The sequence below is a fragment of the Tetrao urogallus genome (genome assembly GCF_951394365.1).
Source record: "Tetrao urogallus genome assembly, chromosome: 1".
Taxonomy (NCBI): Eukaryota; Metazoa; Chordata; class Aves; order Galliformes; family Phasianidae; genus Tetrao; species Tetrao urogallus.
Genome location: NC_136813.1, coordinates 180,021,262 through 180,309,619, shown reverse-complemented (window position 1 = coordinate 180,309,619; position 288,358 = coordinate 180,021,262). Strand labels below are relative to the sequence as shown.

The window sequence follows — 288,358 nt, the reverse complement described above, 5'->3', positions numbered from 1 at the left end:
ATTTAAAAAGAAAGATGATGTATTGAAACAATGAACATCATAAATTTGGGACTGCTTCTGATAAATGCTGCAATAGTGCTAACATATGATAATGGTGCCAGCGCAGTACATGCTGTCCCAGGTGCTCTTCACCAAGAGGTGAGGCTCAGTGCTTAGCAAGAAAGAGTCCCTGTCTTGGTGGAAGAAGAGGAATGCAGTTTCCCATCTCTTATCTCCCATATCTCTTCTCTCCTTCAATCTCTCTTCCTTTCTCTTCCCCATTTCTACCCCCACAGAGATAAACTTTACCTTATATCCTAACCCCTTATCTTGGTGTGATGTTTGGCATGATTTGAGATGAGAGTTGAGCGCTATAGTTATGTATGTTCAGCACGTACTCCTGAGAGCTCATTAACATACTGAGGGGTGTTAACTTTAATATTAATGTCATGGTTAATGAAGTAAAAGGTCTCACTTCAGGCATTGTGGCCCTCAGGATTCTGTGCTGAAACATTATCTGCTTATTCCCACAGCCTTAAACCAAAACAGGACCATCCTGCTGCCACAAGACTTCCTCCTTCAGCTGCTCTTTTTGATGACCTTGCAGATCCCTATCCCCAAGGTTTAAACGAGATAAGCAGGCAGTGTGATTTTAAAGACTTATGTGAAAATCCTGCACCCCTACCCCAGCAGGGACACCCAGAGCAGGGGTGCCCAGCACTGTGGCCAGGTGGCTTCTGAATATTTCCAGTGAGGAGACCCACAGCCTCTGGGCAGCCTGTGCCAGTGCTCAGCCACCCAGTGCAGAAGTGCAGCCTGGTGCTCAGTGGCACCTCTGTTCCACTTCGTGACCATGGCTTCTTGCCCTGTCACTGGGCACCACTGAAAAGAGCTCCTCTTTGCACCTTATTTTCTGGTATTTGTAAACACTGATGAGATTCCCAAGCCTCCTCTTCTCCAGGCTGAACTGACTCAGCTCTCTCAGCCTTCCTCACAGGAGAGGTGCTCCAGTCCCTAACCCAACTTGGTGGCTCTGTATGCCCATATCTCTCCTGTGATGGGAGCCCAGAACTGGATGCAGCACTCCAGGGGAGACCTCAGTGGGGCTGGCTGGGGGGGAAGGTTCACCTCCTGGTCCTTCTGGCAACACTCTGCCTCATGCAGCCGAGGATACTGATAGTGTGAAACGTGTGCCTTCATATTACATACAGCCTGGTAAAGATCTGTTCTGCAGCTTGATGGAAAGCTGGACATGATAGAAAAGAGTGACTCAAGACAATATTATGTAACTTACATTCTCTAACTTTCCAATTGCTGTCTAAATTATTGGAAATTACTTTTTCCTCATTCCAGGTTCCTGTTCTATTGCACTTTAAGGTTCATGTTAGATCTGTGTCCAATACTTATATGCAGCAGACTATCCTGAAATCTTTGTTTTTGATTTTTTTTCTGCTTTTGTTAGTTGGTTTGTGTTTTTGCTGAATCAGAGTCCTTTTCACAAAGTACCTGTCTGATTTTTCCCACAGAAAGAATGAAAGAAAAAAAAATCATCCCTGTTATGCTTTGTATCATACTAAGCCTTAAATTAATATTTTATATGCTTAGAATGCTGTCAGTTCATCTCCCTCTTGTGCTTAGAAACAGTTACACTGCATGCTGCCAGTCTACAGAGCTTGTAGTATTTCATATTAATGTATTCTTATGAAGAAATTGTGATGATAAGGAGGCTCTTGTTGAGGGACTGGGACCTTCAGATAAAAGGGCTGTTTACCAGTCATGGTTTCAAACAGCAGTGCCATGAGAATACATTAATCCGCTGGAGGTCCCAAACTGAAAGAAGGAATAATTTTTCCTGGCATCTGGCGGAAGACTGTTATGATCTGATGACCAATTAGCAAACTGCTAATTGGAGAGAGCTAATAAATTGTAGAACGGACATGGGAAGTTGGCTCTCTCTAGCAATTTAACTGACCACTGTGATTTTCTCGTATTTTATTTGTAAGACTCATCAAGCAGCAACAGGAAAAACATGCAGGTGAACATTAACAGGACATTAAGCTGGGATGCCAAGGTCAGCTAAAAATAAATGTGTTTCTTATCTTTTTGGCCGCAAAGCATACTGTGAACTAAAAGTGACAAGAGACCGCAGCAAGCACAAAATAACTTCTTCACTCAGTACAAGAGGGACACACCATGCACACTCTCTGGAATAGTGCTTCAGTGCTAGCGTCAGTGTAACACTCACAGAATTCAGTTGTTACAGATAAAAAGATGTGCACTTGGATCTTGCTAAGCCTCTAATCTCAGCTTTGAATAAATCTAATAGGTATCAGTTAAATCCTGACTAGAGTAACTCGTTAATTGCATAGGTACATTTTCCCCAGCTGGAAGTTATGTAGATACGTACTAGAACAAAGGGTCTAGAGGGGAGAAGGAGACATGTAAGTAATGCCACTTGACTAAAGAAAGGGTCATACTATACCATCTGCTATGCAATACCTCCACTGGCTACAGCATTTGGTGATGCTGTAACTCTATACAGAAAAAAGAACAAACCTTTACCTGGTGGCCCTGTCATCAGTTCTGTTTCTATTTGAGTCCTTTGCTGATAAATCAGTGATCACAGTATAGATCATCTGTCCATTTGGTTGTTTTCAGGTCTACTTCATACATAGGCTACCACTTCACATCTTCTGCTGCTTGTATTTCCTACAGTAACAGCCCTTTTTGCGCTCATCTAAAATTTGAGACAAATTCTTCTGCCACAAAAGCTGTCCAGTGTGACTGTTCCAGCAGATGTATTTGCAGATTTTAATTTTCTTGTCCTGGCACTGAATTACTCCCTGCTCGATCCTTTCCTCCTCAAACTTATAAAAAGTAACCATCTGTAAGTGCGTGTCATCCAAAATAACCTTCTTTTCTGAGCTTACCCCAGAGGACTACTAGAAGGTTGTGCAAGTCTCCATCTAGTTCACATGTGCTGAAACACAGCTGAGAGTATCTTTTTGCATTGCTTGAAATAGCTATACAGAAATTGAGAAAACCATGTGAATACAGGGATTTAAACTGCTGTCTGGTCCCTCGTATTGAGGAGATAAATGGAAAATGAAGAGCTAGACTGATAACTGTGTGGGCTCCAGAGTAATATCCAGGTGCACATGTCGTAATTCATCTACTGTTGTAAAATAGATGGGATGGATAGTAAGTAAGCAAAACTTAACTTAAATTTATCCCCTTGGCTATGCAGATAAGACCAGACTTAGAGGATTTTGAGAACATTTCCTAATATGACTTTTTCAGGACAAGATCACAAGGTATGTAAGTGTGAGACGTGTCCTCTTCCATCCCATTTTCACACATTAGTAGCTTTATGTAACTTTTAATCTTTCATATCTCTGCAAAGACATGGTATAGCTTTCCACCATAGCCTAGCAAGCTTACCCTTTATCATCAGGGCCAAACTTGTGTTCCTGAAATTATGTTTAAACATCCACTGCAGACAAAGAAATGGATATCAGTTGCATAAGAAGGTTTATGTTAACTGTGAATGAGCTATCCTGGGTTCAATAGCAGCAGTCTCTGGCTGCTGTGGGCTATATTACTGAATTAAAGAGTAAGTAAGATAGAAAATTAGATGCTACACTGCTGAAGAAACCAAGATAACTAGTTAAAGCTAGCTTAAATTTGTTAACACAGGCTGCAGTTACAGAGGATCAGAAGAGCTGATTTCTCAACTGTACACTGAAATGCAATGCGGCCATGCCCAAACTTCCCCAGCGCCTGGTTTGGATGTGTGGAAGGAGTACCATAAAAACAATCTCCGCTTTCATGAATTTGTTAGAAAATGCATGAATATTAATTGCTTGTATATCAAATTTTATGGCTTCAGAATAATTTACTAGCAAGTAATCTCATCTAGTAGTGATCCATTAGCAATAGGATGAGAGAGAATGGCCTTAAGTTGCACAAGGGGAGGTTCAGGCTGGATACGGGGAAAAATTTCTCCAAAAGAGTGGTCAGGCACTGGAATAGGCTGTGCAAGGAGGTGGTGAAGCTACTGTCCCTGGAGACGTCCAAGAAACAGTTAGATATGGTACTAAGGAACATGGTTTAACGGGGAATTTCGTTGGTAGGTGGACAGTTGGACTAGATGATCTTCGATGTCTTTTCCACACTGAAAAAGTCATTCTGTGATTCTATGATTCTATTCTACGATTCTAAGGAGAACCAAGCAGGTTCCAGAACAAGATGAGGCAGGAAAGCAGCTGTGCCATGCTCTGGTCTGGGCAACCATCCAAAGAACTGCAGGATCAGAGTAGGGACCTCGTGCACCACAACTGCCCTGCACTTCAGATACGACTCAAGACATTTTGGATTATAATAGACTAATAATGAGTTTGTTGGATACTGCATGCATAAAAAACAATTTTCTCCTAGTTTAACCACACTGCTTAATCATGCCTCCCCAGCAGACAGTAAATCAGATATTTCAGACGCTTTCCCTGCTTTTCTTCAAGTAGCATATAATTAATTTGCTCAGTTAACTAACTCAGGCACTCAGCAGTTTTTTATTCAAACATTATTTAATTAAGTAGGAAAATCATCCTTTTGTATACCCAAAGATACTGAATGTAAATAGAAATGCGTATCAAATTGCACTCCCCTGCATGAACACTGAGCAGCTTGCAATGGAGTCATTTTAAAATGCCAAAAACGCTAGCACCAGAACATTTGCAAATGTCAGAAATTTAATTTAGGTTCTTAAAGTTTTAACTCTGAATAAGTTACACATTTTGTAACTTGCTTTACCTCTCCCTAATTGATGATCTTAAGCTTCTTTCTTTTTTTTTTTTCTTTTTTTTTTTTTTTCTGAAGGGGAAAATTATGTATTTGTACTGAGTTCAAGCAATGTAATACTGCAAATTAATTAAAATATCTAAGTGAAGCATGTCAAAAGCTACTCTAATTACTACGTTACTCCTAATCTTTTTCATAGGATTTACTAATTTTTTCTTATTTGATAAGAAAACAAGGTTCATATGAAGGGTTAGTTCCCATCCGATAATTTTTTAATTCATTTTCCAGTTTCACATTGATCTGGCAGAAGGTTAGAAGTCTCAAAGTTACTACAGAGAAACTAAGGATAGACACTAATAATGTTTGTTTTCACGGGAAAGAAAGAACACAGGAGCCTATTTGACAGGAGTTGTTTCATCCTCACCAGTGAGTGAAACCCATTCTGCTGCTATGAACCAGGCAATTAGTTGAAAAAGAGCAAGTAGGGGGAAAAGGTTGTGTCTAGAAGGATGTACAAATGAGCTTAGAGTACTGCAAGACTGGGAACTGAAATATAGCTGAGGGTCTTGGAAGGAAGTGCAGGACATGAGGAAGAAGACCTCATGTCTTTGATAGGAGAATGCTTTGATAGTATAATAGTACGAAGATGTAGGGGATATAGGATATCAATTAATCAAAAATCAACTTTCATTAATTTTACTGCTTATAAAACAAGGTAGTGACTTGATAGGTCAGAGTCTTCCTGGCACTTTTTAATAGAATCTGTCTGCACCTGAATTGCTAAATCTTTTGAAACTTCAGACAGGGATTCGTAAGTTTTGTCTTAAAAATGTACCTGCTGACTCAACATTCAGAATTAGACAAGATTGGTATAAATGATTGTGTAATTTGTACACTTGAAATTTCTGTATCTTTTTTAAATTTGAGAAAATAGCTTTTTTGCAATTCAGAGTTCTGGCTTTCCAAATTTGATAAGCTGAGTAATCAGAAAGAATTTGGTTCAGTTGTCATCGCATTTATTTTCAGCTTAGGAACAAACAATTTATAAATAGCAATAGTTTTAAAATGTGTATTGAGCTTTACACTTTGATTCTGATTCAGGGATGTAAGAGAAATTGCAGTAATGATTGTAAAAAAATACTTTCTCATTTGCACTAAGTTCTGTTCTTTTCAGTTAATTTTTTGTGCACTAGTTGACCTGCACTCTTCCTAATGCCTAAATTCTCTTCACATTTTTACCAGTGTTTCAAATATACCTGAATTAAAATAAAACTGCCTCTCTTGTGAATATTTTTAGTTCTTAAAGTAAAACAGTCTCCAGTCAGTTATGTGATCTGTCTAGTTTCACAGTAGAGATTCTGAAGTTGGTATCTTTTTTTTAAAGCAAACCATTGTTCTGTTAGTCTGAGCTGCAACTTGGCTTAAGGCACATTGTTTCAATTGCAATTTGTTGAGTGTGTACTTGGCAAGTGTGGCTGGGACAGACTGAGTGTATTTTTGCTCATAAGCCATTACTGAGCATGTTGGTAATTTGGAACCCAAGTCACATGGCATACCCTTGTCACATCAGTAGTTTTTGGGCCTAAGCAAAGGATAGTCTACTCATAGAAGAGTACGTTGTGCATGGGAGTTACTGTAGAAATTAGCCACCTATGCCTGCTGTGTGATATTGCAGCTCAGTGGTGAGCCACAGTGTGCTGTGAAGATCGTTTCCTTCATGTGGGTATCACAGCTTTGAAGGAATAGGACTTTTTTTTTCACTCTGCTCTGGAGAAAGTTTTTCACATTTCTTCAATTTGTAAAGGGCAGGTCCAGATCTGTAAGGAGGAGTGTGAGACAAACAGCTACTGATTAATGCTGATAATGTTTTGTGTCTAATGAATTTTATGGATTACAGTGAATAAAAAGCTAATTTATCTCTTTAAGCACATATTGATATAAACGTGATCGTTTTCTGCACAAGGTAACTTGGGTTAATGGAGTGTTGTTTCATTGTGTTCTGTCTGTATCAACAATGTCATTGAATGGCCTGAACTTGCCATTGCTTACAAATGGGTGAGCATCAATAAGCACTTCAACAAACAGATATTTCTTAAGCTGTCAAACTTAAGGCCCGAATAACATAAGGAGGGCAGTCAGACCTTCCAAGTGGAAACAATGAACACTTATTCTAAAAAATGTAGAATGGGTTACAAATCAAACAAAACTTAAAAGTTCAGTTGAACTGCAACTCGGCTGTAGTTTATGAAAATGTTACTAAAGAAGAGACAGAAGGCAGCACCAGTGCCTGATACCAACTGCCTGCTTTTCTGCTTTTCTATTCCCTTCCTGCTTCTTTCATGTATAGCACAATGCACTACAGGCACACAATGGGAAAGGCCCACAGGGTTCCTTGAACTGATGCAGTTAAAGTTTTTCATGTTCTACTGCCAATTCCAGCACACACAGGAGACTAAAGAGAGACCTGAAGAAATTTTAGTGTCTCAGCAAGAAGCTGAAGCAGCAGCAGACTAAGAAGCAGGTGTCCCCAATTCCATACAGAAGCACGAACACGTACAGCCAACATCACCATGATCTAGGCTCTTCCCTTTAGCTTCCACCTATAAGAAACTCTGTTGAAATTCTTGGGTCTGATCACACTTAACGCCTGAATTTGAAAAGATAATGCTGTTTCCTTACTGAAATTTCTCCCATATTGTACTGTCCATTCTTGCAAACTGCTTTTTCTGTTGTCTCTTCTCCTGCAGTAAATTAGAATTCCCTACTGAACTGATTGTTGTCATGAGTGCTGCACAGTGCCTTTTGGTACTCTGTGGCAATGTGTATATTGAAGCTAGGAAGCACAATGCCCTGGCCCTCCAATCTGGAGCCTCAGACTACAGTCAGAAGCCAGTCATTTTCTGTGTGTTTGTGGAAGAAATAGACCCCCAGCCTCCCAAACAGTATTAAGACATCAATCACAACTTTACCATGGTAGATTTTTCACTCTGACTCACACACACAGGTAGCAGGCAATCACTGATAAACAAAATCATAAAAACAGAAAGAACAATAAAATATATTTTTCTGTTAATTCATATTTTACTTCTAAGAAAGATGTCTTACTCCAGGAGAAAACAATATGAATGTCAGTGAAACAGCTACCAGAGAAGAGAAAATAAGAGAGCTGAGTTTACTGGTCGAGGCTGTCTGTCTCTCCTGGCATTCCATCAAACATATGCATATTTTGGAAACCCCTGAATGATGAAAACTGTGTCTTTTCAGTGTTGGAAGAGGAGAGTTTCTTTCCAAGAATACAGTGGTGCTTTTTAGAAGACCAGTGACTGAGCAATGTGTGCGTCAATGGAAGTTCTTTTCAGAACAAACGTTACCCTACCAGCGTAGGCAGCTATTGACTAACATTACTGGCTGACTAAAATTCTTGTTGCATGAGAAGTACAGATAAATTGCTTTAGTAAGCACTTTCTGAATGGTGTCTGTGAAGCAGTCTCCTCCCTCAGCACAAATTAAGAGGAGGAGGAAAAAGAACTGTCAGGGCTTCAGCACTGAGGCTTTGCTTGGCTGACTTATCCCAGATGAAACTGGGACTGGCCAACAGGACTTCAGCCAAAAATGCTACTGCTCTCCTTTTCTCCACCATTTTTCCTATTCCACTCCAACACACAGTTTCCACAGAAACAGCGTAGCACAGACTGTACAGTTCAAGTGCCTTGCCTTTCTGCAGAGGTAAATGTTGTTTAACTGAAGTGTGAATAAAGTATTAGCTAGCTCACATCTTATTCTGGTGAAAAGCTTTATTAGAGTTTAAATTCAGAGATTATCTGGACAAGAATAAACATATTTGAAATTCCTCTTCCTCTCTCAACATTTTAAACCTCATGTAGTAATGCAGGGACTACATGACTGTCTGGCAGCAGAAATACTTAAAGTAATATTCTAACTCATCACTTAGGGCTTTTTCAGTATTTTTCCCCCATCATCAACACTGGCAAATGTCTGACAGAAGAAGGTGAAGGTGGCTGCACTTAGAATGCACTACACGTTCCCATTGGAACACCAAGCAGGTACCTGAGCAACGTGGTTCACTGAAAGGCTAACTCCAATTTTGCCACTGAGTGTTTCAGACAGCCACCTACCTTCCAACTGCGTGTAAATAATTTCCCCACCAGAAAAATGTTGTCCTGCCAGTCATTAAGCCCAGTGATTAAAAGTTGGCAAGTATCTCTCATTCCTTACAACAGGCACACTTTGCTGGTTTATTTTCAGGCTTCTGGCCCTCATTCTCAGCTGCATGGGAGAGCTTATTTGCATGCTGACAGTGGTGATGTGCTGGCCCAGTGAATGCTCAGCCAAACAAACTGCTACGAGATGGCACTGTGGTGCAATACGCTCTTATCACCATACTTGAAATCATGAATGTTTACTGTATTTCTAGGCAGCAGATAGAAGTTCATTGTCCTCTTTTTGTCAAGTAGCCAGGAGGAGGAAACGGAGATTACTTTTGCCAGTGCTAACAAGTTTGGACAAATCTGTAGGAGAAAGAAGGATCAACAGTATCTCCTGAGAGTAGAAAAGAAGGTGCTGATAGACAGGTAAAGGACTACGTGTATTCTGGGTCATATTGTCCTCAAACTATGTGAAGAATTAGGCATGTGAAGAGGGAATACCAAGATGTCACCACAGCCTAAAAGAGCAAAACACAGAGCATTGGACAGTGAGATGTAATTCACTGCTATGATTAAAAGCATATCATGGGTATTGCCACAGTCCATTTCAGCTTTGTGTCTATCAACGTTTGATATTTATGCTGTGACTTCTAAAGCATTTTTAATGGCTAGATCAGTTGTGGAAAGGACAGCAGGCATTTTGCTGGTAGCTTATTAGGGTACAACATTTCAAACCAATACCAGTGATCAAAAACAATCACAGAAATTTTATGGAAAACCAGGTATGACAGCAGATACGGTCAGAGCTGGCAGGCACATGCCAAGCAGCAGCACAGCTCGTTTTCTCTCTCCATTTCTGCAGTGTTCTGCTTCCCCCCTGCCCGTGAGGCAGCAGCTGTGCTGCAGGAGGTAGTCCCACCCAGCACCATGCATGTACACCTGCTGCTCAGTGGCCTTAGGAGAGCAGAGAGCAGCTGGCCCCACTGGCAGTAATAGTTCAGGCTCTGTATGCAGACTGCCTTGGTTGTTTTATTCTTCCCATCCACAGTGTTCTAGCATAAGTATACAGAAAGATCTTCCAAACCCTGGAGGTGAAAGGCTTCCTGAGATAATTATGGGTGCAGGCAGAAATATGAAATTATTCCCCCAGCTCAGATTCCCTGCAACACTTGCTCTTTACTGTCCTTGCAAAAATCAAGTGCTGCCACATGAAGATAGAGACACTGGACCTGTGGTCAGTAACATCCTGTTTTGTGTGCAGTGTTGCCAAGCTTCAGGCATCTAACAAACTTCTAACAAACTTCTAACAGAGAAACAAGAGGTATAAATGAATTTCACAGTTACCCCACCAATTCAGTGATTAAAGTTTTACCTAACATTCTGGACACATATATTCCCAACCTAAAATTACTCTGTATAGCACAGTTCCTGACTGTTTACAGCTGTTTATATGCATATATATATATATATATATTTTTTTTTTTTAAGAGAAATTTGGTCAGAACAATCTGCCTAAAATTCTGATAGTATATCTACAAAATATGTTTCTCTACCTTTCTCCTGTTGCAGACTAATTGATCAAAGGAACTGGAGAGATCAATTTGAAAAATTAACACCTTTTCATTTTTAAAATAGAATGGGGGGAGGAAAAAAAAAAGAATCAGCTTAAAGGCAATGGCCTTTGAGTTAATGGTCCTTAAAAGATTCCATAAATTTCAATAATTTTTTGGTCTTTATTTTGGAAGTCTGTATGATTCTTTTTTGACTGCTCTCTTCATACTTCAAAGAACTTCCTAATTGAAATTGTTTACCTTGAGCATTAAGTTCTCCATCTCCCTCCGTAACAGTTATTTTTCATAATGCTTTACTTCTAGATTTTACTTGCTAATGAATTATCACCTCCATTTTTCATTTCACACAAGACTTCAAAAATAGGCATCGGAAATGCAAACAACCTACATATGAAAAAATACATTAGGCTTTTAATAGTTCTTTCATCCTAATTCTCTGTGGTGCTACTAGTGACATAGGTAAAAATCAGACAAGTTAAGTGCAGCTGGTGCAAAGGGTGTAAAATTACAACTTATCAGCCTGATTGTCTGTGCCCCTGGGGGGTTAAAGCTGAAGAGCGAGTACTGATATTGATGCTCTCCACTGATTTTTTCCACAGAGTGGAATACACCTTTGGGTTTTTGAGGATCTTGCTTGGAAGAGACTGATTTGACATGCATTCTCTTCCTACCCGGATTTACACTCCCACCTGCCAACACATGCTGTCCTGATTTCCCTTCCTGGTGAGCCTGAGCACATGAAGCCATCATAAGCTTAAACTTATTACAGGCCAGAACTGTAGTGACCATGGCTGGTCTTTTTTTTTTCCAAGAACAACAACAAAAAACTACTTACTTTAAGTTGCATTAAATAACCAATAGTCACATTTTAACTGAGATTAACATATAATTTTAAGAATATCACCTGAATGATACATTAAGGCCATTCATGACAGAGTATTTTTAGTTGTTAAACTAACCTGAGGAGGAAAAGAAAAAATCAAGTTAGAGTTGCAGTCATATTTTCTTATACCTTTGTATGTAAAAAGGAGCATTTGTCTAAGGGAAAGAGAAAGTGGTGATGAACACACTCTGTTCTTTGCCTGCCTGCACTCAGAAACATCATAGCAGAACATGACCAAATATGCCACTTTGAAGGCATGATGTTCTCTACTGGTCATAATGCCCTGTTTTATCTCAGAAACAGAACTGGAGATTCCCTCCTTCCTGCCCCCAAGCTGTAGAAAGGTCAGTCTCAAGGATTTTGCCTGTACAATCTTCAACACAGGCAATTAGTTCTTTAAGTTGGAGATTGCTTACTGGTTTTAAGAAAGTTGTAATGAAATTTGCTGAATATACCGGAAAACTTGAGAAATGCATAGAAATGATAGTATTTGCTATTTACCTTGAGGTAGCACCTGCAGGTCCTTCAAAATGCTGGTTCTTCCCTGTGCAAGGCACTTCATACCACTCCAAATTCTATTCAATTTAAGCTAATGGTAGTGGATGGAAGATCAACATAGTCAACAGGGAGAGCTAGCAGTAGGGTAATTATCATACCAAGCAGAGGTTGTAACATATGAGCTGCTTAATTACTGACAGGGATTTTGTAGACTAACATACTTACTGTAGGAATCTGGGGGAGGAAAAAATGTTTTAGGGAACCTCTTGTGCAACATAAAAGAAACAAGAAGTTACAGGAGAAAAAAAAAGTTGGACTGATGTGTGGGAGTAGTCTTGCTGAAGGATTGCCCAGACAGATATTTTCAGTCTGCCTCAGATGGGTGAAGGTACGACCTTGCACAGCAGCTATAGCAGTAATTGGTAGGAGGACAGCACTATTAAAATGACACAAAGCTCTTTTTCGCATTTCTTCTACTGCCAAGACAGCCTGGGAATTGGGAAACTGCAGTCACAGCTCAGGAATCCTCAGTGATGCTCCACAGTTGTCAGAAGCACCAAACTCTTCCATGTCTGTCAGTGGGTCCTGTCCACCGCTGAGCCATCTGCAGAGGCTCACAAAACCAATTTCCCTCTCCTGGTTTCTATTAGGTTGATGAAATTCCAAGTGTGAAATTCCAGTTCATAACAGACTTTGCTAAAAGGTTTGTCACCCTCTGTTTTACAGCTCCTCTTCAGATACTGAAAGGCCACTCTCAGATCTCCCTATAGTCTTCTCTTCTCCAGACACAACAGCCCCAGCTCTGTGAGCCTGTCCTCATAGCAGAGGCGTTCCACCCCTTGGATCTTTTTTGTGGCCCTGCTCTGGATGCTCTCCAACAGGTCCATGTCTCTCCTGTGCAAAGGATACCACATCTGGATGCAGTGCTCCAGGTGAGGTCTCACAGTGAAGAGCAGAGGGGCAGGATAACAGATGACTAGAGAATGAGAAGAAGCTAAGAGGTGGCATTAATAGCCTGGCAAAGAATGAGATTGGTCACCATTATGATACGCCGTGAAGGGTCTGAAAAGGAAAGACAAATTATATGTGTTGAAGTTAACGACGATTTTTGCACTATCGCCCGAAACAGAAAGGTGAACGCAGACATTCCGACAAGGTCAGAGAACGCGCAGCGCAGACACAGCCCGCTTTGATAAAGGCCCCCCGCTTTGCACGGCGCAGGCTCCGAAATGGCGCTTCCCGCACCGCCCGTCCCGGGACTGAGCGCGGCCAGCAGCAGAGCTCGGGGGCAGCGCCTCGCTGTGTGGACTCACTGCCTGCAGCGGCCGGGGCAAAATTAATCTGCTTCTGCAGAGCTGTTGTACTTTAGAGGAATTTATAATAAATTCCCGCCTGCTTCCCCTGGATGCTTGAAAGCAGTCTTTTCGCTTCCAAAAGGACCTTCAGCGGGCCGGAGGCGCAGTACAGACGCTCACGGGCACCACCGCTGCCGTCGGCTCGCTGGGAACTGGAACCCATAGCGACCGGGCTGCCGAAAGGCTGCCGAAAGACGCCCCGCAGCGCCGCCACGGCAGAAGCGGGCGCTCAGCTCACCTCGCGGCGCGGGCGGTGCCGGGGCCGGCCGGCCGGCCTCCCTCCTACTCCCGCCCTCGCACACGCGGAGCGGAGCCGGGGCGGGCCCGCGCGGCTCGCTCCCCGCGCCTCCTCCCTCTTTCCCCGCTGCGCCCGGCCCGGCCTCCCACTCCCGCGTGCGGTAAGTAGCGCCGTGTGCCTGGCGGCGGGCGGAGCTCTGCCCTTCTTCGGCGCCGCCGCCCCGCGGGGCTCCGTGGCGGCCCGTCGCCTCTGCGCGGCTCCCGGCTCCAAGGTGCCGCGGGCCGCGGCCCTGCTCTCTCGCCCGAGCGGCGCCGCCGCCCCGGGCAGCCGCCTGCCGCTTCCGTACCGGTGCCGGGGCCCGGCGCTGCCGCGCGCTCCCAGGCCGTCTCCCCGGCCTCGAGCCCCGTGGGGCTCGGCCCCGCTCTGCCGCGTGTACCCGCGGGCCGCGCCGAGCCGCCTCGCCGGTGGGGGAATGGCGGCCGTCTGGTACCGGCGGGACGTTGGCCGCCGCCGAAGCGCCCCGCGTGACGGGCCGCGCTGTGAGCGACCGCTCCGGGGAGAGAGGCAGTGCCTATGGGTGTAGCGGGAGATCCATCTCTATCCCTGCTGAAACTGCTGCTCGGCCGCGCCGGGTGCGGAATCTGGCTTTTATGGAAACACCTGCTCACAAGGGAAGGGGCTGAGGCGGCCGCACGGCTGTCGGGAAGAGGCCAGACCTTTTCTGCCCAGCCCCTGCGGGCATTGCACATCCCTTCCAGTCACGGCCCTCAGAGCACGGCCTTGGCTGCCGTCACAGCAGGACTGTGAGACTGTTGTGAGCACGGGCAGTGTCCTGCAGCACTGCGACGTCCGTGGCCAATGCTGAGTTCTTGTAACCATTTGCTGTCATTTATTAGCTATTTTACAAACATCAGATTTACCATTACCTCCTTGGCAGGCATTTCAGGGGTTTTCAGTGTGCCTGCTTTGATTTCATTCGCCATGCAGAAGGTCTCAGGAGCCATCTAGAAGCCTTGTCCCCACTGGTGCTTTACAGTCAGGGCTCTGTATATTTAAGAAGATACGGGAAGAATATGGAAATGCTGGTGAATTGCTTCTCTTGGATACAATTACCTTACTTTTAAAGGAGGATTTTATTTGAGGACAAACTGAAATTCAAGCTTTCTGCTTGAAGGTACGTTGCTTTGCGGATAGTTTTACTTTCTTCTGTGTGTTTTGTCACTCTTTGAATCACTTAGTTTATAAGTCTCTGTTTTCATCCGTTCTTTTCTTTAGCTTCTTTTTTCAGTCCTTCATTTGAAGCAAAGCATTGCAGGTGTCCATAGGACAAGCATTTTCTATTTACCCTGCATTTATGTCAGCTATAGAGTGAGAAGTCCCATCGAGGAGATGAACTGTGGCTAGCAGTAGCAATCAATTAACAACTCAGCACAGGGTGATTAATGACTTAGTCATGAGCCCTCCTTTAAAAACATCATATTCTTTAAAATTTAAAAAAAAATTTCTTTCCAGTGTTTGGAGAAATAATACAGGATGATGTGCCTTGCTGCCATGTGGGCCCCTTCACAGGCTGTGGGCCCCTCAAGGTGTCCCTGCTCTGGAATGGTGTGCCTGCTTCCAGGAGTGCATCTTCAGCCGTCCCCAGCAGTGTCTCCTTCACATCCCTCCCCATATCCTCACACACCTCCTCTTGTACTTCTGTCTGTGCTGTCTGCTCTCTTTCTTCAATATGTATCAGCACTTCTGCAGAGGGGAGTTTTGGTATGTGGTGGGTATCATCCATTATGGAAATAGCTGGAAGCAACTATAACAGCCACAGAGCAGTTGATGATATCCTTGCAACATTAATTTTTTTTGTCTGTTTGCTTGTTGGCTTGCTTTGGTAGGTTGTCTTTTGTTTGTTTTTGTTTCTTCCTCCCCACAAACCTTCTCAGAAAATTTTCTTCTGTTTTTCAGGCTTGATGTTTGGGTTCTGCTGACAGGGAGGTGGTGGCTGAAGTTGCCAGTGAAGAATCTGCTCCACCAGTGTGAGTAGTCATACTGTGTTCTCATAGATCGTTTCACTTGCTTGTGTTTTGTTTGTCCCACTCATTCAAGGATTTTGTCATCGTTTCCGTGCTACCTTTTGGTCTGAATTATTGCCGTCTTGAGCTCTGTATGGAATTGTGTGTTACAGCAGATGACTGTAAAAAAGGGGAAGATGAGGTTTTAGGCTTAGAAAAATCAGGCCATCCTCTCCCAGTCCTTGCAAGGGGAATCAAGCCATCCTCTCTCAAACCTTGCAAGATGAAGTCTTGGTAGAGTGAGAAGTATTTGAGAGTAGTACTTTAGCAGAAGATTTGGGAACGGAAAGCTTGATAGGCACTAAGTTACCGTTGACAGCAGAGCCTACATGGACAGGGCTGGCTGCAGCTGTGATGGCAAAACTGATGGTGGTAAAGGGATTGCGTAGTGTCTTCTACAGCCTAATGTGCATGCTGCCTTTGGGTGGATATTAAGTGCCTTTAACAACTCCTTTCTTTCCAAGTCATGTTATTTCAGCTGTAAAAAACCTTTACTTGGTGTTTTACTTTAAAAAAAAAAAAAAATGCAGAAAATTTATGGTTTTCTTGAACTGTTGCAGGGTGCACAGTCCTTGGAGTGGTGAAAAGGCCATGTATTGATACTGCTTCTAAGCAAACAAGGAAGTAAGCCATTCTTGCTTCTCAGGGCTTTCTATCCTACACTGTGCCTTAAACATGGAAACTGTAGAAATGAATAACATATCCTTGAAACGTCCTCATTCTGAGGGTGATGCGGCTAATGTGGATGAAATTAAAAGACAGAAGATCTCAGAGAACTCTAAGACAGGAAGCAACTCTGAGCAGAGTGTTCAGACTGTAATAGAACAACCTGACAAATGTATGCTTGAGGACACGAAGAATGAAATAATTCCCAATGAGGAAGGTGAGGAGCAGGAAGATGAAGAACTAGAGGACAGTGATGAAGATGGAGATCCAGAGAGCTTTGCAGACATGATGAAGCATGGACTAACAGAAAGCGACGTTGGCATAACTAAATTTGTTAGCTGTCACAAAGGATTTTCTGGAATCTTAAAAGAGAGGTAACTTTTTGTCTTGTTATGTATGTTAATTCCCCATGTTAACAGCTCTTCTCTGTTTTCCTTTTCTAACGCACAGGGTGCAAACAGATTATGTGCTGCCATTTGGGAGGTTCATCACTTTTTTTTTGCTGATGCTGAGGTTGAAAGAAATGTTTAATTTGGCATTTTTTTGGATTGGTTTTGGTTTAATGAGGGGGAAGCTCAGTGTGGATGGAGGTAGATGATTATGCTGATCTTTGCCATTTATCTACTCTGTGGCAGCAGCATGCAGCATAAAGCTTAATGTGATACAGCTACCTTTCATACTGCTCTTAGTGCTGATACGAGATGCAATACTGATACTGATACTGAAGCCATCCCTCTCCAGTTCTCTCCTGCTTTTTCCTGACTTTTGTGCTGCAGTAGTTATACATGTGTATTGGCAGATTGTTCAGTAGGCTTTAAAATATATTCTGGTCAGTTGTAATGTCATTTACAAAACATAAAAGGAAACTTTATAACATGGGGTATGGATCTTACATTGTATACTTAATAATATGTTTGAATACTAGTAGCTTTTTTCCCTATGAAAAATCTAGTTTTTAAATTAAACACCTTTGAGTAAAACTCTGAGTGCAAACACAAGAACTCTGAAATGAAAATCATTGTTCTCCTACCTTAGCAAGGCAGTTTTGTTTTGCACCAAGTCCTTGTTTTTAAGTACTAACTTTGTGGTGTCTTAATTATTAGCAGGTAACTATGGCACCTGCTTGGGTATCTGCAAACATCTTTGTTTAATTATCTTAGACTTTTTTGCTTTCTTTTGAACATACAGATCATTTTATATAATAAAATATGTAATATGATATAAAATGAAATGTACTTGTGATGTATTTAATCTTTCCATGCAGCACTGAACAGCTAGCATAAGCCTTCTCTGGTGAGCACAGTCTGTGCTGAAATGCCTTTTGGGAAATTTGCCAGTTTTCAGACTGAAGTGGCCAGAGGTGGCTGTGTGGTAGAAATGTTTGTGGACTGACAGTTTCACTTTGATGTCAGTTTATAACACCTATAATTAACTTAATCCCAGCAATTTTATGGTAACCATCACTAGCATGTCTAGACAGCTGCAGATAATGAGGGAGGGTACAGAACACTCTTAAGCAAGGAATTCTGCCAATAACGCTTATGGCTAATAGCATGGCACATGTAGAAACATAGGCTGGAGGGTGCTATAGAAACATTCCCATGATGAAGTATTTCATTAATCTTCTAGCGTTTGTATGTTTATAAATTGAGGATATTTTTTTTTCTTTAGAAGTGGTTGCTACTTAAAAAGAATGTAGCAAGTGCAACATGAACTGTCTCAACTCCCTTAAAGTTAGGATGTTTCATTGTTGGGCATGGTGACTCAATCCAAAACACTGTGCTCAATGTTTTTGTTGCTGTGACAGAGGATGCAGAGCAGCTTATTTTGGAAGGTGTTCTCTACAGCTGAACGTATGAAACAGAGCTTTATTTGTCCCTCTTTCCTTAAAGAATGGCTAATGTGTTTTATCCTGCAGGTTGTTGGGAGCTACAGTTAACACATGTGTTGAAGTTGTAGCAAGGTAATGGTGTCTTAATTATTAGCAGGTAACTATGGCACCTGCTTGGGTATCTGCAAACATCTTTGTTTAATTACCTTGCACTTTTTTGCTTTCTTTTCTTGGTATATTTTGAGGGGTGGGAATAGGCACAGTTTTATCATAGCTGAAGTTTCTTTTGTGCTCCCTTGAATGGCTTCTACAAACAAATATTTTCTTAGGAAGCACTCTGTGATGTGGGGTTTCTTTTTTTAATTACAATTTTTGTGTGCTTTTTTTCCCATCAGGTACTCAGACTTCGTTGTTCATGAAATAGGCAAAGATGGACGTGTGAGCCATTTGGATGACTTCACTGTCCCAGTGGACGATGAGGTAAATTTTGAGGTAAAGGTTTGGTAGCAGCTGAATGAGCAAAAACATGAAGAAAATGAAAATTGTTTTATGTGGGTTATTGGTTGTTTGTTTTTCCCCCTTAAATATGTGTCAGGATCCATCAGAAGAAACATTCACTGTTTTGTCAGATGAAGACAAGAAGCGTTTAGAGGAGCTCCAGCTTCTTAAGAACAAGGAAACTAGTGTGGCCATAGAGGTAAAATGAATAAATAGTATGAAATCTGTGGGGAGGGAATAAGAGTGAGTGGTAATTATGAGCTTTCTAATGCATGTCAGGTATGAGAGCAACTGGTACGCGACGTTGCAGCAGCTAATGCTGAAATGTTGCTAAGTTAGGATGCAATTGTGTAAGGCATTACGAACACTTAAATTTGTGCACAGCAGTAGTTACTTAGATTTCAGTGGGACACCTGAACTCAAACACATCTTAATTTCTGCGGTGTTAAAATTTTCTTGCAATGTTTTGGTTCTCTGTCTAGTTGTGTTTTGTAAGATACTTATTTGAGAAGTATTAAATAAACATCCATCCTGATAAAAGGATCATTTCAAAGGTGAGTATTAAGTAACTTAATAGAAAAGAGGCTAAAAATGGTCTTCTGTAACAAGAAATACAAACAATGTACAAAATAAAACAAAGCTTCATATTTCTGAATAGTCCAATATTCCATATTTTTGAAGAACAGCTGTTGCATTTGTGTTAGATGGTAGAATAGGATTAGGTCTCATAATTTCAAAGAAACATTAATATATTAAATAATCATCAAATGGTTTGGATTGGAAGGGACCTATAAGATGACCTAGTTCCAGCCTCGATGCTGTAGGGAGGGATGCCTCCCTCTAGACCAGGTTGCTCACAGCCCCATCCAGCCTGGCCTTGGACACCTCCAGGGCAGAAGCATCTGCAGCCTCACTGGGCAGCCTGTTCCAGTGTCTCACACCCCCACTGTGAAGAATTTCTTCCTAATATCTAGTCTAATTTTGCCCTCTTCTAGATTATAGCCATTTCCCCTTGTCCTGTCGCAACATGCCCTTATGAAAAGTCCCCTCCCAGCCCCAGCTTCCCTGTAGGCCCCCTTCAGGTGCTGGAAGGCCGCTGTAAGGTCTTTTTGGAGCCTTCTTTTCTCCAGGCTAGGTAATTTCCAAGTTATCTTACATCTTTTTTTTTTTTTCCCCCCTTCTTTTTCATATAGAAAATCTTAGTTTTGCCAGAGTTGTTGCTAGAACAGGAAATTTTATTTAATACAAAGTTAGGGAATTTGTCTTGAGAATTTTTGGTTTTCTGGGATTTGTAGCATTTATTATTTTTAAAACTAATGACTAGGCCAGATTTCTTAAAGTATACCCATTCAGTACTTTGGTGTGATTCAGTAATTGTTCGGTTTTTTTTTTAAGCATGCAAAACTTTAAATTCTTTTCCTTTTGTGTTATTTGATTTTGTTTGTGCACACCTGTGTTTCAACACAGGTCATTGAAGACACTAAAGAAAAAAGAACAGTTATCCACCAAGCTGTTAAGTCCTTGTTTCCTGGGCTGGAGACTAAAACAGAAGATCGTGATGGAAAAAAATACATTATTGCCTATCATGCTGCTGGGAAAAAAGCATTGGCAAGTGAGTTTCAGTATCACAGCTGTTTTCCTCTCTTCTGTTTTATTAATGATTTCTTGATGGAGGTATCTTGCTCTTCAAGCTAAATGCAAGATTTTGCTGAAGTAGACAAGAAGAGTTTCAGTATCACATGGGTGAAGTAAATGCTAAAACTAATCTGAAAATTAAAAAAAAAAATAAAAAAATTGTGTCATTAGAAGGTAGTTCACATGGAGCGTACGTCCTCATGCAGTCTGGCTTGCTGTTTTTTTGCAGCAATACTGTGCATCTAAAATAACTAGAAACATAAAGAGTATCTACCGTTCATTTTTTTTACTCATTTTTCTTTCCAAATCGTTAATCAAGTATAATTATATTAGAAGCAAGAGGATCTTTTGCTATTACAATGGAAAAAGGCAAAATAGGGGCTTTGTTCTGTGTATTGTTGGAAGCGGACTTCATGAACCTGCCTGGAAATGTACGTGTGCCTTGTGGTTGTAGCTGAAATGCACCGCTGTAATCCTGGCTGTCTTGAAAATACATGACAAAATTCTTGATGACTTGATTAGAGATATTTTGTTTTCTCAGAGTTACTGTTTATATAGACATAAATTATGAGTATTTACTGTGGCCTTTAAGTTAGTTTCAGTTATAAGGCTCCTTCTGCTTTCAAGGCTAATTTTATTTTCAGAGGATTGTCCATACATATTATAGTCACTATTTTGGAGCAATGGAAGTAATGAAAGATTTTCAAAAGGCTGTATTATCCACTTCAGTCTTACCAAATCTTGTTTTATTTATGGGAGATAAATTCATATGTTCTACATTTATTTATTTATGTTTTTTTAACGTTACTACTTCTTTGCTTCTCCTGTAAGTTGAGAGAATTGTCTAAATGCCATTTTTGACACTTCATTATTATTCAGATACTTAACTATTATTAAGATTCAATTTAAACTGCTTGATTACTATTTCATTTCAAACTTTTACAAGTGATACAATCTGTAAACCTAGCCCTTTCATTTTAAAGATGAAGGAGGTGGAGAAAGCAAAAGACAAGGAAATAGGATAATTTAAAATTTGAAATAAGACCATCTCCACATTCAATTTAGTTATTACTTCTAAGGCTTTTATTAAGGAATAAAACAGGAATTTTATTAAGGAATATAACAGGAATGTTGTACGTTTATTGGCACAAATTATAACATGTTGCATATCTTGTTTAATCATTTCGAAAACGTGTATTTGCATGCACTGTGCATGGATATGTATACTTACCAACACAGAATTCTCCTCAACCAGTTTTATTCTTTGTCAGTTTGTAATGTTTTTACCTTCACCTTTCCCTTCTGCTTGCATATTTTCTTTAACCATTGTTACAGTTGAGTTTGTTTATTCAGCCAGTCTGATTTGATAGATACTGTATAGAAGAATTAAAGTATTTGGAATACACTGAAGAGAACTTAGCAATGTATCTGTAGGATTAAAATGTGATCTGGAGCACCATCTTGTGAGGCAGAGGAGCATCATCTATTTAAACTTGGCCTTTTAAGTTGTGATGCTGCAGCCACCTGTGCAAGTTGGTGGAGATGAGTGCAGTTTTGGTGGGCGTGTGTAAGTGTTAATGAATGCGAGTTCCGGCTGCCAGTTGCTTTTAGTCAGGATTATGTCTTCCATGCTTATGTAGCCACCAACACTTCTCAGTTCTGTGTAGGCTCCCCAGGCAAGAAACTCTTCAGAAATGTGCAGTAATTAGCTGAGAAGTATCTGATTATTTTTGTTCATAATGTAAGCAGATAGCAAAAATGGCTTCCTTAAAATTAGAAGATACTTTGTGTCTATAGTAAGTTCACACCCCAGATACTTTAGGTTGTCAGTAAATTGCTGTTTCATCATTGTCCACAAACAAAGTTTGTTGTGTCTCTGATTGAAGCTTTCCATATGTTCACCGTTTGCCTCTGCACGATTCCATTGCATAACTGTCGAAATTGCTGTCATCCACCACCTAACTGTTGGATGCTCTAAAGCATAAACAATCCCATAACCATAAACCTGCATGTTCACCTTTAAAAACCCTTTGACAGTCTAAAAATTAAATGCTACTCTTTTGTGCTCTTTATGCTATGCATTGGGACAGAGGTCAGAACTGCAACAGGTAAGAGATGTTGACATTTCATGCTAACAAAATGAAATGCCAACCATTATGACCTCCTAAATTGTGATAAGACTGGCCAAACTAGTTACAGTTCTAAAACAAAACCCCAAACAATCTACACATAAGTAGTGTTTAAAATTCCCAAAAGCAGGCAAGAATTGGGCTTGTGCTACAGCTTTTTTTGCTAGTGCAGGATAGTCAGTAACCGTTCAGTGCAGAAAAGGTGTCTGCCAATGAGAAGTGATGTTGAATGATCAGGGTTGATGATGAAATCTATTGTAAATTTCCCTTGGATTTCATTAAGCCTAATTTTTACCCTTCAGCCTTCTATTTCAGAACGCAATTTCCAGATTTATACAACTTCATGTATCATACACTCTGATCTTAACAAACTGCTTCTAGCCTTTAAGTTGCAGAAAAAGATTTGGAAGAAGGCTTAGAAATATGATTTTACTGTGAAATATGTAATGTGACTCTGGAAAATAGCAATCAGGAATGCAGGCTGCCCCCCCAACCCCATCTACCTGATTGAATACCCTGACATACTGAGTGAGGAATGGTTAAACATTGGGATTATAGCTGCAGCCTTCCAGTGCTCAGCGTGATGGGCAGTGTGGGGACAGGCACACTGTGGCTGTCGTGCCCAGAGCTGGGGAATCTCTTGGTGCATTGCGTAGGGAGCTGATAATTTAGTTCTGAGAGGGGTTCCTTTCTTGGAGGGTGTGACAATGACTGTGTGCAAGATGGATTGGTTAAATAAGAACGGTTTTGGATGGAGAAGACTTTCCTTGTGAATTGCTGTTTTCCTCTCTTCTGTTTTATTAATGATTTCTTGATGGAGGTATCTTGCTCTTCAAGCTAAATGCAAGATTTTGCTGAAGTAGACAAGAAGAGCTGTCCTTTAGTGAAAAGTTTAATGAAGCTTAAGCATATTTACTGTCTGCATATAAATAATAATAATGAATAATACTGTAGTCTTCTTACAAACAGTGCTCCAGTGGTCCTCACCTGTTAGTTAGAGCAGACACTAGTTGAAATTTAGAGTGGTTTTTACTTTACTAGCTGAAAGTCAGTGTAATGATAAAGGTTTTGAAGAACTTAATCAAATCAGATGGCAGTCAAGTGACATGGGGATCTTTTTTAGCTAGCTTTGTGACAACTCACCATTTTGTACACACTGAGTGTATTTTTCAGTGTGCTTTGTGGCTCTTACTGTCAATATTTAATTTTTTTTTTTTTTTTTTCTAAAGCAGATGGAAATAATCAGAAACTGACAATTGTGTATTTGTTTTAAATGAAGCTTCAATGGCAACCATATTCACTGAAACAATTAAAAAGAGACGCTTTTAACATTCTAACCTTTTGTTTTTAAAGATCCAAGAAAACACTCTTGGCCAAAATCCAGAGGAAGCTACTGCCATTTTGTACTGTACAAGGAGAACAAGGATACTATGGATGCCATTAATGTCCTATCAAAATTTTTAAGGTAAGGCTGTTGTTTCTGTCATCTTGTCCAGCATACAGATTTCCCTCTGCCTGTTCCATGTTAATGTGATGCCTCAGGGTAATGTAAGAGCAACACAAGTGGTTACTGTTGCCTAATCTTTAGCCAAGTTTTTTTTCTTTAAAAAAAAAAAAAAAGTTGTTTTTTAGGATATCAAATATAAAACTTCGAGTCTCAGAAGGAGAGAGCCAAGTGATTTCAAGTAATTTAAAAGACTGTATCCTGTTATTTCATTGGCAGAAGTCTGTAATTCAAGTGGGCTGATTGGAGAAAGGTGAGGCAGCCCATAGCCTCAATGAAAATAACATAAATGAAAAGCTATTTGTTTCAAGTGTGTGCATATGTGTGACAGTATGTTGTGATACATACTGTTGTGATGATATGTTAATTTGTTCCTAAACACTGACTGATAATCTGTAGTTCTGTGTGTTAATTTCTCCAGACAAACACAGTCTGAGTTCCTTTCACCCCATCAGGTGCAGCAACAAAAGGATTTGTGAAAGGCATGATGTGAATATAATCAATTACAGATAAAAGATTATCTTTAAATTGGGTCAATTCAGTGATCTATTGCCTGCTTTTCCACTTCTCTTCATTGTTTCTGTCCCAAAGTAAATATCTGTGCTTCTAACTCTATCGCACGCCATATTAGTGTTTCTGTATGAGAAGAGACTGCTGGGGGTGTAGTTTGATGGAAATAGGTATGTAGTGGCAATCTTGATACCATCTGGTGCCCATTGAAGGAATAACTGGAAACACAGGAAAAGAAAGGAAATTTTCTTCTTGAGGATAGAAATGGAACAAACTTTAAATTAACTTCCCATATTCTCACATAATATGCAGGCATGTTATTCAAGCAGACATGCTATTTGAAGTTTAAGGGAGAAATGAATGTCTTGTGAATTGTTTTATTTTATTATTTTTTTTTGTAGTGATTACTGCACCTTTGTGAACTGAGTGCATTTGTGTAAGGAAGTATTTGAAGGCTTGTAGTTTGAAAGCATAGTTGTGCTAGAAGTGAATTGCTCCGGAAGGTTTCCTTGTGTTTTACATGTTTAGAGATAGCTTAGATAATGCCACACACATTCAGGAGTGTCAAATTTTCTTTCCCAGAACTAGGCTGCATTGACATATATATATGCGTATGTTCTGCTTTTAATGTAAAATTCATATTTTTCATATAAAATAATATCACTAGGTAATTATGCTGAAAATTATGTCAAATCTGTCTCTGCTTTCGTAGTTTTAATCTATTTCATTGTTGTCTTTAAGAGTGAAGCCAAACATATTTTCTTACATGGGAACTAAAGATAAAAGGGCTATAACAGTTCAAGAAATTGCTGTTCTTAGGTAAGTAAAAGCACACTGGAGTGTTTGCATTCCTACCACGGATACTTTACTACCTTGCTATAATCCTCACTCAGTAGGCATGTCATGAGTGGCAGATTCATGTCCTGATCTTGCTGAGTACCGGAGCCGTGCATTAATAAAAATACTGTAATCCCTCTTTTTATTCTATGGTGATTGCTGATATTTTCCATCAGTAGTGTCCTGAGTCAGAGGGTAGGCACATGTAAATGCATGTATCTGGATGAAGCAGTGGCCCAACTTGCCTCTGTGTGCTCCCACACTACATGACCCTCTGCAGCACAGCAAAGCAGAATGACACGATGGAAATCCTGTTTCATTTCCATCCTGGCCTTTGTTTCCCCTTCCTTTGGTTGGAATCCTGTTTCCTTTCTCACTGAACTTTCTGAACAGCTCCAGAGAAGGCTAACCACTGCCTTTCCCATCTCTGAGTAGCCAGAAGGGTAAGAAAAAGACAAGAAATTTTTCCTGCCTTAATCTGCTCCCATAATAAAATTTATCGTGGCATGATCTAAGATAAATACATGGTTTGTAGGCACTTGAAATTAGTGCTACGTCAGTAACTAAGATGCCTCATAGCCATGGATTACAGTATCTGTTTAGCCGCTGTAGTATTCTGCCCCTGTTGCTTTTTTCAGTTCTTTGAAAACCGTTCTCCTCAAGTGGAGCAATTCTGAGGTCTAAAAGCCAGGAACTTGATCAAGTCCTTCTTAAAAGGAAGGCATTCACTGCTTAATTGTTGGTAGTTTTTCTCCCAGTGTTTTGCATGTATAAAGGGAATTATTAATTTGTGAATCAGGTAAGAAGCCTCAGATTTTAATTTCTGATTACAAGTTTATCAATTGACGGGCAATTAATTGAACTTGTGGTTTAGCCATCTTGAGTGTTGTTCAGTTTTTTTTCTAACACTGTATCCAATAGCTCAGCCTGTTGTAAGCATTGACAGCCTACTAGGGAGGAACCTGCTGATTCTGGTAGTGTTCAGTAGCATTCAGTACCAGACTCTCCTGTAGAGCGCTAAAGAGAGGTGGAGTAGGGAAGGAGAGCTTACTGACCATCAGCCCACTCTGAGCCGAGTACACTGTCCAGACTGTTTGATAAACTTCTCTGTTTAAGTTTTAGTAGAAGTGTCAAAGAGCCAGCTCTGTGATGCAAAAAACAGGACATATTTCTCAAAATGCTGGTGAGAAAACTCAGTGACAGGTTTGACTTCATGCTCCTTCATTTCCACTAAGCTTACACAGTATCCAATTACTGAAGTGTTTAAGATCGTGCTGTCCTGAGTACACTCACAAGTGTGAAGAAGAGTTACACCTGTGGCGTAGGGTATGTTATACTTCAGTATTACAACTTTGATTTCTTGAGGGCATACACTAACATAAACATGAAGACAGCATGAATGGTTTTGTCACAGTGTATGTTTTGTTGTGAATAACCAGGTCTTTGGAATTTTCTTCTAGATGCTACATAAAAATACTTTGAATAGAAGAGCAGAAGAGTGGTGAAACACAACTCGCTGCTTTTGTTTCGAAATGATGGCATTTTTGTATTTATTTAACTTACCTGCTTTTCTAAACAGAGGATGGTCACTGTTGGTCTGTTTCTTTTTTTTAGAATCACTGCACAAAGACTTGCTCATTTGAATAAATGCTTGATGAACTTTAAATTAGGAAATTTCAGTTATAAGAATCATCCACTGAAATTAGGAGAACTGCAAGGGAACCATTTCACTGTTGTTCTCAGGTAATTTTTTTCCCCTCAAACAGGACAGGGACAGCAGTCATCTGGTTTTACAGCAGAGAAGAAAGGTCCCATTGGGATGGAAGTTATTGAATTTGATGAGTGTTGGATAATGTTAATGTTGAGCTTTATTATTTTGGGGACCTTAAAATACTGTAAGCCCTTCGAAAAGGTTAAGAAAAGTTATAGACAGGTTTTTTTTGTTTGTTTGTTTAATGCTAGAAATATAACAGGAACTGATGACCAGATAGAGCAAGCAATGAACTCTCTCAGGGAAATTGGATTCATTAACTACTATGGAATGCAAAGATTTGGAACCACAGCTGTTCCTACATATCAGATTGGCAGGTATGTGTTGTTTTCATCCTCTTTTTTTTTTTCTCCCCCCTCTTAATCTCTATAACTTTTAATTTATTTATTTCTTGGAAGGCTTTTCTATATCCTACTGCATGTGCTAGTTTTAATTTTAGGTTCATGAAGGAACTTGTTTCGAACTTGCTTCAGCAGGTGTCCTGCATAATGCCAATATTGTATGAACACAGTACTTACTTTGTTTAAATTTACTAAATTTTAAGATGTATTTAGTAAATTCTTATACACTTTCCTGTTTGGATCTTAGAGCTATTCTACAGAACAACTGGAATGAAGTAATGGATTTGATACTAAAACCACGACCAGGAGGTAAGGACTTAGAAATACATGAAGTGTTCTTTTCCCTCCTCCCCAGAGAATTGTACTTTGAGGAGTAACCACTTCTAGATTCTGATTCTTTTCATTTGAAAGGGCATTTGGGAGACAACTTTGCACAGCTTCTGAAATTTAAACATCAGCCCATTTAGCAAGTGAGATGGAGTTCTCAGCCTTTCTGTTTCTTTTGGCTTACTGTGCAGTGCATGTGAAAAGGGATCTGAATACTAATACACAGTCTGTTTGGACTGCACTTGGAGCACTCCAATCTCAGACATTCTGTGATTTTGCAGTTACCGTGACTGAAATGCTACTTTTTCAACTCTTTTAATAAAAGAATAGATGGATTTCTGTGTGTGGCTAAATTATTTTTATTTTGCATCCTTGTTCTAGCTGAGAAGGGATACTTAGTAAAATGCAGAGAAGAATGGGCAAAGACAAAAGATCCAGCAGCAGCTCTCAAAAAACTACCTGTAAAAAGGTGCGTGGAAGGACAGCTTCTACGTGGACTGTTAAAGTATGGAATGAAGAACATAATCTCTGCATTTGGCATAGTGAGTGTAAAAGTGCTGTGGGGCATTTACTGGAGTAAACATATTCTTTTTATGGTATCACAGTGAATTTGAAATACACTCATCAGGCTTCTGTTAGTCTAAACTTGTGTAAAATCTTTGCTTTTATCCTACCTTTTTTGCTTGAACTACTGCTGCATAGTAATGTGCGACATCTGTAATTAGTGTATGCATAATGAGCTCTCCCATTTATACCACAGTCTCGTTAAGTTGGAAGCCATACAGTTATATTTAGTAGCTGTGTATAGTATGGATCTGAGAATGGTGCAGAAGAGTTTTTCCTGTTGGTTTAAAAGCATAAATCAAACTGACAGTGTGCTAACGAGGCAGCACTGTATAGATGTGGTGGATTCACAGTCACTTTTAAGTATTGCAATTAAGATGAAGTCTTTGGAGAAAATATCTCGTAACCAGCAAATTATTGGGCTCAGCATAGGAGCTGAGAAATAATTTTTTGTTTATGATGAGGATAATTAGGCTAACACTGTGCTTTAACATCTGCAAAGTTTACTTAAGCATTTCAGGAGCTTGAATATGAATTCAGTGTTTTATAACAGCTTCGTTTCTTTGAGCTGTTCAATTAAAAAAAAAAAAAAAAAAGTAGCATCTCATTTTTAATTTTAACACTTTGTGTGTGTGTATGGATTCCCAATGGACAAAAGCATTACTTCTTTATATACCCTTTTTCCAAATCGCAGATAAGTTTTTAAAAAAGTCTGTATACCAATAAATTGTTTTGCTAGGTCTGCTGCTGGAGAAGGTAATGCTCCAAACATAGGCATTTTGGGCTGTGATTGAGAGAAAGTCCTAAAAGTACGTATTTCTAATTTTTCACTTTTTTTTAACCTCCAGATACCAAGGAATAATCGTTTAATGTATATTCATAGCTACCAGAGTTATGTGTGGAACAATATGGTGAGCAAGAGAATAGAAGAATATGGGCTTAAAGCTGTACCAGGAGATCTCACACTTAAAGGAGGTAAAGGAGGATGTTGTGAATGCTTTAGTCACAGGAAATTACATTGGAATTTACAATGGTAAATGTGTTCAAGCCTGGACTCGTATAAGAACGATGTGGAACTGTTGGAGCAGGTACAGAGGAGGGCCACAGAGCTGCTTGAAGGGCTGCAACACTTCTCCAATGAAGAAGGGTTGGGGAAATTGAGCTTGTTTAGCTTGGAGAAGGCTGTGGGAAGACCTCACTGCGGCCTTCCAGTACTTGAAAGGTGCTTAAAAGCAGAAGGGGGGATGGACTTCTTGCACAGTCTGATAGCAATAGGACAAGGAGGAATGGCTTTAAACCAAAAGATGGTAGATCTAGGTTAGATGTTAGGGAGAAATTTCTTACTCAGAGGGTAGTGAGGTGCTAGAACAGGTTGCCCAGTGAGACTCTGGATGCCCTATCTCAAGGCATTCAGGACCTGGCTGGATGAGATCATGAGCAGCCTGACCTACTGCTTGGTGACCCTGCTCATGGCAAGGAGGTTAGAACTAGGTGGTCTTTAGGGTCCCCTCCAACCCAAGTCATTCTATGACAGCATCTAGTAAAGCAGAGACTCAGTCAAAGCTTTGTTTACTTGGATTTTTCACTGGCATTTTGATGCAGTGAGAACCTACCTGGTGTAGGGAACCTGCTTTGGCAGGGGGTTGGACTCGATGATCTCTGGAGGTCCCTTCCAACCCCTACAATTCTGTGATTCTGTGATATGTAGTATTTCTCCTTCACGTAAGCCAGATGTCTGGCTAGGAGACATCACCTAGCAGTCTTTATGTTATTCAGCTTTAAAAGTCCTTGGAAACTGGGCTGTGATTCTGCTTATAACAGCCTTGAAATCTTATTTCTTTTCTTGGAAATATGTTTTAATCTCCACTTAATAGACAGTGGTTACCCTCCCCAAAGTAGGCTTGTTTCAGTCAAATGATTCATTGTAAATTTGGCTAATGTAGCTGTAACTAGAATCTCTTCTCCTTTTCTGTCCTGATTGTAGCCACAGCTGTACACATTGAAGAAGGAGATGTTCATAACTACACCATTCATGATGTAGTGATGCCATTACCTGGATTTGATGTTATTTATCCAAAGCATAAAAGTAAGTCTGCTAACTTACACAATAAATGTGAAACTAGATCTGCTTTAAGATAGCTCTTAAAAGGAAGATGAGATCTATGCAGCCTTCCTGACTGTCAAAAATTGACTGTTTCAGAGCTGTGCTATAGTAGTAGATATGCTACTGTCAGCCTCTCCCACTTTGGTAGTAGCTTACATGGTAATTTGTTTCATTTAATATGAATCTTTTTCATATTTCAGTTTAACAAATAGCTTTTCCTGAAGATTTCTACTGAGGCAAAATGATTTATTGTGGCACAAGGAAAAAAAAGTAGTGAAAAGCTCATTAAGGAGTATATGCATTTGGTTTTTTAAAATTAGGAAACAAGCCAAACTTACAGAATATGTAACTCAAAAACATGAAATTGGGAAGAAAAGAAAGATATTGTTTAGTTAAATGTTAACATGTTTTCATCTTTCATATCTTGTATAGAAAGTGTGTTATATCAAAATTGTTTTTAATTGAATAAATTCAGCAATCCATTTGGAAAACTGTGTTGTTACTAAGAGGTAGTCATAGAATCATTTCTGTGATTGATTTCTATGATCTCAGAGGCCATCTGGCACTCAGGCCAACTTCTTCAGGGCTTTGACCTGTCAGGGCTGAATTGTCCAAGGGCAGATAGTGTCTCAGGTCTCTGAATCTTCTCTAAGCTAAAGAAGACCTGTTCTTTCAGATTCTCCATACAAGATACGTGCTACAGCTCTTGGCCATTGGAGTATCTCTTAGCTAGACTCATTCTAGTTCATTAGAACCTACTTTGTACTCATACCTGCAACTGGACACACTGTTCCAAGTAAAACTTAATAAAAGCCCAGTAAGGGGCACTAACTGTTTTTCTTGCTGTAGCTACAGGCTACATTGCTGTTGACACAGTTTAGCATGCCATTAGATTTTTTTGCTGCTGGTTTCCTTTCCACTGGGACTTTCAAATAACTGTCAATTAAAGTTTCTGTCTAGCCTTTCATCATCACAAGGAGTTAGGTGTTCCTAGATGCTCTCGTGGGGTGCACTGAAAAGAGCGTGGCCAACAGGTGGAGGAAGGTGATCCTCCCCCTCTGATCTGCCCTGGTGAGGCCACAGCTGGACTAGTTTCCTGCTCTGGGCTACACAGTTCAAAAAATACAGGAATCTCCTAGAAGGAGTTCAGCATACAGCCACAAAGATGATTAAGGGCCTGAAGCCCTTCCTGGATGAGGAAGGGCTGAGTAACCTGGGTCGGTCTAAGGAGAGGACTGAGGGGAGATCTGGTTAATGTTTATAGATATCTAAAAGGAGGTGAGAGGCAAACGCATGAGGCCAGGCTCTTCTCGGTGGTGTGCTGTGACAGGACAGGAGCAATGGCCTAAAACTTGGAGCACAGGAAGTTCCATAGAAACACGCAGAAGAACATAGAGTGACAGAGCACAGGGACAGGCTGCCCAGAGAGGTGTGAAGTCTCCTATGGAGATATTCAAGACCTGTCTGGATGCCGACCCATGTGACCTACTGGTAGGGTACCTGCTTTAGCAGGAAGGTTGGACTTGGTGATCTTTTGAGGTCTCTTCTAACCAGTACAATTCTATGATTCTGTGATACAAGGACATTTCCTTAACAAATTTCGTAAGTTCCTCTTGGCTCAATCATCTAGCCTCTGCCTGGGTCCTTCTGAGTGGCAGTCCTGGCCTTGAGTGTGCTGACTGCTACCTTAGCTTGATCTTGTCCACAGACATGGCGGAGGATGAATTCCAGCTCCTTCTTCCTACAAGAAGGCTAACTTATTGATTCAGATTTCTCTGGTTATGCTGGTAATTGTGCTGTAAACAAGAGTATTTCAGCTGCAATGGATTCTTACGTTTCCACTGCCACCCCATCTTTCCCAGGTGTATACACACACACCATTACTAGGGGATATGAGATTATAGTAGTTACTCATTGCTTTGGCAGTGTCAGAGCTACTTAATGGTACCTTTTGCTAAGTTCTTCAGATGGCTTTCCTAACTCTTTTCAGTCTGTGCTTTTTCAAAGACAGAACAAGCAGTAGTTCGGCCTTTCTATTTAAAACTTCATATATCTGAGATCAGTTTTCTGAAGTGTAGATAATTGAAAACTCTATATGAGATGCTAGTGAAATGTCAGTAAATTATTTTCTGAGTTTTGTTTTCAGCTTCAATTTTTATTTGTTAAGAAAGATTCTTTTTTGGTTATTTGCCTCTGTTAATCAGTTTGTATAAGAAAATAGTTAATAAAGTTTTTACTAAATAAGTTTACATTTTTGTCTAACTTTTAACCCATATACACTGACAACTATTAAAATGCACATAAAGGAAGGAGTGCTCTATGAAAATGGCCCATTTCAATCAGCCACTCTACAATCTCTGATTAAATATCTTCTCTTCCAGTTGGAGACGCCTACAAGGAAATGCTAGTAGCTGACAATCTTGACATCAACAACATGAGGCATAAAATCAGAGACTATTCACTTTCTGGGGCGTACAGAAAGATTATCATTCGACCTCAGAATGTCAGTTGGTAAGTAGGAGGACAAAGGAACTTGGATGTGAATAGAGTAATATGTGGGCTGACTAAGAACCATTAGGTTGACCTACAGCATACACATGCAGAACAAAATATAGGTAGGGAGAAATCTTTGTGCATTTTTTTTTCCCACTTTTTCACACAGTTGAAGTTGAATCGTAGTATTATTTCTTCACTGGTCCTCTGGTTTTGTAATGTATTGGTGTCAAGACATCTGTGTAGTTGCTACCTTCCTTTGCAAGGGCTTGCCTAAACACTCCATAATTACTCAGGTTGATGGTGAAAGCATGATAGATAATATTCAAAACAGTTATTTTTTGTAATCCTGAGATGAGAAAGTTGGTCTCCAATTAACGGTGTCAATCAGAAAGATTTCTATCATGTAAATGTACAAGATCGCTGCTATTAGTGGCACCACCTGGCTGTCACATAGCAACTGAATAAATACCTTTTAAACAGGTGACTGTACAAATGTACAAAGAAACTTATCACTATTACATTGGAAAAAAAATAGGTTTGAAAGGGAGACAAAATTCAAATATTTGAATTTTACTTTAATTATTACTGATATTTAAAGCTTACCTTTTTCCTAGTTACTTTTTCAGCCTAGTCAGTGCATATTGAATAGTCTTTATTATATGAATACATTGAAAATGCTTAAGAGCCTGTTCTAAAGGTTTAGAGAGGTTTCTTCAAAATGAAAAGAAAAAAAGCCTTCGAGTATTCTCAGAGTTGACAACATTCTTCCCATAATTTCATAAACTACTTCTTGTATAGCTGGAAATCCTGATATTCCATGGGAGGAAAGAGATGAATTATGTAAAGAAATGTATCACTAGTTCATTATTTTATAATCCACGTGTAAACAGAGGCAAGTTTTGTACTTAAAGCTTTACCATTTACTGCAAGATAAATAGCATCTTACCTTATTTAATAGACAATAATTCCATCTCAATTGTATTATTGTAACTGCTGAATTAGAATAATAATAATAAATCCTATGTATGTTACGTAGGGAAGTTGTTGCATATGATGATCCTAGAATCCCATTATTTACTACGGATTTGGATAAGCTGGAAGGAAAACCTTTACCAGTTCTTCCTACAGGTAAATTGGTGTATTTGCTGATCTTTGCAAAACTGAAGGTTGATCTGTCCGTTGCTTTAAACTGCTACCTGTTGAAAGCTCTTTAAAAGAGCATCACTGAACAAGACTGCTAAACAGTGGTACTGAAAATATCGAAATGAGGAGTGTAAGTAAGGACCCTTATTTCTCAAGAGCGTGAACAATTGTTCCAGCAATCTGTATCGGTTGCTACATGTTCTCACAGACATCTGTACAATCAAATAAACCTCCCACAATAAATCTCTATGGAATGTGTAAAGAAAAATTGGAAGTGAGCTACAACTTATTGCTATGTTTGGATGTTTATCTGTGCTGAGCATAACAGACCACTCAGATACTTAACAGAATTCAATGTAAATCTTCCAAGTAACTTTGGTCACAAAGTCTTTCAACTGTAGTTTCCAGACCAAAAAAGAACAGTGGATAGGAATTCAGTCTGACAAAACTGTCCATCTAGTTGATGAACACTTAGAATATCACTTCCTGCTGAAAGAAAATGTTAAATAGAAGATGGTTTACAAAATTCTGCTTTACACTATGGACTGTAGACTGGGGTGTGGTGGTAAAGGCTGTAGTATGGGATCAGGGATCGTGGTGGAAAACTTTAGTCCAGTTTGGATGGCCCTCAGAATAAACATTACTTATGTTCTTTATTTTTGTTTTCTCTCTCCTCTTATGATAGATGGTAAATTCCGGGCACTGAAGATGGAGTTCTCCCTTCCTCCATCCACTTATGCTACTATGGCAATTCGAGAAGTTTTGAAAATGGACACAAGCATAAAAAACCAAACGCAGCTGAATACCACCTGGTTACGCTGAGCGAACTGCTGGCACGGCCTAGATTTTAACATGCACAACGTTTTTTCCTACTTACGTTCTGTACAAATCTTTAAAGGGTGATAGTAAGAGATTTGTATTTTTTTAAGTTTTTATTGGTGCATTTAAATTAAGTAGTTATTAGCAAGATGCTGGTTGTAATGTAATACAAGCCTTAGTGGTTGGTGCTTTTTAATGAATGGACCATGAGGTTGCTTGAGCTGTGTTGCCGCATCTCTGAGAAGCAGGCTTATAGCTTCTGACCTGGACAGATGTTCATCTTGCTCTTCTTCAGTGAGCAGTGGATGTTTTGATCAATTCAGCACACCTTGAAGTCTCTGTATTAAGTTACAGATTTAGGAGAATTAGTTAGAGCTGAATGAAGGAAGGTACTGATGGCTGTTTGCTTCCACGAAGCTGCTGCAGTCAGCCAGGCTGGGGCTACCTGCCGTCACAAGGCACAGCTGTTTTAATTAGCCAAGGTCTTCTCCTGCGCCAAGAAAAGGTGCTGGGAATGCGTTAACCAACAAGAACGGTGTGTCAGGCCGTAGCGCCTCGCTCTGTCCCTGGCTGAGCCAGGCTGCTGCTGGGAGGCAGAACGAGGCTGTTCTGCAGCGGCAGCTACGCTGCGTTTTCAGCGATTCTAAACCAAATCGGGAATTCGTGCTGCTTGTGTGAATAAAATCCCATGAACGGAAGGTGGTCCGGCTCCGTGCGCTCTGAGGATGGGGGTATGGGTCCGGCCCGACACCGCCCGGCGGCTGCCGCCTCCTCAACCGGCGGGGCAGCTTCACGGCGGGAGCGCCAGCACAGCACCTTCCGCACAGCTGCACGGGACGGAGGCCGCCGCACAGGCCGGTCGCGCCTCCCCCTCAGGACGGCGCCTGAGGAACAGCGCGGTGCCGCCCTCCGGAGGTAGCGGGGAGGGGAGAGGAGGGGGCGGGCGCGACCGTGGCCGTGCGGATGGCCGGGGAGGAAGCAGGTGCGCATGCGCCTCTGGCGGCGCCCGGGCTGTGCTGCGCGCGCCTCAGCCGCTGCGTCCTTGGGCCGCGCTGTGCTGACGCGGCGGGGGCGGCGTGGGGGAGCGCGGTGGGGCCGGGCCGGGCTGGGCCGGGGGGCAGGGCGGGAGGACACGGTGCTGGCGGAGCTGCGCGCTGTCCTGTCCTGTCCTGTCCTGTCCTGTCCTGTCCTGTCCTGTCCCGCCTCACTGAAGCCGGTATTGCTATTAAAGGCCGCGTTTAACGTTCAGGTGTTTCCCGCAGCTCTGAGTCCTCGGTGGGTCGGTAGTTGGTAGTGCTGCCTTAGTGGTGACCAAGTAGAAATTACGTAAATAACGTTGCAGAGAAAGAAGGCATGGCAGCCGTTAATGTGATGAAAAAAGAAGTCTTCAGAGATCCAGATCGCTGCGATATCCCGTATTACGTTTCGGAATTTGTGGAAAGAGAAGTTGGGAATGACTATGATTCTCTGAAGAAGCTGGGCAGCCTCATTGAAAAGCTGTCTGAAAACAAAAAGCAGTTGGAAGAACAGGTGAGTATCTTTACTTCTTCTCCGTGCGGCGTTCCTGTGTGGGCCTTAATGCTTGTCTGTAAATGCAGGTGCTTACAGTTTCATCCGAAGTTCCTAAAAGAATTCAGAATGCCTTAAAGAATGCAGAGGACTCTAAAAAAAGTCTGAATCGGCTTTTAGAGGAAGAAACTCTCCTGTCTGATTCCATCAGCAGCCACTTAGAGAAAGCTCAGCCGTGGATGGAGGATCTTGGTGTGCTCATCAGCCAGGTAGAGGAGATTGAGCGTCACCTGTCCTATCTTAAATGGATTTCCCGAATAGAAGAGCTCAGGTAAAGCTGATATACTTACGGAGAATTCTTACTAGTGATATCGCACAGCTTTTTCAAAGATTCAGTGGTAAATAAACAAATTTAAGAAATAATGAGGACAGCAAGTTGTCATCTGATCATGTAAACTGTTAATGTGTTCTCCAGTGAGAGCTGGAAATTACTGCTCTGGTTTAAGGAAGAGCGCAGTAACTCTCTATGGTGCTGTGTGCATCAAACTTTCACCCATTGTAAACTACAGTGAAAGAACTAAAATACACTTGAATATCTCGAGCAGAACTGTTACACTTCGGGCTTTGTAATTCTGAGTTTTCATTCTGGTACACTGATTCTATCTTAATGGGAATGAGCAGTGCCATCTTAGTTCATGCGATTTGTAGCTTCTTTTGGTGGAAAATTTTGTGTAATGCTCGTAAAGAATGTCAGAAATTGAAATTTGAAATTTGGATCAAATCTTGAGAGAGACTTAAGTTATGAAACAACTTGTTCTAAGCTACAGAAATGTGACAGGTCGGCTGCAGTCTGAAACTTGTTTCCAGTTTTCCTCCTGGGAAGCAAGAGAAAAAACAGTTCTTTGATCAAGTTACTTAAAGAGCAGTGCTTCAAAGAACTTTGGGCCTCGTTTGTTTCCTTCAGCAGTTCTGCCTGCAGGTCTCTGTGACAGACTCTCAGCCACTTAAGGAATTTCACACAAAGAGCTTTGTACAGGAATCCTTGCTGAGTACTACATGTATGTGATGGGGTGGTAACCTAGTTTGTCTCATTAAAATATTTTAGATTGAGCAAGTTTTGTGTCAACTTCTCAGTATGCAGTTGATTCTTTTGTGTTGTCTTTAGTTAACTTTTGTCTCAGCTCTTCTTGTACTTTATAGTGATAACATTCAGCAGTATCTGATGACCAACAATGTTCCAGAGGCAGCCAGTACTCTAGCATCTATGGCAGAACTGGATATTAAACTTCAGGAGTCATCTTGTTCTCATCTTCTTTCGTTTGTGAGATCCACTGTTAAATTTTGGCATAAAATTCTTAAGGACAAGTTGTCAAGGTATGGGGTGCCTCATCACTCCCTCATCTCATGTGGTGCTGTAGCTTTGTGGTAAAGTGTGTGTTTTGTGTTGCAGTGACTTTGAAGAAGTGCTGACCCAGCTTCGTTGGCCATTTGTGGGGCCGCCGCAGTCTCAAGCATTTGGCCTTACTGCACCAGCCAATGCTTCTGATGTTTACAACAATTTAGAGATGTTGTTCTGTCAGCTTCTGAAATTGCAAACATCGTATCCTTTAAAAATTAATGTATTGTGAGGGTAATAAATGTCAAAGGTGCACATTCTCGTGGAAAGCAGTAAAACTGTTCTCGCTAAAGAAAAAAGACAATTTGAATTTGTTACTTTTGTTAACATTAGAATGTACTTTTTCATATAGGAGATAATAAGTGAACAGAGCTAGAATTCGAAGAAGTGTTAATCACTTTAATATGTCCCATCCCAGAAGGGAGAGAGAGTTGAAAATATATGTGTGTGTCACAAGGGAATTATAAAAAACAGAACGATTTTCATTGAGTAGCAGTAGGATCTCCTTCTGTGATTGAGTGATAGGACAAGGGAATTGCCTCCAGTTGTGCCAGGGGGGATTCGAATTGGATATTAGGAACAACGTCTCTGAAAGAGTGGTCAGGCACTGGAATGGGCTGTCCAAGGACGTGGTGGAGTCACCATCCCTGGAGATGTTCAAGAAACATTTAGATGTTGTACTAAAAAAAATATTGGTAGGTGGATGGTTGGACTGAATGATCTTGGAAATCTTTTAACCTTCGTGATTCTCTTCTCTGACTCTGATCTGCCTTTGAGGGGTAAATCAGAAGTTGCTGCTCATCCTGTTCCTTGTTGGAGGGTAAAATCAAGCAGAAATAAAACTCAAGTTTTTTTTGTTTGGCTGTTTTGTTTTGTTTTTTCCCCCCCCGAGGTGGTTTGAACAAACAAAACCCCAGCACAGTACTGGAATAGGAATGAACGTGGTCATTTTATGCAGCGTGGTGCTGGGAGCAATTCTGGTCAGTTACATTAGGCCACTTAAATCCCTTGCTTCAAGGAGGGAAATCACATATTGCATGTATTATTTTCATGAATCTTTGATGCTCCTGTAAGAAACATGAATGCACGTGTCTCTTGGATACAGGTTTGGGAATGATGATGGGATTTTGTTTCGTGATACTGATTTCCTAAATCATACTGACTTCGGTGACTTGTACTGTCATAGAATAAATAATTCTTAGCAGCCAGAGTTATGTTAAATAGTTTATAAAACTGAAACTTTTGAGTATTGTACAAATTTGAGGAATTTTATAGTTTGTGTAATGCTGCCAATGAGATGCAATACAGTCAATGAGGTAGAGCTAAAACATTGTTTGTTTTTGTAAACAATTTAAGTCATGCTTTTGGAGCAACTCAATGCTTGCATTTGTCCTTAACTGTCAAACTTAGAGATGAACTGTTAACCAAACCTAAACAACTGCCAGAAAAGTACGCCTTACCCCCATCACCGCCTATTATCCTTCCAATGCAGATCATGCTGAATCCTCTTCAGAAAAGATTCCGGTATCATTTCACTGGAAATAAACCAACCAATGTTTTAAGCAAGGTATGGAAGAAAACAGGTTAATTTTATTGCTACTATTTTTAGCAGCATTAAATTATATAGCTTCAACGCTTTTGTTCTGGAAATTCAGTTTCTTAAGATATGTGGTACTTGCATCTACTGTAGTGTGGATAGGTGAGTGCTTGGACACCTTTGAGAGGATTAACATCTTTTCTGGGCTAGGCAATATTTTTCTCTTGCCTAAATCTTTTTGAAATAATTACTGCAACCTTTGATTCACTTGCATTATTTCAGAAGCATGGATTAATTTCATCTTCATCCTTGCAAATCATTTTGCAATGTTGAAAATTGCTTGAACTCAAAGATTGTTTAAGGCTGTGGCTTTGTGTTGTGCTCAGTTACATTCATGTAACTGTAAATACTGGATTCAGCTGCTGGGATATAATGGGTATAATTTTGTTTGACTTATGTCCAGATTGCTTGTTGGAAATTGACTTGCTTTTTGTATGAGTTATCTACAAAAGCTGAGTCTTTTCATCCAAGAAATGTCATTTAAGCAGATTTCTTACAAGCAAAGCATTAGCACTGCTGTAATGCTTCTGCAGCAGGATTTGAGAACCATTTTGTAAGAGTTTAGGTGTACAAGTCTGTGTGTTTGTGTTGACAGTCTTGGGCAAATCTAAGTGTGTTTGCACTCTGACAGTTGCTACTACAGAGCATTTTGTATAATGTGTATATTAGTGAGCTTATTCATTTTATTTTATTTTTCAAATAAGCCTGAGTGGTATTTAACACAAGTGCTTATGTGGATTGGAAATCACGCAAAGTTCCTTGATGACAAAATCCAGCCAATACTGGACAAGGCGGGATCGGCAGTGAATGCTGGGGTAAGCGCTTCAGTGGTGCTGTGTGTGTAGAAATACCTGCACAGTCAGCTCGTGCAGGCACTCGTCTGCTGATTTTACTTAGTGTGCAGTGCAGTGAGACTTAACACAGTCCAGTAACAGTTTGAAAAGTCAAATACATTTGCACATGTTTATACATACCTCTCTCTGATATTTTATTCACTTCCTTTTTCTTTTAAAAGCTTGAATTCTCTCGTGCTCTTGTAATGCTGATTTTGGAGAAGCTGGCTGCTGATATTCCATTCCTGTTATATGATGACACTCTTTTTTGTCACCTTGTGGACGAGGTACTTCTGTTTGAGAGAGAGCTATACAGTGTTCATGGTTATCTCAGCAGCTTTCCCAGTTGCATGCATATTCTCTCAGAAGAGTCCTGCTTCCAGAGATGGCTAACAGTGGAAAAGAAATGTAAGACTTAAAAGGAATTTTGTTGGTCTGTGTATGTCTTCATTCTGATTGGGCAATATATACTCCTCCAGTAGGATAAGCCACTTGAATGGGGCTACTACAAAAGGCACATTCTCGAGGTCAGCAGTGAGTAGAATGCCCAGGGGTCAATACTGGGCTCAGTCCTGTTTAGCGTTTTCTGTATTGATCTGGGCGGTGAGGTAGAGTGTACCCTAGGTAAATTTGCAGGTGACAGAACTAGGGGAAGAGGCTGATTCACCAGAGGGCTGCACTGCTATCCGGAAGGCTCTGGACAGGCTGGAGAGGTGGGCTGGCAGGAACCTTGTGAAGACCAACATGATGAAGTGCAAAATCCTGCATATGGTAAGAAACAACTGCCAGCACAAGGACATAGTGGGGGCTATCCTGCTGGAAAGCTGCTCTGCAGAAAGGCGTGTAGAAGTCCTGATGGACACTAAGTTGAGCATGAGCCAATAGTTGTGCTCTTGCTGTCCTGAAGGCTAACATGGACATAGTGGAAAAAGTCCAGCATAGGGCCACCAAGATGCTGAATGGACGAGTGCCTCCATTGTGAGGATAGGCTGAGAGCTGGGGCTGTTCAGCCGGGAGAACGGTGGGCTCCAGGAGATCTCATCTCTGTGCCTTTCGCCTCTACTCTGCCCTTGTGTGCCCCATGCGGAGTACTGCTCCCAGCCTGGGGCCCCCAGCACAAGAATGGTGTGGAGCTGTTGAAGCAGAACCAGAGGACCATGAAGAGGGCTGTGACACCTCTCGTATGAGAAGAGGATGAGGCAGCTGGAATTTATCAGCCTGGAGAAGAGAAGGCTCTGAGAAGACCCTGTTGTGGCCTTCTGGTGGTTAAAGGGAGCTTATTAACAGGAAAGACACAGACTTTGTTAGTTTGCTCATAGTGGTACAACAAGGAGAAACGGTTTTATACTAAAAACAGGAAATTTAGATTAAATGTTAAAAGAAATTCTTTACTGATGAGGCCCTGGCACAGCTGCCCATAGAGCTGTGGGTGCCCCATCCCTGCAGGCACTCAGGGCCGGGTTGGATGGGGCCCTGGGCAGCCTGAGCTGGTGGGGGGCAGCCAGCCCACGGCAGGGGTTGGGGCTGGTGGGCTTTAAGATGCGTTCCAACACAAGCCATTCTGTGATTCTATGATTCTGTACCTGAAGGGAGGGTGCACAGAGGACGGAGCCAGACTCTTAGTGATGTTCAGTGCCAGGACAAGAGGCAGTGGGCACAAACTGGAAGACAGGAGGTTCCATCTGCACATCAGGAAGAACTTCTGTGATGTGTGGGTGGCTGAGCACTGGCACAGGCTGTGGAGTCTCCTCCTTGGAGATCTTCAGAAGCTGCCTGGACGTGGCCTTGGTCACCCTGTTATATAGGTGCCCCTCCTTAAGCAGGAGTTCGGCCATACAGACCCAGGTCCCTGCCAACCCCAACCGTTCTGTGATACTTCAGTATTCTGTGGTGGTTTTGACTAAAAATTGGTTTGGCTGCAGTAGTGCTCCTGAAGTTTATAAGACTAAGCTGTATGGGATCTAATATGTTTATTTTTAGACAGTGTTACATATTTATTTGTGCAAAGACAGCCTTGAAATTGAAATGAAGGGAAGGTATTAATTTTTGAGGAAGAGGAGAGGAAGTATACTGGAAAGGAACCAATCAACTATTTAAAACAAAAACCACAGTTAATCCTGATGTTGTTACATCTGTGTCTGCAATACTGTTATTGGGGCTGGTTCTATATAAAACCAGTCATCAGGAATTTTTCTGTACATGAAAAGATAAAATTCAACTTACTGGAAATAAACATTTTTATATTGATGATTTTTGGGGTTTTAGATAATTGAGGTTTTTTTTATTATTATTAAGTACTAACAACATTTACAATTCTTTTGCATCTCAGTTGCTCTTCAGAAAATGGACTCTATGCTTTCATCAGAGGCTGCGTGGGTATCGCAGTACAAAGATATCAGTGATGTGGATGAAATGAAAGTGCCAGACTGTGCGGAAACTTTTATGACTCTGTTGTTAGTTATAACAGGTAACTGCTAACCTATGGACATTCCTCTTGTTTATAACGAGTAACAGAAAAATGGCATCTAATAGATTCCTTTGTTGAAGGTTAATTGTGTCAACAACAATCACCAAATAAAATTGTTGCAAAGTTGTGATGTTTAACTTAATAAAAAATGTTCCTGTTCATCTTGTGTTTTGGACACAAATTTCAGGGCAAATAATCTTGAGCCATTGAGACATTTAGAAAGTAACACTTAAAAAATACTGAAACTCGTTAATAGTAGAGATACTAAGATGATCAGAGGGCTGGAGCACCTCTCCTATGAGGAAAGGTTGAGAGAACTGGGCTTGTTTAGCTTGGAAAACAAAAGGCTCCCAGGAGACCTCATTCCAGCCTTGCAGTACTTGAAGGGAGCACATAAACAGGAGGGGGAAGGACTGTTTATGAGGGTGGATAGTGATAGGACAAGGGGGGTGGTTTTAAACTGAGGCAGGGGAGGTTTAGTGAGATATCAGGAGGAAGTTTTTCATGCAGAGAGTGACGGCGCGCTGGCACAGGTTGCCCAAGGAGGTTGTGGTGTGTGCTCCTTGATGCTGTTGTGAGTCAGGTGTTTTCAAGTGTTGTATGATGCCATTATAGTAGTGAGGATAAACTGCCAGTAATGTCTCTTGTTCAAAACTTTTCTCTTCAGTGTTGGAAAATATAAAACATATTAATTCCCAGACAGGTATAAGAATCTTCCAACGGCTTCCAGAAAACTGCAGTTCCTGGGGCTACAGAAGGAGTTGGTTGATGATTTTAGGATACGATTAACTCAAGTAATGAAGGAAGAGAGTAGAGATTCTTTAGGCTTCCGATACTGTGCGATCCTCAATGCTGTTAACTACATAGCAACTGTGCTGGCAGACTGGGCTGACAATGTAGTAAGTAAATATTTAAAATGTTCAATAGTTTTGTTTGTGTCATAATAAAACACTTTATTTTCAGCATTATTTAAATGTATTCAGAACAATTAATTATGGAAAAAATATAACTAGATATGAATTCAGGTTGAATAGAAAAGATATTGGTAGATTACTGTCTGATGTTTAAGCTTTATTGACAATAAAGTTGGTAGAGATATGCAGAGAGAACCTGAGGAATTGAATGGTTTGAGCAGCCAAAAAGGTTGTTGCTTTATGTGCTCCACATTGTAAAAGCATGCAAGTTGATTTTGGAGATCTGAGCCAGTGTGTTGCTGGTTGAAGTGCATGGAGAGCAGTAGCATGCACACGTTTCTTGAGCTCCTTGCTAAGTTAGCTTAAATGGATTTGGTTTGGGTACCTGCGTTACAGCTCCGACCAGGTGTGCAGAAACACCACTCATCCATAACTGGTTATGGGGTGTGGGTTATTGTGCTGTATAACAGCCTGCTGACAACTCAGCTGTTCTGTGACTGCTGCGGTACGAGGTCGTACAACTGCCACGTGTAAAAGATGTGGAATAGGCACTGTGTGTGGGACGGGCAGCCACCAGGTTCTTTTTACCTTCACAGGGAACTGTGGCTCTAGGAAATCGTGATTTGAGGGGAGAGCAGCCTTCATGTTACGTAGCTGCATCTGCACAAACATCTTGATGTTCTTAGAGGCAACATGGAGATCATTACTGCTGTCACGTTAAACTCAATCCATTTCCTTGCTGTTGTCAGACCAGCAAACTTAATGAGACATTAATTCTGAAACAAGTTCTAAATTCTAGTTTATTGTTGCAGATGGGATGGGGCGAGGGCAAGTGATTTTGACTGTTTTAAAGTGTTCTGCTGTCTCAAAGCACCTACTTAGTATTTCTTTGAATCTGTTCCTTTGATCTGTCTGCTGTTGTATTTGAAACCCATGTCGGTTACGCTTTTAGGATTGAAACACAGTGCTTTGTTTTTACAGACATGGGGACCATGTGGAAATTGTTTTTATAATCTTAAAATTGTAAGATTATCAAAGTGTCAGAAGAGTGTTTTCTAGAATCCTACCTGCTGAAGTACAGAAGAGAAGTTCAAATAATAAGATTATTTTTGGTAGTACTTATATCTGATTGTCTTTCTCTAGTTCTTCTTGCAGCTACAGCAGGCTGAACTGGAGGTTTGTGCAGAAAGCGATGCTGTCAGCCAGCTGCAGCTGGGGCAGCTGGCTTCAATGGAGAGTTCTGTCTTTGATGAAATGATCAACCTCCTGGAACGCCTGAAACACGATATGTTGAGTCGCCAAGTGTACCACGTCTTCAGGGAGTTCACAGATGCTGCAAAGCTGTACAAAAAAGAGAGGTGATTCTATCTGCTCATTCTCTTCTCACATCGCAGTCGTTTTTTTCTGGTAAAAACACTGGGGCAAATAAAGGCAAGAAAAGAAAAATAAGAAATTCAGCTTTCTGAATAGGAAGGGCTCAGAGTAGTAAGCATTTGAAGAGTTTTTTTACACTTTCCTCAAGCCTACTTATTGTTATGTTTTCTAAAGCACTTCTGCAATAAGTGGGCACGTTACCTTAAAAAAACAAGGAAGAATTCTGGGTAAATACAGTTTAGATGAGAATTGTTCTCCTCAAAGTAGTATTAAAAGTGGCATGTAGTGACCAGTTCTGTCTTCACAGAATCACAAGGGTTCTTGGCTGGTTGATGATGAGATCCTAAAATACTTCACTAAACAAATACAACAGCTCAGCGATTACTTTTAGCTTTGAAGTGGAAAGGGAGAAAACTGTGCACCGTTGAGAACAGCTAAGATTTGTTTAAGTGATATTTTAACTTCAGCTATTGTAATACGAATAATTTCACTGTAGTGACGTCAGTGATGATTTCTTTCAGGTGGTTATCTTTACCATCTCAGGCAGAGCAGGCAGTAATGTCTTTGTCAAGCACAGCTTGCCCAATGTTGTTGACTCTACGAGACCGCTTGCTACAACTGGAACAGCAGCTCTGTCACTCTCTGTTTAAAATATTCTGGCAAATGCTCGCAGAGAAAGTGGACACTTACATATATCAGGAGGTGGGTGTGCACAAAATACACGCGGCACAGCGTAAGGGTTGGTGGCTGGCCTAAACAGAAGATGCACCCCTTTCTGTTGGCAGATAATTATGGCAAATCATTTCAATGAAGGAGGAGCAGCGCAGCTTCAGTTTGACATGACCAGAAACCTTTTTCCTTTGTTTTCACACTACTGTAAGAGGCCGGAAAACTACTTCAAGCAGTAAGTAGGAAGTCTCATCAGTCAGTATTTCAGAAAAGAGTGTCCAGATGCATGTGTTTTACATATCAGGAATCTTTTCATAGTTTGAGAGGGGAAGAAAGACTTAAAATATGTGGATCATCGGGGACCCCTTGGGGAGGCACAGTCTTGACATTTATAATGGCAAATACTTAGCAAAAATAAATATGCTATTTCATAGAATGAATCATAGAATCATAGAGTGGCCTAGGTTGAAAAGGACCACAATGCTCATCCAGTTTCAACCCCCTGCTATGTGCAGGATCGCCAACCAGCAGACCAGGCTGCCCAGAGCCACATCCAGCCGGGCCTTGAATGCCTCCAGGGATGGCGCATCCACAGCCTCCTTGGGCAGCCTGTTACAGTGCGTCACCACCCTCTGTGTGAAAAACCTCCTCCTAATATCTAACCTAAATCTCCTCTGTCTCAGTTTAAAACCATTCCCCCTTGTTCTGTCATAATCCACCCTCATGTTAGTCATGCTATAAGCAGTAGTTTCCAGTTCAGTACTTCTGATCCTTTTCGGAAGTCAGTGGGAACTTTTTTTTTCTTAGTTGCTGGGCATACAAAATCGAGTATCCCATGGTTGCTTCTTTTATTAATCCATATGTACCTTTTTTTCCCTCATGTAGCATCAAAGAGGCCTGCATTATCCTGAATCTGAATATTGGTTCTGCCTTGCTTCTGAAGGAAGTACTGCAGTCAGCCTCAGAAAGCGAAGCACCATTGCAGCCAAACCAGCCATCAGCAACAGCAGTGTTAAATGAACTGGGAGTTTACAAATTAGCACAACAGGATGTTGAGATTCTTCTCAATTTGAGAGCTATTTGGCCAAGTATGGGCAAATAAAGACTTTTTTCAGAAGTGGTTAAAACTTAATCTAGATCACTTGTTTAAAAAAAAAAAAAATAAGCAGAAAGCTGTGTCATTGGTTTGATATAATCTTACTTTTTATTATATACAGTTCCAAAAAAAAACCTTTAAGATGCTATGGTGCTGACTTCTAACTGCACAGATCTTTCTTTTCCAGAACTACTTTGTCTTGACATTTAGAAGCTCACAGGTTCTTCATTACTAATGAATGTGTTACTTGTTTTCGGATGGCCTGCCTTGTTGCTTTGGCATGCTGTCACACTGGTATAATGACTTCAGAGCTGGTGCATGTATGCACGTGCAGCTATGTGCAGTATGGACAGCTGGCATGCTCTCACCTAAGTGCAGATGTTTTCCACTTCTCAATCCCTGGTGTAATGGGTGTTCTGTATTAAAATGTGCACAGCGAGTCTCAGCATGGAATGAAGGAATATATCATTTTTATTTATCAATACTATTTCAAAATTCAATTTTTTTTTTTTTTTTTTTTTGCTGTCCCCAAGTGGCCTCTGTTTTTTGAGTAGGACTTCCTTTATTCATGGCCTTATTTAAAAGCTGTGATCGTTGGCAATGCTGTATTTCTCCAAACATGAACATTTTGAAGTTGCTGAAACTGATGATGTTTTTCGTACCAGCACTGTGAGGCCACAGTTGAAGGAGGAAATGCCAAAACACTTATTTTTGATTTGTAAACAGGGTTTCTACTTATTCAGGCAATCTTATTATCTTAATTAATGCATTTCTAGTGCCTGGTAAGCACAAACATGTTTTTGTCATTTGTTCTCTCAGCCGACAGCTAAAATGGATGGGGGGAAAATAAATGTACTGCTTAAACTTGTCTTGACCCACCAGTAACTGGATGGAGCAAAATACCTATTTCTAATATACAGAGCAGACCACTCTTAAATCACTCCACAGTCCAGCCTTCCAGCAACGTTTTCATCCTAGGACAGAAGAGAACATCCGGTTAGGTAAGTGAGGACAACTGCTTTGTTTTCTTGCAGTGGCTGTAAGTTACCGAACAACGTCCCTCGAAGCACGCCGTGAGCATCAGCAATGAGCGCAAGCTGGAGCTCGCTTCATTGCTGCGTGACTGCCCCTGCTTTGCTTGAGCGCGCTGTTTTCTATAGCAGCGGTTTGCTCCCTGTGGCGCCGGGCAGCCTGCTCTGGTACCGGAGCTGGAGGTTGGTGGCCCAGCCTGGGCCGGGGGGTTGGAACTCAGGAGCCATTCTGTGCTGCTACGATCTGCAGGGTTGCCCGATGCTGCCGGGTTTGTGGGGGGAAAATGGGGTAGGGCTGCTTTGCAGGGATCCCGAAAGCTCAGCAGCCCGTCCATGCTACAGCGTCGACCTTCCTAGGTCTTGCATTGCGAGGGGTAACCTTCAAGGAAACTCCTGCAGGACCCCTGCGGCGGCACTTACATTTCTTCCTTGAACGTGACCAGCCCGACCTCCTCCTCGTCCCCGACGCGCAGCTCTGCGGTGCTCAGCCCCAGCGTCGTAAGTGCTGAGGGAAAGGAAAGGGGTTCCAGAGCAAGTCTTCGGCAGACTGATTTAAGGCAGAACGCGACCGGGATATCGTTAAGAAAAGTGATCGTGTTTAACGTCGCGAAGCGCCGGCCGCGTCGGCACAAACGCCGATGCCGTCACGGTGTAAGTAGGCAGAGATCTGAAACGTTTTTAGCAAACGCGGGGCAGCGGGACCGACCTGCTCGGCACTGCCTGCCCGTGACGAAGCCGCGCCCCGCGGCGTCCAGCATCCTGAACACGGCCTCCACATCCGCCTCGTCCAGCACGGACGGCATCGCCGCCTCGCCGCGCCGCGCCGCTCGCACCGCTTCCAGCGCCTGGAGCAGGAACTGCCGCGGCCGCTCTGCAACGGACCGAGGCCGGGGCTGCCGCGGGCCCTCCGCGCCCATTCTTCTGCCCCTCCCCGCGCCCGCCCCGAGGGTTTCCTTCCCACCCCCGACAGAACACCTCTCCCTCCGGAGCGCGGCGATAAACCCGCCGACACCCCGTTTCCCCTCAGCCCGACCCCCGGAGGGCCGCACCGGGCCGGCGGTACAGCAGCAGCGCGGCGAGGCGGTGCAGCAGCGCGGGCAGCCCGTGCCGCTCCAGGTACTCGCGGCTCTGCCGCTCGCCCGCCGCCATGGCGCGTTGCTAGGAGCCCGCGCCGCCACACCGCCGCGGCGCCGCCCCTCACGGTCGTCGCAGACCTCGGAGGTGCCTGAGGAGGGCGGGCGAAGCGAGGCGGACCTCGGGGCTGGGAGGGGGCGGAGAATCAGCGCTCGGGGCAGGGAAACGGCGTGTGGTGCGGCACGGCTCTGCTTCAGCGGGCAGCAGCGGAAACCAGCACGAAACACACGTCGAAAAGCTGACACCTGCAGTGTGCGCGCACAGCAACCGCAGGCTTCAGTCAGCGTGCTTCTGTGAGGAACGGTTCCAAGAATCACCAAGCAAAGCAAACCTCTATAGGAACATGCATACATATATACATAATGTCATTTCTTTGTTAAGAAGGCACAATTTATTTCCTTGAAAAACGTTCTGCTAACACTTGGTGTAGGGCACTTGTCCTCGGTCCACAGCACAGCACCAGCACGAGCTGCACCAGGTGAGCTCTGAGCTCTGCGATGCTCACTGAGAGGAACTGCGCTTCTGCTGATGAAGAAAAATGGGATTTGACAACGCATCTGAATGATCTCTGGTTTCATCACAGTAATGCTGCTGCTAATTAAGTTTTAATCACAACCGCAAGGATCATTTCTATTTTTGTGTGGTTATTTATTTACAATTGAATTTTGCTGAAAGACTTTCACTTACTAGCTGCTGTGGCAGGAGATGAGCCTCTTGTAGAATACAGCATATAACTTCAGCCTCCTCTCTTTCTATCTCTTTACACCGGACTGCATAGACTACCAACAGTCCTGAAGAGTGACAGGAGGAGGAGCAGGGCCTGCAGGCAGCCATGCTGCCAGCTGTAGTCAGTCTTCTACCCTCCGAGTTGGAAAAATGCCCATCTGCCCCTTCTCCCCTGCCAGTCAAATACTGCTGCAGCTGGCAGCATGTTATGTCTAGTTTAGAATTCTTCCTTTCTCCCTTCTGTGGAGAGCTGCTCACAGATCTTTATGCTTCTGCAGGTCAGCCCTAACCACTTAAAAAGGCACCCCTCTGCCCACCCAAAAAAAGGAGAATCCAGCTCACGTAATTTGTGATGCGTTACGAAATGAGAACAGGAGAGCATGCATGCCATCTACCGTGCGTTCTGCAGCTGAAAGTGAAACCAGGGCCTGCTACTGAGTTACCAGCTGCAGCTGCCCTCAGCCTAGGAGATTAAGTTTTAAAAGAGGCCTGCACTCGTTTGGAGTCATACCTTTCAGGAGGTATTCATGGAGAAAAACAGCAGAGAAAATTGCATGAAATAAACACTGTGTTCAAAAGCTTGAATGTGCTGCATGAATCGCCTCCAAACATTTCTGGAACCAGTAATTGGCGTGGCTTCCAATTGTCAGTCCTGACAGATTTGGATGAGTAAAACAGATACTGGTTGCAGACAGCAATGACTTTCTTCTAAAACAGTTATTTCCCTGGTAAAAACAGAAGCCTAAGAACTAGAGTGCAATAAATAAAAGAAGTTCTGGTGTGATTTGCTTACCTCTGAAACTGGTGGCATTTAGAGCGTGTTAGATAATAGGAGAATACTGTTGCAAGCAAAATACTTGTTGCATAACCCAAAAGGGTGTGGGAAACCAAACAGAGAACAGCTTGTAAACCAGGACAGCAAAGCTGCAAGCGCTAATAAATGACTCAGTCATATTTGGAAAATAAATGTAGGGCCCTTGACCTCTGCTGGCTGTGACAGATGATGGCAAGCAACCAGTAACTCGTGGCTGCAATAATCTGTTTTCTTGGTTGTAGCCTTGATTCCTAATTCCTGTAAGAAATACCATCTCACAAACACAATGTCTCTTCAGCTGTCTTCAGGCATACATGGAGATCACTCTGTCAGATGAAACTTCAACACGCACTGTGACCAAATGATGTTTGGTTTCTCTACAGCGTACTGAAAAGGTTAAACTCAACCTTTAAACTCAACTAAACTAAACTAAAAAGAAACATCAAAATATGAGCAGCCCAAACGTACTGTGCGGTAAAGAGGAAGTTCAGGATTAGCTTCTGCCACAGGCATCAAGAACAAGTAAGGCATTACACACAACGCTCTTCAGCTGGAAGGTAAAGTCTTCTTCCTACTTTTGTTTCCTGTAAGCCAGGGCAGCTTGCCATCTCTTCTGCCTGTTCTAAATGTATGCAAACACAACCCCAGCTTGTAGTTCGATTTCTTGCTTTCAAGACCATGCTGCAATGATGTCTCTTTCCTGCAGTATCTGCAAAACTGTTGTTCCTAAGAGGACAAACACGAAGCGTACGCGTTCCCCAGATCTGCAGAAGAGGTTTGCCGAGAGGAAAACCAGCAATGCTGACAAGGCACCGAACAGTGCAAGTCTCATTTGTAACTGGAGCAGGCTTTCACACAGAACAAGGGTCGTAGCGCTTAGAGACAGAAGTTGCATTTTTAGAATTAACAACAGTAAAAAAGACTGGTTATGTATTTGCACTGCTCACTGTCAGAATTCCCAAATCCAGCAGCTCTGGTGAGGTTGATTCTTACACCGACAAGAAGAAAACACATTCAGCTAAGCAGAGGAACTGAAACATGACTGATCAGTATAAAACCCTCAGTCGCTGAGGATACACGTCTGATGTGTAAGCACAGGAATATTTTAGACACGAGTGCCAAAAATAATTCCAGATCAGTTCAGCCCTGCAGAGGGAGCTGGGCAGCTCTCCGGCACAACCTCTCAGTGCCGGCCATCCATCTGTGCTCTGTACGTCAGCCCCAGAGAAGAGAAGGGGCAGCCCTGCAACACACACCGCTTCTGCTCTGCAAAGACAAATAATGACAGAACTCACCTGTTTCTTACAAACATATAAATTATTTTATTTACAAAGCCATGTTACAAAAAAAAAAATAATAATAATAAAGCAAAAAAAACCAAAAATACAATCGCTCACTAGAGAATATCTCCAGGCCCGGTGTTGAACCATGGCAGTATCAATCAGATACATGTTTGTTCTGGTTTTCCTTTTTTAAACTGTAAGCCATAGAATTTACTATTTACACCTACTTTAGACATTTATTCTGCTTACAATTATCACAAGCATGGAATGGATTCTATCTGATACTGCTAATACATAAAGGTGCAGGACAAAGAATGAAAATACTTAGTGTTACAAAATATGGATTGTAGAAAAGAAATTGGCTGTACAAGTATGGCATTTCTTTCTTAGAATGATTGGACATGCTTTCTTCAAAAGTCTTCTGGAAAAGGTTCTAAAATCTGTAGTAGGAAAGCACAATATAGCAGGTGCAAATTCATTTCTGTGCAACAACAGTTATTTAATATACCCCATGACTGACCAGCTATGCAAAACCCACAGAGTTTTGTTAAAGTGCCATGGGTCAACAGCATAACAAAATATAAGGTGTAAATAGAAAAATTTCTTTTTTTCTTCTTTTTTTTAAAACAATAGTTCACTGAGAATCAGCAATAATAGAATATGCTGTATAAACTATTCTCTACAAAGGTCGATCAGCACTATTTACAATTGTTACATCGATACAAAAGAAGGCATACAAGTTATCCAAGTCGCTTTTTATGGCTGACGGGCCTATGCATTGCGTATGTCAACAACCAAAGCTTCTGAGCCTCTATTGCTGGAAACAAACCACGAGATTTTCAGGCAAAGGGTAACAAAAAGAACTACTGAGTGAATGCTACACTAATAATGCATTATAGGCTGGTCCAGTTTATATCCATTTTATTCAAATGTTTACTTCCATTTCACTTCTCAGGCTGAAATTTTCAATACTCGTAATTAAATAATGATTACTTGACAATGAAAGACTGTGGGATTTTACTTGGTGCTTCGCTTCCCCCAATGTCGCCAGGTGTGAGCCGGATGAAACGGAACAAGTCAGCAGCATTCAAAGGACAGGCTCCATACTGCAGCTTTCCAATCCCAAGAGGCGTGGAAAGAGCTGAAGCTTCCGAGCACCAGCACGGCGCTCCTCCGCCCCTGCTGAGCGCTGCTCCTCAGAAGCCACCTCTGCACCTCAGCACCGCTCTCTTCCCTCAACAACCAGAAACAGCCGCTCGTTGGTTACAGAGGATGATTTGTTACTGAGACTGATAAACTCCTGCGGTTTTATAACTCAAAATAAATTAAAAAAAAAGAAAATCAACATAGTACTGCTCCTAAAACTGAACGAGACAAAAATTGTGCAAAAATAACAAAGATATGTACACATTTTTCAGTCTGAAGAAATGTACAATAAAAACATAATTCAAAGAACATTTTAAAAATATAAACATTGCTTCAACTTTCCTAAGTTTCATACTGTTTCTGAAACTATACGGTCAGTTAGCTCTGAAGTATAGCAAAACATAAATTATTACAAAATTAACACTATAAAAATTTATTTTAAGAATATTTCTAAACTTTTTTTTTCAAAGGGTCTAGCCTTGCTTATAATTGCTTAAACATTTTTAGTCTTAAAATTTACCTTAAGCCTTCTTTTTTTAAAAAAGAAAGTAGTAATAATCTCCCTATTTGCAGTCTCTCGCCTTTCCCCAAGATGTAAATAAACCAGCATATAAGTGCACTTTTAACACTGTAGAAATAAAAATCAACTCCTCTGTACTATTGTTCCAGTACCTAGCATTGGCTTCCTGATTATAAAATCTGTATTTTATTAAAAAATTATTCAGTAATCCTATAAGAAACACTGTCAGTGCAATTCTATTAACGCAAGCCAATCTGCTCAACGCCTGTCCTCGCACGCTCAAGCTGTTTACTGAGGTTATCAAGTTCTGTTATCTTAAGGGTCTAGAATTCCTCCCAGGGGATTTCGTGTGTCGAACCTTTGATAACATCCATTACAGTTTGGTGCAGAAATCCTCTGCGCTTCGATCGATCCCGGAAGATGCCGAACACTCAGAGTTCCCACTGAAATCACTAAATGCTGTAGGTAGAGAGCACCAGGCAGGGTTAATCCCTAAGGCTGCAGTGCCCCAGCTGTTTGCGAGTCACGAAGAAATGCACTCAATATTTATCCGCGGGACAAGCTGAAATACAGAATTACTGTAATTTTTACTCTATGAAACAATTTGGAGATCCTTTAAACAAATTCAAATCGCGGTCTTTTTGATTTGCTTTGTTTTTGGAATGTCCACCGTATTCTGGTAAGGAAACAAAGGGAGCATTGCAACGCTAACAGCTTGAAAAGGCATGAAACATAACCAAGCAGAACGCACAGATCAGTGGCAAATACAAAGTGAAAAACTGAACAAATCACCATTACAGTTTTCTGTAAATTTGATTCTCTTTAAAACCACAAATTCATAAAAGGTTAAATCCATCTGCAGGTCATAGAAAAGAAAAACCCTGTGGAGTAGGGCTGCTGAGAGCTAGAGATTATAGGCTGGTTCCTGTTCCGTGTTATGGAAGAGTCCTTATTCTACCAGTCCGGTTTGATGTCTTCTAGAAGAGAAACCAAGTTCAGATTCAGAAAACATCTTTCGGTACATAATGCTTTAACAACATCTGCATCCGAGAGAACTCAGACCAGGAACTTATTTCACGTCCACCCCTATTTACTGACTACATTACAGACTTCTAAGAACTGCTTTGAGTAAACTGGGCATTTGCTTTTGAGACTATCTGATTTTAGAAAGCTTTAGTGAATCTTACGTTCATTAACTCAGTGTATCAGTAGAAATAAGAGCAGCAATCAGACAGTAACTTTGAAGAATCATTCTTTCTGCACAGCACATTTTCATGCCTTAGGAAGCCCCATCCAGCACACACACTGGCACCTTCCCTTCATAGAAACAGGTAGGTACTCAGTACTTATAAACCACTGCATACTGAGATCTATGATCTACTTAAAAGCACTATGAAAAAAAAAACATTGATTAGTTACAGACCTGGAAGGACAAAATCCAGACAAAACAAGCCTTAAACATACATATAGTATCTGCAGGCACAAAGAATTTGACTGTAAAACTATAACTCCATTCACATTTACTAAAAATGATGAAGATTTTGTAAGGAAAAGTAGTGCTTTCTATTACAGCAACAACAGCTGGAAAACCAGGCGCACCTTTATGTACACAAGCTCCTGTTCAGTTCTCAACTAGATGCAAGAAAGTTCAAAGTAAACACAAATTGAGAACAACCCGTGTGAGCTGAACTCACTGAGCTTAACACAGTGGAGACAGCAAGCAGGCCCAGCAGGCATGGAGTGCCACCGGTCCCACACAGCAGCACTGAGAACACCACGCCACTTCTGCCTGCTTCCCAGGTCTGCACTCAGGAATACATGCCTGTTTTTTTCCAGCTGTAAAACTCCGTGCAGTAACTGACATTCTCTCTGCCTACTGACATTGCATCACTTGGACTCTGATTATCGTGGTTACATCAGCACTAATATTAAAAGCAAAAGAGCTCAGGCTCTCTCTCAGGCCCCAACGGTACACTGACTGCCAAAGAATACATTTGCAGATCCACTTATGTTACCTAATTAATAACACTTTTTATAAAGAAGTAGTACAGCTCAGCTTCAGACTAGAATTTTATTTAGAGGCTATTCCTTCACCAGACTGGAGAACCAAAGCTGTCAGCAAAGCAGCTCCGACACGGCAGTGGGAAGCAATCATGGCTCCAAGCACTAACATCCTGTGTCAGAGTTAACACAGAAAAAAAACCCCAAACAGAAACAATACGTTTCATAAAGCTTAACAGATCTTCATTTTCCTTTGTGTTTGTATTCTGAACTCCATGCTCAGCTACTAAGCTGCCAGAAATGTATTTTTAACACCAGTCTGCAGAGCTTAGAACAAGCAAACACTTCTATTTTTGATAAAGTCATGGAAACTGGCAGCTGAAAAGCTTACCGGTAGCCTCTGTTTGTATATAGCTGCCACAAAATTAATGTGTTGCCCAGTAAGGTTTTCCCTGTGGGATCCAGGCAACAGATCCCAGCACCGTGCGCCTGGGCAGTGTGCATTTTGTACTCATGCAGGAGCACAGGGCTAAAACAAAACCAGCTCTACACTTCAGCTGAGCTTTATCCCACGTTTGTCACCGGTAGCTGGATGAAAGTGTCTCACACAGCAGCTTGCCAGTCCCTACGAATGCTGTGGTGTGAAGATACCTTCCACTTACTTCCCTTCAGTGCAGTGCTGTCACACGTACACTCCTTTGCATTCAGTACCAAGGGTGCAAGGGGTGGAACTGCTTTACCTTTTGACAGTTCATCATGACTCAGAACATGTTTTAGTGGTGAGACTGCTGTGGGTTATCACCACCACAATAATTACTTTTCTTGTGCTGCACCTGCAGAGCAGAAACTAAGCAGCATAACCATCTGGAACAACTACGCTGTGGTGTACTCAGAATGCACATGGGATTCTAAAATGCTGACTGGTCAAACAGAGAAATGAGCTGGCCTTTCTGTTTACCTGTGGTTACATCTTGCTGAGGTGGAAACCTTTTCCAAAACGAGGATCCTGATAATTCTTGATAGATGACTCAATTTGGAGAGCCAAACACAAAAGAGCTGACCTTCAGAATTTACTACAATTACCTGACCAGCAGTCTGTGTGATAAAACAGGCCTGGTGGGAGCACTAAGGATTTCTCAAGTCTGAGAAGAATGCAGGCTACACTTTCAGATTAGTTTCTGTGAACAGTCAAGTCCTCTGCCTTCCCCATCATGTTTCTGCCTTCCCTTTGCTGATTTTCATTTCTGTCTCTTTTTAAACACTGTCCTTTCTGTGCCAGTCTGGGACTCTGTTGTGCCATCCAACCCAGCAGGGGAAGCGGGATGGAAAACACACGCTAGCTTAGCTGGATCCTGCAGAGACACGTTGCTGCTGCTGCTGCTTTTTTATCACCAAAGCAACAGCTAGTGGGCATCGGATAAGCCAATGTGAAGCGTATTATAGGTGGTGGAAAACAAGCAAAGAACTTTTTATTCATAAATCTCAGAGGGAAAAATTGCTGGAAAAACACTAAGCGAGAGGAAAAAAACCTAATATTAGTTCACTGAAAGAAAGCTTCTGTAAATAATTGCATTTATAAAGAAAACGTATTTTAAGGCTTTGCAACAGAAAATATTTAATCACCACTTACAAACTATTTAAGTGCACTTTTAAAAAAACAACTTACTTGTCTGTTGTGTACTGGGTTTGATGTACTCGAAGGACTGGATTGTGACAAAGCTACACTGCTATTTTTTCCAATCTGAAAGACATTAATTGAGCAGCATTGAGAGACATATTTGTCAGTTGAATGCGGACGCTGGTAATGGCTTTCCTTTTCCTGAGCAAAGTGGCACTAATTGATTTGCATTTGGAACACAGGTATTTTGCTATTACAAAAAAAAACAAAACTTCTTCAGAGTCATAATTATCTCTTAGAGCCATAAACTCTGAAGGCACGTCAATACTACCAGAGATTAGAAAACAACATTAAGAAATGGTTTCTGGTGGAATTCAGGTTGCAAAATCCCACCTCTGTGGCCAGGAGCACTGGTTTGTGTGCTCATCACACTCGCTTTGTCAGCAGGCCAGCAAATGACAGCACAGTGAGCCTCCTCCCACAGCCCCTGCCCTCTCCTTGGGGCGCATGGCTTTAGAGCAGCTGGCTGAGCACCACGGCACGCCCTGCCTTACTGCATCTTCTTCCACGTGGCCTTTGTTTAGCATTGCTCAAAGAAGCACATATTAACCAGCAGAATCAAACTTCAGAGGTTTGAACATGCGACTGTCCCACATTACTGGATCACAGAATTTGGGAATAAGTGCACATTATTAGTATGTGTACATACATTTTGGAAGTGCTTAAATAAAATACTGCAAAATTCCGTCTGTGTACTTAAATCCTTGAAAGATTACAGCACTCTGGAGGAGCAGTTTGTTTTAGAACTTTTTGTAGCAACCCATAAACACATGGTGGATATTTCTGTTGCTGCACAAGAGGGAAGAGAGCTACTGAATCAAAGGGGTTATGAGACCAACCAAAAGTGACCAGGGACACCTGCTCACAATGGGCAAGTGAACAGATATGAGCAGTTATCCACATCAGTGATGGACTTGAAGTAATGGCAACTTTAATCACCTGACAAAGAGGTAACAAGGATCCATCATCTGAACGCAGTGAGAAATGCAGCTGCAAGTTTCTCACTGAATAGACAGGACTCAGGCAGTGGCCAGCAGAGTTTTCATCAACATCAGTTTTCTCCTTCCCTTCTGCAGCATCATTTGTTATATCCCATTTCATACATAGACTGAAGAGCAGCCTACAGCTCCCTGTACGCACCTTCCCCACCTCACAATGACTGCTCAGTAGAGTTTTCTCTGTTCACTCCCTACCCAGAAGAAATGGGCAGTGCTTTTGCATACAGCTGACTCCTACAGCACTTCCAAACAATGGCACAAAGACTGAAGGGGCAGCCCCTGCCTGCCCACCCAGCTCCCCCTCAGCCAGTTCTGAATGTCACAGCTCTTCTTCTCTAGATAGCAATGCATCACATTCAGCTTTTCTTGAATACGCAAATCTTGAACAGATACACAGCCCTGTAGAATCTTTCCTAGCTGTTCCGAACACTATGGCAAACTTCCAGACCTATATCCACCATGACAATATTCATAAAATCCTTGCCCAGTACAGAGCAAATACATAGAATGGAACCAGAGAATGGCCTGGGTTGAAAAGGACCACAATGCTCATCCAGTTTCAACCCCCTGCTATGTGCAGGTTGCCAACCACCAGACCAGGCTGCCTAGAGCCACATCCAGCCTGGCCTTGAATGCCTCCAGGGATGGGGCATCCACAACCCTGGGCAACCTGTTCCTGTGTGTGAAAAACTTCCTCCTAATATCTCACTAAACCTCCCCTGTCTCAGTTTAAAACCATCCCCTTGTCCAGTCACTATCCACCCTGGTAAACAGCCACTGCCCCTCCTGTTTATATGCTCCCTTCAAGTACTGGAAGGCCGCAATGAGGTCTCCTGGGAGCCTTCTGTTTTCCAAACTGAACAGGCCCAGTTCCCTCAACCTTTCCTCACAGGAGAGGTGCTCCATTCTTTCAATGAGAAAAACACTCACTGAGAAAGAGTCTTGCAGAGGTCTTGGAATCACATGGAGAACACAGCCCACCTCCCCAGAGCTGCCCACTGCGCTGCCCGATGAAGGGCTGAGTGCTGCCGGCTGCTGCTGGGCTGCGCTGCTCAGCAGAAGGGCTGCGTGAGGGCTGAGCTGCCGCAGGCCGCTGTGAGGAGAGCAAAGACGGCGCCAGCTGTGCCGGGGCTCGGTGCTGCACACACCAGAGGCCACAGCTCTCATCCCTTCTTTCTTTTAAAAATAAACTCTACTACAAAGCTAAGCACTTAGCATTTTCAGTTACTACCGATCAAGGAGACCTGAGTCAAATTAGAAAAAAAAGTCCAGGGCTTATCAGCAGTCACTTGAGCTTCTTCCTGCATTCGTATTTCTTTAATTTAATTTTCCTTATTACACCAGGGAGCAGGAACAAGATTTTAAGTAACGCCGTATTTTTTGTGGAATTTTTACTGCAATTGCACTTCTAGCGCACGGCAGGCCAAAACAACACAGCTTAAAGCTGATTGCAAGTGCTACATCCTAGAGTTTCAGTATTCCCACACGGGACATAATATACTAAGACCCACGTACTTAAGGGGGTGCAAATTTCATTTGTTTATGGCACAAACAAACAGCAGGAATTCAGCATCCTTGACACAAAGCTGTGAGCCAGACACCTGAAACAGTCAGCTTCACCTCACTGCTGTACTGGACAGCCAGTGCAGCTCCAAGGACAGCTACGTGAGCAGCAACGGATGACTTCTACATGTACATACATATATGCATATGTACACATACATGTCTACTGTTCATCATCACACACATCTAACATTTTCCTTAAGGGAAAACTATAGCGTGAATTAACAACATATTAACAAAGGCCTCTGACTGATCCTTGATGGTTTTTTATTGCCATTACAGTGTGAGTTGCTGAAATATACCCCACACTGGCACAGGAATGTCCCACAGGCACACATTCAATCACTAAGAGACTCAGAATGTGAACATAAGACCTCCTTCCACACACATGTATTGCACAAGCCTACATGCATCACACGTATTTGTAAGACTTCTCCGGACTACAACAGCTACAGATACTTTACGCAATGTGAAAAGACGATGCAATCCATTTTCTCCTGCCAGTATTTGCACCAAAGTAACAGCCTGTACTTACTTTTTCTTCCCATTTGAGATATTGTATCTCAGGGTAAGTTCCACCTTTTAGGCACACACGTATTTCAAACATCAGATGTGTGACTGAACAATGAATTTACAGCATTCTCCAACGATTTCAGTGACTTAAAGATTAATTCTGATTGCAAGACACATTTAAAATGATAAAGGGCTTTATAAAAGTATTTAAGCAGAAAGACAATACTGTAGTCTGTTTTTAAATGCCACTTCAATAATCTCAGCTGCACCTCTACTGGAAGCAGGAAGGAGAAAACAGACATCTTAAGCTATCCTGAGGCCTTCGTTCTGCCTGCTACACCGCATTTAGCACTTCTTCATTCCCTCCTTCCACTCCCACTGCTGCCTGCTGTCACCCATGGACTCCCTTGCCCTGGACACTACCCTCTCCATTTCTTAATTCCACTTCATGCACAACATCCTTGCGAAAGAAGAGTTTCACAATAGCTCAGAAACAAACCAACCTGTCCTAAGCTACTTTCTCTGGATTTTCTGACATTGTTCTCTGTGCTTCTGACACCCAGAGGCCAGTGCAAGCTTTGTTTTCTGTGCACAGCATTGCACTGGACACAGTGGCAGAATTAACCAGAAGATCATACTAAAGATAGCACTGGCAGCTTTTTCAGCAAAATTTGACATGTACTGTTGTCCATACACAGAATCACTGAAAGAAAAGCCAAAGTTCTACTGCTAGTGATGAGGAAGAAACCTTATCTGCTGCAGCAACTTCGATATTCTGAAGGTGTTCACACTAAAAGATAAGCAAGTGCCAATTAAAGGTGATCTGGTTAAGATCTTAATTTCTTGATTCTCCTGGTTTCAAACAGGAAACAGCATCTGAAGTCACGTGTCCCAGGCCTCCCCCACAGGAAAAGGCAAAACGTAAGCACTCTGCATAAATGGAATGAGGTTTTACATTAACATTAAACAACGAATCAGCAACAAATATGGGAAAAAAAGAAATGCTGACTCTTATCTCCCAGCTTTAATGACATACAATTTATTTCAGAGAGATGAGAATTAAGATTGGAAATTGATTTCTAAAAATTACTGATCCGTTCTTGACATTTAGTTTCACTTTCAAATTTACAAATGACTATTTTATTAATTGAATAAAAATTCTCATTAAAATATTTCAGGAGAGTAAAAAACCCCTTTCCTCCCTCCTCTGCCCCCCTTGGCATGTCCCTATGATTTGTACAAAATAAATACAAATACATTTCTGTATGAACACAGAAAATCAGCTGTTTGATGAAAAACAACCCAAAGCAAACACTGCATTTTCTTGTTCATAATGCATGAACTACTTTGAGTAAGTCAAACATGACCTGCAAAAAAATAACCGGAAGGGTCCCTTACCTGCCGAGAGATGGAGCTGCTTGTTGGGTCTGGCACCGCAGAAATAAGGTTGGCAGTGCTCTTTCTATGAACACTATTCATACCAGGCATTTTAGTGATTTTACAGGCTTTGCTACTAGAACTAGAGTTTTTACGTTTTTTTCCTTCTGATTTGTCGAAAGAAAGGGGTAGAGAAGACACTGCATTATGTGCTCCCAGGGAGTGGTCCCCTGAATGGTGCACAAGAGAAGGTACAGACAGATTAGAAGAGTCAATACTGCTTACTACCATGCTCATGTGTTTCACTGAGTCTGTTGAACTACTTGATAATGAAGTCCGTCCTGAGGGCTCCAATTTGGCACTGAGTGGGCTTGTTCCATTGTTTGTATTGTGCACAGACATACTGTTATAGGAAGATGTGGCCTGATAGGAGTTCAAAGTCGAACTGGTGTTCAGGACACAGTTCTTTTTGTGGGACCCTGAAAATGAAGACGAGGAAGATGTCTGCAAAGATAACGAGGATGATGATGACTGCGGCTTTTTCTTTTTGTTACTTGAAGACTCGTCGCTACGAGATGACAAGTCTTTTACTTTTGAGGATTTGCTGGTTTTTGTTTTGGATGGCTTGTGGGATGGGGAAGGGATGACTGCTGGCACTGGTGACACAGCTGATGGTGCCTTGAAGGTCGAGTCCATGATGCTTAGGCTTGCAGCCACATGAGGAAAAGCTGTAGTGTGTGACATAATGGAATTTGTATCCGATGTCGTCACAAAGGCTGCATTTGATAACATGGCTGATGTCATTATGTAAGAAGAAGTGATTCTTGAGCTGATAGGTGTTGACGGAATATATACTGCACTGGGGTTGCTGAAAGGTTGTAAGACGGACGCTGGAAAGGGAGTGGAGACGTGTGCTGCTGGAGAAGGCATTGGGCTGTCTGCTGCAGGAGGGATTTTCCTACACGGGAAAGAATAAAAGAGATTTAGATGCATTAAAAACTTCCATGTGATCAACACTGATAAGAGAAGATTCCTGGAAAAGGCCACTTATTAAAAAAAGAAAAGGCAGATCTGATTCATTGTAGTTTTGCTTCCTATTCCGCCAACCAGACATATTTTAATATGCACAACTTTAAACAAGTTGCACATTCAATAGCAGCTTACTTTCACTCCTGACTTTTTTCTTTATAAACTTCAAAAGCCTGTCACAAAGCTCGTGTGTTTTGATGTTCTAAGAATTCAGGAAAACAGCAAATTGTGTTTTCCTAATGTTCAGATGAGGGACACTCTTTCCATGAAGGCACTGGAGATGTAACACAAGAAGTTTAGGTGAAGATCTATGCAGTGCAATGTTTTGTGCATGGAACATCACCACTGAACTGTGCAGTTCCACTATTAAACCAGAGCTGAGCTTCTGCATGCATGTCCCACGTAGCAATTACATATATGGTGTTACAATTAACCACCTTCTTACAAATTTTATCTCATTTTTTTATTCTACTTTACAAAAAAAAAAAAAAAAAAAAAAAGGAAGGGCAGAGCAAGGGCAAGGGGTCTGAAATGTCTGACGGTGGAGTCTACAAACATACTAAACAATATGCTTCGTTCACTGCATGAGTTTTGACTAAAAGTTCAAGCTGTAGAACAGTTTCAGAATTAGCCTGAGCGCAGGTCAGACCTGTGAGGGCAGTAAATGAGTCAGTTTTGGGGACTGTGAATTACTTATCACCGAGCTTAAAGAGGAAAAGGAGGTAACGGGTCAATGGCTCATCCTTGCCTCAATGCAGTACCATTCCCAAGAGCTCATGTGGACAGGATTAACTAGTTAAAGTCATTCATTTCATTGATACTGAAAGACTGACAGAACCTGAAACAACACTTGATAAACTGTATGACTAGCTGAATACTGAGAATAAAATTTAATGATATTACCTGTGAAATCAGTAGAATGCACTTAAGTTCCTTTCTATTCTACCACCAACAGCACATCATCTATTACGTTATCCAGTCCAATGTTAACAGTCTTCCATAATGTCTCTTGGAAAATTATCGTGTGAGTTTTTCTCATTATTTGGACTATTAATCCTATTCCTCTTTGTTAAGAACCCACAGAGCACCATAATTCTGCCCTTGTTAATCCCCAGTACTGACATCTCTTCAGTTTGTAAAGACTCACGCCTGCCCTCAGCTAAGTACAATAAAACAGCACAGGGTATGGTTTATGACAAAATTAATCCTCTGCTGTTTTACCATAAATCAAATCCTAATTAACTGGCTTCTCTCCTGGTATTCTTCCTGTACAGACTCTCAGACAAAGCCCTGCTCATGACAGAAATGAGTAAGGGTTTGCACACAGACTGTGCTCTCAGAAATAAGCAAAGTCCTACTGCCTGTGACTTCCTATGGGGCTACGAACAAAGCAATTATCAGGCCCGTTCCTCAGTCTACTATTAAAGAAAAGCCAATAACTCTTACCCACCTTTGTAAAATACACTGAGAACTAGGGGTAAAAAGCACTCTGTAGATGTTGTTATTGTTCTCAAAATATGGCCTTGCGTCCCTTTTACCATTTGGCTCAGCTGGATGAGCCACAGCTAGGGCTGGACTAGCTCCACTACAACATAACAGCTTTATGCACAGCTCTGCTTGGGGAAGACAGGAAAGGATCAGTCCAAAGGACGGAGGACAACAGTGGGATACAAAAAGGATTAAGTGGTCAGGTTCCTGTGTTACACAGACAACTAAGTATGGACGGAATCCATTCAAATATTAGAGGCTGCATTAACAGCTAGAATTTGGGAAAACATTTACAATTGGATTTAGTGGGAGCAGGACAAGACCTGTTTATTTCTTGTATCACACAACTACTGCAGAAGTTATTTGAGCTTTTCATGAAAGGAATGATACTTGGTGTCACTTCCTCAGATGCCTGAATGTCTTTTCGCTTGACATACAAAGCCAACAGATAACAAGTTTTACTTCTCCTATTTATAGAAACAAAATTAGTTTTATTTGTAGGAGGTGGCAGACAGTGGTTAACAGCCAAAATTGCTAAGTAGAAGAAAGGAACCCGTTCTGGACCAAGTGCGATCTGTCTCTAAGCAGATGCAAGTGGCCCTTCTATGGCAAATCCACCCATTTCCAAATGATGTCTCCAAGTACAGCAGCACTGTTATCACCCAGTTACCAGGTCAGTCAGACAAGCCATGGTTCAATACTTCAATAATTTATATAAATAAAAATCAGACCTTGTTTATGTAATGGCTGGCATCCAATGAATATAATACAGTCCTGATAATAAACAGCGACGACATGAAACACTGCACTTTAGAGCAATTGCACTGAAAGAAGAATGCATGTTCCATTGCAGAATTAAAAAAAAAAAAAATCACATCTGCAGATCCCACGAGCCTTTTCAAAATATATATATAAAAAAAAAAACTTTGTGTAGTGCAGTCTGTTTTCATGTTTCTATGTAACCTAAGCATACAGTGATTGCAACCTGCATACATCACACAGAGGTGCTTCAATGCGGAGTCAAAAACAGAAAATTAAGACCTCTAATGCTGGTGAGTCTTGAAGGCACTGTGGACTAAAAATTTACACATTAGCAAATATGAGGATTGCTCTGAAAGTAACGCCTTCTATTTTATTATGCTGGCCCATGACGTCAGAGGCAGATGTTGGTGGTATGGCAGTAGAGGCTGAACCTTCCCACCAATATCCCATTACATTTTGTTGCCAGGCAGCAGAGAGGCAGTCTGACAGAATGGGGTCTGACATGGAAGTGTGGATGAAGCAAAGGTGTGTCACATGGAAAAAATGGCACCCATTGACATTCACTGACACTTGTTGAATGCCGATGGAGACCAACCAGATATGAGCACAGTGAGGCATTGAGTGGTGTGTTTCGGCAGTGGCAACAGTGATGTGAAAGACAAGCCCCATTTCAGATGGTTGGTGCACAGCTGTCATACCGTGAAATGAAGAGGGTCTCTATCAGCTCATCCACGCAATTTGGCAAATGGTGGTGACTGTGAAAAACAGTGCCTTAAGCTGAGAATTTGCTCTACCAAATGGTGTTCCTGTGCTTTTGTTATGTTGTAGTTTCCATGGAAATAAACAGGAGGCATTACTTTAAGAGCGACCTATGTATATACTGAATTTCTTACCACACAACACAAGTTTCACTGAGAAAAGTCTGAATGGTGATAAGGCTGTGTGACACAGATATAAAAGTCCAGGCCAAATCCAACCTGTGTTATAAAACTGCATGATATCAAGACATACCTCCAAGACCAGAGAACACCAAGCTCTCATGCACTTAAATGTTAGCAGAGCTACTGAATTATTCTCCCATCCCAAGACTGGAGGGACTACAGAAAAGTTCTAAATCTGGCAGAACCACACATCAGAATAGGTGATTGCACTCTTGTGCTGCATATTCCTCAGTGGAAAAGAAATCTTGTATTTGTATTACAGGCATGACTTAACACAAAGGTAATGTCAAAAACAAATCCCATGGAGCGTTTCATTTAGTAGTTATACAGAATTAAAGATGTTGAGCTATGCCCACGTGTAAAACTCCCACTTACTTCCACATCTGTGAATTCAAGTGTTTTTCTACCATGGAGTTTAGTGCGAATCGAAAATGGTCCCATCTTCTGTCAAAGACATAGTACCCTCTTCCCATTAAGCGACTACCATACGAACAGAACTGAAAGAAAAGATTGTTCAATGTTATTAAAAAAGTTTCTATGCTATAAAAGAATGACCATTTATCGATCCTGCAACATCTTTGCAATTTGTATAGCAAAATAGCTCTAAAGGGATATTTCTCTCTATTGCAGCATAAATACTTTTTTCATGATGTATGAAATACACACGTGACATTTCTGCCTAAAGTATACTTTGTACTCTGCTAACAATTCAGTTTACTGTCAGGTACCTACCTATGTGTCACAGGGAAGGAATACAAATGCCAAGCTACTATTAAAGAAGCAGTTCTGGCTAATAACACTGCGGTCTGACAAAATTTCTCCTTTTCTCTAAGGAATACGGACAATGTCACAGTTATCACACTTTATTCTGCGTAAGGAAAACACATAAATGAAGTCTTCACTGATTTTACTCCTTGGCTTGATCTCTGTGAGAAAGAGCTGCTCAGGTGTTGGCGAGTTCTCCCATTGTTTCTTCCCATTGTTTGTACAGCGTAAACAAATTCATACTGCAAATTCAGTGACACAAGGTTCTCTGATTTACAGTAAAGTTTGCTAGCAGCATGGGAGAAAGACAAAAACAGCTGCCAGAGAAACACATTCTCAAGCCACTGCCAGAGCAGATGGGCTATGCTGTGCTCTACTTTCCATTTTTAGATGAATGAAGCAATAGCTCCTATGTCCACATACACTCACATAAATGATATTTAATTACTGCTTCATAGCATGCTACAAAGATCAACGAGTACCATAATAGCTCTTCACTGCCATATGATTTTTACAGCTATAACCAATTGCAAGGTAGTTTCATAAGAACAATGTATGACAACAAATTGTCTGTTCACGTCACATTTAAAACACTGCAACTGTACAGTTTAGCAGAACTACACTTCTCAGACTACTGAGAAGAAAACTAAAAGGAGAACTTTACTTTCTATTCCTTATCCCATCCCACGCCCCGGCAATGTTTAACTATCATATGCAATGACCAGTCTTCTCCTCCTACCTGCTCCCATTCAAACCATAGTTTTCTGCCAAATGTAATACAGACTCAGAATAGTTTCCCATTCCTTACATTTTTACCAAAGCACGTTTCTTTCCTCCCCTCTTTAATTTCTTAAGAGTAACAGCAAGGCATGCCAGCGAGAGAGACATACCCCAAGAGGTCTGGGATGGTGTCCAGAAAAATGACAGTCTAATTTCTCAGATTCTTCAGCTCCATCCACTTCTCCTTCATCACTGGACAATCTACTAGTTAAATCTCCTCCCATGGAAGGCAGTGGCAGTTCTGGTACGTACCCACTGTGGTTTGAAGAACTGTTGCTGTTTATGCTATTGGCAGATGATGGTCTAGAAAGAGAAGATACATTTAAATTACCAGCATTCAACAGCCCTGCAAAGGTACCTGCCCGAGTCAAGCCTTGAAGTAAATTATGCCAGAAACGATCATGGAAAGAAGGACAGTAAAGGATAAAGAACAGCTGACATTTGGTCTTGCAAGAATATAACAGTTATCACCAAGTTGACATTAACAGAAGTATCTTTGTATTGCCTGAAATGTTAAATCCACCAAAAAGTTCAGTTTAAGATCTCGACAGATGCAAAATATATTACATGTGCAAACAAAACTAGATGTGTAAAATCTTCCCACGAAGCACCATTACTCCACTACTTCGTTAATCCCAAGTGTCCAGTTATCACATTTATTTCTTACTGAAACGTGCATACTAAATACAACAAGAGTCTTTAGTTTACTCCCTCCACAGGCAGTTCAGTATGTGCAGTCACTGGGAGGACTCTGCAGAACGTAGGGATGGCTGGACAAAATACCTGTGCTGAGCAAAACCAGAAAATGAAAAACAAGCTCTCCAAAACTAGCCTTCCTCATCCAGTGAATTTGGGCTATCAGCCACTAAAACTGTGGATAGTGCCCTCTCCTGAACTGAGCTGGGATTGTTAAAAAACGTCCACCAGCTGAAAATCACTGCTGCAGCTGCTGGCTGGTGCATGGGATAGATTGTGTGAGTGCTCCTCAGCCTTGAGGAACAGGTGGCCCGGTCAGGCCAAGTCACTTTCAGGGCAACCAGCAAACATTGCTTGGGGGAGCAGGCAGCAGCCACATAACCTCTGCCAGCAGAGCTGTAGGCAGTATGCTGACTCACAGCAGGGAGCAAGGCTTTCCTCTGGCACGGCCGCTTGTAAAAACAGGAAAGATGACAGAACAGAGACACTGCAGGAGAAACAGAAGTATAAATCGTACCAACATGACATATGACTGCTAAAATCCTTCTCCTTGCATACGACTATCTTTTCTTTGCAATTTCTTCTGCTGCCACTGAACCACATTTCAGTTTTGATTTTTTGACTGTAACACCTATTAAAACTAACGCCTGCCTGTCCCTCTACACTCCTCTGCACGTAAGCACTGTGTAAGGTCAGCCTTCTAATAGAAATTAGACGTAATTCTCATCAACTTTCCTATTCTTTCATTCATCCACAGCCCTGTGAGATTCACCTCTGCCACTGAGTGAATAGCATTTCACTGTGACTTGATGAACGCACAGTAAAAAATGGAAATAGCTGTCTGTAGAACTGGAGATAAGACTCTGACAGAGGGACTTCATACAGATGACCAAACATGAGTACCTAATTCTGACCAAGACTGCTGCAAAGACATGACATATGAAACAATGTCAACATGAACAAAACCAACCAGCCTAACTCTATCCACTCCAGAAAAAAACAGGAGTACCTAAAAACCCTCTCCAAAAGCAAAAAGCCATACAAAACAAATGGGAAGTTTCCCAGAGGGTAGAGTAGAATTCAGTAGCTACAATACTTCATAGTGGCTCTTCTAAAGGTACGTTTTTGGAAGTTTATGTTGTCTTTCTGATTTTGTCCTTTCCAAGAAAAACTGCCACAGCGGTGAAAGACACACCATGGGTGGACTCAGACGGATGGGTTTAAGCTACTTACACTGTCATCTACATGGAAGCACACCTTTCTTTAAGCCATTCCACTGATGTAGTTGGTGACATTTCTGCATAAAACATTCCTATACAACTGTACAGAATTTTGCCAGCAGTATCTCAATTCATATAAGCAACTTTCACTTCCAAATGTGTCACAATGACTCAGTTATAACCTTCCTCATTACTACCACCCATCTTAGCCAAAAAATGCTGTTAGTCTGAGCTTCAGAGCAGAGGACAGATACCACTCCTTACCCCAGTCCCAACCAGATCACAGACTACCATGGATGGGTTTACATTAATGTAAGAATATTCTACTTTATACTGCTAAGAGAAATCCTCATATGAAGGTATGTTTTATCATGCAATAGCCCAAACACTAAATGTTTATAAAATAAGCTGTATAAAGAACTAGCACTTTCTTACAGCAATTCCAGAATGCAACACTTCATGCTGGAGAACTGCTTACCTTGGAAGTACAGAATTTGGTGGTCTAGATTTTGCAGGAGATGTTACTTTAGATTCTTGTCCAGAGTTCACTGAAGATCCTGACAGAGAGTCTTGTGCTGGTGTGGGCTGGCTCTGATAGCTTTCCCTTGCCGATGGTGGATGCTCTTTGTCTTTTGCGACTTCTTTTTCCCTGGATCGAGCTTTGTGTTCAGCTAGAAGGATGTCAAACTGTTTTTTACGGCCTGGAACTGCTCGTCGATGATTAAGTGAATGAGTCTAAAAATAGGGTGGTTAAAAAGCATTTGTGTGTGCATGACATTGTTTATGAGTCCTCTATACTTCCGATACACCACAACTCTAAAAGATAAAAATCTACTTCAAGCAACTTCAGCCACAGTTATGGAAATAAAACTGCTACTCCATATTATATTTGATAATTTATGAAATCATTTCTTAAGAAATTACTTTTGCAAGAATTTTCATAACAGAATCCATTGACTTACCTTTTCCAAGACAGAAAGTGTAATTCCAATAACTTTAAAATATTAAGAAGTAACGCCATTGCGGCTCTTAACTTACAAAGAAAAACTGATTTCAGTGGATTGAAAAATGTGAATACATTTTAAGCAAATGTAACCTATCACCTCTACCATGAGGCACCAGCTACACATACAAATGGTCATTATAAACATCTTACGTTGGTGCTACTTTTTAACAAGACCCATCATTATCAGAAGAGCAGCCTCCAAATAATTTCTTACATGAAAATCATGTATTTTTTACAAGTGACTATACTTTAGCATTTTTGCACATATGAGTTGAAAAGGGAGCACTAAAAATAACTTCTGTGCTTCTACGTGAAACATTAATGCTTTCTGCATAACAAAATGACAAGAAAAAAACATCTCTCTAGAAATATCAGCAGAATAATGCAGATGGCTCTGATTCAAAGAAACAGAATTACTCAAAAGAATTACCTGAAGACAGCGTCTGAATACCATACCCATTGTCTGTAAGACAGGAGCAGGTATGACCTCTCAAACTACTGTGGTAGGATTTAAACTATAACAAAGCATCTGATATTTTATCTTCTAAGAAAAATACCTTGCAGGTGAGCGATCTTGTGCAAGGTTTCTTTGTTTCAGGATCCAGTACTCCACAGTGTTTATTTGGGTCAAATTCTCTTTCTGTTTGATGAAGGTGGAGGAAAAAGGAGAAAAAGTAGATTATTTCAGGAATTTTAGCCAGAGCACCATATTTGCCTAACAATACTTAATGCAGCCAAGCTCAGCCTGAAGCACTGTTCCCAACCCCAGTGCTCCACAATGGTGCCATGTGCATCACACTCAGCCACTTGTGCATTTTTTTCTGTTCGTATGTGCTTCAAACTATTTAGTCACAGATTTCGTAGGAGTAAGTCTGCTTACTTATGGAGTTGCACTCAACAGAGTGGTCTACACACACAACTCAGCCATATCCCAAGGAGTTCACAGAATCATAGAATCAGAGAATGGTTTGGGTTGGAAGGGACCTAGTAAGTTTGCAGATGACACCAAGCTGGGAGGTGGTGTCGATCTGCCTGAGGGTAGGGAGGCCCTTCAGAGGGATTTAGACAGGCTGGACCGCTGGGCTGAGGTGAATGGGATGAGGTTCAACAAGGCCAAGTGTCGGGTCCTGCACTTTGGGCACAACAACCCCATCCAGCATTACAGGCTTGGGGATGAGTGGCTGGATGAGTGTGAAGAAGAGAAGGACCTGGGGGTGTTGGTTGATGCTTGGCTGAACATGAGCCGACAGTGTGCCCAGGTGGCCAAGAGGGCCAACGGCATCCTGGCCTGCATTAGAAATAGTGTGGCCAGCAGGAGCAGGGAGGTGATCGTCCCCCTGTACTCAGCACTGGTGAGGCCGCACCTCGAGTACTGTGTTCAGTTTTGGGCTCCTCACTACAGGAAAGATGCTGAGGTCCTGGAGCGTGTCCAGAGAAGGGTAATGAAACTGGAGAGGGGTCTGGAGCACAAGTCTTATGAGGAGCGGCTGAGGGAGCTGGGATTGTTCAGTCTGGAGAAGAGGAGGCTCAGGGGAGACCTCATTGCTCTCTACAACTTCCTGAAGGGAGGTTGTGGTGAAGAGGGGTTTGGCCTCTTCTCCCAGGCAACGAGCAGGAAAAGGGGTAATGGCCGCAAGTTGTATCAGAGGAGGTTTAGATTAGACATAAGGAAGAACTATTTCTCTCAGAGAGTGGTCAGGCACTGGAATGGCTGCCCAGAGAGGTGGTGGAGTCGCCGTCCCTGGCAGTGTTCAAGAGGCATCTGGATGACGTGCTGCATGATATGGTTTAGTGCTTGTGGTGGCAATGGTGATGAGGTGACGGTTGGACTGGATGATCTTGTAGGTCTTTTCCAACCTTGTGATTCTATCATTCTATGACCTTTAAGATAATCAAGTTCTAACCCCCTGCTACAGGCAGGGGCACCTCCCATTTCACTCTCTAACACTGACTGCTTCTGAAGCCATGAAACGCATTTGCAAACCCACCCTCTGAATTTGACTACAGAGCACACTTAATACACATACAGACTAAATAGTGCAGTGTGTTATACAACCTTACTGTGAACTCTGAAACTCTGAAAAACAACCAGTGTTGTTTAAAACATAAACACAAGATTACTAGTGACATGCTAAAAACAGAATTTATCTAAATCTGTCTCATCTTCAGGAAGTATAAAGAAAAGAGTATGTTAATTCTTGTTTCCTTAAGTCATGGAGGCACAGAATTTAAAGTTTGCAGAGATCATGAAAATAAAGTCTCATTTGAGTTCTACTTATGATTAACATTAGAAGTGTATTTAATATTTAATGTGCTATATTTGCATATTCCATTGTTGTTAATATTTCAGTATTTGTATACCACAGATAGCATCACCCCCTTTAAGTTGTATTAATATAATTCTAGGTTTTGCACTACAGAGCTGTAACAAAACTACGGACGTAGAGTTATTACTTATGCAAAAAAAATCTACCATCATCTTTACACATGTAGACATGGTATGTTTAATTGGCAGGCTGGTTTGCATCTGCTTGATCATGGAATATATGATCAAAAACATTTGCCAAGGTGTTCTTTCACCATATAGCTGTGTTACATTTGGATAAAAATAAACATCTTGTACTTAAATACAACAACTGATGTAAGGACCTAAACATTCATTATAAACAAACAAACAAACAACGACGACAAAAAATCAGAGCTAGGATGAAGACAGTAATTCACAGCTACAGTACAATGCTAGGACATCACAGCCAGCACAACAGGAAAAACTGCAGGCCAAGGAGCCTCATACGTTAACTCTCGCCTTCTAGATAAGAGAATTATTAGCAGTTGTATGTAATCTGCTACATGGACTTAAACACGATCAAGTTCAATTCACAGCTATGTTACTGGCCTACTAGCAGAGACACATATCAAGAAGTGAGCTTGGGAAGAATAGTCAGCACTACTTCTTGGTAGAATCTACCAAGGGTCTGATATCTGTCACAGTCGTAGTTGTAGTTTCTGTGGCTTTTACACAGCTCAGCAGAAATAATAAAAGATCTGTGTATGATCAAACATAAAAAAAACCCACATTTTTTCTTACTTTTAGTGGATGAAAACAGATGTTCATGAGCTAAGAGATAATCATTACTATTTTTTTATTACAACCTCACAGAGGGAAGAAGAGTCAAACTCCTGTTTGAGACATAACAGATAGAGACTCACAGAATGGTTTGGGTTGGAGGAGACCTTAAACCCCACCCATCCCCAACCCCTGCTGTGGGCTGGCTGCCCCCCACCACATCAGGCTACACAGGGCCTCATCCAACCTGTGCCAGGGCCTCACTGCCCTCTGAATAAAGAATGTCTTCCTAACATTCAACCTCAATTTCACATCTTTTAGTTTAAATCCGTTACCCCTTGGACCTATCACTACATGACCTTGCAGAAAGGTCCCCCTCCAGCATTCTCATAGGCCTCCTCTAGGTAGTGCAAGGATATTTTTAGTTTCAGCTGGGCAGCTGTATTTTTAACTTCATCCCAAAGAGAACAGGAACTGAAGATATGTAAAAAAACAAAAAACAAAAAACCAACATTTTTTTTCCAGTTTGCTACTAAAGAACAGTGATCCACTTATGCCCGGAAGCTACAGACTCTTTTTGGGGGTCAGGAAGCTGCTTTCCTCTCTCTCACCAAAGACAATGCTTCCAAAAAGGAGCAGGGGTATTCCTCACCTGAACGACCAGCAAGTCTCAGCAAAGATTAAAAAAAAAACAAACACCCAAATAACAAACCAACCATCACCAACAAAAAAACCAACAACCAGAAAACCTCTTCAGCCACAGCCAGGGAAAGGGAAATGGCACGAGAGAAAATGGAGGCTATTGAAAGGAAAGAGAACAGATGTAAGCCAGTCAGACCTTCACAAATTAACAGCTGTACACTTGAAAAGTGAAGGACGGAGCAAAACCTAAATCCCCAGCCAGCTCCTCATTCTTTTAATGTAAAATGGATGAAATTTATATTAAAGCAAAAATAATCATCTCCTTGACCTTCCAAGATCTTTTTCTCAGCCTCTGCACAGTTCGGTATAATAATGGAGCGGAATCCATCATAATGACACACAATCTACAGACAATTAATTTACAGTGCTCACAGAACTTCTGTTATTTGCATCATCACTAATTTATTGCCTTGCTGCATGTGAGGCAGTGCAAGCAAGATTTAATGGATTCCAAATCTGTTAATGAGAGAGGAGTTTATAAACAGTATCAATTTAATTTTTTTTTTTTAATCTTATAAAAAGAAACTGAGGCCCATCAGAATGCTCAAGTGGTCCTGCGCAGAGTCCCAGTCTGACTGGAAATTTCCAGCACTGAAACTTTCTCTATCATGCAGAAATCAGAGTGATAAGCCCAGAGACAGACTAATGACAGAGTCACCTCCAAGGAGGCTGAAGGAGTCACCTCCAAGCAAGCTGAAGGAAGGCCCTTCAGAACAGAAATGGTTCTCCTTTATGAGCATATTGCAGCAAGCACTTGTACAACAAAGGTACAGTGTCTCCTACAGTGTGCTGAAGTGGCACATGGAGACATGAGGAGCATCAATATCGCTTTCAACTGCCCACGTGAGAAACCCTAATTGATTAGCTAAATTAAGCTTATGGAATATTAAAGGAAATAACGGGTAAAAAGAAATCAATGTTTTAAGTTAACTGCAAAATACATTACATGGAGTTTTTATTGGAATAACAAATTGGATCTTCGCAAGTGAAACGTGGTATAAAAGCCTAACCAGTTCCTTTTTCTTAGTATTTTTTAGTTTTTGGAATGCTATCATGAACAACTGCTCTGTTTTCTTATATGCCACCTTTAACTAGTTAAGAAAGCAATCAGTGTTGGATCCCTGAAAGCGATGGCATCCTTCCACACCACACACAGCCCCAGCAAATACTTCTCGCTGCTCTGGATCCGAGCCATGGTAGCAGTACCACGGAGCTCACTGCCAAATTTGAGAAAATGAAGGGAAAAAAAAAAAAAAAAAAAAAAAAGTAGAAGTGATATTCAGTCAAAAATAGGACACACTTATTAACTGGAAATTAAAGCATTTATCTTGCACACTTGTACTTGCCTCATAACCAGTGCACATTTAGAAAGCATTTGAACTAACTCTGTCATCGGACGATCTAATGCGGCTCATGCTGCCATTAGCCAAATTAGCCTTTCAGTACACACAGGCAGCTCCTGCCCAAATCACAAAGTACTGCCAGCAGATGAATAGACTCTGTGCAGCTCTTAAAGCAGTAAACTTGGGTCAGTTACTTTTGCTTAAAAAACAACAACTACTACAACAAAACAACAAAACCCAAAATCATAGAAGCATCAAAACACTTTTTTTTCCTCTTTTGATTCAAAACAAAAACATGTTTTCAGCTTCTGAGGCCCAAGAATGGCCACAGGTCACCACTGGGGAGCTCCATGGAAAAACACCTTCCTCCAAAGCATGGCAACCTTTCTGATCGCCCCTCAGCCCTCCCACGTGGGGCTGTTCTGCACGTGGTGACAATTTGCACAGGGCCCAGTGTCTTCAATGCTGCTCTGCTCAAGGCCACCCGAGCAATTTCCACACTAATGCCAGCCCCTCAGCCCCACCATCTGCCCCTCCTGAAAAAAAACAGAGGCCCCCACACTCCCACCTTCTTGCTCCTCTCATATGTAAACTGCAGAGGAAGGAGAGGAGGCAAATTATGACTTTCCTAACTCCCCCAAAATCTCCAGTATCTTCCTAGAATTTTCCAGTATTAGTTAAAGAACATTATGACTTGGTGGATAACTCCATGTCCTAAAGGTCAAGCTGCACAACTTGGTCATGACTGTACTGAAGTCACTCAGCCTATAATATTGTTTTTTGTTGTAAATAAACTGATATTACACAACAGACTGAAGAAGCCTTCTATCTTTCTGCTTTAATGATTTTACTTCCTTAAAATTTTACATGTGACTTTACTTGACCAGCTGGCCAATTGAGAAATGCATGAAGCACTCTACATTCAAACTACATGGAATGAGTATTTTGAAAACAGCTTTCACATGCTACAAGTTTGAAAGCTTTCCTTTTCTCACGTGTAAACTGGCATCTTCCAGCAGAAAGATCAGAACAAAAACAGGCCACAGCATTTTAGTAGCATATTATTTCTGAGCTATAGGAATATTAGTAAAGAAAAGTGGACTATATCAAAAGTTAAACTATGACATTACTCACCTGAAAGTCTTTTGTAAGGCTTGTTACTGCTTTTAGTGCCATTTTGGTGTTTCTTGTCTATTGATGGAGCTATAATTCCTTTGCCGTTCAGAATCTTTTCTGGCGATGGCGGCACTGACTTGGTTGTCAAACCAGATTTAACCAAGGTTGGAGCAGGTATGGTGGATGACGAGGCTGAGGAGGAGGTGATGGTGGTAGTGGTTGCAGAATTCATTTTAACATTGGCACCATCTGCCTTCACTAGATTAGGAATTTTCTCTAGACTGACTACTGGAACAGGAACACTGAAAAAACAAAGAAAAATGTTCATGTTGCATTTTCTGTATCACAAATGCACACTTCATTAGCTCCTTTCCACAGATAAAAAGAATTTGATGCAAGTGAAACAGCACTTTCAGACCAACACGGAATACTTAATATCATTACTCACTACTTTGTTCACTTAAACCTTTACAGAGCAGCCATTTGTAAAGCCTGGCAATGGAAATAATTATGCAAAGTTGTTTGTTGTCATTTTTTTTTTTTAAAGACATTTCCCCACTACTCATAAACAAAGTGCCAATAACACACATTCCTTTAAGGATATACTCTTATGCCATTAACACAAGCAGGCCGAGGATACGTTCACCACGATAATGAAGTAATGTGCTAACAATGTCAACAGTTTAAAATAAAAGCAATTCATTTGCTCAGAATGGCACACAGAAACAAGGAGAAAAGAGGTTTTGAGCATGGAAATCTTCATAGCAATCCCTTAAAAAGTAACGTAATCCTCAATGAAGTGAACATTACCAAAATGTATTTTTAATAAAATCTGTGAACTTACGAATACCTTTGCCTCACTTAACTACTGCAGCAGCACACTTGCGACACTAACAGAAGTTAAGTTCTCAGTATGGTAGCAAATTTACAGCTGGAATTACAGAAAACTTCTATACTCGTATCTTAAGTGCAGAAGTAAGCTGGTCAGAACACAGAGCTGACCACAAAAAGATGTAAGGCGCTGGTCAGCATGAAAACAACTGAACTTACTGATAAAATGAGCACTGCGGAAGGACTTTGCTTTGCTTTTAAACAGATGACATTTGTTGAAAATAGGAGAATTTGTCTTTTCTTCTCTAGATCTAGTAGTTTTACTGTATAGAAAGTATACATAAACTGGAGCTAAACGTATCTTCGCAACCAGCTTATAATACTTAATTCAAATGCTGATAACATAGTGAAAAGATCAAGCAGATCCTTTATTCAAGTAATGCAAAGGAAGTTTTATATGTTTTGCAGTGCACAGAACTTAGAGCAAGTCCTACAACACACGTGGGCTGATCAGTAAAAGCGAGCCAAGCCTAAGGGAGCAATGCTTTGCTTTACTTTTGTTACAGTCCAGCAAGTCAACCTTGAGAACAAACGCAATTCCTTCTGCATTTCACTGCAACATATGGAAGAAAAAACAATATTTTGATATTTTAAGACAGACATTCTGTATGACTCCATACAGCCTGCAGTAAATTATTTTAGATTTTGGAAGATACAAATGATAATTACTCTCTCTTTGTTAAAGTAAACAGGCAACACAACATTAAAGAACTCCATTTCATGTCAGCACAAGTAAAGTTGAATCAATAACTGAACTGGAAACTGGAAGCTGCTTAGGACACAGCAACTGTGATTGAGACTACCAGTGACTAAAAAGGTAAATAAATCACAAATGCTCAGATTTATACTTCATGGATCAAGAGAGTTCCTTTTCCAAATCAGGTTTCTTTGACTGAAAAGTGAGGATATTTCAAAAAGTTAATTTGTTACCATATTTAAAAAATATTTTTTGCATACGGAGTTTGTTCAGAGTTTGTAAAGACAATGGCTGCAAGGAACAGTCAGAAAAGGAAAATACAACAAAAAGAGAGGAAGGGCACACGGCAATCCATAAAAATGAGAGAAATGAAGGTATGGAAGACTGCCAAAGATGTGCGAAAAAGATCTATATTAATCTGTATTCAGTTGTGTTTCTTTCCCTTTTACAAGAGAAATTCTAACAACAATAGCAGTACTAAAAGTTATCAGCAATGTGAAAAATCACAAAAATGTTCTCTGTTTCTCCTGTTCTAAGAAGGAATTATGATAGCGCACTTCACTTGGATAAAGGTGTCTTTTGATACAATAACTGTACAGCGCTGGCTGAAAATATCTGAAAAAAAAACCTGGACAATGTGGCCATGAGTTCCCAAACTGCAGAGGAGAGATCTTCTGGTGTCTGCACGTTTATTTCTAACTCAACACTGGAATATTTGGCAACCTGGAGAAGATAGCAGAGCACTGCTGTTGCATTCGCGCTGAAAACCTACGCGAGAATATCTCGGAAATAATAATGGAAGAAGTAATAAAAATAAACTGATAAACAATCTGTTCATGTGGTTCTACTGAAAAGCAAATCTTAGCAAAAGGATTCTGCTTGCACTTTTTGATGAGGTTACCAGTGAAGCTGACAAAGATCACCGGGAAATTGTTCCAATTCTCAGAAAATACAAATAAAAACACTTGAAAAGCAAATGTTAAACAACTGAAAATTAGCTTTTGGGGACTTCAGTGAGGATGTCTGCTTGTGGGACGTTCAGCCACCATCACCCAATCTGAAAACCTCAATGGCTTTTAGAAATGAACACCAGATTACTGTTGGTAACATTTGCCAATGGCATCAGGATTGAGGGAAATGCGAGTAATGAAGAGACAAAAGGCAGTTATAGAAAGTAGCACTGATTGTTTGATAACATGCATTCAATCAAAGAAATATATGCCATCAAATGTAAAGTTGCACACGAAAAAACAGGGCAAACACTGGACAAAACTATTTAGTGGTCCTGGTGAATAACAATACGAGCTTTTATTGGATTTTGTGCTTATATTGAAAGAAATGGATATAGCAAATAAGATTAAGAAGCAGATTTGCTTTTCACGTACCCTTTGTTACACTGATACTGGAATGCGATTACCAGTTTGGCTGACCAGTAGTCAAAACTGACATCCATGAATTAGAAAGGAACCAGAAAAAGGCTACAGATCTATCTGAGGCCTACAGAATGCACTTCATCATGGCGGGCTTCAAAAGCTCTTTTTTAGATAACTGATTTCCTTCGGGATTAAATAAAAGCTTCTTCAGCAGAGCCTATGACAAACTCCTCAAACAACGACGTATTTCCTTCCTCAGTAATCTATGATAATTTCTTTCAGTTCAAAGCCATTGCTTGTCATGTCATTCCTAAGCAAGAAAATGAGCTACAGTATGCCACAGTACCTGCGTTTCCTTGTTACCTACATTTTCACTTCTTCAGGCTCTATTACATATTTTTTCCTTGTTCTAGCATAATTTCGCTGGAATGGGGGAGTCATTTATTACTATAATCATTCCAAAATCTCACCACCTCTTCAACTCATTTTTAAAAATTCTTAAGAAAATTCATAAGCATTAAAAACTGTAAAACATTGTTCTAGCCTGCAATCTGGAAGTGCTTCTAAGATGTAACAGATACATGGCCCAAATTAACTCTTCTGAATTTTGCTGCATTAGGAATATCCTTAAATCTTGACAAGCTTCACTTTCTCAGCTTTTGTATCAATAATGGTATTTCCTAAACAGACAGAAATAAAGACTAAGAGATGATTTAAAAGATCCTCGTAAATGAGGCTACAAATTGTAAATGATTACCCACAGGTATACCTCTGTGATCCTATTACAAAAAGACTGAGCTTGATGAAAACCATGAAATTTCCATCTCGTTTTCTTCATTTTCTGAATTTCTGGCAGGCAGCAGCTAGACCTTGTGGAGGGAGGTCAAGGAGACTTACTTTGGTTTACAATGACAGAATCACTGAGGTTAGAAAAGATCTTCAGGATCATCTAGACCTTCATTCTAGTTCTACAGTGCCTCAGGACCATGGTGTGAAGAAGTGGATGCCCTGTAGCATCAGGGCACCCAGATCCTGCAGGGAGTGCAGAAAGCAAAGCTGTGCCCTTCAGGCATGCAGGTTGGAGCCAGCTCCAGCCAGGGCAGCCAGAGCCCATGGGCCCCTGGGCAGCAGCCCAGGGAGAAAGGAACAGGCTGGAGAGACAAGCGGCACCAGAATGCCTTTTACAAATGGTACCTGGGCTGTTCTTGTTAATGATGAACTCTTATTCAATATCATTACTAACAATTGTCTTATTCTTAACTTTTTCCTATTTTCTACTGTCTTGCTGTATCTCCTACAACCTCAAATGCAAGCTGCAGAAACACTGGTTTACGCCTGCCTTGTGCACACTGCAGTCATGTTCCAGCACTGCTCTAGCCTCTGAGCACAGCTGGATTAACAGTAACAATGCTAGAGAGACACAGGAAGAAACAGCTGAGAGGTATTTCCAGGTAATGTATTCACAATATTCTTCCATACTCCAGCTAGGGAAGGATTAAGACAGCAGAGACAAAACAAAAGCAATTCCAGATCTCTTTTAGCTGAGCATTCTGATCACGCTTTTTAAAGCATTAGCTGAGGAGCCATCTGAAGCACTGCAGTACATCTCAGGACAAGAAGGATGCAAAGAAGAGAACAAGCTGCTAGGGCAAGGTTTATGATGATGAGTCAAGCAAATCAATAGTGAATTAAACACCAGAAGAGCTGGGTCTACATGCAGGCAGGTGTGACAATGGATGTACTGGGCCATGGAGTCGCAGAGGCCATTGCTGCTAATCATAATAATTATAGCTGCTATATCACTACTAATCCTGGCACCTAAAATATAAGGCATGCTGAGTAAAATGCTAAAGAATCAGGTAAGTGCAACAAAGGTTACTCTAGTTCTGGAAAGCAATTATTACAAGCAATACAGACCCTGAACTAAGCTAACCCATGTAAAGTAAATATCTGTGGCAATTACTACAATGTAATGGACAAACTCAGTGAATAACTGGAAGTTTCTGAAGATGCAAACAGTAACACACGGATACATGATGAATTCCATTCATATATTTTGAAACAAAAATATTTTCCAGTATTTCTTTTTAAAAGGTAAGGAGGTGAAATTTGACAGACTGAACAGACAGGTGAATGGAAGATACAACCTTAACAAGAAAAGGAATTATATTTATGAATAAATTTTTATTTGTCAAAATGAGACCTGCTGAATATTTTATAGAATCCTAAATGAAAATGATAATCCAGGTAATTCTTCTAATTTTCCAGGTAGGAAAACTCTTTCTTCATTAACTGATGTCAGCTCACTATGAACTGTGACAGTTATCAGACTGATTTCATTCTCTAAAAAGCCATGTCAAAAGCCAGGCACTTAACACTACATTTTGAAGGACAATTTTATCCACCTCCAATTCAGACTGCTAGTGATTTGTTACATTAAGATTACAGTATCTTTAAGCAGCATATACTTTGTTTTCCCCACCGGTAAACAGAACCACAGCATTACCTCCTCACAGAGCTGCAAGAATTCTGTAATTTATGACTAGATCTAAAGACATATTAATTGCCAAATAATTAATAAACCATTACAACAGTTTTAAACAACTCAATCTACATTCTTAATCATCCATAAATGTTTGGGATTTTCCTAATAATGGGAAAATGACTGGTGAAAACACGTAGTTATTTTGTTCCATTTTGGCTTTTATTGACTGACAGAATGCCATCTGTTGCTAAAACAGAAGATATTTGCTTGCAGCTTCACTTAGATGCTGAAATAGATATGGAAGTTGTTGTCTGGAGCTGGAAAACAGATTCACAGTCGACAGCATTAACGCTCTGAAGAGCTTCCTGAATTTCTTTTAATTAGTTTAAAAAATATGCTCTCGTATAAATATCCTCTCTTCGACATTCACAATGAAAGGTCATTATTCAAGCAAGAATATTTTTTAATAGTAAGTGAAGCCCTTACATGTTAACTGAAATAGCTCATCCCTCATCTGTGCGAGTAACCAAAACATCCATAATCTCTATTTTCAGATTAAATGAAATAGCTGTCTGCAATGTGCATCATATGTACAGGAATGGTGGGTTCAGATTTAAAGGAAAATGAGATTTATTCCAGTGCAAGGTAAATTCAGTGGCTAAGCAGACTATGCTGTCTTTGAAATTATACTGAAGGGTGTATATTTACAGCAGAAAACATGAGCTATTATTTTAACTTAATATGAGTTTATACTTGGTCTCATTGGTGAATGGTTTGCATGAAATTATTTACTGCTTTCAGGCAGTCTAAAATCATGATCCTCGGACGCTAGACACTGCATATAAAAAGCAAGGATATTTACTCAATTAGATAAAACCTGATGAAAAGAAAAAGGAAGTCTGATTATCTCAAGTTCACAGACACAGAACCGAAGCTGAGGAGATGAAGCTGTTACAGCAGCCTATGCAGAAACGGGAACCAAACCCAAATCTCCTAAGTCACCAATTTAGTGACTGAATCACAGAGCATCTTTTCTGTAGGTAAGTAAAGGATTACTAGTTTATTAAGGAATAAAACAATGACCCAGTTCTGCTCTCCTTTACATTTTTGCAACTCTGCTGCAACCATCACCGTCACAGGAGGACGAGGCAGGCTGTCTCCAAGCCTGTATGTGGGTATCTATCATTGCAGTACATGATGCAAAACTTCCACAAAATAGTGATTTTTGCAGCCGGAATTTTCTTTGTCTTATAAAGCAGCACATGCTATCAGAATACAGTAGGAGCTCCAACAGCAGCTGCTGTTGAAGATAAATGACTAGAAGCAGCAAGTTTTCATGAACACGAGCTAAGTCAATATTAAGAACTCTACAAAAATTACGTGGCTGATTAAAAGCATCAGTTTTAAGGGCTGACATTGTAAAGACAGGTGGACCTTGAAGATAACAAACTGGCCTGATCCCTTTGCTACATGCATCTCAGACAAGCCAAAATTTGAGGGACCATGAGAAGAGTAAATCAGCTCATTTTTCCTTTTCAAATATACGCATACATACCTATGTCACCCTTATGTACGTGTACACACATATACACACACGTATACGGATATAAATATATACATAAAAAAAACAAAAACAATATTTAAAAAACATCTTATATTCCTCCCCTAGGAAATATTGGGGCTTAAACGGTAAGCTTTAGAAGAGATAACAGATTTTTGTTTTTTTGTGATCATGAACTACGCATAGGTACTTATTTCTGAACACCAACAGCTCAGGTAACTGTTCTTCTGGTACTTACCATGGTTTATCCCTCGAAACTTTTGAAGGAAAGACTGTGTGCTGTTTGCTACTGGAGGTAAGTAGATTGTCTTTGGGCGTTTTGAATGGCTTTGAGTTGCTGCTGACAGGGTTATGGCCGCTGATACAGGATTTCGGTTTCATCTGCACTAGGGATGTCCTGGAATTGCAAGCTGGAGAAGCTGGAGAGGGGGAAGGTTTGCACATCGAACCGTGTCTTCGTTCTGTAATGGAAAAATAATGAACTTTAGAGCATTTCATAGGCTAAAAGAAAAAATAAAGCTCAGGGAAGAGGAAATTTTTCCTCTGTTATAGTTGAAAAGGGTGGACATCACAGGGAGTGGCGTGGTCTAGAGCAGGCATGGGTTGACAGTTAGACCACATGATCCTAGTGGTCTTTCCAACCTTAACAATTCTGATTCCAAACAGGATGGTAACAGACCAAGAACTTCGCCAACACATAGCAAAGTGTCCAGCTCTAAAGCTTCCTGCACTGAAAGCGGCTGGCTGGGTGCTGATCTCTGGGCCTGCCCAGCATGACCCCGTCAGCCAGGAGCAGCATAAGGTGGCAATGGCAGCCTGCTGCTTCAAGGACAAGTGCTATATCCACACCACAAACTGCATGCTCCCTGATTTGACATTTTAAGGAGAACTACGAAAAATTTTCCTACGGAGAATCAAAACACAGCAATTTGTCTGGCATCTCCGTGGGTAAAAACATGCTGGGAGAATAGGGATTCGTCCATGACTGATTTGTAATAGGTGAATACCTAAAGAATGAAGAGAAATGCTTAAAATACATATGAAGAATATTTTCAACTGTTCTTTTTACATCTCTAGTGACTAAATAAAGGTATTTTCCATTAAAGACTAGGCACTTTCATACCACTGTATCCAAGCTTCAACTACAATTGCAGAAATTCACTCAAGATTCTCCCGTAATTGAAGACCCAAACACTCTTACTCATTTTTAACACAAAAAGCAGCTCCTTTCACCCCCAAAGGCTGGTTCTCACCCTGCCATCATGTGCTGGTTCCCAACCTGCCACAGGCCTCAGCACACAGACTCTACCTCCAGAAGTCTTTTGCTGGATGCAATTAATATACACTCATTTTACGACTCATTTGTGTAATGCCCACGGAAGCTATGCATTTGCCTCTGAAACGTGGAGTTTAATTCATAGAATGTTTGTTTAGTTAAGTAATAGCTATTGTTTTAACAATTACCAACCTTCCCAGCAGCTATTTAATCAACTGAAACTAGCTTAATAAAAATGTGTGATTTTACCATTAATTACTTGAGGGCTGATGAAAAAGCAACTGCTCCTTAACCAATAAAACCAAGCCACGTTTAAAGTGAAACTTGGAACAAACATGCTTCTCACATACAAATCATGCAAATTCAGGATAAACCACTCAGATCTTTGCCTTAGGTCCTGGTGTTCTCCAGATTGACTCTCCTCTGGTAAACCATATGTTTGATGCTGTCCCCAAGAATATATTTGGAAGTGAAGTGCACTACTGCGTTATTAAAATTAATCTTCTGGAAACACAGACGTTCAAGACACGGGCCATCTAAAACTGTATTTTAAAGTCATCTAAGTATCACATGCCATAGCAGGGTATTTTTTAAGATTCACCTTACACTGGATTTTTTATCAAGCTAAACCAAGACAACTTTTTCAATTCATTAATTCCTGAGAGCAAAACAACGCATTGACTTTGGTGGCTTTTCTTTTTTCCACATAACATGCAAAATGATAGGAGGAGCACAGCAGTAACATGGTATTACAATAACACATACCCCCCCTCTTTAAAATAAATGTTTACCCAGAAGATAGGGAAGGAAAAGATCACAAGATTATTTATTTTATCTCCATGTGTCAGATCGGAGGTCAGTTTTGCAATCAGAACTGACTGCTGCACTTGGCATTTCCTTTTATCTCCAAACTGCCCAATACATAGCTACAGAAAGTCCTGCATACTTCTGACACTTATCTGAACACTACCAATGTTACTCAGCTTCTCTTGAAACCTCCTAAGTGTAGAATGGAAATCGCGACCACTACAAAGTTGTACAGAAGGAAGAACGTGAACAGTCGGTGCTGCACGGTCCTGGATGGCATCAGGCCCTGCTGCAGCAGGGAAAATCAACGTGTTTGCTCACGTGAGGTAACATCACTGCAGCAGGAGCAGGAGCTGATGGCAGCAGCACCTTTGCAGAGCTGCAAGGAGAACTGCTCTTGGGTGGGCACAAAGAGCAGCAGGGCAGGACCTGGAGCAGGAGGCCGGACAGCAAAGGTGGGAAATCACACCGACAAAGCCACACTGCGGGGGGGGTGGTGGGCATAAATTGTAACTAACTATTGCTGTATTCCTCTGCACAAGCTATCGTGTTTGGCATTTATTTCTCCTTTTCTTTCTGTGTGTGCAGGGTGGCTGCGTTTCCCTATCAAAATAAACTTCCTGGTCACACCGCCTCCTTACAAAATTCTGCTAATTTGCCTATTAACATTTTACTTGTTATGTTATTGGTCTGCTGTCATCCACCCTATTTAATAAATGTGAACATAAGACATTTACAGATCAGATGGCCATTACAAAACAAGATATTCCTGTACTGGCATATCCGGCATGTAACTGCCCAGCTACATAAGAACCTGGACACCCCTCTGCAGTTGATGCACAGACAAATGGCACGCAGTGGGGCAGCTGAGCTCATGCACACACAGCTGTGGCCATAGCTGTCCCCGCGTGTATGAGCAAACAGCACAGTCACTGGCTAGACATGAACCCAAAGCAGATTGAAAGTTTCTGCCCCACAAAAAGAAAGGTGTGAGACAAGTGGAAATTCAGTTACCACTCACAAAGTAACAGCCTAAACTTTACTGCTGTTCCCACTGCTTCAGAAGCATGCAATGTTATGAATGTGCACTCATTTAAAACATGAGAGAACTTTCTGAATACATCCGAATAGATGCTCGCTCCACAAAAATAACAACGCATTTTCTGTTTTTCTTCCCCAAAATGCTGTTGCCGTCAACTCCAAGAACAGAGAGGGCATGATCAAAGTTCCAGTCCTCTGCCCCACGCTAATCCTCCTGCAACCTCTCAGCTGTCTCAGTGCAGCCCCTGTGGCAACTGACGAGCAACATGTGACTGCTGCTGTCAAACAGTTAATGCATTAATGACACGAACCTCGGAGAGAAGTTTAGCATGCTCGCACTAAATTCACTGCGCTTCCTGAAGAATCTATTTCAGATCAGTGTTTTTGTTTCTTTCTCTTTCAGAGTCAAGAAGCTCAACACTACATACTGTTCTAACGCGCATTTCAAGCATTGGTAGCATTGCATACGATCTTAAACTTTTCCAGGAGATTCTCCATGTCCTACGGAAACATGGATACCATCCAACTTTCTCAGCCAAATCAGAATTGTTGTTGCTAGATGTGAAGTCCTTATGTTGTCAGAGACTTAACAGTCCCCCAGCCTCCAGGGCTTCTCTCCCTCGTGTTCCCTTTCTCCTCTTCCTTCCCGTGTCCCACACGATGCAGCCCCCTACCTGTCCCCAACCTCAGCTGCAGCTGCCCAAGTCCTCTACGTCTGGCTCTGAATCTTTAACTCCACGTATCCTCTGTAACTGGCCACAGGGGAATACTAGCAGCTGTTTTGCAGGAAACGCTGCATCTCCTTCTAATCAAACGCAAAAAAGCAAAGCAATAGAAAAGCAACACAATCTCCAGATCCACAGTATGTGGGAAAAGGGGTAAAAGCACATTCTGAAGTTGAAAGAATCTTCTCTAGTTTTCACCTTGGCTCTCACATCAGATCAAATGCCCGCTTAGCTCATAGCAAGCCCTGTAACACCTCAGCACTAAACACACTGCCAGTACTTTATGCCAACCACGTGCTGATAGGCGGACTGCAGTCATTTTGCACCCAAAAAAGACCTTTACATGATACTGAAACCACAGACCTCTCTCGCCTGGACTACACACCAACACCACATGCAGTACATTCCATCTGCATCCCTTCTTACCCCGCCTGCTCTACTTAAAATTCACCCAATCGAGGGAACAGCTTTTGCTCACAGTTAGCATCCCCTCCGCTGGCGAGACTTAGAAGGCTGCACAGGAAGGAGTCACGGGACAGCTGGGGCGCAGGAAGATGTGCCTTTGGTCTTTCAGTACAGTTTGCGGGTAATTTGAACAAAAAATCCCTCTAACTTCGTTGGAAGAGACGTGCCAGATCTCTGTCAGCAGCAGTCATTGTGAAATACAGCTCTCGCTGAACACAGCCCTGCTTCCCACACGCAGCAGGCCCGGAGCAAAGCTGGGCCACGAGGAACTCCGTGAGCGACGTGAGGGACCGCGGCTCGGGCCCACGTTTGGAAAACACAAGCAAGACACAACTGCTGAAACCAAGACATGTAAGAATGTTATTTGCTGTTAATAAACAGAAACGGTGTAACACCATTCCTTCCAAACTTAGGATCACCACAACACTCACGTTTATAGCTCCTTTATTTAAAACAGCATAAACTAAACAGACCTCCCGTACATGATATGAATATCGCTTATGGTTCCCTGCATACAACACTTAAGCAGACGTTAATGCAATTTAGTATCTCATCCACAAGTGACTCCGTTTCCCAACAGAGCCCGGCGTTGTTATGAGCCCGTTACTTATGGTAACACCATCCAACACCTATGTACCAATTACAGGTTTTCTATTTACAGTATATCCCGAGGTGTTTTGTTACACCGTGCGGAGTTGAGCAACACATACTTACAATTTCAGCAAACAGTAAAGGGAAACCTTCCACCTGGTACTTCTCCCAGTTCAAAGTTTAAACATGCACTCGGCGTTAATTCTAATCAAACCAAACCAGGAAGAAAACGGCACATGCCTGAGAAGCGAGAGCCAGCGCACAGCACGCCCAGCAAGCCGCCTGCTTGCAGAAATGTGTCATCCTGCAGCAACTGGCAGCTGCTTCGTAACAAGAGTTCATAAACACCTTGTAAGCACTTTCATTTTGCAACCGCGGTCTAAAAAAAAAACAAAAAAACACAAAACAAAAACCAACAACCTAACAAAAGGCAGGACGTGCAGCTCGCTAAAAATAAACACAGGCTCGGTGCAAACCAACTGCAGCATAACGTCGTGAGAGCGAAGGACAACTTTACCAGCTTTGTGGGCACAACGCTGCCCGGAGCGCTGCTGAACCAGTGAGGAAACGGTGCCCGCGAGGCGCTCCTCCTCCCCGCAGCGCGCTGCGAAGGAAACGGCACAGCCAGTTTCATTTTGATACTTCTTGTAAACTGACAAAGGAAGCGCACCGCCAGCTCGACCCGGAGCCGACACGCTGCGCAGGACGCAGCTCAGCAATCACAGCTTCAATCCAGGTCAAATGACATAAGTGGGAAATTATCAAGTGCTAAAATAATCACCCTTCTGCCCACGTTTATTTACGACAAACAGGAGCTCCGCTCTCTGACACAAACCCACCGAAACGACTCTCCGTTTCACAAAGCCTACGAGCGCGAAGGGTCGGCAAACTTATGCAAAACATCCCGCAGGGAGAAGAAACGTAAACCGAGCCACTTACAGCGAGGAGCGGGCTGCCAACTTAATCTGATTCTACGACGGCTGTAAACACGCACTTTTGGAACGCGCGATGATTCACGCCGCCGCAGATGCCGTCAGAGGAGCGCGGCATTCCGCACGCGCTGCCGGCAGAGGACGACCTGCCCTGCAGCACCGCCGGCCCGCGCGCGCCGCCTGCTTTGACTCCAGGCGCTCGCTGAGAGCCGAGTTTCAGGTCCTACCAGTCGGACACCAGCGCGGGGCCCGCGCCAAGAACAATACGCACTGAAAGCAGCTGTGGGTTGGGGTTTTTTTCGTTGGTTCTTTTTTTTTTTTTTTTTTGGACTGTTGATACAACTAAAAGTTAAGCGCAGTTAAACCGAAGTGTAAAATGAAAAGCAACAAACCCACCTACTGAGAGGAAGACGCTCGAGTTTTGTTTGGCTTTGTTTTCTTCTTTCTTGACTCAGGAAAGGGGGGGGGGGGGGGTGTTTGTGTCTGACGGAGCAGGGCAAGCCTGCTGCTTCCCTGAAACATCCTTCGTTTCTGGGCTAACAGAGTAATTACACATGACACAGCAGGAATCATCTCTGGAATACCACTAAATTACTCTTAAGTGACCAAATCTCTTAAAAATGGCCAAATTCCATTAAAAACACTCAGTGTTTCCCAGAATACTTACTTCTATTCAGTAGGAAGTGTAAAAAAAAGGAAGGGTCAAGTGGAGCACCACCACAGCACAAAACTGCTTCCAATAGCGGATTCACCGCACCAAATGCGAAGCAGAGCTGCTGGCTGCTGGCTCGCTCCTTCTGTGAGCACTCTGAGACCTGCAGCCCCAAGGCACCCTGGCGTAGCAGAGTTGGGAGGATGATGGCAGGGCAAACACCCTGTCCTGCTGCCAACATCACGCCTTGCATCGCGGCAGCAGGAGACCTAGATGTATCTCTGGTGACAAGGCCTACTTCTTCAGCTATAAAATGGGATAGTAACAATGCACAGTATTAACCTGCTTCAAAAAGGAGTTGGATATCTAAGTAGGAAGTCGTCACTTCTTATAAAGACACAATTCTGTATGTGTAATTGGTATTTGCCCCTGGCACACTGCTACCGCAAAACTGCCCGGTTGGCTATTGGAACTCAGCTATTCTCAGCTCAGTAAGACCAGGAATCCCTGGGCAAAAAAGGACACATACAAAAGCAAATGAATCGTAGGTAAAATGTTTTTGTTTTTTTTTTCACTGACATTCTCCCAAAGAACGGTGAGAAGAGCTTTGTGTGGAAATTTCCAGCTGCACTGGAAGCAATGCTCTGATAGTCCAACATAAAACCTGTGAGACATTCTGAACTGCCTGGAGGGTGCGGGGTTAATGCCATCCTACACCCTGTGCTCATCCTGCAAGGACAGCCCTCACCTGCCTTCTGCATGGGTGTTCCATTACCTGCACTAACAGCCCCAACCTGGCAGTCAAGCTATGATACTTCCTTCAAGCAACAGCAGCACCGCAGACAAGCAGGAATTCTACGGGCGATTTCGTGGCTGTATGCGAAGAGAAATCTTTAACTGGAATATTTGTTGGACGTGGCATTATGTTTAGCACTGAAATAAAACGTGAGCAGCAGCGGTCTAGTTTATTAGATACACAAATTTAAAAGCAACTCATCTATTCCCTCCCTGAAGCACAGGACTTAAATCATTTTGCTTCAGACAGACTGCTGGAAATAGTGAAAAATTTGGTATGACCAGCCCCCTGGGGCAGATCCTTCCCATCTAGGGTCATCTTATTTATTTACATGAATGTCTCAGGTAAAATATGTCATTGCATCTCAATCTCCATCTTCAATGATATTTACAAAATAAAATAATTTACATATATTAACATTTTAGGAACTCGTCGGATGTTTCCCATTATCTACAGTAAGACTACTAGAGAAAAAGAGTATTCTTCAATGCTTTACTTAATCTAAACAGAGATAGAACAGCATTTCTTTTCAGAGCTAAGAGAATCTAAGGATGGACAACTGAGGTGGCTGGCACGACTCCACAGCGAGCTCTGCACTAGATGTCATATTTTCTCCATACTCAGATCAAAACTAATGGGATGAATGGTATTCAGCTCCTCCTACAACACTGAATGCAATCACAACGGCTTTTCAGGTAACCGAGCTAACGGTACTAACCACAGTACGGATACTAGTAACAGTCAGAGTCAGATTTCAAGCAGTTAAAAACAACTGCTGTACAGATAAAAGAGTAAAGCAAACATTACAGCAAGATGAGCCATGTTTAAGCAGCATACATGTATTTTAGGACTTTGGCAGAAATACCCAACAACAACACTACACTATATAACTCAGAGGAAACAACCTATCATCCTTAGGAGACATATGCTCATGATTGGTTTATACACATAGCATCATGCCAGAGTTTACTCAATAACCAGATAACTTATTTCACTGTTCCTCAGAATAATCACGTACAGACATGGTAGCACTACTGAATTAGCTGAGAATAACAGCCTTGCGGTGCTTGGATGTAATTTACTACTTAAATGTTTTGGCTTTTGGAATCCCAGAACAGCATTTTCATGATACAAGGTACATATATATTTTCTCTCTGTACTAACAGCAAGCTGTTCCACTAGCAGAAAAATAGAGAAAAGCGTTTTTCTAAGATTCCGTGGCTTTTTTCTCTGTATGCGTCCCACCTCGATCGCCCTGAGCGGTCCTGCCCCTCGGCACTGCTGCCATCTTACCCCATTTCCAGCTCCCTTGTGCTCCCCCAGCCCCTGCGAGACAGTGTGAGCAATGCCTGTTCTACAGGCACCCGTGCAACAACTGTCAGAGCACAAGCGCTGCTGCCACACCAAATGCTGTTCTCTGGGGGCATGTTAATGAATGTGTCTCTTTACAGTAGCTGATTTTCAAAGAATCACTGAAACTATGCATCTTTAATGCCATACTGGTAGGGAGTCAAAAATTCTGAGGGAAAAATCAGTGTAATTGGATGAGCTTTGTTGCTATTATATTTATTTTTCAGGAAACTCAAGTTTACATTTTTACATGGTAATTTTGCTTGTTCTTCTGTGTTTGTCACTCCTCATGGATATTCCCCAGCCTCAAATGAATCCCCTTCGGATGTTCTGACAGCTTTTGAAAATCAAGTTAACCAAACAGATCTGCCCGACTGGGAACTGCAGGTTTGTTTTGAAATTTTAATGAGCTTGCGTTTCAGTTTCATTCTGTATTACACTGCCTTTATAGCAGGCTTGATAAGTGTCAGCGCAGAGTATTTTCTCATTCCCAATGTTTTAGATAAATCAGCTCCTTATCTGTCAGGCCTATTATGTGCCACAAATAACAAAAACAATTCTTCAGAACACTGCAGGGATAGCCATGGGTTATAACCCCACATTCACAGCCTCCAAAGGGAAGTCCAAAATAATTCCTGGAGAGGTAACTTATTCGTATTTCTCTCACTAGATACAATTGCACTTACAAACACCCAAACCCTCAGCCTTCTACAGAAGAAAACTGCAGGCAAACAATACTACAGACATACCCAAACCAGAGAGGGGTGTCTGTAAAGGCACTTTGGTAGCTGCTCCTTTTCCTTCAGAACCTCTTTAATTCTACTCTTATTTGCAAGTTAAGATCTAAAAAAACATGGTTTCAAATTCAACTTGTATCATTTGCGATGTCTAGCAGTGTAAACTAAAGAAACTCATCCCTAAGAGGACATAAAGAGATACATATTAGCTTAAGAGAATCCCAGTTAAATGCACTTTGTGTTCTACTTCTGAACACGTGTCTAAACCATTGCTCACTGTAACTAACTTCAAGTGTTACAAATGCCATGCTTTGGATAAATGATGTACCAACCTTCCAATTGCTGACCTGAATGGAAGAGAATGATATGTGTCTATGATTTTAAATGTCACAGGAGGTCTCACAGAACAAGCACACAATAAACATCTTTCCAAGGTATCGTATGTTTGACATGTACCAGTTGGTTTTTTTTTAATTTAAACCACCTCAGTCAACTGGAGCACAGGTAAAACATTCTGGGATTACTTTCCTATAGGGGTTGAGTTGGCTTCATCCATGTCAGATGCAATGTCACGTCAGGTGGGAAGAAAGAACAGCACAACCCTGTGACAAGAGGGGAAAGCAGCTTTTGGTCAGTCAAAAAACAATTACAAGGGGAGTAAGCTTGGGAGCCAACAGGAAAAAGAGAAAACATTTTAAAGGGCAGGACTGCAATGTGTACAGATGAGTTATTTATAGAGTCAACACTCAATTACCCGTGGTCAGATTATCTGTACCAGAGATGCAGAAACAAACCAGCTCCAGTTGGGCTCATTAGCCTACATGCAGCTTTGTGCAGACATTCCTACACTTCTGGGTTGGCGTGTGTCTGGAAATGTTATAAAAGCTTTTTCTCCAGCAAAAGACTGAAGTCCTTATTGATTTAAACTGAGGTGTTCTGGCTGTCTGTATAGCACTTCCAAAAGCAAGAACATTGGCAGAAATGGCAGAGACTCCAGATTAAGCCACTACTTTGCACCCAGGTGAAGCCACTACCTTGCAGCATCAGTCCTGTGCTCCCAGTACCAAGAACTTTTACTAGCTCAGGCACAGTGTCAAGGCAGAGTTGGCTGCATGCATTCCTGCCAGACTGCATCAGGGCTGGGGGAAGCTGGGGAGCGCAGTGCAGATGAGTGCAGGACACTTGTGACAACACAGCAACAGGCAGCAGCCAGCACAGCAAATGCTAACACAGCTGTGATGGCCGCTGTGCAGAGGGATCAAGCTGTGAAATCACTTGGGATCGTGATTTACAGCCAGGTCATTTAAACCCAATATTCTCAATGAGGGAAAAGTTAAAATACAAGTGCTTTCCTAACTGTAGGAAAAACAAAGCAACGGATGGTACCAATCCAGATTGAAGCTGTTTTCCTGGCCACAATGCCAAAAGTGTAATTAACAGTGAAATAAAAAGGTAGTCGTGGAATGAAATGGAAAAAACCCAGCAATGTTGACTTCCTACCTGCCAATTGCTTCCTCTGAACCAGACAATCTGTGCTCATGCTACAGGGCCAAATCCTCTCCCACTTGTCAGAAGACAGAAAAGTCCAAAGAGGCCTTACAATCCTACATCCTTTTGGAAGTTGTCCCTCCTCATCAAAGTGATGGTGCTACAGCTGAAATAAACCCTACTATCTAGGGGTAACAAGAAGTATTTGAACTGCAGAAACTGGAAGAGTTTAAAAATCTCTTTTTTTTTCCCCCAGCTATGGAAGCAACTTGACCAGAGACAGGGGAAGGACAACACGCAGAACATTGGCATGAAAAATCTCAGCTATAATCAGCTGACTCCAGCCTGATTACAGAGGAGGAACTAAACTCTTTATTTGGCAAATTGATCACAGAGCAATTATTGCTGTGTCTGCCAAACAGTAGCTAGAAAGTACAGCAGATTTAACCAGCGATGGCTAACACATGAACCAGAAGTATCCATGCCTGAGCAATCAACCTTGTCTCTAAATACTAAGGAAGAGATTTACTTAGGTTTGAAGACAACAGTGTATAGCACAGAGCTTCTTAAGCAGTTTCGTATGGTAGCAAAAGAGTACAGAAAGCAAAAGATAACAAGAACAAAAGATAACAAGAACAAAAGATAACATGAACGTCGCTGTAACACTTCTGGGAATCTGGAGTCCTACATCTAAAACATTATTACCCCTCCCTTCTTTCTCCCTAGTACCAAATGCCTTGATCTGCCAAATTGTTTAAAGTCTGAAACAGAAATAATTCAAGAAAAACAACAGTTCAAAACCAGAATTCAGTCTATTGTTACTCATCAGAGAATTCTGGAAGATTTAGTTGTTTTATCTCCTTAGAGTTCAACACCTGAAAGCTGACAGCAGTGGAAGTTACAGGCTTACTGTCCTTTACTGTTTTCTTAGGACACAAAATTTATTCTCATGATTAGGAAGTAATAAATGTATTTTGGATGGCATAACATTCAGACAACAATGGAAAATGATTCCTGCTGTATATTATTTGCAGGTCTTATGTAGCATGTTTTTTTGGGAGTATTTACTAATGATGAGAGCACCACAAACACTAGAAAGGAATGGACTCAACTACTGATAAACAACTGGGAGCAAGACTTTGCTAAATATTCAGTGACTCATATCAGCAGGTTTATTTACTGTAAGAAGGTGAAGACCAATGCTCCCCCCCTCCCTGCTGCCAAATGCCATGAACTAGGAAAGACCAGAAATGCAAAGCCTACAGCGTTAAACCACTGCACTGAAAAGTCTCAACTGCTGTGAGGTTTAAGGAAATACACCAAAGGTATTTCATCTTCACGTGGGCTCCCACCACAGCAAACTCCAGTCGGTAGCTTCCAGGTAAAGCAGCTGTTTATCTGTCCAGCACACACACACACAAACTGTGCTTAAATAAATTTTCTGCTTTGTTACTGCTCCCCCTGCCACAAGGTAACAGTTCTAGCCAGGTACACTATTAGCAGCATGTGAAAGGCTCTCAGAGAACCTCCAAGGACACACATGTTGAAGGACAGTGACATGTTATGGCCTGAAGGCCCCAGGGAAATGCATGGAGGCTGGCACTGGGCTTCATGCATGCTGCCACAGTCGTACTGCAATCAAAAGAAGCAACTTCTGCACATGCTCTACTCTGCTTAAAAACGCTTCCGGTTCACCTTTGTTTTCAACCTTGTATTATATTAATATGGGACTGCATTAGGTGTAGGAATGGAGAACAGGCAAGCCATGTAATTTAACCTCGAGTCCTTCAGTGAGTGCTCCTCAGATGCTACTGCTGGGCCCTGCTGTCCTGTCACCTGGGGGCTGTCCCTTGCCACCTGGGCTCACCCCGCTCAGGGACCTCACTCTGCTTCACCATTCCATGCCCATCTGCCAGTCACAAATCTTACAAGCAATTCTTACCCCTCTTTCTGGTAACTTGGTTCCAACAACCCATCAGTCTTTCTGAGAAGAAATGTTTCCGAATATCCAACCTGACCTCCCTCTGCCACAACCAAAGACCATTCCCCTTATAGCTGTTACCTGTAAGCAGAGGCCAACTCGCTCACCACAACAATATCCTTTCAGACAGTTGTATAAAGCGATAAGGCTTCCCCTGAGCCTCCTCTCCTCCAGACTGAACCACTCCAGTTCCCTCAGCTGCTCCCCGTGAGTCCTGTGCTGCACACCCTCCACAGCTTCATCGTCCTACAGTGCAATACTGACCAGAGATCTCAGAACGTTTCAGGCTCTACAGGAAAAGCTCATTTGGAAGTCACGGACTTCCACAGCTGTGGACAGATGCCACCTCCATTGGCTGACACTGGTCTCAGGTGAGCCAGGAGGATCCTGTCTTCCACTGGATAACCCACAGAAGTGCCACTTAAGTCTTGATAGTTATCACAAAATCACAGAATGGCCCAGGTTGGAAGGGATCTCAAGGATCATGAATCTCCTACCCCCCCTGCTACAGGCAAGGCCACCAACCTCCCCATTTAATACCAGACTAGGCTGCCCAGAACCCTATCCAACCTGGCCTCAAATACCTCCAGGGATGGGGCATCCACAACCTGTCTGGGCAATTATAATAACTCATAAATAATGTAGTGGACATAGAAAACTTCTTTCTCCTAGTAAAAATGTCTCTTCTCCTATTAGAGCACATAGCATAAGGTTGCAACCGATACCCAGCGGTAATGCTAACACTAAGACATGCACACAGCCCTGACAGCCTGCAGGTAACCCTTGTTCTTCCAAGAACACCAAACCGAGAGAAACCACAGGTATTTAGAGAATACAAACAAAAATATTTACTTTCTTTTAATTTAACTTACACAATTCAAACCATATCAAAGCTCCAAAAGCAAACGCTTTGTAATTCCCCTGCTCTTTATTTAAAAAGCTCTATGGAATTTACATAAAGGCACCCACTACGAAGCTGACAGCTGCTAGCTCAGGAATCAGCAATTTCCCAACTGTGTTTAAACTGCTTTGGTACCGCTGTCACGTCATCATTCAATTCAAGGTACGAGTGATGTTATTTCTGAGCCACAGCCTATTGCCAGCACAGTCTGCACTGCGTTGTGCCATACGGAGACACGTGAAATAAACGTGACAGTGCAAAACTGAGGCCGTAGGAATACATACTATGAAAAAGGGCGAAATCCCGGTAACCCCTCTGCACGCGGCTCCGGCGGAGGTTTCTCTGTCTCTCTGTACCCATGTGAGGGGCAGCGACACGGCCTGCGTTGGAACTCGGCATGAGCGCTCAGACTCCGAAGCACCGGAGCAAAAGCGAACATGGCAGAGTACGCGAGATTCCAATTCCGCAGGCAGCACGCGCGCGATCGTTATTTGCACGGCGCTACGCTGATAAGGGTTGGAAAAAAAAAAAAAAAATCACGGCGCAGATAAGGCCGGGGCCAAAGTCCCGGCGGCGGCACTTCCCGATTTGGGCACGCCGCCTCGCAGCCCCACCCCCGCCCCAGCCCCGCTCCGGGAGGCGCCGGGGGACGGAGCGGCCGCCGCCCGGAGGTACCCGCGGCTCGCAGCCCCACGCCGCGGAACGGCCGCACCCCGCGCGACTCCGCTGCGGGCACGCCCGGCGCCGTGAGCGCCCCCTGGCGGAGTGGCCGTCGGCGGCAGCAGCCCGGGGCAGCGCGCCGTAAACAGGCGGCCCGGCGCATGCTCCCTGCCGACGGCCTGCGCCGCGTTCTTCAGCCTCCGCGCTCCTACTGACAGCTAGGAAGGTCCCGAACGGAGAACGGCCCGGAACTGGCGCAGGAAGTGCCAACGTTTCCGTGTTTTTCTGCACAGCTGTCAATAGTACAGAATTACAGAACGTTCCGCGTCGGACGGGACCCCTGTGGCTCACCGAGCCCAGCTCCCAACTACCTGTGGCACAGAAGCTGCACCCAGAAAGCCAGCCCAGAACTTCCATTGCAGCATGGCAGCATGGCACCTCGGCTTAACGCAGATCTATTCTCACAGCCGTGGCCAACATGAAATGCACTGACAAACAGAAGCTCAACTCGTAAGGCACTTACAGCCGTCTTATGACTTAGCACGTGTATGTCTGCACACATGCGGAGCTCTGTTCCCTCTTGTTCAGCTCAGAGATGGCGCAGGAGCCCCATCTACCCCAGATGCTCATCCTCCCACCTCTGCAGTGTTCCCAGGGGTGGTGAGGGGACAGCCCTCATTTACCCACACCTCTCTTACTCACAGAACCCTCTGCTGGAGACCCTGGTTGATGAGGCAGATGCTGGCAGCGCAAGCAGACAGAAGCAGTGTTCCCAGAGATCTGCTCAATGGGGCACTGCAGCTCTTGGCACAGCTCCAGTTGAGCAGAAGACAGAACTAGATATGAGAGATCCTGAGCCACCGGGCCCGAAACGGAGCCCAGACAGCGCAAATGGAGCCAGTGCATCTTTGAAGGTGCATAACCTGTGGTGGTGGGTTTTTTCCCCACCCCATTTAATTTCAGTGTGGGGCCTGAAGTAAAAACAAACAAACAAAAACCAAACCCCACAACAAACTGCATTTGGGGTATGAGCCTACCTGAGCACAATAACACTATATGCTTCTGGGATTTCTGAATGAGAAACATTCGCTATGGGTATACATCCCTCACAGAAGAAAGGATTAATGAGACAAAATAAAACAAATAAGATAAACAAACGAGAGAAAGTAGCAATAGGTGCAGAAATAACAGGCGAATATATAAGTAAATAGCAGATACTTAAGTAAAAATATTTAACAAACATTTGGGTAACATCTGGAAAAGAAATCCAAGCGTATGTGCACATATAAAGGCAAGAGAAATTAAAAAGCTTAATTTTCCAGGTCATGTTGCTTACTGCATCATTTACGGCTGAGACACAGATACTGCTAATACCTACTTGTGTGACTCCAGCAGATGTGTGCAGGGCAGCTGGCAGAGACTCAGTGACAATCCTGGGGATGCAGCAGCACTGCTGCACGGAGCGGTGCTTGCTGCCTCACGGAATCGTGTGATAACATTCACACCCCAGTTTGAACGGCAAGTCACAGCATGGTTCTGAATGTTTAAATTCTAATAGTTGGTAACGTTAAGGAAGAGTTAACTCCCACGTAAAAAACAAAATAACTCTCCAATGCTGATTTTTTGGGGAGCGGGAAGATGCGTAGTAACCATACAAACAAATTTATTTAAAATGATGCTTTCAATTCCTGAAAATGAAAAGGTACTATCTGGCAAGCAAGGCTGATGTTAGCTTTTGTTTAAGATACATCCAGGAGGTTGTTCCTTTTCCATATCTTAAAATAAAGTGCCTTAAGTGATCCATCAAGAGACTGCCTGAACCAGTGCTCCAGGAAGTGATAACCAACACTATTGTTTTCAGTCTAAAAAGGGGAATCTAGCAACAATATCAAAACTCTTACTTAAATGTAAGAGAACAACTTCAGCTTAGATGAAGACCCCAGACATTTTCCTTATAGATGAACTTCCTGTAAATATTTTTCTTTATAAAATGTTGTACTAGGAGAGACAGGTTCTGCTAATGACAGACGAGATGTGTACTCAGTTATTCACGAAGCACTGCAATGTAACTTTTCTCCAGAATCTTAGTGCAGAAGTTCTAGCTACAGAACCCAGAATCTTTAAGAAGGTTGAAAACAAAACATGCCAAGAATGAGAAATACAATTCATTGCAGATGATAAAAAGGATTTTTTAAATGTTTTTTGAAGATCACACTGTGCTCATCTCACAATCTCACAAGCTTTAACTGAGTGTCTAAGAAACAAGGAGCAACAGAAAGTGATTCCTTTGCAGCCTACACTTTTGAAACTCTGCATGTGGCTCAGGAAAGAGTATTGCTCCATAAAAACATGAAGGAGACTGCCCATTTAGCAGTGCCTTGCTGTAGACATGGCTGCTTTTAAGACTGTTTTCAAAAGAAAATCTCACCTCACTGTTGCTAGGTTTGGACCAATGGAGCTGGGTTTGTCCCTGTTCAGAAAGGGCATCACACCAACACCACCTGAAGCAATTTTTTTTTTTTTTTATGCTGCACAACAGAAGAATATTCCCATGCAATTTTCAATAGAAGGACCTGAATTTTAAAAATAAGAACCCTTCTTAGCACCTAGTACATGGACACTGCCGAGTCTGCAGTGTGTTATGGGACTAAAACTTCAAAATGCAGAAATAAGAGTCCAATCTGTTGGGAGTATATGTGCTTCTTGCTCAAGTTCTGTGGGCCTAAAATAGTGACAGAATTAATTCTATTTCCTCATAGTGCTAGGTAGGTCAACATGCAGGCTTTTTTTTTCCACCTAGAAACAAGACTACAGCTTCAGCAATCCAGCACTGGCAAAAACAACAGAGCTGACTTCAGGCAAAAAAATAAACCCAACACAGAATTGAAATACCAGCTCATATACTTAAGCAGCAGCTGTATTAACTGTTTCAAGAAGGTTTTCTGTAATGATGTATTAATCTCACTCTGAAGTCCAATTTCAAATGTTTCAGGGCCATGGATATTTCTGCACTGGTGGAGGGAAGAGGAGTTCAGAGCAACGTAGGTCAGAACATTTGGGAAAGCCAAAATTCTCCTAATTTTATCTGCAGAGATCATCTCAGACGAATCCCTAAAGCTATAGCTGATCATCTGTGCAGACTCCAGGAATACACCGTCACCAGGTATCTTACCTAAACCATATTTAGCAGGGAACAGATTTCTATGAATTCCCAGCATCCTGACTCGACAAGTCCACAAAATCAACCATCTCATCCGTTTTCAGAAACGCGCTCTACCAAAGCTGTGTCTGCAGCCTATAAAACACTTCTCATACATCACAGATCCTCATAAACTAATCAAACAACTGTTATTGTACCAAGAAACTGCCCTGTCCCTGGAAGGTGCTCAAGGCCAGACTGGATGGGGCCCTGGGCAGCCTTGTCTGGTACTGAATGTGGAGGTTGGTGGCCCTGCATGTGGTGGGGGGGGGTGGAGATTCATGATCCTTGAGGTCCCTTCCAAACCTGGCCATTCTGTTATTCTGTGTGAAAAAGTACAAATCCTTGACTAGCAAGTGCTGCTTGACAGACATTCAGTTATGTTTATGTTATCTTACAGATCAGGTCGATGCCTCAGCAGTCCCTAATTTTCAGAGCTGCTCCTCCAGAAAGGCCTGGTATTCTGGAGGAATTCAAGGGTATTTTAAAAACAGCTTTGAGTACTTTAGCAGCAAAAGAAAAGACAGACTCCTATCTCTGCTTTCCTAAGAAAGTTCTTTTTTACTGTGTTTTTCCTTCTTGGCCATAGTCCAGAGGGGGTCTTTAGAGATAAGTTTCTTTTATTAAAAATAAAACACTATAACAACAAAATTAAGAGCATTTTTTGCTCCATTTTGAGCTGAACAAGGATTTCTTGCTGTAAAACTTCCAACCTAAATTGTCTAAGCAAGCTGAAATAACAAGAGATGATCGCATTGTCTTCCCGAAACATAGCCACACTTAACACTCACATAAAAACACACTTAACTACAATCACATAAAAACCAGACCTTGCTCTCAGCTGCTTACAAACAATGATCTCAACACTTGGGCACCTCATGAGTGCCATGGAGCTCAGCAGTACCACTCTGGGTATGGAATAACACTCACATGAATCTAGAGTAACAGACGAAGCTAACCCAAAGAGGAATGAACACTCTTCCTCTTACACTCAAATCTGCAATTCTTTGTGCAACCTCAGAAGCAACAGACTTTTCAGCACTCCTCTTGTACAACCTTTTCAACTGTGCTACGACTCTGAAAGCTTCTGAGTATTTTTTAAAAGATTCATGTTAAATGATACATAAGGAGTGAATGCACAAGTGAAAATACACAGAAATAATATTTCTTATGGCAGCAATGCTGCTGGACAATGTAGTGTTTTCCTTGCCTACCTTGCATGCACATTGCTTCCTTAATGTGTTAAACAGGAAAAGTCTCAAATGTTAACCAACAATTTAGAGCAAACAAGAGCAGTGAAAGGCTGAGTAACCTGGATCTGTTCAGTCTGAGGAAAAGACGACTGAGGGGGGATCTGGTTAATGTTTATAGATATCTAAAGGGAGGTGGGAAGCAAATGCACGAGGCCAGGCTTTTCTCAGTGGTGTGTAACAATAGGAAAAAAAGCAGTGGCCTAAAACTTCAACATAGTAAGTTCCATTCAAATATGCAGAAGAACTTCCTCATGGTAAAGGTGACACAGCACAGAACAGGTTATCCAGAGAAGCTGTGGAGTCTCCTTCCATGTAGGTGCTCAAGAACCATCAGGACACCCACCTGTGCAACCTACTGTAAGGAACTTGCTTTAGCAGGGGATTGGGCTCAGTGATCTCCTGAGGTCCCTTCTAACCCCTGTAATTCTGTAATTCAGTGATCTTTGTTGCTTCACCTGTGCAATGCCATGTAATGTTCATGAGCACTCCAAAGTTGCATTTCTTTTCTTTTTAGAGATTCCAGAATTCCAAGTAATACTGCGATCTCTTACTGACTTAATTGGAGCTACTAATAAAGGTTCTGCTTCAGCCAGCCTCTTAGCATTGCATTACAACTAGCAATTTAACTTATATTCACACCATTATTTTCATGTTGCGTGGACATGCACATTTTGACAGTATTGCAGCAACGTACTCTAAGTTACAAAGAAGGTGATTCAAACTGTCAAACTGGTATTTAATTGCTTGTCGTGGATATGTGGAAAATAGACCAGAATGTATTTATCTAAACATACAGAAGCACACTTGTGCTTCTTTTATGTACAAAAGTACAATCAGAAAATGTGTCTTACAGGTCACCTGCATGCATGGGAAGAATGTAGGTACTATTCCTACATTTATTTACTCCCAAACTACACATCAGGTTTTTCCGTTGTTTTTAGTCTGCATGTACTGCTATCAGCCTTCCAGATGTATTTTTCCACTCACAGAACAGAAAATAGAAAATTCTAAGATTAAAAGAATAGTAAAAATGTTTAAAAGATAGGAAGTTCCTTACCTATTTTATTCCGATCTCCAGCCTTTCAGAAACTGGAGTCAGTTTCAGTCTCAGTGCAGTCTCACTAAACACAAGTGCACAGATAACATACAGTAAAAGCATCCTTAGGTAAGTTCATGAAGTATTTGCAGAGACTCCTATTCAATCTGCTGTCTCTTCCCTTCTGAATGCAGTGCTGCAGAAGCCAACATTCTGCAGGTGTAGTCTGGCAAACCTCACCACTTTTTGTTTTCTTCTAATGGTCATTTTCTACAATTTACAACTTTCACTTCAATGCTATTCAGTCAAAGGATACAGAATTTTAGTTGTGATGTCATCCCCAGTCAATTTTCTGTATTTTTTGATTACATTATCAGGCTGACTCCATATATTAAAGCTCTCTCCTTAGCACATCCTTTTGGGGCTTTGAATTCCTATTAGAGGTGAGCATGTCTTTCGGGGGAAAATACCACACTGCCACTAATACCTGAATATATCATCAATCTGGACATACCAACTCCACAGAAATGCTCAAACCTGAACTGGTATAGCCCAGAAAAATACCACTTCTAGGCTAATGCAAACAGCAAATCTTCCATCTTCAAGGTAAAATGCCCTTTCTAAAAGTTATGCTTTTACAATTGCAGCTTAGGTATGACAGGCCAAGCTGATTTAATAATTGTTGCCGTTTTTCCCACTAAACCATATACTCTCCCTTTCTCTTTGCCTCTGGTGTTCACCAGCTTTTCTTGCTAAACCAGCTGAAAACTAAAAAACGAAAGGAGGAAAGATGTGAGGCCACAAAAAAAAAAAAAAAAAAAAAAAACCACAAAAAAAAAACACACAAAAAAAAACAGAACAAACAAACAAAAAACCCCCACATGAACAACCAAATCCAAGTGCACAGTTTTCTCCTATTTTTGATAGTGAGTTGAATAGTCTCACTGAAGGTGAGATAAGCTGCAGAAGCACTGTGGGTAAGGAAGATGGTGGTGTGACAGGGACAGACATGTGAGATGAGTAGGGCAGATGCTGTCTCTCTGCACAGCACGCCACAGGGCGATTCAGTCCCCATCAGCTGCCCAACAAGCCACAGCCTGGCCCTGCCACAGCCATGCCGATGTCACCAACAAAGCATCCTGGAGAGATGCTGAAGTTTGACAGTCTGGTTTCTACCTCTGATACTCTGCACCATACTGCTGGCTGCAGCTCACCCTGCACTCTTCCGTCACAGCTTCATCCAGCAAAGAGGGTGCGATAAATGCAAGGACAGGCATCTCTTCATACAGTATTTTTCAGAAACACTATTGTGAGTCTGTAGAGAACTGGACACAAAAGGAGACAAGCTCTTTGTTTACTACCTATATGCATCAGTAAGAAACAGCCTTCCTCATTTTCAAGAAGAGCGCCCTGGAACAAATGATTGCTGCAGAGCTCTGTACAGCAGACCTGCTTCATGGCGATTCACACAGAATCATAGAATCACAGAATTGTAGGGGTTGGAAGGGACCTCCAGAGATCATAGAGTCCAACCCCCCTGCCAAAGCAGGTTCCCTACACCAGGTGATACACTCAGCATGCCTGAGGACAGCCACCTAACAGCCATTTGCTACAGCGCTTCTGCACTCAACATGCCTTGCCAGACTTGCGACTCAGTGCTGTCATGCTATAAGTACCTTGCTTGTGACACTCAGCTACTTCATGGCAAAAAAATCCAGCCCTGCCACTAACATTCTCCCAAATCTAAACTTAAAACAACAAAGTGTCTTACATTTTTAATTTGCATCTTCAAATAGAAGATGAATTAGAAATACATCAGTGCACCATTCATTCTCTTTGCTAACTAAAGGCCATGCCTTTCATTCAATTCAAGGTTCAACACATTGTCACTACCTTAAACTGAAGTTCTTCAAAGAACAAAGTTTTACTACATTAAAACTAAGAATCTAGCATTGAAAAAAAAAAAAAAAGTATGAAAGACAGGGTAACAATGTTAGGCTTGAAAATTCATTTGTACCATAAGAATGTCAGTTATTTTACTTCTTGCAACCCTACATGAGCATTCTACGCATTAAGGAAGGCCAGATCACAAAAGCAACAGAAATGAGGATACCTGTAGTAGCTCTGAAATAAGACGGAATGCACACAAAGTGACAAAAGTGAACTGCTATAGTACTAGGAGAACTTCTGTGGATGGATAATCCACATAAATTAAATCACTGCTAAGTATTACTGTAGCTAATCTTTTAGTTTAGATTCATACTGAGTAAAACAAAACATATTTTAATGTAACCATGTGGGTTGCATTTTAAAATTGTTTGGTCATTCTGGTCATCTGTACAATGCAATGTTTCTAGGAATGCAAGATATTTTTATGAGGCAGCCAGCTGCAGACATTGCTGGAAGTTAACAACATTAAGTTCCAAGAAAAATAACCCTAGGAAAATTACAATTCTGCACATGCCTCCAAACATTTCCCCAACACATGCATGGAATATCTGTTTGAATGGCAGAAGTCAAAGAGTTTTGATGCTCAATTAAAGGAAATAGTGATTTAATTGTAAGGTATCTTTTCGTTCTATTCAAAACTGCTTTTGCTGTAGTGCCTGGGGTCTGGTCCCTATTTACAGGATGACTGCAATGACAAAGTACAAAATAATCTTAAAAAAAAAAAAAGAATGCTGAGCAACAGCTCTGAAAGAATCACCTCTCTGCAGAGAACACCACAGAAGTTGGGCTGAGCAGTGGGATGGCTCAGGGCCTGCATGGCTTCACACAGCCCACCATCAGCCCCCATCAGCGAACAAGCGCTCTGGAAATGGAGTGGGCACATTTCTACCTCTGCTGAGCATGAGAGGCAGTAAAAGAGATCAGCAGCTCACTCCTTCCTCTTCTAGGGTAAGCATCAGTGCAATTATATGAAAATTGCCCTCGCCTTTGCTCATGTAAAGCAAATACTGAATGACTTCCTCACGTATGGGTGTTGGCACATCCCACCTCAGCGCAGGTAAGCCTGCATTTCCACATCCATGCTGTGTGATGGTACATGGAAAGCCCATACGATAAATTCTCTTATTTTTTGCAATAATGTAGACACTTGATATTTCAACGTTCTTCCATTCAACAGAGCAATCTACAGAAAAAAAAAGGTATTTTAAGCCATAGCATGATTCTACATACAATAATCATCACTGTAATTCTTCAAATTAAACAAGTTATTAACTACTACAAGTTCATCTGGCAACACTTCTTATGCATATTTCTAAATAATCTAATTTAAACATACTGCTCCTTGTGAAAAGTGGAGTTTAGTTTTTGTAAATAGGTGCACTTTATTTTTTAAGCAACCAAAATACACGGTGCTTCAAAATCTCCCGAAAGATTCCACCTTTTGGTGACACAAACCAGAAATGTAACTCATGCTGCAGTCTCAGGGTGTTGTTACAGCACCACCTCGCATGAAGCTGAGCAGGCTCCAGGCCTTGGGCAGAGTAGGAGCAGTGCTGGCTTACTGCTGCGGCCACTCAACTTTGTCAGTGCTTAGGAAACCTGCGTGGAAGCTCTTGGCAGAACACTTTCAAACTCAGATCCCCAAACCATTTTTCCCAGACCAAACCAAACCTCGCTGACTGAAGGCGCTCCCAAGGGAGCCAGTTGTACACAGCATGCCTGCGGTGTACCCACGGTCCTCTTTCAGCCTGGAGGGTGTAAGATCAGGGATGGCCATTATTTAAAGAAAAAACAAACTACCAGGTAATTGGAACACTGTAAAGACCAGCTGGTGACTGATCAGTGCAGTGCAGCTGAAACAGAGCTTTAAAGAAAATTATGTGATAAAAACAAGAACAGCAGAGTTTAACAGGTATAACCAGCACAAGGCAGGGCTGCTGCTGTCTCATCCACTGAAATGCAGTGTGTAAACGCATTATGTGCATTATATGAAATGCATTACAAATTCTAGCATAACAGAAGAAGGAAAAGACAAAAAAGAAACAGGCCCAGGTGAGGAGAAATCCTGTCTTAAAAACTCAGCATGAACTGCAATACAAATGCCAGGAGCGAGCAGCTTCCTCTGCGAGTGAAGCAAGTCTGCAGGCCCTTCCTCTGTAACAACTCCGTGCTTCCTTCTGCACATGCTGCTGGCAGCAGCACCATCACCGACACCACCAGCAGCACAGGCGCATATGCATTAAACACACTGTACTGGATTTACGTACATCCAGCTTTAGAGAAGATACGTCTGAACGAGACATTCAGCTTTTTGCTGTCTGGACTGCCCACTAAGATTATTTGTGATGAAATACCCTATAATTTATACTGTATGACTTAACTGAATGAGAGCTTTTTTTTTTTTTTTTTTGATCAGGAGTTGAACAGCATTTTGCAGAATGCAAAATTATTGCTCTAAAATCTACCATAAAAAAATAAAAAAGAAAAAAGAAAAAGCCACCTTTGCATCTCACATAACTCCATAAATATGCTAAATATGGAGTTAAGCAAAGCTTTGCTATGAAGCAATTCCCTTTACAGACACAAACGCCTAAGTCATACCTTCAGTTAGCTGAGTGTTAATACAGACACATAAGAAAGTTTCAGATGATTACGCTAATTAATCTAAAAGGAGGCTATAGTGCATTTTCCAGCAGATTTTCTCATAAGCTGGAAAACAAAATGAAATAAGGTATGTAGTGGTGGACTCCTCGAAATCACGTTGGGGAAGACTGGAGTGAAGTATATTTGGTATTTGCTGAAGCTGAGAAGGGAAATTGGCAAAAGAAAGGTGTGATATGATAAAGCAGCAAAGATGACAGTTTTGTTCTGTCATCAACAGGCAAAAGTGTCACCTGTCTTATTCACTTTTCAACTGATATTGTGCAATTCACAATGTAGCTGGTGTACATATATCCACTTGTCGTTAAACATGACTTTCCAATAGATATTCTAACTTTCCCTTAAGATTAAATAAAAACTTGCCCTGTGTTTTTTCTTTTGTGATGTATATGTCTAAAAAAAAAAATGAAATAAAATCAATCTAATTCTACATTAAATGTCAAATTTTAAGAAACAAAAACAAGATGCAAAGCAATTCTACTAAACTGACATTAAACTAAGATTCAGTTTAAAAACTGGAAAGATTTGTCTTATAAAATGGAACTGTGGAACCAAATCCCAGGAACCGAACTGAAACGAAAATGAAGAAGCATACATTACTCAGTGAATAGCTGATGGTTGTAGCTTGCATTCAGCAAACTGAATGTGTTAAGTGTGGAGTAGAACATGTTTGTTTCTATAGCTCTCATGAAACCATTATGCTTTATTCTCAAGTTACCTGTTATTTCAACTTCATTTTATCTGATTGATGCTATCTAGCTAAAATTGCCACTTCCAGACTATGAGTTCAAAATGCAAAAACAAAACAAGTTGTCTGCATAAACACTGCTTCTGGTGTAAATGCTGGTAACAGCTTTATCATTTCTTCACATAACTGCATCATGTGATAAGCAACTGGAAATAAAAGAATCCTACTGAGTAACTTGAATCCATGTCTCTGGATGAAAGAGCAGAAGAGACTGATAACAACCTTGCCAGGTTTTGGTGGCACAGGCCTCAGAAAAGCATGGAAGGAAGGCATTTAACCTCTCTGCCTGCACTTCCAAAATCTGACTTCTCCTTTTGACTTTTCGTCATTGGAAGAATGAAATGTCACTCATGGGATCACAGCAACCAGGCATCCTTAAAAGAGAGCACGAGTAACAACTCAGCTCTGTCCGCTCCTGCCTGCCCTCAGCGGTTTGCTGTGAGGGTTGCAACAATCCCGACCCACACTGTGGCGAGGAGGAATGGCTGCAGATCGTGCACAGGCAGATCAGTGCTTGGCCCATGCCAACGGAGAGATGAAAGCTTTCTGAAGCTTTCGGGTGTTCCCAAGAACTCCCTAATTGGGGAATGATACTGAGATACTGTAGTGATCTCAAAACTATAAATGTGTGTGCTAGCATTTCTGAATTTCTTTCTTAATGTTGTGAAAATGATGTTGGATACAAGTGAAGAAGTCAACACAACATGGGCTGGATACAAAAACATCCCAAGGGACCTCTCGGCCTAGTTTCCTTAAGAAACAAAACAAAACAGAGCAAAAAGCTCTGCTAAGTATATTCCCCACTTCAATGTTTTTGCTGACCTCTCATTCTCACCCTTTTCCAATTACAGACAGACTGGTTTTGACCTGACTGATTCCAGCAGGCCAGGTAAGACTGATTGAAGCAGCAGGGACATGGGCCAACGAAAAGAAGAGAGCCTAAAATATTCCAGATCTTCCCAGGGCTGACAAGCAGACCCTAGATGAAGTTCTCACTTTACCGCAGTGGTAACCAAAGTGGCCACCACTTTCCAAGTGAGGAAATGCGACTGTGCCACTGGGGTTGTGTGTCACATTCTTGTGTATGTCCGTCCTCTGCTTTTAGCTTTAAAAAAAAAAAAAAAAAAAAAAAAAAAAAAAAGAAAGCTATTTCATTTTAAATTATTATTCTTTTTCTTTACCATGATAGGACAAATAATACTGGGGTATTATCATGTCACGTGCAAGAGAATATTTAACTCAGTGCACGGATCTCCACACGACAGGCTGTGCAATGATGGTGCAGGCTGTGCTGCAGTGACGCAGAATGAACTGTAAGGGAACGCTGAGTCTTTGTCAACAAACCCAACACAGATAACTGCTGTCTGAGCATCCTGACTGTCCTCAAAGTTACTTCATATTCAGGACATGGCAGTATTTACTACTGATCCAATAATACAGAGTTGATATTACTATAGATCTTTTTTCCAAGTATCAATTTATAATCTCTGAGGATTCTGTAACTGGCTTTATTTTTCTTTTCTGGAGCTGGCTTTATTTTTCTTTAAGATCCCCTCAGATTTGGGACCAAAAGGGTAAATTGGATGTCCCACATCACACATAACTGTTCTGATCTCCAGACTAGTGGGTGAAGGAACAGAAATCATTTTGTAAACCTATTCCCTTCATTTCCTCCATTTTTACTTCAGTCTTGTAAGAGAGATTTCAACTCAGGCCAAATGGAACACTTTGCCTCTACCAGCATGAAATTCTCTTTGAAAGGAGAGGAAAATTAGTTATATTCAAGCCACTTCCTTAACATGAAAGACCTGCGTTTTCTTCTTCAGCAAGCTCCATTTTTTTCATCTCATTTATGCAGGCAGCAACAATAAATTGCTCTCTAGTAGTTATCCCAGAATTAAGGCTACTGTTGCAGTCAGAGTGCAACAGCTTGATCAATTAATATATAAATACGCACACAGAAATTTATGCATACACAAAGACATACAAAAATAAAATTTGCTTGTTTTCTAGTCCTGACAAAAGATTTCAGTGGCTCAGAAGGTTTGGGGTTGTTTTACGGAATACAACAGTAATGCTAAGATTCCATCTTTAAATAAATGACTGATGGAGTGGCTGCAAAGCAGGCTGGCAAGCACAAACCAATCCCACTGGTCCAGGAGTTCCCAGAAATCTCAAACACAGTTACTGAGTTCCCAACACACAAGCAAAGCCTCTCACTAAAGAGCCCCTTGTATCAAAGTTCAGAAGATAACATCACCTTTGAGACAGCACAGATGAATGAACAGTAGCAAGACAGAAAAGAACCCAGGTCAGAGTGGTAGAAACCATATGAAGAAACCAAATCAGTAAACATACGGATACGTATGATATACTGGGAAAACATTATGAGTCACAAATGTTCTGGAAGGCATAAATGAACATGTAGACACGGGGAATCCAACAGATGCTGTCTACTTAAATTTCCAAGTGAAATTAAACTGCATTTATGTTTCTTAGAGCAAAGGTAGCTGCCAGGGAATTGGAAGGAAGACTCCAGCCCCATCCCACGAAGGCTAGCTAACTACCTACCAGGCAAGAAGAGGGTGAAGATGATCGGTTTTCTTGAAGAGTTTCACCAGTGGCATGCAGCAGGGGTCTGCATTAGGGCCAGAACTATTCAACATACTCAGAAACAGTTCAAAAAAGAAGGTGGTTAGCCAGAGAACAAGATCTTCAGTATATAATTACTCAGAGAACTATGGACAAAAATCAGCAGATTGCACAAAGACCTAATGCTGCTGAACGGTGTAATAAAATAGTAAAAGAAATCCAATGCAGAGAAATGTGAAGTGTCATGGCAGAAAAGATGGAAGACATAGAAGAAAAAATTCTTAATTTTATATGTTACAAAAATATATATATATACAAAAATATATAAAATTATATATTACAAAATGATGGCTTCTTAATCATTATTACAGAATAATGAGATACTGATTTGTAATTATCATCTCAGTGTTCTGTAGTGGTCAAATGTTAGTTAAAAAATATGGCATGAGATACCACTGCTTCCTTCCTTTCAAAAATGGTTTAGGAAGGCTGAGTCAGATACAAATACATGGGGCAAGGACACAGACAGTCTCTACTAGAGTGACAATTAAACAGATGTGGACTTGTCAAACTAGAAAAGCGATGACAGAGCAATGCTATGATACACATTTATAATGAAGGTGGACAGGAAGTGACTGTTCGCTGCTGGGCAGCAAGTTCAAAACAAAAGGAGAGGTATTTCTTCACACAGTCTACAGCTACATTTTGAGAATCCTCTCTGCAAGACTCTATCTTGGTCTTAATTTTAAATTTCCATTAAGTTCAAAAAGCAATGGGTCAACAAAATTGTTCAGCAGTCCAATGACAGACATCAGACCTCTCTTTTCAAAGTTAAATTTTTTTTTGCTACAGAACTTCCGCTGCATTTTCACCTAATGGGAAGGTATGCTGCATGCCAGGCTAGCCTACAAAAGGCTGTCCTGTTAATGCAGTGATTTAGACCCAAGCGATCTACACTGCTATAGAACTGCAGGTTTTGAACTCACGCAGGTTTTCATTTGAGTACAATCTTCTTTTGTATTACAGCTAATTCCTGCATCGAGGCTGTAATGGCTTCATACCAGTTTTTAGTTAATGGAGAACAAAAAAACCCTAGAACTGAAAACATACAGTCCCGCACTGTGCTGCTCTCTGCAGATTTAAGTGTCTCATCACACCTTTCCTGCCCATGCAAAAATGCTGAAAAGCTTTACTGCTCATTTCAGCTTTCCTACTGAATGCATCTGGCATTGCACAGCAACAAAAAGGTCTAAACAGCAAACTAATTCTTTGTTGTCCTAATCAACTTCAAAAGCACCATTTTCACAATTATCTTACCGCTTTTAGTGACCAAAAGTCAGAGCATGAGTCTTCATACTCATCTGAGCACACACCGTGGTACTGCCAGGGTGACAAAGCGTAAAGAACACGCAAGGATATACCAGACTGCATCTTTCATACAGTCTAATCACCAAGCACAAACTAAATCAGTCTGAACAAGTATGATCTACACAGACCTTTTCAGTATTACTGGCCAGTTACTGGCCCACATTTCAGCTTGCACAGATCTATTCCTGCTTCAGTATTTTCAGGTAAAAGGAAAAATGAGACTCTTCCCAGCTAATCCCTCTCCAAAAAACTGAATTAAAAAATTAAGCAGTTTTCAGTAATCTCAAGCCTCTAAAACAATATTAAAATAAAATTTTCTAGTTGCATAATTAGTAATCCACAACATTGACAATGAACTCATGAAAAGAATAACTCTGCACAACACATTATTTATTCCCTGGGAATAAAATAGAAGCAGTAGTACAAAATAATGATAGACTAACACTAGCCTTAAACATACTTTTCACATGCAATGGTTGGTATTTTATGTAAGTATGGTATTAGTTATACTTCACTAGATACAGAGCAGACACTAAGCATGATAAAAGATTATTTTCTCAGAAACTGGAAGTCTGTCAAAAAAAAAAAAAAAAAAAAAAAAAAGGAGAAAAACAATCTATTATTTCCCATAACGCTAGTCAAAGAAAATGTTTCCCATTAGCAACATCAGTAGTCTAAAAAACATAAATAAATAGTGAGGCAGATTTCCTAGATTTTATTTCTGCGTCTTAACAATTGGTAGATTTTGGAGCAGGAAGCTAAATCAGGCATTTGACAATAAATTGTAATCAAAATACGCATCTTGTGAGGTGAATAAGTTGCCCTTCATCTATTAGTTCTTATTATGTCCTGTAAAATCTGATTAATTACTCTATCCAGATAAATACAATATTTTTATTTTAGAAGTTGAATCCTACAACACCTTTAACCTATCAGTAATGATAAAATACATTTTAGAATGTCTAATTCAATATTTTTAGATTTTAATATGACAATTATTACATTAATACCACAAGTTAAGTAGAATAACATTAAACTGTTAAGATAATTATATGCATCACTGCAGGACTGGGAAATGGGAAACACTCAGAAGAGCTTCAGTTATAGCTGAAATGATGAGAATTTTAAGTACAGTGTTTTATGCATGCAAACAGAATGTTTTGAATAGATGTGGCACCAGTCAGGTATCACAGTTTTACAGTATAACGAGCTGGTTACAATGGCACAAACTGAGGCAACCCAACCTGGGCAGCCATGAGGCCTGCACTGTGACTGGGATGCCCTGACCTTCTGCCAGGCCCAGAGCCTGCTTTGCAAGAAATTGCTGATGTTAGCACATGAGAACTTGCATGTAACAGCTGGAAAACTAACTAGACTGAAAATGGTCAGAGAACTGCTAGAAGTCACTGTCATTGGGCAGGCTTATATGCAGACAAGACTTCTACAGAACTGAAATGGAACACCTCTGGGCTGTGACTAATCCAGGTGCTAATTACCTTCTGTAACAAAAACACATCTGAATGCGTCAACTTTCAGAAAACAACTCCACCCAAATAAACCCACCACATCTTCCTCGTCAGATCATGGGCTGGATCAACAGAGAGCAACAGAGAGGAGCCTTGCTTTCCAGACTTTGGAATATGCTGAAGAAGCAACAACTTTCTGTCTGGGCCTTTGGCAAACCCAGATTCCACATCAAATGTACCTTCTGAACAGTGCAACATAATGTGATATAAAATAGACTAATTCTTGCTTATGTTTAGCTCACCAGAACACTTCTGAACAGTGAATTCAAATGGTTCTTAATTTGAACTTTACCTAGGAATGGGACTGTGAAGTCTGGTTGATTTTTTTGCTTTAAGAGAAACAAACACCACCAACACATTCCTTCTCTAAGATGGAAGACATTCACTTTCTTCAGCCCAGGAAAAACATACTATGGGAAACTTCAGCCCAAATAGCTCTGCTTTTAATTCTGGCAGGTTTTTACAGTCTATGACTGCACATTTTCACCGTACCTTTCCCATCTCCCTCACTATCACACCGCTCCACAGGTGCAGCAGCTGGGAAAACAAGGCACTAAACTCAGACCTGTGAATTATAGTATGTAGGAGATTAAACTTAAGCCTAATGCTACAGTCAACCTTCAACAGCTGAATTCTATAAATGGACGCTCCTTAAAAGAAATCCTTATTGGTTACTATTTAAAACTACATCTCTATTAAAATCACAACTGAAAGAAATTACAAGCAATATGCATCTCCATCAATGCCATGACAACACCATCCAGTTTAAATATGTACTATATCATTTAACACAATTTACCTGCAGTTTAAAAAAAAAAATAATGGTTCACTAATGAAGTATTATCAATGATTACGTTATGAAAAAGAGAATTTCTATCATTATAAATTATCTTAGGTGTAAACATGAACAATAAACTTTCAGTGCATTTAGAAGCCCAGTGCCATTATTACTCTGTCAACCTACTTCCTCTGTGGAATTATTTAAGATTGTAAAATTACAGCGCAATCAAGCGACTGTAAAACCAAAACTTCATTGAGTAAATTATGGAAAACACATCAGTGTTTTAGTTTCAGATTTTTTAATTTCACATGTAGATCCAGAAATAGGTGAGGGATAGGGGGGAAGGTCACTATGCTCAACAGCAACTGCACACATGCATAGCATTCTGTTCACTGTTGAATGTCATCTTCTTTCATGTACACTGTCCAATGTACAACCCCTTGAGAGTTCGACACTGCCCAAATGTTCCTGCTTTTGCATTAGAAGTATCTTTCAAAAGCGGAAATTTTCAGTTATTGGCATGCAGAATCAAACCAAGGTTGGAAAAAACCTCCAAGATCATCTACTCCAACTCTCCATCTACCACCAATATTTTCCCATTAACCCATGTCTCTTAGTACAACATTTATATGTTTCTTGAACACCTCCAGGGACAGTCACTCCACCACCTCCCTGGGCAGCCTGCTCCAGCCCCTGACCACTCAAAGAAATGTTTCCTAATGGCCAACCTCAACCTCCCCTAATGCAACTTGAGGTCATTCCCTCCTGTCCTGTTGCTACTTATGTGGGTGAAGGGCCCAAACCCTACCCATGTAGGTTGCAAGGGTGAATTTTTGAAAAGTAGTTTTCTATCGGCAGTTGTGAGCTTTCCACTTACACGACTCATTGACCTTCTATCTCTCTCTATATTTATATATCTGACCTTTGCTTTAAGCTCTGTGAACATTAACTAATAAAAAACGAGAAAACAGTATAAGCAGTGGGATGATAGTAGAAAAGAAACAACAAAAAAAAAAAACCAACCCTATAAAATACTGCACTGCTTGTTTCTAAGCAAGCAGGTCAGCAAGTCTGAACACAGCTCCGACTTAAATTCACTTGCTAGACAGAGAGAAGCAAACAAACTCCTTCCAGCTTTAAGCTGATCTCAGTGACCTACAAGGTGAAGACATACCACGTTGCTGCTGCTCTGAGCATTGGCTGCACATTTTTCAGTCTCTGCCACAGTCCATCCCTCAGATCTGGATGTTAATCTTTACGTTCAGATTCATGTTGCCTGATACACCCCCAATGCAAAAAGCATTGCTTTATTGTGGTTTATAGTGTGTCTGGTGGTTACAGCATTCTCCTCTCCTAGGAGGTGGAAGATGGGAGAATAGCAACTAGGAGGTAAGTCTACTAAATCCACGTACCTTGCTTCCCGGCCAAGTTATCACAGAGAAGGTAGGATTTTGTTTTGTTTTTCTTGAATGAACATAGCCTTGCCAGTATATCTTTCATCAAGCTCTCTCTAGGGCACATCCAAAAGAAACCAAACCCCAAGCTGTTCCAAATGAGTACAGTAGCCAATATTAAGGTGACCGACAATCTCATGCATACAAGCAGCTAAGAATTCAAATGAACTAATGAATAAAAATCCTTAAGTCTTGAAATTTCAATTTACCTTTTACATGTCAAAACACTCTTCTGAATCTGGACAGAGCCTATCAGCACTAAGGATACAGAGCTGCTCTCTCCGAGACAGAATTGGCATTTCTGTACCCATTCAGAATCCCAAGAATTGCTCTGACAGTCTAAAAATAAAGCACAATAAGAATACCTAGGGAAGAAGATGAATTCAAAATAGTTCTTTCAGTTCTGCCTTTGCAAAACTGAATTCAAACTAAACTAAAACTAAATTCACCCTACCTGGATTGTCTGTACAACACTGCACTGCTATTTACGTTCTTCGGGAATGGTACAGAAGATGGCTTGTGGCCTCAGTTTCACAGAGATCACTGCCACATTGGACCCACAGAACTCTCAAGGACAAAGAACTGACCCTACATCATTGGCACGCACCGCTGCAGGAACTATGGCTAAAATTTCCACCACAGACAGGAAACAGTTATGCCATTGACTGCAATTTGGTCTGGAGAACAAGATTTCTGATGGACTATAAAGCTGGAGAGAATTTTTGTATGCTTTCAGCTACAAGGAGTTTCCAATTTCAAATAACAGCAATGAAAGTTGCAGAAAAAAAATCAGTGTATCCTAGCCAATTGCACAAGTCAAATGTACAAATACAGTACATACAAAATACTCAGTTCCTTCTCTACCTCCTAAAAAGAAAAAAGAATACTTGGATTCTTGCCAGTCCAGCTGCTAACATTAAACAACTGTTGCTACATTTAACAAAAGCAGGGGGGAACAAGAGTAATTTTCATTATTTTAGTTCTCTTCTGTAGTGAAACCTAACCACAGGAGAGCCAGAAATTTACTTGATAAACAGATACTGCAGAACAAGTTTTGTGAAAAAAATCACAGCAATAGAATGAAAATCATTCAAAACATCATTGTCATGAAAGGGCACAAGAACGCTTCCTCTGATAAAAGATCAAGTGCAATGGATAAAATATTATCATTAAAAAAAAACAACAAACGTGTACTTAAATAAATAAATAAATAAATAAAGACAAGGAGTAATTGAAAATCATATCAAAACTGAGAATAATCCAGCGAATGTGACAGTGATACCCCTAACAAAACTCTTATGAACACGCAAAAATACTTGCTGCTAGTGTTCTTATTTGTGTTAGAAAAGCCAAGCATTACTATTCATACTGCAATATGCAGTATGCAATACCTACTCAGCCTTCTGTTCTTTATTTGTGGTTCATTAAATTGTAACAAACAAATATTATAATGTAGAATAGCTAGTCTGAGTAATTCAAAATATATAACTTCTCCTAGGAAAATTATTTATATTCTTCTGCACTTCATTACTTTCCAGATTGTTTTTTTCAGTGATGCTTATACGACCAAACTGAAAGATCAAAAGGAAATAACAGTTTTCCTACTTTCATAAGGACATGAGTATGTCAACCCAAGGATTTTTAACACAAGTAAGACACATCAAGGATAATTTTTTCTTTTTTAAGGAATAAGAATTTCTACTTCTTAATCAGAAGACTGTATTTGAACAAACTTAGAAACAGGAAGGACAGACAGCAATGAACCTCCACTAAAGAAATGAACAGAGATCTCTGTAGCCACTTTTCCTTGATGAAGCAAAATTGTTCTCCTCTACATGCTACTACATCAAATGGGGATCTTAACTATTCCATTCATTATGATACCCTCCATATTTCTTGAAACTGTTCCAGAGTATGTTTGGAAACTTTCTTTCATGGTTATAGTGCAGTTATTGTTTAACCAAGCTTCGTTATTTAGCTTGGTAATTCAACGCCTCCTCTCTCCCTTTACTTTTAACACTTTCTTCTCATTAACTTATTTCCTCACTTTAAAAGAAGAAGCTAAGATGTTTTGACAAGCTCTCTGCTATTGCACAGCTACCTTTTGTAAGAGATTTTCTTTTCAACAGGAAAAGACCAAAGTTAACAAGTCTATGAGAGTAAGGAACATTTCTGAAAAAAATAACCAGATGCGTATGTGATGCTTTTTATTCCGATAAAGGATAATGCAGGATAAGAATATGAAGCTTTGCTCTGACTGGGGCTAAAATAAGAGAAACATCTCCTGGGAAACAGTACAGGCCTGTCTTAACAAGCAACAGACAGAGTACCACAGATAAGAGAAGTTGTACGTCAGACACCTCAGCACAGGCTGCTGCTCTAAAAACCTTCTAGAAAACAGATATATTGGAGAAAACAAACAAAAAGCAAATGCTAGGAACATTATGCACTTCAGGGATAGTAAAGCACTACACTTTTAGTGTCCCAAAAATGTTCTACATTTTCACTGAGGTCAGCATTTGAGAACAAACAGTCTCAAAACTAAAATTCTCCACATACCAATACACTTAGATATGCTACAAGCCATCTAACTAGGCTGATGTCTCATTTCAATGCCCTTAATGAAGAAATAAATACATGTTCGCATATTAAAAAAAAAGATATTGTTCCACTCTAAGAAGCTACTTTGTGTCATATGTATATGAATGGTTTAATCCTTACAAATGGATGCAAACGTTTATTTGACAGGTGTAAGGACCTGAAATTGCTGTTAATAATTCAGCATTTCTCTTAGAGGTTTGGACAGATCTGATATTTCACAACACTACGCTTTATGCTATGTTCATTACAGGCTCCCAAGTTCAGCAATTCAGTCCTCCAATTAGCCAGATCTCTTACTTTATTTTTCTGACTTCTGTCACTCCAAGGTTGTTTGACATATCGGCCCCCATTGAAGAAGCCTGAACCACAACCAGATTTATCTCTTCTTCTGCTAGTCCAGGAAGCAAACCCTTAAAAGTTAAACAACAACATCTGCTTCTTCAATCTTCGCAACTTCCCAGCACCATTGAGGATGGCTGCCACATGTCTGACATTAGAGACAAATGCAGCACTGGGTCTTCTAATGCTCTGGAGAAAGTCACACGCCATCATGGGCACAAGAGGAGCCCAAATGTTCACTAATCTAAGCATTGCAAATCAAGCTCCAAAGCCAGGACCTTTACGCTGCAATGCAGGGAACTCAGAGACAAAAAGCACATGTATGGCATGGATCTAAATCCTTACTGAGAGAATATGCATTGTTTCTTACCAGGAATATTAGTAACAAACCACACATTGCAGGAGATTCTGGGATAAATCTCTACCAGTTCCTGTCAGTAGCAATAAAGACTCCCCATGATGCAGCCTTCATGAGCCAAAAGAACAGTGGTGGCTTCTAATGCTTTCTCCTTTCATTGCCTTTGTTTCAACATTAAAGCTGCATTTCAAGATGTGAAATAATGTGTTTTACAGTGAATAGCACAGTCTTAAATAACCTCAAAGTCTACTGACAGATCTTCAGTATCACTGAATTTACAGTTATACTGCTGCACAACCAAATTAATTAAAATCTGATTAACAAGATGCATTCTTTATATCTTAGCCATTTCTTATCAAAATGGTTGTATGTTAGCCAATGCATGTCAGTTACACAACATGCAGTATTTGCAGTAGATTAACATACTTAAAAAAAATCACTGTTGTTTACAAGAATTACTAAGTCCTCTAAGAACATTTCTTTCTTCTAAAACTTCTTCTCTGTATAGTTAGTATATCACTTTTTTTGTTTCATCTTTAAGACAAAACATAGACATACATTTAGAGCTCTTGTACAGGCTCTTTGAACATATTCTTGTATACATTTCCTGAAATAAGTCTGACTACATTAAGTAGTTAAGTACATTAAATATAATCTTCAAGGGGTAAAGCCTTTGGTCAATTATTTTCAATATTCTCAACCTCTTTTAATGCAGACTCTTGATTTAAAAGTCTTTATTAACCTTGGGGTCTTAAATCAAGCAATCCAGAATTTGTTCAGTGAATTTGTTCAGTTGTTCAGTGTAACAGGATTGTGAGAATGAAGTGAAAGAACTGCATAAATATAATGGAGAAAAGGAAAAAGGAACAGACACAGTTATCTTAGCAGTTCACAGACAACACACTAACACAAAAGTTATGGTCAATTCTAGTAAGCTCAGAAAGTTCCTTCCAACATGGATTACTTCACTCTCATCTATAAGAAATATTTTGCCCAGCCACTTAGCTTTCTGCCATCCTTACCATAGTTCCTTTCAGTATCCTCAATATTGTTTAAAGGGTGTATTACTAAAAAATTCCACCACCTCTGCTCTTACATATAACAAGTATTCAGAGAATGGTTGTTTTAACTATGTCATCGTATAGTAAATTTTGACAGATAAAAAATTCTAAACTCTAATTCAGCACATCACTTTACACTTCTTGTAAGAGTTCTGCATGGCTCCTGTGTGAAAACAGGCCCAACTTCATACTGCTTCCCAAGCCAGAAGGTCATGTCCAGTACAGCTACAGAAGGCTACATCAATGCATTTTTGATAGAAATTAGTCAGGAATTCATCAGCACTTATTTTTTGGTTTATGACATACCTCTGTTTAATGCATTAATTCCATTTTTATTTTCAACATGCATGCAATTACTCCTGCTTGGCTGCTAGGAGTCCATCCATAAGAGCCCAAGGTAATATTCTGGTAATCTCTCCTTCAAAGCAAATACATTTTTCACATTTTTCACTTACTGTGTTGCCTTGTTATTGAGAAGACTGAAGGGGACACAGGATTTATGAGGTCTATTTGTCGCACATAGGCAAGGAAAATCTTAGTGTTTGTTTGTTTGTTTGTTCTTAATGTATGTCACTGATACCACCACTAGCTACCATTCATTATTTTGCAATCACCTTCAAATTTACTTGGTTAAACTGAATTTTAAGAAGAAAAATTTTAAAAATCTCATGCAAAGTGAGCCATTCCAGTTATGCTTTGCAATCCTTCAAAACAACAAACCAGAAACAAACTACTGGACAAATAAAGAAGAAACCACCATATAAATAATAAATAAACCAGACCTTAGGATGAAGCTTTTAGAGAACATTTGACAGCAGTTTGTTAATCAATAACAAAAATTTCTAACCAAAGCTATTTTACTTACAAATAAAAATTATCACCTTATCATATTAATTGAGAAATAAGTATTCTCCACATTTCTGCAGTTTCTCAAGTGAACAGTTTTCAAGCAAATCTTAACAAATGTGACGCAACATGCCAATTATGTTAAACGTTAAGCCCTATGAGAAATAAAATAAACCCTATAAGCACCTATGTATAAATCCCATCAGAAAACAACTCATCACAACATCCAAGTTCTAGCTAACATCAACCAGTATCACCATGCTGCTTCAATAAAAGATAATCCAACATTACATCATAATAGTTTTAGGTTAGCTATCATCTAACCAACAGGGATGGTTAAAACAGCTTAATTTAGTATAACAAGTTCAACTCAAAAAGCCCAGCTTCTAGGATAACTGAGTTAATTTTGTTCTTTACATGAAACATGCTTATCTGAAGGCATTCCTCATATTTTCCGTAGAAACAACACAAGATAATTGGAAAAGTATCTGCAATGCCTCTGTCATGACCATATGTAACAATTCTTAAGAGAACCATAGGCTGATTTGGCACCGTAATTCAGGAAAGAAAACATTCACTTACCGCAGTGCGACTGGAAAACCTGTGGCTTGACTACCTGATTGCAGATATTGCACACTACAAGATAGAAATCATCATGAGCTGGATAATGGCCAAATAAGTGCATATCTGTGGGAAAGTTAAAAATATATACAAGAATTAGAAATTATGCTGTAAGTAAATGTTAAGAAAAAAAAATTAAATATTGTAGGGCCCTATTGTTATATTAACTTATAGAAAGCAAATTTATACACTGCTCCGTAACAGTTTATTACTGTGTTGAAGAGATTTTTTCCCTCTTCAGGGTTTCAAGGTCCTATACTACAGCTGTGGTCACATTCCCTGAGTCTGAGTCAGAAGGCAGGCAGCAGTGCTCACTGCCAAGAAGAGCACTAAACGTTTCTGTGCTGGTCAGCTGTAGAAACAGCAGAAGAGTACGCCTTTTCAGATCTCTTCAAAAAGATTCTTTCAGAAAACACAGTGCATGAATTATATGCTCCGTGTTACAATATTCCAAGCTCAATTACAGATTGCTGCAGAAAGTCCCTTGCTTAAAAGCTTGTTATAGCAGCCAAGGACAGGGATGCTACAAGAGCTTCACACAGTCAGGAATGCCATCCTTGTTCTGAACCAGATGTAATGACATGAAATTCCTTGTTCTCTGAAAATCTCCCTCCTTGTTCAATGCTCTCCTGTTTGAAAAAACTGGGAAGAGACAACGATGGATAATGAGGTATTTCCCAGTGACAGCACAAGGAATTGCATGGAATCTGATGATGGGACAGTCACACGATGATGGGCACTTGTCCTTCTCAGCTGAAACACAGAAGGCAACACACACATTCTTAAGCCATTACAAGCAGAGAGAAAATGGGCTTAAATTACTACTAAAGGCCTAAGGGCTCTAACAGCAGTGAGTTAACACACTTCGCTCTGCATTGCTATAACTTGAGAACAAGCACGTATGCTCAGCCACTAAATTTCAGCTTTAAGGGAAGTAACTTCAGCTATATTTGGTCCCACGACTGCGCCATCGGAGCCAACGCTGCCAAGAAAGGCATTACTGCATTAGGAACTGTGTCTCATTTGAGCCACACAGGCCAGTAACACCTTTACTTGCTGTCATTTAGTTAAATACGTCACATCTTTAAGTAAAGACATCACAAAATGGCATTCCAGTGTTATTCAGCAGCATCCCAAATCCATTATAGAACCTGCAAAAATGCCTTCTGACTCAGACTGAAGCAACAGCCTGGCACCTCTTAGGCAGGCACTTCTTCAACTGGAAGGGAAACACAAAGATCCTCAGTGACAATAAACATGCACAACAGCAGCAGTGATTGATAACCATTACTTCTCCAAGAGGTTTTTGATGTGTCACTTTTATTTAATGATAGCTATTTCTTTCAAAAAGTGACTAAGCAAGTGCATTTCATTAGTTCTTACCAAGCAAACATTCTGTCCGTAGCAATACATTTTAAGTGATCTGGGCTGGCCTGCACTGCTGTGCAAGTTGCTTATGATGTTAGCAGAAACTTCAGGCTGTGAGAGCTCCCCAGGAACAGGGCAGCCCCTCCTGCTATCCAGGCAGCCCCACAGGCAGCTCCTGTGCCTTAGGCACACACCAGTACTACCAACTCACGGATATTGCCCTTTACCCCTGAAAATCAAGCCCTGTTTCTGTTACTGCTCTTACCAGGCTGACACCTGGCTGAATGACTCACTGTCACCTTGCAGCACTAGGCCTGGACCACCTGAAGCTTTCAATGCACCACAAGCAGGTGAAAACAAATAACACATTTGAGGTAAATTTGAAGGAGTGCAGTAATTAAGTATAACTACTTTGATCTGTTTGCTTTATTCAATTCTTTACATGTGATAAGTTAGTGATCTTAAAGATCACTTTACATAGGCAGTTCTTACATAGTCAAAACCTCATTTCCAATCAGAACATACAGATAACAACTAACAGATTTAAAAACACCAATGAAAACAGTATTTCTTCAAGGTATAATTTGATACAGACTCCCAGCTCAAACCCAACCATTTCATTATGCTTATAGAATATTTCTTTTTTCCTCTTGCTTGAATAGTGCAATGACAGTCTTGCTATGAAAAGACACAGAACTTGCCTTTTGCAAATACAAAAGATACTTAAAAGTTGCAACCTTTTCAATGTTAAATTCTTCAAGTTGCACTTAGCTTGCACCTTTCTGTATACAAGGTTTCATTATACCCAGCTCTAAAGCATAGAGACTGACTGCAGGGAATAACTTACAGAGACACATACAGTATTAATATAGTGGAAATCTATCCAAGGACACAGAATAAGAAATCAGGTTAGTTCAAAAGATCACTAAATTGTCTGCTTTTTCTCACCAGACATGGTCAAGTAGACAGAAGGGCAAGTTCTAGTACCTGCAAGCTCTCTGCAAACAGCAAACACTCAGGTTCTTGTGATACTGATGTGGCAGAAGCTGAGGTGCAAAGATACTACACAGACATGCAAGAGGGTGTACCAAAACAGCTGTGAGGGATACAGCATCAGAGTACTGCACAGCTGCAGTGTAAGTGACATCCTGAAAGCAGCACCTTGGAAGTTTTTTTTGAGTTTGCAGATTCATAACAAGTCTGGTGGAAGTGCAAACCTCCACTGTAAATATCAGCCTTCTGTTACCAAGTTGATTATTAGTTACCTGTCAAAAGCCACTTAAACTAATCGAAGGACTGAAGAACTACAAGTCGAAAATCAAAAGCAGGAATCAGACTACACAAATAAATTGTTGTTCTTTAATCATGGTACCTAAAAAACTTTTATAAACAATGTCATTCAGATTGGATTCCTTAAAAACTCATTATTCAGGAATTTATAAGAGCAAAAATTCATCAAGTCTAATCTGGTTCAACTAACCTTAGTAGTTCCACTGATGTTAACACCGGCAGAAATCAATCTTCCTGATTAGACTCATGATTTGTAAGCACACACACATTATATAAAAATTATTTTTTAATTAAAAGCTGTACCAAGCATTAGTATTGTCTCACCAGAAATTCAAATCAGAGATTTACTTTATTAGGCATGACAGTATTACAAATGCAATCTGTATCGCAGAGAATTTAGAACCAAGAAACAAGGACAGTACAAACTGAAAAAGGAAGCAGGCAATGTAAGTATATGTATATATATATATATATATACTTACATTGCCTGCTTCCTTTTTGTGTGTGTGTGTGTATATATATGTATATATATATACATATATATACACACACACACACACACACACACACACACACACACACACACACACACATTCTTATACGTTTTCTTGTTTTTAATAAGAACAGTTAGTTGTTGATATGTCCTACCCAAAGCAACCAGAACAAAAGTGTTTGTTTGGACATTACTGTTCCTAGATCTGATTACAGCCATTTGACAATCTAGATCTTTTTATCTGCAGCAAAAACAACAGTGTCTCCAAACAAAGACTTATCTTCTAGAGGCAACCACTGCACCTCTCTGGCTGTTAGCTGGAAGCACTGGCAATAAGCTCCTCAGGAAAGGTTAGCTTCAGAAAAGAAAACAGCTCTTTCCAAAGTTAGGAAAAGTTAGTTAGTTAGTTAGTTAGCTCTTTCCTCAGGAAGGACCTCTTCAAGAAAAAAGGAAAGAATATAGAAGAAGACAACAGAAAACTTGTAAATAAGGTATGCAACTATCAAGTAATCACAGAATGGCTTTGGTTTGAAGGGAACTTAAAGATCATCTCATTCTCAAGTAATACTAAACTCTTAAAGAACAGGGAGGGACCAAAGAGAGAAGGACTGTGATCAGCATTTATCTTCTACCACTACCGGGGTCCTCTAAAGGGTGTATTCTTTCATTTATCTGAAGATGCTTTCAGCAGACTGAAAGCAGATTTTGATGGCAAGAAAGGACAGGCAACTAATTTTATAGCCCTGCCAGACTTTGTGGAAGTGCACTCTTAAGTGCCCTTCTCCTTGCTGCATCAAATCGTTGGACCCCCATAATGAAATCTTTTGGCCTGCCATGTCTGTTAATACCAAGCATGGACAAAAGTCTTGCTTGCAAGTGAGCTACCTGACTAACAGGATGTGGAGCATCCATATCATGTGCAAAATATGCAAGGTATGTGGAATCACAGACAGTGAATGCTGACTGTAGGAAACCTGGCATTCTCAGATTAAAATCTTAAACCTATATTACTGTGTAGATGCTTTGCTGTAGTGCTTGGGAAACAAATACATTCTGCTTGTAGTTTTTATATCACTAGCATTTGCAATTATAAAGACAGTTGTAGCCACATGACACAGTTTTGTAAGACTTGGTAAAACGTGCATTAAAAAGCACAAAGGCCACAGAAAGGAAAGAAAACACTGCTACAAGCTGTAGCAGGAACACAAAAATGCAGGTGTCAGATACAACTTTTAACTTCTACAGTAACACACAAAATAATTATTTTTAGCAACAATCAAAGCCAGATGAGTTATATGAAGTTCCATCTCTGTTATTATATAATTCATAATCATTTACATCCAGCCATATCGTAAAACACAAGCTAGAAATAATCTAAAACATTCTTCTCCCGTCGAATTAAGGTTATTGTGAACAGCAAGACCTCACAATAATGTGTGGGAAATTAAACTTTTAATGATGCTCTTTTGCTACAAATTGTACACACTTTAAACATCCTCTTATATATCAGTTGCTTTGCTAAGTAATCACACCAGGCCCACTTAAAAAATATTAGTGATGCATATGTGGCAGAAGGGTGGGAAAGAGGAGAGAAGGAACACTGCAGAGTGGTTTAAAACTAACAAAAGAACAGCTTTTAAAAAAAAAGCAATGAAAAGAAAATCCAAACCCATGCAGAGATACAGACTTTCAAAAGTCTGCGTCTATAAATTTGCTCAATATTCCCCTCTTGCTCTAGAGCTGAAAAATCTCTGCAGCATTCAGAAATGGAGGGGAACAAAAAAATCTTATAGTGCATTACATTACTTTTACATTTGAGATTACTTAAGCTAAGTAATTTGAATGGTGAAAAGAAACTTAAAATTGAAACAATACAAAGTAGTCCTTTGGGTTATCATTGAAACAGCAGGTAAACATGCTTGCATAGACAGGCTAGTCTCATCTTAGCAATAAATATAACTTTCCTTGCATCAGCCTTCATTCTCCCCCCACATACGATTTTCCTTTTGTTTCCCCTTTCAATGAAAAAAAAAAAGGCAAATTGCTTCAATAATTAGCTGTCCAGTGTCAATTGCATTCTACTCCTGGAAGTGCTGGAGTCACAGTTGCAATTAATCATGGAATAATCTAAGGTGAAAGAGACCTCTGGATGTCATTTATTCCAAGCCTGTGCTCAGTTCATGGCTAACTTCAGGATCAGAACCACAAAGTAACGAACAAGCTTTCTTTTCTGATTAAAGAAAGGCACTCATAGCAGAAGTAACCATGAAATTGAGGAAAACGTAAAATTAAATATTCAGGACACAGCTAACATAGCACCAAATGCAACTGTCCTAAGTTCTGGCCAAGCCGCTTTGGGTGTTAATACAGGGAACTGTACTCTTAAAACCCAACTGACTGATAGGAAGAAAACAGAAATATTGGCCTTTTCAACAACAGCAATAATAAATTGAAACAAAACACTGATCAAGATGAGAAAAATGAAGGGGCACCCTCCCCCCTGGCAGATAGAACTGACAAGTCAGTGCAGTAAGAAATATCAGTGGTAACACCTCCAAGCCAGAGCAGTACCTTTGGATGGTATGTTGCATCCCAGCTTAGAGCAATCATGAGGATGTCAGCAATCCTAAAGGACACTGGGAATTTTCCATTAATTACATTAATGCAGGACATACCACTCACAATGACAGTGTAGGATTTTGCACTACACAGTATTACCCAGACAGTTTGAGACTACTGAAATTGAAAGTGGTGACTTCTATTCCCAAAGACTCCTAACAAATGAGAGAAAATGTTCAAAATTGTTTCAGAACAACAATCTGTTGAAAAGATTGTAAAGTAAGCTTTGCTGACGTTACTATTTTGCATGACACAGTATGCAACAACAACAACAAAATAAATGGGGGGGGAGGGAAGGAAGGAAAAAAAAGAGGCTTTTCTTCTAGAATTCTGAGAATTCTGAGTTTTATAAAATTTATGCAGGCTATTCACAATTTCAGCCTACAATATGTTGGCAGCACAGGATCAGATTTGCCAGGGCTATCACAAAAATAATGCATCACAAGAATACTGGACAATATAAAACTCACATGTTAAAAAACGTGCTGCACACCTGCAGCACCATGAAATCTAAGCTTTCCACATCTTAAGATAACGCAGATGATGAGACAGCATCTAATAAAAGTTCTTTCTCCTTGAAAACCCCACTTCTGAAAACTTGTTCCTATGGAAGTTCTTACCTCCTGGAGCAGGCAGAAAACAGCTCTTCTGCTCCCAGAGTCTTTATTTCACTCTCTACAATGCAGATAAAGTGCAGCTCCTGACACAGGACAAACCAGTAAAGCACCCAGCTACTCCTTTGTGTTTGAAAAGGCATTTGATTTCTTCTCTAACAATCTTCTTTCTGTAACACTGTACGACACTTAGAATAAATGTTATTTTGCAATTTTCTGTTTCAATTGTAAATCAGGCAGCAGTGACATAGGAATTTACGCTGATCAAAGTTAGGCACTGGTATGGTCTTTTTCCCCTCCATCCTTCATCCTCCTGCCCCTGCCTTCTGCCACCAGCATTCAGTAGCACATCATCTGCTTTACATAGTTCTTTATACACTTCTAACACTAAAATGATCTTTCAAACCAAGTTCCCACTTCACTACTTCACTCTTCAGTGATGTAGCGTCAGGTAACCAAACAGGTTAACTTCTACCTTCTCTGTTCCTGAACACCCTGGCCTTCCTGCCTGTCCTTCAATGACAAATGGTGTTCGCAATGATACTAAGAAACCAGAGCATGTTGAGAGAGGGTCCCATGTCACTAAGGTTCACTTGGTTGGTCACATGAATTCCTGTTAAAGCTTTACTGTTAATTTTTTTGATGAGATTTTATACCATAGGGTAAACACAAACATTCAAGCTGCTAAAATACAGTTAAAGTCTACAGATAAAGTCATATATACAGTGTATATATGCATTTAGCCACTGCAGCTCAGGCCTGGAGTGGATTGATGTCCCAGGAGGGTGCAGTGAGAGCTGAGATAGAAGTTGCCCTGCACTGCCTGTTCTCTTCTAAATCTGCAGGGAAAAACTGGGAGAGCAAGACATGGGTAGAATGCAATGGCAAAAGAGTTCAGCAGGGTGACAGGCAATTAAACCTCTGCTAAGGAATCAGGAATACTGCTGAGAGATGAACCGAACAGTTAAAGCTTATGAATTTTATCAATTTCAATTACACAACGCTTAGTTTTAACTAATGCTTAGCTTTAACTATATCTTTAAGAAAGAACATTCAGCAACCTTAGCAACTCTCATAACATCAAAATATTGCCCACAAAATTGTAACTGCTATTAAAATTTTTTACTTAATGCAGGGAAATTATCTCATGAACCATATATCTCGATTGTGAGATGTCTTCCATCTAACATATAACAACACATTTCAGTAACTAGAACAGGTACTTACAAGATCTACTACTATAAAATTGCATTAAGTGAAAACTCAAAAGTGAATGAGTTAAGAAAACCTGTTGCTGTGCAGTAAGGTAGATGCCAGTTCAGCATATTAACGTCCAAAGACAAAAAAAAAAAAAAAACAAAAAAAAAACACCAACCAACCAACAACAAAAAAAAAAACCAACAAAACAAACAAGCACCAAAACTTTCGCCCATCATTTAGAAAACTAACCTCAAAAATTAAGGTAAGCAAAACATAGGGAAGAAACAGACTTTTGTATGCTTAAAAGAAAGCTAGAAGAGCCTTGTAAACATAGACAGTACTTCAATTACACAGGTGAACAGTCAGATTTGGCTTCTGGGCCATATGGAGATGAGGTATGTCCACAAATGTTTGTTTTCCCTACCAGATACAATTAGTCTTTTTAAAGATATCACCTCCAGCTACAAACTTTGTCTTACTTATGTCTGGAAATCACCAAGATAGTAACTTTATTATGAAATGAGAGTCAAAAGTAAATCATTGATGGTAAGAAACACTGAAAGATACCTTACTTGTAAAGACCCCAACTACACAATCCATATCTAGAAGCAGAGATGACATCCCAAGTGCAGAACATACGTGCAGAACACCCAGAAACCTGCACATGGAGAATAAGGCATGGAAGCCCTGCTCTGACCTTGCAGAAGGAGTGAATTTCTTTTACAAGCTTAAGTATATTTCTATTAAAAATACTAGACACTGAGTGTGTTGACACTTAGCTGTGCACACACAGGGGAGAAAAAATGCAGTCACTGCATTAGACCAGGTTTATTCAGTTCTGAAAACCATAAGAAGAAAAATAGCTTGGAATCATCTTCATTTCCCTCATAACTCCAGGTCAATGTCATACAACCTAACTGGAGATTCCCCATGAATCATATGCGGCAACAGAACAATTCTTTCTTCTTGAATACCTATCAACAGAGGGCTTGCTGCAAATGAGACCTGTCAGCACCAACAGTATCCTTCATGGATGATGGGACTACATTTCATTTAAGATTGATGTATGGCTCTCCACAGTTAGATGCCTGACCTTTAGCAACAGCTGCAGGGTTTCACCACATACATGCTTACTCAGACATCTGCAGCAGGTGGACTCTGCCAGCTTCTCTGCTGGGACAGCACACCTTGGCATCCAGAGGACAGGAAGAGATCTCAGGACGCCTTTTGGCTACAGTAATTGACAAAATTACAAGGTTTTGATGTATTGCCAGAAGCTTTCTGATGAACCAGTAACTCTGAAAAGGAACCAACCTAAACACAATGCTACTGCAGAATTAGCAGAGTACTGCAGAAGAGCAAGATATTTAAGAGCCCATTGAAATGTATGATCTCTTTTCAACGCTTTCCTTGGTACTTCAAATATTCCTAAGCTACAGAAGTACTGAAGCTATGAAGAAGGTGCCCAGGACTTCTCAGCTTTTCCTTTTACAACAGCTGATGACTGCCACAGGGCAACAGCCTGGTCTCACTGCCCTTCACTGAGCAGCCCTTGTTTGGTGGGCCGGAGACATTAACAGATTTCAGAAAAGTGTATCAGACTTCTGCAAGTCAGGAGAGTCTTCACATGCTACATATGTTAGTCTGTCCATAGGCAAAGGTGAAAACAGTATCAGTGACAATTGGGGATTTTATTCATTTATTTGTTTATTTTCTAGGAAAGATGAGCCACTCAAATACTCCTATCGTAGAGCTAACTCCTTCTGGTAGCTTGGCACTAGAAGTTTGGCTAAGAATGCTACTGGAGAAGGAGACTTCTTCCCTTGCATCAGTGATGCAGACTGTTTTCTTTGTTTCTCTATAGCCATATCAGCATCCATCAAAACACAGGTGATTTCCATGACTGCCAAGATAGGCACCAAGCCAGCCAGCAAGGCAAATAGTGTTTAGGGAGTAGAATAAAGGCTCTCCAGTTCCTAGCAAGTGAAACCTCAAGAATTTGAAATATGTTCTTACAGAACTTTCCTGTCCCTTTCTTTACAAGGCTGACTTCCTTACTGAGCTTCTTGGCGAGCACTTGATTTGATCCCTTTTGGAGATAGACTAATATGATAACAGCAGTTGAAACAAGAGATAAAGAAGAAAGGTTTGAGGTTGTTCATGCTTTCCTTGAGTTAAGCTGTAACAGACAGGATATTCACAAAGGACAGCCTTGATGCTATGACATGAAAATGGAAGGAAGAGCTGCAACTGTTACCATTCCCTCCTGACTTTGTACAATTAAAAATACTCATCTCCCATATGACTGGTATACACTGCTGCAGCACAACCAACAGCAACACCAATTCTAAGAACGTTCCATCTGTAAAAGTAATTTCCTCCTCACAGAACACCAGTTAAGACTTAAAAGAAAACAGATATTCATACACTTTTAATTCTGGAAAAAATCAGGTCCTTCTCTACTCCAAAGCAAATCTCACAGATAACTTCTGATGTTCAAATTTAGGCAATAATTGCTAACCAATCACCACAAGAGCATAACAAGCTTTTATGGGGTTATTAGAACAGCTGAGAAACAGCCAGAGCAACCAGAGAATTGTGTTCTTAGTTCAGTGTGAATGTCGTTTCTGATTATGGCTAGCCAAAAAGGTGAGAAGTCAGCATCAACTACTGTCAGTTTGTGTTCTTTTTTACAGCACAATAATCCTAAGAGTTCACTATAATCAATAAATATTTACTAACAGTGTAGGTAAGCTATTACTTTAATTAGAATCAGCAGGATTTCTCCATGTACCTAGTGCAAAGATCCAAAGTTTCCTGTTGTGCGAGTCAAAGTACTTGAAATGAAAATAAAATAATAACCTCTCCTCTCTCCAAATTACACAACCAGTGTACCACACATCATCTTTATGGTAGGTCATGGTGAGTCACTGAGAGTTTTTTTTCATTATTTTTCTCATTTGTTAAAACAATGGCTTTAATGATTTTACATTAAATGATAAATTAGGTGGCCTGGAAAAAAAAAAAAGTGGCAAGAATGTAACTTCTCTGACATTGTGCTTAAAACTTAACTTGTGCTTTTTTTCATTTTTAAGGTAATGCTGAATACATTCGCTAGTCCTTAACATAGATGAGGAGAAAAAATAAAGAAGTTTTAAATGCAATTAATTTGTCATAACTTGTTTTAGTAGAACCATAATTTGGACAGACTATAGTGAAATCCTACAAAGAGTGCAGATTTTCTTCTTCCACTTCCTTGAGAATACACACCAACAACATTCACTCCAGTCAATCATTCTTCAAGAGAAAATCCCCTGACTCAAAATACTTCCCTCCTATTTCTTCTGTGCAGACTGCCATGAAACAGACCTTAATCCTCCAACTGGCATTTTCTTCATAAACACTCAGCAAGACAGAACTGATACCGTGTCTCTCGCCTGGGAAGCTGCATTTTCTTCTGCAGAAGATCAACTCTGGTTGAAGGCAGTACAACTGTCTGAAAGAGAGCTTAGTTCCTGGCTCCAGAACAACATTCTTGTATGACCTTGATTAGATTTTTCTGTGCCTCAGTATCCCATCTCTAAAATCAGGATAATATGCTCTTTGTCTGCCACTCCTGTTTAGATTGCAGCCTGTGTTCTCTTACTATTCGTCCACACACTGCAGCCACAGCAGAGCCCTTCATTTTGGCTTGGACTTCTCTATTGCTACAGAAGAGGCGATGAATAAGATAACTCTCACTACGTTTTAGAAATAGTGTGTGACAATTGCAGTGCTATCATAAAGCCTTAAAGAAGTCTTAATGATCTTTATAGGAGCATTTGTAGATCCAGTTGGCATGTACAATTACAGCAAATATTCTTCTATGTTGACATTACCAAAGAAAACTATTCATTCTTCACAGAAATCCCACTTTTTTGAGTAAGAGCCTACAGTAAAGGTTAAAAAGAAAGTTCTATAAATAGGTATTTTTCATGACTTTCACTCTAAACAAACTTCAATAATAGTAATAATAGACAGTACTATCAGGACTACTGACTATACACTCCTAATTTTTCTAGCATGGAAAACAATGAGTAAAAACAAAAAATTTAGAAAAACGGAATCCCTAATCTCACTTATGTCATTTAGAAAATGTGAAGCACCTCACTTTTTGTCCTTATATGGGACGAGTGAATCCATATGCTGTTCCCATCAATTCATCAATTGTTGTTATAGAAGTCTTATTGTTGTTCCTCTTTTTTTTTTTTCTTTGTTGCTGCTGTTGAAGTATCATTTATCACTGAGGAAAATCTGTGTTTCTTTATACTTCACATCTAGCTCCTCAGCTCTCAGAGCATTCTACATATTTTTCCAATCAAGTTATCATTTCCTTATGACAAACAAGGAAACATCCTGTTGTTTCAGTACACCTGAGAAAAAGATGTGACGTCCAGCAAAAGGGCAAGTCTGGCATATACCATCTCTCACTACTAGGTTGCTACTTTAAAGTAAATGACTAGTAATTACTATGACCACCAAATATTTGGTGTCTACTGTGTAAATTAAATTTCTTACAAACAAGTTTTACCAACAAACATAAGGAATGAATTAAAAAAAAAAAAAAAGGTCCTTCCTATGTAGCCATGTATACCAATGTAAAATTCTTCCAATAATCGCCTCTTGCCAAGTTCACCACCAAAGGTACTTCTGCTTTGTCTCTCTAATTTTCCTTTCAATAACAACAACAAAGGGCAAAGAGCATCTTTCAAAATAAGAACTCTCCTCTTACCGAAGATGCAAGGTGCCTGCTCATTCCTAAATGACAGATGGATATTATATGAAAATGTATTGTTCTGCTATTTCCAAAGTACACTAATTCTTATGCCAATTCTTTTTGTTGCCCTTCTGCCACTAACTGCCCTGTGTTTTTTGTCTTGCCTCCTACATCTTTAACAGTGCTTCAGGAACATTGTCTCATACATACCAACCCTCTCCTAGAAGTTACTTTCAGGTAGACTTTCAACAAGATCCCATTATGTATATCTCCTCTCTTTCCTACAATGATGTATCTTACATTATATTTCCAGAAGACCCTGAAAATATAAGTGGACTGAAAACATCCAGCCACCTAATTTTGTTCATATGTTATTCAACAATTTGCAATAAGCAGTGAAAGCAAAGGTCCTCTTCTTACAATACTCTGTACACGTACAAATTCCTATGCCCAGAGAAAGGTACTACTAAACATCAACCTCAGTATTTGCTTTCAGAATGCTATGTGAATGGTTCCAAATGTTTCCATAGACTACTGTACAAAATACAGCATGTGTGCATTAATTCTGCAATCATTCCTGCAGAACTCTAAAAGATAGCTGCTAGCAGCCAAAGTTGGAGCCACCCCTCCTCTTCTTCATCCTTCATACAGCTATAAATGACATAGAACTTAGCTCTCTTTCTCGGTGATGTGCAGACTGAGTTACCACAGCATTCAGTTGGGCTTTTACTGCAGTGAGAGGATTTTATGCCAAAGAATATGTGAGAGAAAGGTCATAAATGGATAACAGGATGTGGAAATATGAAAGAGAATGTTTTCAACTGAAGTTTGCACTCACAAAAACTCTACCCCAAGGCCACTTTGACAAAATAGTTGATAGTATTTCTAGCGGAGTAAAGAGCAGCCTTTAGTTCCACTAACATGCAACTCCAGAAAATACCTCTTGTCTTAAGAGTTCTGCTCTCAAGAGAATAATTATCCTTGCAAGTATGATCAGTCAAATGTTTTAGTCTGAAAAAAGCACACACACATCATTAGCTCTTACAGTTATATGTACACAACAAATATCTCCAGAAAAAGAATATACTACTGCTGGTACAAGATGCTAAATACAGACAAACTAGTCTGGCAATGCAACATACTGTGCTGGTACAGTGATCTCTTCCCCATTCTCAAAGAAAGATGAGGAGATACAGGCACTTTTACTAGATTAACTGGGTCCATGCTCAAAGCCTATTCTTACCTCTGAGATACCCAACCCTTGCAGAGAGTATGCCCATGCACAGCACAAGGGTCAGTACATCTCCACACGGTATTACAACACCCATCAGATCTTTAGTACGAACATCCTAAAACAGACATACGCATTAATTTCAGAGGTGTTCCCTCCTTCCTTCACAGGGGCATTTCCAACAAAGATACAGTTTGTTACAGGTACAGTATCAACCAAAGCCTCAAAATAAAACTGTAGTTAAAGCAAGCATCCTATTAAAGATCAAACCAAGTGCTGAGACACTCAAAAGAATCACTGTCTAGATGAGAGAAAAATGAATCTTTTCTGCTGTTGCTTCATCAGGAAGAAAAGACCTTAAGATTGTTTAAGAGCTTTCACCATCTAAAGAATGAATAGAAGAAACTAAAAATGTTACCCCCTCTGAAATTTTAAGATAGTTCAGTTCTGAAGGCCTTAAAAAAATTCAAAAAGCAAACCTGAAGAAACCTGCACATTTAATAGTACTGAAACAGCAAAATAAAGAAATGAAACAACTGTGAAATGTGTTACTTGTATATATCAAAAAGATCCTCACCACTTATTACATTGCTCAGTAATACCCATAATATAAATCATCAGTTTAATATTGCCTTTCAAATGCTTGCCCATCCATATGACAAAAACTATTAATGGGTCTCTTTCCTTTCAATGAAGGAAAGCAGCTTATTAGTTCAATTTCATTGTAGTTCTGTTTCAAATTCTGCCACCTATTGAATATTGCAAAAATCATATTCTGATGTGCATATATGTAACTCTCAGAATGCCATTTAACACACAAAATTATGCAATAATTTCATTTTCACATTCTCAAACAGAGGCTTAAACTTAAATCTTTGGAGAGCTTACTTCCTGAACAGGAAGGAAAAAAAAGGGGGGCTGTTAGGGAATTAACACCTCAAAATAAGGCAGGATAACTGCTTTTCTTACTTTTACCTTAAATATTTAATGTACTACAAGGAACTTGTACCACAAGGAACTTTGAAGCTCACTTTTTTTCAAAACATTGCTTAATTTTCCACTATTCGGCAGCAGCAATAATTCCTAGTACTTCAAGCTGTAATACAAATACCATGAGGCAGCATTTCTGCAGGTTGAGAAGCTTTTCTGTTTAAAAGACCACTGCACGTGATCAAGAATCAGCATGCCAGTTCAGATTTTGAGCTGTGCCACACCGACCTAAAAAAAAAAAAGGCTGTTCTGCAGCCATTTCACCACTGAGGCACTGAGTGTGCCTCTCAAGGCTGCTTCATCATGAATTTCCTCACAGTGGGTACATGACAGCAGCTGCACTGCTATTGACATCTGAACAAGGTCACCATATAAGGATGTGGGGTACTGATGGATGGCGGAGTTGAACATGAGCCAGCAATGTGCCCTTATAGACAAAAGCCAACTGTATCCTGGGCTGCATCAAAAGCAGCATGGCCAACAGGGTGAGGGAGGTGATCCTGCCCCTCTGCTCTGCGCTGGTGAGCCCTCACCTGGAGCACTGCGCCCAGATGGGGAATCTTCAGTACAGGAGAGACACAGACCTGATGGAGCGCATCCAGAAAAGGGCCACAAAAATGATCCAAGGCATGGAACACCTCCCCTGCAAGTACAGGCTGAGAGCTGGGGCTGTTCAGCCTGGAGAAGGGAAGGGTCCAGGGAGCCTTACTCAGATGAATGTGATATTCTCACATTGAAAAAAAAAAAAAAAAAAAAAAAGAACAAATATAAGGAAAGAGTTTTTTCTTTTTTACAGTAAGGGCAGAATACCAGAACACTAGAACACTGTTTGAGAAGCACTAAACAGGCTGCCCAGAGAAGTGGTGGATGTCCGCTCCTGGAGACACTCAAGGTCAGGCTAGAGGCGGCTCTGAGCACCTGGTCAAGCTGTAGATGTCTCCGTTTGTTACACAGGGGTTAGGCCAGATGACCTTTATACAGGTCCCTTTCAACTCTAACAGCTCCATGATTCCTAAAGGGCTCAGCCATTTTTACCAGGGTGCTAAGACCATTCCAGGAGAACGCACAAGAAACCAGTACAGAGGTTAGAAGTAAGCTGCTGAAAACAGGTCTGCTCAGTGATTGTCTCAGGTTCTCAGTGCGAACTTGTGAAAGATCAGCAACAGTATTTGCTGACATGGCCTGGTCCCAGCAGCCCTACTTTCACCAGCACCAGTTTTCCATCATCCTCCTACCAGCTACCTGGAACGAATGGATCACTTAGCACTACTTATGCTGTGGTGTGTGGCCTGCCAGTTTCACCCAAAAGCAATCTTCCCGCCAGCACTACAGGACTGGGTGTAGCAAAGAGGTTATTTGTTTGCTTAATCCCGTATTATAGTGTCGTGCTAGCTCTGCAACAATATTAAAAAAAAAAAATGTATTGTCATTTAAAATAGTCTATTTAAAGATCAATTCTTCATATCTCTAGGATCCACTTACCCAGTGTTTCTGCAAGTGTACTGTGCCTCCTGGTATTCCCCAATTTACTTAGTTCTAGTAATACTGGAACAAGATGTCTCCCAGATCCAGCCCATGACACAGCTTTTCACAGCCACTCTCAGATCTCTGGCTCTCACCTGATTTCAGCAGTGACAGCACCTTAGCTAAATGAGAGAAAGGAGGTAGCAAAGAAAGGTACGCCACCTTCTCTCGTGGAATTCAGATATATTCTACCATTGTAAAGCAAGAAATATCACCAAGGTCTACATGCAGAGATTACACGAGACCTTTTCACCAACTCCGTTAAATAAAAACATCCTCCAAACTGTTACAAGGAACAAACCTACCCCCTGTTTACTGTTAGCAGTATGATCCTTGCAGGACTGTTACAAATTCAATCCAGCAGGCAGGACAGCAGACAGGGTCAGAGCCAAACCCTGCATTCTTTTACTAGCCTACTGGGAAAACTGTTAGCCAAATTTCTCAAATTCTTAGTGTTGCTTTCTCCATACATCAGGAGGAATTATCAACATGGTAACTTCTAATTAAACACTTTCAAATTTATTGATGAAAAGCACCATGCACAAAAACAAGTATTATGTACACCTTAATATATGTGAACACCTCATCTACAAGTTTATGTGATAATTACAAAGGCATAAGTGGCAGCTAATTCCTACCATCACATTCTATCTAGGGGAAAAAAAAACAAACAACACAACAACAAACACTGCTATCGGTACTTTTCCAAAAGAAAATTCAACAAAATTCAGCTTCTGAAACAAACAGCAAATAGCCTACGTGTCACAGCAGACACCTGCCTGCAGAGCGTGCACAACCTCCAAGTGGAACTACGTGGAAGCTCAGAAACAAACTCCACAGCTGCTTGTGTGAGTTGAGGCTGTTTCAGTGTGAAGGGGGCACACACAGCACCAGACCCGCAGAGCCACTTGTCTCAGGGATGTTGGCAGCAGCTGGATGAGATTGATCTGGTCCATGGATTTAATGAAGAGTAAACGAATGTAACCACAAATAGAATCACTACCCTAACCAAAAGAGGCTGTGAAATTCTTTCTGTTAAGGAGGGTAAATGCCCAACCATAGAAATCACATTATACACTAACATCAGCACAGTACCAGGAAGACCATAGACACCTGTGGTGCTTATTTGGGTATCACACACCATTTCCAAGCTACCAGCGCACACCTTCATTCTCGATCTCTCATCTGACAGACGTGAGTGTGCTGCTGAACTCTGCATCTGAACAGCTTGAGACATCACTTTTACCATGGGAAAATACTTCTGTCACAGGCTGAAGAATCCTGAACCAGCTTCATACCTCAAAGTATATTTGTTAAGTTCCCAAGTTCAAGTGGAGTACATCATTTGGTACATAAACTGAGGCCAATGGCCACACGTTAAGTCTCGTTTCAATTGTAAGCATTAAAGAATCAAGAATTTGTACAGTTTATAAAACTGAACTCTTTATTTTGATTAAAACAACATGCTTCTGCAATGAAAAAAGCCACAGAGAGCTGTAAAATCCACTGTGGAAGCAAATACTCTTCATAAGTTACCAGGATGCATAATTATTGTATGACTGTACAAGAGAGTCAAGGCAGTCTGGATGCTGCAACTATCAATTTATTTGCTGATTGAATGTATTTATTTAGTGTTTTGACTAATAGCCTTATCTCTCACTTCCTACATTTGCAGTACTTGTTAGAAGAATACTTGGAATATCACTTCAACCATTAAAAAGTATTGCAATGCTACTTGCATGTTCTCAACATAGTTTTTACCTTACCTCAGTTTTTCATTAGTGAATAACAAAAGATTCGTTTCTCCTGACTACATCACCCTAAGCTCTTAATGAACACAAATAACAATTTGCTTCCACTTAAATGACAGAGGAACTGAATTGTGATTAGCAGTTTCCATTTCATGTACCACCTGAATTTTATGGTCAGCACTATCAAAGGCATCAGCAATTAAATTCAACTACAATACACTCACAATTTCAAAGGAAAACATGGGGATAACTAAGATCTACTCTCATATTCAAAATCTTAGTCTGTAATGAGATGATCTAGCTCCAACTAAGAGCTATATTTTACAGTGAGGAGAATGCTGCAGCTATACACCACCTCCAGCTCAGCAGCTGAACACTTGGCCCATATTACAGACAAAATTAATTTACTGTGATTCAGTATCAGTGGCACAGCTGGCAGAAAGTAACTGATGTCACCTCCTCTTGTCAAAAAAAAAAAAAAAGAAAAAATATATATATGAAAATAAATAATAGCTTAAAAAAAAAATCCCTCAATCATGCCCAGTTAATTATCAAACGTGTCCCAATTATTACTGAAATAACATAATCATAGCTAGCTTAGAATCACTGTTTACATTCCAAGGTAATTCATAAGCACTTTACAACTGCATGTTTCAGTAACCTTACAAGGACTTTTATTCCTCTGTGGAAACAGACTATTACAAAATGTCAAACTTGTTGCAAAACCATTGATGAAACTGCAAATAAAAATGATCTCTGCTAAAATTCCACCGAAAAGATGTTTCACAAAAAAATAATAAAAGCATTCCTCCCAAATAACACTTCTTTGCAAAAAGTATTTTTAATATATATAGTATTTTTAAATATCTATATTTATATATAATTTATATATATATATATATAAGTATTATATAGTATGCTTATAAACTTATATAGTATATAAAATATATGACTATTCATTCCAGTCCAATCATCAGCCATTATTTCTCTCACTGAAATCACACTTCACTTTATTAAAGTTACAGAACAAAATGCACAAAGACCTAAACTTCTATTTTAATGACTGGTTTACTGTATCATCATCATCATCATATCCCTCCATGAGGACAATGATATCTCCTTAGTGACACGCATCCATCTGTCTGCACGCCTCTCAAATACAACCAGAAGGCTTACAGACTTTAAAACTTCCGAACATAAATGAGAAAGAAACTTTATCATTTCCAAAGCAATCAGAATTTTCAACTTTTCTTAAAAGTTTCTGGATGTGTGAGGTGACCAATGTCATTTGCTGTGGAAGCTATCCAGCTGTTAATGAAACTTTGCCCTCTACTCTGTCCCGCAGAGCACTGAGCACACATTCCAAGGGAACTGGAAGCCATCAGTAGCTCAGACACCATCCCAACTCAGGACACTGAGTAAACAGATGCTTAATCATTTACCACACTTCTTGATTCAGTCAAGCATATTCTGGCAATTTGCAGGCTCCTGTAGTATTGCCATTAGGTTGTAGCTGAAGCACTTACATGTAAACCAAATTAGGCAAGAGGGCAAACAACTGGCCAGGACACATTCCCAGCAACTTCAGAAGATCTGCTCCCAGAACTCCACCACAGTGCCAAATCACCCCATCTCCTGTTCCCTACCCTTCTTCTCCAGGTAATTCTCTCTCACCTCCAGCCACTGTCCCCTTACATCTGCCCAAAATCTCTGACAGAAGCAGTGCTGTGTCAAAACTCAAAACCAAACAAAAGTAGGTATCATCTCCATCAGCACAGTCCTTGTTGCAGCAAGCCTCCCTGAATTAACCAACCCCACAGCAGTGCTCCAAGTAAGGTTGTTCTCGTAAAAAGAAAATACTGAGCTGGTACAACCATGAAATGAAGGAAATCCACCTTCAAGCTACTGAGCATCATCAATGACAACGAACTGCTGCTCTGCCTGCTGCTTGGAGGAAATTGAGGAAAAAAGCCACAAATTGAAACCATCTCAGGCTTCAACACAGAGGTTAAACATCAACGATACAGCACAGTCCATATATGTTCTTGTATAAATAACACAATACAAAGGAAGGTTTGCCAGTGTTTGCCTGGGTTATGCCACATACCCTCTGTTTGACTGCACGTACACTCTTCCATAACGTATCTTTGTAAAAGATACAGAAATTTCTGTCTCTGTAAACAAAGGAAGAATTAAAACACAACCTGCCAGCAGCAGACAGTGTCACACTGTGCCAGGTCTCAGCCTCCAAGTTCCTATATCCAAACCTGACCCTCTGTTACCTTGCTCTCTGTGACAGTACCAGCAGCTGTGCAAAGTGAGGCAAAGTGGAATGTAGCCTCCATTCAGACACAACTAGCTACACTGCATCAACTGCAAGATGCAACTCCTTTAGGAACTCTGTTGAAATGTGCTACATGCTGCAATTAGGAGCAATCTTTTTGCTCACTCCAATCTCATGCATTCTCCAAGTGGAAGCACATTCAAAGCACTCCAGCAACAGCACTGGAGATTTCTCTTACATGTTTGGAGCAAGTCGTTTGGCCTCTCTGTTTCTGTTTCTCCATCTGTGAAGTGTCACAGAAAGCTTGAGAGGCTTAATTTATTAACAGCCTGCCAAGTGCCTTAGACAAGTGTGCCTTAAAGTTGTGTTCCTTGGTTCTAAAAGGGTAAACCGCTAGCCAAACCAAAATGAAAACAATATCCTTACAGGAATGCTACGCAATCTGAATGCACAAGCATCACATTTATCTAATTTGCCTTCACAGAAGGACTCCAGACTCTAGGTGTTTTATCAGAATGAGATCTGATGTCCCGGACCCCTTTTTCTCTATTTACTACTACAGTCATGGAGGAAGTGATAAGCAGAGAAAAGCAAAACAGTAATGCCAAATGAAAGTGACACATGCCCAGCCAGACACCCCCAAGCCACAGGGGAAAGACCTCGACACATGGAGGCCCATCAGCAATTTCTAATTGACAGCAGATGTCAATCACAGATCAGCTGATCAGGGCAGAAAATAGTCTGACAAGGGCAAGCTGCTCCCCACACCTGCAAAAGACCATGTATTGGATATTGGTAGTAAGCACTACTTAAGCATAGGCTTTCTTGAAAGCAGTATTCACGTGTGAATTTTATATCTAAACAAACCCAACGTTTGATCATGTGCTTTTTTATGAACACTGCATTGCTGCAGGACAACTGAGAGAATTCTCACAAAGCGACCTAAAAAACTGATGATGGGCAAGGGTCATCTAAAAATACCACTAGACCATACAGATACATATTGACCAGCCCACTTAACACCAGGTACACCTAAAAGTAGGTAGTATATACTTAAAGCTACCTGCTATTAAAAATACAGCTGAAAGAAAATAATAAGCCCAATAGAGAGACTTCTACATAACAGTAAATTAATGTTTTGTAGTTTTTCAAATTATTAATACACGAATAGCATAAAAAAATACATATATCAGAAATCAGAATCAAATGCTAGAAATACTACAGCGAGCAGGGAGGTGACAGTCCCTCTGAGCTCAGCACTGGTGAGGCTGCACCTCAAGTGCTGCGTTCAGTTTTGTGTCCCTCACTACAAGAAAGACATGGAGGCCCTACAGTGTGTCCAGAGAAGGGCAGCGGAGCTGTGAGGGGTGTGGAGCACAGGTGTGATGGGGAGCGGATGGGAGCTGGGATGGGTCAGTATGGAGAAGAGGAGGCTCAGGGGAGGCCTTATTGCACTGTGCAACTGCCTGACAGGACGTTGTGGTGAGGTGGGGGTCATAGTCTGCTCCCAGGTAACAGTGATAGGACGAGAGGTATAATGGCCTTAAGTTACGCCAGGTGAGGTTCAGGTTGGATGTTAGGAATAATTTCTTCTCATAAAGAGTGGTGAGGCACTGGTACAGGCTGCCCAGGGAGGTGGTGCAGTCACTGCCCCTGGAGGTGTCCAAGAAACATGGAAATGTGGCACTGAGGGACATGGGTAAGTGGGCATGGTGGGGATGGGTTAGCAGTTAGTCCAAGTGGTTTTAGTGGTCTTTTCCAACCTTAATGATTCTATAAATATTTTCCAATATAGCACAAATGAAAAGCAGCTTTCATTTTGGCAAAAGACCCCTAGAACACACTCTAGAAGTGTGCACAAGGAAATATGACTGATGCTTGAAAAGAGTGGCACTTTGAGTCAACAGATACTTTAAGGAAAAATCTCAAAATCCAAAACCTGATAACAGAGAATTTTCTAAACATATGTATGTATACACAAGCACTTTCAGGATATCTGTTGTAATTCACCTGCAGAATTTCAGCACATAAAGATGCTAATGCTGCAGTGCCATCCTTCTCCTTGCTCTTGCTAACATTTTTGAACACTTCATATCTCTTTCAGACTGCAGTGTGTATGTGCATCGCATTGGCAGCTGTAGTGGTTAACACTGGTGGTAGCCAAGCACCACACAGCTGCTCTCAGTCCTCCTCCTCCTCAGCAGGGTGGGAGGAAGCAGATGAAAGAGCTCACAGGGTGAGCAAGGACAGGCTCATTTAGCCAACACACAATTTAAAAGATGGCCTGATTCTACTGTCAGATTTGCGCTCTAGCTCTTTGCATCCCTAAGCTCCTACATTAGCATGGAGTGTTTCAGTTTCATGGTTCCACACTGCAGACCCTACCCTGTCTATAGTATCCTAAAGCATAACTGGATCCTAAAAGTCATGTTTTTCCTCCTCAGAGGTGCAGTTCTCTGCGTGTGGGTGCTACACTGAGTGCTCACTGTTAGCAGGAGTTAATGAGCTCCTTCACACTGCTGCCTTTTGGGATGGAGCCCCACTGTCTGCAGTCAGCTGTCTCCTGCAGAAGCATATCTCAACATTTTGGTAAGGGGAATAGGAAAGAGAGGAAGGCCTTCTTCAGAAGCAATAGCCAACAGATGGAAATGCATGGTTCAAGATGCCCTGGCTTTTGTCAGGAAGGACACTGACACAAAATGCTGAGCAAGCCCCCAGAATAGTCTGGTGTCACTGTGGGCTATACATTGCTCTGAAGTTCTCCAACTTGTCTCTCCTGAACCAATACCAAGATGACAGTCCTAATCAACTCAGACTTTGAGATCGCATCATGACATCCAGAGCATGATTTCTTTTTATTTATTTTTTAAACATTAACCTTTTTTCTGTGGAAGTCGAATGAGAAATAAGAACTTTGGAGCTGTTACCTTCCAGCTTGATCAACAGCTACAAAAAGCACCACCTGAAAGAAAGCTTTACAATAAGGCTTGTACACAATTGCAGACCTGTATCTGACAGCAACAGCAAGTGAGACCTGCCTAACACACAGATCATCTACCAGCCTTGGCTGGTCACACTGTGCAGATGAAATAAATTTATCTGACTGCTTCCTCCTGTTTCCACAAGTCTATCTCCACTGCGCAATATCTGTCCCCTTCCTGTACTCCTGCTTTCACATTAGAAATTAACTTTTTTAGTGCTTTATGTTAAAGTATCATCTTTCAGTTTTGTATTTGCCATAGTCTCATATGTAGCTCACCTGAATGCAGGTATGGACTAAATGATGCTGGGAACATTAAGCACACCAAACATCTGCTTGATCTTGGCATGATTGCTGGCATTCTGCAGAGCAGATCCTGGCTTAAAAATCAAAGAACGGATTGGAAGGGACCTTAAAACCCACCCAGTTCCAAACCCCTGCAGAGGGAGTTTGCCACCCACCAGATCAGGCCGCCCAGAGCTCGAGTGCCTCCAGTCACAGCGCATCCACAGCTTCTCCGCGCAATCTGTGACAGGGCTCCACCACCCTCTGAGTAAAGAATTTCCTCCTAACAACTAATCTGAATCTCCCTACTTTTAGTTTAGAACTGTTCCCCCTTGTCCTATCACTATGTGCCCATGCAGCTTGTTTTTTTCACCCTCCATCTTTTTTATAAATGCACTTTAAGTACTGAAAGGCTGAAATCTCCTCAACAAGGTTGTCATATTTGGTTCAGATATTTCAGATATGAAAAGCAGCACAAGAGAAATACATGCAAGTATCATAAAAACTACCTTCATACATTGTTTTGAGTTCACCTCTAAGAAAACAAGTACCTCATCATAAAAATCTCAGTAACATTAAGAACTCCACTTGCATGGGGCGGGGGGACGGACGGACGGACATAACATTAAAAAAGCTCTGGAAAAAGACAAGTTCCAACTTATTAGCCTCCAAACTATCTTTACAGTAATACTGAAATTTTGTGTTTTTTAGAATTAGTTAATGCAAGCATTGGACAAATACCTGTCACTACTCAGTGAAGCACCCCTCAAATGAGTTTGTTGACTGTTACAGACATTTTCAGTGCCTAATCCAACATCTGGTAAAATACGGATAGAGGGACCTATCTGGTGAGGAAATCACGACAGTGATATTCAGTCTAAACATTCAGTTTGCCTCTCTACATGTGTAACACTCTACATGCCAACAGAGTATAAACTAAATGTTGCACAGTTACTCAGCTAAGAGCTGACAGACCAGAGATCTGCCAAGTTATGTCACCCTGTCACAGGCAGCAGCAAGGAACTGAGGAAAACCACCGTACTGCTGTAAGATAGCACAGGAAAGGTACAGCCCTGTATATTCCCCACTAGAAATAGCTTGTGCTCAATCACAGAGAATTCATGTGACCCTAAAACAGACTGCACACTGATACAGTTTGGAGCAAATCTCATTTCTCAATTCACAATTTGTTTTACCATTTCTAACTGCAGGAAATAGAAAGTCTAAATCCATTCATAGACCTTTAGTTTTTTGTTGAGCGTGCAGGCCCAGAAACCTTCCATTTCATAAAAACAAATGCAATATTAACTACTTCCTTTTCTAGAGCCTCAATTCATGTGGTCTTGTTTTACACATTTGTGGAGGCAGCAATACTAGTGAGGGGGTAAGGGAGCTCTCGCACATTTGCTTGCCACCTATTTTTGTGTACTCTGCTTACAAGAGATTCAGAATGCCCTGAGTGTCTGCACCCAAAGCAGGCTAGGTGCTGCTACTCAGCTCATCTAAGTTGCTGAGTACCTCAGATCAGCAATGATTGTTCTTACTGTGGACATAACCAAGAGAAAAGGTGATGTTTTCATTCAGACTGGCTAGTCCCTGACTTTATTGCGAAGAGGGAAATTATTTAAGCGATGAAGTCCTTCCAAGGATTCCTAATACTTCTTTTGCAAAAACCAGGACACAAAGAACTCTCACACAGACCACTAGAAATTACAGAGCCTCTTACATCACTATAAAGATTGACCTGCCGTGCCCATATAAATCCGTGGACAAGAAAACAACACCAGAAAAAGCATGTTAACAAAGGTCATTTTCCAAACAAAACAAAGCTAAAGACCTTCAGGCCCAGCTGTCAGTTGTGTGAACTACAGCGAGAAGGAACAACAGCTATCTGCAATGCTTCTAGAAAGACTAACAGTCATTTTGTTAAAGATTAAATTTTTCTTAGAACTAACAGATGGAGGCATATTTATGTTTTTGATTATCAGGAAAGTAAAAAAGGGAGAATGGAAAGTGTTACTTATTCCTTTGCCTGTTGTTAAGGGACAGTCCTCTCTTACCCATTCCTCTAGAAAACTTTTTGCTTGGATCACCTTATCTTTTACATGAACTTTATCAAAAGAAGCATTTAACACATATGAAGTTTTAAAGAAGGGAAGAACAAAAAGCTTCCATAAACGTGGACTAAATATCTACATTAAGACTGGTTACAGAAAGTCACCATATTATTCTAGTTTTAAATCCAAGCTTCTTGGCTGGCTAAAGCAGGTGCTTCCCAGGAAAGCACTGGGGCCTCATGCACAGATTTTGTGCAACAGAGAGTTTGCTACATCGCTTGATAAGCTGCTCCTTTTTAATTGTATCATTAGAAAACTGCACCTTGCCTCTAGTCTGCACTGATCTAGCTTCAGCTTTCAGCCTTGAGAATCCCCTTAATCTCGCTGACAAAGAACCATCTAACTGACAGATACCTTCGCTCTAAGTACTTATGGACTTATCAGGTAGCCTCTACCGTCTGTTGATAAACTAAATAGATTGGGCTTCTTAAATCTTCCATTCTAAAGCTGATTATCCAGACCTCAAATTAATGTAGATTTTTCTGAACTCCTTCCAGTTTTTCCCAACACCTTTCTACAGTACACACATCAGAACTGATACACAGTATTTCAGTAAAGCTGTACAGAAAGCAGCAGTATTCACCTCCCTACTGCTTGATTTCCCTGTCCTGCGCTTCCAGATCTCCACACACGCCACACACTTCAATTAATCAACCTTCTTGAGTAATGCTTCCTTCCCTCCTTGTATTCTAAAGTTCCTTCTAACACAACAAATTCAGAATGAACCATGACCAAATTTGCTTCCATATGTTGTAGAGAAGCACACTGTGGGTTTGGTTTTTTTTTTAAATCTTAATTGTATAAACTCCACATGTGATAGAGTGTAAGAATTCAGTACCTACATCTTACAAGGGAAAAACTGCGGAGAAAAACATTATGTCACAACCACGCAGTAGTTACCTTATGTAAAGGCACCTCCTTAAATAGCCATTTCCTTTAATAATCTCACCACTTCCTGTCTATTTTGCACAATAACATTTTTACATTCCGTTGTATATTCACCTCTTGCAGTACCAGGTGGCCATCATAGAATTTTTTCTAAGCAAAATCAAGTGGGCATAACAAAAGATTGCTTCAGGCTTGAGGCAATGTTCTACCAGACAAAGGGCAGAGCTGCAGGTTGGCCATGGAGGATTTGCTAATGTTCTAAGTCAACGCATGTAGTAAAAATTAATTGCCATCTAGTTTCTCCCTTTATCTTGGATAAAAAATAAATAAAAATAATAATCCAACACAGACACAAAGTAGCTAGGATGGCCACATTGTTCTTCATGGTGCGTTGCTAACACACAGTAAAGTACCCTGTTTCCTCACACCCTACCAGTAACTGATCTGCTCTCTCAAGAGTCAACCAGGTAACCACTCTTTGGAAGAAATATTAGCCCTACCACTGCATTTCAAAACATGGCTCTGCTTCAGTACTGCTTAATTTTAATAAGCAAAATTTGGTGCCAATAGGAGCACCATCTTTTGGAACTTGGTAATCACAATGCTTGCCAGCAAAGTATGCCACAACCTCTGACAAGGAAAGTAACATGATTAGGTCTGAAAGTGTTTTGCCTTTGTATTTGCTAAAAAACAAACAAATAGAACTATGTACCTGCATTCACATAGTAATCTAGAAAAAAGACGCTGTTTCTTTCCTTTCCGAATCATCATGCAACAAAATATTTCAGTGGGGACTGGATTATACCCTATCAGTACACAGAAGGTTTTCAGCATTCTTTCATTTAATTCCAGTGCAGGTAGGATTAGGCTGTCAACAGCAGCCATATTTGCATTCGTATTCCCCCATTTCAGTGACAAACGGATTAATTTCTGCACATAGCCACCAGAACACTTTGGATCTTTTTCCAATGAAAGGTGATACATAAACATTATCAGTAGTCAACTTCTTTATTCTCCTATTCATTCGGTCCCTTTGCCTCACTGCGGTGGTAGGTAACGCTGCAGGCACAAATCACATTTCATATCCTTCCTCTATGCATACACTGTCTTGATTACTATTAAAAGCAGCTTTAACACATGATTTTGAACATGAAGAAAGTCTCTCTCACAAACTCACAGTATTAAAACGAAGAACATTCTGCACACTGTTCTTGCTGCTCTCAACGCTTCCACACAGTGTTTCCAAAATTTGCCACGAAAAGCTCATGTTTAAGGGGGTCTCTTGAAATAAACTTCAGAGGAATGCGGTTGCAACAGAATCAGCTCTAAGGATGAAAGTCCATACCAAGAGTCAAAGCTACTTAGAATTTCGTATCTCATTTTGCCTCTTCTCCCATAACGCGCAAATAAATGGACATAAAAGAATCAGTCCAGAAGAGAGCAGAGTATGAAAGAATAAGGAATACTATTGCATGTTGTGGTAGTTTCTCTTCAGTTTTGGGCTAATATCAAAATTTGGGCAGGATTCAAGAGAACAGATGAGGCTGATGACTAATAAAAAAAAGGAATGCATAAGTACTTAGAGAATAGGGGACATGTTTAGGGAACGGATTTAAGGAAGATCTGTCTTTGAGTATTTATGTCCTTTTTGCAGTTTGACAATTACAATCAGTTTCACTTTCAAGCTCCACTACACTAAAACAGTATTTAGAGAAAAGGAGAGATTATTTTTACAAGTAACGTGCTTTCATTATATATCTGTTCTATATATGTCTTTCCTGAGTGCTATGCTACGAACTTTGATGCCTCATTCTTTCACATCAACAAATTAATTCTCTACCTCCTTCAAATTCCTCCTTAAAATAGCTGCAAACATGCAACTCTTCAACATTCACAGATATTTATCTTTACAACATAAACTGCTCATAGCTAAACCTGAAGTACAGTTTAAGGTTTGAAGTAAAGACCATCTCTTAGCACTTTTTAAAGCTACTACTTTTATGTATTTTACACCACCTGAACATAAAAGTTGCACACTTCTTTAGAGCTCCTACAAATAAATGTTCACTAAAAAGGAATTAAAAAATATCCAAGAACCTCACATTCAGAACAAACGCTTACCTACCAGGAAGGCAATAGTTTACAGTAGCTTTGTTCTATCAAAAAAACTTGGAAAACAGCCAAGCTAGTGACAGGTACCTTGAAAGCTGGAAACAATAATAAAAGCCACAAAAAAAAAAAAAAAAAAAAAAAAAAAAAAAAAAAAAATCCACCTTGTAGCAGCATTCTCTGTTAAGTTCTTTACAGAGAGAGTGGTGAGGTGTCGCCCAGAGAACAGGCTGCCCAGAGAGGTTGTGAGTGCCCCGTCCCTGGAGGTGTTCGAGGCCAGATTGGATGGAGCCCTGGGCAGCCTGGTCTAGTATTAAATGGGGAGGTTGGTGGCGGGGGGTTGGAGATTCATGATCCTTGAGGTCCCTTCCAACCCTGGCCATTCTGTGATTCTATGATTCCCTCATTCAGAGATGCAGCCATGAAGAATTTTTTTCTGATGAACAAAGTAACACCAGAATATGTAAAGCTGCATTACTTCTGTCAGAGTCTAAATACCTACAAAGCTTGGTAACACACACATCCAGCGTGCTTTGAGTTATGAGATTAGCTGAAGGAAACTTAAACCAAGCACAGAACGTGCTGAGTCTACCAAAAAACAAAACAAAATAAAAAACCAAACAACTACATGAAGCTCACCATAATTTCAAGTTCTTTCCTCCATTTTTTCCTCATATTTTTGAATTGTCATGATTTCAGTTTCTTAGTATACTCGCTCAAAATTCTCTCCGTCTTCTATAAAGCCAAAAAACAAAACAAAAACATGAACCACAGCACACGAAAACTCTGGACTTAAAGAGACCTTGAATAAGGAATCTGAAGACTTTTTACAAACATTAATTCAATCTCAGTGACCCAGCAAGGGGATGTTTATGAACCACCGGGATGACTGAACACTGACAACATGCAGGGACAGGCCGAAAACTGCTTGGGAAAGAGGCAAGCTAAGGAGCGAAACCTTCCCAAGCCAAAAGATCAGCTCAGACCTACCTCCATGTGGGAGCAGGCAACTCTTCCTCTAGCACCCTCTTCCTGTTCCTGTCCTTACACAGGTATTTAGACCTACTGAAGAGGTGTGAAAACCCATGATTAACTTCTTAAACACTGAGTAGCCTGTATCAGGAATGACAGCCATTCCCATGTTAACACCGCAGAACTCATTAAGTCTTGCTTCCTCAGAAAAAAAATAATAATAATAAAAAGTGCTGTATCATAAAGCATGCCCGTTCATAGTACATAGACAGCAACAAGCTCATTCTGCCCTGCAAGATAAGCAAGAGCCCATGTTTACCAGAGCTCTGAAGATACACCCAGCATAATACAATGTTAACCTGGGCCCAGTCCCTGAAAATGTAATCATACGGCCTTGCAGTGCTCTGAAAGCAGGAAGCACAAGCTAATATCAGCAAGAAATGGCTCAGGTAGATGTGTAACTACTTACGATGCACTATGAAAAAGAAAACTGCTCAAACAGAAGTACTTTGCTACTTGGTTTCTACCTCCACCTAATACGTTGCATGATAAAACTACTCAGCGATGCACAGAAGCCTTCTACTGCCAAAGTCATGGTTGTCACAATCATCTCTTTCCAGAGAAAGGTGACAGCCTCTTGATTGCTCCAGAACCTTCCCCTTCTTAAGGGCTTTGATCTTTCTCAAAGGCAAGTGATGGATTCAAGCATGAGGTAGTCATTGAAGAGAAACTCCTGATAGTCCTCCCAGCCATCTCCAAAAAATCTTTCAGCTGATGCGAAGGCTGACCTGGCATATTCTGAGTGGCAGCAATTTACTCTCCCAGCACTGCTTGTTATTGCCGTCCCATTATTCTCACTAGCTTGGACTCCACCCTCTTTCACACCACTAACGTTTTTTTTTGTTCTTTCTGCTTCTACCTTTGATGTGTTTTGCTTTCTTCTTCCCAGGATGAGGTTCAGCTCCACCAATCCTGAACCCATGGTCATTTTAAATACCATTCCCTTTGTCCTAGAATTTGCAGTGGAAAGGGAAACCAGTCTGGAAATGAGGTTACTGCACATTTTTTCTCTCTTCCCTTGCTGCTTACTAAGCTGTACCATTCCTCCAGTTGAGCTGAACCCACACCTGCAATTTCAGCCTTTTCTCCTCCTACTTTTGACTCATTCCTCAAATCTTTTCTCTTGTATCCACTTCTTTCTCTACAATAGAATGCAAATATTTATTCTACAAGAAAGCCAGAAAAAAATAATAATCATTTCACATTCCCCCTTCCCACTCCCTTTCCCTTCCCTTCCCTACAGCTCTCCCTTCTTCCTCATACCACAGATATGAAACACATATGTCAAAATTCTCACTCACATCACCTTATTCTTCACTCTTCCTTTGCTGCTTTTCTGCTCAACTTTCTCCCGGACAGCCAACCAGTATTTCCTCTGTTTCGAAATCTACCTCTGATCCCTTTCTTTAACTACACTGATTCTTCTTCTATCCTTCTTTCACCTCTGAGCTCATTATGAACTGTCCAATGACAAATTACACTTGCAACATCTCTCTGACTCCAGCCCCAAGTCCCTTCAGTTATACCTTGTAACACGATGCAAATATTTCCACTAAAGTATCTAGAAACCTCTTACTACTGCAACTTCACCACTTCTATCCTCCATAACCCATTCGTGTCTTTCACTAAAATTAAATGCATTTCTCTTTTCAAAGAATTCTCCTTTCCTCATTTCCACAACTCTGCTCTCTCCTGCTTCCTTCCCTTCCTCCCCATATCAACTCCTTTCAAGGTCACTGAAAAGCTCCTTATTCCTACTTCATCTTCTCTTAGGGCTCCTGAATGACAACATTTGCACTTTCCTTCTGTTTGGGAATTTCATCCCTACACTCAGCTCCTTATGAGACAGGTCTCAAACAGAGCAGATTAATGTCTAAACAAAAAATCTCAGCCTATTTTTCTGACACCTCTCGTCACTGAAAAGCTGTCACCTTTAGCTCTATACAGATAGATCAGAGCTTAGGCCTCACCTCTTCCACCCTCTTTCTTTCCCCCACCACTTCCCTTCTTGATCATTGTGGACAACATCATCATCTTGTCCATCATTCAGATGTGAAATACTATGTCATCTTTGACAATGACTTCTCTCTCAATCCACTCATTCATGCTTTGTCTGTAACTGATTCCTCCTGTCTTAGCCTTTAGAAAAAAATCCTTCTCTCAACACCTCCAAAGCTAAAGGTTTGTCCTTTGCTACGTTATACTTAAGATTTTCTCCTTTTTTGTCTCAACGAACATTATCTTACATACTCCCACTGGTTCAAAAGTTATTTTTTCTATTTTGTGATACTGATTGTTATTCCCTCTACGTTCATCTATGCACAATCCCCCAACTTCAAACACTGGGAACAATTCATCTTTGCTTTTTAGGTTCCTACCTTACCTAAGCTATATTGCCCCCATCCTACCTGCCAAGACATCATTTGCTTACGTATCTAGTCAGCTTATGATGTCAGTATCCATTTACCAAATTTTCGACAACCACTCTTTTGATTCAGGTTCCTACCCGCTGTAGGGAGCCTGCTTTGGCAAGGGGGTTGGACTCAATGATGTCTCGAGGTCCCTTCCAACCCCTACAATTCTGTGACTCAGCTTCCACACCCGAGTAAAGACACCTTCCGAGTACTTGCAAAACTACTTCACTGTCCTTTAAACATCACCTGAAAGCTTTCCTTGCACTGCTCTAAGAAAATTATGCTTAGTAGGCTAGTAGTGTGCAAAGTCTACCATCTTCCATGCTGAACAACTAAGCATCTTTGTCAATACTAAAACTCCTGTTTTATCATACATTAAAAATTAGTTCTCTATAGCATAAGGATTTCACAACAAACACACATGCAGGTGCACACACCCCTTGTCCCTGTGCTGCTACCATGTTCAACAGTGTCTAGTCCCTGAAGGGGCTGCTAGAATTAGGATCTTGCAAATAATAATTCTCCCTTCCTAATCATGGCAGTAAGAGATTAATTACTTACATTCATCCAGATCACTGTCCTCCAGCTGACTCCATTATCAGCCCCAAACAAATAAGGTTTTAGATTGTCAGAGCTTGTTGCAGTGACATGGCTCCAACAAACTCTTCTGATCTAAATCATCAACACTATTCCAACTCGATGAGGTGTGACTAAAAGCAGCCTAAAAAATAAAATGCTAACTCTCACCTGACCATCGATCTGATCTGCACAATCACCACCAGCCAAAAGGTGACTTGAGGAAAGAACATCTATCAGAGATTCAAGGATGACACGTGACAATTTACATTTCTTATATTAGCACTGTCCAGTGCAAATACAAATTCCAGTTCCCAGAGTCCCTGCCCCTCTCATGTCTAGCTCCCTGCAGTAGAAGGAAGAGGAAGAGTGACTGGTCAGAAACATCAAATGCTGCGTATCAGAAAAAAAATATAAACAAAACAAAGAGCACAGCAAAGATCCCCACACAGAATCAAACGCCATGAACCCTTACCCTTTGACAGTCAACCTTACTTCTCAAGGCTTCTTCCTCAGCCCTTCTTTCTCTCTTCTGCTGAACACCTGCTCCAAGCAAACAGAAGGGGAAGCCAGCCTAACCCCCCTGTGTGCTGTACACAGCTCTGTCACAATACAACTGCTTCCGTTTTACACATGATTCAGAGGAGGCCTGGGGATTAAGTGAAACTGCACTAGGCACAAACTGGTACCACAAGACAGAATCTACGACTTCTGTCTTCAAGAACTTCTGGCTGACACTCTTTTGGATCTGGGAAAAGACACATCTTTGTTCCTCAGACACTACACATTTTGTACATACTTGAACATTAACAGCAGAATTCAGTAAGACTCAACAATTCTAAAGTCTTATTGCTGTCAACAGTACAAAGAGGAAGATAAGCTGGGCTTCAGGTCTGTATTATTAATGTAACAGACTGAAACATGAAAATAAATTGCTGAATAATAATTACGGCATCTCAGAAGAAAGGAAGACATCTCTAATTCTGTTGAGTGCAAGACTGAGAGCAATCACAAAGTCCACTTCACCAACAATATAAGCGGCTTGCAAGCATAATTTTTAATAAGCCATGCAAAACAAATTTTAACATAGCACTCCCTTAAAATCATCAACAATCATCTATGGAAAGTAGACCAGAAAGAAAAAAAAAAAAGAGAGAGAAATCATGCAAATCATGCATAAAGTAGTTGGTTTTCTTTTGTCCCATTTCTGTCCTAAGTAACAGTGCTGGATTCCATCTTCAATTCGAGTTAGCTCAGATAGCTGCAAAGTACTATGATAAAAATTGGATTACTATACCCATGCAGGGTTCATCTTCCTCACCCAGAACAAGAACCAAAAACTTATTCCTACAGATGTGCTGAGAGATCTCTATCAACAACCCTTACTGTTTCACTACAGCAATATTCACAGGTCTTCTGACATTTAAGTTACTAGCTTCACCTGGCACCCCACATCAACTCCTGAATCTGCTTTTTCAAGTACAAGCCAAAGAGCATCTCTGCCAAGCTGAAGCTAAAAGATAGAGGGATCGAGTAACTTGACATTAATCCATACCCATGTAAACTGAACATCTTTTTTTGCTAGTTATTCAAAAATCATTTTTAGTAACAAGTTGTCATGGAATTTAATATTAGAGAAGAATTAATTCCTTAAGAAACACTACATATTCCTTTTCATATCTATATATTACTTTCACTGCAAGTGATCTTACTTAGTAGTGCACATAGCATCATAAATCTAAACTTTCACTGGGACTACCAGAAATTCAGGCCTTCTGCCCACAGGACTCCAATGATCTGTAACTTAAAATGCAGTCTAAACACATTCCCTCTTGCACTGCTCCCATCTCACATACCTCAGCTTTCATTAAGTGGCCAGCATCTTTTGCCTCAGAGGTAAAACAGAACCTGATAGTGTCTCCATTTTTAATTATTGAGGAACAAAAGGCCCACTTCAAGGAAGTTACTCCAACTGAGAGGCAATGGTTCAGCACTTGCGTAGATCCTATTTAAAGCGGAAACCCAAATTCCATCTATGAACCATTAACCCTATAAAGAGAGGGATCAATAAGGAAACAGTGCTTCTGTATCTTAGACAAAATTAGATACACGTGACTTCACTTTCTGTGATGACAACAGGGCTTGGGGTCATCTCCCTTGCTCTCAAGTCTTGTGATAAGTTACAACGAGTAGAAGGAATGTCACAGTGAGACTTCTAGTAGCAGCGCTGTCAGCGGACAGAAAACCACATGTGCTTTCCCCCTTGATATGCAAAAGACATACCTCAAACCAGAGGGGGACCAAGCTTTTCAGAGTAACTCTTGGACAAATACTGGGAAAGCTATCTCCTGAACACATGCCACCTAACCAAATCAGAATTTCTGAAGACGTCATTTAGAGAACAAGAGTTTTAGATATATATTTTAATATATTAAAATCCTGATTCAAAACACTGAGTATCTGATCACAGAACATTCTCATTGCTCTGCTCTTTTCACCCAGGGTGCAGGATGATGAGGTAAAGAACGTGCTCTAGCTTCACAGTTACGTACTTATCTTCTGAAAGCTGAACTATACTTATCACTGCATTTCTGGGCACTATCGTACATAAGATTCCATTCTTCCTCCATAGCCAGTCCTCAAGACATATTAAATGAGGCTATAGCCACAGCGTGGAGCCGCTCCACTCTACACGCAGAAGCTATTGAAAAAAGGGGAAAAGAATTGAGTCAGATATCATATACTGATCAGGAATTTAAACAACAGAACGTATACAATTCAAACCCACTGTCATTTCTCATCCTGAAGAAAAATCCCATTGGGACCTTTGCTCATTATTCTTATCCCCTGCATAAAAGTTAGAACAGTAAGAAAAAGTTTCCCTTGCCAGCAGCACAGTTTTGCATCCTGCCAGTTCTCAGGTTGTTCACTCACCAAGCTCCACCTGAATACTGCATCTGTTTAAGAACTAGTATCTCTGGAAGACCTTACTAGCTAACAGGGAAAATTAGACAGCATTAATTCCTCTGTTTTGCCCACGGTAAAAACAAAAACAAAAAAAAACCCAAATCATCAGCTACGGTAAGGTGATCTAAATCCAATAATCTCTTCACCTCGCCCTTCTGGGGCACACCGTTACCATTTCCTTCCCTCTCAGCCCTCACCAACATTCCTCACCACCACAAAAAAAAAAGGGAAAAGATGAGGAAATAAAAACAAAAGTTTTATTCTACAGTTTTTGTTTGAAATGTTTCTAAAGGAGACTGCTCCATTCGCAAGCCACTAGTAAACAAACTAAAATTAAAATAATTTAAAAAAAAATAAAAAAATCAACTCCAAACTCCATGCTTACATCAACCAGCTGGTTTTGTCTTCCCTTCTTTCACAATATCCTCATAAATAATTTTAGTCTTCTTCCTCATTTCTCATATAAAACAATGCTATATGCTACATCCTTCTTCTGTACTGAAGTGTTCCCTACCATCTCCCAACCTCCTTAACTTCTTATTTTTTTCCCCAAGAAGAATAATAAATGTATCAAGATGTTTTACTGAAGAACAAAATCCTGAAAGCAAAATTAATCGGAACCCTCTTAGATTAGTTCTGATGGTACCAGAGCATTTACCAAGTAACTCTCCATCATATATTCATATGGAAAGTCAAAAAAAAAAAAAAAAAAAAAAAGTATTGGAAAACCATTAGATTTTAAGCTCTAGTTTACATATATAAGCTTCAAGTAAAATTGTCATGGTTGGAGCTACACAAATATCATATTGAAAATCTCAAATTTTAAACACAGAAATCAGAAAAACAGAATAGAGCCATTTTTATATAACATTCTTAATGCTAAACAACGAGTCAGAATGATTACTGAAAAGATTATCTAAGACAAAACACATCATCAGATTGAAACCTCAATCATACAAACCCAATGAACTGAGAAACTGAAGCTGGCTATGACACCAAGTACCCAGATATAGATCTAAATCCCACAGGTCACATCTAACTCTGCTGTAGTTACGGAAGATGCACAGGGTATCTTTTGCTCCTTTACAGGCAGTTTCTGCCTGGAAATAGTCCCAGCACTTAATCCTTGCACATTTGCTAAACTGATTATATATACATATTAATAAAGAGTTCTGTATATAAGAAAAAAAAAAAAAAACAACAAAAAAAAAAACAGTAGAAGAATATGATTAATGTATAAGGTAGAACATACACCTCCAAAATTAATCTAAAATCAGGTACAGGATATCGCCAGTAATAAAGTGCCACAGTATCTGTCTTAAGCTTGCAGTTATGGTAATGTTTACAGGACACAAATTGCCAAATAAATATAGACTCTTTACTATTCATGCTATCTATAAGAAAATCTTCAATTCTTCAAATACGCCATTCAAGCTTTTAAAAATTCAACATAAATTCCAAATGCTGCTCCAATTCTGATAACCCCTCTTCTAGCTAAGCTAGTTGGCTGGTAGTGATTTGTCAGATAAGTTACACAATACTGTTTCAGCTTCCTGATTAGATAAGCAGATAAAGTTGTTGTTGTTGTTGTTGTTGTTGTTTTTGTGGCATATACATTTATGCATCAAATTTTGCATTTTCTGTGAACGCTTGCAACTTCGTAATCCTCTCTCCGCAAATCTACACGGCAGTAGAAGTCAACCGTGGACAAACCGCATTCGCTGAAGGAAAACCCAAAAGTATTAGCATGCAAAAAGCAATTCCATCTACAAAACTGAACGACAAATGTTCAGGAAATTTCTCTCCCAGTGTTGCTTCTACATCCACTGCAGAATAAATAAAAGCAACGAGTGATCTTTCTGCATCAGTATTTCTTTCCTAAAGATGGCCATGGTGCACACAGCCTCAGTGCCCCTCTTGTGTCACAGAAACGAATAGCACAGCCGGACTGTGACCCCACTGCCCAGGGATGAGCCAGAAGTACACATCATCAGGTGGAAATGCAGCAGCCCACTTCCACACTGTCACCGGGTTCCCAGCAAGGCTGCAGAAGGAGGAAGAGCAGCCCACCACCCTAACCACAGTAGCATACAACCAGAGAGGAGGCAGCAATGCGGGGATGAAGCTGGTTAGAAGTATTTGACATCAGGTTCTACCATAACAACACGTGTCACCTTGCCGTGGTCTGGAGATGATCACTGTCGTCCCCTTCCCATGTCATCCTGCCTACAGTTTCAGTAATTTATAAAGGAAAGGCCACGTAAATGAAAGTTGACAAAACTCAGATAAACGTTAAAAGAAGCAAGCATGACGAGACGAGATTTTACACTGCCTTTATTGGACAGGACTGGTATTATTAATTCTTAACGTCCCGTCCATCTGTTACCTTACACACACAGTCCGATTTTTGCACAACACCACTCACAATCTCCTGACACCATAAACGGCATAGACTGCCTACTCAAACATGTAAGACTGCAAAGCAGAAATGAGTTGAGTTTGATACTAAGACCTACCACGACCACAGCCCGTGTCTACTAACAAACCCAACAAAAAAAGTCAACATCGCACAGAACATTGTGTGCAAGACCCCAGGAAGTGCACGAATGATTCCACAAGTATGCCAGCAATGCTTTCTGTGAAACAATCTAACTCTGCACATTTTTCCACACCTTTATTGCTAAGGACAGCAGGGCTCAAGCAGGATCTACACTGGGTGTTCAGACACATGGGTGGGTGTGGTGGAAGCACCTGTGTTAACAGACTGCTCAGGTGAACAGTCTAATATGGGAGAAGTATTTCAACACATACTCATATATTGGAACTTTGTGAAAGTTCTAAGTGATCCAAAGCAAGTTGCTACAAGGAAACAAAAGAATTCCTACAGCTTTTTATTTTCTAAATGCAACAGTATTTTGTCAGCTTTTTTGTTTGTTTTAAACAGTTCTGCAATGCAAGCTCTATAAAAGCAGCAAGTAGTTCACACCTGTCACCATCAGTGATGACACTGCATGTTTGGAAATAATTTTTCTGGAGAGCAAGTTCAACTAGATCTCCCTTAATGGAGTGAACTCCCCAAAAACCAATAAAGGACTACAGCTCACCCCATACACCGAACCGTTCTAGGAAATGATTTGCATGTGGGTATGACTAAGGAGCAGTGATGCTCTTCGATCTTTACATCTCAAATAACATCACAACAAGAATTTGTGCTCTAGGATTTCTAGGCACAAAATATTTACTCTCACCAAACCAAGCTCCCTATGGAGGTCAAGTGCTTCTACCAAAACTTGTGTTCAATTGCTTCTGAATAAGTGCATGCACAACATTACCGACAGCCGTACAGACTGAGCCTCAAACCTTGCACCTACTGATGAACTACATTAAAATCCCAGTTCTGTCTCTAGCTTGTTTTGGAGATGGCAAAATAGAGGAGTTCCAGCACGTAAAAAAATCAAGACAGGAACACAATCAAGCCTGGCATCTCTATCAAGGTCTGTCAAAGTGGGGTTCTATATTGTTCTTAATTTATTTTTATTTAATCCATATTCTACGCAATTTTATCACACAAATTGACTTCACTAATTAATTCATTCTTTTTCAGGAGCTGTTTATAGAAAATAAAATTCATTTAAGCTGCTGAGGTGCTCAAACTTAAATAATGTAAAGGCAACGATACAGTAACAAGAACCTTTGCACCATTTCAGAATATCTATTCTGGCATTACAGGTGACGGTGGGATTTCTCTCAGCATCAGGAAGTCACAAAGAAGTTACTCTATGCCGGACCACTTGTTAGGAACCAATTTCACAAGAAGTATTTATTGTGATGGAAAGACAGCAAGCACGTAGCACTTCCTTAATGAAACAGAGTGAACAGAACACTACACGAGAGCACGTCCCAAACCATCCCACCAGTTGCACTAGATGCTCCTCCAGCACAATTTCAACTATACACATCACCAACAAGATGTGTCAGAGTGATTTGCCTGTGCTGCCCAGCAGCTGACAGGACTAAGCCAAGCATGGCCTATGGGCAGGCATCATCAGCCTGGAATTTGCCCGTCCATACTTATGGTACCAGCAAACCCTCTGACCCAAGTGACCTATTGTATTGGGTTTTGCACAATACGCATGACTTGGCCTACTGTAAGGCAACGTCAGACGTTGGGTATTCAGTTGACTGTAAGTCACATCCAGCAACAAGAATGAAAGAATAAAACGGAACTTGGCCTAAAGAGAATACAATGATCCTAAGAGACTGCTTCAACAAGCCGAATGCTTTTGAGAATATAAGCGTATATAAAAATACAACATAGAGGTTATCTGCCCTGACGCACAGCTCGATCTGCTCATCTTCTCATAGAAGAGTTTGAAGCATTACACTGAGAAGGGACAGAGTCCCCAACAAAAATCCAATATGGCCCCAACAGGGCCATCCATTGCCTTAGGATGACCACATCCCCTCCACTGCCTTAGGATCACCCTGTCCCCTTACACACCTGCCACTAGCACACAGCTGTGCTCCCGCACCACACCAACACCACCACAGCCACCTGCCCGACTTCGGGCACAGCGGGGCCGCCCGCTGCGGCCAACCACCACCGACAGGTAGGGAGATGCGCCGGCCCCGCGCTCACCTTCTTTATTGAGCCTCATCACCTCCCTGCTTTTCGCACCCTCCTTTCCAGTCTCTTCCAGATCTGCACCTGCAGAGGAGGAGAGGCACAGTCAGGAGCCGAGGCCCGAGGTGTGCACGCATTGTTCGGAAGAGAGGTGAGGAGGTGCGCTGCTCCGGCACCGCCACAGCGCTCGCGGGGCCCCCCCTTCTCTCCCCTTCCTTCCCCTCCCCGCGACCGCTCCGCTCGGCGCCGCGCATCCTCCCCCTCGCCCCCTTCCCCCACCGCGGCTCCGGCCCAGCGGCGTAGCCCGCGCGGCGGGGCCCGGCCCGCGCCACCCGCACGCATGGCACCGGGGCCCGGCGCGTCAGCTGAGCGCCCGGGGGGGCGGCACCTCCCGCGGCGCGGCCCGACCCGGGGGGCGCGGGGTGGAGGGCAGCCGTGCCCCGGCCGTGCGTGCGCTGCGGGAAGGGGAACGGCGCGCCGAGCCGCGGGCCGGTCCCTGCCCTTACTGTGCGGGGGGGCGGCGCCGTGCGCGTGCGGGGGGGCGGCCTCCCGCACCCAGGCGGCCCAGGGCTGGCCCAGGAACGCCTCGGGACTGGGCACGGGCCGCTCCAGGGCCGCCATGGCGCCGCGCCTGCTCCTGCCTCCTTGTTGCTTTTCCCGTTTCCTTCGGCGGCGGCGGCGGCGAGCGAGCGAGCGAGACACGGGATTCGAGAACGCCGCACGTCATCCTCGGGACGTTCCGCCGCCCACACGGGGGTAGTGTCAGCCCCTGCTCCCTATCAGATCGGGCTCCCCGCCGCCCAACGCGCATGCCCGCGCCCCCCGCGCCTGCGCGCCGCGCCCCGCGACGCCGCCGGCCCCCGGCCCGCCACCCGCCCGCCCCGACGGCCCCGCGCCCGGCCCCGCCGCCCCGCGACCCCCCGCCCGCGGGCCCGGCCCGGAGCCGTCGCGCGGGGCCGCGGAGGAGGAGAGCCCCGGGAGGCGGCCGCCGGCCCGGCGCCCCGCAGTAAGTCCCCGGGACGCCTCTCGGGATCGCGGCCCCGCGGCGGCCCGGAGCGGGGCGCGGGGCCGCCCTCCCCCGGCCGCCTCCGGCTGCGCGCCCGGGGAGCGCCTCCGGCGCGGCCACAGCCATTTTGTTGTCCGAGCGATGCCCGGGCCGTGGTCGTGTGTTGGCAAATGGTTTTCGTGGGGCTGGGGTGTGGGGCTGCGGTGCGGCACTCGGGAGAGCTGTCGATCCCGGCCCTCTCAGGTATTGCTGAGGTCTCGTCTCGCTGCCTGCGAGCCGCGGGACCCACGCATGCACCTTATTCTAGGCCTGTGTCATTGCTGGCTCATTGCTTCGCTGAGGTAAGAATAGAAAATGCGCATCTGTGAAAAACACACGCCTGTGGAAAATATTTGACTCGATACATCTAATTCACATAAAGGAATTACAGCGTTAACCTACTGCTCGCACCTATAAAGCCACACACAAACACTGCTGAAGGTTTGGTTGCATTTAGGCAGCCCTGCCAAGGACACACGTAGCATGCTTCCATGCTTCCTGCTGGTCAGGGCTGTGGGCAGTGGAGAGCCCAGCCCTTCATCTGGGGGTGCTGAGGGCCTCCCGCCATCCCTTCCCCACTACCTCTCTCTCCCCAGCTAAGTTAAGACCCTTTGTCACCGTTTCCATTCCAACCCATTGTGGGTTATGGGACTGTGCTGAAGCAGAGCATACAATTACTTTAGACTAAAACATAAAATAGCACGTAGCGCTGGCTTAAGGGTTGCAGCAGTGGCCAGAGGGGCAGAACAAGAGCTGCTGAAGGCAGCAAAGCAGGCTGGAGAAGACTATGCGGTACTGCAGCCTGAAACAGGTTTAAGTACTTTTTTTACTATTTTATGGAGACTGGGCTCTTGCAGCACTGAAATGGATAAACATTTTGGGCAAAGGACAATCAGCTTTGCCCCATATATGCTGTTAACAGACAGTATTAGATACAGACAGCATTTACATTCCACCTTTCCCAAAAAGTGGCTGGAATACACAAGCCCATCACTAATATCTGGAGGCAAGCCTAAAATCTTTCATACCATACGGCCTGGCCAGAGTGCCTCCAGTCGTGTAACGCTAGCTGCAAGAAATGACAGGAACACAATTAAAACAATCAAAGAAGCAGAGAGCTCGCCAACGTGTGCCTCAAAAGAAGTCAGTCAATCGCAGCAGGCTTGTTAGCAACCAGCATGGAGCAGGCATGAGGTGTATGGCCTTAGATACATTACACATAGAACTTTCAACCTATCATGGTTGTGCCATGATAGGAAGCCTTGATGAGATCTATCCTGGAATATTAGGTACGATTCTAGTCAACAGTTTAAATTAACCTTCTAAGAAAAAAAGTATGGAAGCATTATTGGAATGATCAGAGGAATTAAAAGTCTGTCATATGAAAATAACCTGATTTAGTCTAGCAAAATTCATCTGGAAATGGTTAGATTTATATTTTTAATTATGAGAACACATAATCAGCAGCAGTGAAGAAAAATAAAAAGAACAAAGAGGCATAAACTGCTTATGCTGAGGTTGAAAATTGGAAGGTTTCCATTAATGAATGAGCTATAGAACAGTTACATGGGAAAATAAGAGACTGGACTTGACGACTCTGAATAAAAATATTCCTATTTTTCAATTTTCATTGAACAATCGTTATAATGCTCAAATATTTCCTGATTTCTTTCTTAATACTTGCAAAGCACCCAGCTGTTTTTGTTCCTGGCAATGAAAATAAGCAACTGTTTGAAAGTAAAATACCTCACAGTCCTGATTTTAGTAGCATATTACAATTTAAAAAAAAAACCAAAAACCCAAAACCAGCAATCCATGTTTATAACAAATACAACTTCAGTTAGGAATAGCAAGATGAAATTCCTTGAGAGTAGCAATAAATGCCATGAAGTTAATGGTCAGCCATGTTTGGCATTTGTGCTTGAACTGACAGCAAGGTATTTGAACAAAAGTCTTTGACAACAGCCAGATAGATTTGTAATTAAAGAAATTGCACAGCACAGCTTTACACAGTGATGTCCCGTGAACACAAAATGTATATATCAGAGAGAAGATTCAAAAGGAAGATGTGAGCACCCAGGAAATTCCCACCAATGAAAACCAACAGAGATCTCAGGGAGGTACATAATGCCAAACATCTAACTAATATTAAACACTGCCACAGGATGCGCAAGCAATAAAGCAGCTCCTAACCACGCAGCTGAGAAAAAGGGGAGGGTATAGGGGGAAGCTATTTAATACAAGCTGCCACAAACCAAGCAAAAGAAGTGAAGAAACTTTCCAACTTTAACACATGGCACTAATCTACATGCTGCGCACCATGACATACTGCAGATCTACAGTCTAGGCTCTAACCGAAACAGACCATATGAAAAGAAATTAGCATAAAATCAAAGATGCAAGATGCACCAATTTTTCTTAAAAAGAAACAATCCAATGATTTACAGTTTGAGGGAAACATTTTGAAAGCCCTCCCCAAGGAATTCTTCCTCCTCTCTACCATATGTATTCAAGAACAACATTATCGTTAAACAAATGATTCCTCAATCATTAGAACAGTTAGGTCCGACCTTCCAATGATCACTATTTTTTGTTTGGAAAGTGCAAGTTCTGCTTTAAGTCTACACTTCCTTTATGTTCTGCACCAAGGAATGACCCCCATTCCCAGGTAAACTGCAGATGGATTTGTCTCCATTGGCTTGTAGGGTGCCAGCACTGCAGAAGAGCAGCTTCTGGTCTATGCTAGGCTTGCTCCCCAGGAGTGCTACTTCACTGTGAGACTGAAGGACAGTGTGTGCAGCATGGATGGTAGTGCAGTGAAATAGGAAGATGGGCGACCTGACATTAGAGAAGCTTTTCATGTGGTGAATTTGAACGTGGGCTGCAGCTTTACACTGAAAAGTGTGCTCAAATGCTTTCTTCTTTCCTCATCCTGGCATCTGCTTTCAAAGCATTTGTAGAAAGACAATTGTATTTAAGACTTTCAGTCCTGTTCCAGTTTAGCATCAATAATGAATCCAGAAGTTATGGATGAAGAAGAAAGAAGAGAGGGAAAGGCACAAACATTTTGTCACTGAAGCCTTATTTCCATAGGAAACGAATAAAGAAAACATGCATGAAAGTGCAGATGAAACACCCTCCATGTTTCTTTTCCACCTGCACACCAGTAGTTAAAAGTTAAATTCTTTTATGAGCAAATCACTCTGCCAAAAAGAAGTATTTCAGTCAGTCAGGAGACATGTTTCTGTCCCTCTCCAGTCCCTGTGGAATTGTATGTTTGTTTCAGCTTCAAAGAAGGGGCTTCTCTTACTATGTGTTTTTCAAAGTTTAATGTAATGCAGCCTTGATCTTGGTAGCTGCCTCTAAATATTGCAGCAATCTAATCATTACACAGAGTTACAAAGAAAACTGTAAGCAAATTAAGGCCTTTAAGTAACAAGCATCAAAATACAGATGAAATTTTAACACAAATCTTTTTAATCCATATATCACTGATCTATAATATGACAAACTCCAAATGCAAGCTTTCTACTGAGCAAGCAGGAGATAAAAGTTGTATGTTTCTATACATACTTAATAGAATTGAAAACTTGGACTTTGTAAAATAAGAGGAAAAGTTATGGCATCGAGAAGAAAGTTGTGACCCAATCTTTGGTTTATATGGAGATCAATTCAACATTTCTCTAATTTTCATTATCTAAATTGTAAGAGAAAGCAAAACAGAACAGCAGTTCTCACATATGGCTGTCAGAAACATCACATGTAATCACTATGTACAAATAATGACATGATTGCATTTCAGCTCTGCTATCATATACTGAGAAAATACCGTGAGGTTGCTGAAGCTGCATGTGCAGTCACAACAACAACAACAACAATTTGTGAACCTCTGCTTTAAATCTTGTGTACCTGACAATAAGTGCAGCAGATGGCTTTAAACTGGCTACAAAAGTATTACAAAAAACATCTGGATAAGGCTTCGCTATCATAACAAGATTATAAACATATGATGTTCTTGTGACAAAATCATTATGATTTAAGCAGCTTGGCAAGAGATTCATTAGTACTTCTCAGAATCCTATTTTACAATGGATTTTCCACAATGGTGGTTTTATCTTACATAGCAGAAATTATTACATAGCAGACAGCTTTATGAACCCAGGTATCCACTTCGGTGGGAAGGGAACAGCAAATGAATCTCAAGGATTTCTTGAAGACTGTCAGTGACAGAGTTTGCATAGGAAAAGCCCCATCAAACCAACTGGCTGTCAGTTACAAAAGTACAGAAACTTCAGTTCTCTTCCAGAATCTCAACAAATGAATAAGCTAATTCATTTGTTGAGGTGTACAAATGATTTTTAAAGTTTATTTTTACACTCTTGCTAATTATAGTCTATAGATTATCAATTTATAGTTAGGCTTACTTTCCACTGCAGATAATGAAATTTCTCATTACAAAATTTCCATCTCAGGGGAAGTGATACCAGAGAATTTTGGACTGAGAAAGTGCAAAACCCACAAATAACCCTGTCTTTCTGTCCTGAAACCGATTCTGAAACTTTTCTGCAGTGCAGCATTCTGGTCTATGCTATAATTACAGTAGCTAAATTAATTAAGCAAAATGGATATCTAAAAAATCCTACATTGAGTTTTCTGCAAACAGATGCATGTAGGATTGTCATTAAAACATCTCAGCACCTAGCAAAACAAATGTGAGAGCCACTTTGACCCACTCCCTACAGCCACACTGTTGCCAGAAGTTCTCTCTGTGTATGGTTTGGGATCACCTCATGGTCTCAAAAGGTGTCTCAAACAGTATGTGACTGCCATCACAAAAGCCTTTAGCTAGAAAACTGGATTAAACAGACACTTATAGCAGAGAAATCTATTTTAATATCCCCTGAAATAACACAAGAAACAAAATTCTAAATTAAGCTTTTGGTTCCATCTTAGCCAAAGAAGCCAGCACCTTCAGAAAAAGAAACAGTAAAAAGAAATGGAGAACTAAGAAAGAATTTCTAAGTGAGAGTATAATTTATCTTACATACCACCACTCGTATCCCAACGAAAGGTATTTCTCAAACAAGTGCTGCAAATTGCTGCACCCCAAATGAAAAACAATGCTTGGAGCACTGTAGCAGCAATGATCAGATGAAAGGGGAAATATAAAGAAAGGTATATTACACAGAACTATGCACAGAAAATGCATAGTACATTGCCTTATTACACTGAACTCCGGAGAATTTAAAGAAAAATATGACCAAAAAATGGCTGTGAAGTAGAAGTGGAAATCAACAGTTACTGCACATTTCTAACCCAAGAGAGTTATGCAAGCAGTGTGAAAAATAAATTGTACATCCTTCTGTTCCAGTGTCTAAAAGCCTGCTCTAAACAATTTTGCTCACATATTGGTTGTAGTTTAAGTGCATTAGCATGGCACTGTACTGCAGCTAATTTATCCCACTCTTCAAGAGAACAATTTATCTTACCTACCATATTACCATAGCTGGATTTTCTCTAACATCAAGGCTAGCAACACTGCCATTGTATCTCTACGTGGGACTTGTGTCCCATGTTGTGCAGGCATGCATCTTCCCTGGATACAGGAACTTACCAATTGCTTGTAAGAAGCAAAGCAGTATGTTTCGTATTTTTCTGTTAGGGTTTCAGTTTCAACCAGGAGTCTCTGACAGTTCAGTTCAGACCCATCTTTCTTACTAACATTTTAACTCCCACAAGAATATTCCCCATGTCCTGGCTTCCACCAAACACCTGAATATCTCAGCAACATGGTACAACCCATATCGAAAGTGATCTCAAAGTCACTTCTTAAAACATGCTAGGTCCATGTTCTAACATTCCATTAAATGGATTTATAGTGAGAAAAGTAGGGTCATAGCAGGTCAGGAAAGCACATTGGTTGCAGAATATTGGGAGCTAGATTTTTAACAATGTGGCTATTTGGGAAGATGAGATATATGAATGACAGGTCAAAAAACTATGGGGTGGTTTGGATTTGAAGGGATCTTAAGGATCATCATACACCAGATCAGGCTGCCCAAAGCCCCATCCAGCCTGACTTGGAACATCTCCATGGATGGAGCATCCACAGCTCTGAACAACCTGTTCCAGCACCTCACCATCCCAGTAGTGAGTAACTTCTTTCTCTTGTGTATTCTAAGTCTACCCTCTCAGTTTAAAGCCCTTACCCTTACGTCTTGTCCTATCACTATCTGCCCTTGTAAAATGTCCCTCTCCAGTTTTCCTGTAGACCCTCTTTAGATAATGGAAGTCTGCTAAACGATCTCCCCAGAGCCTTTTCCAGGCTGAATAAACCCAACTCTCTCAATCTGTCTGCATAGGAGAGGTGCGCCAGTCCTCTGATCATTCTCATGGCCCTCCTCTGGAATTGCTCCAACAGTTTGTTGTCCTTCTTAGGTTGGGGGACCCAGAGCTGAACACATTAGTCCAGGTGGGGTCCCGCAAGTGTGGAGTAGAGGGACAATAACCTCCCTTGACCTGCTGGGCAGTCTTCCTTTTGGTGCAGCCCAGGATGTGGTTGGCTTTCTGGGCACACAGTGTCAGCTCGTGTTGAGCTTCTCATCAACCATCATGCCCATGTCCTCCTCAGGGCTACTCCCAATCCATTTTCCATCCAGCCTTTACCTTTGCTAGGGATCACCCCAACCCATGTTCAGGACCTTGCATTTGGCATTGCTGAACTTCATGAAGTTCCTATGAGCCCATCTCTCAGGCCCATTTTAAAAATGGGGGCTGTTTTTCCTTTTGCATCTCATCAGGTCCCATGGGCTTCTGCACCTTTAGATTTCTCAGTCTTGAACCTGATCTTCACTATAGTGGGTAGGTCTTCATTCTCCTAATCCCTGCCTTCAGATTCTGTTACTTGGGCAGAGACTTGACAGACTAAAATTGCATTTCTCTATATTGACAGGTACCCAGAAAAGACCACAGTGGAATTGTTTCAAAACAGTGGCAGTGCATGAGTCACAGTGCTTCTTGAAATTATTATGTATATTTATCATTAGTGCAGCAAAAATCACTTGTACTTTACTTATTAAATATTTATCTGTTTGAGGTTTTTTTAAAATAGTTTCTTGGTAAATAACATCAATTCTAATATTTTTGAGGGCCTTATGCAAAGTAACCTCTTAACCATGCAGTCAGGACAGAAAAGATGAAACTCGTACGAGTTCTCTGTGTTTTTGAAAGGCTTGACAAAGTTGTTGAGATTTTGCAAGATGAAAATACTCGGGGGTGGAGACCATTACCTTGTCTCAACATTAAGTCTGCATTCAAGCAGCTTGCTCCTTTCCTAAGCCTTTGTCTCTCAAAATACTTTTGTAAATAACAAAAACCACAAAACACAGGTCCCCAAAGATTTTCACGCTTTTCTCATGAGGTAGGCACAGAAATATATTAGAAACAAAGCTTTCCTGTTGAATAATGCATATGATCACTCTTCATTCACTCGCACACTTGTGCTTGCTATCCCAGCGCTGTGTTGGCAGCACATGGCACAACAGCAACTTTACTGTGCCTCACTCGATGGATCATAATTGATTTTCTTCCACTCCTTCTCAGCGTAGATGTCATATTTATCCTTATTGTATCCTTCTTTCTCCCAGACCTACGCCTTCTGAATTGTTCCCTCTTCTCTGTCACTTTTACCCTGAACACTACAGATTAGGTTTTCCTCTCCCATCAGATCACTCTCATGAAATGCTATCTTCGGGTCTCTAACTGCCTTCCCACTTGGGCCCAGCTATCTTGACAAACACTGACATGTCTTTTAATATTCCCTGACTTGTTTTTTATCCCCTGCTTTGCAGGTTGAAGCCTTTCCTCCTGTCTCCCTCAACAGAGGACAGGTCTCTCCTGTACATGTCTCTCCCAGCCCTGAGGAGTATCTCTACCTCGTGCTAGCAAGCTGCCTCTCTCCTCAGAAATTTGTTTGGAGTTGCCCTCTTCACCTGTGGAGAAACCTTGTTCTTCCTCTCCTCTCCTTTCAGCAGCTCTACTCTGCCTCTCCCTTGGTAGCTAGCAGGATTCCTCAGCTTGCCCAGGCTCTGCTGGAGGCCCCTTGTATTGGCTTCTTTGAGCCCTTGCTGTTTCCAGGAGCCATCTCAAACCAAACCTTACTCAAAGTGCTGAAACATTTTGACAATTGTTATGGTATGTCCTATTTCCAGCTTATACAGGAAGCAGACTTTGAAATCAAAGAAGAAAGCAATCCTGTTCTTCTTGTATTTCTGGCTGAGGCTGGAAGTGGAGTGCCAGAAGTCCGCTGTGGCTGATTTGTCTCTTGTAAGTTCCTTGCATTGAGAGTCCAGCAATGCTTTGTCCTTAGGAGATTCCCATCTCAACCTGGAAGAGTTAAAGGTAACATCTTCACAGAAACACTGGAAATTCTGTGTGCAGCCCAAATGGATCTCAAAAGCTATAGCAGGAATTTGGATACAGCAAGTGATACGCCTGGTAATTAAAGGCAACTGAAGTTAAAAACACATTTAGTATTCAGGCAATGGCTTGCATGCAATGAGAGGCTGTTTCACAGAAGTTTTGATAACATCATCCTTCAAAACATCTTGCAGGTGATCCTACACTTCTGTTGTCAAATTCTTCAGCAAGCATTTTACAGAAACAATATGAATGCAGATGTCAGATTTGAATGGACTCAAGTTACAGTCTTACAGATCTAATGAATTTTGTAATTAAAATTAAAATTAATCCTCCTTTTAAAGATATAAATAGGTCATCCATTGATGATCTTTTTATTGGAAAATTGTAGTTTGGTGAGTAGGTACGATTTCCTTTGAGCAGATGAATGTAAGTACACAGTACTAATAATGCTTGGTGTTAAATGCCAAAAAAAAAAAAAAAGAAGAAAAAGAAAAAGAAAAAAAAATAAATCTAGTCAAGAAGCCAAAAGTTGAAACATTAATAAAAATATCAAGTGATGCCTTTGAGGGCTTCACACTTCTAAAATGCATAGGAGCTGATTGCTAGCCAAATTTCCAGGCTCAAATTAAGAAAATATTTGTAGATCTTTGGCTATCAAACATTTAACTAGCTAATAACCTCCAGTGAAACAGCTCTGGGCGTTGAATAAGTCTTGCTTTCTAGGTACAGAGCATGTGCCATCTTGTACATGTAAAAGTTACAAGACTAATGAAAAGTGAGCAATACTGTTTTAGCCAAAAAAACCAGCAACCTCAAGAGAGATTATAAATGCAGTATTTGAATATGTTGTATTTCATATACACATTTATTTGATGCAAGATTATAGCTAGAATTGGGTTTATTTTCTAAATCTTTTCATTGACAGATATATAAAAAAATGCTTTTCCTTTAAGAGACAGTAGGCCTGTGTAGATTCCCTTTTTGTTTAATTCTGCTGAATTGTAAGATGCTATGTAAGATCATAGATCTGCTATGTAAGATCAATTAGAAATGTTCAAATTCAAAACAGTTCCTAAACACAGACTTATCTTCCTCCTTATGTAGAATTAAAGTCTTATTCTGAATATCCAAAATCTGAACTCTTCTGTTTTTACTTGCATTCGTATTTACCTTCAAGGACCCCATCACACCCCCTCACAATCTGATAATGCAATGGCAGTTTTTCTTGCTTCATTATGAACACTTTTTTTCTCATGGCATTACAGCAGCTAACGACTTAAAAGGCAATTGCAATTGTAGTCTGTGATATGGGAAAGACTACCAAAATCAGAAGGCTTTATGTTAGTGGGCTGAAAAATCTCATAAAATTTTATCTGTCTAAACATATTTGAGCTACCAGTCATCTGTGGCAAGAGGTGCCTGCTCTTCTGGTTAAAAGAACAATACAGCCTTTTTTATGTATACTCTCATACCTCATCAAAATTAGTACAATTGATACAGGAACTCTCACAGATCTATTAATAGCATAAGCAGTGGAATTTTATTGAATTCTTTGTTCTGGTGACAGTAGAGTTGGACACTGTTAAATGTTTCCAAAGCTATTCATAACCAGTGGAGCAAAACTTTTGTCATGCTGTTATAAAGAAATACAGATAGGAAGTTTTGTATATGTATATACAAATCAGAGGCTGTATGTAAGAAATGAATTATGGTGGTGAGCAGACCCAAAAACAGTCCCTTGATATACACAACATTTAATAGGATTACGATACAAATTGCTAGAAATGGATAACTGAGTCTGTGTTGGAGGGTTAGAAGTGGTCTTGTTTGAAGGGCAGATGTACTGTGCCATGAATGTGTCTCCTGCATTTGTAGAGGGAAAACTTGAAGGATGTCTCCAGGTTTTGAAGGGGCTCATATATGGATGAAATCCTACATTTCTTCAGCATTTAATGTTTTTGTCTACAGAAATTTTTACATCAGTTGACAAAGCCCCTTCAGACCACCCTTGTCAGTCTAACTCCTAGTGTAGCCCCCTGTCCTGTTCAGTTCTCACGTCACATTTTTGTGTAAGAGTCGAAGAACATGCTGTGTTGGCCATGGGATTATTGGTGCTAGGTTTTGCAGAATTTCCCATGCATACTTTTAAAACAACAGCAGGGGATTATGAGAGCTGGCAGATACTGCAGACGTAACTTTCCATCAGCTGCAACAGATGTTTTAAAAACATTTCCTTATTCAAATCTTCAATCAGTTCAGGGCTGGTGAAATGCAGTCCTTTGCGTTGTTTCCTATCCTCAGTGTATTCTCTGGGTACAGTGACCTCAGTCCTTCTTGTTCTTTACCTGCCTACATCACCTGCCACTCCAGGTGATTTGCAGGGCTGCCACTTGAGTCTGCTGCTCCTACATCCACCCAGCCTTTGGGAAGACTTCACAGAATCACAGAATCACAGAATGGCCAGGGTTGGAAGGGACCTCAAGGATCATGAATCTCCAACCACCCAGAAGAATTTATGTTCATTATTCCACTAAAATGGAACCTATTCTTGAAAGATATTTTAACTTGCCAGCATTTTATTTAAAAAGAGCACATGGTTAAGAAGCTCTATCAGTATCAAAACATCATGTGTTATTATTTGAGGAACAGCGATGATACCACTGTCGTTTTACTTTCCTTTTCTCTGTCCTTTACCTTCCTCTCAAACTTGACCTGACCTGGGATTAAACAATCAGAAATGTTGTCCTTGTAACTTATTTCTCTTACTAAAAGAGCACTAATAAGCTGACCTCAGCAAACAAAAGAAATGGTTGGAGGGGCAAAAGGTGAACAGTGGTATACATGTGATCTTTACTGATTCATTTATACACATACTCTGCTTGCAGCACAATTGGCCACACATCAACGAGACAGAAGTTTTCTTTTCTCTCCACTCACTTCCCTACTCTGTTTACCTAAGCAGCAGGAGTCATCTTAGCAGTTGGTAGTGAGATAAGATACAGAATCTAATTCGTCTTCTTGTCCCTCAGGAAAGACTACTGGCAGTTTTTGAACAAATACTCTAGCCAAGATACTCTGAATGTAAATTTGGGAAGAAGAATTTCTCCAAATAATTGCAATTTAAATGCTGAATACCAAGTATATTTATTTTCTTAGCTTTTTTTGCTGATGTGAGTTGAATACATGCTTTAAGAAATTTCTTTTTCTGTGGTTGCTATGGTAAAAAGCAGGCCCCAGTCCTTTTACTTAAAACCCATGAACTGCAATTAACTGTTTAATGTTGTAACGTACAACAGCTCTAGTAACACCTTAACAGCTTTAAGCACGATACTCCATCATCTCAGCAGATGGTGATTTTTGGCATTCTGTGTTTTCAGCTTGTTCTTCTTCCTTATTATCCTTGCCATTATATCTTTTGAAAAATGCTCCTGGACTAACTTAATTGCAGTTTATATTAGACTGAGGCACACCTTGGATCTTTCTGTATTTTCATTAAAGATGACCAATAAATGAACAAAAAAAAAAAAAAAAAAAAAGAAGTTGTATGTGAATCCTTGGCAGTAGTTATAAAAGCCAATTTTAAAGTACATTAAGAGTCTGTTTCTTCTCATCCGCAACCATAAAAGTACAGTCTTGAAATACCCTCTGTATTCTGTAGGAGCCCTACACATCAACAGCTGAGGAAACATAATTGATTCTTTTGTGAAGAAAGAGCCACCCTGAATGTTTCTCAAGAGTCTGAATTAAATGAGAGTTACCAAATACAACTGTTTTAATAAGGGGAGTTGCCCTTTATTATTATTTCTGTGGAGCTGGAGATGAAATTCCCCATGAATTTTGCTCATTGTTTTGAAGATTTATGGCTTGCATAAATCTGTTTTAATATGGAGATTTAACCATATTTAGAAAAAAATTGAGAACGTCCAGGCATTATTAAAATTGCTTTTAAATTGCACTCTTTTTCCCATATTTGTATTCGATTTCTACCATATATTCTTTGGTTTTTTTTTTCTTTTTTTCCAGATAGAAATGTATTCTTTGGTTTTAAAATCAGAAATGTTCTTCATTTTGCTCCTTGAAGGGATTTTGCATATTAAGCAGTCAAGGTACTCCAGGTGTAGATATTGTCTTACATTCTGCAATACAGGACCAAATAAAGGCTTTGTGTTTTTTGGTACCTTCAGCAACAGCAGCGTTTCATCCTATTGAGGGAAAGAAAACAATGCAGAAAAAAGAAAAAGAACAGTTTTCCCAGAGTCATGGTGTGATAATTTTGCAGCTTCAGGTTTTAAAATATGAATGTCTCCTTCACAGCTCTTTCCTGGCTGACTCCAGGTTTCTATGATTGTTATTTATTCAGTGCTGATAGTATGTCTGACATTGTGCAAATATAGAAAGAGATATTCATGTGGACTCTCTGCCAGGATTTCCTAGTTGTCAGTGGCAGTGTTAGCCTCTTTAAGCAAAAGCTTGAGGCTGTTTTTAAGATGGAGATGTGTAACCATCCCTCCAACATGCAGCTATGGGAAACACTGCTCAGCTGCACCAGCAAAGCCTTGGGAGAATGGACCCAGTGGCATTTAATTAAGGTAGGACAACAGCAGCATGTGATAGCTCTGACTGATGAAATCTCTAACAAGAGACAGTCTTGACAGTTTCAAAAGCTGGAATTGTTTCATGGAATGGTAACTGGGAGAATCAATCCTCCTGAATTAACACCTAAAGAATCAAACAAAGACTGTTTGCCTGAGTGCTTCATGCCTCCTTTTTAAAGCTGGTGTATTCTGTGAAGTCCATAAGCTTCTTTATAACTTATCTGTATGTTCTACTAACAGCCCATGTCCTTAGTTCACCCTCGCAGTGATGCTGGTGTTCCTCAGATTGTTACTGCTATTGGCTTTGTCAGAATCAGTATCTTCCCAATGATAGCAGTGGAAGACTTCATCAGGAATGAGTACCTCATGTTGACCAAAAAAAACCTCAGAAAATCCAAATCCACAACCCAAAAAGCACACACATTCATTGGGGCAACGCACTCATTAGGGCAACACAAGTCACATATAGGAGTCAGTATCAAAAACTCTTCCAGAAACGAATATTTTACAGAAGCAGCCAAAAAGGTTCATTAAAAATACACAAACCTTCGAGGTTCTGAAAGCTGAAGTCAAATGTATTGAGCTCAATCCAAAGCTATGAAGAAAATTAAAGAGAGATATCAAATCTAATGAATAAATTGCAGATCCTGAGTTAGTCAGACTTCTTTTGTTTTCTCTCTTTTTTTTTTTTCCCTCAAGGAAAAGAGAGCCCTCACATTTCTTTGCACTCCAAAAAGGCTTCCCTCTGCTTATAAGCAATTTGTACATGGAACAAGATGTCTGGTTTACACTCAGAAGAAAAGTTTAATTAATTCTCATTTTACAAATCCTCCACAATATTTATTCAGAAGATTGGCAAATTCCAGAAAGTTCACCCATCCCTGAAGGAGAAGTTTTGTAAACAAATCTGGCAACAAATTTGTATTAACAGCAGCAGCCCTGCTAATCTGTCAAGACGTAGTTTGTTTCTGACACTCGATTAAATTCTTTTTTGCTTAAGAATAGAAAGAAATTTGCTACAAAGAAGCCATTTAGCCAGGACACGGTGAGTGCCCCTCTGAAACTTCACAGGGCATTTTATTCATTTCAGCAGAAAGCTAGTAATAATATACTAAGTACAATTCTTTTTTTCCTTTTTCCAAAACAGAAGCAAGGCTGAATTCCTGTATTCACAAAAGAGCAACAATGTTAGAGATTCAAGGTCTGTAAACCCCATTTACGGAATATCCCGCGACCTAGACCAGCATTAATCCACATCCTCTGCACACAAATGAAGGAAGTCTTTCAGGCTATGGTTCCACAGGCACTTTCTTGCCCGGACCCTCCATGTCCTGGCCACTCCTTCCTGGACACGTCATCCTCAGTTCTTATCCAGAATCAATTCACAGATCCAGTTTTCCGGGTCTCAGCTAGAGATGGTTAGAAAAATCTGCCATTAGTGTCAGCTGAGACAAAAGATGCATGTATGGACATTACTGCTCTTTACCACTTTGAACCAGCTGGACCGCCTGGTGTGTGAACATTTTGGGCATTAGTTTCTTCATTCTAAAAAAGATGTGGTATTTCATCTCACTGCTTCCTCTTCAGATGGGAAAATAATTTGTGAATTTATTTTATGTCATAGCTTTCATAAAGCTGTGTGTAGCCTGGGGGAGAGGCTCAGCTGGTGCAAATGTCAGCAGAGCCACAACAGCTCACACCAGTGAGGAAGCTGTCCAACCTTCCTGCCTCATCCCCAGCTTCTTCAAACCTAAAAGATCCAGATCCCAATGAAATCAGTGAGAGCTTTCTGTGCTGGATCCAGCTCTGCTGCACAGCCACTTAAGTACAGTACTTAAGATGCTGGGCTAATGTTAGTAATCTTTTTCTGCCTACTACGACACCCAGACTGCCTGAGCTAGCCTTTGTCTCAGGCAAAAACCTAAGGCAACTGGCTGGTTTTGTGTTGTATCTAAAAGGTCACTCCATGTCCCCGTGGACCAAGAGGTATGGGGGAACTAGGAATTTGCAGCCAGCTTCTTATTTATTTCTGGAAGTTTTCAGCTTAGATATTTTAGCTAATCTTAGTCATGGAGGAGTGAGATGATAAAAGTGAGGGGTTTAGAGCATCTCATTTTTAGGTGCTTTAAAACATATTTATAAACATCTGCCATTCTTGCTTTTCAAGTTCTTCTTTAGATGGAATCTTGAAGTATATTTGTGGACACTCAGGGCAGTGCTGTTATTTGCTTCTTCTCTAATACCGCAAGTAAGAACTTTGCAAGTGACCCTCCCTGTGAAGCAAAGAAAATGCACCTAAAATCCCAGCAAAGTTTGACTTCACACAGGAAATTCATTCGCTACTATTATAGTGAAGCTCTTTAGTACTTAAATAATTCCTCATTTGGGACAATCTATGACATTTCTTTTTCCAATCAGCATCGGAGAGAGAAAATCCGCTGTAAGGATTTATACTTGACAGTGTGAAATAATTTATGAAATATAAGCAAATTAAATTTGCAGCCTCTTGCTTAATTGGGGTTCATGCTATTTGAAAGAAGACGGAGTTGTAGCTATCTCAAATGTGCTATATTTTCTCAGGTTGAAAAATATTACTCTTTCACACTATTGACTTTGATTCCCTCTGTGATTTAATCCTTTTCTTTACATGCTTAGTGGGCAGTGTCACAGCTACAAGCAATAACATACCAATTAACTCAGAGGTACTGATGGGACATCTAAGTAGTTTTAAGTCAACGTATGTAACATTATGTTACTGGCTTGAAAATGTGGACATTGTTTGCAGCCGGAAGATTTGATTGCTTAATTGATTCTGAATTTCAAATTGCTTTTGCACATCAACCACTGGTTTGAATCTGCTCCAGATGGGCAATGACTGGAGGTTGTTATAATCTGGCATGTATTTGGTAGCATAGATAAGTGAGTTGACGGCCTCATTAAAAGTATCTCAGACATATGCACTGATTAAAAAACCCCTCATCACTGGCTCAGCAGGGGCTTGGCGGAGGGGAGCTGAAATGCTCTCTCACCCCTCAGGGCTCTTTCTGGCATGACAATGGACGGAAGTTTCCTTTACTGCTGCCCACAGAGGTGATAGCAAAATATGTTACAGTCCAGTGTGTCTGCCTATCAGGGAATGCAATATTGGGATGGGACAGTGCCTGTTTTCACCGCAGTCAATGGAAAAATACAGCACATCACATCCTGAAGAACAGGGTTAAATATGGTCACATCGATTGTGTCCTGGTAATGCTTCTTTGTTTCCCGAAGAAGCCTGGTGACTATATAGCACATCTGTGTTTCGTTCAGCCCAAGGCAGGTGAGCTAAATCTGATCCTGAATGACTTCTCGTCCATCTGACTGTGAGTCGCTATAGTATTAGGCAAGGACATTTGCACTTTTTTTCACAACCTTTGAACTAATGTGCACATGGTCTCTCCTCCAAAGCATGATTCAATTCACACAACCTACTTTTTTTTTTTTTTTTTTTTTTTTTTTTTGAGAGAGAGAGAGAGAGAGAGAACGTACCATTTTGAATGACAAGTTTGGCAAAAACACTGACCAAGTTGACATCCCTGGCACATCTTTAAAATACATTGTAACCCTGCCTACAGGAACTCATTGGCTTTCTGTGCAGACAGCTGGATTTCTGTGTGGCACTAGATGGCAATATTCCCTCAGCTCCAGCGGCGGTCAGGGGAGTGATGCACAGCAAAGGGACATATTCTGACTTTGTTGCCTTGTTATCACTCACATAGCTTGTAGGAGCTAGGTTTTGTGTCACTCATGGAAGTCTGAGCTGCAGAAATTTTTCCTCTCTCTGTATATTCCCTCACCTATCTTTACAGCTTCACAGTTCTCTGTCAAAGCATCTGTTGGACAGGTATGTTTATGGCATGGGCTCTTTCATTTCATTAAGAAAGCTTTTGTGTTCTCAGGCAATTTCATGATGTTGTGCTCACATCCACAGGGAAGAAGTATCTGCGTGTGGAGTACTGCACTGCTTTCTGCTGCCTTCTGCCTATTGATGTGGTGATAGACTCAGTCAGGTCATTACTCAGCTGCAGTATTGCTTCACACCACTCATCGGTGGCTCATTTTTTTTCACTTGTGTTTGTTCTCAGATAAAATAAGCATCGTGTGAACTCAGCGACCATAAAAAAGTGCTCCTGTATCTGCACCCAGATGAATTTGGCCCTATCCTTGTTTGATATCACTAAAGGATTTTTTTTCTGATCTCAAAGCCCACAGGCAGCAAGGATCAGAACCAGCTATGAATACTGCATTACCTTCTTTGTGTGGCTGAGACTGTGTTTGTCTTCAGGACACTCTTTTTCAGACCCAGGTCTATTGAAATAGCACTTCACGTTTCCCCCACCACACAATCCTTTTCCCAGATGACAAACTTACTACCATGCTGCCACAGTTCTGCCCAGGGAGGTGGTTGAGTCACCATCCCTGGAGGTGATCAAGAAACATTTAGATGTTGTACTAAGGGACACAGTTTAGTGGGGAAATATTGGTGGTAGGTGGACAGTTGGACTGAATGGTCTAGCAAGTCTTTTCCAGCCTTGGTGATTCTATGATTCTAAGATCCCAAAGCCATATCAACTGCCTCCCTTATTCTCTTATTGCACTTCTCCATGTCCTCAGGTCACCACTCAGCTTCCCATGCCCTGTCTTCTTCTTTTTTCCACTCCTCAACTTTCCCTGAGCTTCCTCCACTATTTCCCTTTACCATCAAACATGCTATAGCCCCTGCTTCAATCCTCTATATCATAAGTCTTTGTCCTCATGTTCTCATGCCACATAGCTGAAAATATCATGGTGCTACTGTGGTGGTATTGCTGAGCACAAGAAGGGTGATGGTAGCACTGGGGCTATGCACACTGCAGCTGATGTGCAGTAATGTGATGGAGAGAGAAGCTGACAGGATCACTAGAAACACAGAGCCTTGAATAAGTCACTATGAACTTACTTCAGACCCCTCATAAAAGAGCATTTTCCCCTGCAGTGAAGTAGTGAACAGTCTTCAGCCCTCCTGTTCCAAAGATGGAGGAACTTAACTTCAAGAAACTGCCTGCCTTGCATGATACTCCACCACGTGAGCCCCCTTCCTGTGCCCAGCTGTACACTTTTCTGTTAATTCCATACGCTTTTTGAAAATAGTGAATATAGAAATATTTTATTTGTGCAAAAAAGTTATTTTTGCTGAGTGTAATCAATCCCTTCTGCTGAATAAAACAGACAGAATGCAGTGTGGTTTGTGATGCAAAGGCCTGTTTAAACAATTCTTGGTGGTATATTGAAGTATATGCCAAAGTGAAGTGCATCATGTTGTGTACATAGAAACCTCAGAGTTTCTGCACCCATATTTGCCCAGAGCATTCTTTCCTGTTGCATTTGCATCATTTGCTACTTCAAGTCCTTGTTTATATATTTACCAATCATCCCAGGTGGCCTGGCAATCACAGTAACAGACAAATTTGTAATCTGCAGTAAATACTGTATCCCAAGGTACAAGGTTTCACCACATGAGCTCAGACCCCAATCCAATTTCCAGCACTCAGGAGACTTCATTGACCTCAGTGCTTTTTTCACTGAATTTATTGTATATAGGAATTTAAAGACAGCTCACATGATTAAAATCCAAGTTACATACGTGGCTGACATGGACAAGAGGTAGCATTTATTGCAGGTTTTGGATGTTCTAAACTACCATGACTTTTTGATCTTGAACCACAGAACACAAAGTAGTTTCTGGTAGCATCTACTTTTGCTCAACTGAGTGAATAACAGAGCTTGTGCTTCACCAACTTTAATGTTTTGTTGAAACAAACAAACAGCACAGGGAAAAACATTTTGCAACGAAATACTGTTTGAAGTCATGATATCTTACAATTAGCACTACTGAACTTAGCACTCCTTTTCTGAGGGGGCCTGGAGAAGTCACTTGACTTCTCTGTAGGGAGAACTCAGTTATATGGGCACAGATGGGGTCCTGGGCAACCTGATCCAGTGCTTCATCTAGCAGTTTACAACCCTGGCCACGGCAGTGGCGTTGGAACTCAATGATTTCTGAGATCCCTTCCAACCCAAGCCATTCAAGGATTCTAGGATATGTTCCTGTGTCTAGAGCTTTACAGAACTAATTTCAGTGTCTTATCAGTGCTTATAAATATCTCAAGAGCAGGTATCAAATAGATGAGGCCAGGTTCATTTTAGCCTAGCAACAGAACAAGGGGTGATGGGCAGAAATGGGAGCTGCCCAGAGAGGTCTGGAGTCTCCTTCTCTCTAGGTACTGAAAACTGACCTAGATGTTTTTCTGTGCAACCTACTGCAGGGAACCTGCTTTAGAAGGGGGTCGGACTAGATGATCTTCAGAGGTCCCATCCAACCCCTATGATTATGAGATTCTGCAATCCACTGCCTACCTTCATCCTGTTGTTTTCAGTTCTGACAACAACTATGTTTTCAGGCTTCTGTGCGTCCTTACTCAGATTTAAGACTGTCCTTTACTTAAAGCTGAATGCCATAAAAGCCCTTGATGTGATGGTAGTGCTTATTATTAACAGACATCTAAGTTAATTATCAAGACGACTTGATAACGTTTACGTGTCTACAAGTCAATGTTAGAAAACAGATGGCCCAGATATCCGTCTGGGACGTTTTTACATAATTGCATGGGATCGGTTACTAAACTTGCTAAGCTGGGATCATGAGATTAAGATAGCCTGGATACTCATGGCTTTTAGCTTGCTCTTGTTACTCACAAATAGTACAGAGGAAGCTTTTAGCTGAGAAGTCAAATGAAATGGTGCGTAAGTTTTTGGTGTAGGATGCTGAGGTACTCTTTTAATATTTTAGGAAAGGTTACCAAGGTAGCGGATGAAGAAGCTGTACTGTTTAAAGAGAGAGGATAGGAAAATAAAAGCTGACAATCTGAGTAATTTGACTGGTGAAATACCAATAAATACCCTTGACCTTAAGTTGGATCAGGGGTGGGAAAATTCTCATTAAGCTGCTCAATTCTTAGTGGGTATTTATCGCAGTAAGAGCAAAATGCCTCTTTTCCTGTGGGTTGGCTACACAAAAGAGAGCCGCTACTCTGGCTGAAATAGCCATTAATGAGAAAATTATGTCTCGAACCTCTGATGTATTTGAAAAGCGAGAGAACATTTTTTCCTGTTAATGGACTAGAAGGCTGTTGAAAATTAAGTGCACAGAAAAAGAGTCCTGAAGCTGCACATGTTGTTATGCAAGGAGACTGCTTCTCTGACACTGGCCTACGTTAAAATCCCTCATTTTCTTGAGGACAGGCAATTGGAAGTTTGCATGTTAGATTTTGCTCTTTTCTACCTGATATCTTCAATTTTGATGTGCTTTATCTCTGCATCCCAGCCTAAAATGGGAGCAGCCTCTCTCATGCTGATCTGTTGGTCTTTTCCCTGAACAAAGACCCTTAATTTCTTGAAAGGTGTAGCACCTTCCTCTCACTCTCTCCATTTTATCTGATAATCCAGAAGACATTTTTTTCAGAAATGTGTTTTTTCAGCAGTGCTCTAAAATGCTCAGGTTTCAAATCATCTTGAAAAACAAAGAATGATTAAAACCTCAGCTCCTTCCTTGACCTTTTCATGTGCTCCAATTAATTTTTCCCTCCCTCTGCTTTGCCTGCAAACTCCCTGTCTGCACTCTTGCCTGCACTGCCCTGACCTCTTTTCATCTGGCTGCTTTATACCCCACAGATTTCATCCCTGTCCTTCCTGCAGCAGCAGAGCTCATTGCCATCAAGCTGCTCCTGCCTTGCTCACCTTTACTAACTCATCTCTTCCTCAGCCCCTCTATATTTGCCAATATGGATTTACTTTTTGATATTATTTGATTTTCTCCCAATTTGGGGCTCTCTTAACTCTGGCATCTTTCTCGCATTCCTCACAACCTGGCAGGACAGATCAGGGAACCACAGAAACCATCTCAGCACGGGAATACAAAAAAGAGAGGCCAAGGGAGGTACTGAGAGGTACTGACAGTGCATTAAGGAGGAAGAAAGAGCCAGAGCCCTTTCTGCTCACAGGCACTCCTCCCACAGCTGCTCTTTGTCCCCTCCTCCCTTGCTCTGTGCTTCCCCCTCCCCTCCTAGCCCCTCCCTCCCTGGTCACCTCTGTGGGATCTTCTCACAGCATGCTTGAACCAGGTGGCTTATCAGGGAATACCTGTAAGCCATGAAGACAGATTTCAAGAAAAAACATATTAACTGTTCCACTGGGAATTCACACAGCACCTGAAAGTTGTTGCACTTCCAGGAGAAGCTGGGGAGAGGCTGTCATTTTAAGCACGTATGTCTTCCAAATGCTTGTACTGTCCATGTCTCCAGGGTCCCTCTATGGTGTCTTTGGCACAAGATGTGCAGGGAAAAGTCTGATTGGTATCTTTGGATACTGAGTTCCTGTTGAAAGTAGATCCATGTGAATTCTCACACAAAGGAAAGACAAAACAAAGATGTCAAAGCATGTATTTGTAGGCAAAAAAGAACATCAAACAACAAAGCAAACAACCACCACTACCAGCAAACTCCCCAAAGCAGCCAAAGAATGAAGAGAAAGAAAATAAAGGCTAAAAAACTGTGATCTCTGAGTTCTCGCATGGTTTGGCTATTTGGAGCTTAGGATGGGAACTATCTATCAAAGTCAATGCTAACCAAATGTAAACATGTATTTTTCAGACTTTAAAATTTAGCCTTTGGTTTTTTTTAGCTCTTCTAAGAGTAAGATAAATAGCAATATAATGGGATAGATTAGACATTACAACTAGAAGGAGGGAAAAAATCTAGCAGCAGTTTCATGTTGTTCTGGTAATTTGTAAATCATTACGTACTTATTGCCCAGGCCTTGTTCATGTCTGTGCACACAGACCTCATCTTTGTGACACGTCCGTTCAGGTCAAAAGCATCTTTGCAGACCCAAGAAATGCATGTGAAGGGCTGGGCAATGACCTGGTATGTAAAGGAACAGGTCAGATTTTTTTTTTTTTTCTGCTATGAATACATATGCATTCATATCTTATCAGCATAATTAGGTCATTTGAGGGTGAGGTTTTCCATATATATACATATATATTTCTAATATAGTATCTAGGCCCACATTTCCCAGGGCAGTGGAAGATTAGCTTCCTCAGTAACAGTGTGGTGCTGCATGTGCTTCCAGGTGACATAGTGTGACCACATTTGCTTGTAGGCCAAGGCCATATCTGGACTCAGCAGGCACCAGAACCACCAAATGGATGTTTCTTACAAATTCCCTGAAGCAGTATCACCAGGACAGCCACAGCATCATGCAGAACCCTCCAGAGGTATATCTAGAGGCTCACAGATCAGTGTGGTTTCTCCAGAGCTGTGTAAAAAACTGAATCACTATCTCCAACTTCCTTGCAGAGCTGAAAAGTTTGTGTGGAGGTACCTGAGAACCAACTGACAAATTCCTGAGCAACTAGATCTAACTGGGCCTGTTCTGGGCAGGGTGTTTGACTAGGTGACCTCCAGAAGTCCCTTCCAACCTGAATCATTCTGTGAATTGATAATGATGCACCTATATCTCATCCAGTTCCACCAGTTCCAGTATTAGTACCACCTCGATAATATGCTTCACCAAAAACGCTAGGACCGCCCTTAGGTCAAACAAGTAAAAGTTGCACAAGTGTATTGTGGGCTAGTGTCTAAATGCTCAACCCAAGGAATCAGTGCACTGGTGGTCCATGCTGTTCCTGAGACAGCTACGGCAAAGTTGACTTTGTCACGTGCATGTGCTGCAGTCTCACCTCCAGGTATACAGTGCATGTTCCGAGTAGTTCTCTGGTACCTGGTGAAATGAGAAAACATCAGGTTTCTGGTGTAAGAAAGAAAGCATGAGCATTTGATCCTGGTCTCTGAAGAGAGCACCTCATTTGCCAGAGCTGTGAAAACAGTGCAGCATTTCCACATTTAGAACTTCCTAGGTTCTTTTCATAATGCTTCAATAGAAAAAATCACTGCAGTGAAAGGATTATTCATGACTGTTTTCTCAAGTGTGGCCCAGGTCTGTGGCTGGAGTGTGAGCAAGGAGCAGTTCCCTGACAAGCAAACAAGCTGACGGTGTTTAGAAACTCCCTTAGAGACACGGTCCTGTGTTTCATTTCTCATGCCACATGACAAAGAGGAAGAATTTAGGTGGAGCTGATTGTAAAGGAGGGAAAACATGCCATGGTCTTCCTTTAGTTGGCATCCTGAGGACACGAAGGACAGGGTTGTAAAGACGATGAAGAGCACGTTCCTTCTCTTCATTTTGCTGGGAGTAGTAGTATCTGGTAAGAACATGATTTCATTACACTGCTAAAATTAGAACACTGTTGGCTGTTGTACTTTCTCTTGGGAACTTTATAATACATATTTAGGGATCAGACACAGATGGAAAAAATCAAGTAACAATTATTTTCCTACTGAAATAGATTACAGCAGTGGTTGCAGCAGTACAATGAAGAGAATATGACCTCTCACAAGACTTTTTTTGTGGAAGAGGCACTTCAGTGTGCAATAGCTGCTGCTCAGAGTGACAGTGTTGGAGTGGGAAAGGAGGTCAGTTCTGCCAGAAATGCTATCTACTCTTAATATTGTAGCATTGTCCCTTCAAATATTGTTAGCATTTCTATTTGATGAAGTAAAGATGAACAGAAAAACACTTATGGAGAATATTAGGAGGGTATCAGTATTTTTGCTCAGTGTAAAAACACAAAAAGTTTGCCAGTACGTACATGTTAGCAACTTAAAATGGATCTACAAACTGCAATCTGTGTCACTGATGGAGTTGCTTGTAGCAAGCTGTCTTCTCAGGTAGCATCACTTGCTCTCAAGAAACTGAAAGAATTCTTCCAATCCTCGGAAACCTGACAGTATTTGGTGTTTTCTTTGATGCCCCCCTGCATTTTGTCAGGGCATTGCCACTGCATGTGAATCTAAACTGGTCCCGAAGAACAGAGTTTGTCTAACCTATGTGGTTACGGGAAGAGAATAGCTTGAAGATATGACTCAAGCCCTCTGTAAATGTTAATGGATCACAGGTAATTAGGGCTTGAATATACATATACTTCCAAAAGCCATTCTCATAACTGCTTTATATTGGGCTCAGAATTTGTTAATGATGGGGACTGGTAATTATGATAAATAGTGTATTAAATTTATTCAAGCACGGTTCATGCTGTGAAGTGAGGAGGTAACCAAGGACTTGTGGAAAAAGAGGGAGGGCTTTTGTAAAATCAGCTGAAAGAAGAAACCATTTAGATACAGTATAGAAAATTTCAGTTAAAAAAAAAGGGCAAAAAGCAAGCACTTATGGTTTAGAAAGACGAATCCTGAGTAAACAGCCAAGGAACCATTCAGAGATAATATGAAAATATAAACTTTTTTCACCCTACATTTCTAAATGTTATGAATGATTTAATAGACTTTGTAAATGCTTTCTGTCAATGAACTGACTTGTTTTAAGTACTAGATACTGAACACTGCCCACAGGTTACATTCAGAGCTCAGCTCCATTTGTGATGTATTCCCAGAAAGCACTCTCAGCACAATCTCATTTACAAAGGCAATGTTTATTGACAATGGTTTCTGGAATCTTTAAGAACACTGAGACAAGCTTAGTCCTTCACTGGTTTTAGGGAAGAGGGACCGTACTCCATGCTTTGCCTCATGGACTCACCTATCACTATTGCGTTTGCTTATTGGGAAGCAAAGACACTAGGACCCAGGGTCTTTGGTCCTATGGGGAATGATTATTTGAGAGTTCAGTAACAGAAGCAGTGTCTGTCACACAAACACAAATCATTTGTAATCTGCTCCAAAAGGTCACTAGTGAGTCAGAGAAACAAGATTTTTGATAGTTTAGGGCAAAAATCACCAAGGCTTCTTCTAATGCCATTTGAAACTCTTGGAGCTGATTTCTTCCCTCCAGATTAAAGGCCCTGCCACCATTGAGGAATGGCAATTGTAGGGCTTCTCTGGGGGCTGATGTGGGCCATCCTTCCTCAGCCACATGAGGAGGGGCAGAAGGACGTGGATCCTTCCCACCATTCAGAGGTGTTGCAACACAGCACATTTCCCTTTGGCATTCCTAAGGCTCAGGCTGAGCACCCAGGTGCAAACATGCTGCAGACCTGATGGCCTCAGAACAGTCCCCCTAGAAGCTTTTTACCTTGCAGCTGCCCAGCAAAAGAAAGACTTCATGGTACTTTCGCTGCAGTAGTTGCTGGGATATGATCAGCCTGGCCTTTTGGTGAGCAGGGTCCACTGCTGTCCTGGCATGCAGTGCATGGAAAGTTTTACCAACAGCAGCCAGCTTTCTTGGCAAGTGTTTTGGATAAGCCATCAGCATTCCGTCCTTCTCAGTCTCATTGAGGTACGCTGCCAGTTTGGGGATATGAAGGCAATACTCCTTAAACATCAGCTATCTGAGGTGAAAATAGCACAGTACTGAATCAAAGAAAAGATCGATTCTGCTGCCATTAGTAATGGGCTTACTGCAGTGCAAACCACATTTCATCAGCAAAAGGAGAATAAGGGCTTTTTGTGCTCAATGACACCTCTTGGCAGCAGTTGTGTGTTCTTGCCAGTCTGGGACTCCTGGAAGTAATTTTTCAATCATTTTCATCTTACAGGAAGAAGAACCCCACTGCTTAGGGGCTTACCTGCAACAAGTACTGTTGAAGAAAATGCACCAGCTGGTGTTTCCGTTTATACCTTCAATGTGACTGGTTCTCCATTGTCTTCTGGAGTTGTTGCAATACATCCTACCATAGTAAATTCGAATCCACTTACGGAAGCATTTGCTATTGTATCCGCAGGAGATCTTGTGTATAGGGTGAGTTTTCTGTTCAGTTTGAGCAATGCTCCGTCCTGTTGGTTTATGGCTCCTGGATTGCTGAGAATTGGCAGTGCACAGTGACTCATCTGTTAATCAGAAAGGTGTTGTAAATGCAGACTGTGGTGCTATTTGGACATACTGCAGTAGATAGGACAAACGAGTAACAATAGTGATTGCAATTAATTGCATCTAGGCAGAAACCACTCATCACAATAATCACAAGGGTATATAGGACAGAGTTCTGTTTTGTGGGTTTATCCGTAGTTATCTGTAAGTTTTTCAACCTACTTAATATGAAGTTGCCTGTGAATTTAAAGTGGATTGTTTAAACCACACGGAGCTCCTGCTTGGACACTCCCACCTAGAACTGAAATGAGTTTGACTCACTTCCAAAACAGTGTAAGCTGAGTCAGATCAAAGCTGTGTTTAACACTGAATGAGAGCTGTGACCCAAGAGGAAGTCACTTGGAGGTACAAAGTTATCACACTTCCACACATCCCTGATCTATTTCTATCGATTGTGTGCTCTTGTTCTGTGTCAAATGCAAGGCAGTTTCTATTGGCTCCAGCTAGCTTTCATTGCTGGATAAATTAGCAAGCATTGCCTCACATTTGCCACTGGCAATGAGTGTTCAGAGGCATGATGCTTGTCACCCCACTGCAGCCCACTTGTGTGTCTGAATCTCAACAGTGATGCTCTTGAGCACCTTTAAAAGATACAGATACATACTGAGTAGAGTCTTAAAAAACAATTTATTACGCTTTTCTGGGTATTTCCAAGGAGGTTTCTTGAAAGTTTCTCACTTCCTATGCTGTATTGTATCATTTTGAATTGAAGCTGTCCCTTCTGCTGCAAAATATAGTCCTTTCCTATGCCTGCTCATTCCTGTCCTGTGCCATCTACAAGCTGTGCAGCACTGTGCTTCTTGAGGAGTGGGACTGGAACACTAATCTGAAGGAAGAATGACCTTGCAAATAGCTAAAAGACTCTGTCGCTCCAAAGTTCCAGCTTGTCATCATCATTCTTACCACAGTCCCATTACTTAAATTGCCTCTGAGGACTTTGTATAACTTGACTGAACAGTAATTGGTATTGGGGTTTCCTAACCCACTTGAGGAACTGGAATGAGGTGTTTGAGCCAGTGAATATCAGTCATAAGAAACTCATAAAGAAAGCTACATACCAGTTGTGCAAGTTAGCAGTTGACTGGCAACCCACAAGGCAAGGATAAATGCTCATGAGTGTCCTTAGTTAATTTATTTGATGAATTCTGATACTTTTATTTATTTACACTATTTTTAGCGGATTTGTACAACATTTTTCAAGAGTAATGTGGTCCAAAATGAGATTCCTCAGCTCTTCTTACTGCCACTAAATCTTTGCTAAGATACAAGCAATATTTGTACATAAGGTATGGGGCCTACAGCTAAGGTAAGTACCTGTTAGCACAGGCTCTCCTGTATTTGTGAACCAAGCCCTTTTGCAGCAAGCCTGGGCAATATCACACTTCTTGATATGCTTTGGGGTTTCTGAGAATGTCGTCATTACTGAGATGTAAACAGTGTGCTGAGGGAATGAAAATATATTGTGCTCAAAGCTATCTTGATGTGATGCTCCCTCTGCTCCCCAGGACTGAAGGGGAAAGCAAGGAGCAGTGAGACTTCCATGTGGAGTGAGGGGTGGGCAGTTATGGAGTGACTCAAGATGCTGCTCACTGTATCTGCAGCTGCTTCAGGTGTGTGGATGCTGCCTTTGTCAGATAGCACTGCTCCTGCCTGGAACCGAAGTAAACCACTCAAGCCTACACCAGTCCAAAGCCATTCTTCACAAGTGCAACTTCAAAAGAGATCATCTAGATTCACAAAGTTAGCAGCTACATTTTTTTTTTCTTGTACCAAGAAAGGAAAGTTCTTGCTTCTTTATTAGCTTTCACAGTGATGATTGTAGCATACAACTTTCAGCATCCTGCTCTTGCTCTGATCAAGGCCTACGTCCAGGCCTGGGGCCCCCAGCACAAGAGAGGAACTGGCAGACTTTAGGCTCCCTTCCAAGCCAAGCCATTTGATTATCACCTTCTATTTTAAGGGGTGATGTGCAGAGCTGGAAGCCTTTCAAAAAAATCTCAACAAATCAAACATTTGCATTATCAGGCTTACAAAACATAAGGACTGTGTTAATTTTTAATTAGTTCAATTTCTCCAAGCAGTTCTGGTCTCACTTTCATGCGGTGTGCTCTTGCAGCTCATTCCTTCCTGTGGTTTCCTGCAAGTCTTCTCCTAGACCCACTTACAAAGGGAAGGGCCTTGTTCCTGCTGGGCTCTACAGACTCCTGCTGCATGATCCTTTCTGCAAAGGAGATGTGCTTGTGGTCGTGAAGGCAACACTCTGCCTTCAGGGCAGGACAGTTCCTGCCGGGCTTTCTGCTCCCCAGACTGTCCCTCACACAAAAAGTCCTTGCATTGCTCCACAAAGCCACAACTTTTTGGTCTGCCTGTCCTTTTTTCCTCACATTTCTTGCACTGGCAAGAGCTGTGTCAGTAAGTGGAAGATTATCTCACTGCTCACTGCTTGTTGATGTTTCTTAGATTCACTCCTACAGACTGTAACTTACATCTCTTGCATGATGTGCTAATAACATTGATTTTTATTTTCAGGTTGTTACCACAGGAAACCCTATCCTAGATTATGAAACTATGCCAAAGCGCTTTGATTTACAGATTTTTGTTGAAGATACTGCTGGGAGGACTGACCTCAACACACTAACTGTCCAAGTAACAGATAAGAATGAACGTCCTGTGTTTCGGGGAAACATGGCAATTCAAAGTAAGATAATGGTGGCATCTGAAAAGAGCAGCACTCAAAAAGATGGCATCAGATACATAATTTCACAGCACCCAATGCCCGTAGTTAAAGTGGTCCAAACATTTTCCCATAGGAAAACAAGGGTGGAACAGGATGATGTTTCTATCAAAACTCTATTTCACACAAATATTTGGCATGCTTCATCTCCAGAAATGCTCGTTTATTTTTCTTGAAGATTTGACTAAAATTGATTAAGACGTTTAAATACATTTGAAGAATGAAAAAAAAAAAGGAAAAAGATAAAAGCAATATTATTTTTTATATGTTCCTTTATTTATATTTGCATGCTTTATCTTTTTGTTTGTTTGTTTTTTGGTGTTTTTTTTTCTTTTTAATGAGATGAAGTGCCCTAGAGATATGAATTGCGAACCCGAAGTTTGATAGGGATGCAGCCTACACAGTATGGATCCATGCTGCAGTAGTTTGTTGAAACTGGACAGATTTGGAGAGGGAAGATAAATTTAAAGAAGTGTACGCTGTGGCTGTGCAAAAATTTGCACACACAGGAAACCAGGTTTGCTTTCAGGTCACAAAAATGCAAAAAGGAAAAGTCTGCAACAGCATCAACGAGGTTGGGTGTCTGGATCCACAATAGCACAAGGACATTTGATTGTAGAATCATTGAATCATTTGAGTTGGAAGAAACCTGTAAAGGCCATCTAGTCCAACTCCCCTGCAGTGCACACGGACACCTACAGCTAGATCAGGTGCTCAGAGCCCTGTCCAGTTTGACCCTGAACGGGGCATCCACCACCTTTCTAAGCAACCTGTTCCAGTGCCTCACTGCCCTTATTGTAAAAAACTTCTTCCTTATATTGTTTTTTTTTTCTTAGTATGAGAATATCACACTCATCTGCTCACGGTAGGTGTTTGGGAGGGCTGACCAACCCCCAGACCCAGAATGGCAGTGCTACACGGGCTGCAGCTGACTGTGCGGGCTCTGCTGGGCTGTCCCCAGGGTTGAGCTCAGCACAGCACGGCCACAGCACAGCCGCTTCTCCAATGCCAATGAGCATGTGGGTGCTCCGTTCCATACAACATTTTGTTTCTAAGGCAAATTAGCTTCCCCGAGGGAAGAGGCTGTGTCATCTTCTCAGTGTTGAGGGTGTCTTGTGTATCATGGGTGCTGATGGAATCTAATAATAATTAAATGTGACACTTCAGGGGATTGGCACAGCATGAAACATACTACGTGAGAGCTTGTTACAAATAAGTGCATCAGCTTAACTCTCAGCTAGAGCTGCCATAAATTGGTGAGCACAGATGTCTGATCTGTCTAACTGCATGGCTGTAGTTAACAGTACCAGCCACAATTAGACACTAATTGCGCATTCGTTGGTTATTAAAAAGCATCTCCCTCTCATTAAACCTTATATTTGTATTGTTGTCCTCTGGGAACAACTCATTACGCTGCTCTGGGGTTCCCACTGCCGTGATGAGAAGCAGCAGTCAGCAGGGGTCACAGCAGCAATTAATAGTCCAGAAATGCCAGGTTCAGCAGACACAAAGGGCAGAAAGCAAATAATGGGATCTAAGGATCTGTTGTTCCACTCATCACTGTGCCTGAGCCAGCTGCCAGTGGCTGAGTGTGGGGCAGCAAAGTTGTGGAGGAATACCCCTTACTCTAAGTAAAGCAGGAGATTAAGCACAGGCCATCTACCATGTATTCACTCCACAGATGTAAAGGAAAAGTATAAATGAAGAGGAAAGGCTTTGAAGTCTCCTGGCAGGGGGCAGGGGAGGGTGTGAAGGGGATGGGGATGGAGAACAGATCACGTTCTCTCCATCTGCATGGTTGAGACAGACATGTATCTACAAAATGCAGTTGTCCTCCATACCCATTGAGCAGCTCAGGGAAGACCTTATTTACAGATCAGTCTGTCTCAACTATCAGTGAGGGATGTCTACACATTTTTCCTTTTAATCTTTTGAGTGTTTGTGTTCATTCCTGTGAGAATTTTGATAGGGGCTGGTGAAGTGAGAGCACACATCAGACAGTAACGCACCCAGACAGCTTCAGAATGTCAGTCTTCTTGCTAGTGTGCCCTTCATTATTGTGCAATTAACACTGTGTGCACTTCTATCCATGCAGCTGTGAGGATCTATGTCTTGGAAGGAATGCCTCCTGGACTCATCTACAGAGTCAATGCAACAGATCCTGAAAACGGTGAACTCAAAGTAAGATGGGGAAAAAAAAAACAGAAATTATATCATTATATCTGAAGTGCTAATTGCCTCTTCCAACAACACACTTCATCATCAGGAACACTGGAAAAGGTTGAAGCATTGTCAATAATAAATTGAGGAAATCCAGCCTCAATGTTTGAACACAAATTGTATTTTGAATTCTCAGCATTCCAAAACTAAGGGGCACTAAAGGCAGAATTTGATGCAGTTAATCAGAGATACAGCAGGAATCGTGTATTTAAAAACAAAAAATGGCTTCAGAACATTTTTAGTAGATTATAGTGACTGAAAGCATGTATAGTTTTTAATCTTCTATGTCACAATGTAAATTCTTTCATATGAGACAGTAAGGAAACTGGTCACAAGGCAATGGAATATTATTTTTATGACAATCCTGGGGCACACTGTGACCCTCAGTTAAGCAAATGGATTAACATATTGGAAAATACTCTGGATATCAGCAAAAATCCCTGGGAAATGATAACTTTGTTTGCAGAAAGGAGAAAAGTAGCAGCAATTAGCTAAGAATTGTTTTGCAGCTCTGTCCTGTTGGCTGTTGTTACATAAAAGAGCACATTCAGGAGCTGGACTCAAAGAGGGAAATGCATCTATGTGTTTCCATGCTTCATCATGCAGTTCTGGGTCAGACACTGTGCTGTGCCTCGGCCCTTATACAAAGCAGTGCACGACCAGAGGGATGCTCAAACAAAATGATGCAGAAACTAATTCATTCTCTTCTTCATTTCAGTATTCACCACTCCCTGAATCAGTGCCATTCCAGGTCTTGGAAAATGGAGACATTTTTTCAAGAAAAAAAATAGATTACGAGAAGGATCCACACTGGTGAGAATTTCTCTTATTCATATGCTTGCAGTAGGCAATGCTTTTCTATGTAGCCAAAGAGTGATTCTTGTTTTGTTTTCTTATTTAACAGCTATTTTTTAAATATAACAGCGACAGATCCAGAAGGACTAAACTCTACTAGAACAGTGAATATAAATATAATTAACATCGATGATGAAAGCCCTTACTTTACCACGTGAGTGAAAAACTTCCATTGTACTGAGAATGTAGATGTTTTCCCAGCTTTACTGCCTTGGCACCAACGGGAGGCTGTCACAGAGGGCAAACTAATACAGCAACACAGTACTACCAAGAACAGCGTTTTCATTTTGTTATGTCTCCTATTCTTTTACTGAAAAGATTTGCTTTCATTTCCCTTTTTTATTATTTGTATTTTTATTAGTTTTAAGTTTTCCAGGTTCTGCTCTGGCGCTAAGGGCAGCCAAACAGGCTTGTTGTACTTGTTAGCAAGTAGAGGTCAAAGCTATGCAAAGACCTTTGGACAAGTTTAGACAAAGGCCTGTTCTAGCCCATGTGAGTACAATCATACAGAACTCTTCATGCAGATGTGTGTTTCTCTGTAATAATGTTTATTCATGCAGAAATGTCTAGACATAAGAAGGTCTCACTTTTGATCTGTCTTTTCCTCTTCTCCTCAGCCACACACACTTGTAACGACCTTAGTCCTCTTTGAAACATTGCCATTCCTGTCTCTGTCATAAGCAGGAAATTGTGGTATCATAACACAGAAGTCAGAAATAGCTTTTGAAAATAAATGGAGCTTTAGTTGAAATAAAGAACGTTGTTGAAAATTTGAGAAATAGGAAAGAATAGCTATGTGCTACCAGGGGGCTATTTTTTGTGGTGGGAAGCACAGTGAACAAATGGTTTCTGAATCAGGAAGTTGACAAGCACAGTTCATATAGAATTAGTCTGATTCTGCAGTTGATTTATCTCTGTCATTCCGTGTGAGACACTAATTAGATTCTAGATGTTCTCTTTATGTCTTCTGATCCTGAGGCTGTAGAAGGTCCCCAGCAGGAGTATTTATGGTGAGATCTCACCTGCCACCTATGCAAAGAGCTGGCAGCCCGTGGTTTGGACAACTACACTCTTTGCTGGGCAAAGAGCTGGCTGCAGGCTGGGCCCAGGGAGTAAAATGGAGTCAAATCCAGTTGGTGACTGGTCGCGAGTGATGTTCCCCAGGGGTTGGTACTGGGGCCTGTTCAGTATTTTATTGATTATTTGGATGAGGGAATTGAGAGCACCATCAGTAAGTTTGCAGATGACACTAAGCTGGGAGGAAGCGTCAATCTATGCGTGGTAGGAAGGCCCTACGGAGGGATCTGGGCAGGCTGAATCACTGGGCTGAGGCCGACTGTATGAGCTACAACAAGACCAAGTGCCAAGTTCTGCATTTTGATCACAACAACTGCATGCACTGCTACAGGCTTGGCTGGGGCAGAGTGGCTGAAAATCTGCATGGAGGAGAAGGATCTGGGTGTGTTGACTGACGCTTGACTGAACATGAGCCAGCAGTGTGTTCAGGTGACCAAGAAGGCTAGTGCCAACCCAGCTTGTTTCAGAAATCGTGTAGTCAGCTGGACAGGGAGGTGGGTGTACTCAGCTCTGGTGAGGCAGTACCTCAAGTGTTGTGTTCAGTTTTGGGTCCCTCACTACAAGAAAGACATTGAGGCTCTGAAGCATGTCCAGAGAAGGGCAACAGGGATGTGAAGTGTCTGGTACGCAAGTCTGATGGGGAGTGGCTGAGGGATCTGGGATGGTTTGGTCTAGAGAAGAGCAGGCTCAGAGAAGGCCTTATCATTCTCTACAACTGCCTGAAAGGAGGCTGTGACAAGGGAGGTCGGCCTCTTCTTTCAGGTAACAGTGATAGGGCAAGAGGGAACGGCCTCAAGTTGAGCTAAAGGATGTCCAAGTTGGCCATTAGAAAACATTTCTTCTCAGAAAGAGTGTTGAGGAATTGGAACAGGCATGGAGGCGATGGAATCACCATCCCTGAAGGTGTTCAAGAAATGTGTAGATGTGGTACTCAAGGACATGGTTTGGTGAGTAATGTTGGTGGTAGTTGGACAGTTGGACTGGATGATCTTAGAGGTCTTTTCCAGTGTTTATGGTTCTAAGTCCATGTAGCACCTGGACCATGCCAAGAAGTCACTGGGCATTGGTTTGGAGCAGTTCTCTGGGTGCTGTGTAGGTTGAGGTCAAGGATCCAGACCTTGCTGGCAGAGCGATAAAGAACCTGGAGAAATGGAAGAATGAAATATTAGAGAAAGATATGGGTATTTTTGTTGTTACTTGAAGTTCAGGTATGAAGTAACCAAAAAGGTTAACAGCTCTATCCAGAGTGCTTTATAAGCAGCAGGAATCCACTTGCCAGTGCCAACATTTGCACATTGTGTTCTAGACTGATTATTTCATCCAAATGTTGTCATTTCTGTTTATTAATCTTTATGTCTGGAATGCCGAGGGAGCTCTTTTAAATATTTATCTAGTTGTTCAAGACGGTGAGTGGAGTATCCATAACACCTAATGTCTAAGACTCAGTTGTTGTATGACACAAATAAGGCATGGTATTTGTTTGAATCTTTTCCCTCTTAGAGGGACTGAAAATAGAAGCTGAGTTTGTAAAGAGCTTGAAATTAAATTACTCTGTGAGCTGTCCTCACTACGCACATGCATGCCCTCACCCTGCTAAAATGTGAGCTGCATGCTGGGACTATGTGTTTTCTGACACTATAATAATTAGTGCTGAGATGGGAGTTGGGAAACTTGACAAGTTAGCAAACCTTTATTTTCTCCTGATCAAAGCTGTCAAGAGCAGAGTTTCAAAGGGTCTTTCTAATTGTTCCCGTGGTATATGCAGGCACATCTGTTTTTGGTGTTCACAACACTGCATCAGCATTCACCTTTTTGAAATTCTGGCTGCTAAAATCAGTGGAAAACTTGTGGAGTCAAGAAAACAGAGGACAAGAAAACAAATACGTGCTTTCTTTGCAATTATATTACAGTGTCTAAAAGGTCTACTTGAACTGTGTTGTAAAATACGACTGGCAAGTGGTGGGTCTTCTGACAACAGGACACAGCCCAGACATGGCTGTGTAGGAGATGGCTCCAGCTCCTGCCCAGCTGTATGAGCCCTCGGTGTAATAGGCATTTCTTGAGAATGGCCCACTCCTTCCTGAGAGATCTGTCTGGTGGCGACAAGGCAATGGTACATGTAAGGCTGGCGGGGCTGTGAAGATAGAGCTGCAGAGAGAGGTCAGAGTTGTGATTCCTCTCTGGGGCATAGGGCTCATGTCTTCCTGAACTAGGAACTATGCACTAGTCTGTTTGTGGTGGCACAGTTTGAAATGCACAAAAAAGCTTCTGTCTTGAAACGTGTTCCTAATGCTTCTTTGAACCGTTCAGCGTCTTCAACTCCCTTTGACTTTTAGAAGTAGATGTTTTGTGTTTGTGCACTTCAGGAGAATAAACCACCTTTCACATAGTCTGCACAGTTTTCGTATGCTTGTCCATACCTGTTTTAGCACATGGTCAAGTACCATAAGTGCATACTTTAGTGCCTATGTGCACACTCAGTTGCAACCATTATAAACAATCCTACACAATTGTCTGCCAGACCATATCTGAGCCATAAAACTCACTACATGGGAAATCTGGGAGCACTGGCATGACAAACAGCATCTGTATTTAAAATGAATCAGACAGACGTTGGGAAATTGGAGCAACATCACGGGGACATCAGCAGGGCACCCACAGGAATGTTCTTTATTGCCTCTACCTGAGGAGCAGCTCATGCTTTTTAGTAATGCTGTTGCACCCCATATGCCTCCAGCATTCACTCCAAAATATAACTGTTACTGCTTCTATTTTTGTTTTTCTCCTGGAAAATAACAGAATTTACAGGAAATGACAGGTTGGTGGTTCTGCAAGGAGACAGACTGCTTGACTGAACAGCCCTGTCCATCTTCAGTTTCCACAATTCCGTGAAAGTCAAATTGCAGTCACTATGAAAAAGTTGCAGAGAAGGGGAAGGACAGTTATTTTTGCAGCTCTGTCATGCTTAATGCGCACATTGCAGCTCAGCTGCTGCTGCAGTCCAGCTGGCAGAACCACTGACTGGGATATTGACTGTGACAACTCCAAGCCCAGCATGGCCAAATGCTTTACAATTGGTTGCGCAGCTAAGTCTGTGCTCAGTTGCTCTTGCAAACACAGGCAGGCCTTTTGCTGAATGAACGTTCTTTCTTTTGTAGAAAACAAAGAATCTACAGGATTCCTGAGGAACAAAGCCCAGGAACTGTTGTTGCCAATATAACAGCTAAAGATCCTGATGATGAAGACTCTCCTAGCAGACTTTTCTACAGCATCCAGTCTTCTGACACATATTTCTCCATAAATCCATGTAAGACAAACAAAAACATACCTTCTGACTCTCTCGAAAAAGAGAGTGGCCACACAGAAGATGTTTTTGCCTGATTGTTTCTGAGTTTCTTTAGTGTCTCTCCCTATAAAAAAGAAATTCTCAGCATGTTTTTAGGGCCAAGTTCCTCCATCAGCTGAATAAAATTAAGTAAAATATATTAAAGAAAGTAGACCAAAGGTGATTTATTGACCAATGTTTTTTTATGTCTGGAGATTGATGATTCCTTGAGTGGAAGTTGAATCAGCTGCCTTTTTCTCTAACAGTTGTAGTGACTTTTCTGGGGCTCTTGCAATGGCTGCAAGTACTTGGACCACAGCTTGCTCTCTCCTACATGAAATCTGCTCTAGCACTGTGATGCACAAAATCTGCTGCTCAGCTTCATGGCTTTATTCATGCCCTTATTCAGGTGAGGCCATTCTAAAGAGTCATCTCCTGTGTGCTGGTCCCAAGTCCCCATGCTCTCTGGGATGCACCCATGTCTGTCCTGAGGATTTTGCTCCTAGAGCTGTAATTCAGCTCTGTCCCTCATCTGCTATTGTTTTAAAGATGTTTATCACAGTGGTAGAATATGCCACCCAGCTGTGGGATATCAAGATTATCCTCACATGCTTTAGATTCCCTGTGCCCTTTGGCTGTGCATTGCTACTATCCCTCTCAATTACACTCCAAAAGGTAGAGGATATACAAACTGTTCCTTTATCTCCTCAGGACTCTGGCAACAGTATTGTGTTCTGCCAAAACAATCTTCTCTTTTTTGGATAGAGGCTAACAGAATTGAAAAAGTAATTAATTGAACGGCTGATCAGAGCACTTGACACAAGCCGAGAGCAGATCTTTTGATATATGAGTAGATTTAGATGTGGTGAAGTGTGCTTGAAATACAACAGCAGAAAGTTAAGCCATCTCACTAGTTAGAGAACAAGGACAGCATGGCCTGCTCATTGTGCTTGCTGCTTGGTGAGTGCACTCAGCTCTGACTTGCACCATTTCCTTGAGAGTGTAATGAAATCTAAGTGCTTTTCAAGCCCTCTGCAGAGGTTGCCACTGGTGTATTTTTGAGCAGTGGGTATTTATCTATGAAAGGCTTACGCAGAGCTATCAAAGCCATTTTGTATCATTTTAAAAAGTAGTTAAACCAGTCATAATTTCTGGAGAACAAAAGACTTCAGCTTGCTACCTGTCTGCTGAGCTACCCTGTCCTTCCACAAGTAGGCCACGAGTGTTTACTGCCTCCCCTGAGGGTGAGCATCTAACTGCTGACTGCTTTTCCCCAGCAACTGGAGTGCTGCAGGTGTCCAGGAGAATCGACCGCGATGTCCTTCCCCTGCAGCTCCATCCCAACGTCTCCATGATAGTCCGGGTGGAGGACAGCCCTCGTGTGGGGCACTCCAGTGAAATGGAGATCACAGTCATCATTGGAGATATCAATGACAACCCACCAGAATGCAATCCCTCCACCTTCAGGTACTGATGCTCTGATTGCCTTAGTACTGCCTTGTTGCCACAGCCCAGTGCCCAGTGTAGGGCACATCGCTTAGGGTCCTCAGATCTCAGAGCCTCTTGTCATATATGTCTGTGCAAAGTAAACTAGTCATGGACTTTGCCATGGCTCTGAACTCTCTGAGGCCTTTGTGAGCTTTTCAAGAACCATGGAGATGTGGCACTGAGGGGTGTAGTTAGTGGACGTGGTGGGGATGGGTTGGTGGCTGGACTAGATGATTTTAAAGGTGTTTTCCAACATTAAAGAATCTATGATTCTATGATGATCAGCTGGCTTATGTTTGTAGATGAGGATATGACATTATCTCAATTTCACAGAGAGACTGAGGTCAAAATTGTCCATCTGAAGTGCTGGATGTCCCATGCTGTAGGGGGCACAGCACTTTATAGGGTAGTTCCCAAAGTACTGGACTGTCCAGTCCAAAGATGGACTGTTCTGCAAATAAAGATCCAGCATCTCATGCCAAGGCCTCTGCAGTGAGACATTCCTGGTTAGTGGGTGTCTGTTTAAATTGTTTGCTCACTAGCTAAGATAAATGTCTTGTGTTTAAATCATGTAGTTTAATGGACTAGCAGGAAAAGAATCCAATTCTTCAGAGCACTGCTTGGTTACAATGTCCATGATGACAGCACAACAGTCTCTGTGGTCCATTCAGCTCAAACTTTCATCTGAATGAGGCAAAAGTCTTCAGGGGAGAAATGAGAGACTGTATATAGGGGACATCATACATATATATAGGGGACTGTATACAAGGGAACATCAGGGCATAATGGCATTTCAGTTAGTTCTTTATTCTTTTATGTCTTACTTTCTTGATTAAGATAAAATCGGCACCCTCCATTACCAGTTCCATCACATGCGTCACTGAGACCATCACTGTCAACAGCAGGGCCAGAAACACTAGCTTTACAAGGCAGCAGAATGATCCAGGTATTAGTTAAGGAGAAAAGAATGAATTTCTCATCAGGAAAACATTATAATGTAATGAAAAAATGAGTGTTGTAAAGATGTTTTGAAATACAAATTAGGAACTGAAATAATCTTGAGCATTAAAATCTCATGGTGCCTTCTGTAGTTCAGTGGATTTTCAAGGTCTTGGTTTTGGGTCTGTGTGCTGCTCATTACATGGGGCTGTTATCCACCACAGCATATGGTTCAGATTCTAGATTGCTTCATCAGCTGTTGTCTATTTAGATCTAGGATTTCATTTAGAAAATAAATGGAAGTACGTCGATGTTTTGGCATGGACTATATGAAGAATTCAAGAGGAGAAATATAAGGAGCTCTGATGGGAAACATGTTTCTTTTAAACAGGAAAGAAATAAATGAAAATACTACTGCTGGGATAGTTCTTCTTGATCTCAGAAACAGCTGTAAAGATATTGATGTTGATCCACCAAACAATCTATTTAGTTTCACTGGATTATCTGGTTTTGGAAGCAACAACTTTGCTCTGGAGTCTGCTGAGTCCGGAAGACTTGTGGTCAGTCATTTGTAGCTTTATGTCAAGTGGACTCGCTGTAGAAAGCATCTTATGAGTTTTCACAAAGGACATTTCTTACTTTGGAGTTTTTGCCTGTACAAGAAAAAGGAATTACTGTAATTCATGTTGCAACAGAGTGAGTTGGTGAGAATGATTTGATTAGATGTAAGCTACAGACCCTTTAATAGGACGGTTTCTATGGATCCTACAGAGTTTGGAAGACAGAGGGCTGTTTTAAATCAAAGTGCTAGATAGGACTGAAAAAAAAGAGTTTTTTAGGGCATGTGAAGCACCAACTTTGAAATGGTTAAGCAAAGCAATCTGATACCATCTCATACCTATTTATTCACGATAGATCATGGAAGATCTTTCTCTCCAATGTGAAGGACTGCAATATGGTAAATGTGGTAAATATTCACAAAAGTGTGGTGGGATTTGTACTTTGTGTGATTTGACGTGTCAAAATATGACTTCCTTATGCTAATAGCTACTGTAAAATTTGCATTTGCCAGAATCCCCACCAGCTGCTGGACATGTGCAGTGACGATTGCTTTGCTGCTTTAAAAAGAACCACAGACAAATACAGAAAAAAGAAACCCCACGAACTGTAGAGAGAGCACAGGCATTCTGCCTAAAAGACAAATATGTGATAGGTGCAGTAAAATGATTTTGTATGACTAATGCTAGTTTTTTCTTAGAAGCATGTATGTGAATGACCACCATCCTTAGCTGCTTCATCTGCCAGCACACAAGACATTTTCAGTGCTGCACAGGATACGATTGTTGTCATCTCTTTGATCACTGTGCTTGTGTAATGTAATAGGCTATCTGAAGCATCCCATCTCTCCAGGAGTTTTCCTATAGACAAAAAGCAGTGGATGCCTGTGCTTTAATCTCACTGCCCCACAATTTATGAGGCTCTTGCAGAGAGAGAGTTCAGGAGATTAGGATTTAAAGCTCTGTATGAGCCACTGTTTAGTAGCTATTTGGTTCCTGGATAAACAGTTGTGGCTGAACCTGATACCTTTAATATAGGTCTGCACACCTGAGCTCAAGGAGTAACTATTGCTATTTAGCAATCACAGGCCCGTGTTGAGCCAACAAAGGGCATGGTAAATAGCCAGCTCATTACATGCACTTGGAATTAAGCAGGTAAAAGGCGAAGACCTTGTGCTCAAATGATACAAGTTCCTGCACTAAAGTGGAAGACAGGCAGAAGGAAAGTGTTTTGAATTGCCAGGGGACCCCAAACAGTGAACATGAAGGATAAGCCTGAAATTCAATCCTGTAATTGATTTATAGCCTATATTACTCCTACGGGACTATTCTGGGTATTCAAGAGGGAGACCACATCTACAGCATGCCAAGAAAACTGATCACCATCATGAGTGCTGTGACTTCATGTAAGAGAGTATAAATACAATTGTGTTTCTTTTTAATTTAGATGACTGAAAGTATTGATTTAGAAAATCCATCTAATCCAGGAGTTGAAGTTTATTCTTTGACTGTCAGGGTGCAAGATATCGCCTCTCCTAACTACTCAAGCAAGTATCCTCTTTACACATTTTTAAAAATATTTTTCTGTGCTGCAACAGCATGGAGAGAGGAGTACCATATGTATTTTGAATATATGCATGAGAAAATTTCACAGCCATACTTAACTATGATTTCATCTTGTGTTATATTTCCAGATACCATTTACATTTATATCAGGATAAAGCCAGTGAATGAATTTTTTCCAGTCTTCAGTAGTCCATCATATGAATTTTATGTTCCAGAAATTACTAAAGGTACAGTAAGTAGCACTTACATGATAGGAGCAGCATTGTCATGCTGACAAATACACTTTTCTCCAAACATGTTTTCATTTATTTGAATGAGGAGAATTGCTCAAAGCTCCTGTTCAGCTGGGGTCCTGTACAATTGCCTAGTACCCCTAAATAGACAAAACTGGCAAGAACTCCAGTTGTACAGATAGAAATCGAGACAGACAAATTCAGCAATTATAGAAAAAATCTGGGACAGAGCCGAGAACTGAACTCAGATTTCTTGTTTGAGATTGTCTTTCTGCTCTTGCTAGATTAGCATTTTGAAAGGACTGCGGTAGTGCAAAGAAACCATTGTACAATGTACATGTAGACCATGGTACAGATGAGAGAGGACTCCCTTGGCCCAGGCATGGTGTTCAGCTGTCACCCCACCATCCCTTTAGTCCTAGCTCACCGAGGAGGCACAGTGGGATAGGGGTGCTTGGATGGGAAGTGTGTGCTCCAACAGGCAGTGTAGCTTCTCAGGCTGGAGCCAAGCTTTTTCCCATTTCTGTCACAGCCCAGGGACAATTGCTGCAAATGCGGCCTTAAACCCTAATCCAGAAGCAGGATTTGCATTTGTCTGTGCTGAGCTCCATAACTGCTGTTTCAAACTCTCCAGAGAGAAGAGCAACAATTTTTTCTCAAGTTATTCCTCCAACTCAAGCCAGTGCTTGGACACTGGAAATAATTAGTGCGTGTTGGTGCCAGGCTATGGGGTAGCCCTTGCCACCAGAGAATTTCTGCTGTCATTCTCTACAGATTCCTTGCATTGTGGTATTCATTGTTAGCAGACACATACGTGGGGAGCCAGACCCAATATGGTAAACCAGTGTTTCTCGTGCCTTTGTTTTACTTCTTTGGGGTGAAAAATTCTAGAGCAGATATGTAGTTACACTTTTATCAAGCTTTGGCAGGAAAGAGTATTCTGTAATTCCTTCTCCTTTAAGTTTAAAATGTCAATGAAATACGGATTATCTTCTTCTTAGTTGGATCCACTATTGGAAAAGTGACTGCCAGCGATGCAGACTGGCCGCCCAGTGTCATCACTTATTCCATTATAGCTGGAGGAGGGACCAAGGATTACACAAATGCATTCTGGATCAGCCCAATTAATGGAGATGTGAAGATTTTAGAAAGATTAGACTATGAAACAACCCAGAAACACTTTTTCACAGTGCAAGCCTCAGACCAAGAGAAGACTGCAACAGCATCTGTGAGTAATCCCACTCTACTTCTCCTCCTTGTCTCTCTTCTTGACAAGAATACTTTGAGCATCCTCTGTCATGACCTTATATTTTATTTTTTCACATCTGGTGGGAGGTGGATGGGTTCTAGGCCTGCTTCCTATTCCAGCCAAGTACTGCCCATGGAGACACTAGGAAGGAGGTACTTAATCTCTTTATTACCTGTTATATTTCAAGGCAATCATTAAGGAAAATTTAGCATCAGGAACTTGTAATCGTGACAGGTTTATCTGTTATATATTAAAATCCAACAAACACAAAAGGACAGAGCTTAGAGAGTAGTAAGCTTTTTCTCTCAACCAGATAACACCAGCTGACATTAAAAAGATTTGGTGTAACAAGGGTGCTTCCAGACATGCAGAAGGCCATTACCAGCATTTCTCTTTCAGTGTGGTTGGTCTATAAGGAATCTTCATCCCTTCCATGGATCTTGCCCTGAATTATTACCAAATTGTACTAAGAAGCCTAAGCAATAATTGTGAAGCAATTTGAGACACTGGAAAGAAAGTTTAATGAATACCTGGAAATATTTATCATTTCTACTATAACACACCTCAGGTAATTCAACTAGACAGACAGATCAGATTGAAATCCCTGTGGTTTTGAAATATGATTCAAGTTAAGGAACCTGTTCCCAAAAGAGTACTGGTCACAAAAAGAAGTAAAGGTCTAAGGAACATTTATGTTTTCTGGTTGAATCTAGTTTGGAAGAGAGGTTCATTTCTCTTCAACTGCTGCTGATTTGAAGAGCAAAACTGGCAAAGCCAAATAGTTTTTGAAGTTAATAAAATTCTGACCCAATACAGATGAAGACCTTCAGCTTTTATTATTCTTTCCTTTCAGGTAACTGTCAATGTTTTGGAAGTAAATGATGAAGAACCCATTTGTTCACCAAATTTCTATTCATTTCAAATCCCAGTCAGTTTAGCAGTTGGGACCAATGTCAATGGCTTCAGGATTCAATGTCAAGATCGTGATTCTGATCCCAGGTCTTTCCGTTACTTCATTGAAGGTATTGTGTCACAGTGAACTGTGAACTGAAAACAGTGCAAAAGTGCTTGAATATTGATGGTTCAATTTGATTTGTAAATAAAAATCTAGCACAGTTTGTAAGCTGCTTCTTATGGAGAGCTAATTGTGATCCTCAAGCTTCATGCATCATTATTTTGCTGCTTTTGTAAAGAGATGACTCTATAAGTTTGCTACCATCTAGAATGATGCCATTGCACATTTGGATTGCCTACCACATTAATTAACCACAATTAACTGCATTACTGACAAGGACTTCAGTAGAATGAGGGATATATCTTAATGGTTAAATTTCACTTGCAATTAAAGTTGAGTAAATCTTGAGAAATGAAGGTGGTTTCTGTTACCTTGTGTAGCTTTCACTTAGATAATGGCATGTGGTTCAAAATAATTGAGCAAACCTGCATGCTCTAGTTCCATGCTGCATGTACTAAAACCCTGTTATTAGAAAGAATGATTGAACCTATTAATCAATTGCATCCATTTGAAGAAGAGTATGGATTGGTATTCAGCTTCACAATAAAAGGGAATACACTCTCTTGGGTGAATTTATTTTGCTGTTGCTGATTTTGTAGCTGAGGTTATTGACTTACACTGCTGAAAATTTAATTGTAGTTGCTGGCATGATTTTGATCTGTGCCAAGAAGTACAGCCTCAGAGAAATCCTGGGCATTGCTGCAGAGCCCAGGACCTTGCTGGGTGCAGTGTGTAGGGGCCCTCTAGAGTGCAGGCCTTGAGGTTTGGTTATAGAGACATGATCTGTGCTGTGCAGTTGGTCTTTGAGCCAGAGAGCTGTTCATGGCGTCATTATTTGTTGCACAGTAGATGTGTCCTTCAAAATCACCTCAACTCTGGAGCTCTACAAGGCAAAATAAGCAGAACCAAGGTACTTCTGCTACCTTTCTATGGCTTTGATTTCTTTTGGCTCTGGTCAGTCCGAAGACTGCACAGGTCACCAGCAGATCTCCAGTAACCTGAGCAGAGAATGAAGAGATGAAAGGCCAGACACATTAATCACCCTTCTCTGCCTCCTGCAGCAACTCACAGAGGGAGTGAAGCCTCGGTGGAAATTAGCCACTCTGAGTCATAAGCTGTCATCAGAGGGAGCCAATCAATGGCCGTGCGGTGTGCTCTGCGCAGAGAAACAAGTGGTGGGAAGGGAGTGGAGGGACCTATGAGATGCAGGTGGTGCCCATGTGGCCAAGGGGCCATTGCAGAGCCACCTCAGCAGTGGGACTGAGACATACAAGGGTTCTCACCTTGTCGCCGATCTCACGGCGACTTAGGTTACAGTCCGCCCGGCCTGCAGTGGCCTGACAGCCCTCAGACCAGCGCCCGACTGAATCGGTCCCCCGCTCCGCCTGGTCCATTCTCTCGCTATTCAATACCCCAGTATGATGAGCGGCAAAATGGCGTACATCACCCAGACTGGGCTCTGCTGCTTCAGGGTGCACTCCAGGCTACAAGAAAAAATCATTCAGATTAGCTGAGAGTCTCCTCTCATATCCTTGATGGCACTGAGGAGTTTTTACAGCCTTGCCTCAGCTGAGTCTTCATAGACAGTCTTACTTCATGATTTTATGATGATTTACTTAAATGATTTTATATGTTATCAAGAAGATCAAGGAGCCATATGACTACACGGGCATTAAGTGATCCATCGAAGGTTGTCAATAGAAACCAATCTTTTAATTTGCTCCATGTGTTTATTTTAATGTGGGATTTTTCTTCACTTTTCTTCTTTTTTTGATGATTTGTTTCGTTCATTACTGTGACTTGCAGGCAATGTGAACAATCATTTCACCTTTTCACCAGTGGCTGGCTCCAACACGTCTCAGCTGATTCTTGCATCTCCCTTTGACTATGAGAGTGGGCTTGATACAAAATGGATTTACAGACTGCGTGTCTACATAACAGATGACAATTTACTATCTGTCAAGAACAAGGCTACACACCTAGTTAAAACTGGAACAGTGACTTTAAGCATCAGAGTTATCCCAAACCCAACAACTGTCACTACCACGACGGTAAGTTCACTGAAAATTATGACTACCCTGCAGTTCTTTCATGGGCTAATCTGCATATGACTCAAGAAAAGAAGGTAGATGTATGTATAAAAGGAAAGCAAAAGCCTACCGTGGGTCCAGGTTTAGGAAGCACTGAGCTTTGTGTTCTTGCACTGAAGCCAATGTTCATTGATTTGCCTGGTGTCATGGGGGATTGGCTCCAGTTACACATTTGTAATGTGTTTTGTATTGTAGTCTCTAAAAAGAAAAAGAATTACAAAAAAAAAGACCAGGCACTCTGCCATTATCACATAACTGAAAAGTTAAAGATTTTGACAGCTTTGTTAATAAGGATAGGGTAGGGGTTAACCTTAAAATTACCTCATGCACTACTATTTTTTAAAGCTGTTTTCTACTCCAGCATCCTTTACTTCTGTGTGCTTCTTTAGCAGTGGTATGCATTACTCTGTAATGTGCCTACCAAAGCCAAAATAGGCAAAGACTATAATAACAAGAAATCCTTATCATTTACAAGGGATACTTTTCCACCCAGAGGTCACCTTCAGGTAAAAGTTCAAGCTGCCTGTCAGGAACTGAAGCAGTTGTGCAGATCCTCAGCATGTTCTGAGTCCTCAGCATGTTTCAGACAGGGAGAACCAGGCAGGTGGGCTGGATGTCTCCTGAGCTCCTGGGCCCCATAATGATCCATGGCTGGCATTCTGGCCTTACACCCAGACCAGCATGCCCATGATACAACCTGCTCCTTGTCACATCCATCCCAGGGAAGCTCTGGCTCACTGGTTTTGCTTCTTGGATGATTTCCACCAGGCTGGTGCAGGATATGAGCAGCTCTTGCTTTCCTCCTGCCTGCCGCAAAAGCGCAGTTGGAGGGACACAGACCAGTCTGTCCTCATCTTTGTGCTGATTACTGCTTTCATCTCTTGCCATGCCATCTTGCCATCATCCAGTGTCCATCCATTTTGTGCCTGCCTGCATTAGTCTTTTCTCCACTGCATGCAGGAATGAGAATATGAGGATACTGAAAGTGTAAAAGAGCTATTCATTGTGAAACTGTCCAAATCTGACAGAATCAGAGGGTGCTCCAAGCAGCATGTACAAATCTGGAAGCTTTGCTATGGAAATGCTTAAATTCAAATTTGTAGACTGATTAATTATTATCTACTGCTCTGCTGGGAAGGAATAAATGGTTTCCTCACAGCCTTCTCCTCCCCATTACTTGACATGGAAACAGGTTAAGCTGAATAACAAAACTTCTGTGTTTCTTCTCCCATGCCTTACCACAACTGCAAACAGTCTAGCCCACATACCACAACATTAAATCTGCCTCCCCAGAGATACCAGCCTTCCACTTACAGACTGTTTTCCAGAAGAGCACTTCCATTACAGCACCTTCTCCCATAACCACTTGTTACCTGCGTTCAGGCAACAGCCAGATGAATCTGGTGATGGAAGGCTGGTAGCACAGTGGTGGGAAACCCTATCACAAAGTCACTTGGTACTTCTATCCCAGTGAGGCTGCAGTGGTGGTGGTTTGAGATTATTTGTTAGTTTCTTTAAAAATTTGGTGTGCTCAGCCCTGTTGGCTGACAGCAGACACTGACACCTCTTCATTTTAAACACTTCCTTTTAATAGTTACAGATATTATCCAGTTCAGCCGTGTGCCATTTTTTGAAAGGTGTCCTTAGATGGAAAGCAAATAGATATCCCACTAAATTTCATACACAATGTGATTACAAATGTCTTACAGAAGATTTAATAAAAACTTCAGTAGATGATCAGAATGAATAGAACCACACCATGTATTAACCCCGTAGAACAAACAAGCAATTTCTGATCTGTATAGGGATAGTATCATGGCGGGACCGCAGTGAATGAGCTGTTAGCACCAAGAGAGATGCCAGCTCAGAGCTGTGTGCATGGAGGATGTGGCAGATTGCAGGTGCTCAGGAAATGTGATTTTCCCTTCTGGAGCAAGGAAAAGAAGAAGTTTCACTTATTTTTATACAACAACACAACTCCTCAGGGCTCAGCTCTTTTTACAAAGGGGGCTGAATGATCACTGCAGTGAAGATGACCTAATTCCAGTTTCGCCTTAGGTAACGAGAAACCATTATCTTGATAATGGCAGTATTCCCTGAACTTCCAAACCCTCCAACAGCATGCTTACATCTTCTCAGGCAATCTGAGGCTTTCCAGCCCCATCATGGCATGCCTATTTTAATATAAGACATTGAAACACGATCTGGAAGCAGCGAGGTGGGTGGGCTCTGTTTCAGTGCCTGCGGTTACCCCTTGAGCTTATGGCCCATCTCGGTCTTCACAGAGAGGTACGTGGGATGAATCACCACCTCCAACAGATGCTATCTGCCTCTGCCGATCATGAGCAGAGCCCTGGGGCACCTTGGGCCAGGTGTCTGGGTGCAGAAGTTCAGCCAGAGGAACAGTGCTGTACAGGAATGCAGCACTGAGAAACGTCTCCTATCTTGTTTTAATAGCCTGGATTTACAGTGGTGACGAAGAAGGAGAACCTCTACTTGGACTCAGCATGGTACGTGCCATTTGTCACCACACTGGGCAGCCTGCTGCTCCTGGGACTGCTGGGCCATCTCCTGGCCAGGTGGCTCTGTGCCCGCTGCCTGCCTGCACCCCAAGCTGACGGCACACCTCTGTGAGTGAGAATCCTGGTTGAATGTTTTGTAGCCATATGCCCTCTGCTGCAGTAAGTGCAATTGCTGGCTGCAATATAAGACAATAAGATGACAGGATAAGAGGGAATGGCCTCAAGTTGTACACAGAGAGGTTCAGGTTCAGGTTGGAGATAAGGAAACATTCTCAGAAAGAGTGGTGAGGCACTGGCACAGGCTACATAGGGAGGTGGGGGAGTCACCATCCCTGGAGATGTTCAAGAACCATGTGGATGTGACACTGAGGGATGTGGTCAGTGAGCATTATTGGTGGTAGGTGGACAGTTGGACTAGGTGATCTTAGAGGTTTTTTCCAAATGTGATCATAGAATGATAGAATCATGGAATCACAAGGTTGGAAATGACCTATACGATCATCTAGTCCAACCTCATCACCATTGCCACCACAAGCACTAAACCATATCACGCAGCACGTCATCCAGATGCCTCTTGAACACTGCCAGGGACGGTGACTCCACCACCTCTCTGGGCAGCCATTCCAGTGCCTGACCACTCTCTGAGAGAAATAGTTCTTCCTTATGTCTAATCTAAACCTCCTCTGATACAACTTGCGGCCATTACCCCTTTTCCTGCTCGTTGCCTGGAAGAAGAGGCCAAATCCCTCCTCACCACAACCTTCCTTCAGGAGGTTGTAGAGTGCAATGAGGTCTCCCCTGAGCCTCCTCTTCTCCAGACTGAACAATCCCAGCTCCCTCAGCCGCCCCTCATAAGACTTGTGCTCCAGACCCCTCACCAGTTTTGTTGCCCTTCTCTGGACACACTCCAGGACCTCAATGTCTTTCCTGTAGTGAGGAGCCCAAAACTGAACACAATACTCGAGGTGCGGCCTCACCAGTGCTGAGTACAGGGGGACGATCACCCCCCTGCTCCTGCTGGCCACACTATTTCTAATGCAGGCCAGGATGCCGTTGGCCCTCTTGGCCACCTGGGCACACTGTCGGCTCATGTTCAGCCGAGCATCAACTAACACCCCCAGGTCCTTCTCTTCTTCACACTCATCCAGCCACTCATCCCCAAGCCTGTAACGCTACACGGGGTTGTTGTGCCCAAAGTGCAGGACCCGGCACTTGGCCTTGTTGAACCTCATCCCATTCACCTCAGCCCAGCGGTCCAGCCTGTCTAAATCCCTCTGAAGGGCCTCCCTACCCTCAGGCAGATCGACACCACCTCCCAGCTTGGTGTCATCTGCAAACTTACTGAGGGTGCACTCAGTGCCCTCATCTAGGTCATCAATAAAGATATTAAAGCAGATGGGCCCCAGTACCGACTCCTGGGGGACACCACTTGAAATGGGTCGCCAGCTGGACTTCACTCCATTCACCACAACCCGCTGGGCACGGCCCTCTAGCCAGTTTCTTACCCAAAGAAGTGTATACCTGTCCAGGCCACGGGCAGCCAGTTTCCCCAGAAGAAGCCTGTGAGGAACCATGTCAAAGGCTTTGCTGAAGTCTAGGAAGACTATATCAACAGCCCTTCCCTCATCTACCAGACTGGTCACCCAGTCTTAGAAGGAGATGAGGTTGGTCAGGCATGACCTGCCTTTCATGAACCCGTGTTGGCTGGGCCTGATCCCCTGGACACCGTGCACATGGCATGCAATCTCATCCAAGATGATTTACTCCATAACCTGCCCTGGTACCGAGGTCAGGCTGACAGGCCTATAGTTCCCCAGATCCTCCTTACAGCCCTTCTTGAAGATGGGAGTCACATCAGCAAGCCTCCAATCCTCTGGGACCTCACCAGTTAACCAGGAGCGCTGATAGATGGCCGAGTGCAGCTCGGCAATCACCCCCGCCAGCTCCCTCAGCACCCGAGGATGCAGCCCATCCGGTCCCATGGACTTGTGACAGTCCAGACGGAGGAGGAGCTCTCTGACTGCCTCCATCAGAATTGCTGGGGGCATATTCTGAGCAGCGTCCCGGACTTCCACATTGGGGCATAAAAAGCCCAGAGGATAACTGATCTGGCTGTTGAAGGCAGATGTAAAGAAGGCATTGAGGACCTCAGCCCTCTCCTTGTCCTCAGTGACCACATTCCCTGCTGCACCAAGTATAGAATGAGAATTATCTTTCGTTCTTCTTTTGCCGTTAATATATTTATAAAAGAATTTTTTATTGTCTTTTTACTGCAGAGGGTAACTTGAGTTCAAGTTGGGCTTTTGCCTTCCTAACTTCCTTCCTGCATACCTTAGCTACTTCTTTGTAATTTCCCCAAGAAGCCTGTCCCTTCTTCCAGAGGACGTAGACTCTCCTTTTCTCCCTGAGTCTCAACACTAATTTCTGGCTCATTCACACTGGTCGTCTTCCCCTACGGCTTGCCTTAGGGCACTCAGGGATAGCCTGTTCTTGTGCCTTTAAGATTTCCATCTTGAGGAACATCCAGGCTTCCTGGGCTCCTTTACCCTTGAGAAGCGACTCCCAAGGGACCCGCGCTACAAGCTCCCTGAACAGGTCAAAGTCCACCCTCTGGAAGTTCAAGAAGGTAGGTTTGCTGGTCACTCTTTTGACATCCCCAAGAATGGAGAATTCTACAATTCTGTGGTCACTCTGCCCAAGATGGTCCCCAACCTTCACTTCTCCCACCAGTCCTTCTCTGTTAGCGAAGACCAGGTCCAGCAGGGCACTGCCCCTAGTAGGCTCTCCTACCAGCTGCGTAAAGAAGCAATCTTCCACACAGTCTAGAAACCTCTTGGACTGCTTCCTCTGTGCTATATTATATTTCCAACATATATCAGGGAAGTTGAAGTCTCCCATCAGAACAAGTGCTGGCGATCGTGTGACTTCCGCGAGCTGCTCATAGAATGCCTCATCCAACTCTTTGTCCTGATTAGGCGGTCTATAACAGACCCCCACCAAGATGCCGCCCCTACAGGCCTTCCCATAGACACTCCACTCTATCATTCCCAACCCCAAGCTCTTCTACCTTGAAACAGTCTTTAATATAAAGGGCCACACCACCACCCTTCTTTCCTCGTCTATCCCTTCTGAAGAGCTTGCAGCCATCTATCACAGCACTCCAGTCATGGGAGTGGTCCCACCATGTTTCAGAAATAGCAACAAGGTCATAATTAGCCTGACTCACAATCATTTCCAACTCCTCCTGCTTGTTGCTCATGCTGCGTGCATTGGTATAGACACATTTCAGACGAGTCATCTGCCTCACCCCCTGCTAAAGCATCATTCCCCTAGGCTCGTCTCTTGAGAAGCTTGTTTTGATGATTCTATGACTTTATGATTCTAATGTTTGGTTTTAAGAAATCTACCAGAAATGTCCGTGGATTGTTTTTCATGGATTTGCTAATAGTGCAGCAAATGCATTAGCGGAAGGTCATAGTGGATTTAGCATTATGACCTCTAATGACAGCTAAGCTCATAAGGCACAACTGGAGTCTGTACCTGTCTGTGCTGAGCAAAAATACAGCCATAGTCTATGCCCATCACAAGGGTGGTACCGCATGTGCTCCTCCCGCTCAGCCATGTTACTCGGAGGCTGTTTCAAACACTGGCGCTAATGCCAAATTCTCTGTTCTGGAACAGCTTTTGCAGACTTCTTGCAGCGCTCCCCTGGCCTGTTGCAAGGCTCTGACCCATGGAGCTTCACAGTACCTCTGGGTGCTCTCTCTTGGCAAAAGCCACTGGGAACAGTTCTGGTTCTGAGTGGCAAGAGATGGCTGCTGGGAGCCAAGGTGCCTGCAAACTGACATTGTCACAAACACAGAGATAAGAGCTCTTTCGTGGGATTTGGAAAGGATTTATGTAAGTGTTCTCAGGACTCGAGGTACATTTGGAAATGATAGAAAATGTAGAGGTAATATATGATGGTGATTATAATTCAACTGATGTGTGCAAGGAGTTTAGCAACTTGTGATAAAAATGACAAATGAATCCAGGAGCATATAGCCTGGCCATTGTTATTATTTATTAATAGAGCTAGTGATTCATTGGGAGGCAGGCTTTCCCATTAAAAAGCAATTTTTATATTTTCAAATACGTTTACAGTCTTTCATATATTTAAAAAGTATTATCTGAGCACAGCAGATAAAAAAAAAATGACCTTCCTCAAAGGATGGAACAAGATGAGAATTTCTGAACATGCATTTTTTCCAGATTATATAAATCCATAATGCTATAATCAATAAGAGTGTATCTTTTCATTATCATTCCCTCTTGGAGAGGTGTCAGAGCAACACTCAGGGTTGTTTTCCTGTTTGGGAACAGTGTTAAATGGAGCAGGCATTCAGTGAAAACAAAAACATAAACAAAACCAACCAAGCATATCTCAGAAGTCAAGGAAACACAACCTTCTTGCCAAGTGGAGGAGAATGAATCATGATACTTTTATACAGGGAAATTAAGACATTTGTTAACAATATCTCTCACTCTTCTTCATTGCAGGATAAATGCTCCAGGTGTGTACTTCTTTAATACCTCTCAACAGCACCAAGTTTACTATTCTGTGTAAAATTTGTAAACCCATTTCTAGACAAATACATTTGCTCCAGTACAGAAGTACTCAGATCAAACACCCTGGCTGATGATGGGATGCCAGCCTAAGTGATATCATTGTCCTTGCGATATTCATGACTATTAATTATTAGGCAAAAACCAAATTCAGAGTAGTCTAGTTGTCTGGCATAGATGGTAAAGAATGACTGTATTTTTTATATGTTAATTCTTAAAAAAATGATTCCATCCCTCATCAGCAACTGTCTTCCCTGTTCTCCAACACCCTTCATTTCACTCTGGCACCATTACATATACCTGAAGATTTATTGTCAAGTATTGGTGCCTTTGCAGGGGTCTGTATCACTTAGCCTGGCTACAGATTGCACATACAAAAAGAAGCACTTTTTAAATAGGTGCTTTTAAGCGCATTTTTTTTTATCTTATTAGACCCATTAGCTTTCCCCTAACAAGCGTGGTTTGTATCATCTCATTAAGAATCCACTTTTATAACTCCCTCTACTCAATAGCTTTGCCCAGCTCAAAAAAAAACATGATTAACACAGCCCAACAAAGCTAGCTGTTCTCTTGGTTGCCCAATTAGAGGCATTTCAGCATTGGCCAGATTCCAAAAAAGTGATGCTTCATGTTTTCTGAAAATACTGGTTGCCAAGGGCTGGCAGAAAGGTCTGAAGGCTGGACAGAATAGATTTCCTATCAAAGCAATGCCTCAGCACTGCACACCCAGATGCAAAAGGCCGTGTTGCCAGCAAGCAGTTCTCCAAAGGATGGACATTAAACAAAATGGTGAGACAAAATCACAGCAACTAGTTGGGTATCATCCACAATGCCGTGCTGCTGAGACACCACTACATTTGTTTGCACATGGGATGAATTAATAGCATGGTGAATTCACATATAACCAAACTGTTCTTCAGTCCCAATTTGACTTGACTGGATCTGCAGCACTTCCCTGGTTTGTCTCCAAACGTTTGAATGCACAATCTTTGCAGGTACAAACACTCACAGAAAAAAAAAACCCACCAAACACAATAATCTGCATTTGTGGTTCAAATATCTCCCAGAGGATGATTTGCTTGCTGGTAGACAGCTAGTCCAAGCTCCTACAACACCTGAGCCCTCAAAATATGCCTTGAAGGGGCAGTATGTGGTGCACAGACCCATGATGGCTGGGCCAGGTGGAGTGAACTCACCCCAAAGAAATCCCCAGTTGTGGTGGTGTGGAGTGGCGTAGATGCAAGGAATTATTCATGGAATAAAGACATGAATAAACTTTAATAATAAACATATTTGAATTTCTGTATCTATTCATATTATTTAGGAAGGGAATTTTATTTAAGAAACCATTGTTATTTATTCATTATTGAAGGAATAAGACTTTTCAGTGTATGCACTTTGGTTAGCTATTGGCAGTGGCTGAGCCTCACTCCAAAACACTCTGAAGGTGTTCGCTTTCCAAATAGCATTAGGGATCATCCTGTGAAAAGCAGTAAGGTCTTTTTGAGAAGGCTGAGAAGTTAGGAACTAAAAATCTCTGTTTAGTGGGGGATAAAAATGTAATATCTGGTTACATCTGATTCTTTGCTATGTGCATTTACTTTTCTGTAGAAAAGAAGAAACCTAAGAAAGAAGTGGCTTTGGTGAGTACTGCTATCCTCAGAACAACACAGAACAAAAGTTTTACTCTGAGCCCCATCATGCAATATGGTCATCTTTTTATGGAGGATGACTCTTTTCAAAGAGAACGTTGAGATGGTAAGGGAGGAAAAAGGACTGTCCCTAAATGCAAAACAGGGTAGTGTTGCAGTTGACCTCCTCATCTGGAAGCAACCCCACGTATGGTGGTGCTCACCCACATCATGGTTCCTTTGCTTCCAACTGCCAGATTCTGCAGCCTATCTGGTACTATTTTGTGACAAAAATAATGCAGTGACTTTCTTTGCTCCCAGATAGCTGTAATGGTATAAAGATTGCGATGTCCTCCCACTATTGCACTCTGCCTTCCCAGGTTCTTTGCAGAGGGTATTCCCAACCTTCCCCTGGGTGGAGGCGACCCTCTTGTGGTTGCACATGTGGAGGTATGGTGCATGTCAGACCTTTATAATTCTCCTTTGAACATCTAGTAGCAACACCCTTCACCACAAGTGGCTTTTGTTGCCAGTTTTGATTAAACTCAGCCTACAGGAATGTGACACACAGGTCATAGAAATCCACCTCCATCTATGTAGGTCAACATTTCCAAGTCACTGCTTTCCTTGCTTACCTAATTCACAGGATTCATTTAACAATTTGTCTCTCTTCACAGGAAATGATAAAACTCAACACTGTCTTTGACGGAGAAGCCAGAGACCCAGGTAATAAAAAGCAATTAACAGTGAATATGAACATTTGGCCAGAAAGAAACTGGATGAATTGATTTAAATACAGTTCGACATTTGCTTCTCATACTTCAAGTTTGCTGTTTCCAAGGAGAGCAGGAGCTCTATCTCACAAAGTGAAAAGCAGGAGAGTGCCCTACTAACAATTCTAATGGAGGAATGAACCCACTTCCAGTGGCCATTTTATTCACTGCTCACCCACATGTACGGATCTGGTGCAGGAGGTAGAAGGAGAGGAGGAATCAGCTCCTGTCCCCTGCCCTGGTTGCTGTCACAGTTCCATGGTTTTGAACTCCCCTTGTCTGAGAAACGGCCACAGGTTGATGGAACTGCAGGTGTATGGATTCTGCATCCCAAACTGCTCTCTGGTTGCATGGGTGAGCTGATTGCTCCTGCACAAACCTCCTCCAGACAGCAACAGGCATTGCTGCCATTTCTCTGAGTCTTGAGCATCGCTGGCTGAGGAGAACAAGGAAGAGCGTTTGCTTTTAGATGAGCTGTGGCAGCTGAGGACCTCAGCACGGAGAAGGGTGGCTGATGAAATGGGGCACGCTCAGCCAAAATATGCCTTCAACAAACACATCTGAAAATAGGCTCAAAACAATAGGTCTCAAATTATTCAGAAAAAGGCAGGCTTGTTCTGATCCTTGGATTAATCTGGCCAAATTTCCACCCAAGTGTCTGTACTTGTGTTTCTTATTAGCTGGCTCCAGGCTCTCTGAGGCTGTGAGCTAATAGGAAACACTAGGCACAGGGACTTGGGTGAACAAACGGGGCCCTACTGTGCAATTAAGGCCATCCAGAGAGCTGCTCAAGGCTGGTTTGGCTGGCTTCAAGCCCACCTGCTATTTATACAGAGGAGCAGAAGGGATGAGCTCTGAAGTCCACTTTGTAACTGGATTTGTTCAACGCTAAACATTGATGTTCTCCAGCCTGCTGCTTGCCAGTGTTGTGACAGGGCAGCTGGTGGCTCCTTTCCTCACAAAGCTGATCACACCACATTTTGGTTATCTGAGCCCCCCTGAGCAATAGCACTTGGGTCATGCCTCACACAAGCCCTACAATATAACATGGCTTTGTGGTTCCAGCAGAGAAATGAGGCCTGCTTTCTCCTCCCCTCTCCTCTCCGTGGCTCATTCCAGACCTCAGAGGATCAAGTGTTGGCAGTTTGGAGATGAGATTTGATAATTCCCAGCATATCAGCTGCTGAATTTGGTTATGAGAGCCAGTCAGGAGCTGCTGTCTGATCTGGGCTGCTGTAACATGTCTGTCCTGTAAGCACTCAGGAAACACCTTGTGAAGAGATCCAGTTTCATCTTTAATTGCTCGAGTTGTGTTAATGTGTCAGAAACCATTAATTCTGATACAAACTGTAACATGCAGTAACACATAGCCACTATTTCCTTGCAGGCCTTAATAGTCCTTTGTTTGTTTCATATTAATAATGTTGAATTAAAAGCCGTACCACTAAAGCTCCTGATTCTCTACCTGTTTAGCAAGAGACAGTAAATTAGACTAGGGTGATATGATCACACAGGACAGATAGCTGTTTTTGCACCTATCTCTGAACAGTAAGTGAACTGAAAGAGCAGAGACTTACGTTTGGTGTCCAAGTAGAAATTGTTCACAAAATCTGAAAAGGGCAAAAAATGTTTGTAGCCGGTTTTTATACAGATGCAGAAGCATCTCGTTTGGGCAGTGACCACAACTGGTAGTTGCCCAGGAAGGTGGGCATATTTGCTTCAAGAAGTCAAGTTTTCCCTCTTGGCTCTGTTCCCAAACTCATCTGGTTTCCAGGTGTTTCACATTTTCTTTTTTAGCCCCATCATGAGATCTGTCTCATCTTAACCTGCTAAAGTAGGCATGGTTTAATTCCTTGTCTTCTCTTCTTTGCAAGTCACTGGCAAAATGTACGAATTCAATACCCAGTCAGGGGCCCGGAGGTGGAAGAAGAGCAATGAGCCCCTCCAGCCCACTGCAGACTTGCAGGTAAGGTCAAGTGCCACAGGGGATGGTGACCAAGAGACAGACAGAGCAGAGGTGCCAAGCAAAAAAGAGACTTCAGAGAAGAGGAAAGAGCCAAGAGAAGCTGCCAGGCCCTCGGCTGGGCCATCCCTATCACCAGGCCAGGACGGGCTGGAGGTACGGAAGCAGAAAGGGGAGCCTGAGGACAGGGAGTTACCCTCATCAGCCCAGCAGCACAGACACTGACTCTTCTCCCTGAATGAATGCTGCCTTTGGTTACACCAGGCCTAAAGCTTTCTGCCTCTCTCAGCTGCAGAACTGGGTAAGACTGGGAGAGAAGGGATGGAAAGTAACAGGACAGTGACTGTGATCCGGGAGAATGCAGCCCCTGCTTTTCCATGTGCAGAGACAGTCCCTGCAGGCAGCAGAGGCTGTTTACTGAGAAAGGGACGATGTGAAAGAGTGAGAAAAAGAACCTAAAGCACCATAATGGACAGAAGCATCTGCTGCCCTCTGGGCTGTAGCTTCCTTTGGGAGAGCTCCTTGCCCCCAGACCAACATGGCCGTGTCCCCAGATCACTTTCAGGGAGGGCAACGTGCACATGGACACAGTGAATGGGGCCAGGAGTGCAGCTGCATGGAGAGCCGAGCGTGAGGTTGGCTTGCTTCTCCTGTCTCTGCTAAGTCTGAAAAGCCGAATGGGTGAAAAACAGATTAAAGCTGAAAAGTTTGCTAGTGACAGCTAGAAATATTTTCATTCAGTGTTTTATTTCATCCTTCCTTCTCATCCAGACTTGCCATAGAAAAGAACATAGCTTGAAAGCAGTTTTGGAGGGGGGACAACCCACATCTTGTCATGGCAACTAAGGGTCTTATGTCAATATTTTCAGCTTATTTCTCTTTTGTACCATGAGCAGCATTCAATATCTTCACCTTTGGTATTTCCTTTGGCACATTCAGTGTTTTACAGAATCAAATGGAGCACACTTAAAAGAATAATTACAGTAAACACATGTGGTGAAATAATCTTTTCCAAGTGTGAGCGTGTATAATGTAAGTGCTGTCTAGGAACCCGATATAAAACAAGCAAACCCTGCAAGATTTCCAAAAATTATTTTAATCGGAATAAAATTAATTATAAATGACTACTTAATTCTCAATGGCTTATATTCTTTTCTTTCCTGATGAGAAAAAGGTGGTGCTTTTTTTGTTTTGTTTTGTTTTGTTTTCATCAAGGGACAAATCTCAGCTTGGTGGCAACAGAAAATCCTTGGTCTAGGTTCAGGGGGGACAGTAAGATCCTGCCACACTCATTGGTTTTGTTGTATGAGGGGAGATGTGGCCGGGGAGGTAATGCCCCTGAGGATCCCACACATTACACAGCCACTCCTCACAGTGCTGTAGCCTTTTGCTGCACTCCAAAGGAGTGATTTGGCTCAGGAACAGCTTTCCTTACAAATACCAAACGTCTGGAGTCAAATGACATTTCATTGAGCAATCAGAAACTCAGCGTGTCATGGACACAATGATAGAGATAGGAAAGAGTGATTTATGGTTTCTGAATGTGTTATCAGTTCCTGTGGCTGTGGTGGTTGTTATAGTGTTGTTTGCCCCTCCAGCACCAATAGGGCTGGTTGGAGCTCCAGCTGCCATTGTTCCCATTCGTTGCTGTAAATATGCTACGTGCAATCTCTGTGTAGGTGGTTTTCCAGTCACTAAGAGAACTCCTATGGTAACTGGTAGTGGTTGTAACTCCAATTGCTTTGTCATTGTGACACAAAGAGAAACCCAAAGGCACACCCAGCACCTCCAAATATTGTATCTTCATTACCCATGGAAGTTAAACGCACTATTGTCATCATTTTCTTAAACCTATTTTCCTGGGCATTTCTCCAGGGCGCCATTCTGCTTCCTCCATTCTTCTCATTTTACTTTTGCGATTAAGAGATAATTACCCCCTATTGAAGAGGAGGCAGAAAGAGACTGCAGTTTCAGCCAGAAAACCTGGAAAGAGATGGATAAAAACTCATCTTTGGCTACTGCTGTTTCTGCTGCTGAGCTACACAAACTTCCTTCCTTCCTTCTTAGGAAAAAAAACCAACAATGGCAAAACGTTATCACAGCACACTGTAAACATCCATCTCAGCAAACTCATTGTCACAGCCAATGCTGTCGGTGCTGCAGCCCCCCACAGCTGGCCAATAGCTGGAGGAAAGCCACTACCGCAGCACTGGAAACCTCAGAACAGCTGATGGCTCTATAAAGAGGTACTGCTGATGCCCAAGCTCTGCCTGACCTCAGAGCTAATACTGCTCAGGGTGGGTGAACTTCCTGGTGCAGCCAGCCCTTCTGGGGGCAGTCCCCACAAAATAAGCCATTGTACAATTCCATGCCACTTGCTTTATGGGGAAACCAGTGTGCTGAACCTAAGGCACAGCTACATGCTTCCTGACCCACACTGGTGATGTGATACTCATCTCCAGCTCCATCTAATTCTTCATCCTACTCTTTATTTTCACTATGCACAAACTTATGTTCAGAATCTACAAAATCAAGGAACAGCACAGCTTTATCTGAGCCTCAGCTTTATGTAAAAGCAGCACCATTTTCATGGTATCACAGAACCACTGAGGTTGGAAAGACCACTAAGATCCTCTAGTCCAAACATCAGCACATGCCTGTGACTGCTCCAGACCATGTCCCTCAGTGCCACACCAACCCTTTTCTTGAACACCTCCAGGGATGGTGACTCTACTGCCTCCCTGTGCAGCCCATGCCAGTGCCTCACCACTTTCTGAGAAGAAATGTTTCCTAATATCCAATCTGAATGTATCCTGGAGCAACTTAAAGCCATTCCCTCTCCTCCTATTACTGTTACCTGGGAAAAGAGGCCCCCCATCAGCTACAGCCTCCTCATCAGCTACCCCCAGTGCTATTTACTTCTTCCCCTGTGAAGGAATCAAGAACAGCCTCATATCTCACCAGGAATGCAGTTATTTGTTCTTTTTTTGGTTGAGCAAAAGGAGAGAAGACAAAAATGACAGACCTAGACACACACCTATTACACGTGTGAATATATGAAAAGATGCTGTGCAGTGCAGCTTTAAATGTTAGAAACCTCATCTAGCTGTTCAACCAGCTTTGAGCTTTTTCCATGCAGAAATGTTTCTGAGAGCACACGTTTAGCATTGGAAACAACCACTAGATGGACTGTGAGCAAGGACAATGGGCAGGTCCGAGCATTTAATTACTAGAATGGTTAGCTGACACTGTGAGGCTTTTCCACCATTGGAAGAGTTCAGAAGGCAAGAATGTTGCTGTGTGCAGGAGAGGACAGACTGGGTGATAAGAACAGGTGAATTTTGGTGCCATTTATTTTAGAGTGATGGCACTGATAAACTGAGACTAGAAGAGAAAGGCTTCTGATGGTTCAAGTAGGGTGGCTGAGGGCAACAGTTTCTGCCCTCTAGTTGCTTGTTACACATTGCATATTAGCTTTATCCAAAGTCTTCCAAAATCAATGTGATTGCTGTAGTGTTTGACTGCTGCGTCTCCACTTAGGACCTTTGGAATAAAGCTGCTGTGGAAGTTTCAAGAGAGGTTATAGAAGAGCACAGTTCACTCTCCCACACTGGACTCGTATGCCCATAGCTTGTGGGAATGTAATGCTGTGGTTTTAGAGCTTTTCTCCAAAGCAAATACTCTTCTAATACATAAATGCTCTGCTTTCACATCAGTATTAACACCAAATAGAACTTCCAGTAAATGTCTCAGCTTCTGGCCACACAACTTCATTTTTATCAGGGAATGTGAAAGTGCTGACACTGTATTCGTTCACGGTCTCCAAGAGACCCACACAGGGGAACAGCTTTTGGCTGCAGAGGTGAGAACATCTGCCCACAAAACTGCTACTTCACACCACTTAGAGATGGATCCCTCAAACACAGCAGGGTCAGACGAGTGGGACAATCTCCTCCCGAGCAAAACGTCTGGCTGCTAGGTTATCGAAATCCTGGTCTGGGAGCAGTGCCGTGGCTGCGCAGCCCCCCCAACTCAGCCCTGCCCCATTCGCAGGCTCGCTCCGCGGCGGCACGGCGGTACTGAGGGAGCCGCGGCCGTGCCCCGACCCCGGGCGGGAGCGGCGCTGCGCGGGGCAACACTGACCCCCAGCGGCCCGGCAGCTCCACCGCGCGGGAAGGAAGCGCCACGGCCCTTTTCCTTTGTGCATATACGAGCACATACATACACGTAAATAGATGAGGTGAGGAGCAGTCGGGGGTGGCCCGGGGCTGCAGCTGAGCAGCAGCACAGAGGTGCACCCCAGGCCTGTCCGTGTCGGGTACCGACGCTGATGCACGGCAGATACAAACGGCCACTCCACCCTGAAGGCCTGCTGCACTTGCTGCAGATGTGTGTGTAACTGCACTGCAGACAGGAGGACAGGTTTGTAGTCTCTTGAAGAAGAAAGCAGAAATATTGCAGCTTTCCAGCAGCACTCCTCTGTTTCCAGTAAAGTTGAAAGCTACAAAATGGGCACATAGGCCATATGTACATAAAAAAAGCCAGTCAAAAATGATCATAATGAAATGATTATTTCCCTAAGAGCTTCCAAGGCCCCAGGACAAGATGGGATACACACCCTTTGGCTTCTTTGATTCAGCAATGCATTTCTCAGATTTACATCCTGGCACAGTTACAACCTAGAAACACTCTTCATGGAGCTGAGTGCAACCCCACAGGCTCCTGTGCCAACCAGTCCTTTCTCATTACTTACGCTGCACAGTCTCTGTGGAAACTAAAGCTAAAAATAATCCCCTCATCTCCTCTCCTGTCACATGCTGTGTTCTGCTCTAACCATAACTGCCTGATCTACCTGCATTCATCATCTTTAGGGATGAAATCCCACCAGCCCCATGCCTGTTTGTGCAGCCTCCGTGTCTTTTCCAGCTCTACCTCCTCTCCTGCTACCAATGCCGGCCTTGGTCATTGCTTGTACACTGTCTTCAAGCTGCTTTGTGTGTCACAGCCACTGCTGGGAACCTCCGGTAGCCCAGGGCTCAGACCTGAGCTTTTGCAGTGTGACTATAGCACTATATTTCTCCTTTAGACCTATTACCAGCACATCACCTTCTTTTCTCTCCTCTTCTCCTTCTGGCATGGGATATCTTCTTTGCTGGCTGGATGACCAAGCACCAATACAGTGGCAATGGTGATGAGGAGATGGTTGGACTAGATGATCTTATAGGTCGCTTCCAACCTTGTGATTCTATGATTATATGGTTCTATGAAACACTCAGTTCAATCCCATCATGGTTGTTTCCATGGTGTAAACATTGCTCCAGCCGTGGGAGTGCTGTAAGTATACTGTGTCAGCAAGAAGTTCACAGGCAATGCTTGACTCTCTGGATGGGAAGCTGGGGGGGAAAGGTTCCCAAGGTACAATATTCCACAAAGACCTTTTGATAAAGAATAATAGTTTTACTCTGATGGCATCATAGCTACCTTTTGATTCATTCAGAATAGAGCACAGCAGAAAAATAAGAAAAAAATAATCCCATGATCTTTATACAGCCAGTGTGTGTCCAGCCTTTGGTTTCTTTGTTGGATACCAAACTTCAGGTCCTCCCCTGCAGGCAGTCAAAATTTCCTGCCCAAATGGTACCAAATGATATGGCTAAAGAACCGAGAGATACAAGAGAATCAATTAAAAAAAAAAAAAAAAAAAAAAAAAAAAAAAAAAAACCACCAAAAAAACCACACAAGACCTTCCAGGCCATAGCCACTTCCTTCCCTATATATGTGATAACTTAGCCTGATGGATAAGGGACAATATTGAACATATGTTCTCCAGTCATTGTAGAGCTTATGAAGTGAAACTTGAGAACTCAATTCCCACATCACTGCAACAGTTGTGGGATGCAACTAAAACATCTTGTGGTAAGAGAGCCAGCACAAAAGCATAAAACAACAAATAACAATCACAGCAGTTATTAAAAATGCACTTTAAAATAAAACCCCAACAAACTTGAAAAGGAGTGTGGTCTAAAGGCTCAGAAAAGTAATACAACATTCACAGTTCAGAAAAAGGGAAAGTGACAGAAGCAGAAAAATGGCAGAATCCAGCAGAAGGATTAAGATGCAGAGTGCAGCAATTTGCCTGAGAGCAAAGGAGAGCTCCAAGGGAACCTGACTGTATTAAATGCAAAGCTAAAATTAGCTTGCAAAGGCAGATCAAGATGCAAAAATTAAAAATAGCTCCTGCATCTGCAGAATGTGGTGGAGAATTAGATTTGAAGTCACCAGAGGAAAATGATTTAGGAAATGATGTGTATATATGGGAAAATAAAAATGAGCTGGGAGCAGCAGTATGTGTATCAACTGACAGGTTACCACTCCAAAGTGGAGAGATGCAGCAAGCAGAACTCCAGCTGCTTTACAATGCAAGAAGCAGCCCATGGAATTTAGGACAGATAGCTACAGAACCTGGGCCACAGTGTGGAAGCACAGCTGTGGTCCAGAGTGTGGTACTTGTAGAAAAATACTTGTAAAAAATACTTGAATAAAACTGAAATTGAGTAAACTTGGAGTATCTGCTACACCAGCTTTTACTCAGATTGAGAATCAGGCTCTAAGGGACCTGTACAGAGCCTCCTTCATGGCTGTGTGAGGCAAACTGCCCGGCAGACTGGTGAGAAGAAAATGCAGCTGACAGCAGTAACATCTCCTTCAGCCAACAAGTGCATTTATGAATAAATGAGGAATTGCTCAGACATTGGCTGGATGCAGTGCCAAGTACAAGCCATTCCTCACTGGCAGGGCATAGGTAGCTGACAGCAATAACAGAAAGCCAGGTTCCTTCACCACGCCCACTAAATCACATCACTCAGTGCTGCATCTCTGTGTGTCTTGAACATCTCCAGGGACAATACAGATCCCAGAGTGACTTCACTCATATGACCTACAGGAGATGTGATGTGGCCAGATCTCTCTTTCTTCAATTCCTATGACTTTTCTTGCAGGGTTGTGGCAATATCTTCACCCACTGCCAACAGAATGCCAACTACCATAACAGCAGCTCTTCTGGGTCTTGATGCACTCAGCAAGCTCATTTCTCAGCACAGATCTAGCCCTCAGATCACAGCCCCCTAAGCCACAAGATAGCCAGTTCCTTTGACATCTCTTAATGACGACAGGATTTTGTTCTCAGCCTGAAAGTTCCCTAGTGATATCCCATACCAACCCCTTTGCTCCATTTTCTTCCACTGCCACTGTCCAGCTTTCCCTCCTACCCTGGTCTTCTGATCACAGCTCCTCACAACCACACCACAAATCACCCCTCAGTGCAAATGCTAGGGCTGCATAGTTACAGCTTGCTACCAGGAGGATCCACACACTCTCTAAAGATTTTTGAGCTTGCACAACTGAAGGCTGCCAGGATTGCTGCCAGCTGATGATAGCTCAGTGGAGAGACCTGGCAGATCTCCAGGCCCTTTGTTTCCTCAGCACAGAGAGATAAGCAAACTGCATCTCCTGTTAGCCACAGAGATACTCATGCAATCAAGATAAAGCTGGTAAACCAGGCAGGTTTCCTCCACCCCCATTACCCCCCCCCCCTCCCCCCCCGCTTTTGTCAGTAAATAAGGCACTAAGCATCTCAGTGCTGCCAGCATGGATATCAATTCAAAGCAAAGGCTCCTCAGCCCTTTGTGGGTGTCCAGTGTAAATGAGAGCAGCTGCTTGCTTCTGCTGCACCAAGTCCCATCTCAGCAGCAAGACTCCAACAGACATCAAAGGCAGCAGTATCCTACAGCAATCCCCTCTTTTTGAAGCAAAACAAGCCTTATCCTAATGAACAAGGAAGGGACACATGGTTATTCTTTCTGAAATCTTGCTTGCTGTGGACTGTGCATCACATTCACCTCAGTCTGCAGAGCCAGTACACCATTAACATTTACCTGGCTGATGACTGCAAACGTGGCATGCTCAATTTTAATTTTTTCTGAAATTACATCAATTTATGTATATTTCACCAATTTTAGTCTCATTTGCCACGTTTTGTCTGTCTTCTAAAGGAAGTACTCCAGGGATAGAACACATTTCATCTACAAGTGTAAGAGAGCTTCAGACTATGGGGAACAGGAATACCTCTTCATATAGACCTTACAGAAGGAGAGCATGCTAAACCCCAGCTTTGTTTCAGCTTCACTTGCAGGCTAGACCTTGGCCAATGAAGAATACACTGATCTAATCCCTTCCTTCTCTCATGTGCAAAAATACACACAATTACCATTTATAACAAAAAAATACAACACTGACTCCAACAGCATTTTCTGTGACAGTCAGCTCATTGTAGAACTGGAGCTTCAGGTGGTAAATAGACAGGAACAAGATTTTGTTAATTTTATTTAAAAAAAAAAAAAAAAACACTATTAAAGGGAAAAATAGTAATACACATTGTATATAACCTTAAGTCCTAAAGAATTATAAGATTGAAGAGCCTAATTAGTCTATAGTTAGCTATTTCTCTCCTTAAGCAATAAGCAAACTCAGAAGTTTTAGACCTTAGGATTCAATATGTGCTTGAATTAAGCATGATGCAAGCAGGGAGCCTCTGGCTAAAAGAGAAAAACAAGGTACAAAGGGAAACAGTCATCCACCAGGTGACAAAAGAAAACAATATAGAACTTGGAAAAAAAAAAAAGCTTGGTTCAACCTTGCTCAAAGCAGTGCAAGCTTTGATCAAGTCACAAATACCAGTTTGCTCCAAAATTAAAGATATAGCAATGGAATTACTCTAACACCTAAATATTGTCTTTATGGTAAGCTTGTAGTAGTGATCCTACAGCTTTTTTTATTATTATTATTATTATTATTTTTAAATCTTAGTCTCAAGTGTCCATAATTCTACCAGGAACACTGAGAAGGGCCAATAGTTTTGGTATTCCCCCCCCCTCCCCCAAAGTGAAAAAACCTTATAAGTAGCAAAGTTATTTGTATTTTCCCCCCCCCCTTTTTTAACCAACACTTTTTTTCCTCTTCCCATCTGCACACATGATATAAGCATACTGTTGCAAAGGCAGCCATTGGTGATAACTGTCACAACAGCCCTTAATTAAAGAAATCTCTTCAAGGAGAAATGAGAATTTCAGGTTTGAGGTTAATATTTAGGGCATGGAATTGATGATACAAGAGAAGAGGTTAGAAAGGACGCCACAGAGGTTGTTTTTGGCATGTGATCTTGGAAGACAGGAGAACAGTTAGTGCAAGACCACTTAAAAATAATGCCTCCATATATTCATAATCAGCTATCTGGCTCCATACTTTAAATCTTGATAAAAGCTTCATGCCCTGCATTAGCTAACGCCTGAGCATCGTAATTGCAGCCTTTCAACAAGATTCACACTATTTATAGCCCAATGCAATTCTGCTGGGCATGACCCAGCTGGTAGCAGAGATGAAAGGCAAGATGAGGCTCAGCACTTGACATCAGTAATGCCAGTGAAGCTTCAAGACCCAATTAAGACTACTGAATGACAGAAACCTAACCCAGCCAGGAATAATTTTGTGAAGCTTGATGCAAAGAAAGTGCCAAGAGCGTAACATTACTAACAGCATACACATCCTGGCAGTTCACACAGAAGAGATACCCAAGCAAGGCTGTGGAGACAGCTCAGTCAAGCACTACATTAACACCAACCACTGACTGCCTGAGGATTTTTGAATATTAAGACCAACAGCACTGCCAAAAGTGAAACACGTTGACAGTTTTATCAGTCCTTCAGAAGGAAGCATCTGCAGAGCAATTTATACTGGGTGGTCCTAAAGAACACCTCCAAAGCTGGCATCGACCCAGGTGTTCAGTAAACACCAGTTAAACAAACAGAGCAGACTAACATACAACAAATCACTGTTGCTACCAAAAAAAAAAAATCCACAAAGTCACAAAAAAAAAAAAAACAAACATACCAAACCCTGAACAAACCTGTAACAGGTGTAGCCCGTTCAACATCTCACTTCTCCCACCCTGTAGCCTTTTTAGGCTGAGAATTGCACCTTGCCTACCAGAAGGTGCAGCAAACAGCTTCCTTGAGCTAGTGGAAGTGAGATGCACAGGATCATGGAGTCACTCAAATCAGAGAAGGCTTTAAGATCATCGAGTCCAACCTCAACCTAACCATACTACCCTAACAATCATCTGCTAAATCATGTTCCATCACGTTCCTAAGCACCACAGCCAAACAGTTTTTAAGCACATCCAGGGATGGGGACTCAAGCACTTCCTAGGGAAGCCTATTCCAGTGCTTAACAACCCTTTCTATAAAGGCATCCAACCTAAACTCACCCTGGTGCAATTTGAGGCCACTTCCCCTCATCCTGTCACCAGTGAGAGGAGACCATCCCTGCTCTCATTGTAAGCACCTTTCAGGTAGTTGAAGAGAGCAATAGAGTCTCCCCTCAGCCTCTTTTTCCCCAGACTAAACAGCCCCAGTTCCTTCAGTCACTCCTTATAGGGCACATTCTCCAAGCCCTTCACAAGCCTTGTTGCCCTTCTTTGGACCTGCTCCAACACCTCACTGTTTCTTTTCTACTGAGGAGAAGGTCTCAAGGAGGCTACATTTTGATTTTACGTGTCATACCCCTGATGTGTGGATTGAAATCAAGTACTACTTTTCTTCCACATTCCCTCAAAACAAGCCTTTGTAAGATGATATAGTACTTGGTTCCTGAGTGATTATAAAAATAAAACCAGCTTGCCTGTTTATCAGTCAGAGTTGGCATCATTAAACAGGAAATGGTGAGATATCCATAGCTTTCAAAACCCTTATCCTTGAACTGGGAAGAAACAATGTCCTTTAAAAAGGCCATGTGAACACTGCATTTAACGCTTTTGAAATAAAACTCAAAAGAAACTTTGGACAGTTAAAAGTAATAAAAGGCCCCATACAACAGGCTGGCAGAAGTGCTGCACAGCACCAGGTAAACATGATCTGCTCAAGTAAGCGATGGTCCTCTCAAAGATAGAATCTTTACCCAAAAAAAAAGGAGAAGAAAAAAAAAAAAAAAAAACCACACCAAACCAACCAAATCACCCACTAAAACACAATTCAAGGCATCAGTCTAACTGCTCTTCCACACCAGCTACCTCATTCAGCTAGCAAGGTCAGAAGCAGCTAAAGCCACATCCCAACACATCTGCATCTATTACAGCAGTAAGGACACAAGGCACCCTCTTTTTGCAGCAGCCACACTAACTTTATTATACTTAGAAGCTTACTATCAGAAATACAGCTCTTGTACAGTCAACAGTCTAAGTCTGCATCATATACTTTTTGCTTATTTTCGTGATACAGCTTAAAGATAAGATTAACAAGCATGTGTTTTGTCTAATAAACTGTATCTAGGCAATTCAGAGTCAGGTATCTTCACATAGATGTTCACAGAAACCATCAAGTATTGCTCTCAGTAAATACAAGTGAGCTGAGCAGAGTCAATGAAGACTTCCATATATTGAGACAGCTTTAGTCCAACCCTTCCATGTGCAAAGACTGTACATATCCTTCAGAGGAAGGAGCAGAGACTGATATTAGCCACTAGAATATTAGCTTTGGAGTCCACAATACAAGTGAGCAAGTTCTGAGACTAAGTCACCTTCTGCACACACACACCTTTGATAAGTGAACTTACACTGAAATATTGCAGTTCTCATCTGAAGATTATCCTAAGATACTAAACAGTAACCAAATATTAAACAAATTAATGCCCTCCAAAAAAGACCTGTTGACAGAGTTGATGCTGTAATCTGAAGGGAGTACCTGCAAATCTAGGCATGACGTCCACAATCCTGACAGAGCTCCAGGCTTTATGCAGATGGCTTATGCATGGTGTCCATCTTACCAAGAAGATCAACTACATTTTTTATTGGGATTTCACATGTCCTGGTTGTATTTGCATTTCATTTTTTTTTTTTTTTCCAGTAAAGGCTTGTTAGAACTAGATAGGCTGCAGTTGTAACTCAAACACAGGTGCTCCTTCCCCATCCCTCCTATGAGGTTAAAGAACCCCCCCAAGGTGCCAGCATTTAGGCAACCTCAACATTTTCTCTCAGAAATATTGCACAAGGTTGTACAGCCTTTTGTTAAGGCATAATATATTTCAAGGTAACAATTCAGTTGAAATATTGAAGACTACATCAAGGTAACACTTCATATGAAACAGAAGTCTGTACCATCAGTTATTACTGAAATAAATCCTATTGGCTCCATGTTCTTGGCAGTCTGATGCGAAAGTAGCAGCACTTCAAAGTATAATCTTGTTCTTATATTCTTTGAGCTGAATATGTCCCTGGAACTTGAGAACCTCTGATTAATTGGCTGTGCAAGTTGGTGTCCTTGTACACAAACCAGATATTTCCTCCCCACAAAACCATATTAAGTAAACCAAATACCTGTAGGTCAAGAAAAAAAGCGAGGTTAGGTTAAACAAAAAAAACAAAAAAAAAAAAAAAAAAAAAAACAAAAAAACACCACAAAAATAACACCCCAACAATGCAGAATATGACTTCTCAACAAGCCAGAAACAGCTCTCCAAACTAAAGAGATGACAGAAGATACCTGCATATACTCCAGAATATTATGAATATTTTAAACAGACTTCTCTGGAAATCAGATAGTTGATATTCTGTCTTTTGTACAGAAATACAAGTTCCCTCTGCACATACAGAGCACACAACTGATCACTATAGTGGGACAATGAAAAATAACACTGAGTTCTGGAAAGCAAGTTTCATTAGGAAGATCTTACAGTGAGACAGAGCTACCTTGCTGCAAGGAGCACGTGAGCACTCTATGCCAACCATCTTATAAGGAACCTCTGAGGTGTAAAAATTCACACAGCTGATTTTAAAAAGTGAAGTTCAGTACCAGAAGACAGAGCAGGAAGCACAGTTTTTCCTCCTTAAAGCAGTCTGAGCCATTTGGGTGGCTGAGAAACATTTTAAAGGTGCTACAGGCTAGAGACAGAAATAGCAAGGAGGCTTAAATGCGTCTAGGAACTATCATATCTAACAACTCTAAAGATAAATCCTTCAAGTTGTTTCTATTCCTTTATAAGAAGAGAGGAGTTTTTTTGTTTTTTTTTTTTAAAAAAAGGTATAAGCACTGTATCATAGTATAACCAATATCCCCACAAAGCAATTTTAAAATCAACACATGTAATAAGAATATGCTTCTCAGCTACCATCTGCATTCTATAACATTCATTGAGAACTGCATGACATAAGACATACATACCACAGACACATTCAGAGATCTCATGCTGGTCACAGAGCCAAAATGACAAGTTGTTTCTGGAGCTCTGCAAGAGTCAATTAGTGGAATAATGCCAGCCCCTGTTGATATTTTGATATCAGCAAGTGCCTTTGCCCAAGCAGAAGTACTGACCAGCCACAGAAAGGTTGTTACAATAGTTACAGCTAAGTCCTACAAAAGAGAAGTACTTGTTAGAAGATTTAAAAGAAATTAAGTACACACCAGAATAAGGCAGAGACTGTCAACTACTTTAGAATAACCATATCAGTACTAGTGAACACAAGCACAAACATTAACAGCTTCGTAATTACAAGTCAACATGGGTAATAAAGTTGTGTATCAGCCATTAAATCACGTATGCCTTTTGTATCTATCAAGCAATAAGCAATTTTACCCTTGGGAAGAAATTTGTTTCTAAACCAGACAGCTGGCACTTACCAAAATTAAAGTCTCACAAAATTGGGGTAGCAGGGTGATTTCAGTCTGGATTGCTGATATCCCAAAGTTTAGCTGAAAAGATCACTAGGACTGAGATATATTCCAGATCATACCCAAAAACACTGTAAGGATCAGGGCTTTGGTATATAAGGTGATTTCAACCCACAGGGTAACAGTTTCCCTCCATGTATCACATCTGTACAGCAGATGCTCTACAGAGGGGGAGTTTCCAGTGACTAACAGGAAGGACCTCTCCCCATGGAATAACTGTACACTCAAATACATAATAAAGATAAGTTATAGGGAAGATACTGTTCACTTTAGGAGGACTTTCATTCTAGTCTTCACTTCAGTAGATGTATAGGACAAGATGCCATGGATATTAAAGGACTTTGGGTTCCTTCCTCCTTTTGCTTAAGTGCTGTAGCCACACATCCAAGATACATGGTTCACAGTCCATGCAGCTTTTGGAACTACCGAGTATTCATACATTAACTCATATTTGGCTTGCCTTAACAGCATTTTCCATCCTTTTTAGAAGTACAAAAAGACATGGAAATACTTATTACTCACAGTTAGTGGAAACTTGCTGTTGTGCTGATACACGTGTTTATATCCAATATATACTACCAGGGCAGCAGTGCAGTAGAGGAAAGCCAATGCTGCAAGCGTAACAAAGAATTGTGCAGAAGAGGAGAAGTTGCCCACAAGATAGATGTCAGTCCAAGTACCACCACAGCGACTAGAATCTGGTGCACTAAATTGAACAGTATTCAACCTGGAAAAGATAAAATATATTACATAGTAATAGTCTACTATGCAGAGGAAACTTCATACAGTCATGCTTCACAACACCACTGCTTCCTTCAGCATGCTAGTTGTTTAAGACTGTAAGAAAAATTGTTTGAATAACATTATCAGTTATATAATACAAAGGTACACAGATCTCTGAAGATTGTTCCTACATTGAGATATGCAACAGTAGCTTAAAGAGAAGTGTTGACCTTATATTTCAACTAACTGAAGAAAGTAGCTCCAGTTTGGAAGCAGACATAATATATTTTGGAGGCTAGCATTTAAAGGTGGACGGAAGGTGAGGGGCAAGACTTAAAATGAAACAACTGCATATCTACACACAAATGCAAGCACTGGATCTTCAAGCAAAGGAAGCTCAATGAAGTTTGCAACCAGTAGCAACTCAATGACCAGCACAGAAGCATTTCAGATGCCTACCTTCTCCTCCAAGTGCTACTACAACACTGAGGTTTGTGACTAAGCTCTATGCTTCTGGAGAGGTCTTTACATTCTAGCATCTGAATCCATTTCTATCATTACACATATGCTTACTGAACATGAAAGTAACACATACACTTCTTATGATTGTGCCAAAGTTAAAAGAAAGAATAAGCCTTCTTCCTCATGCTCCAAGAAAGCAGCTTGCGTTTACATTACAATTGCAGTAGAGTATTTAGTCACGTACTGAACAACCTCAGAAAGACTAGAGTGGAATAAACTACGAAGTTAATTTTCTCCATTCTGCCTCTGCATGAAGATATCATGACAACAGCACATCAAAAACAATTGTACCTGGGTCCCCAGATCAACTGTGTATAAAGAAAGGGGCTGTTAAGACTGTAGCTAATCTTATAGAATCATTAAGGTTGGAAAAGATTTGGGGAGGAATAATTGCATGCACCAGTACAGGTTGGGGGATGAGCTGCTGGAGAGGAGCTCTGCGGAGAGGGACCTGGGTGTCCTGGTGGACGACAGGTTGGCCATGAGCCAGCAGTGTGCCCTTGTGGCCAAGAGGGCCAATGGCATCCTGGGGTGCATTGCAAAGAGCGTGGCCAGCAGGTCGAGGGAGGTGATCCTCCCCCTCTACTCTGCCCTGGTGAGGCCTCATCTGGAGTACTGCGTCCAGTTCTGGGCTCTCCAGTACAAAAAAGACAGGGATCTCTTGGAAAGAGTCCAGCGGAGGGCCACGAAGATGGTGAAGGGCCTGGAGCATCTCTCCTATGAGGAAAGGCTGAGTGAACTGGGTCTGTTCAGCCTTGAGAAGAGAAGACTGAGAGGGGACCTGATCCCGGTCTATAAATATCTAAGGTGTGGGGAGCAGAATGGTGAGGCCGGACTCTTTTCAGTGGTGAGTGGAGACAGGACAAGGGGAAACGGCCGGAAACTGCAGCATAGGAAGTTCCGCACAAACATGCGCAAGAACTTCTTTACAGTGAGGGTGACGGAGCACTGGAACAGGCTGCCCAGGGAGGTGGTGGAGTCTCCTTCTCTGGAGGTGTTCAAGACCTGCCTGGATGCCTACCTGTGCGACCTGCTGTAGGGAACCTGCTTTGGCAGGGGGGTTGGACTCGATGATCTCTGGAGGTCCCTTCCAACCCCTACAATTCTGTGATTCTGATTCTGTGAAAAGACCCCTGATTACTTGTACTGTTCTGCTGATTAATCACCTTATATAGCTTTCCCACATGGGCAGAACATAGCTTAGGGTAAAGCAAAACAAAATAGTCAGTTGTCACCTTTACTTCCTTGCCTCCACAGCACACCAATGACTACAGTGATTTCAGCCATTATAACTTAATACTCTCTTCTTTCCCTTCAAGTACCATAGATCAAGTCAAGAGGTTCACAATATTAGTTTGTATATGTGAGCTGTTCACAAGGAGAAAGCTAGATAAAGTGAAGAAAAAATAATCAGTGTATATGAGTAACAACTGAACAGATTAATCTCACCTGAATGGATAAGCAAACACAGCTGTAACTGTTTTGTTCACCACACCCCTGCAGGAAACTAGAAGGGTAGTCTCACCATGAAAGCTTCCACATGTTGAAAAAACAAAGATGGAAAAAATCTAGAAATTGAAACAAAGACATCAGCACGCACCACTAGAGCTCAAAGTCTTTTAGCAGAAATTAATTTTTTAAGAAATTAATTTATTAAGAAGCTAATAAAAACCAAGAACTAAGCAAACAAGTTATTAATGAAAAAAAGCATTAAAGCAAAAGCAAGAAGGAATCAATGCATTGTATTTCTATAGAAATAATTGGGAAAAAAAAGCAAACAAGTCAGTTTCAAAGACTCTTGTTTACACTCTACTCAGTTCTACTGAGAAAGTACCATTTTGATTTGAATGCTGTCAGGGAAAGCCAGCACAGCATCTCTTGTAATTAATAAGCACTTCTAGGAGTCTCAGACATCCACAACTGTATGCTGACACAGCGAGAAGCTGTATCTCTAAGTAGCTCCTGCTTGCCCTCTGTTAAGTATGGAAACTCCACAGCTCCTACAAGCAGGATGTAAGATACTACCACCCAGCAGCCCAAGTTGCTGTAACAGCAGCGATGAGTACATCGTGTTATTTATCTGCAGAAGTGCTTTCTTCCCTCCTAGACAGGACCTGAGGAGCACCTCTTTGCAGAGCAGCCAGTCCTAGCTGCACAACACAGACAGGCAGCTGACCAGCACGCTCCTGCTGAGGACTACACAGCCAAGCTCTGAGCAGAAGGACAAACTGCCAACCCCAGGGCCTTCCCTGCCCCACTCACCCACTCGAGGACCTTGATGAAGCCCAGGGGCTCCAGCAACAAGCCACAGTCCACCTGCAAGCCAAACATCCTGGAAGACCACAGAGCAGGCTGCAAGTCCTAGAGAAACCCCTAGTACCCCCAGTCCCCAGGCAGCCCCTTTAGAGACATTGCCAGGCTCCACCCCGCCCACTCGCATCACACCGTAGGCAGCCCCGCCCCCATTACCTCAGACGGGGTGGTCTTGCCCCCAACCACCTCGCGCTGCTGATGGCCCTGCTCACTGTTCTGTCACACTGGGACCCTGTGCAAGGGGAAAGTCCAGCTGTGTAAGATGGGTGCTGCTGCCATGGAGGACGTGAGTTGGGATCTTGCTTGGGGAAGGAGGGCAGTCACGGGTAGGAGCAGCTTTGGCTGTTTTGTGAAATACCCAGAAGTGCAGGACTCAGCACTTGGTCTTTTTGAAGCTCATACAATTGACACTGCAGCAGGGTGTGACATTATCACATAATTTGCTCCTTTGTGCAAGAAGGAGCTTACTGTGCGGAGAGAGAGAGGTGCTGAGATCTGCCAGCTGCTATGGGCTACTGGAGGCAGCCCAATGTAAAGCTGTGAAAAGGATGGTTCATTCTATCCTTTCACTGCTGTGTTATCCATATAGTTGCACAGCCTGGCAGCCTCCTCCCTGGCTGGTGACTTCTGCTTTGTTCTTGTATGTGCTTGTGAGTGTAACATGAACTGCACAGATGAAATACTGTCAATCCCCAGCTGTCTCGTTTTGATGTGCCTGTCTGTGAGGATTATATAAACCATTAAAATGAGTAGACTGGGCTCATTTATTACATGAAAATGATGGTGGTGCTTCACAATACAATGAATTAGTGTAACTGATTCTATTTATACCAAAATCTGTAAACTTCTTTTAAATCTGATGTCACTTCAAGCTGACCAGCATTAGTATTAAACTAGTTATTAAAGTGTCATCTTGTTATTAAGATCAACTTACAAATTAATAATTAATTAGTTACAAATGGTAATTAGTTGTCTTGTATATTGGAGCTTTCCAAGAATGTGCATCTGTGGTTACAAAATACAAATGGTGCAGTGGGCACTGAAGGGTGAGAGCACCTGCTTGGCTAAGGCTAGTTGTGCAGCTTTCCTTGGAGGTGTGAGGCTGTTGTGCAGGCACTCAGGGAGCTAGGACAGAGTGCCAGACCTCTCAGCACTCTAGCAGAGTGTGTAGGCATCATTAAGCATATGCTAGAATTGATTTTTGGAACTCGGTATCATCTTATTTTTGTCTGCGTATGCCTTCGAAACACAAACATGATCAGTCACTCCTTGAAGTAAGCTACTAAACACTGTGTGATTAGAAATGACAGCAGGGTATCACTCGAGTGGGAACCTCAGGACAGCAGGGACCTACATCACCAGTCCACAGAATTGCAGCTTGCATTTCAAAATGAAAGTAACAAGGCCAGTGATGGTCATAGAATCATAGAATAGTTTGGGTTGGAAGGGACCTTTAAGATCATCTAGGGCCAACCCCCTGCTATAGGCAGGGACACCTCCCAGTTGACCAGGTTGCTCATTCAGCCTGGCTTTGAATGCTGCCTGTAATGGAGCAACACCAGTGTGTGTGCTGGTGTTGTGCTGGAAATGTGGAGCCTTGAGAGAGCTCCAGCTCCTGAAGATGCGTTGTTCAGCACAGCTGTCAGACCTGTAGCAGCTCAGGGCAGAGCTGTCTTCCTGGGCATCCATCCTGCAGCTTTGGGGCTATTCTAGATATGCTCAGCACAGGCTACCTGACCAAGATAAGGTCTAAGATGACAAAACTTGTTATTTCATTGGTTATGACAAATTTGACTTCATTGACTAATGTTGCAAAGGAATTTGTTATTTTGGTGCTGAAAGTAATCTCTGTTAATAGAGAAAACTTAAAACTCCAATCTGTACCCACCACCAGCTTCCTAATCTGTACCCACCATTTAACTCTATTAAGGCAGAGCTCTCTCACAGGGATATTGCAGTGGCACAGCTGAAGCGTTCTTTACTTTAGGCTGTGAAGATCCTGTGGGATTGAACTCTGGTGGAGAAGTCTTTGTGGAGCTGATGTTTTTTTCTTTTTTTTCTTTTTTTTTCTTTCTTTTTTTCTGTGTCAATAGGAGTATTTCTAATGTGGCTGGTGAAATTTCCTCTTGTAAGGATCTGTCACAGTTCAGTGCTATTTCCCCTGAGTTAAATGAGTAGCGACTGAACCAGGAAAATGTACCCTGTGGGAGACAATCTATGAGCCCTGCTGACTGTGTAGTACATGAATCTCAGCACAACATACCAAAAAAAACAAGCAATGGTGAGTGTTTGAGCCACACTAGGTAGCCTAGCTGCCTTGAGCAGCCAGTTCTTTTAAGGAGTTAAATAAGACTATTAAAAAAAGGACAGGTCAAGAGAAAAGATGGAAGATCTATTTGGTTATTTTCTCCACCACATCCTGTATGCGCAGGAAAAACCATTCTGTACGTAACTGGCATTTGTTTGAGTCTAAATACCCCAAACAATCCCCCTACATCCAATATCTGAGTATTCTTCTTTGTTTCTCTATCTTCTTTCCTCCCCATCTTCTACTTAAACCTCAGAAGCAGAACACTTCTATAAAAGTACACATAGGCGATTCCTCTCCTTTATCACTCATCAGTTGGTTAAAAGTATTCCCTTATTTAAAGCATTCTTCAAAAATACTCTCAGTCCCTAATTGATTTTTTTTTCCAAAGTCTCTCCAGGTATCAAATACCTGATATGGAAGTACTCTCAACTTCATGCCATATTCTAGCTGTGGGCTCATTAATTCAAAACTGTAAAAGGCTCTTAATTTCTCACTTCATATAACTTATCTCTTCACTGGGGTTAAAAGCATTTTGGAACATTTTTTCTAATAGGTTGCATTCCAAAGGGGTATCAAACATATTAAATGTAGATGATGCTTCCACAGTGCCAATTTCATAAGCTAAACCCAATTCTAAATCGAATCTCTGAAAGGAAGACTTTAAGCAGGTAAACCACAAAACTGTGTAAGAGCAATGAAAAAGTGCACTACAGAAAAAGGGAGTTATTTTGCTTAGAAAATTGGTTTGGCTATGAGAGAAAGTGAAAGAAGTATAGAAATTATACAGCAAGTGGGAGAAGCAGTTAATAATGAATATAAATTAGAAGGTAGCCTCTTGCAGAAAGGTGATAAGGGAGCAAATGGACCAAGGGACCAGCATATGATCTGCAGACTTGCAGACAACAGCTATGCATTTTTAAAATGTAGAAGGAAGAGATTATACCAAAGTGAATAGATAGAAATGGTGGAAATCAACTCAAAGGAAAAAAAAATGCAGCAACAATCAATATTATGTTCTGTATTTGGGAAAAAGCAGAGAAGTATTAATGTGCTAATAGTATAATAAATCCTTGCCACTCCAGCAGGGCTCAGGAGTGTGTTTTGTCACATCTGCTAAAGCTTGTCCGTCAGCTGTCTGTACCCAGCAAGCCCAGTTTGGATGAGGCTGATAAAGGAGCTCTTGTAATACTACTACTGATTGCCAGTCATCTTTGAAACACTGCTCAGGATCCAGATGTCTGATGTCATGGCAAGGCCAATCCTGTCCATTTATCACTATTCCTAAGGAAAAAATATAACCCTCTCAATAGAGAATTAAATAAACATAGCTTATCTCGAGATATATGGTCATTTGGGAGTTAGTTTCTGCTGACTGGCCTATGCCTTAGCCTGTGCTTAGGCAGCAGCATGATCAAAATACTGAGCTGATGCAGTTAATAGTTGTCACTGTGACATATATTTGACCTGGGACTTGGTGAATGCAGAAGAATATAAAACTGATGTGAAACACTGATGTAATTAGAAGCTACCTAACTGATGTGAAACACTGATTTTAATGAGAAACCAACTGATTATCTTAAACTGAGAATTCATAAATTAGTGAGGAAGTAAAAACAATTTCTCGAGATACTGAGTCTCATTCTTTGGAAGAGAAAAGACAGAGTTGTGGGGCTTACATAGCCGCTGTCAGGGTGTCTGGTGGTGGGAGAAACCTGTGGGTCTGCCTGCTGCTCAGAGACACATCTCTAATGGGGACAGCAAGATGCAATGGGGACAGCAAGGTGCCAGTGCTGCACTGCAAGAAGCATCCTCTGAGCACTGCAGCCTCAATGACTGACTCTCATGGGAAATGAATTCAAACTGTCTGATTGTTTAAAGGTCGTGGAGAGCTCCTTTTCTAAGACTGAAAGAAGTTGCATGGTTTAGCTCATCAAAGTGAAGAGTAACTGGAGATATTACTGCTAGCTTGAAGTACACCAGATTCAGGGAAGGAAGAGGTTGATACTAAAAGACAATTTTACCACAGGGATGACTGCATGTAATCAAAGAACGTAATTCACGTTGAGTATAAAGTGTAAGTATGGGGTTCTGGAGGTGTCTCCCTGCAGCAGGCTCACTGTAGATGCTGTTTTCATAGGGAGTTCAGAATATTTGTGATATTGTGACTTGTGATAGCAGTGGAAAAGAACTTGATGATTCTTGATGTCCTCTCCCATGCTAATCTCCTACACAGTTGAAACAGGGATTAATTAGGGGAAGTCCTAGGGTCTGTGTTTATAGAAAAAGCAAGAGAGGATGATTAATTTAGAACTGGCCTGGCTGGGAGACACCATTACATGGGGTTGCCCTGCCAACCAGACTGTTCAGCACCTTTACTGATGAAACGTTAGAAACCCTCTCTGCTTGAATCACTGTCCGCCTGCCACCAATAGGGCCCACTAAACCATGTCCCTAAGTACCACATCTCCACGTTTCCTGAACACCTCCAGGGATGGTGACTCCACCACCTCCCTGGGCAGCCTCTTCTAATGCATTGCCACACAGAAGGTACTTGGAGCTGCAGTTTCCTCCTGGGCAGTTTAATTTCCTCATGGAAATCTACAAGTGAACCCTGTGCCTTAATTTTCATAGCTCAACGTTTGTAGGTGTTAACGAGTCAGCTGTGAGGCAGCACTGTGCTGAGCTGTGAATTGTTCTGTGAGTACACCTCAAAAGGTTGTCGCTGAAGATGGAGCTCTGAAACATACCAGACAATAATCATGATGTGTGCTATTGTATTTAAAATTCCAGCTTACACTGTAGAATCTTCAAGCAGAGTGAAGCTGTGCTGAGCTGCTGCAGTTGTGCAGACAGCATCCTGTCATACCATCTAGTGGCCTGCTAGGATACAGCATGCTGTGGAAGTTAGCCAACTTCAGGAGAAGGCAGTTATTATTCATACCATAAATTATTCTTAATTTATGTTTGTCACTTGTGCAACCCAACAGAAATGCATTTACAATGAATTTATTGGATGAAAGGAAGATATCAACAATGTTGTGGATGATTTAAAGTGGAAAGTGTGGGAGAAAGCAGGTAGAACCTATTCTCTGCTTCAGCCAGATCAGCATGGTCAGCCAGACAAACGCTGTGTAAGCATCAGAAGCTTCTCTGCATTAGAATCATTAAAGCCTAACATTACTACATGTGACCTGTATATTATGGCAAAGCACATCTCTGTAGTGCTATTTATAATTTACTTTTTGATGAAATAAGGTAACCCTTCCTCTTTTTCTCACTTTCATTTTCTGATAACTGTCTCTGAGAACTAACCTAGTATGCTGGTTAAAAGTGGTTTTCCACCCCTGGCTGCACTTCCATCCACAGAAGTTTGCACTGTCACACATTTGATTGGGATGAAAAAGAAACCCATCAATGATTTCATTTTGTAATTTATTTTCTTTTGTTGTACTTATTTATTTGTACTGAACAGATGCACAAAACTCTGTGCTGTTACAAAGCAAGATGTAGTTTGCATTAGGATGGAGCAGCTGGAGGCAGGAAATGCCTTTTTTTTAGCTACTTCGTCTTGGAAATTTCTCCTTAGCCAAAGTGATTTCTGACCCCCCCAGAAACAACCTGACCTCCACAGAAGACATCAGATGTCCACGGCAAAAAAGAAGATGATGATTCCCTTTCAGGACACTGTATTGAGAACACAAAGAGCAGGAGAATTGGGCAGAGCAGGACAGGATTCTTCAGGAGCTTCCAAATGCACTGTGTTTTTCCGAGCAGGACTGGAGTTCAGCTCAGATCTACACAGCAGTTTCAAGTTTCCAAGGACTTGTAGCACACTGAGGCTGAGAAGCAAAGCAGCTTTAGAACTTTCCCACTTATTTGATGGACGAATAAGTGTAGCATCTACTCTGCATCCTGAACAAACGCTGCTGTGCTGCTGTGCACCTAGTGCTGCTACCCCAATATTTTGCCCATCCAACCAAATCTCAATAGAAGTTTTTGTATAATGAATTATACAAGCAGAATGCATTGCTTTGCTTTATTTTTTTAAGGTTCCAGATTTTCCAACTGTTGACAAAGGATGTGTTAATGTCATCATTATGAAGTTCTGTTGTTTACTGTTTTCTTCAGCAAGCAGTAATTTTATTGACTTTGGCAGAGACATTGGTGTTTTGCATGATTTCAATGGATTTTGTGGCACAGACGCACAATATAACCCAAGATGTTCCATAATAAACAGGACTGTTACTACCAGATGGAAATAGTCCTGAAGCATTACTGGACTTGAGAAAACAAAAATGTTTTAGGACAAACATTTTAGGTCTTAGCTTAATTGTCTTCAATCAATATCTACTTGTAAAATATTTTTGAAAGAAAAACAAAGCCAAAGAAAGGATATAAACAGAATTTATTTCAGATTTTACTCTTTTATTATCTGTGCACAAATTTAGTTTATGCTGCTCTTTAAAAGACATGCTGACACACAAGTTAGTGAGATAACTACACAAAATAGTATGAATCGGGGATGAGATATTTCTGATCAAAAAGCAAAGACTCAGAAGATATTCTGAGCAGTGAACTTAAATATACATGAACTAAAAGACAGTAGATAATGGCTGGCCTTATTTGTAGAGCTGCTCAAATTATTAAGTGTGAATTTCGGATTAATTCTAAATGTATCCTGGTAACAATAGCTTATGCAATCAGTGGATAATGAGCCCTGACACATGGCAGGTTTATAACTCAAATCTGGGTCGTGGACATGAAGCCACAAAACAAAAAGTAATCTATTCAACAGTACAAATATTTCTCATTCTAAATTGTGAGAAAGGAAGTCTTATGTGCTTGGGTGGAACGGCTGTACACAAATACAGATGGTTCAGCAGGTATTATTTGCTTGCCAAGTGGGACACAATAGATACTCGCAAAGAGTGTGTTAAAAATTTGGAAGCAATGAAATGCACTGGGTAGACTGCGTGATTTAGATCACACATTGTAAAAATACATACAGATGAAATAAAATGCAAACAGCTGTGAGAAATTGAGGAAAAACTGAAACAGAGAGCATAATAAAATTAAGTGTTGCTATGCAGTTAATTCTGTTATCATTTGACCGGATTATATTTTCTAGAAATGAAAACACAAAACAAGTCTCAAGCAGCCCATGTAAATATAAAAGCCTTTCTCAATGCCATTAAATGCAAATGCTGCTCAGTAAAAATAGTTCATAAATCCTTAGTGCAAACGTTCACAGCCTGCAAAATGAAAGAGTGAGCCATGTTGTTCATGCAAGCCAAGGGTTTGGCTGAGTCCAGCTTCTCGTAGAACAACAAACTGCACTCTTGGCGCTGCGGGTTGGTAGCTGCATGTTTAACATCGTCCCTCCTGCTTCAGCACTTGACATTTAGCAGAAACAAACCGAGAAGGCGCTCGGTGACCCCTGCCCTTCTCCTGCTGCCTTCAGAGCCAGGAAATGCGCTCAGGCACTGCCACTACCTGCCTGCCTGCAGCAGAGGTGCCGTTTTGGCAGAACACTGAGCAAATGGGGGTGCCAGTTGAGAAGGATGATGCAGTGTTGCCCAGTTATCCTAGGAAAACAATGCTGCTGAGGAATCAAAAGAAAAGGATTTCCTACAGGCTTCCTAGACCTACTTGGGCTGTACAAAAACCCCAGCCCTCACAGTAAGATCTTATAAGTCAGGTTTCAGATTTCCTTTGGGAATCTTTCCAGTGTAATTTTTAAAAAGCCTTCTCAGAGCCATATCTGTATCATGGTGACTGGCAAAAATGCAGTGTAAAACATAGAAGAAAACAGTTTCCAGAGATGCTTTATTTCCAGTAAACTAAGTGTGGCCGAGGGCCTTCAAACCGCGGTGGCTGTGTGACCTGGTGGGGTGGGCCGGGCCATCCTCACTCCTGAACTGGGCTTAGGAATTATGTGGGAGTGAGGTCTGTGTGCCGAAGCCAAATTCCAGTGCTTCACCAGTTTGCTAGGATCACTGACAGTGCTCCAGGAGAGGTGGCTCTCCTTCAATCTTTGATTGAAACCTTGAAGAGGTGCCACTCTTCAATCTTTCTGTCCAGAAACAGCATTTTTGTGGGAGGGTTGGGGTACAGTCATGGCACAGAGCAAGAAGTTCCTTGGGGTTTAATTCTTTCCCCCTGCTCCAGGGACTCGCCTTGCTCTCCCACCTTCTCGAGGCATTTAGCTGCTTGTGTGGGTCCTTGTAGGACTGATTTTTCCCTTCTGACATCAACTTCTTTTTGCCTTCATTTTTTTCTGGAGGCCTTCTCGTGCTAATCAAACCTGGGTGGATTTTCCAGGAGACAGGAGGTGGAAGGCAGAAGGAGGCTGGCAAGAAGCCAGGCAGCGATAATGCTTCTGTGTCTGCTCTCAGCCCGTGGCACTGTAAGCATCCCGCTGGACGAGCTCTTTCATTAGCCATTCATCATATTCACAAACAAGCCCTTTGCTCTGAGAGTATTTTGAAGAAGAATAGAAAGCCTGGAAGGGAAGTCTAGGCTGCCTAATTGCATGGTGGCTCTGGGGTCTCTTACATATATCCCGATGCCACTGCCACTGCAGTATGCCTTCCAGCAAATATCTGCATGTCAGTAGAGCACAGACAGTGCTACTTTATCTGTATATGGCACTTTGAAACCCCTGACTGTGGCATGCTGTAGTTGTGCTGTCACCTCACTGTCACGATCTGCTGTGCAAGTGTGTGTGTACCTAAAATTTAAAACAACTAAATCCCAGAGTCAGTTCTAGGAATTGATACAGCTGGTGTTTCAGCGTTGGAAAATGCTATGTTTTGCCTAGCTTCCTGGGGATTTTTCCAGTAGCTGGTTTAATCAGTCCTGCTGGTAGCCTGTCAGCCCCAGGCAATGTTTTGGCACTGCATGTTACTCCAACATAAAGCTGGAGCAACCTTGGAGGGCCATGGGGCTGCATGCTGCGAGGCTAACCCAGCTTGGCTGCTGCTGCAGAGGCATAAATCCACTGTTACTTCCTCTCTTCATCCCTTCTGCACTGAGCACACAACAAATTCTTGGCCATATGTAGTGCCTAACGATTTTACCTTCTCCATGCTTTCCTGTTAGCATCCAAGACAGCTTTTTTTTTGGAGCTCCTTCAAGCGTGTATATATAGGCTTGGCACATAACATATTCAGATGTAATTTACATTAAGTTGTAAATTTCAAGCACCTCATTAAAATTCATGTTGTTAAGGGAAGGCGGAATTTAGGACCTAAGCATTTTGACAGAACTTTCTGTGGAGCTTTATTTGTGCTTTCATTAAGCTAGTATAAATCAAGAATAGCTTTCTGGAAGTCATGCACTAAAAAATGGGTGCTGTTGAGCATCTCCCATCTTCTTCAGCGAAGAATTTGGCTTCAGTGTAAAAGCATGAAGGTAGAATCAACCCAACATGAGCAGATGTATGCAGAGGTGTGCATTTCTGGGGGAATACCATGCTCTTCTCTATATGTGATTCTCACCTGTACTATCAAATGCTATGATCTCTCTTAATTACATGGATTCATCTTTTTGCTGGCTTTTCTCTGCATTATACATCATGACATGTCCTTTCACTGTACAGTTGTACATGTTTTGAATAGAGCTCCTCACCAGATCCTCTGAATCAAAGAACATCCTAAGCTGGAAGGGACCCAAAAGGATCACTGAGTCCAACTCCTGACACCACACACAGACTCCCCTGACACAGCTCCATGCCGTTTGCTTGGGCCCTGGAGCTGCCACAGAGAGCAGAGCTCAGCGCTCCCTGTGAGGAGCTGCAGCCGCCATCAGGCCTTCCCTCAGCTCCCCTGCTCTGAGCTGAGCAAACACAGGAAACTCAGTTGCTCCTCACGCACATTGCCCTCCAGACACTTCCCCATCTTTGGTGCCCTGCCCTTGATGCTCTCTAATAGTTTTATGTCTTTCTTATATGGTGGTGACCAAAAACACGCACAGCATCTCCTGTGTCACAACACACTCAAGGCTGGGAGAAACCCTTCCATGGCATATGGAGGCTTCCCACTGTCTTTGTGCACTGTGGGAGAACAGACCCCAGGACTGACCAAGCATGGACAGTGCTTTGATGATTAATTTTTGCTCATGTCTTACATGGAAAGTATAAATCTAAAGTTCTCTACATTGGTGACACTCCTCTTCACCTGCTCACAGTAGATGAATTCCTCATCAGCTTTCCTTTAAATCTGTTTTTTGGCACATGCTAATTGCTGAGTGAGAAAGGTTTGACGGCTTGGCACAAGACTCAAGGTGCGTGGGAGATGCCACAGCTGAACTATGATGGCATGTCAGCGGACCATCAGCTGCTCATTGCTTGTTTCTGTCTGGCCACTTTGCTTCCACTTAGACCTCTCCATTGAAAAACGAATGTGCTCATCCGACGGCAAGCGTAGCATCTTCACACAAGGCTCACTTCAGCACAGAGGCCAAGGACTGGCAGCAGGGTTCTGACGGCAGTGCTGGCTCGGCCCCAGGCCCGCTGGCTGAGAGAGCAGCCATGAGCCGCCTGTGCCCGCAGCCAGCCTGCGGCGCTGCCTGCCCAGCTCGCACACGGCTGTGTCCTTTCACACTCACAAGACCCTGACAAGCCTCTGTCCAAAGAGCTCTGGGCAGTTGGCAGCCAGCCTGCTTGTGATTTTCCAGTGACACGTGTTCAGCAACGGCTGCCGTTAGTTTTGGCAGATGCAAGGAAAACATTTTGTAACCCTGGAAAATCCCCAGTACTCACACTCCGTCTGACTGCTAAGAGCATCCTTCTCCAATGGCATCTTCAGGCTGAGAAGCATCAAATAGAGTGAGCAACTGTCTCGAGCCTTAGAAGGAATAAGGGTAGGGAGAGAAGAAGGAAAAAGCAATTCTCTGCAAGAATTTCATGGCATTATTTCTCTTTTAAAGTACTAAAACCTCAATTGTTAGTCCTCAAAACCATCCAGCTTTCAAGCCATGTTGACTTAAAAATCAGATACAGCTGAGCTTCCTTTCCATTTGTTTTCTGATCCTTTACCTTTAGGAGGTGGCATTCGCCAGCTTTTCTTTGCAGTCTCAATGGCTAGAAACTTTCTTTTCGTTGTAGTGGAAGCTGAGATCCTCATATAATCATATGACTACAATCATATGACAGAAGCTGGGGACTAAGGATCACACTGCATGCCATGGAAGTAGCAATCAGCCTATTGGCTGCACTGCAGCATCTCCCTGGAGAGCTTGTCCTGCTGTGATTAATGTCCTAAAGATAATGTACAAAGTGGCAAATGAGCTGGAGGAGTGATCTAAAGGTCACATTCAGCCCTGTGTGATGAACCAGCACAGGCCAATGGATCACATACCTCTCAAGCAGGACCTGTACACATAGGCTGGGCTGACATTAGCATTGACCTCAAGACTGGATTGAATTTCATTCAGGGTGCATTCAGAAGACCCAACATCTCTGCTAGTGACTGCTGAAATGAGTGGAAGTAAAATCTCAGAATTAGAAAAGGGTTTGTGCCTTTTTTCTCCTTTTTTTCCTTTTCCTTTTTTTCGTTTTCTTTAGTTAGGTGACATTCTCTCCAACTCCCTCTTCCATGGGCCAGAAATCATACCTAATTCAGAAAGTAACTTTTGGATGAAGGTAACAGTACAATACGTACACAGAGAGAAAGAGATGAGATGAGAGGTTTTGATGAATATGTTACATATATGTTACATACATGTATAGAAATAAAAAAAATCATTTTTGCATATTTTCAAAGAAGATGTAGGGTTTTTTTTATTTTCAAAGCAGATTTTAATCGACATTTTTGTAATTTGATAATGAGAATAGGTTAAAAGGTCATCAGACACAAAACGTGATATTTTGGATCCAACAGAATATTTCAGTTGTGTGTAAGTAAAAAGTGCCTTATTTCAGCTGCCCTGTTAAGAAACTCAGTCTTTAGTGCAGGAATCGTCTTCAGCACTTTAACAACGCAGAGTGCTGTCCAGGAGCTTGAGGCAGATGGAGGTGGCAGAGCCCCCAGAGCTGCAGAGCTGTTCATGAGTTTGTCATCACGAGAGCTGCGGTGGGCTGGGGAGCTTACATTGCATTTAGGCACTGCTTCCTGCTCCAACCGGTGCAAGGGCACATGGCTTGGGGCCAGAGCTTGTGCAAAGGCTTGTGAGGGAACAGGTGGTGACTACGAGTTTTGCAATCAGCTGGCAGTACATTTTCTGTATTTCTGCCTGAGGTTGGGACACTCAAATGCCCTTGCCAATAACCCTCTCATAGACATCAATGACAAAACACACACAAAGAGAGCGTATCTCTCTTGGGATATGTTAGTTCTTTTATCTTATTGAAATTATTACTGTTATTATTAAGGAAAAAAAAAGCAAGGAGGGGAATGTCAGTGGGTTTTGTTGTTTTTCTCCACTATTTGCACCACCACCAGAGGGCTTCATGCTCTAGGTTCTGGAGCAATCTGGTTGAAGAATTAGCTGAAGGTTGGATTTCTTGTTCCCACTTCCACTGACTGCTCCAGGAGAAAGGGGCATATGCTGCAAGAAGGGCCCTCAGCTACTCCAGGGCACCAGAAGATTGCCATGACAGCATGCTTCTGGGAAAGGCATTTGGAGCAAAAAGAAGGCATTTAGGACGCAATTTTGCTTCTGTGTTGTTTTCCCCCTGCCTTTCCCATGACAGAAGATGGGGTGAAGTGTCGCATTGCAAGGTGGGATGATACACACAGCTGTGGTTTTGCACAAAAATAAAATGCAGAGTGGTGGAACAAGCTCAGACAGGAAATCACTTATTTCCTTGTGCTGCTGCTATGACAGCAATGTTGATGTTGGATCTTCCCTACGTGAAAAATAAAAAGCAAGTTCAACCAAAATAGGGCCCGATTCCTGTAAGGATGAGCCATTGCCTCCTCTGCAAGGTAGTTTTCTGCAGCCCCTGGGCACAGAGCATCAGCCATGCAAACTGTCAGAAGTGGATGGTAGTACATTTGTTATCCTTTATCTACAAGATGCACAGCTCTGAGTGGGGAAAAATTGTGATTTAATCGTTTGGTTGAACACAGTAAGGAACAAGGAGAGATTTTCCAATAATACTTGAGGTGGTTTCATTCTTATTGCCCTTGAGACAGAGATTTATTGTCTTGTCACTTGATGGCAGCTGCTTGCACTCTTAAGTTCTGTGGCACCTTGGGAAAGAGGGTAACAGTTTTTAATGACCAAAAAATCTTCTCATGTCATTTCATGAGGGAACACTTAAGATTTCCTGGCACTGGAGTGCGCTCTGCTGTAGCTTTCACTGCAGCCTCTGTGCTTCCTCTGAGAAGATGCTGTGTGCTCTTTGCTCAGCCCATTGGCAAAAAGGGTGAACCTCATCTTGATTCTTCTTCCCTTGCAACTTTCTCTCGCTTTGTTGCCTAAGAAAGACAAGTAAAAAAGAACTATTGTTTCATCAGCCTTTTTTGCAGCACCACAGGCAAATTTGAACTTTCCAACAAAGTCGAAGCAGGGAGTATTTGCGAGGTTGTGTGGCAGCAGTTGACGGCAGAGGAAAATCAATACTCCCCATCAAAACAGTTCAATAGCCTCATGCGCACCCACAGAGGTTTTCTTTCCAGATGCTATGCTTTGTCCTGGTAACATTTCCAGTTGTCATCATGAACCCGAGTTCTTATTTCACCTGCAAACAATTTAGCTTGGTTGGTGTATTTGCAGACTCGGGTCAATCCACCTTCTTAAAAATGTGTGGAAGAGCAGACCTACACCAAAGAGCTGGCGATTTTGTGAAATAGCATATAGGGGACTGCACCAGTGTGCATCTACTGACTCAGTTTTAAGGCCCAGGAGAACAGTGGGCTGGGCACCCTGTCCTGATCTCCCATGGACCTTCCTGGAGCAGAAGCTCCGAAGCAGCCTTCCAGCTCCAGCCATTCGGTGGTTGTGTTCTCTCTTGTGCTGGGTTCCCCAGTGTGAATCTGTACCAACTCAAAATATGAGTAATTTAAAATCAATGTAGTTTAAGTGAAACACTTTCATTTTTTATTTCTTCTTTCTAGAACAATCAGAAACTCAATCTTAACCATGAGGGGTACACTTTTCTTTTTTTTAAATGAAGGCTGAGGTTTTCACTTTGTCTCAGGTTTATGGCAAATGCAGCTCCTGCAGTAGAGCTGTGCTGGCACGGGACCATGCTCAGGCATCTCAATGCTCAGCCCAGCCATGATAAACCTGCCTGCATCCCCTGCAGACAAGGCAGGTCATAGCCAGTGACTGTGTGGGTTGGGAGATGCGTGTCTCCCGCAGGAGAAGCACATGTCCACACAGCTCAAACTAACTGCTGCCAAATGCCAGCATGTTGACCACACCGCACACCTGGGTGCCATCCAGCAATCTTGCTGAGAGTGTGCGCAGCCCACTGTCTGTGTTACCAGCAAGGACGTTAAACAGTGTTGGTTCAGTACTGACCCCCAAAGAGCACCACTTGTCATTGGTCTCCACTGGGACATCAAGCCACTGACTGCAACTCTTTGGGTGTTACCATCGAGCCAATTCCTTATCCACCCAGTGGTCTTCATCTTCCTATATCATCTGGATGAGTTAAAGGATGACTTTTACAAAGTTACAAAATATTTCACATTTGTAGACCTAATAAGAGAAGACTTGCAAAACCACCAGTAACAGCAACAACCAACCAGACAAAACCCAAGGGATTCCAAATGAAAGGCAAAGCCAAGCGTGAGACAGAGTACCTGTCACAGCTGAGCATTCTAAAGCAGAGGGAAGCAATCAGATCAGCCCCAGAGATGCTAGGTTGGGTCTAGTGTTTTTATAGCAGATTGATTGTCCTGGGAGCTTTGTGGCTCCTACAGGGTGAGTCAAGTTCATGATAGAAAGTATCAGCAATGAGCTTTTATGTCATGCCTTTGGTGTGCCATGGGGCAGAAGTCCAAAGGCAGCATCATTTTGTACAGCTGGGTAGAGCGTTTAGCACCTCTCCAGTGCCAACTCTGGAAGGTGTTATTCCAGGGTGAAGCCTTTTTTTTTTTCTTTTTTTTTTTTTCTTTTAAAAAACAGTTTTTTGGTCCAAAATTGGAGTGAATGTAATTGGCTTTGTGTGTTTTCTCAAATCTTTCTCTGGTGTGGAAAGTGGAGGGTGAAAAGAAAGGAAAGACAGTTTACTCACTTATCTTTAATGATTTCCTTTGGTTTCCTCCACCCGTCAGTCATCCCCACCATATTTCCTGAAAAAGAACACTTTTAGCAGCGGGCAGGATTTTGACTGAACCTCGCACTAGTTTTAGCCCAGCACATATCCTTTTGGGGGATAAAAATCAGTAGGAAGACTGTATTAAGCTTTCTAACTTTTTAGCATAACAAGACATTTTCTTTTTTTTTTTTTTTATTTGTCTTTTGTGGAAGGGGAGAGAGCCAGAAATGCTTCACCTGTTGCTTTGAAGCTGCACTATTCAGAGGAAACAAAACAAAACCATCGAACAGCAGCAGATCGGTGTAACAGGGACAAACAAGAGCAAGCCAACATCTCACCCATCCTCCCCATGCCACGTAGGCTCAGACAAGCCATCCGGTGGCTGTGTCCCATCTTCCAGCTGCGAAGGAAATACTAAGGCAGAAGGACTGCCTGATATCTTTTATTTTTGCTTCAATGTACTGGAAAGTACCGCTGCTGCTCAGTTTTGGCAGCTTTCTGTGCACCTCAGGATGCAGCCTCCCTTCTGGTCCCCACTCTCCTCCTAGGGCTGCTTACAAACCTTTTTTCTGCTCCCCAAAAGCAAAAATAACAACACGTTTGACTTCTGTCAGTTTAAACATTTTTGTTTTAAATTATGAAAAAATGCCTCATTTTTATTTCAGATCCCTTTACCACTTTTACTTGTTCTATTTTCTTTTAACTAGCTGTGAATGAAGTTTCTGTCTGAAAAGTTGTGCTGACGAAGTCAGCTCAGTTCTGCAGTCTCAGAATTTATCTAACAGTGCACCAAATGGGCAGATTCATTGAAACCAAGCCTTTCTGCCAGCAGTTCTGTAACAAACTGGCATTTTTTAAGGAAAAATATGCTTCACAGGAGAAATTCCAGTTCTTTTTGCCCAAATCATTGTATAAAGGCTTTCGTAACAGTCAAAAGGTCAGTTTGTTTTTTCGGATAAAGAAAGTTCATATTTTCTTCTAATCGTCTCTAACAGAAAGGGAAGTAAAAACAGGTAAGCACATTTTTGGTAGCAAAAATTGCACATTTAGATCCTTCATACATTTGAAACACTGTTGAAAAAGTATTTAAGTAGCTTAAGGTGTTCGTATCTGGGCTGGGGCGCCTGGAGATTTGCCCAGGGCTCTGCATTTGGGCAGCCACAAAAGTGTGCAGTGCTTTCAAACGATTTGTTAACAGCTGGGCTCATGTAAAATGCACAGAACATGATCTGCTGTGGGACGCTTCACACCAAAAATCCATGCATCACCTAATGATGTGTGGGGGAATTACATTCTTTGCTTGAAGCAAGAAGCTTCTTGCTTGCAAATGGGGCACAGGAATTGGCTTCCGGATGGACAGACCGACAGAGGGAGTGATCAGTTCAGTCTAACAAAGACTGGCCTTCCCCTGGCTCCATGCTTATTCATCTCTGTCATGGAGGAGCAACCTTGAGGGTATTTCCAAAGCAGCTGGTGGTGCTCTGCTTGCTGAGGCCTGTTTTTCAAGCACTGTTTGGACCCTCGCTGGCAGCACAGGGTATGTGTGCACTCCTCACCACTCAGCATGTTCCCAGCAGAAAGTTCCAAGTCACAAACAACTGAAAATAGCAAAATGATCTCATAGATCAGTTGCTAAAAATACAGAGAAGACTCTAGCTACAAACACTGTGGTCTGCTGGTTTATTATTCAAGTGACAGAAGAAAGCATCACAGAATCCTGGATTCTGTCCCTTCTAGAATAATTTTTCCTTTCTGGTGTTACTTCTGTCCTTTCCTAAGCAACACTGAGGTCACACTGAGACTACTACAGAGGCCCTTATGCAGAAGGCAGTGCGGGGAGTGAGGTGGGCACATCTCACATGGTTCACCACTTTCACCCAGAGGTACCCTTGTTGCAGTCCTGCTCCAACAGCAGAGACCTCACATGCAGATCTGAGATGGCCGGTGTCTTCCCAGAGGACATAATCCCTATAAAACTTCCATGGGGGCAATAGTGTTGGCCAGCAGCCTGATGTTGCTTAAGGACCCCATGAACTTTTTGCATGCCTGGTGGTGGGAGAGGAGTCACTGTGGAGGTAGCTCCTTGCTTATGCTGGTCCCCAGCTTGGAAGCTGAAGGGTCAGTAGCAAAAGCACGCTGTGCAGAACTCCTTGGCTTTTCTGAGTCAAGCAGAGGGAGCTTGGCTACAAACACAAATGCACCCTGCCAGGGCAGGTTGGCATGGTGGGACATGTTGTGCTAGATGATTTCCATTCCCTGCTCATACCTCATGAACAGGAGGTTTCCACACCTGGGATGGATCTAACTCACCACCTTGAATTTCACCCTGGTGTCAGCCATACTCTGTCACTCACTCTGGCAGTGCCAGTGTCACAGCGGTACTGTGGCACTCTGGCCCCAGATCTGCCCACTGCTGCCTATACACTGCTGGAGCTCAGGGCCTGGCAGGACAGCACGGCAGGGCCTGCACAGTTGGAAACTGCTCCAAGCAAGAGCCTGTAAGGGATTTCACAGCCTCCAGGGAGATGCACAATGGGGCTGTTGTGGGTGTTCGAGCCCTTCTGCAGGAGAATTAAATTCCTGGTGATTGAGCAGCCCATGTCCCAGGACCCCCTCTAGTCTACCTGGTTTTCTGGCTTGGCAAGGTTGATCCAACACAGGCGTTTGCCCAGGGCGAGACAAGCTGCGAGGTCAGAGCTATGCTTGACAGCCCTGTGGTTGTGGTCTCCTCTTCCCATGTGACATTATTGAGCAAACAAAGGCTGACAAATATTTTCAGCACATTCTTTATCTAAAGGTATTTCCTTTCATAATTAGGAATTGCAGCAGAGACAAGGATTTGGCCAGCAGCGCTTCCTGCTCAAAGCTAAATGGAGAAGGAGATCCTAAATGGGGAATATCATCTGTAGCCTTCCAGTTCAGAGCACTTTAATGGCCAGTAGTGACAAAGGGAATTAATAGAGCGTGGGTCTGAAAGCTGTTGTCTTTTTAATATTGGGAGTGCATATCTGTAGAATAACAAAAACCATCAAGGTATAATATTAATTCCTCCAGTGCATTAATAAAGTATTATGTTTGGTTTTAAAAACTTGTGCAGTATGGAGTTACCAGGGAGCTAACTATAATGGGTTAAAAAAAGGTTCTTTCACTGATATCTCATCACTGATTCACATATCGATCACTGGAGACCATCAACAAGCATAACCACTTTATCAGAAATGCCAGAAGGTTGGCATCTTTTTGCTACAATTCGGTTTATCAGTGAACTAGACAATGACATAAAACTTCTGCTGGCAAAAGCTGTGGAAGAAGTGGAAACTGGGAGGTAGTGGAGAGGGAGAAAGATGGGTTACTGATATGCAAAACTGCCTTGTCTGGCCGCAGTCCCATGGCACCCACTGGCAGGTAGCTAAATTCCAACTTATGCAACACCAGAGGCAGACACGCAGACTGTCTTGGCAAGCAAGAATTCAAAGACAGATTTAAGTGTAACCATAGATGATCACTTCAGCATAAGCTGCCAGTCAGGTGGCAGCCAAAAAGGCTGATTACACAACTCTTCATGTACAAAATGAAGCTACTAGGAAGAAATGGGGCAAGGATGGATCCCTTTTCATGTTTGTGAAAGATCACAGCACATGAAAGATCACCGTTAGAATGTCTTTAGTCTTTATAGACTTTTCTTCTATTTATAGAATATTTGTGAATCTATACGCGCCCATCTCTTGAGATACAGAGAGATTTGCGTATCTGTGTGTGATAGATACATATATACAATTATTTGTCAGTGATCTCAATACTGTGAGTACTGTAAAAGCCTGTATACATAAAAGAAAGAAAGATTTTCTTGTCCCAAAGGACTCTGCCGAAATAGGAGACTGCCGCCATATAAATAAAACGGCAGAATTTTACCAGAACGTTGCCATTTACTACTGAGAAGTTTATTCTAATATAGCAAATATAGCAGAAGAACAAGGATCAGTGTCACAAATTCCCTGAACTTTCTGAAGCTTGATTTTCCAATATTCAAGGGGCTTGTGATCTTGCTATCAAAGGCATAGAAAGGCCAAGTGGTTTGAAGTTGGACAAACTCAAGTTTGAAACTGTAATGGTAGGAAGGAAATTACTGGGATGACTGCACACAGTATTTCAAGAGGAAGTCAGTTCTCTGAAAGAATCAGCAGGTGTGTGCTAAGGGAGATCCTATAATGTAACTTATACTTTAATTCCAAAAAGGCATACCACAAGATTCCTTACCAGAAGTCTTTAAAGGATTATAGAATCACCAAGGTTGGAAAGGACCTCTAATATCATCCAACTGTCCACCTACCAATATTTCCCCACTAAATCACATCCCTCAGTACAATATCTAAAGGTTTCTTGAACACCTCCAAGGACGGTGACTCCTCCACCTCCCTGGGCAGCCTGCGCCAGTGCCTCACCAATCTTTCCGAGAAGTTTTTCCTGATATTCAGCCTGAACTCCCCTGGTGCAACTTGAGGCCATTCCCTCTTGTCCTATTGATAGTTACACAGGAGAAGGGGCCGACCCCGGCCCCCCCAACCAAATCCTCCCTTCAAGTAGTTGTAGAGAGCAATAAGGTGTCCCCTGAGCACCCTCCAGACTAAATAATCCCAGTTCCCTCAGCCCCTCAGCCCCTGTGCTCCAGGCCCCTCACCAGCTTTTTTGCCCTTCTCTGAATGCATTTCAGGGCCTCAATGTCTTCCATGTACTGACGGGCACAAAACTAAGAAGCTAAGAAGTTCTGTAAAATGAGGGGAGGTCTGTGGATCCAAAGATAGGAAATAGAGTAGAAAAAGTACTCAGCTTTCACAGACAGGAGTGGAGTTTCTTAGTGATCTGTGCTGTAACTCATGGTGCTCTGCATGTTATGAAACTGTCTGGAGAAGGATGAGTATGATGATAAGGAGATGCTGGAGTTGCCGAGTTATTTGAGGTAATAAAGATGTGTACCAATTGGGAAGAATTGCAAAAGGATCTTATGAAATGTTGTGACTACAGATTAAATTTGGAAATGAAATCCAGTGTAGAGAAACATAAACTGATGGGCATAAGACATAACCCTACTTTACATATGAAATGATGCATTATGAGTCATCTACTATCAGTTATACACAAAATCCTGGAGTTAAAAAAATAGTGTTATTAAAATGTCAGTACAAAGCTAACAAGCACAAAAAACAAGCAAACAAACAAACAAAAAAACCTGAGCAATTCAAATGCTACAAAAAAGCAGACACTGTAACACTGAACTTAAAGCCACCTGGATTTCTGTTAGAAAAGGTTTAGAGAGAGACAAGAAGAATACAGAGCAGTGAAGAGCTTCTGTACAAAGAGTACCTATGTGGGTTAGGACGCTTCAGCCTGGAGTGGGACTACAGCACAGATCTACATATGCCTGGATGGTGCGGATGGGTGAAACGTCCTTTCCTTTTCCAAAGGGGAGAATTAGATGGCACAAGAAAGTAGCAGTTGGCAGATTCAGAACAAACAAAAGTACCAGCTCTTAACACAGTGTTCAGTTGTGTAATTATCATGGATTCTTTCAGGTGCTGAAACGCATTGATTTAAGGAGAGAAATTCAAATTCAGAATAGATCATTGACAAGTTACTAAACACAGTGTTTCCTGTGGCTTAGAAAATAAATGATCTGTGAACAAGGGGCAGTGGAGAAATGGAAGATGGCACTTCATGTTTCACTGTCAGTATCAGCATGAGCACCATCCTGGCTTTTTTGCTTTGCTGGCTGTGGCTCACCCCACTTCAGCTGCTTGAGGCCTGCAGCACACTGAGCTCACCATGGAGGTAGCCACATGAGCTACAGCAATCTCTAATAAGCACAGCTTCAGATGGCAAGGCAGAATATCTAGTGTCAGCCTTTCTTATTTAGATGAAAGATTTATCAAAGAAAGTGTTTTAGGAAAATAGCACATGACTGCTTGGTGGAAGTCCATTTCATTCTCTTTCCTAATTCCAGGTGTTCTAAGGAGCTAGGGGGAAGTGAATTAGAGGCAGCCTTAGCCTACACACATCTCAATAGCCTTGCCTTTCCTGAAGTATAACAATCACCTCAATGATTGTCATTGTGCATAATTGATTGACTGGGGAGGGAATTATTATTTACCATCATATCATGACCTGCAAAGTCACTTCCATGCTCTTCTCATGCTGGTTTACAGCACACCATATATTCAGAGACTGTATGTGTCAAAGTGCCTTTGGGCTGGACCCCCTTGTAGCATGGGAGAAACTAACAAAACTCTTTCCACATCTTCCGCAGTTCCATACAGGCTGTATTGATCAGGGATGGAACATGAACATGCTTTCTTACACAGGTAGAAACAGAGGCCCACCAAAAACGCAATTATGTTTTGCTCCAGGGATCAGGATGGCAGCGGGACACACATTTCATATAGTGTGCTGTACTTCCACAGTGGATACAAGACTCAGCATTGCAACCTCTGAACACTTGAGGACCTTGCCTTGCTGTTCTGCATGCAGTGCAGCCTCATTGTCTGATGGGTTCTGCCATGGGCACAAAGCCTCTGGAGTCTGGCTGAGACAGGTGAGTTAAGAAGCAGCTGCAGAAATCAAGCTAAGTGAGCATTCAGCTACATTGTTGTAGTCCCTACAAGGATTATAACTGTATGTTTTGGCATACGGCATCACTGCATGTATAGTTTTCAAGAAAACAAATACTCTCAGCTTTGCCAGACCCAGGTCTTCATTAGCATGTTCATGACCCTAAGTCAGGACATGAAAGGCTGCACAGGGACAGCTTTCTTTTCTGGTTTCACTGTGTTAATCTATTTGCTTTGGTCTGAAGGTGTGGTGTAAAGATTGCAAAACTTTGTATGGAGGTGAAATCTTTCTTTTATCTTGTGCAGATTTATTGATGCAATAAAAACAGGTAGTGGTCTTCAAGCAACAGTGCTGCAGGTGAAGCTGCAAAAAAAGACAGCATGGGATGAATGGCAGCTTTAATGAAGTTTGTCATTGGCATTTGGCTTAACAAGTTGCTATAAGCCTTGAAAAATGGATTAAGGCTAAACTGGTGCACATTAACAGACCACTGCTTTGTTATCACAGGGACGTGGCCACACTCTGCTTCGGTTGAACAGCCTCAATGCTTTGCAGTAGATTATAGGATAGACTTGAACCAGCTCAGCTGAGACAGAAATCACAGGGAGGCACCCTCACCAGAGGGAGATTAGCTGTCAAGCTCTGACCCTTCTGTGATTTACGGACATATCCCTACCCAAAGCCGTTTAACCCACAGTTTATCCTCTTAAATTGCAGGAAAGGCCACCCTTCTGGTACCAAAAACCAAGCTGCAATTCCTTATGCATAAACCAGGTAGCAACTTTTGAATCATGGAAAACTCCCTGAAAGGGAAGTGTGCTCACTGCTGTCACTTCAATCAGCTGAGGAAATTGCATCACGGTGACCCTTGGAAAACAGCTTTCCTCTTTTCCCTTTTGCAGAAAAGGGAAGGAAGTTCAAGACTGATATTCTTCACTTTCTCTTAGAATAAAAGAAAGCCTTGCAAGGCTTAGAGTTCTCTCAATTCACCTGACACGAGAGTAATATTTTTATTAATCTCTTGCTGATAGGAATACTCAGTCATCATAAAATAAGTTTCCTTGTCATAGAATCATAGAATCTGTAGAGTTGGAAGGGACCTTTAAGGATCTCGTAGTCCAACTCCCCTGCAATGAACAGGGACACCACAAGCAAAGTGCCAAGAACTGGATCATCAAAACTCCCAGTATTCATCAATGAAACATAAGAAAATACACACAGTTAAGTATACCGACCGATTAAAGTATGCTTGTGTAATTGCATGTAGAGATGCAGAAACACGCTGTTTCAGATACAATCCCAATTGCTAAAGTTGTACAGCCCAAATGTTCTGACTTTTTTTCTCAGATGTAAACCAGCAATGAAGTTCTGCTACTGCCCTCCTCCTTGGAAGATTTGCAGGAAAGGGAAAAACAAACATTGCTGGAGATGCAATGGGCTCTTCCCTCCTGCTCCAGCCACGAGTGGGATAGAGAACTTCAGTCCTGAATTTAGGAAACTTCATCATAAATCAAAAAGCTTAAAAAATGTATTTAAAAAGCAGTTATGAGTACCCAGATAAAGAGCTGTAAGGAAATGCTACAAAGTACGTTACTTGAGAAGAGTTCTATGGCCTTCACTCCCAAATCCTTTTAATAGCTCTGCGTTGTCTTACAGCAGAAACCAGCAAAAACAACACTACAGGAAAGGAACTTTTGGAGGAGCTCTATGGCTGCAAGTTTTTCATCTCTTCCCGTAAAAAGAAGCATTTTAGATAAATGCAGCGAGTATTTTTAAATCATTAACAAGGCTGGCTGTGCTATCAGTAAAAAGAGGATAAAATGAACGTGATACCTGCAGAACAGTAGTGCTTTCACTAAGCGTGACTTTACAGAGCATCTTTAATGTCAGTGTTTCCATACTTCTGACGGCCAGGTTCTTCAGGAGGCACTATGGTGTTCCCCGCATAACTTGCCTTTGTCTGTCACATTTAAGCCACAGGGATCACCTTGCACTAAGCTGCTCACCAGCTTCAAAGCAGGTGCATGCCTACAGGATGCTGTTGGGAGTCTCATGGACAAGCAGAAGTACGCAGTGTTGCATAGAGATACAACTACCATTAATTAAATATCAGCAAGGCCCTTGCTGCAGGCTATAGGTGCCCTTTCCTGTATTCCAGTGTGATGGGAAGGAAAAGCAACAAATAAAAAGAAATAATCTTTACACTTGTATTACAGATTGCATTTAAGGGACATTTTGTCATTTGAAGTTTTGTAGAAACTAACAGTGCAATTACTTCCAATTATGAAAACCCCATTCAAAGGGACTGGAGCTATTTGCTCCACTAAGAGATATTTTCAATAGATACCAAAGCATTTTCACATGGCCATGTGAAAATTAAATAATCAGTCTTTATTTGAGGAAGGATTACGTGAAGTGTAGACAGTGGATAGGACCTTACAGCGAGTCCAATCACAAGTGCTCCATCTTCCCCATCCCTGGAGGCATTCAAGGCCAGGCTGGATGTGGCTCTGGGCAGCCTGGTCTGGTGGTTGGCAACCTGCACATAGCAGGGGGGTTGAAACTAGATGAGCATTGAGATCCTTTTCAACCCAGGCCATTCTACAACTCTATGCTCTTTAAGCAGAACACACACAATAGTGAACCACAGATACACTCGCACTCTGCAAGAAAAATACTGAGAAGGAAGGAGAGTTCAGTTTTCCTTCTCTTCTTTAGAGCAGAGTTGACCACAAACTGCACGGCAGCTGTCAGATCAGTTCTACAGCAGACCGTGACAGCACAGCTATGCTCCCATCTGTTTGGCAACAAAGAGCACATGAATGAAGTCTGATGCCCAACATCACAACTTTAAGACACAGGCAAATGGCTCTTATTTTCACTGCCAGAACTAAACTTTATTTCCATGTGTATTACATACTGGTATTTGATGCCAAGTACATTAGAATTACTTTAACAGAGGATTTAAGTGAGGAATATTTATTCTCACTGAACAGGTTAAGAAGGAATGTAAAAACCTACAGGAAAAAGAAAATGTTTCAACTTAGTTTTGATTTTGGCAATCCAAACAGTTAAGTACTCTTCTATTCTCTCCTCCCATCCTTTAAAGTAGGAAAAAAACATCTTTTCATAATCATGCAGCTCAAGAAAAATAGTTTTATAAAATCCATTTCTTATGCTAAATATGGTTACAAATAAGGTATTAACACAAAACTCCCAGTTCCTATTTTTAAATACAAATACTGTGTTATATTATGAAATGGGGATAATTAAAATATATCGATGACTACAAATCTAGTAATTTAAAGCAAGCTTAAACATGCTGTTTGCTTTTATGTGGAAGAATTAGGATACTGTATGGTTTAAGCACTGCAGTAACTTCTGTCAACTCCTTGATGCCCAAAACAACAAACCGTCAAACAGAGAAACACGTATTTGGGTCTGAATAGCACCGGGTGTTTTTCTCCCCAAGTCCCCTCTTTTGAAATATATCAGCAACTACCAAGATGAGTGACATGACAACTTCCAAGGGTGACGTGCACACACACAGAATTTGATCTAAGACTCCAATGAGCAAGCTACATTTTAGACAACACTGACAAATACTGATGCACATTGTGATACAAAAGAAAACAGTGCTTCCACAGCATATCCTCAGTTCCCAAATACAAAAATATCAGTTATGGGTAGTTATTAGTTATCAAAATTTTTATTGGTACAGAATGAAAGCAGCATTTCTTTTTTTTAAACTGTACATCATAAAATTCCCTAGTGTGGAGGAGCAAAATAGGCTCTGTACTATTTACCTGCTATTGGTACTAAGTCCAGATTTAAATCCCTTCTTGGCCAAATACAAACAGTATCACTAATAGCAAAGGGAAGGCAGTTCCTCAGTGTGAAAGGTCAGCATTTAAAATTTTACTAAAGCGCTATTTTTGAAACAATACATCACTTAAATGTATAATTACATACACTAACAGTGGAAAACAAGTTTTCATGAACAAGAACTATTGAGACCGGGCATAAATATCTTAACCACAAACCCTAGAGAGATTCTGAATGCTTTGATGTGGCCCTTTTTGGTGAGAGAATAAAAACAATGAAGTATGGCTTTTCAATCTTCCTTTAAATGCATGTTTCGTATAACTTTTGTAGGCTTAAATTATTTCAGAGGACCTCGAACATTTTCCTTTAATGTCATTTCCTAATTAGAAGCATTAATTATATAGTATATGAACTCACTGATCATTAAAATACAGCAGCCATTTGCTTTTGCTGTTGTATTTGCATTTTTTTAAGTAAGGGAGGTATTCCTTCTGTAGCGAGAGCCAGCCTACAGTACTAACGTTTCAGAGGTTACTACATAGCTTCTCAAATGAAATCCTCAACAGTTTTGTTTTCCAGCAGATATTTAAATCAGGCATATGCAGAGAGCTCGTACAATCAAGTGCAGACAGTTCAGAAATCTCTCAAGCACTGCTTACAGTTACCCTCTGCAAAATGAGAGCCCCTCCTCACCCCAGTGAGATGGGGGAGAAGGGGAAACAGCTCTGCCATTCGTGTAGGAGTTTGGCTAGCATAAAGTTTTATTAAAGTTGTTAACAAAAATAGTTAAACATTTTTTACAATTTAACATCCAGTCTGACAAAAGGCAAATCAATGAAAAAAATACAAAAAAGTAAAAAAGTGCACTACCGAGTCCAGTATTCTGCTTTAAAGTCATGTCACTTACAGTATATGAAAAATAAACCCAGAAGTGTAATTACTTTAAAATACACCGCTTCCATATTTCAATATTTTACACATATATTCTATAGTGGAAGAGGAGATCTCTTAAAAACTTTACTATTAAAATATTGAGGTGCATATGCCAAGTGGGATAGACTTGGCAAGTTAAGTTGCAGTAGAGAATCCTTTCAAATTTGGCATTCCATTTACATACCTCACTGTGCCAGCAAGGCCTGTAAGTACCTAAACCTTCTAAAAAGAACAGTAACTTTCTTCGATGCAGATTAACTAATACAGACAACTACAAGAAACGGTGAGGTCAGCAATTCTAAAGGATCTTAAGGAGATACAAGTCCTGATTTAGTCGTCAAATGGTACAATGTCACAACAAACTTTAAGGCCGTGTTTTATTTGCTGATTAATGGACAAAAGGCAATGGATTCCCCCCCCACCAAATATTTTCTTGAAAGTCTGTGCTCATAAAAATCATGAAAAGTTGGAAAGACTTACTTATTGAAACTTTAAATATATTTTACACAATCTTGTTTGTACAAAAATACAAGTTAAATATAAACATAAAGCAATCATGATAATTTTATGTAAATCCATTTTGTGATATTCTGTTATATATAAAAAAGTTCAGCTCTGTCTCATTTGTGAAAAGATCAATACCAGATTGAATCACTACTGGCAAAGGGCCCTAAAAAGCACACTTTAGCATTAAATATGTTTTACAATGTAAGTACCATTTCCTGATTTTATCTTTTCTAAAGGCTGGCAAAAGATAGGGCAGTATGTCCATAAACCAACAAATAATTTGGCTACAATGTCATAAAACACAAACACACAAATCTGTACAGTAAATCCAGTAGCTATGCAGTACATACTTGTTACACACATACACAGACGTGGAATGAAACTTAGTGAGACGCTGTTTCTAGTTCACTGTTCTTCAGCCTGGCATTTTGTCTTACTTCATCAAATGAATATGACTTCGTTACTTTCCCATTCTTAAATACCGTATGAAGGAGATCCTGCAAGAAACACCACCGATTTAGCAACGGTCAATGCACAAACAATACAGGTTACACAAATTACACAGGAGCTCAAATGCAAGGACCCAAATCAAAACTGATGAGACTAGAGCTCGTGCCTGCCATCACACCCGATCTTTTCACCTTCTGTCTCTCATTGCCACACAGAAGAAAGGATTTAAGTTACCCTACACACAGACAGAAGTTCATTGCTGAGTAGTCCCTGAAGTAAGCTGTCCACACGTGGCTAAAGACAGAACAACATAAGCTAAATAGACTCTGCTAGATTAGCTAGGAGAGGAGGCACCAACCAAATCTTATGTACAATTCAACTGCAGAAATTTAGATGAAGTCTTTGTTTTCTATACACAACTATGAAAGATATCTTTCTTGACAGTCAGTCTCCTTTGCATAAAAATTCTGTAATACAGCACATCAAGAAGTGCTCACAAACAGCACACTGAAAGCAACAGGCAGAGCTTTGTGCAGAAAACTTAGCATAAAGCAACGTCAGGCAGCTGCTATGCCTGCAGACCTATCACACAGACCCATGGCTTTAGGGAAACAGGGCCTGCAAAAGAGTGCATCTCCCCATCATTTCCCAGGGAGCCACAGAACCTGCACCACACATACAGCCCTGTCCAACATCCCATTACAGAAAACATCTTTATGTTATGACAGAAATGAAGGAACCATATACTGTCTTATTTCAGGCCCCAAGTCTTATGACTGAGTTGAAGAGATTTCTCAACTCTCTTAACAGAGATTCTTACTATTATCTAATCTAGACCTCTCTTCTTTTAGTTTAAAACCATTATCACTTGTCCAATCATCATACTTTCAGAGAGTCTGTTTCTTAGGTCTTTGCATCCACTGCATGTTATCTATGGAGATTCTGTCTGCTTTCTGTGTTTACATTTCTCAGAGATGTCAGTTTTATGATTATTGTTGCATAAAAACTTTGTGCCTAATAGTATTCCTCTGCCTTGTAGCACAGAAATGTGTCTCCAGGTACCAGAAAACACAAGAATCTTCCAGCTTTTAATGGCTGAAGTACAATTTGATAGCTTGCTTATTTTCAAACCTCTTAATTCAGGAAGAGACACGCAGTTAAACAGTTTAGTGCTCATACAATGAAAAATTAAAGAGATTTCCAGCTGAAAGCCTGGAGACTGGCCTAAAAAGCATGTTTATTTTACTGAAATAGCACTTAATTTTGTGATTGCAAAAAATTAACAAGGAAACTGAATTTGTGGATTAATTTACATCTTTGAAAACTGGGAAAATCCAGGCACAGAACATTAATACCTGAAGGAACTGTTTTGCAAATCTCAAATTGGAAAGCAAATATAAGTTCAATAAAAATCTACCCTTCTCCCCCTTCACCTCAGGATGTTACTTGAATTGCAGAGCATGGCTCATACAGAAGTACTTGGCTAGTATAACATTCTCACAGAACATCTCAAGTGGGAAAGGATCCAGAATGATCAGTGTCTTGCCCTCTAGACCTTTCACCATCTTTGTTGTCCCCTTTTGGAGGTTCTCCAATAGCTTTATATCCTTCTTATATTCTATTACATTAAGATAAACTAGTTTTGGGGAAAAAAAAACAGTATCTCTTGTTTCTGAACAGAGACAAAAGATGGATAACTGTACAATCTGGACATTCTAACAACATCCTAACATTTTACTGGTACTGAATTTTGCACTGGAGATGCTTCTGAAGTACTGAGGACAGAAGTTGAACTAATTAAAAATATAAAATTTAAACTATTAAAAATATAATTTCACAATTTGTTTTCAATTAACTTTCTTTCCAGTCTACTTCTGCATGAAGAACAATGTAATAAGCCTTGAAAATTCATACCTGCCCATACTCTTCAAGATCTCCCTTTCCTTCTTCAAGTGTCACAAAATCTCCAGCAGGTGTCCTGTGCAAAGACAGTCGGCCTTTCTTTGACCTTTTGTTTGGATCAGCTACTGGATCCTTGAAGACATTTACCTAAAAATCAAAAGTACATTGGGCTTTGTTGGAGTTGCGTACCTTGTGTAGATGGCAGTAATCTAACAGGAGGTATGAAAAAGTTTGTCAAGTGGGGAGGCCGTGGCTGAAAACATGATGGTAGAAGTAGTATAAGACATACCCCAAGACCGTTGGTTACCACGTAGCTACATTTGAAGGAACAGTTTAAGAGATCTCTAGTTAGCTTCTGCAACAAAGCTCCACCAGATCCAAAGGCAATATTTTCAATACTCCATTTATTCTTCTTCATTCCCTCCACAATCTAACAGAAAAAGAAAATTATGTTAGAATATGCTCTTAGCCATGCTATTTTTCCATCAAAATAACACACTACTTAAACAAGATGCTTTTTACAAACAATTGAACCAACTAACATTCAGTTTCCAGGAGACATACGTAACAATCCTGTCAATACTTGGCATGCAGCAGTTCACTTAAAATTTAAAAATCACAGTGTCTAGAATTAAGAGTAGCAATCTAGAAATGGAAATACATAAAGCTACTAAGAACATGTTTTGGCACCTTCTCAGGCAGATACAGATTAATGTGAACTGCACTGGTATCAATAAGTCAACTTAAAGCTTACTACAGCATTCCCCTCATCCCATTCTACCTATACAAACATGACATCCCCTAGCCTAGAGTCATGGGTGCTAGTTTAGTCACACTCATAAATGGCCAAGATTTGTTTCCCTTGTTACCCCTACGTAAGGCTAAAAAGGTAACGACAGCCCCACTAAGAATGTTTGATCTCATAACTCCTAAATGTTTCACTAATAGAAGTACAAGTGAAAGCTTCAGATCCAAAGGCAACATTTTCAATACTTCATTTATTTTTCTTCATTCCTTCCAGAATCTAATAGAAAAAGAAAATTATGACAGAATGTGCTCTTTGGGCATGCTATTTTTCCATCAAAATGGAAATAGCATGGAAATGGAAAATGGTTAAATAGCGAAGTCCCATCCATCCAGATAAAAGGAAGCTGAGGAACAGAACGGAAGGATATAACCTATGGGCAACAGTGCAGTTTCAGAAACCAATATCCTGAGAAATCTGGTAATTTTTTGTGCACCAAAAAGAAATTCCACAGTAACAGATAATACCACTGTTCCAGGAGATGCTGATGTGAAGTCATTTCTTTTAGAGACAGCTAAGGTAAAATGAAGCTTTCCAAAGGAAGGGAGCGGGGGTGGAAAGAAGTGACAACTTTCAGATAGTAGCAAATGGATAGCTAATGTAAACAGAGTATGAGTATTTTATTTATCCATTTTGTTGCATGTAGACTGTCTCAATGGATACCCAATGTTACCAAGGCCCTTTGGGCTGCCAGGGCACACTGCTGGCTCGTGTTTAACTTGCCATCAGCCAGAACCCCCGGATCCTAACTACCAGAGGGACTAACTACAAGAAAACAAAAAACAAAACAAAACAAAAAAAAAAGCCAACAGAAACCCACCTATAAGCATTTGCACTTGCTTTCAGAGACCTAGATATGAGAGAATATTTTGAACAATCTTCCACAAGATATTTAACAGAGATTTATTCCACATAGATCTTTCAATTGGCTTTCCTCAATCTAACAGTAGCTGCTTACTCAGCCTCATCCAAGGTAGCAAGTAGAAGGACTCTCAGGCCCCACTCCCATGACCTTTGCCTAGGGAAGGAACCTTTCAAAAACTCTGTGTCTTGAGTAAACAGTGCCTGTGGATGCAAAAATCCTGTGCAATTTAGTAGTAGTTACCTCATCATTCTCAACAGCAACCCTGTACAAAAAGAACGTGTATTTTCAGGTGATTAGGTTCTCCTGGAAGCAGTTTTAAAAGGAGTATCCATAAAGGACAAAGGGTTTAAGATCATTATAGTGCAAATACAATTCTTCCTGATGCATTTCAGAAGCTACGTACATGACAAAGAAAGGATAATAAAGAGAACTTTCAATATCCTCTCATCATGCATAATACCCAGTAAGACAGAAAGAAACTAGCCTTGACTCACAGATACGGACTCTGCTTATTTATTGCTGTTTTTTGATAAGGCAAATGTTGGTAAACCCCACCTGGACTCATCCAGTTCTATCCTTCTGTTCTGAAGCCTTCCAGAGGAAAAACCAATAGAGAACAATAGAACAGTTCTGGTGTTAAGGTTTTGACCACCTCCTGCTGACCATTATGAGCATGATTAACAATTATGACTCCAGGTTAGAGGATTTTCTTCCTTTATAACCATTTAAAGACATCTGGAAATTGAATGTTCGAAAGGAAGTCCTTTGAGAGTGTAGTATATTGTGGAGTTAGCAGATTGGAATGATTTTTAAAGTGAAAATACTAGAAGAAAGTCAGAAAAGGTTCCTTACCTGTTCTACCAGCATTCCCTATTAAAACAAAGAATTTTAAAATCCAGTTTATACTGAGTTGTTTTCTATATTTTTCTTTCAGCTAGTTAAAAAGTTCTGATCTGCAATTACTCATTTTAGCTTTCCTCTTACACCCATTACTCTCACTAGATCCATAACTGGTCATGCCTAGAATCTGAGGCTGATATGGAATAATTAGAATGATAACTTCCATAGGGGTTTAGAGTGAAAAAAAGATAGCCACAACAGTGCATTTGTTTATGTAAACTCCTTTTTAACAAGTATGAATTATATTTCAAGATTTTTTTCTTTAAATAGCAAGCTATTATCCATTCTTTCACAAGTCAGCATAGTAACCTTGGTTTTGCTGACATAGAAGGAAAGAAAAATCCATGAAATTTTAAACATGACTAAAATAGGCTGCAAGCTTGTGGTCTTTTTGCTCCAATGTAACTTGCTGCTGCCAAATTAGAAGCGTTGCTTTCCTCCTTTTCTGCTTCCCCCAGCTCAAGACAACAGTTTCTATTTCTCTTGTATTGTGCCAGTGATTATTATCCTGTTTTATAGGACAATTTCATTCACTACAAAAACAGAAAAATTGATTCCTTTCAGCCAAGTTAGTTTGCTGCTACATTACGGCATAAATTAGTTCAGTGGTCAGCAGTTCAACAGTCAAAGCTGATGTGAGGTGCACAGCAAGATTACAGTTAGACAAGATGAAAAGGTGGCCACTAAGCAGCAGTGAGTTATACCTATTCTGTGAGCCCCACGGAATTGGACCTTTTATCCACTTCTACACATTACAGGTAAGACTTTCCTCACAGTCAGCAACAGCTTGAGGAAAATATCAGCAAAGAATTGCTCCTTCTGCCTTTTATCCTCTCCCATTAGCTACTGCAATTATTTTTCTGCTCTATTATAGAACTCTGAGAGCAGTGCATTTTATCCTTTAACATAAGTAACTTTAATAATGGTTTTGGTATTCCTAGAGACTGGCTGAGGTTAGCAGGGAATTCTGATTCCATCTGGCCCAGCCCGTCCAAGCAGGGAGGCTCAGAGCAGGGTGCCCAGGGCCATGGCCAGGCAGCTTTGGAAGACCGCTAAGGAGGCTCCACAGCCTCTGGGTAACCTGCGCCGGGGCTCCATCACTGCACAGTAAAGAAATGCTTCCTGGAGCTCAGACACAACTTCCTGTGTTCCACATTGTGCCCACTGCCTCTTGTCCCGTCACCAGGCACCACTGAACAGCACGGCCCTGCCTTTTTCACACTCTCCCTTCAGGTATTTATACAATTCAATGAGATCCCCCCGAGCTTCCCCTTCTCCAAGCTGAACAGATCCATCTCTGTCCCTCCTCATATGAGAGGTGCTCATGTCCCCAATCACCTTTTATCTGAATGCAACCAATGCTCCATGAGCTTATTACCTCTTAGAACTTTGTCAAGTATAATTGACAAAATGAAAACTGAGTTCCTACAAGAAATAATGGTCCAACATTTTTTCATTCAGATTTTCATGAGTCTGTGACACATGTACGTATGTTGCCTAACAATAGCACCAAGTTGTATTTAAGTTCTGTTTTAAAGCCACTGAGAATAGCAAGCTTATTTATCAAGCCTCTTCCCTTAGAATCTGACCATAAGACTTATTTCTCATGCCTTGCTTCCTTAAGAACGTTAGCATGGATTATTCTCGCAAAGCTACAGGAATAAAATTTGCTTTCAAGGCTATGGGGAGCAGGAACAAAACTGTGGTGTATGACTGTACTATCAGCAAACAACCTCAGTGTGAACTCTATTTTGAGTGACAAACATCTCAGAGTTCCATGGTTGAGGTTAACATGATGCATACATGTTAAATATGCAGATGTTTCCTAACAGAGTTGAAGTTTCAAGCCAGCTAATAAGAATCTGAAGATGTATCAACCTAACATAAGCATCAAAATTAATTTTATTGGATTTAAGTTTGTCCAACATATTTCTGGTTTTGAACTGTTACAGTTAAAGATGAAAAATGCAGAACAAACCTTATGAAGTCAAGTCCACCTCCTCTTACTTATCCTCCTTATCTACATTATGTTAGCTAGAATCTCCTTCTAGCAAATAGCAATGAAGTTTTAACTAGCTTCTAATGCAGCAACCACTAAATAACTAGATTTTGTCTTGCTGAAAGGGCACTTCAGTGTCATTTCTCAAAGACTACGTATATTTACCAGATTCAGGCATCAATGATCCAACATGGTCACTCTGACTCAGACCACAGCCTAATCTGTGTTCATTTGGGCTTTCAACAATCCTTACTCCATTAGTCACCAAACCAATGGACTCCTTAACCTCCCCTCACCTTTGTTTTTAACAAGTCACCTTTAAAATCCACACCTTCAAAATTCCAAGTACAAACACTCATCAGAGCACACATAACTAATGAACCCAACCAGTTAATTACTATTATTGCTGTAGCACAGCAATCACGCAGCATGCTTTAGCTGTCAATGAGAGGACCAAACACTGCCAGATTTTTATCTGAATAAGGTTTGACAGCAGGACAAAAGCAAACAAAAACGAGACAGCATGAGCAGAAGGGTTACAACACTAAGGTTAGGATATGCCTTTTAGCTATTTATCCATCTTAATTATTCTCTGTGAGGTTTTAACAAACGTGTTTTACACAGGAGGATATCACAGCCAGTGTCTGGGACAAAGGACAGGGAGGGGTCAGTAGCAAAGCTGCAACACCTAACTAGTCGTAACAGATTCCAGATTAAATAGCAACATGGCCAGTACCACCCTGACATGTGAACAGGATCTCTCACCTCTTGCAACGTGTTGATATCCACACCATCCCCTTGAATAACTCTGAGATAAGGTGGCAGCAGTTTGTAGCCTTTAGAGTTCTCTGTGATGGGAAACTTCTTCCCTAAGATCTCCAAGACCTATGGAAAATAAGGTTCAAAATAAAAGTAAGAAAGTAAAAAAACAAATATATCTACCATAGGCACACAAACAAAACTCACACCAGCCATTGTGGCAGAAGCCATTAGCTCAAAGCAGTCATAGACAATGAAGCTTTTATAAACACGTATCCAAAAGCTAATCCAATCCATGCTTCCCTTCTTTCTCTCTTTGGTTGCTGTCATTTATTGCTATTCAGATGTCATCTGACTTTTTTTTTTTTTTAATTAAAAAAATCACCTTTAAGATGGCAAAGGAGGCTTTCAGTTTTCTACAATTTTCTTAGCCAGCATTAACTTAAATGCAACTCTTCAGATGGGATTTTTCTTACTTGCTATGATGAAGATAATTCAAAGTTCCTATTTGTGATATGTCACTTGCCCAGAAGAAAAAAGTGTTAAAGCTGCATGGATTTGAGAGAATACTAGTATCCCCAGAGTCTTCCAAATTTAGTAAAACAGCGTGGATAGCTACTCAAATTCAGAGGTACCAACAGCTTTTATTATTTTAAAACTTCAACCATTTCTGCATACAACTAGACAGCCAGAAGTAATTTTCAACTTAATTTGAATCAAGTTAATCAAGTTAATTTGTCATTGACTTACATACAATTCTTACATATATACAAGTCCCATACAGGAAGAGAGAAGGGTGTTTAACTTGTATTTACACCTTAAAATGGTCAATTATTCTAATACAGGACTCCAAGATACCTAATCTTGTAGGAAAGAAGTCTTACCTGCTTGGCATTTGTATTAATACAAATAAAAAGAGGGAAATAAACAACTTTTTTTTTTTTTTTTTTTTTAAACTAAGTGATGAATCTTTCTAACATCATTAGAAGAGCAACACTGGTAACTGTTACAAAAGCTTCAAGAAATGGTATGCAAGAATGCATTTAATGAAAACAACGAAGCAATTTAGGCTGCAAAGGAGTTGCCGTATCTATATGTAAATGAGATACAAGTTCAGATTTTTCATAGGTATGCTTTTCAAGGCACACTAAGCTAGAACATTATGTTTACTGGCCAGCCAATCATTACAAAACAAACAATTGTCCTTCCTAATCTCATATATAGAGAACTTAAAGCATTACCTTTAAAACAGTGTCAAGGGGATTCCCAGAATCTGGTCTAATAATAAGTGGTGCCTCTGGACTTCGGCCTTCAATTATATGCCTTAAGTCGTCACCCCATATTTTTTCACAAGCATTGTAAATGTCGTAGCTGTCACTAACCACAGATACAGGCACTGAAGAAAATTGTGTCACTATGTGTTCAAAAGCATCTTTTTCGTGATCCTTCCCCCAAGCTGTTATGGTACTGTGAAGTCAATTGAAAAAAGAAAACGCATTAGAGCAGCATTTGTGTTAAACCACACGTTCTGCATTTCCTAACAGAAATAAATCAAGATAAGAATAGGCAGTGTGATTACAGGACAGCACAAATTACGTTCTTATGTGCTCTGTCTTGCGTGGATAGCAAATGTACTAACAGCAGCACAGATTCATCTCTGGTAGCTTAGACGAACACTGGATATGTAAAGCTTCATGTAACATGTAATTTAATTTAAAACATGTAACTTAGTTTTACTTATTTACTCTCTGTATTTGTGAGAGTTTCTCTTAGATCTGAAATGCAAACAATTAAGGAATTATAAATGCAAGAACAGACCATCTGCTCTGGAACTTCAGACTATCAAATGGGAAGTAGAGAATTAGCAGCATAAATTAGAAGAATCTTAACACTTTTTTTTTAAATTTTATTTTGGATAACAATTTAAAACCACTAAGATCCCTATCACAAAGTTCTTCCAGAAGAACCTCAGAGCTTTACCCTTGGTACAAGGGTACAGGCAAGCACATGAAACACAGTTGCTAAAAGAAGGAGTAAGTTACTGCATGCCAGCTGATCAGCAGACACCGTCTGTATGTGGCTGGCACAACTTACATCAATAACTTGTGTGTGAACAGATAAAACACTTGTATAAAACATAGGTGTGCAGTAAGAAATAACCTGCATTGCAATTTTTCCCCAAAAATGCTAGCGTTAACTTTTAAGTGGACGAGCCCTGGCTCACAGGACCAAAGAGAGAAAACAAAATTACTGTCCAGGAGGCTGGGGCACCCACAGGAACAACACCTGGTGGTGGTGTGCCAGAAGGAAGCATCACACACAGCACCACCTCGGATTGGAAGCTGGAGAACAGCAGAACAATTCTGGAGAAATCCAGGTCTTTTGCAAAGAGCCACTTCGTGAACCAGCTTGAAAACAGAGACTGGTCTGCATTAGGCAGCACACACTCAAACAAAAGACAGTTTAAGACAAAGTATGCTCTCACACTACCCACTTCTGCACACTGTGCAAAAGATGCTTCCATGTGTTTTCTGTCATTATACAGAATTTTACAGTCACTTGCTCCATTGTTTGTTTGTTTTTTAAATCAATTGTGGGGTTAAGCCAAGAGATGTGCCAGGCAAATTTTGTTACTTCTATATCAAATAGTAGTTCTAGAACAGCATTACAGCAAGGATCCAGGAAGTGAAATGAAACAAAGTACCTTTAAAGCTCACTAATCACTGATTATTACCCTATTAGAACTATTCCTGTAGCCTTTTCTGTTATCTTTCTTGCAATTCTGAATGAAAGCTTCTATTCAGAAGAGCTATATTTTGTACTAGCTAAGAAAAAAAAAAAAAAAAAAAAAAGAGGTCTTTCCTTCCTTTGTGCTCATTTCAGTATGCAGATGTACAAGTAATACCCAAAGATGTGCACTCAGTCTTGACTCTGTAGAAGATTCCAATATCAAAGCAGAGATCTTAAACAGGCATTTCAGATGAACTCCTTACTCTCACATTCATTCACAACAAATAAAGGATTATACTATTGGCTGAATCTGTTATGTTGATAGGACACTTTAGAATAAGGAAAATAGAGTGGGAAAGTTGTACCTCATATAGTTTTTCATTTTATTTTAAACAAAATTGTAAATGTGAAGTTCATAACACACATCCTCAGTATCTTTTTCTTGTAAGCTTACAGGTTCCATTTTTAAAATAATCATGTACATTTAGAATCATATAATACTGTGAGTTAAAAGGGACCCACCACCAGGATCATCAGCTACTTCACTCTGTTGGGAAGTTTATAGTTTAAAAACACCTGCAGTTAAAAACAACCACACCACTGTTGAGCCCCTAGAATGTACAGAGGTGTCAGTACAGAACTTTAGCTTCGTCATCTGCATCAGTCAAATACAGCATGGAATAAATGAAACAGCTTAAGATGAAGTGAAGCTTCCACTTTTCCTTTAAAGTGGACAAAAAACAAACACCCGTTCCTAGATATAAAGATGAGTAAGTTTAACAAAATGTACTTTTTCCTATTAAAAAAAAAATTTAATTGCCAAAAATCCTACCTGTGTTCAGCAGCTGGAACAGAATATCCTGGAACTGGATCTTTTGTTCCATAGTACTTCTTAATTAATGCAATTCCAGCTACAGTGTCTGTTCCTTTGAAGTTCACCAAATGAGCTGAAGCTCCTATTCCTGCAGTCTGAAAAAAGACACAGCTCTCAGTTGCCAGGCCAAATATAGAAGCCTAAAATCAGTTACTGGCTAGCACTGATTTGAAACAGCAGAACTCTGACTCGGTTCCTCTTTTACTAATGCACTCTTCATGCATTTACAGGAAAGACAATTTCCAAGGCGAAGGAAGCTCTCCCAGTCTAATTCTCAGAGTTCAGGCACACTTCACGCATCCAGATCCACTCCCTCCACGTAAGTCCAAACACAGCACTCTATGAACTCACAATTTCACCGTTGCACACAATTACCACTGTTAACAAATACACACTGCTGTCCACCATGATTGAGATCAAACTTCCCAGATTATTAGAAAAGCTGTATTACCTCTTGTGAAGAAACTCCCCTGTAGCCAAAGTCATGCAGTTTATACTCCAGTCCCTCCAAGCTGCCAGAAGTCTCCAGCAAATATTTGGCCAAAATCTTTTTCTGCTCTCTAGAATTTGTAGCCACTGTGATTGGATACCACGACTGAACAAGAATAGTCTGAAGCAAAAACCCAAACCATTATTAGGCACGCAGTGAGTGAGAATTTTTGAATCCTAAGTAAACATTTGCTCAGATACAAAAGGGCTATTTATTTTCATCACCCATTCAGAAAGCCTCCAACAGTTTACTTTAGGTTAAAGTAATTAGTCTTTATAATACCTTTATAAGGCAGGGTAATACCAGCCATCTCAAGAGTTACTGCTCCCAAGCTATGGACATACACGATTCCCTTCCTCCTCTTTCCCTTACAAAGGAACTACTGCTATAAAATTATTGCAATCGCTTGCCAGGTAGGGAGGAAAGGTCTATGTATGAGAACTAAAGAAAGAATCGAGGCTTATTTGAAGCAGAAAATGAAAGCTGTCACAGACTTCCCTTAAGACAATATGGGATTCAACCCTTAATTTAAGTGCATTAATTTTTATTTAGAAAAAAAATATGCTACTTTCCAAGACTGACCTCAATCCAATTTGTGAGCCAGTAGCATTCCGGATCTGTGTTTTCTACTGTGAAGAGAACATTTCCTCTGGGAATGACAGAGCCCTCGGGAACAGCTTTTATTTCTATAGGAAGATGGCCATCATATTTCTATGTGAGAAAGAACAATGTCATTAGGCAACAGGAAGGATACATATTACTTCTCTTACTTGACTGCAGATAATAATCAGTCTGTGAGTTTCCTGACTAAGCCTCTTCATCAAATCAAACGAAGGTTTTCAGTTGCATTCCTTGTGCAAATTGAGACAAAAGGGTTTAAATATTACCTAAAAATACATAGACTCATAGAAATAAGAAATACTAGGTATTCATTTTTTCTTCAGTGTTTTTGATCTGAAGAAAGAAAAAAAGTTTAGCTGCTATCTAAGCCTTCAAAAAGCTGTAGTAGTTTTGCTCAGTGCAGATTAGAATCTACTAGAACCTATTTGAAAGAACATTTTATCACCTCAAATATTCACTAAACACAAAATCCAGTTTTGAAGTATCATTCTTCTGTCAAATTCAGTCTTTCATCCCTGAAAGACTGAATATTCTATGGAATATCCCTTTCACAAAAAGTCGTGCTCAGTAGCTCCAGAACAGTAAATATAACTTTCTGAAACAACATTGCCAGATAAACCAACAACACTTAAAACATTTTGAACATCAATACTTTTTGACAAAAAGCTTCATATGAGATACTACTTCTTTAAAGGCAACAAAAATTGCATAACTTCAGAGAAATTACAGAGATTCTTAACTGCTATCAATACATATTCTCCAGTGCCCAAAACACATTTACAAAAATCCCCTACACACTGCAGTTAAGGTTTCTTCTGAAGTGCACTATGCTGTAGCTAATTGCATTCATGTGCCACACAGGTTGGGGTTCTTCAGACTTGGAGATGATTGTGCTAGTTTAATAAATAAAGGACAGTAAGACCTTTCAAAAGGCTCAAAAATATTCAATAATGATTCTATGAAGACAGAAGTATAATTAAAAGGAAAAAAGAAGACCAGGAGATTTGAAGGTTGCTTAGGTGTTCATTTTATCCATGAAAAGCAGTAAGGTCATATCACAACAGTATAGTATCATCATTTTCAGATGTTTTAGGTAGTAAGCTTCTCCTTTGTAATAATGTGTCTTCCCAGCAAACACTGAGTACATCTGGTACATATTTTAGACAAAATGCATAATATTTTTTCCTCTACACTTTACCTAGCATTAGAAATTAGATAACAGAGCCAGAAAGCAAGCAGTGGTAGGTTTATAGAGGTATAAAAAGCAGAAGGATCTCAGTGTGCACATAAGGGCATAAAGCACACAAAGGGAACATACTCTTCCAGGTTGACAGACATTCACATCTAAGATTAAAAAAGGGGAAATCATATTTGTTTTTCTATGAACTGTTTTGGCAAGAAAACCTGAGCAATGACAAACAATGTTCACAGGGGGCATGTGGAATGGCTGCTTTAACTAAGCCAAAAGCACTGAAATGGGATTAGTTAAATGTTAAAACTCAGTGTGGACAGACACGCCGCATAACAAGTTCAATTCAGTTTAGCGAAATCAGGATCAGGATTACTTTAAATACATGCAGTACAGTCCACAAGTATAATGTAGCTTAAATAAGAATACAGTTCGAATTCACATCTGCAGTTATTTCAAAAGTAGACAAGGCTTCTATGAATCAATCCACATTAAGTATCTCTTTGTGAACAGTGGTTCTCCCGCACACCTTGTGGCTCAGCCTTGCTGCTAGATGACATCCAGATATATATATATCTCCAGACTACCAACAGATGCCACCATACAATGCATTCAGTCAGGGTATCAATAGGAAAATAAACCCAAGGGGCTAAAAATTGTTTCCAAGGGTCAAATGTCATTCATTAGAATTCATAGTACTTAACTCATCCACAGTGATTAGAACAGCTCTGAAGATTATATGATCATTCTTTGACAGTTACCAATCCCTGTACACTGTACATAAAAAGCTACACTTACCCACTCTTTGCTATTATGGCTAAAATATCTTGGTTTAAAGAGACTGCCATATCTATTTTATTGTTGACTCAGAAATCCTTTCTTATCTTGTATTATTTTCATTAAGTTTTACCTCCAGAATATAGTTCCATCCCTTCTCATTGAAGACATCATCTTGAAAGTGCTCCCTATACACTTCTTTGGCTTCCTTGATTTTTTCTTTGGTCACCACTTTACCTGTAGTTTCAGAAACAAATGAAAGCTTAGAAAATAAGTAACAAGAGGTTTAGATACAGAAGACTTACTTTACTTAAAAAAAAAAAAAAAAAAAAAAAAAAAGACATGGAGAACACACCAAATGCAGTATAGTAGCTTGTTTAAACCACATTTAATTTGTCATGTAGATTATGATGCTCGTGAAGCCAACAGCACAAAATAGACTTCTGGTCTGCAGGTGGCTCAAGGACAATTTCAGATCTTCTGTCTTTTATGATAGCTAATAAGTCATCATGAGTTTTGTTTATCACTGGAATAGTATAGCAATTATGAAACTCAACACACTCAACAAGACACAGCCTGCCTAGCACAAGTCTCCAGCTATACTGCTCCAGGAGAATCCCTGTGGAGACACCTTAAAAAAAAAATAAAAAAAATCAGTCTCTGATTAATTACTTCTGTGATAGAAGCAGACAAACTAACTGATTACTTGAGTAAGCACTGCTACTGCTTTAGGACTAATTGTCTATTTGCAATGTTAGAGAACAATCCTAAGATTGCTAGAGAAAAGAAGTAAGATTATTAAGTGCTTTGATTTTAGTTTAATTCCAACACGTGGCAGAGATATTTATGGATTCTGGATAACGCAAAAGCATGCAAACTGCATGGCTACAGTTTTCCTTCTAAAGCTTGGCAAATGCAATTTGCATTTGGGTCAGAAAAGGTGATATTTGCACAATGCAAAAAAAAAAAAGAAAAAAAAAAGAAAAATCAAAATACCACCACAGAATTTTCAAATGTTACTCTTAAGAACAGCCAGCATTGAAAACAAGTTCACACACAGCTGTCGTATTAAATAACCTGAGGAACAAAGGAAACATAAGGGAAATTAAAGTTACTACCTTACATAGCAAATACAGATTAAAACGTGCATTCAAAAATGTGAAATGGATCTTCTTGTGATTTCATGAAGCTTGTTTCGTTTCCATTCAATTTCAAGGTGGGGAAGGAACACCTCTTCATTTCTAATAATTCACTGTCATAAAGAAAGGTAGTAGGATGGTTCCTGAAGTTAGAAGTCAGTATCACTTTATTAGGGTGGTCACCTCAATTTCAGAATCACATAAATATGTACCAACCAAGATAATCTGCAATTGTTTAAACCATAAAATTGCAGTAAGGCTTGGGAAAAATTAAGGTATTTATATTTACAGGTATATTTTTACAGGAATTTGAGATAGTTACCTTTCAAGTATTTATTCAGAATGTACTGCAAACCGTAAAAAACAGTTTCTTCATACTTCACTTTCCGTAACTTGGAATTTTCGGTCTTCTTCTCACGACATTCAAAGTAGGAATATACTTTGCTTGTATTAGGTGGATATTGCTTGTAGTGTGTAACCTACATTAAGAAAGACGTCAGTAAGTGCTTGAAACAACACTATAAAGCACAAGAGAAATCAAAAGTCATTGGGCAGAGCTCTACCTTTGTATGTTAGAGCTTACAGGCACTCCAATTCTTCTGACCTATTCCTCCATTAACACCCTTCACAGTAAGCCCTTAGGGGATGTCCCCTCCTGTATTTTTCTTAGATTTTCAGTTCAGAAGTCTGTATCCCTTATCTTACTTTCTTTGTTTCTGCAACAAGGCTTTTGTTCCCCCAGCACCCTTCATGGTCAACTCTTCCACTGCCCCCACAACTTCACTTTGATTAACGGGGGAAGTTTTCATTGCTTGGGTTTTAGGAGCAGCACTGAGCACTCACCTGCCCAACCAGTTTTCTCTCCACCACACTTTGCTTCCTGCAGCTACCGGGCTTGGCCACAAAGTTGTCTGCCACTTCCAACCCAGAGGTATCTGCTTGCATTTAATTGAAGGGTTAAGGCTGTAGTCATGTAGTTCAAGTGAAAGCCATTCAGGCTCAAGAAGGCACTGACAGTGGCATTTACCCCAATGTCTTGTTCACCATGGCCAGAGAGGATTTCCCAAACCCACACTGCGTTAATGACAGCTCACAAGCCTGTTACTGTTGGGAATGCTGTTAGAGTTGCCTGAGGTTTGTACCTGCTCACAACCTCTCATCCTTTGGCAGTCAAGCACCACCACGCAACAAAATCTGAAGAGGTGCTAAAGGCACATCCAAATTTTTCTCAAAGGCCCATATTTAACCACAAGATTAAGTGTAACTTAATTGCTGCTGCTACTTGCCTCAAATAATCTTTAAAAGTGTCATTTCCAATACCACAAGAATCCAGGAAAGGAGTAGCTGAACATTTCTTCTTGTCTTTCTAAACTGCACCTTTGACACATTCAAAACAAAGCATCTGAGTTCCCATTACCTGTATTGCTAAAGCTGTACATTAAGAACTTTAAAAACAGTGGGTTCTTTTCCTCTCAAATGTCACTTCTATTTAGTAGTTCGCTCAGCTTGAATAATCAACTAGACTGTGCAATTGCATTTTCTGGTTCTTCTATTGCAGCAGTTGTGTTTGGGTTTCCAATGCTGCAAGGAACAGTCAAATAAACGAAAAGGTCAATTTATAGATCTTTCCATTATCTTCACTTGTATGAAGTTTCCAAGGCCAATCAAATAAAATCCAAGCTTGTAATGGCAAGCTATCTGCCTTCATTTCAAACAAAGCACTGCTGAGCAGACATCAACGGAGCACAACCTATTCTGCTCCAATTCCACAGCCACTCCAAAGGGAGAACTACCAACTAGTTCTTAGATTCAGTTCTAGCTATCAGAAACATCTCACTCCATGAACTGTGACATGTCTGTCCCCAGCTCTAGGCAGAACTTCCAAAAAAGTAACAATGCCAGCTGATACAGTTCTGTTCACACATAAACACACAAACACAAAGCCCACCACCACAAAGCCTCCTATGGAGCATTCTGAAAAAAAATATCACGTTCTTCTGACTAATGGGAGTGTGAATGTACACACAGCTCCCTTACAAAAAAAAATTATTAAATGGTCTCAGAGGAAAACATAACAAATCAGAAGGATCATTTACTTCAACAGAGAGCAGAACTCCTTGCTTCACGCTGTTACCACACAAGTTACTGTGACTGCGTGAGAAGTTTTGGTCTTTTTTGTGACCATGCAAGGGACTGGACTTTAAGCTGGAACTTCATTTTATCATATTGCTTCAGAACACTGTCTGACTTCGTTTTCATTCTTCATCCTACTGGGATGCTACAGCTTTGCGATTTCAGAGTGAGCACTCAGCACAGAGCTGACAAATGAAGACTTATACGGCAGACACTCCAAGAACAATTCCCAAAAGAGCACCTGAATTCCTGGAATGTGCTCTGGAACAAAACAATGTAATGCTGTTGTTTTATCCACAACAATTCAAGCAAGGCACTACATCCATGTGAGAATGTATACTTAAGTCTCTAATAAAGTTTAATGATCCAAGTTACTAAGACAGGCAGGTATTTGCAGTTAACATTTGCCTTATAATGAAAGCTTGCATGATCTCCCGCTACTGTCTTTGAAACAACCTCTGGCTTCAGTCATTTAAAGACATCTCCTCCAGCCAGACATTTTTGTCTATCAAATGAGTTACAGGTCCCAGATTAACTTATGGAGCACAGTGCACACACTGAGTTGGTGCCACCTTCTCCTGATGCATTTAAACACTTTTTCATAGAGTCTTCCCATTCTAGCTCTGGTTTGAAGCATAACTGCAGAACAGGGTGCTCTGGCAGTACGTGAGCAGAACCTGAGGGCTGAAAGCCAACTGGAAAGCCAACAGCCAGAAGCATCCTTTATGCAGCATGCCTGGGGAGACTGCTCCTCCAGACTACCTTGCAACAGTTTCAGCCAAAGAAAAAAAACAAAACAGAGAGAAAACAAGCCAAGAAAAATTAAAAAAAAAAAAAAAAAAACAAAAAAACCACAACCAAATGCACATCCATCAGATATTAAATAGCAGGTTCTGCTATTTTTGTAACTTTAGATTAGACCTCAAACTGAAAACACATAGCTATTACTGTCCACAGAAGTATTATTTCTAAGAATGCAAATTTAAATAAGTTTGAATGAAATTGATACACTTATAAATTAAACTTCACCAAGTACTTGACAGAGATAATTTGTTTTACAAGTTATAAATGTAAGATGTAGTTCTATTCCTCACATATTAGAATCCATTTAAACAGTAAAAAAAACTAAACTGCCTCCCTCACAATTAAGTTACTTCACACCTAACCAGTCTTTGTGATTTTGAATAATTTGGGCTGCCTTTAATATTCCACGAAGCCACGGGTTTCCTCTATAAAACCAGAGCACCCATTGGGTGCCCACAAGGCTCCCATGGACTCTGTGGTACTCAGACACAACCGCAATCTTACAGCACCACCCCTTCCAACCACTCCAGGCACACAGTATATGTAGGTGAGAAGAAACCACCAGACCCATTTTCCCTCACTCTTGATGTGTTTAACCATAACAGGAAGGCTCCAGATCCACCATGCTAAACCACATCATCATCCCACACCTCAAGGACTCATAGCCTCTGCTGTGCTTGCAAGCTACCAGGCAGGGTGCTGAATCTAAACGGCACATCTGTCTACAGCGCAGGATGATGGCTCTGTTCATTATTGGGGATTCTTGGATATCTAGGGCATGGGGAATAACACACATTCACCACAGTGATGGTGCAGGGAAGTCAAACAGCAGTTTCATTTGGTGGGCGATAACCCTGCTTTCAACAGGGAGGAACTGAATGGGCTTTGAGGTCCCTTCCAACCCAGTCCATGCTGAGATTCTATGAAATGTCTGGTGCTAAAAAATAAGTATTAAAAAAAAAATCCAAAAAAGGATCAAGCCCTAGGAAACAGGAACATCTCACAGAAGAGATAGAAAACACCTCTGAGAAAACAAAACAGCAAAAAAAGAAAAACAAGAAACCCAACACAACACAATCGATGATACAAAAGAGGCTACAAGGCACTTGGAAAATAAAAGCTATGCTTTCAAAACTGCCTGAGCTTTCCTTGTTGTCAGATGATATTCTGCACCTCCCTGTACGCTACACAGTGTAGAAAGAACAACTGATGACAATAGATGGCAGTTGAAATGTATTTCATGCAACTTACAGATTGAGACAGCATTGATAAAGCTGTGCTTTCAGGTAGCGGGTGACAGAAGCTGGACCTGTACAGACAGGCTCTTGATAAGCAGCAGTGACTCTAAGCTCTATAGGAAACCCCCGTTTCTACAGAAACAAAGACCAAGCAGAAGTCCCTACCGAGATTAAGAGACCCTTACAAGAAAACAGAACTCCAAAACATGTTCAAAGGTCTTTTGATACTTAGTTCAAAGACTGTGGCTTAGGTTTTGTTTCCACGAATTTCAACAAACAGCCCTGGAACAACCATCTACAACAAGGTTATAAATTACATCTGAAATAGAGCACTTTTATTCTCCAGTTGTGACAGCTCCTTATTACATTTAATCCAAACAAAGGTGTATGCTGGATAAAGAATACTTCTATTCAACTAAATGTAGTAGAAAAATAATATGAAGCACAAAAGAGATTTAGAGCAGCCATCCAAGAAAATACACCAACTGTAAGAAGTTAAATTTTAAGAGAAATGAATTAAGAGTACTCGTGACAAAACAACGAGAAGGAGACAAAGGTGGGGTTTTTTTTGTTGTTTGTTTTAAATAGGTAACAAACCCTCTGGAATAAGATTCTGTTTACAAACTTTACTGTGAAAGAGTTTGCAAAGAAATTCTTTTAAAATGTTACTTAAGGCCATACATGCCAGCCATTTGAGAATATGAGAAACCCAGCTCTAACCTCAGCAGAGAAATCTGGTGTGCTCACATTCCTGCTGCTCAGCTGGGTGCTATCATGAACCATCAGAAAGATGCTTCTAAGCTCTGTCTGTAGCAAAGCAAACAATACCCTGCATATCTAGCCTGCAGGGACTGGTCTGAATTTTACCTCTACAAGAGAGAATACCAGCACAACTAAGAAGGTACTTGACATTTTTGTAGTTAGTTCAAAAACTCTTCATTGCAAAATGGGTATAAAAGAGTCCAGTTCTTGAAAGATAGATACTGTAGCCAAGCTCAAAGGAGCACGGTCCTTGTGGACCACTCAACTGGGGCACTTCAGGATCTAGGGCACATCACAGAGGGCATGAATTATGGGCTAGTCAATATCCTGCCAGCCTTGTTCACACGCCAAAATGGGCTAGATCCATGACAGCATAGGTGAAAATTGACCCACGCTCCTTTATAAGCAACAAACAAAAAGGAGAGCCACACTGTGGGATGTGGTATCAGAATAGGTGTTGAATTAACTGGTACTGGAACATATTTATCTGGGGGATCCTCACCCCCATGTACAGTATGCTGAGTTAGATAACTTCCCTGCAGCAGTCCCTCAAGCATTTATCCTGGAGAGACTTGTATGAAGCTCCTCTAAGACTCTCTCTTGTTGTGGCACTACCTACCATTTGAAAATTCGCAGGAAGAGACAGAGGTCATGATCTGAAGGACCATTTCACCTAACAATATTGGGTTTAACTGATAGAGTGGTTCAAAGCAAAGGTTGCCAATAACTTACATGGAAGGCACAGTTAACAAACAGCAGAGGAAATGAAGCAGTATTTAGGACAAACACAGGCTATGACCGAAACTGAAGGGTGACTCTGTACCACATCTAATGCCTCTGTATTTTAGCATACCATTATCTCTTACAGGCTGAAAAAATAAGAGAGTGAGCAAGAAAACCTAAGGCATCGGTCAGTACTACAATAAATAATGAGAGTATGTGCACAGAGGCACATTTATATGTAATCTGCACACAACAGCAAGAGGTGCTCTTAAGGACGATGTTCACACTCACCTACAAAACAAGGTCAAGTGTAAGCACTGTAACCAAAGATATTCTGAAATGCTCAAAAAATATGATATTTTAAAAGTAGCACTCTGCAGCAGATTTGTCACCAAAAATTCCCATGTTTTACAAGCAAGATTACCACAACAAAGATGACAGAAATGCCTTATGCTTACTGTTTACACATTTTTTGAGTAGCAGTAGAATTTCATGTACTGCTACAAGCTTCACGTTCCTTAATTAAAAGTGAAAAAGCATTTAGCTTTTCAACAATGAAAGTTAATTTAATTAATTTAAAAATTGTCCAAATCCCACACAGTGGCAGCATTCCCATAGAGCAATGATGATTTGAGGGTTGAAACACGACTGTGTGACCGAGTTAAAAGGTGGAAGAAAACAGACCCTGACACAGCAAAGACTGCTTTGTACATGGAATGTCAGGCCTGAAGCTTCTGACCCTTCCATTGCCAGAATTACAGGAGGTAACAGAACACGTCCACATCCCCACCAAAAGATTTTAATTAAAATAAACAGATATATATGTGCTGCTAAGAATAGTTTGCCATCATTAAGTACTAATCAAAACCAATAAAGAATACTCATGACACTTCCTTGCGTACCCACAGCCTTATAAATAAAGAACGTAGCTGCTGTCAGAGCCTGAGAATAAACACATTCACATGAAACACTTCAGAAGTGCTCTTCTGCATCCACGTGGAGTAAAAGAAGTCATTAAAATTCAACATGGAATATGCACACTGTTGTTTTGTTTTAAAAGGAAAAATAAAAGAAAGAAGAAAATATGTTTAAGCTTCCTTGAAGCATCCAGAAAGAACTGAATTCTGACACAGATCTCATTTGCAGTCTAGATATCAAGTCAGTTCCTCCTATGGGGTAATTGCATGGCAGCTTATTATAGCTATCAGCTTAATTACAAAACACTCCAACCAGCAGTAATAGGGTCCATTGCTGGTAACAACATAAGCTATTACTGGTATAGCAAACGAGGTTCAGTCCTCCTGACAGCCCTTCCTCACTCACAGCTCACACTGTGGCCTGGCCAGCTGTGGGTCCATGCCGGACACCTGCCCACCAAAACACCCTGCCAGGCCAGCCCTCCCCTGGCTCTCAGGTGATGTACTGTCTGGAAGGTTTGCAGCCTGTGCTCAAACCAACACGGGACAAACAGAGAGCTGGGAAGCAAAGAGAAAACAGGGACAGTGTGTCAGCAGCATCAGAGATGAAGAAGGTGGAAGGCTTCACTGGGAAGCGCAAGGAGTCACAAGGGGCACAAGAAGGGCAGGACAACACATGGCCCTGATGGGAGGAAGGGCAAGAGCGGGATAAACTGACCCCCGATGAATTGAAAACAACCAAAAAAAGAACCCCAAAAAATCAGATTATGGAGACTTCTTAGTATCAACAGATCATTAGGACAGCAGCCAGTACATTCAGTTGAAGAACAATGAACTTCAAGGAGTCTACCTGCATCCATTCCCTCAGCTGCAGCTTTCCAACTAGCAGCCAGAATTTGGACTTCAAGTACTTCCCTCTTCCAGCAAGTATTGTGTTAGCAGCGAGAAATTTCACCACTAAAAGCATTGTGCCTCTACTGGACACTGTCACAGAGCAGTTCCCCAGGCACCACTGCACAAATTAATTTCTTGCAAGTCTTATGATCCAAAGAATTAACAACTGCTTTCACTCACCAGTGAGATACAAACACACCACTCTGTGTGACCACCAAAGGCCTGGCAGCAGAGGCACATAATAGGGAAATCACTGCTGGAGAACTTGGGGAAGCTTAAGAATCTGCAACAAAGTACTCAGATTTTTTATTTTTTTTTTTTAACATAACTGACGTAAAAACGTTTGTATTGTTATTGGGGGGTAGAGAGACACTGGGCAATTTGAAGCCCTGCACCAAAATCATGAAGCACTGGTACAGATCTGCAAGCCTCAGCTCAAAAAAGGAAGCTCAGCACTGGGTTTGGAGCGTAGCATGTCTCTGAAATCACCCTCTGGGAATTATTCCTGCCCAAAAACAAAGGAGCATACTAGAAAAATAAGCATGGTA

General features: G+C 41.3%; 7 protein-coding genes across 10 annotated transcripts in view; 3 read left to right on the top strand and 4 right to left on the bottom strand.

The window, feature by feature from the left end:
• Nucleotides 1–16,225: 16,225 nt before the first annotated feature.
• On the top strand, nucleotides 16,226–34,728 carry PUS7 (pseudouridine synthase 7; the record flags this gene model as incomplete). Of its 3 annotated transcripts, XM_079540371.1 has the most annotated exons (16): nucleotides 16,226–16,590; nucleotides 18,443–18,527; nucleotides 18,643–18,744; nucleotides 20,013–20,157; nucleotides 22,271–22,288; nucleotides 23,663–23,774; nucleotides 25,065–25,142; nucleotides 26,775–26,903; nucleotides 27,123–27,248; nucleotides 27,520–27,581; nucleotides 27,981–28,141; nucleotides 29,012–29,138; nucleotides 30,148–30,249; nucleotides 32,649–32,778; nucleotides 33,800–33,891; nucleotides 34,592–34,728. In XM_079540371.1, the coding sequence occupies 16 exons, from the start codon at nucleotides 16,226–16,228 to the stop codon at nucleotides 34,726–34,728; spliced, it is 1,971 nt and encodes a 656-aa protein (XP_079396497.1). The 3 variants fall into 3 exon arrangements, with proteins under 3 accessions (XP_079396497.1, XP_079396499.1, XP_079396498.1); XM_079540373.1 differs by lacking the exon at nucleotides 22,271–22,288; XM_079540372.1 differs by lacking the exon at nucleotides 22,271–22,288 and having other exon boundaries at nucleotides 18,443–18,539.
• Nucleotides 34,729–36,078: 1,350 nt separating this feature from the next.
• Nucleotides 36,079–46,586, top strand: RINT1 (RAD50 interactor 1; the record flags this gene model as incomplete). The annotated part of the gene is made up of 13 exons (XM_079547444.1): nucleotides 36,079–36,255; nucleotides 36,324–36,565; nucleotides 37,435–37,608; nucleotides 37,685–37,834; nucleotides 39,041–39,197; nucleotides 39,932–40,042; nucleotides 40,243–40,468; nucleotides 42,390–42,527; nucleotides 43,227–43,426; nucleotides 44,585–44,799; nucleotides 45,337–45,517; nucleotides 45,601–45,719; nucleotides 46,370–46,586. 13 exons carry the CDS (start codon nucleotides 36,079–36,081, stop codon nucleotides 46,584–46,586), a joined length of 2,307 nt encoding a protein of 768 aa, XP_079403570.1.
• Nucleotides 46,587–47,517: 931 nt separating this feature from the next.
• EFCAB10 (EF-hand calcium binding domain 10) lies at nucleotides 47,518–48,760 on the bottom strand (the record flags this gene model as incomplete). The annotated part of the gene is made up of 4 exons (XM_079533701.1): nucleotides 47,518–47,554; nucleotides 48,032–48,116; nucleotides 48,318–48,482; nucleotides 48,661–48,760. 4 exons carry the CDS (start codon nucleotides 48,758–48,760, stop codon nucleotides 47,518–47,520), a joined length of 387 nt encoding a protein of 128 aa, XP_079389827.1.
• Nucleotides 48,761–54,169: 5,409 nt separating this feature from the next.
• On the bottom strand, nucleotides 54,170–162,904 carry ATXN7L1 (ataxin 7 like 1; the record flags this gene model as incomplete). 2 transcript variants are annotated; one of them, XM_079544249.1, is made up of 13 exons in its annotated part: nucleotides 162,701–162,904; nucleotides 162,210–162,278; nucleotides 122,040–122,148; nucleotides 84,143–84,152; nucleotides 83,525–83,787; nucleotides 76,298–76,581; nucleotides 70,609–70,691; nucleotides 69,524–69,780; nucleotides 67,240–67,432; nucleotides 65,960–66,081; nucleotides 61,386–62,322; nucleotides 56,902–56,976; nucleotides 54,170–54,211 (listed from the first exon to the last, which is right to left on the bottom strand). In XM_079544249.1, the coding sequence occupies exons 1-13, from the start codon at nucleotides 162,813–162,815 to the stop codon at nucleotides 54,170–54,172; spliced, it is 2,559 nt and encodes an 852-aa protein (XP_079400375.1). In that variant the 5' UTR covers nucleotides 162,816–162,904. The 2 variants fall into 2 exon arrangements, with proteins under 2 accessions (XP_079400375.1, XP_079400376.1); XM_079544250.1 differs by lacking the exon at nucleotides 84,143–84,152 and having other exon boundaries at nucleotides 83,525–83,747; nucleotides 122,044–122,148.
• A 99-nt stretch (nucleotides 162,905–163,003) lies between these two features.
• Nucleotides 163,004–220,339, top strand: CDHR3 (cadherin related family member 3; the record flags this gene model as incomplete). The annotated part of the gene is given in 22 exon segments (XM_079547889.1): nucleotides 163,004–163,143; nucleotides 163,145–163,200; nucleotides 188,941–189,143; nucleotides 191,802–191,970; nucleotides 194,102–194,187; nucleotides 194,945–195,039; nucleotides 195,131–195,235; nucleotides 199,317–199,465; nucleotides 200,761–200,950; nucleotides 202,302–202,470; nucleotides 202,983–203,051; nucleotides 203,057–203,077; nucleotides 203,915–204,053; nucleotides 204,162–204,260; nucleotides 205,268–205,494; nucleotides 206,369–206,537; nucleotides 208,337–208,581; nucleotides 211,078–211,250; nucleotides 215,682–215,695; nucleotides 217,359–217,390; nucleotides 218,056–218,104; nucleotides 220,026–220,339. Coding segments are annotated over 22 exon segments (2,913 nt in total).
• A 12,070-nt stretch (nucleotides 220,340–232,409) lies between these two features.
• SYPL1 (synaptophysin like 1) lies at nucleotides 232,410–237,465 on the bottom strand (the record flags this gene model as incomplete). The annotated part of the gene is made up of 5 exons (XM_079549626.1): nucleotides 232,410–232,538; nucleotides 233,383–233,571; nucleotides 234,412–234,616; nucleotides 236,584–236,702; nucleotides 237,397–237,465. 5 exons carry the CDS (start codon nucleotides 237,463–237,465, stop codon nucleotides 232,410–232,412), a joined length of 711 nt encoding a protein of 236 aa, XP_079405752.1.
• Nucleotides 237,466–265,222: 27,757 nt separating this feature from the next.
• The window catches only part of NAMPT (nicotinamide phosphoribosyltransferase), a gene marked incomplete at its 3' end in the record, with an annotated part of 25,999 nt that continues 2,863 nt past the window's right edge, over nucleotides 265,223–288,358 (bottom strand). The window contains exons 2-11 of the mRNA XM_079532420.1: nucleotides 280,662–280,818; nucleotides 279,334–279,437; nucleotides 277,196–277,324; nucleotides 276,575–276,733; nucleotides 276,082–276,218; nucleotides 273,761–273,986; nucleotides 272,526–272,645; nucleotides 267,481–267,621; nucleotides 267,204–267,338; nucleotides 265,223–265,336 (exon numbers count right to left, since the gene is read on the bottom strand). Of these exons, the coding sequence (XP_079388546.1) occupies nucleotides 265,223–265,336; nucleotides 267,204–267,338; nucleotides 267,481–267,621; nucleotides 272,526–272,645; nucleotides 273,761–273,986; nucleotides 276,082–276,218; nucleotides 276,575–276,733; nucleotides 277,196–277,324; nucleotides 279,334–279,437; nucleotides 280,662–280,818 (1,422 nt within the window). The remainder of the gene's footprint in view (nucleotides 265,337–267,203; nucleotides 267,339–267,480; nucleotides 267,622–272,525; nucleotides 272,646–273,760; nucleotides 273,987–276,081; nucleotides 276,219–276,574; nucleotides 276,734–277,195; nucleotides 277,325–279,333; nucleotides 279,438–280,661; nucleotides 280,819–288,358) is intronic.